The sequence below is a fragment of the Bubalus kerabau genome, chromosome X, assembly GCF_029407905.1.
Source record: "Bubalus kerabau isolate K-KA32 ecotype Philippines breed swamp buffalo chromosome X, PCC_UOA_SB_1v2, whole genome shotgun sequence".
Taxonomy (NCBI): Eukaryota; Metazoa; Chordata; class Mammalia; order Artiodactyla; family Bovidae; genus Bubalus; species Bubalus kerabau.
The window spans coordinates 58,324,920-58,613,277 of NC_073647.1; the positions used below are offsets into that span (position 1 = coordinate 58,324,920).

The 288,358-nt window shown below is 37.9% G+C and overlaps 1 protein-coding gene across 1 annotated transcript; it reads left to right on the forward strand.

Moving 5' to 3' along the window:
- Positions 1-2,989: 2,989 nt before the first annotated feature.
- On the forward strand, positions 2,990-3,286 carry LOC129640032 (60S ribosomal protein L35-like). The gene has a single exon (XM_055565291.1). The coding sequence runs from the start codon at positions 2,990-2,992 to the stop codon at positions 3,284-3,286; it is 297 nt and encodes a 98-aa protein (XP_055421266.1).
- The last annotated feature ends 285,072 nt before the right edge of the window (positions 3,287-288,358 follow it).

Sequence of the window (288,358 nt, forward strand, 5' to 3'; positions counted from 1 at the left end):
CAAGCTTCTGAGGTAGGTACTATAATGACTTATATCAATGGAACTCTTACCAGATGCTTTATGTGTGTTCTGTTATGCATATAATTTTCACAAAATTCCTGTGAGGTCCTGACAATCAATGGGGCCCATAACTCAACATTCAAAAAAATAAGATCATGGCATCCAGTCCCATCACTTCATGGCAAATAGAAGGGGAAAAAGTGGAAGCAGTGACAGATTTTATTTTCTTGGGCTCCAAAAATTACTGCAGATGGTGACTGCAGCCAGGAGTTTAAAAGATGCTTGCTCCTTGGAAGGAAAGCCCTGACAAACCTAGAGAGCATATTAAAAAGCAGAGACATCACTTTGCTGCGATGTATAAGCTGTGATGTGCTGTGATGTGCTGTGATGTATAAGACTCTTGAGAGTCCCTTGGACTGCAAGGAGATCCAACCAGACCATCCTAAAGGAGATCAGTCCTGAGTGTTCATTGGAAGGACTGATGCTGAAGCTGAAACTCCAATACTTTGGTTACCTGACACAAAGAGCTGACTCATTTGAAAAGACCCTGATGCTGGGAAAGATTGAAGGTGGGAGGAGAAGGGGATGACAGAGAATGAGACGGTTAGATGGCATCACTGACTCAGTTGACATGAGTTTGGGTAAACTCTGGGAGTTGTTGATGGACATGGAGGCCTGGCATGCTGCAGTCCATGGGGTTGCAAAGAAAAGCTATGGTTTTTTCAGTAGTTGTGTATGGATGTGAGAGCTGGACCATAAAGAAGGCTGAGCACTGAGGCAATGATGTTTTTGAACTGTGGCATTGGAGAAGACTCTTGAGAATCCCTCAGACTGCAAAGAGATCAAACCAATCAATCCTAAAGGAAATCAACCCTGAATATTCATTGGAAGGACCGATACTCCAGTACTTTGGCCACCTGATATGAAGAGTTGACTCATTGGAAAAGATTCTGATGCTGGGAAAAACTTAAGGCAAAAGGAGATGGGGGCCATAGAGGATGAAGATGGTTGGATAGCGTCATGAGTCAATGGATATGCATTTGAGTAAACTCCAAGAGATAGTGAAGGACAGGGAGCCTGGCCTGCTGCCGTCCATGGGTCTCAAAGAGTCAGACATGACTTAGTGACTGAACAACAATAACATTATATTGAAGGGGAAACTGAGTCACAGAGAAGTTATGCAATTTGCTCAGGGTTACCTGCCAGTTAGTGGTAGAGCAGAGGATTGGAAGCCAGGCAGTTTGACTCTAAAACCTGGACTTTTGCTGCCAAAATGAGGATACTGAGGCTTAGAAAGAAAAAAGTAACCTGACCAAGAGTATGTGGCTAATAAGTATTGAACTGTATTTAGTTTGACTCTAGGGCTCACACTCTTTTCCCTTATGCTAGTAATACACACTGTCTCATAAAACAATGGGCTAACTTTTAAAAAGAGCAGTGTAACAATGTCACATGGTAGGGTATGGTGATGACAAGTTTAACAAAATTTCCAGATGTTTTCTTCCCTTTCAGGGAGAAAATTTTGTTATTTGCACTGTTCCCAATGTCCTTGTTGGATTTGCTTTTATGCTTTAACATTTTTTTCAATAATAAGGGCAATTAGTTCAACACCCAGACCCTTCAGTGCTCTGGGTTACTTGTCTTGCTGCCTTATTGATATGGATGGGCTCGATTTTTTTGTGTTCCTTTTGCTGTTTTATCGACACAGCTATTGATGAAAGAAAACTCCATGCCCAGATGCATTCTTTGGCCTTAAATTGGCTTGATGGACAGACATTACCTTTGGACAATTAACCCTCTTTGTAGCAAAAGCCTTTCCAGACCATCTGTGTTCAGAGTGTATTGCTGTTAACATCTCCAATGCCTGAATTGATCTTTTCTCTAGCTTTTAGAGGTAGCAGCTTTTTTCGGTTTTATTTTTGCTTGTTTAGTTGCTCAGTCATATTTGACTCTTTGTGACCCCATGGATTGCAGCATGCCAGGCTTCCCTGTCCTTCACCATATCCCGAAGCTTGCTCAAACCCATGTCCATTGAGTCGGTGATGCCATCCTACCATCTCATCCTCTGTCATCCCCTTCTCCTCCTGCCTTCAATCTTTCCCAGCATCAGGATCTTTTCCAATGAGTCGGCTCTTCGCATCAGATGACCAAACTATTGGAGCTTCAGCTTCAGCATCAGTCCTTCCAATGAATATTCAGGATTGATTTCTTTTAGGATTGACTGGTTTTATCTCTTTGCAGCCCAAGGGCTCTCAAGAGTCTTCTCCAATACCACAGTTCGAAAGCATCAATTTTTCAGTGCTCAGGCTTCTTTACGATCTAGCTCTCACATCCATACATGACTACTGGAAAAACTATAGCTTTGACTAGATGGACCTTTGTTGGCAGAGCGATGTCTCTGCTTTTTAATATGCTGTCTAGGTTGGCCATAGCTTTTCTTCCAAGGAACAAGGTTCCACATTCAGTTGACATTGTCACTTTCTTCAGTTCATCAGTTTTGCCACCCTCTCTCCAACCAAATAAATAAATATACAAACCCATCTTGAACACTACATAGAAAGAAGGTAGGCTCTGAGAGATGAAGAGCACTTTGATCTGCAGAAATGTTGCATGTGGTGGTTGTGGTGGTGTGTGTGGATGTACATATGACAGTACATGCATGCTAAGTCACTTCTTTTGTGTCTGACTCTTTGTGACCCCCATGGACTGTAGCCTGCCAGGCTCCTCTGTCCATTGGATTCTCCAGGCAAGAATACTGGAGTGGATTGCCATGCTCTTCTCCAGGGGATCTTCCCAACCTAGGGATAGAACCTGCATCTCTTATGTCTCCTGCACTGGCAAGTGGCTTCTTTACCACTAGAGCCACCTGGGATCCCACTTGTGCCAGAGGGGAGTGCCAATAAGAAATGAAAAAAATCCCTCAGTGTAGGCAATGGCAGCAGCTTGTGCAGCCATGGCCAAGTTTAAGGCTTGAGATCTTCCTGGCAAGATGGAGCTGCTGAAACAACTGGGTGGCCTGAAAGTGGCACTGCCCAGGCTAGGCATCATCAAAATGACAAGTAGTGTGTCATCCAAGCCCTCCAAGGTCCTAGGTGTTTGTAAATTCATTTCCCGACTTCTCACTGTTGTTAATCAGACTCAAAAAGAGAACCTCAGGAAGTACAAGCCCCTGCAGCCCAAGAAAGCACATACTGCAGGTTCAACAAGCATGAGGAGAGTTGAAGAACAAGAAATAGCAGCAGGAGAAACAGTTGTTCCACTGCTGAAGTTCATGGTCAAGGCCTGAGCATCACAGAGTCAGTAAAACATAAACAAACTGGCAAAAAATAAAAAAGAGAGAGGGACTAAAAAAAAAAAAAAAAGTGAAATGGCATAGGAAATAAGGACAGAAAAGTTGTAGTTATTTTATTTGCTACAGTTCCTATGCTATCCAATCTAGAGATTTCCTTGAAGAGATTCCATGTTTTCCATCAGTGCTATGTAAAGGAAAGGGTTCAATAAACTGAATATCAAAGCAAGACAGTTCTTTTTTTCCAACCCCAAAGAGAAGGATTTAGGTCCTTGCTCTGCTCGGAAAGAAAGAATGTATTTCCCAATATGTAACAAGTTATGTAAATCTTAATGAAACTTAAAATATCAGTTGAATACTGGTGATAGTGTTCCTTTAAAAATATTCTTGTGGAATCACAAAGGACAGGATAATTAAAACTCCTTGCATATTTTAGTTCTTTGACCTCTCATTAGTTTTAGCATTATAAATTGCCATTTGTTAGCAACCTAATTTGATTATTAGCCCCTCTGAGCTTACAGCACACATTCTTTAGAGTGGACTCTGCGTGACTCAGAATGCATGTTGTTACTGCATACCTGAGATGGAAAATGGAAGAAAAAATTGCCTTGCTCCTGTGTTTTCACAAGTTACTCATACCAAAGTGGTTAAGTGATGGGAAAGCAGTTCCTTTCAATATCCATGGCTATAAGTTTGATAAAAGAAGATCAATGGGCAGTGGGACTAGTTCATTCTGGAATTAGCTTTATGAGGTGTCATGGAGGGTGGAGGAGAAAGAATTTTGGTCCCTACAGTTTTATCATTATAAAAAGATTGGTCTGTCATATCACCTTTTGCCACCCTGCATAGAAAAATAAAAACTGGCATATTTCCTCAAGGTATTTCCACAAATGATTGCAGAAACTTAGAGCTGGGGGCTACTAACACACTCATTCTTTGTCTCTCTGGATAGGTACTCTCATCTCAGGATTTTAATTAATTCCTCAATATTGCTACTAGGAATCTTAGCAAGTATAATCAAGCCAATGTCAATAAAACGACTTAACTTCTATTTCTTTTTAATTGAGCAAATCAGAGAGTTGTGAGAAAGCAGGAAATCATAAGAATAAGAATATGGAAATATACTCCTCATCCTTGCCAAACATAAGTAACTGAAAAACTTAGTCCCCTTGGCTCCATTACATACCAGAAGATCATTCAAAGCAAGCATGAAATCTTCAAATGTCCTGAGTTTAAGATCATGAGAGATTAATTGCAGTCAGGATTAAATCTTGAAAAATGAAGGCAAACACATACATAACAATGGTGACAACAACAAAATACAATAGATTCTCTTAGTGAACTTCCTCTTAATCACCTTACTGGATTAACTGACACTCAGGACCAGGACCAATAGGCTCCATACACTAACTGCTTATAGTTAGAAGTGTGGTTAGAAGTAGTGTGAGTAGAAGTGTTGAGTTTGCCCAGATACTTCTGCTTAAACAGTTTGAGTTGTATGCTTATTGAAAATTAGTTGAGTTTGCTACTTTGCCAACAAAGGTCCACCTAGTCAAGGCTATGGTTTTTCCAGTGGTCATGTATGGATGTGAGAGTTGGACTGTGAAGAAGGCTGAGCGCTGAAGAATGGATGCTTTTGAACTGTGGTATTGGAGAAGACTCTTGAGAGTCCCTTGGACTGCAAGGAGATCCAACCAGTCCATTCTAAAGGAGATAAGTCCTGGGTGTTCATTGGAAGGACTGATGCTGAATCTGAAACTCCAGTACGTTGACCACCTCATGTGAAGAGTTGACTCATTGGAAAAGACTCTGATGCTGGGAGGGATTGGGGTCAGGAGGAGAAGGGGACGACAGAGGATGAGATGGCTGGATGGCATCACCGAGTCGACAGACATGAGTTTGAGTGAACTCTGGGAGTTGGTAATGGACAGGGAGGCCTGGCGAGCTGCAATTCATGGGGTCGCAAAGAGCTGGACACGACTGAGCGACTGAACTGAACTGATTCTAAATCTATTTATGCCAGTTGTACATAATAATGTAATTATATGATTTAATTAAATATTATGTAAACTGATGAAATGTGAATGCAAAATGAGTTGTTGCTTCAATGATATCTAGGCTGAATGCCTTTGTAAGACTCAGTAAATGCAGGGCGCTAAAAAAAAATCTGTCAAATTAGGCGTGGGTGAGAAAAAAGTAGAAGATGGGGGAAATTATAATAATTAAGAAGATTCTACATTCATATTGCTTCACATGTTTTGTTTTTTACTTTATTTTATGGATAATTTCAAACATATCTAAAATTAGAGAGTATAGTATAATTAAACAGGATACTCTCATCATCCAGCTTCAATAATTATCCCTACATGTCTAATCTTGCTTGAGCTATACCCACCCATTCCTTCACCAGAATTATTTTGAGGCAAATCTCAAATATCGTATCACTTCCTAGCATAGGTCTTTTTTCATTCTCATTCCACTTTAAAGGAATCCAAACTAGAAATGATGGATGCAGCTTGTGCAAGCAAGATAGTGCAAAAGTATAAAAGTCAAACCATACTTGAGAAAAGGGCTGGAGAGTAGAAAAAAAATTGTGGAATCCAAGTACTGGGCCCTGGAAGAGAGAAGCTATTCACTTATTCTGCTATCCAAAAAAAAAAAAAAAAAGGAAGGCATGACCAAGGTGGTGGAGTAGGAAGACCTTGAGAACAACTCCTCCCAATGGCACACCAAAATTACAACTATTTACAGAACAACTGTTTATGAGAATGACCTGAAGACTAGCATAAATGATAAAACTAAAGCTAAAAAGAAAGAAACACAGAAAAATGGGTAGAAGTGGTGGAGATGGGGAATAGTCAAGACTCACACTCCTGGAAGAGGCAACCCACGAATGGGAGGATAATCACAATTGCAGAGGTTCTCCCCAAGAAGCGAGGGGTCTGAGCCACATCTCAAGCTTTCAAGCCTGGGGGTGCACACTGGGGAGATGAGCCTGCAGAACATGTAATTTTGAAGACCAGTGTGGCTTAGGTATGGGAGAGGTAGAGGGCTGTCAGAAACAGTCTCTACTCTTAAAGGGCATATGCAAAATCTCATACATTCCAAGACCAACACAGAGATAGTAGTTTGAAAAGAGTCTGGTCAGACTCCCTTGCTGATCTTAGAGAGCCTCTTGGGTTGGTAGGAGGCAATTAGGACTATCCTTAGGAACATAGATGCTGGTGGCAGCCATTTTGGGGATCCTATTCTACCATAAGGGCACTGGTACTGGCAAGCACTATTTTGGAGTATCTTTTTAGCCTATTAGTATCCAGGGTTTACTCATCCACTAGCAGATTGTCACCATCCCTGGGGCCTTCTGAGCTGGACAACCAGCCTGGGATTTCCTGGGACAAGCAGCCACTCTGGGGCCTGACCCAACTCATCAGCAAGCCAGCACAAGCCTCAGGACACCCAACCCCTGCGTTCTGCCATGCTGGGACCCAGCTCTACACCAGTGGGTTGGCAGCCACCATGTAAAGAAGGGCCTAGCAACCAAGTGGGCCAGGGGCCAGCTATGCCTACCAGTGCATCCATAGCAGTCAGCCCTGCTGCAACAGAAGGGCCCATGTAGCCCACAAAAGGGAACAACTGGAGCATATAATTCAGGTGACCAGATGGTAGTGTGTTGTTGAACCCCATAAAGTGTCTGCTACATAAGGCTATTTCTCCAAAGTCAGGAACTGTAACTGACCTACCTAATATTTAAAAATAGAAAGAACTAAGCAAAATGAGGAGACAGAGGAATATGATAAAACCACAGAAAAACAACTAAGCAAAATGAAGAATAATAATCTACTTGATAAAGAGTTCAAGGTAATAATCATAAAAGGCTACTCAATGAATTCCAAATGGAATGAACACAGTGAGAAGTTTAAAAGAGAGTTTGGAAATATAAGAGCTTCCCTGGTGGCTCAAATGGTAAAGAATCTGCCTGCAATGCAGAAGACCCAAGTTTGATCCCTGAATTGGGAAGTTCGCCTTGAGAAGGGAATGGCTACTCACTCCATTATTCTTGCCTGAAGAATTCCATGGACAGAGGAGCCTGGCAGGCTACAGTCCATGGGATCCCAAAGAGTCAGACATGACTGAACGACTAACATTTTCACTTTCACTTTGGAAATATAAAGATGAATGAAATAAAGTTGAACAATGCAATCATTGAAGAAGAAGTACACTATAAGGAATCAACAGTATATTAGATGATACAGAAGAACAAATCAGCAAACTAGAAGAAAGAGTAGTGGAAAACACTCAAGCTGAACAGAAAAAAAGAATTTTAAAACATGAAAACAGTGTAAGAGACCTCTGGGACAACATCAAGAGTACTAATATTTACATTACAGTGGTCTCAGAAGGCAAGAGAGAGAGGTAGGGGCAGAGAACTTATTTATTTGAAGAATTAACAGTTAAAAACTTCCCTAACCTGGGAAAAGAATGAGGCATCCTGGTCAGGGGAATACAGAGCTCCAAATAAGATGAATCTAAAGAGGTCCACATCAAGACACAGTATAATTAAAATGGCAAAAATTAAAGAGAGGGCCCTAAAAATAGAAAAAGAAAAGCAACTAGTTATGTACAAAGGAACTCCTGTAAGACTCTCACCTGTCTTTTCAGCAAAACTAAATATGCTGTAAAGATATATTTTACAACACAGGGAATATGGCCAATATTTATAATAACTATAAGTGGAGAGGCAGCGGCCAAGAGGAGTTACCCCACGTCCGAGGTCAGGGGCAGTGGCCGAGAGTGCCAGGCTGCGACTGCGCAGGAATGGCCGAGAGGAGCTACCCAGTGCAAGGTAGGGGCGGCGGCCGGCCAGGAGGAGCTACCCCACGTCTGAGGTCAGGGGCGGCAGCCGAGAGGAGCTATCAAACGCCCGAGGCCAGGGGCGGCAGCTGGAAGGAGCAACCCCACATCCAAGGAGCAGTGGCTGCATGGGCGCAGGAGGGCCTAGAGGAGCTATCCAACATTCAAGGTCAGGAGGGGCGGTGGTGAGGAGATACCCCTCGTCCAAGGTAAGGAACAGTGGCTGTGTTGCTGGAGCAGCTGTGAAGAGATATCCCACGTCCAAGGTAAGAGAAACCCAAGTAAGACAGTAGGTGTTGAAAGAGGGCATCAGAGGGCAGATGCACTGAAACCATACTCACAGAAAACTAGTCCATCTAATCACACTAGGACCACAGCTTTGTCTATCTCAATGAAACTAAGCCATGCCCGTGGGGCCACCCAAGATGGGCGGGTCATGGTGGAGAGGTTTAACAGAATGTGGTCCACTGGAGAAGGGAATGGCAAACCACTTCAGTATTCTTGCCTTGAGAACCACATGGACAGTATGAAAAGGCAAAATGATAGGATACTGAAAGAGGAACTCCCCAGGTCAGTAGGTTCCCAATATGCTACTGGAGATCAGTGGAGAAATAACTCCAGAAGAATGAAGGGATGGAGCCAAAGCATAGACAATACCCAGTTGTGGATGTGACTGGTGATAGAAGCAAGGTCCGATGCTGTAAAGAGCAATATTGCATAGGAACCTGGAATGTCAGGTCCATGAATCAAGGCAAATTGGAAGTGGTCAAACAAGAGATGGCAAGAGTGAACGTCGACATTCTAGGAATCAGCGAACTAAAATGGACTGGAATGGGTGAATTTAATTCAGATGACCATTATATCTACTACTGCGGGCAGGAATCCCTCAGAAGAAATGGAGTAGCCATCATGGTCAACAAAAGAGTCTGAAATGCAGTACTTGGATGCAATCTCAAAAACAACAGAATGATCTCTGTTCGTTTCCAAGGCAAACCATTCAATATCACAGTAATCCAAGTCTATACCCCAACCAGTAACGCTGAAGAAGCTAAAGTTGAACGGTTCTATGAAGACCTACAAGACCTTTTAGAACTAACACCCCAAAAAGATGTCCTTTTCATTATAGGGGACTGGAATGCAAAAGTAGGAAGTCAAGAAACACCTGGAGTAACAGGCAAATTTGGCCTTGGAATACAGAATGAAGCAGGGCAAAGACTAATAGAGTTTTGCCAAGAAAATGCACTGGTCATAGCAAACACCCTCTTCCAACAACACAAGAGAAGACTCTAGACATGGACATCACCAGATGGTCAACACCTAAATCAGATTGATTATATTCTTTGCAGCCAAAGATGGAGAAGCTCTATACAGTCAACAAAAACAAGACCAGGAGCTGACTGTGGCTCAGATCATGAACTCCTTATCACTAAATTCAGACTTAAATTGAAGAAAGTAGGGAAAACCACTAGACCATTCAGGTATGACTTAAATCAAAACCTTTATGATTATACAGTGCAAGTGAGAAATAGATTTAAGGAACTAGATCTGATAGAGTGCCTGATGAACTATGGACGGAGGTTCTTGACATTGTATAGGAGACAGGGATCAAGACCATCCCCATGGGAAAGACATGCAAAAGAGCAAAATGGCTGTCTGGGGAGGCCTTACAGATAGCTGTGAAAAGAAGAGAAGTGAAAAGCAAAGGAGAAAAAGGAAGATATAAGCATCTGAATGCAGAGTTCCAAAGAATAGCAAGAAGAGATAAGAAAGCCTTCCTCAGTGATCAATGCAAAGAAATAGAGGAAAACAACAGAATGGGAAAGACTAGAGATCTCTTCAAGATAATTACAGAGTGAAGTAAGCCAGAAAGAAAAACACCAATACAGTATACTAACGCATATATATGGAATTTAGAAAGATGGTAACAATAACCCTGTGTACGAGACAGCAAAAGAGACACTGATGTATAGAACAGTCTTATGGACTGTGAGAGAGAGGGAGAGGGTGGGATGATTTGGGAGAATGGCATTGAAACATGTAAAATATCATGTATGAAACGAGTTGCCAGTCCAGGTTCGATGAACGATACTGGATGCTTGGGGCTGGTGCACTGGGACGACCCAGAGGGATGGAATGGGGAGGGAGGAGGGAGGAGGGTTCAGGATGGGGAACACATGTATACCTGTGGTGGATTCATTTTGATATTTGGCAAAACTAATACAATTATGTAAAGTTTAAAAATAAAATAAAATTAAAAAAAAAAGATAATTAGAGATACCAAGGGAATATTTCATGCAAAGATGAGCTCGATAAAGGACAGAAATGCTATGGACCTAACTGAAGCAGAAGATATTAAGAAGAGGTGGCAGGAATACACAGAAGAACTGTACAAAAAAGATCTTCATGACCTAGATAATCATGATGGTGGGATCACTCACCTAGAGCCAGACATCCTGGAATGTGAAGTCAAGTGGGCCTTAGAAAGCATCACTATGAACAAAGCTAGTGGAGGTGATGGAATTCCAGTTGAGCTATTTCAAATCCTGAAAGATGATGCTGTGAAAGTGCGGCACTCAATATACCAACAAATTTGGAAAACTCAGCAGTGACCACAGGACTGGAAAAGGTCAGTTTTCATTCCAATCCCAAAGAAAGGCAATGCCACAGAATGCTCAAGCTACCTCACAATTGCACTCATCTCACACGCTAGTAAAGTAATGCTCAAAATTCTCCAAGCCAGACTTCAACAATACGTGAACCGTGAACTTCCAGATATTCAAGCTGGTTTTAGAAAAGGCAGAGGAACCAGAGATCAAATTGCCAACATCCACTGATCATGGAAAAAGCGAGAAAGTTCCAGAAAAAAACATCTATTTCTGCTTTATTGACCTGCCAAAGCCTTTGACTGTGTGGATCACAATAAACTGTGGAAAATTCTGAAAGAGATGGGAATATCAGACCACCTGATCTGCCTCTTGAGAAACCTGTATGCAAGTCAGGAAGCAACAGTTAGAACTGAACATGGAACAACAGACTGGTTCCAAATAGGAAAAGGAGTACATCAAGGCTGTATATTGTCTCCCTGCTTATTTAACTTATATGCAGAGTACACCATGAGAAATGCTGGGCTGGAAGAAGCACAAGCTCGAATCAAGATTGCTGGGAGAAATATCAATAACCTCAGATATGCAGATGACACCACCCTTATGGCAGAAAGTGAAGAGGAACTAAGAAGCCTCTTGATGAATGTGAAAGTGGAGAGTAAAAAAGTTGGCTTAAAGCTCAACATTCAGAAAACGAAGATCATGGCATCTGGTCCCATCACTTCATGGGAAATAGATGGGGAAACAGTGGAAACAGTGTCAGACTTTATTCTTTTGAGCTCCAAAATCACTGCAGATGTTGACTTCAGCCATGAAATTAAAAGACACTTACTCCTTGGAAGGAAAGTTATGACCAACCTCGATAGCATATTGAAAAGCAGAGACATTACTTTGCCAACAAAGGTCTGTCTAGTCAAGGCTATGGTTTTTCCAGTGGTCATGTATGGATGTGAGAGTTGGACTGTGAAGAAGGCTGAGTGCCGAAGAATTGATGCTTTTGAACTGTAGTGTTGGAGAAGACTCTTGAGAGTCCCTTGGACTGCAAGGAGATCCAGCCAGTCCATTCTGAAGGAGTTCAGCCCTGGGATTTCTTTGGAAGGACTGATGCTAAAGCTGAAAGTCCAGTACTTTGGCCACTTCATGCAAAGTGTTGACTCATTGGAAAAGACTCTGATGCTGGGAGGGATTGGCGACAGGAGAAGAAGGGGATGACAGAGGATGAGATGGCTGGATGGCATCACTGACTTGATGGACGTGAGTCTGAGTGAACTCCGGGAGTTGGTAATGGACAGGGAGCCCTGTCATGCTGCGATTCATGGGGTCGCAAAGAGTCGGACACGACTGAGTGACTGAACTGAACTGAATCAGTAGAGCATAGCCTCATGGCTGTGAATCACTACATTGTATAGTTGTAACTCACAATATTGTAAAGCAACTATATTTCAATAAAAAATGAAATAAATAAAAACAAAATAAATGAACGAACAGAACAATATAGAAACAGAGTCATAGATATGGAGAAGAAATAGGTCTTTGCCAGAAGGGAGAGTGATAGAAGGCTGAGCAAAATAGATGAAGGAGATTGAGATACAAATGTCCAATAATAAATAAATCATGTGCTCAGTTGTTCAGTTGTGTCCAACTCTTGGGAATGTAATATACAGCATAGGGAATATGGTCAATAATATGTCAATAAATTTGTATGGTGACAAATAGTAACTAGATTTATTGTGATGGTCATTTTGTAATGTATAAAAAATATAAAATCACTATGTTGTACACCTGAAACTAATAAAATATTGTAAGTCAATTATACTTCAAGATAACATTTTTCATATAAAATATTTGAGATACAATATATTTTAATGATTGTTTTAATCACTTAGAAAATGAGCAGATAAATGACCTGAATGGCTCCTCTATCCAAATTGTGCCATAGGAAAGCAGAGGAAGTTGAGGCAGAAAGAGTGGAGCCAGAAGGGCAGAGATGAGAGGTTTTTGGAGATAGGGTGAACAATGGTTTGTGATTTAAGAGGTAAATTTCTGGTTCCTCATTTTCTGACTGTTTTGGATTTCCATGAGGTTGTTGGTTGCAGTCTTTTATTAAACCCCCTTTTACTTAAGCTTGTCTGAATATATTCCTGTTCTTTGAGGCCAACAATTACTGACTGAGAAACAGGATAGCCTCTGATATAGAAGGTGTAAGGAGAGAATCAAAAGGCACATAAAAAAACACTTTACAGTTTAAACCAAATATAGCTTTTGGCTAAGTTCTCTTGGCAAGTCCCTGTATATGTGCACTTATGTGTATGTGTATGTATGTATTTATGCCTTTAATATCCACTAATATGCATGCTTTCTATACAGCACTGATGGCTATTCCAGCTTAATAGACTTAATTCACATATAATATTAAACAGGAAGGAATTATCTACAGGTAAACCCACGACTATGGAACAGGATAAATTTACATTATTTTCTTCATGGTTTTACTACTATGCTCCTCCATTGTTTAAAAGTTGCCTATGAACCTGAAAAAGAGCATTTTTTATTTTAATTCTATTTCATTCTAACCAGTTCTGGGTTGGTAATAGAAGATAAGTGAAAATGTTAGTCGCTCAGTCATGTCCGACTCTTTGTGACCCCATGGACTGTAGCCCACCAGGCTCCTCTGTTCATGGAGTTCTCTAGGCAAGAATACTGGAGTGGGTAGCCATTCCCTTCTCCAGGGGATCTTCCTGAGCCAGAGATTAATGCTCCCAAACTCTCATGTTCAACTATTATATAGAGTTCAACTTAACTCTTTCTGTGAACTATGTTTCATGCATGAAAAAAACTAAAACTCAGAGAAGTTATCTTGTCCAAAGTTGCCCATCTAGTGAGTGGCAGAATGAGGTACTCTTTCTATGGCAAGAAAGGTTGTTTCTTACTATAGAATGGCTGTTTTTCCTCCAACCTTTAGTGCAGTAGCATTTGAATATGAAAGCAGAATGGAATACATAGGTTAAAATAAGACTACCAGTGACATTCTTCCATGATGAAGAAATAAATAATAGTATTACAGACAGAATTTCTTTAATTTAGCATTCTGTTAATTAATCACACAGACTATTAAATGGTAATATATCTACTGAGGAAAATATGCTTTATTCAAGACAGAACAGGGATGATCACAGTCTTATGTTCAAATTGTAAGAAAACATCTTTGTCCATATGGCTTTAATTTGAGTTTAAGTCATAGGTAAATTTGAATCATCCCTGATCTGACCTTAGCCTCTTTTGTATTTATCACTATTATCTACAATATTGGTGGCACTAGGGGTAAAGAACCCACCTGCCAATGCAGGAGACATAAGAGACACGAGTTCGATCCCTGGGTTGGGAAGATCCTCTAGAGAAGAAAATGGCAATCCGCTGCAGTATTCTTGCCTAGAGAATCCCCTGGACAGAGGAGGCTGGCGGGCTACAGTCTGTGGAGTCACAAAGAGTCGGACATGACTAAAGCGATTTGGCACACACCTACAACATTCACTCTGCTTTTCTTATGAAATGCCTCCAATGGAAATGTCAGGGAGTATTTTGAATAAGAATTAGGAAGTCTCCAGTGGAGGAAAATCTGGAAGGGTATTCAGGAAATCTGGTTGTAACATTTTGTAAATGGCATATGTAGATTCAGCACTGGTCAGGTAGGTCTTGGCTTTTGTGCACAATTTCCTAGAGGAAACCACTTCCCTTGCCTGGATCTCAGTTTAGGGCTTCCAAATTGAGCAACCTTGTCTAAATTATCTCTATAAATCTTTCCTAACTTGATAGTTTTGCTTTCTATGAAATAAATTTTCCAAAGCAATAGCTCACCGAAAGAGAATTATATTACTCTTTTTCTTTTAAGAAAGTCACTTAATTGGATGGGAATGCATTTCCTAGAAGCTGGTGAATCTAATATTTGAAGGATACCAGCCTAGTTTGTACTGACATCTTATGTGACTTCCCCTAGACATGACACAGTCTGACAGGACTCTTCCATACAGCTCATCTGGCCCAGAGGTTAAACATGTTCATTTGCTTATTATCAGGGCCCTGCATACACATGTCTACCAACACTTCTAGCACTTGGGGAAAAAACAAATTGCAGAGAGGCTTGGCATTTTACCTTTCTGTTTGTTCTTGGCAAGATTGCTGTTTTCCCTTGCAATTTCATGAGCATTGTATGGTTCCTATTGAATGACTAAAATGTATTTGTTGTTGGTGTATGACAGAGAAATATCATTCTCCTTTAAAAAAAATGGGGGAATAGTCTGTTTAATTTCTAAGGCTACCATTCATTCAAAAATATTAAATGCATTTAAAACAGAGAACAATTATTTGTCACACAATGAAGGCAACTTCTAGAAAATTCCACGTGGCCAATTTCTAGTTTCCTTTAGGAAATATGGAGCCAAACCCCTCTTAACTCTACCCTCCAGGTGGCTCAGTGGTAAAGAATCTGCCTGCCAGTGTAGGAGATGCAAGAGACCTGGGCTCGACCCCTGGGTCGGGAAGATCCCCTGGAGAAGGGAATGGCAAACCACTCCAGCATTCTTGCCTGGAGAATCCCATGGACAGAGCAGCCCTGATGGACTAAGTCCATGGGGTCACAAAGAGTTGGACATGACTGAGCTACTGAGCATGGCGCAGCAGTCATCCAGTACAGAGCTTCCCTACAAATCAATTCACTGTAGCTTTGCTAAGTCTAATTTCTCTGCCCTCATAAATCTACATTCAGTATTAATGGCAAAACTGAAGATGAGATTGTGGCAAGTCTGTCAGACACGCATTTTTTTCTTTTTTTTTTAACTTTTACATACTAATGATTCATTTCTGAGTCCTGGGAAAAGCGAAAACAATATGTCTGATTATCAATGGTACCCCTGTCCCCAGGGTAACAACTTTGGTTTCTGTGACATTCAAATTATGTTCCTAAGCCTGAACCATTTTCCCTTTTTATTTTTACACGAGTTGTCTTGTCTCACACCAGTTTTTCTTGAATATACTCTCGATGTACCTTCCATGCTCTTTTACATCATGTCTAGCAGTATATATTCGATTGCTTGTTACATGAAATCAGAAGGCTTTATGGTATATGGTTAAATTCAGTGCTACTATATTCTGGAAACAGCGTTCATCTTTCTAACTGGCTACTGAAGCAGCACTACCAAGAGGGAAGTTCTGACTTCATTCAGGTGTCTTTTTTTTTTTTTTTGCTTCAAACAGTTTTCTTAGACATTTCTTTGCTGTCTTTTTTTTTTTTTATTACAATAGAAAACAGCTAATAAATAATATTTTGCTGCATTCTTCTCTGGATACAGCCTCCCCTCTTTTTTTAAGATGAGAATTTTGAACCAGGAGTATGCTGGTAAATATATTTACCATATATATATATATATATATATATATATATATATATAAAATCTATATCTGTGTGTATATATTTATATTTTTATATATATGTGTATATATATATATAGTTACTAAGAGATTGCAACCTCCCAATCCTGTATGGGACAGTGACATTTAGGATATATACTATAGGTTACATTTCTGATATTTTGATTAACATGTTTGTTTCAGTTTTTGAGAATTTTCATATGTTTTTGAAAGGGTCAGAGAGGCATCTGTGACTTCAAAAGTACTGCAGTCTTTTCTAGCTTATATCACATTCTAGACGAAAATAGAAATAATGGGAAAAATGGCAGAGTAAAGAAATACCCTATTTCTTTAGGATAGAAATACTCCTATTTCTATCATCTCAGAGTTTATGGGGAAAAAACATATTTTTGTGAAGATTTTTAAAGTGTAGACTACCAAGAACTATCAAGAATATACAGAGTATATTAGAAACACTATATATTAGGAAAAAATAGATAGAAATTTCTCTTGAGGAGACAGGTTGCCCTTCACGCTTCTATAACAACACAGCTTTTAGAAAGAATAAGTCTTTATCTACTTGCAATTGAGTAGTCACTGAGCAGTTGTTGGACTGAATTGACCAGTTATTTGCATCTCTACAGTTTGACATCTTATTTGTTCTTCTACTGAGTTAGAATGACCACCTCTGTATGTTATTTCTAACACTGGAGGAGTTACCATGCTGGGCCCTGCTCCAATTTTTTCAATTCTTGCTATAAGGAAAATACAATGTTCATTAATCAGGGCAGTGCAGGTAAACCCTTCAATGTGGCTGAATGGAATCAGTGTAAACAGGCACTTCTGGGACACAAAATTGCAGCAAACAAAATGTTTGGGATTTTTGAATTCTTCCCAAGTGAAATGACCTCAGCATTAAAGTACAAACTTGGGCATGAACCAAGTTTCCTCCATAGCACATCCCTCATTGTAACTCAGATATGAAGTCTCTTGACCCCTGAGTGCTGCGTTATGATGGCAAGCAATTCTCTGCCACTTCCTGGTGTGCATGAAACAATTTGCTCACCTCCAGTGCCAGAGCTGATTCAATGGCTTCTACAGCCCTTGGAGCACCTTGTCAGGAACAGTTCAGATGACACTTCAATAGGAAGTGTAAGAATTAAAAGACCAGCTTAGCCATGTGAGTGGTTCAGGGAGAGGAGTTCAGAGATATCTGCTTTTTCCTTTTCTTTGTGTACTTATTTGGTGATAGTCTCTGATCTGAATCCATCATTCCAATCCACCAGATTAGAAGCATGTGTGAACTCTAAGTATACCCCAGATCGTGTGTGGGGAAGGCACTATGTGCACATACTCCAGATTCTTCCCACAGACCATGACATTGTGATTGTGGACTTGGATGTTTCTTTTATAGAGCTTTTTTTCCATGTGTGGCTGCAGTATCCTTTCCAAAGTGTTCTGACTTCAACTTTCAGTTAAACTGATTAGCAATTGTCTGCCCAGTGATAGGAACAGAATTTTCCATGTCTCAGGAGTTCAGTTAATTAGTTCTGCCCAAAGTTACAACTGATGAGGTTCTATAAAGATTTTGCTTTCATGTGTATAGAGATAGCCTAGGTATAGTTTCTTTGTGTTACTTAATAGATCACAAGCTTCTTGTCTTTAAGAAATTTGTCTTTTATTTGAATTGTGAACTGGTACTGTTTGGCAATAATAGCTCTATCTGTTACTGGGTGTGTCTCACAACAAATATAATTTTATCAATAACAGTGGTCCCAGTTGAGCCTGACATTCATACATACCCGAGTGCATCTAATTAGCTGATAGGACCACAGGGTCCATTTAAATGGGTTTTGTCACCTGGAGGGAAGAGGCCTAGGAGAAGGAAAAGAGGAGGCATGGAAAGAGTGAGATGAGTCCATGAGGAAATGGCAGGGATAGTCTTGTAAGTGGGAAGTTGGTTGGCAAAGATGAGATAGAGAAGGGGTGGGAAGGGTGGCTCAATGTCTGTTCCTTGATCTATTCCCAAAGACTTTTTGAATAGAGGCATTGCAAGCACAAGAAGAAAGACTTGTATTTACAAGGGACTTGTGAGGCACATGATATGGAATGTCATGTGGTCAGGCTTTAGCCTTAATGAGTCAGTAAGTAATAGGACACAGAAGTATTTAAATGTGGTATAGTGAGAATTTAATGAAAAGTAATGGGTAGCCTCTTGAGTGCTGAGGTGGGCCCTCTCCCAGGCTAAAATCATAGAACAGGCAGCAACTTCATGGTATTTAACTCCTCTAACATTACAGATCTCTATTTCTGCCTAGATGCATTCACGGGGGGTTCCCAGGTGGCTCAGTGGTAAAGAATCTGCTGGCCAATGCAGGAGATGGAGCTTCAATCCCTGGGTCAGGAAGATTCCCTGGAGAAGGAAATGGCAACCCACTCCAGTGTTCTTGTTTGCAAAATTCCATGGATGGAGGAGCCTGGCAGGCTGCAGTCCATGGGTTGCAAAGAGTCAGACACGATTGAACACACACACATGCATTCACTACTGACTTTCTTGTGTTGCTGGCATATATTCTTGCCAATCCTGTTTGCTGGTTTGACAAAAACTCCAAGTGAAAGTAACCTTGAATGAAGTCTAAGTTTTCATTGTTTCCAGTCTTTAATGAACCAGCCATGGTGGTCAGGTGACCACATATGATACAAAATGTCCAGTATATGGGCACAGTGTGGTCTCAGCTCAATGAACATTGGAAGCATTTGAAGGAATTATAACATCTCTTTCACACCTCTAACATCTATAGCTCCAGGAGCAGCAAGAGAATGTGGGATGGACATGGAGGGCACCATGGCAAGAAGCAGCTAGATCATGATAAGATGCCACTCTCCAGTGGTTGTATGGTAACCCAAATTAATGAGATAAATGAAAATGTCCAGTAAAGAGATTATGAGAGGACTCTGTAAGTTCACAAGGGACACCCCTAAGTATACCCATAAATAGCTTGATAAGGCTTGATGTGCAGGACAAAGAGGACACCCATATCTCCTTCATTATCCATTATTTAAATTACTGCTACTGTTGCCCTTCCACCTTTCCTGAAATAATAATCCCTTGTATTTACTTAACCTTTGTAGCATATAAGTGCTTTCACACTCTTTCACTCATTTAATGCTGAGAGCAATTCTGTGACACAGCAAAGTATTATGATCATTACACAGATAAAGAAATCTATGATCTAGAGAGTTGATAACATTTCCTTAAAGTAACATCTCTAGATAGTTGATGAACCAGGTGTAGAACTTAAGCCTTCTGTAGAAGGCAGAATAATGCCCCCACTCCCTAAAGATGTCCATGTCCTAATCCCTGAAACCTGTGAATAAATTAACTTCCATGTCAAAAGGGCTTCCCATATGGCTCAGTGGTAAAGAATCTGCCTGCCAATGCAGGAGATGCAGGAGACTTGGGTTTGACCTCTGGGTCAGGAAGATCCCCTGGAGTAGCAAATGGCAACCCACTCTAGTATTCTTGCCTGGGAAATCCCATGGACAGAAGAACCTGGAGGGCTACAGTCCATGGGGCCGCAAAGAGTCAGACATGACCGAGCATGCATGCATGCATGTCAAAAGAGACTTTACAGTTGCGAAAACAAATAAGGATCTTGATATGTGGAGATTATTCTGGATTATCAAATCATATGAATTCTTAACCTTAGAGAACATTTCCCAGCTAAGGTCAGAAAGAGATGTGATAATGGAAGAAAAGTCAGAGAGATTTGACTTTGTTGACTTTGAAGATGGAGGATAGCACAGAAAGTTAAGATATGCAAGTGGCCTTTAGAATCCTATCAGCTTTAATAAATTATGACAAACTTAATGCTAAAAGCAACACAAATTTATTATCTCACCATCCTGAAAGCCAGAAGTACAAAATAGGCCTTGCAGGCTAAAATCAAGGTGTCAACAGTGATACATTCTTTCTGAAGGCTTTAGGAGAAGATCTACTTCTTTGCCTTTTCAAGCTAATAGAGACAGCAAAAGAGAGATCAAGATGGTGGAGTAAGAGGATGTGGAGGTCACCTCCCCCATGAACACATCAAAATACATGTGGAACAATTAATTCCTAGAGAAAACTTGACCGGAAACTGGCAGAAGGACTCCTGTACAACCAAGGCTGTAAGAAAGATACACACATGCTTGGGTAGGAAGGAAAGAAAAGTGATTGGGTCAGGACCTGTGCCCCTGGGAGAGGATTCAGAGGAAACTGGAAATTATACAGGTGAACACCTGCTCTGGAGAGTAAGCAGTATGAGCCACAGATTGGACTCCCAGTCCTGGGGTCCTATGAGGAAGACACAAACCCCCTTCACTGGTCTGAGGACCACTGGGACAGACAGAGAGACTGTGGGAAGCCTGGGCTCTGCCCATCAGGAGCATGCACACACTGGTTCGGCCTGTAGGCAGGGCAGAGAGAGGTCTGCTCTAGAAGCTGCTGGGTTTCCCACAAATGCCTAGCAGCTCACCCTAGCCCAAGCTGAGCAAATGTTCTTGGCTTTTCTTACTGTGTACCACAGCATAGCATAGCATCTGGGGTGGCCATGACCAAGGGAAAGATTCAACTGTGGGATGCAGAGGTGACCCAGTCCCAGGATGGAGCCTGGGTTGGGGTGGTGGTGGTGACTGTTGGCACTTTCTCAAACAGCACCTGAGAAGCCACCTAGATCTCTAATGGTGGACACTCCACCACAGCTCACCTGCTGGCACATGCCAAGAGTCCATGTAAGCCCACACCGGGCCTGTAGAGAAGTTTCTTGGCAGGACAGGAGTGACAGAGGCTGGGGGACAGTGATCAGGTGTGAGGGATAAAGGAGACTTGCATCAGAGGCTGTCTGAGCAGAGACATAAGTGCCTAGATTGGCAGCACATTGCCTCTCTGTATGTGTGACTCTCACTTGCTTCAGTACTCCCCTCTTCTGAGGCACAGGTCCAAGTATGAGGAGAGGGAAAAATCCACACTTAAAGGAAGTAGAGCCAGCTTGGGCTGACTCTCAGGGTTTCTGCTTCACCAACTTGGAGTCAGACTCTACTCTGATAAGGCAATGATGGCTACTGAGCAGAGGGAAAGCCCTGCTTAACACCTGGTGCCAGTTCTAGCATCTCCATCTCCAGCCCCACCTCCTACCAAAGTGATAGTTGCCAACACATCTTGAAGAAACACACGACTTGCATCCACATCAAATCTAGCACTCTCATAAAGGGCATTGGACACCCACAGTCTGCATAGAGATCCTCCCACATAAGAACACCCCTTTAAAATGACAGTAGGTAATTGTCTCACCTAAACTCATACAGGCAGAGAAAATTAAGCAAAATGAAAAGGCAGAAAAACTCTGAAGAATACATAATGAAACAAAAACAATCTGCCAGACAAAATTATTCAAAATATTCATGATAAAAATGTTAACATTATTATGGAAAGAATTGAAGCAAACAGTGAGCATTTCAAATAAGGAACTAGAAAATATAAAAAATCCAACCAAATGAATATTTTAATAGCTAAAATATAAAACACACTAGAAGGAATGAATACCAGATTAAGTCATACAGAAGAACATATAAGTGACCTGCAAGGTAGAATAATGGAAATCACCCAATCAGAACAGCAAAAACAAAAACAAATTTAAAAAAAGTGAAAGCAATTTAAGAGATCTTTGGGATAACATTAAGTTTACCAACACTTGCATTATAGGGGTCCTAGATGAAGACAGTTAGAAGGGTATTAAAAATGTATCTGAGGAAACTATGACTGAAAACTTCTCAAATCTGAAAAAAGAAACAGATGTCTAGGTACAGGAAGCATGTGCGGGCTTAGTTGCTCAGTCGTGTCCGACTCTTTGTGACCCCATGAACTGCAGCCCACCAGGCTCCCCTGTCTAGGCATTCTCCAGGCAAGAATACTAGAATGGGTTACCATGCTCTCCTTCAGGGGATCTTCCCAACCCAGGGATCGAACCCAGGTCTCCCACAATACAGGTGGATTCTTTACCATCTGACCCTCTAGGGAAGCCCAAGAATACTGGAGTGGGTAGCTTATCCCTTCTCCAGGGGTTTTTCCTGACCCAGGAATTGAACCGGAGTCTCCTGCTTTGCAGGTGGATTCTTTACCAACTGAGCTACCAGGAAAGCCCAACAGAAAGCACAGAGGGTTCCAAACAAGATGAACCCAAACAGACCCACATCCAGACATATCATAATTCAAGTGGCAAAATGTAAAGACAGAATTATAAAGGCAGCAAGAGAAAAATAAGGAGTCATATGTAATGAAATCCCCATAAAGCTATCAGCTGACTTCTCTGCAAAAATTTTGCAGGCCAGAGGGTGTGGCATGATAGTCCAAAGCCTGAAGGGAATACCATGTAACCTAAGATACCCTATGAAGCAATATTATCATTTAGAATTGAAGGAGAGATAAAGAATTTCTCAGAGAGCAAAAACATTGACGAAGGAAGTTCCAGATAACGCAAAGAAATGGAAAGACATCCTGTGTTCATGGACTGAAAGAATCAATACGTTGAAAGTGTCTATACTACCCAAAGAAATCTATACTACCCAAATAGGGATTTAATACAATCCCTATTAAGATACTTATGACATTTTTTTTTTTTTACAAACTAGAACAAATAATCCTAAAATTCATTTGGAATCACAGAAGGCCCAAATTGCCAAAGCAATCTTGAGAATAAAGTACAAAGCAGGAGGAATTATCCTCCCAGAGTTCAGACTATAATACAAAGCTACAGTAATCAAAACAGCATGTTACTGGCACAAAAGCACACATAGATCAATGGAACAAAATAGCCCAGAAAGAAAACCATGAACCTATGGTTAATTAATCTACAACAAAGGAGGCAAGAATATACAATGCAGAAAATACAATGTCTTCAATAAGTGGTACTGGGAAAATAGGACAGCTACATATAAAACAATGAGATTAGAACATTTCCTCACACCGTATAAAAATAAATTCAAAATGGATTAAAGACCTAAATGTGAGATGGAAACCATAAAACTCCTAGAAGAGAACATAGGGAGAACACCCTTTGACATAAATTGTAGCAATATTTTTTTGGATCTGTCTCCTAAGACAAAAACGATTAATAAATAAACAAATGGGACCCAATTAAAGTTAAAAACTTTTGCACAGTAAAGGAAACTATTGACAAAATGAAAAGACAATCTTCTAAATGAGATAAACCATATGCAAATTATATGACTGACAAGGGATTAATATTCAAAACATATAAACAGCTCAGACAACTCAACTTCAAAAAAAAAAAAAAAAAACAATTAAAAAATGGGCAAAAGACCTGAATAGAAAAGATTTTTCCCAAGAAGACATGCAGATGGCTAACATGTAAAGATGCCCAGCTCACTAACTATTAGAGAAATGCAAACCAAAACCACAATGAGGTATCACCTTATACCTGTCAGAATGGCCACCATCAAAAAGTCTATAAATAACAAATGTTGGAGCAAATATAGAGAACAAAGAACTCTTATACACTGTTGGTAGGAATGTAAACTGGTGTATCCACTATGGAAAATGGTATGTAGTTTCCTCAAAAAACTAAAAATAGAACTATCATATGATCTAGCAATTCCACGCATGGGTTTATATCCAGAAAAAACAACAACAAAAAAATAATTTGAAAAGCTATATGCACCATAATGTTCCTTGCAGCATTATTTACAATAGCCAAGACTTGGAAACAACCCAAGTGTCCATCAACAGTTGAATGGATAAAGCAGATGTGATAAACAAATTCAATGAAATATTACTCAGTCATACAAAAGAATGAAATTTGGCCATTGCTGTATTGTGAATGGGCCTAGAGAATATTATGCTTAATGAAATGTCAGAGAGAGAAAGACAAATACTGTATGATATCATATATATGTGGAATCTAAAATGTAATGCAAATGAATATTTACAGCAGAACAAAAACAGACTCAAACTTCAGAAAACAAACCAGTGGTTCCCGGTGTGGAGAGGGAAGATGGAGGGAAAAGACAGTGGTATGGGACTGATAGATATAAACTACTATGTATAAAATACATAAGCAACCAGGATATAGTGTATAACACAGGGAATTATAGCCATTATCTTGTAGTAACATTTAGTGGAATATAATCTGTAAAAATTCTGAATCGCTATACTGTACACATGAAATTTGCATATTGTAAGTCAATTATAATTCAATAAAATAAAAATAAAGTCTTCTAGAGGACAGCTATATTCCTTGGCTCCGAGATCCCTTCCTCCATCTTTAAAGTGCTTCACTCCATCCTCTGCTTCTGTCATATCTCTTTCTCTCTCTTTCTTTCTCTCTCTCTCTCTCTCAAGTTTGCTCCCATGGTAAGGATATTAGGACCATCCAGATAATCCACTATCATCTTCAGAAAGGATTTTGGTCTTGCTGATACCTTGATTTTAGCCCAGTGAGACCCACGTTAGACTTCTGACCTATACAATATGATAGTACATTTGTATTGCTTAAGGCACAAAGTTAGTGGTAATTTGTTATAGCAGTAGTAGAAAATCAATACATCTTCCAATTGTCATACTGGGGAGTTAAAGTATCATTTAAGAATTTTGGTGCATTTTGAGGTGTATCTCCTCGACATTTATTAATTAATTCAGGTTGAACCTTGAGCTTTGTGAATCCAGAAGTTTTCCTCCTAGTAAAAATCTTAAATGGCACATGTGCTACTGTTTTGAATTTGTATCACATTGCACATGCTCAGGAGAAGGCAATGGCACCCTACCCCAGTACTCTTGCCTGGAAAATCCCATGGACGGAAGAGCCTGGTAGGCTGCAGTCCATGGGGTCGTGACAAGTCGGGCACGAGTGAGCAACTTCACTTTCACTTTTCAGTTTCATGCATTGGAGAAAGAAATGGCAACCCACTCCAGTGTTCTTGCCTGGAGAATCCCAAGGACGGGGGAGCCTGGTGGGCTGCCGTCTATGGGGTCGCACAGAGTCGGACATGACTGAAGCAACTTAGCAGCAGCAGCAGCAGCAACACATGCTCATGACTTTTTACTTATATATCATGTGTATCTTTAGTCCCATTTTGCAGATGACTGGCCTGAAGCACTGATAAGAATTAGAAACACAGCACTTATTTCCCCAGCTTGCTACTTAATATTCTGAGTCATCTTCTCTGTTATAAAACTCTATAGGCACAACTAAAGAAAACTACTGGGGACAAAGATTTTGATGGAGAAAATTATCTGAGAGTGAAGATTTGGAAAAACAAAATAGAGACAGCGACAGTAAGTGCAAAGTGCTGTGTATGTCCTATGTTTACCAACTACATTTTACTTCTCTCTGGTAGTTAATCCTGCTTGTTTCATGAATGGCATAAAATGTGAAAAGAAGATGAAGAAGAATTAGAGAAAATTATAATTTTAATGTGAACAAGATGGATAAAATGGTACATTTTTATGTTTGGGTATCAGATGCATTCATACAAGCACTGGTTTACAAGTCAGTTGTGCCACAAATTTACAAGTCTCAAAATAGCTAGTCAGCAATCTGGAAACTCTTGCCCTATCTCACCATGTCCCAAGAATAAAGATTCAGCAGTCACAGTCTAACTGACAAAAGTGTTGCTGCTGAAGGCAGAATACAATTCAGCTCTTACTCTCTCATAGGAAGATTGGCTCAGCAGAGCTAACAGGAGGGGGAAAAATGTTCAATTGTCAGTAAGTGAAAGAAATAGGTCTCAAAAGCACACAAGAAAGATCTGTGGGGTAAAAGAAATTTGTTTCCTGTGTTGTCAGTCTCTGGACCAACACAATGATTTCAGACACAAGAAGCAAAATGGCCATAGTATGCACAAGCTAGTGAATTCATTGCAACTGGTTGTCTAGGATTTACTACTCCTGAAAGCAGCTTGTCAAATTCCTTTTAGGAATATATAGCTCCTGCAGACAAGCTCCACCCTAGAGGATGCTCAGATTAAACAGAAAGACACACAATCCAAGTCCAACACGTACTATCAGCTTCAGACCCAACCCCTCAAGACAAGGCCAGATGCAGGTATACTTGTAGAAAGTTCTGTGTGTTCCTGAACCCCATTGTCTAGATGGGAAAGCTGACATTAGACAGCTACACCTACATGCCTAGTAAGTGACAGAGCTGGGACTTGGGCCCAGGCCTTCTTGGCTCCTCATCCAATGCTCTGTTTGCTGTCTTACAGGGAAGTGTTAATAAAGTTTGGCCAGTGGTGACTCTGTGAGAAAAAAGTTTAATAGCATGATATGCAAATAGATTCTTGAGTGTGTGTGCAGGAGTAAAATGCTATGCATCACATCCTACTACTGAGTAGGAACTTTTTTCCTCTAGTTTTAAAAAAGTTGCTTCTAATTGGGTCGTTATGTGTTCAGTGCTTCACATATTTCATGTTGTCATCCTTTTCACTACAAAGAAAATAAGCACATTTGAGTATAAAGTATTTCCTGCTGCTGCTGCTGCTGGTGCTAAGTCGCTTCAGTCGTGTCCAACTCTGTGCGACCCCCCTGGGCAAGAAAGTTTTAAAAGAAATTCTATTTATCATTTGAAATTAGGATGAACATCAGCACCAGTCAATTTTAAAAATTATTTGTTTATTTTTTGGCTGTGCTGCGCAGCATGTCAGGGATCTTACTTCCCTGACTGTGGATTGAACCTGTGCCCCCTGCATTGGAAGCATGGAGTCTTAACCACTGGACTGCCAGGGAAGTACCTAGTAGTCAATTTTTAATTAAAATTTTTATTTTGAAGTAATATCAAGCTTACAGTAAAGTTGCAAGACCAATATAGAAAACTGATTGCCCTTTACTCAGGTTCAGCCATCACTAATATTTAATATTTTGCTACATTTATTTGCTTTATTAGTCTCTCTCTGTCCTCTTTATCTTTATCTCTGCATGTCTTTTGTCTTTCTATATATATATTTATATATTTATTTATACATTTATATAAGCATTTTAAGACAAACTATTTCAGAAAATGCTCATAAGCTTTTATTTATTCTTTGTGTCTTTCCTAAAAAGAAGAGATTTTCTTATATAAGCACAGTGCAGTTATCAAATTCAGGAAATTTAAAGAGTGCAATTGAGTTTTGTATAGCATGTACTTCAATTTAAGTTTCTCCACTGTTTCCTCATAATTAGGTTCAAGGGAGACTATAAAAACAATCTGGAGTCCATTTCAGGAAAGTGCCTACAGAGGCACACACTGTCTATCTGCCCTTCATTGATAAGGTTAATTTTGATCATTGGTCAACATTTTATCTGTTTCATTCATAGTATAGTTACTACTTCCCCTTTGCAACTAATAAAGGAATTGTAGGGAGACATTTTAAGACCATGCATATATCCTGTTTGTCATCCATTCCCCTACCTTGAATTTAGCATCAACTGATAATTTTGCCTAAACTGATCTTTATTATAATGGTTACAAAATAGTGCTTTTCTAAATCCACCACTCCCTCCATACTTGTTAGCTGACATTCTGTCTGTTTTCCTCTCTGTCCTTCTCTCTGTGTCTGTCTCTCTCTATTTATTACCACTATTGTCAAATGGCAAAACTAAAATAGTTTAGTCATGAATTTGCTATCCTTTATTCTAGGGAAAACGATCCATGGATTGGGGGAATACAGTGCCAAACAAGCAGTGCAGCACTCTTCCTGAGGGATTTTGGGAAAGTGAGTTTTATAGAGCATTAGAAGAGGCAATTTGAAAATGGCATGATTGGCTAAAGGTCAGGGTTTCCTTATATGGCTGGCAAGTCCTGTTCCATGGTAAGCTGGCTAAAGCTGAGCTGGAGGATTGTGATTGGCATTGTTTCCTTGACGGGTGATTCTTTTAAGTGCAGACTGACCTAGGTTTAGATTTGTGATGTGGGCCAGGCCACTGGGGCAACCTCCATTTTGTGGATCCTGATATACCAATTAACTTTATAGATATGGATTCATGAATATCTGTTTTATCCAATGGATTATTTTCCATTACCTTTAAAATTTTGATGCTCAAATTATACTGTATTTACTCGGTGGGAGGTGGTCCATTTCAAGATATTTATTTCAAAATATGCCATTTCCTATTATTTTTTTCTAGCACTTTCTTGCTTTCTACCAAGACAAGATACTTCAGGTTCATTTTGTACCTTCCATCGCAAGAAATGGTATCAGCAACTTCTCCAATGAGTCATAGTTCATTTTAATGGGTAATAATATGTAGAAACCAAGATCTAGATACTATATACACCCATTGCTATTATGGTATCACTACAAGGGTATCATATTGATACTTTCAATCCTAATCTCATCTTTCCTCATTCCTTACATGTATTTTCTTTCTTCCATAATGAGAACTGTGACTCCCTATAACATCCACACATTTACTCACTTGATTAATCCTTTAGTGCATATAAATAATTTCAGAATTTCTACTGTAGTAAATAAACATAACCAAAAGAGTTCCAGGCAGATTTTGACTCCACATTTTAGGTATGGGTATTCTCTGAAAATGGTTGGAAGAAAAGACTGGGGTGTAAATCATTACTTAGGTTATGACAATATCAGGCTTTTTATCTCTCCTTTATTACAGTGACAGGCTTACTAGGAAATTAATCACCAGTGTGTGGTTCTTTAATTAATAAAAGTTGCATTGTATAGTTAAAAATCTGTAAAAGGGTATCATATTAAGTGTTCTTATCACAATAAAATAAAAAAATTAAAGAAAATTTATATGACAAAGAAACTTTGGGAAATATTTGTACCTCTTATGCCTCATTTGAATGTTCATGTACTGAACATACTTGGATTTTATTGGAAAGAGCCAGAAAAGATTGAAAAATGAAAAAAGACAAAACCTATTACAAATTCAACTACTCAAAGGAAGCCAAGAGTACTCTAGAACAGCCAAAGTTGGGATGGTAATATCATCTCTGAAAGAAGCAACTTTATAAAAAACTCTGGGTTTTCCTTTTAAATCCAAAAATATTGCAATAAATGAATGCAAAATAAAACAAAAAAGCAAACAAACAAAAAATCCAATGGGCTCCATTACCAGAAGAATGCTCCAGTTTTACATGAAAATTTAGAGGGATTTTAGAATCCTTGAAGCTACCTATATAGTCCTATAGGATATTTCAGATCATATTCCTTTGGACTACTGGTTGCACAGAATGCAAAACTTAACAAATTTCATCATCTCCTTTCTGGGTGAGAACTCTTGTTATTAGCACTACTGAATCGTGTTTATATGATGAAAAGACCTTAGACTGCATTCATCTCACTCCTCTTCCCACAGGTGTATAAACTGAAGTCTACTGAGGGGAAAGGATTTTTTCAAGAACAGAAGCACTATGGCGGATAGAGCTTGGAGAGTTCTTGTAGAAAAGAATTCAAGAACAGAGTGAACAGCTGTGCTGGATTATTTTATGTTCTGTTTCTGTCCTGGAATTCTGTGTGTCTGCTTTCTGATTGCCAGTACAGTGATCTTTCTGCTCTTCCCTCAAAGGTCATTAGTTTGGGGGCATGGGAAAGGCTTTCCAGGTGGCACCAGTGGTAAAGAACCCACCTGCCAATACAGGAGACACAAGAGATTTGGGTTTGATCACTGGATCAGGAAGATTCCCTAGAGAGGGAAATGGCAACCCACTCCAGTATTCTTGCCAGGGAAATCCCATGGACAGAGGAGCCTGGCTGGCTTCACTCCATGGGGTTGCAAAGAGTCAGACATGACTGAAGAGACTTAGCACAAGCACATAGGAAGGGAATAAGGGTGAGTAACTCTACTTTTTGTTATTTTGTATATTCATCTTCTATATACAAATATTTGTATATTCATCTTCTTTCTTTGGAAGGAATGATGCTAAAGCTGTAACTCCAGTACTTTGGCCACCTCATGAGAAGAATTGACTCATTGGAAAAGACTCTGATGCTGGGAGGGATTGGGGGCAGGAGAGAAGGGGACAACAGAGGATGAGATGGCTGGATGGCATCACTGATTCGATGGACATGAGTCTGAGTGAACTGCGGGAGTTGGTGATGGACAGGGAGGCCTGGCGTGCTGTGATTCATGGGGTCGCAAAGAGTCAGACATGACTGAGCGACTGAACTGAACTGAACTGAACTGATATTCATCTTCAAGGAAAGACTTTTTTTATGGAAAAGGGGAGTTTTGGAACCTAAAATGATTCAGTTGTAATACTAGCTAAGACTCTATTACAGTCTGAAATGCTTGCAGTACATGCATGGTATCTTTTGAAGGAGGTTGCAAATATCTTCATTACCTCCATCATACCATATCCTTCTCTAAAATAGCAGGGAGGGAACACAGCTCCATCCATCAACAGAAAATTTGATTAAAGATTTACTGAGCATGGCGGCCGAGAGGAGCTACCCCACGTCCGAGGTCAGGAGTGGCGGCCAGAAGGAGCTACCCCACGTCCAAGGTCAGGGGTGGTGGCCAGAAGGAGCTACCCCACGTCTGAGGTCAGGGGCAGCAGCCGAGAGGAGCTACCCCATGTCCGAGGTTAGGGGCGGCAGCCGAGAGGAGCTACCCCACGTCCGAGGCCAGGGGCCCTGGCCTGGAGGAGTAACCCCACCTCCAAGGAGCGGTGGCTGCAGGGGTGCAGGAGGGCCTAGAGGAGCTATTCCACGTTCAAGGTCAGAAGGGGCGGTAGTGAGGAGATATCCCTCATCCAAGGTAAGGAGCAGCAGTTGCGCTTTCCTGGAGCAGCATGAAGAGATACCCCACGTCCAAGGTAAGAGAAACCCAAGTAAGACAGTAGGTGTTGTAAGAGGGCATCAGAGGGCAGACACACTGAAACCATACTCACAGAAAACTAGTCGATCTAATCATACTAAGACCACAGCCTTGTCTAACTCAATGAAACTAAGCCATACCTGGGGGGCCACCCAAGATGGGTGGGTCATGGTGGAGAGGTCTGACAGAATGTGGTCCACTGGAGAAGGGAATGGCAAACCACTTCAGTATTCCTGCCTTGAGAACCCCATGAACAGTATGAAAAGGCAAAATGATAGGATACTGAAAGAGGAACTCCCCAGGTCAGTAGGTTCCCAATATGCTACTGGAGATCAGTGGAGAAATAACTCCAGAAGAATGAAGGGATGGAGGCAAAGCAAATATAATACCCGGTTGTGGATGTGACTGGTGATAGAAGCAAGGTCCGATGCTGTAAAGAGCAATATTGCATAGGAACCTGGAATGTCAGGTCCATGAATCAAGGCAAATTGGAAGTGGCCAAACAAGAAATGGCAAGAGTGAACATCGACATTCTAGGAATCAGTGAACTAAAATGGACTGGAATGGGTGAATTTAACTCAGATGACCATTATATCTGCTACTGCGGGCAGGAATCCCTCAGAAGAAATAGAATAGCCATCATGGTCAACAAAAGAGTCTGAAATGCAGTACTTGGATGCAATCTCAAAAACGACAGAATGATCTCTGTCCATTTCCAAGGCAAACCATTCAATATCACAGTAATCCAAGTCTATGCCCCAACCAGTAATGCTGAAGAAGCTGAAGTTGAACGGTTCTATGAAGACCTACAAGACCTTTTAGAACTAACACCCAAAAAATATGTCCTTTTCATTATAGGGGACTGGAATGCAAAAGTAGGAAGTCAAGAAACACCTGGAGTAACAGGCAAATTTGGCCTTGGAATATGGAAAGAAGCAGGGCAGAGACTAATAGAGTTTTGCCAAGAAAATGCACTGGTCATAGCAAACACGATTTCCAACAACACAAGAGAAGACTCTAGACATGGACATCACCAGATGGTCAACACCGAAATCAGATTGATTATATTCTTTGTAGCCAAAGATGGAGAAGTTCTACACAGTCAGCAAAAACAAGACCGGGAGCTGACTGTGGCTCAGATCATGAACTCCTTATTGCCAAATTCAGACTTAAATTGAAGAAAGTAGGGAAAACCACTCAACCATTCAGGTATGACCTAAATCAAATCCCTTATGATTATACAGTGAGAAATAGATTTAAGGGCCTAGATCTGATAGATAGAGTGCCTGATGAATTATGGACAGAGGTTCGTGACATTGTACAGGAGATAGGGATCAAGACCATCCCCATGGAAAAGAAATGCAAAAGAGCAAAATGGCTGTCTGGGGAGGCCTTACAAATAGCTGTGAAAAGAAGAGAAGCAAAAAGCAAAGGAGAAAAGGAAAGATATAAGCATCTGAATGCAGAATTCCAAAGAATAGCAAGGAGGGATAAGAAAGCCTCCCTCAGCGATCAGTGCAAAGAAATAGAGGAAAACAATAGAATGGGAAAGACTAGAGATCTCTTCAAGAAAATTAAAATACCAAGGGAACATTTCATACAAAGATGGGCTCGATAAAGGACAGAAATGGTATGGACCTAACAAAAGCAGAAGATATTAATAAGAGGTGGCAGGAATACACAGAAGAACTGTACAAAAAAGATCTTCACGACCCAGATAATCATGATGGTGGGATCACTCACCTAGAGCCAGACATCCTGGAATGTGAAGTCAAGTGGGCCTTAGAAAGCATCACTACGAACAAAGCTAGTGGAGGTGATGGAATTCCAGTTGAGCTATTTGAAATCCTGAAAGATGATGCTGTGAAAGTGCTGCACTCAATATGCCAGCAAATTTGGAAAACTCAGCAGTGACCACAGGACTGGAAAAGGTCAGTTTTCATTCCAGTCCCAAAGAAAGGCAATGCCAAAGAATGCTCAAACTACCACACGATTGCACTCATCTCACACGCTAGTAAAGTAATGCTCAAAATTCTCCAAATCAGGCTTCAGCAATACATGAATCATAAACATCAAGGCAGAGGAACCAGAGACCAAATTGCCAACATCTGCTGGATCATTGAAAAAGCAAGAGAGTTCCAGAAAAACATCTATTTCTGCTTTACTGACTATGCCAAAGCCTTTGACTGTGTGGATCACAATAAACTGTGAAAATTCTTCAAGAGATGGGAATACCAGACGACCTGACCTGCCTCTTGAGAAATCTGTATGCAGGTCAGGAAGCAACAGTTAGAACTGGACATGGGACAACAGACTGGTTCCAAATAGGAAAAGGAGTTCTTCAAGGCTGTATATTGTCACCCTGCTTATTTAACTTACATACAGAGTACATCATGAGAAACGCTGGGCTGGAAGAAGCACAAGCTGGAATCAAGATTGCCGGGAGAAATATCAATAACCTCAGATATGCAGATGGCACCACCCTTATGGCAGAAAGTGAAGAGGAACTAAAAAGCCTCTTGATGAAAGTGAAAGTGGAGAGTGAAAAAGTTGGCTTAATGCTCAACATTCAGAAAACGAAGATCATGGCATCTGGTCCCATCACTTCATGGGAAATAGATGGGGAAACAGTGGAAACAGTGTCAGGCTTTATTCTTTTAGGCTCCAAAATCACTGCAGATGGTGACTGCAGCCATGAAATTAAAAGACACTTACTCCTTGGAAGGAAAGTTATGACCAACCTCGATAGCATATTGAAAAGCAGAGACATTACTTTGCCAACAAAGGTCCGTCTAGTCAAGGCTATGGTTTTTCCAGTGGTCATGTATGGATGTGAGAGTTGGACTGTGAAGAAGGCTGAGCGCCGAAGAATAGATGCTTTTGAACTGTGGTGTTGGAGAAGACTTTTGAGAGTCCCTTGGACTGCAAGGAGATCCAATTAGTCCATTCTGAAGGAGATCAGCCCTGGGATTTCTTTGGAAGGAGTGATGCTAAGGCTGAAACTCCAGTACTTTGGCCACCTCATGCGAAGAGTTGACTCATTGGAAAAGACTCTGATGCTGGGAGGGATTGGTAGCAGTAGTAGAAGGGGACGACAGAGGATGAGATGGCTGGATGGCATCACTGATTTGATGAACGTGAGTCTGAGTAAACTCTGGGAGTTGGTGACGGACAGGGAGTCCTGGCTTGCTGTGATTCATGGGGTCGCAAAGAGTCAGACACGACTGAGCGACTGAAGTGAACTGAACTGAGCATGGACCCAACCATCAGAACAAGATCCAGTTTCCCCTTTAGTCATCAGGAAGCTTCCATATGCCTCTTATCCTTCCCCATCAGAGGGCAGACAGACTGAAAATCACAATCACAGAAAACTAACCAATCTAATCACATGGACCACAGACTTGTCTAACTCAGTGAAACTATGAATCATCCCGTGCAGGGCCACCCAAGTCATGGTGGAGAGTTCTGACAAAATGTGGTCCACTGGAGAAGGGAATGGCAAACCACTTCAGTATTCTTGCCTTGAGAACCCCAAGAATAGTATGAAAAGCAAAAAGATAGGACACTGAAAGATGCACTTTCCAGGTTGGTAGGTGCCCAATATGCTACTGGAAATCAGTGGAGAAATAACTCCAGAAAGAATGAAGAGATGGAGTCAAAGCAAACACAACACCTAGTTGTGGATGTGACTGGTGATGGAAGCAAGGTCAGATGCTGTAACAAGTAATATTGCATAAGAGCCTGGAATGTTAGGTCCATGAATCAAGGCAAATTGGAAGTGATCAAACAGGAGATGGCAAGAGTGAATGTCGCATTTTAGGAATCAGTGAACTAAAATGGACTGGAATGGGTGAATTTAACTCAGATGACCATTATATCTACTATTGTGGGCAAGAAACGCTTAGAAGAAATGGAGAAGCCATCATAGTAAACAAAAGAGTCCAAAATGCAGTACTTGGATGCAGTCCCCAAAATGATAGAATGATCTCTGTTCGTTTCCAAGGCAAACCATTCAATATCACAGTAATCTGAATCTATGCCCAAACCAGTAATGCTAAAGCTGAATGGTTCTATGAAGACCTACAAGACCTTCTAGTACTAACACCCAAAACAGATATCCTTTTCCTTATAGGGTACAGGAATGCAAAAGTAGGCAGTCAAGAAACACTTGGGTAACAAGTAGATTTGGCTTTGGAATACAGAACAAAGCATGGAATAGGCTAATAGAGTTTTGCCAAGAGAACACACTGGTCATAGCAAACACCTTCTTCCAACAACACAAGCGAAGACTCTACACATGGACTTCACCAGATGGTCAACACTGAAATCAGATTGATTATATTCTTTATGGCTAAAGGTGGAAAATCTCTCTACAGTCAGCAAAAACAAGACCAGGAGCTGATTGTGGCTCAGATCATGAACTCATTATTGCAAAATTCAGAATTAAATTGAAGAAAGTAAGGAAAACCACTAATCATTCAGGTATGGCCTAAATCAAATCCCTAACGATTATACAGTGGAAGTGAAAAATAGATTTAAGGGACTAGATCATGAACTATGGATGGAGGTTCATGACATTGTACAGGAGACAGGGATCAAGACAATCCCCAAGAAAAAGAAATGAAAAAAAGCAAAATGGCTGCCTGAAGAGGCCTTAAAAATAGCTGTGCAAAGAAGAGAAGTGAAAAGCAAAGGAGAAAAGGAAAGACATACCCATTTGAATTCAGAGTTCCAAAGAATAGCAAGGAGAGAGATGAAAACTTTCCTCAGTGACCAGTGCAAAGAAATAGAGGAAAACAACAGAATGGGAAAGACTAGAGATCTCTTCAGGGAAATTATATATACCAAGGGAACATTTCATGCAACGATGGGCTCAATAATGAACAGAAATAGTATGGACCTAAGAGAAGCAGAAGATATTAAGAAGAGGTGGCAAGAATACACAGAAGAACTATGCAAAAAAGATCTTCATGATCCAGATAATCACGATGGTGTGATCACTCACCTAGAGCCAGACATCCTGGAAGGTGAAGTCAAGTGGGCCTTAGGAAGCATCACTATGAACAATGCTAGTGGAGGTGATGGAATTGCAGTTACACTATTTCAAATCCTAAAAGATGATGTTGTGAAAGTGCCTGGACTCAATATGGCAGCAAATTTGGAAAACTCAGCAGTGGCCACAGGACTGGAAAAGGTCAGTTTTCATTCTAATCCCAAAGAAAGGCAATGCCCAAGAATGTTCAAGCTACTGCACAAGTACACTCATCGCACATGCTAGTAAGTGAAAGTGAAATCACAGTCGTGTCCGACTCTTTGTGACCCCATGGACTGTAGCCTACCAGGCTTCTCCGTCCATGGGATTTTCCAAGCAAGGGTGCTAGAGTGGGTTACCAAGCAATGCTCAAAATTCTCCAAACCAGGCTTCAACAATATGTGAACTGTGGGTTTCCATATGTTTAAGCTGGTTTTAGAAAAGGCAGAGGAACTAGAGATCAAATTGCTAACATCCACTGGATCATCAAAAAAGCACGAGAGTTCCAGAAAACTATCTGTTTCTGCTTTATTGACTATGCCAAAGCCTTTTACTGTGTGAATCACCACAAACTGTAGAAAATTCTTAAAGAGATGGGAATACCAGATTACCTGACCTGCCTCTTGAGAAACCTGTATGCAGGTCAGGAAGCAACAGTTAGAACTGGACATGGAACAACAGACTGGTTCCAAATAGGAAAAGGAGTACATCAAGGCTGTATATTGTCACCCTGCTTATTTAACTTATATGCAGAGTACATCATGATAAATCCTGGGCTGGACGAAGCACAAGCTGGAATCAAGATTGCCGAGAGAAATATCAATAACCTCAGATATGCAGATGACACCCTTATGGCAGAAGAGAAGAAGAACTAAAGAGCCTCTTGATGAAAGTGAAAAGGAGAGTGAAAAAGTTGGCTTAAAGCTCAACATTCAGAAAACTAATATCATGGCATCCTGTCCCATTGCTTCATGGCAAATAGATGGGGAAATAGTGGAAACAGTGGCAGGCTTTATTTTTGGGGGCTCCAAAATAACTGCAGATGGGGACTGTAGCCATGAAATTAATAGATGCTTACTCCTTGGAAGAAAAGTTATGACCTAGACAGCATATTAAAAAGCGGAGACATTACTTTGCCAAAAAAGTTCCATCTAGTCAAGGCTATTGTTTTCCCGGTGGTCATATATGGATCGGTGAAGGTAATGGCACCCCACTCCAGTACTCTTGCCTGGAAAATCCCATGGATGGAGGAGCCTGGTAGGCTGCAGTCCATCGGGTCGCTAAGTGTTGCACACAACTGAGTGACTTCACTTTCACTTTTCACTTTCCTGCATTGGAGAAGGAAATGGCAACCCACTCCAGTGTTCTTGCCTGGAGAATCCCAGGGATGGGGGAGCCTGGTGGGCTGTCGTCTATGGGGTTGCACAGAGTTGGACACAACTGAAGTGACTTAGCAGCAGCAACATGTGAGAGTTGGACTATAAAGAAAGCTGAGCACCAAAGAATTGATGCTTTTGAACTGTGGTGTTGGAGAAGACTCTTAAGAGTCTCTTGGACTGCAAGGAGATCCAACCAGTCCATAGTAAAAGAAATCAGTCCTGAATATTCTTTGGAAGTACTGATGTTGAAGCTAAGCTCTAATACTTTGGCCACCTGATGCAAAGAACTGATTCATTTGAAAAGACCTTGATACTGGGAAAGATTTAGGGCAGGAGGAGAAGGGGACGACAGAGGATGAGATGGTTGGATGGCCTCACCAACGTGATGGGCATAAGTTTGAGTAAACTCTGGGAGTTGGTGGTGGACAGGGAGGCCTGGGGTGCTACAGTCCGTGGGGTCGCAAAGAGTCAGACATAACTGGGTGACAGAACAGAACTGAACTTGAACTGAAGCACTTGCAGGATGCCAGTATATCTTTCAAAACATTAAAGTAGCCATCTGTATGTCTTCTTTGGAGAATTGTCTATTTAGTTCTTTGGCCCATTTTTTGATTAGTTCGTTTATTTTTCTGGAATTGAGCTGCAGGAGTTGCTTGTATATTTTTGAGATGAGTTGTTTGTCAGTTGCTTCATTTGCTATTATTTTCTCCCATTCTGAAGGCTGTCTTTTCACCTTGCTTATACACAGTGGAATACTACTCAGCCATTAAAAAGAATACATTTGAATCAGTTCTAATGAGGTGGATGAAACTGGAGCCGATTATACAGAGTGAAGTAAGCCAGAAAGAAAAACACCAATACAGTATACTAATGCATATATATCGCCAGTCCAGGTTCAATGCAGGATACAGGAAGCTTGGGGCTGGTGCACTGGAATGACCCAGAGGGATGGTATGGGGAGGGAGGTGGGGGGGAGTTCAGGATTGGGAACACGTGTACACCCGTGGTGGATTCATGTTGATGTATGGCAAAACCAATACAATATTGTAATTAATTAGCCTCTAATTAAAATAAATAAATTTAAATTAAAAACCAAACAAACAAACATTAAAGTATCTTTGTAGCTAGGAAACTTGAGGACCAGAACTTGGCTGGGAATGCTTGTCAACTTTTGGCAGCCTTGTCACTTCTGGCCATGTGTGCCTCTCTCTATGGCCAACCAGTTCTGGTCAGGCATCCCACAAATGTGTCAAATCATTTCTGAAATTCTTCTGAGCCATACAGCCTATTACCCTTAGAATGGTGTGTAGAGCTGTGACATGAATTGTTTTTAGGCGAAATCCATGCAAATACCTCTTCAACAAGATGATGTGCAGGTAAGGCATGTACTTTAGGGTTTGATACCAACTCAGACTACATGATAGCTGTTTTTCAACAATTGAACTAATGTTGAATCTAGTTTTATTCAAAATAGTCTTTCCATTTTTACAAAGCAGAATGGTGGGTTTGATCATTGGTTGGGGAGCTAGGATCCCACATGCTTTGGGGCCAAAAAGCCAAAACATAAAGCAAAAGCAATGTTATAACAAGTTCAATAAAGACTTAAAAAAAGGGGGGGGGATTAATCTAGTTAGAGACATCTTGGAAGTGACATTTTAAATTGAGATCTGAAGGATGAAAAGTTAAACAGGTGAGGGAGGACTTGGAGAGAATATTTTCTGAAACAGGAAGAGCATAGGAAAATGCCCAGAGGGGAGAAAAACAGCGTCTAATGAGACTACAGTAGTACAGTTTACAGTGTAAGTTTGTAAGAGGTAAGAAATGTGGCTAGATTGTAATTTAGTCCCCCTGAAGGTCGAAACCTTGTCTATTTTGTTCAAAATAGCATAGCCATTATCTACTATTATTTTTGTCACACAGTAAAAATTAAAAAAATATTTTTGAATAATAATAACAACAAAAATAGCAGTCATTTATTTAATTATGAGACAGGAAACATTCTAAAGTACTTTATTTATGTGCAATTTTATTAAATCCTCACAACATTATGAAAAGTTTATTATTTTAATGTTATTATTATCATTATAATCATCATTATTTTCCTTCTACAGATAAGGATGCAGAAGCTCAGTGAGGTTAACCAAATAGCCCAAGTATACCCAGATAGTGACTGTCAGATCTAAGGTTTTAACTCAGACCATCTCAGACTCTCCTGATGCTAAGTGTCTAGAGTCTGTGTTAAAAAGTTTTGAATTTTCCCTAATACAGTAGGAAACCACCGATACCAAGATGAGTCTGGCAGCAATGTGAAGAACGGACCTAAGCGGAACAAGACTAGAGGTAAAGAAACAAGTTATGAAGGCATTGTGATAATCCATGCAACTGATGATGGTGGCTTGCATAGAGTGTTGGCAGTGAAGATGGAGAGAAATAGCCAGATTTCAGAGGGAGAAGGGAGGGGAGAAGAAGAGAGGGAAAAATAATGAGAAAGGGAGAGAGCGAGAGAGAGAGAGATGGAATTTATAGGTCTTGGTGGGCTTCCCAGGTGGTAAAGAACCCTCCTGCCAATGGTTTCTGATCATTACAGAACTGTGATTGGGTTTTGGAGGTGCAACTCCCTGAAACAGAGAGCAGGAGGAGGTAGCGGTAGATGAGAAGATGGCAAATGATTTTTGGCATGATGAGTGTGAGCTCTTTGGAAAGGAGTATTCAAGTGGGCATACCGAATTGCCATTTAAGTAGACTTGCCTCATGCTTCCCAAGTGGTGCTAGTGGCAAAGAACCTGCCTGCCAATGCAGGAGACATAAGAAACATGGATTTGATTCCTGAATCAGGAAGATCCCCTGGAGAATGGCATGACAACCCAGTCCAGTGTTCTTGTCTGGAGAATCCCATGAACAGAGGAGTCTGACAGGCTGAAGTCCATAGAGTTGCATAGAATTGGACATGACTAAAGCGATTTAGCATGTGTGCACTCCTCATGCTTAGAGAAGAGATCAAGGATGGAGACAGAGATGTGAGAGATACCACCATATAGCTGGTCTTTGCAACTAACAGGGGCAACTGTAACCAGGCTGGAAAGTTACTGACAGGGGCAGAAAATCTAAGGCAAAACCCAAATGAACATCAACATCCTAATGGCATATAAAAGGAAAAGAGCCTGTAAAGAAGATTGGGAAGGTACAGACAGAGGAGTAGGAAGAAACCAGAAGATGAGCATAATGAAAGCTGAGGGGAATTTAATTTATCCAGAAGAAGGAAATGGTCAACAATGTCAAATACTGCTGAAACATGGGGATAAAATATCTTCCATTATGTTTCACAGCATTGAGGATTTTGATATTTTTGGAAAGATCAGTTCCATTTTAAAGGGGTATGTGGAATTTAAGAGGAAGGTAAAAGTCATATTTTAGTATGTTACAGGGAAATTTACAGGTAAGGAAATGAAATAAAAGTCACAGAAGCAAATGCTAGTTATTACCATGGAAACAAAATCCAGGAACACTGGGAGATTTGGGGTGAAAAGGGAAATTTGAAGTCCTAGGGTGATTGTTAATTACTTTTATAGAATGGACTTGGGGTAGATGGAATAAAGATGTAGCAAAAGATACTATAAACTGGGGGGGAAGAAGGCCAAGAATTTTCAGGGAATCTCAATATACATGTGGTTCATTGATTAAATTGAATTCAGACCAAAAATCAGTTAGTGGATACTCAATGCTCTGAAATAATCTTGGTGTTCTAATTTAACTTGAGCTTGACTGCCTGGGTATCTCCAGAAGCAACTATCAGAGTGAAGGTGGTGTTGCTGTTGCTGTAGGGCCAGTGGTAGCTCTATCTAGTTCTTTTTCTCCTGAATTCTAAGGAGAAAAATCCATACCATGAACATTGATGTCCTGTTTGCAGAATTTTCTATCATTCCTCAGCTGTGGAGAGGTAAGTCATCCCCAAGGTCAGGAGCAGACCCTTGTGTTATTAGATTCTTTAGGCCTTACAGGACTCTTGGGATTTCTTTTCTTACGTGAAGTGTGGAAAATCCCTTTTGCAGACTTCCTGTGCAGTTTTCTCTGCCCAACGTGAAGAGTGTGGATCTCCTGGAACACAGATACTGGGAGGCAGCACCATGGCCAGTGGCTGTGAAGATGGGCTTTGCAGTTAGTCTTGAATATGAGTCTCAACTGCACCACTTGGAGAAGCACAAAAACCAGACTGATCCTTAATGGCTAAGACTGATACACTGAACTTCATTAAAAAGCACATTTTATATAATTATGGGTATAGTTGCATTTAGGTCTATCATATTTGTTATCTATATTTTCTATTGGGTCCTGTCAGTTATTGGTGCCTCCCTCCATTCCTTCTTTCCTGCTTTCTTTTAGATTATTTTTAATAATTTCAACCTCTGTTTTGATTTAGCTGTTGGATTTTAAGCTTGTCTCCTTTTATTATTTTTAGTGGTTATCTCAGAGATTACAAGATACATCCTTAAATTCTTAGTCTATTTACAGTTAATCTTGTGGCACTTCATGAAAAATGTAGAACCTTGAAACCACATAGGTCCATTAATATTCTCTCTACCATCTTTTGTGTTACAATTGTCATAAGTAATACATTTATATACTTTATAAATCCTAAAAACTAATGCTATAATTTTTGCTTTAAGTAGTCAAATATATTTTAGGCAAATTAAGAGAAAAATATGGTCTTTTATATTTACCCAGGTATATGTTCTGTGTGCTGTGCTTAGTAGTTCAGTTGTATCCGACTCTTTGCAACCCCATGGACTGTAGCCTATCAGGGTCCTCTGTCCATGGGATTCTCCTGGCAAGAATACTGGAGTGAGTTGCCACACCCTCCTCCAGGGGATCTTCCCAACCCAGGGATCGAACCCAGGTCTCCCTCATTGCAGGTAGATTCTTTACCATTTGAGCCACCAGGGAAGCCCACCCAGGTATATACTTAGGCACATATAAAAGCTGGTGGAGGAGATGGAGCTGACAAAGAAGACTGAAAAAAAGCAGGTTGACTTATAAGAGGAAAATCAGGAGTGCATGGTCTAAGGGAAGCCAGCAGAGGAGAATGTTTCAAGAAAAATGGAGAGTGGTCAACAGTGTCAAAATGTAGTTTAAATAAGAGGAATGAAAACAGTGTTAGATTTAGATGAAAGAAATTATTGATAGTACAAGTTTATTTGGTAGAATTAATTGAGTGTGAATCAAATTGGACTGAGTTGAGTGGGTGGTAGAGGAAAGAAAGGAAATAGAGGGAAGACGGATAATTCTTTTGAGAAACTGTAGCAAAGAAAAGGAGAAAAGAGATGAGTTAATAGTTATACGGGGACATGGGGTCGTGAAGGTTTTAGTTGTTCTAATCGGACAGGCTGAGAATATATGAAAGTCAGTAGAAAGGATTCAGTTGAAAGGATGAGGTTAAATATGTAGAATAGAAAAATGTGTCATCATTGATGCTATAAGATCTCTGTGAAGATGGAGAGAGCTAAGAAACAAAGCATAGGAGATATGTTAGCTCTGAAAGATGACCAGATGCACACAGAGGGAAGGAGGTATATTTGATGTTGGGAAGATGTGGGACTTGACATATGACACATTATAGCTCCCCCCCACCCCTGGAAAGTAGGAGGTAAGATCATCCTCTGTGAGTGAGCAGGGAGGAGAGTGTGTTGGAGGCAGAAGAAGAATGGAGAAGGTCTGGAATAATAGTGGTGAGTGGAGAATGAGTTGACCAGAGAGATGTAATAAAGTCTCAGACCCCATTAAAGATGTTTTACTATTGGCTCGGCTGGTAAAATAATCTGCCTGCAATGCGGGAGACCTGGGTTCAATCCCTGGGTTGGGAAGATCCCCTGGAGAAGGGAAAGGCTACCCACTCCAGTATTCTGGCCTGGAGAATTCCATGGAGTGTATAGTCCATGGGGTTGCAAAGAGTCAGATACAACTGAGCAACTTTTACTTCACTCACTCACTATCTATTAAATTACTAGGAGACATTATTTTTTGGCTTTAGTTTTATTTATTTATCTTTTAAAGCTTACATTTGCATTGGGATATAGCTGATTAGCAATGTTGTGATAGTTTCAGGTGAACAGTGAAGGGACTCAGCCATACACAGACATGTCTTCATTCTCCCCCAAACCCCCCTCCCATCCAGGCTACCTCATAACACTGAGCAGAGTTCCCTGTGCTATACAATAGGTCCTTGTGGCTTTAATTTCAGAAGCAGCTGGGTGATTGATTACTTTATAGAAAATCCAATATAACTATCAAGTGGCCTACATACTTGCAGTGACACTATGGGCTAATAGACTTTATGGGCCAGGAACGAGATTGCTTGAGTTTGAATCCCAGGGCTACCACTTATTACCTAGATGACTTTGGAAAAGTTACTTAAACTCTGCATATCTCGATTGCCTCACCTGTAGACTAAGGGAAATAATGCTGGTCCCTATCTGATAAAGTTGCTGTGAGAATTAAAGTCAGTTAATATATAAAGTATTTAATCTACATAGTAAGCTCTCAGTAGGTCAATAATTGTTATTTGATGACCAGCCTATTTTCATTCTGTTGTCCATCCACAAGGAACCTCAAATCACAGTCAAAAGATTGTTTCATGGCTTTAAACTAGGACATGGAGAAGTATCTGGCTGATTGGATTACCTGATGTCCCCATACTATGATAAACTGATGTGTCCATCTCTACCATACATGCTGCTCCTAACTGTTATTCATATTTGTGGGACAGAGCCTTTAGGACACACTTTGTAGAATACTGCATGTAAGTGAGTGCTTAATCATTGACTGATGTATTGAATTTGGATACAGACAAGTTGACATATATCTGAGAGCTAAATACTGGAAGGCAGAATGTCTACATAATTTCATCTGGTGATAGCCAAAGTCATAAAATTGAATCATCAAAATTAAATCAGAGAATTAGAGAATCTTGTATTTGGAAGGGCCCTTTAAGGCCATCTGGTGCAACCTTCTACTCACATTGCCATCCTCCCTACAGTATCCATGAGAGAGAAAGAATATCAAGCCAGTTGGGAAAGAGATTATGGCAGATGATGCAAAGCCAAGTGTAATTTCAAACAAAATGTGGATACCTAGGCTCTGGATGATATGGTTTTAAACCAGCTCTGCAGATGACACAGTGCTAGGAAGAGTCCAAGTCCAGCTGTAAAACCATTTCTTTTCAGATAAAGAATGCAAAGACAGAAGCCTCTCTTATCATTCTGTTGCTAACTTTTGGTTGCTAACTGATGATGGCACTCTACTTTGAATCACTTTACTCATCTGTGAAAAGAAAATATTAATATTGTATTTCAATCTTTCATGGATTTTTTTTTTAAAATAATCTTAATAAAAAAGCAGACATTCTAAGATGGAAGATGCTATGTAAATATAAGTAGACTGAAAGTGCTTTTATATCTACAGCCAATGTGGTTCTGGGCTAAGATGCCAGGCTGCCAACTTGTGTAACCTAAATGTAGCACTAGAGTCGAGTTTGCTTTAAGGTACAAAGTAATTGTGATATTTTGGTTTACTAAGTTAGAGCTCGTCCTACATAGAAGTAAGTGATACCAGGTGTATTGAAAAGATCCAGAATCATTATCTCCCTCCTTCAACATGATCTCTCTCTTTTAAAAAATGTATTTATTTATTCTATTATTTCTTTATTGGAGAAACATTGCTTTATGAAATTGTTACGGTTTCTGCCATACATCAACATGAATCAGCTACACATATACATAAATCCCCTCTCTCCTGAACCCACCTCCCATCTTCCACTCTATCTCACCCCTCTAGGTTGTCACAGAGCACTGTTCAAGCTCTCTGTGTCACAAAGCAGATTCCACACTTGCTATTTATTTTACATATAGTAATGTATATGTTTCCATGCTATTCTCTCAATTTGTCCCACCTCCTATTATACAGAGGGCTTCCCTGAGAGCTCAGTTGGTAAAAAATCTGCCTGAAATACAGGAGACCCCTGTTCGATTCCTGGGTCAGGAAGATCTGCTGGAGAAGGGATAGGCTACCCACCCCAGTATTCTTAGGCTTCCTTTATGGTTCAGCTGTTAAAGAATACACCTGCAATGCAGGAGACCTGGGTTCAATCCCTCGGTTGGGAAGATCCCCTAGAGGAGGGGATCCCACTCCAGTATTCTGGCTTACAGAATTCCATGGATGTATAGTCCATAGGGTCACAAAGAGCCGGACACGACTGAATGACTTTCACTTTCACTTTCCTATTATACAGAGTGAAGTAAGTCAGAAAGAAAAAGACAAATATTGTATATGTATGTATGTATATATATATATATGGAATCTAGAAAGATGGCACTGATGATCCTATTTGCAGGGCAGCAATGGAGACGCAGCCATAGAGGACAGACTTGTGGACAGGTGATCTCTTTCATCTGCTGTCACGTGCCTGAAATTTGCCATTAGAGTTTTAGCTTTTGCTTATGGTATTGATATCTGTTAAAATCTTAATGAAGGGTAACTCACTGAGTTTGTATCATTCATTTATCCCTTAGTGAGAATGAGGAATGATATAAAAGTTAGAATAGAAGAAAAGAGGAAGAGAACACTAAACACCTGGGGAGGAAGGAAGATTTAGGAAATTGAAAGAAAATTTTGCATAGCTCACAATTTATCTTATGACTTGCCCTACTGCAAGGATAAAACAGAGCAAAATGTTTCCACCTTAACTTCCATTCCCATATTATCATCTCATTCCCATCTCACTTCCACTACTTCCAATTAAGAGGTGAATTATCTCTGTTTTTAGATTTTTTTTTTACTTTGAAAAGTATTTTTAGTAATTTTACTTTTCCAAATATATACTTTTTCCTTAAAACAAAAGTGTTTAGTCCTGGACTAGACTTGTGCTAGTGCTTGGTCTAGGTGAACTATTCAGTTTCATTAATCTTCAGCCACCCTAATTTATTTTAAGGATGTGAAAAAGCCAAATGCATGAATTAGGATGCACTCAACAGTGTGTGCTGCATGCTTAGTCACTAGTTGTCTTGACTCTTTGCGACCCATAGATTGTAATCCACCAGGCTCCTCTGTCCATGGGATTTTCCAGGCAAGAATGCTGGAGTGGGTTGCCATGCCCTCCTCCGGGGGATCTTGCCTACCCAGGAATCAAACCTGTGCCACCTCTTGCATCTCCTGCATTAGCAGGCAGGTTCTTTACCACTGCACCAACTGGGAAGTCGGCAGTCTAGGAAGTTTGCACTTGACAGGTGGAAAGTCCTAAAAGTTCAAAGCAGTAACAGCAAGACTTCTCAAAAATGGAAGACATGATTAAGTTTATATTGTGATTTTACTTTGAAAGTTAGGTTTTGTATTTAAATAAAAAGATGATGTGGTCTAAAGTCAAATCAGCACTAAGTATGGAAAGGTCAACGACCGGGCCTGGCTTTTATAATTGGAACTGATGTGGCATCATCTTTCTGTGGGCCTTTCATAAATTCCATACTAAGGACATTGAACAAGAAACAAAGACAAAAATAGGTCATAGAATGATTTAATCCAACTACTCTGATAGTGAGAATTACTTCTTTCTGGCTTATTTCCTTACATTTTCAGAAAATCCTGCTAGTCCAGATCCCAAAGATCTTGGCACTGGGGTAGATTTATTTGAAATATTTTATTTTCACAGTTTTAAACTTTTTATTCTGACATAATTTCAGACTCACAGAGAAGTTGCAAAAATAGCACAGTTTTCATATTTCTTTCATTCAGATGCCCAGATTCTCTACATGTTTACCTCTTGCTATCTTTGTAGTCTTTGTCTCTTTATATAAGATTTTCACACAGGTTTGTGTATCAATATATCAATTAAATTTTTCTAAATGACTTAAGAATAAGTTACAGACATGATATTCCTCCTTTACCCCTAAATACTTCAGTCAGATCAGATTAGATCAGTCGCTCAGTCGTGTCCGACTCTTCGCGACCCCATGAATCGCAGAACGCCAGGCCTCCCTGTCCATCACCAACTCCTGGAGTTCACTCAGACTCACGTCCATCGAGTCAGTGATGCCATCGAGCCATCTCATCCTCTGTCGTCCCCTTCTCCTCTTGCCCCCAATCCCTCCCAGCATCAGAGTCTTTTCCAATGAGCCAACTCTTCGCATGAGATGGCCAAAGTACTGGAGTTTCAGCTTTAGCATCATTCCTTCCAAAGAAATCCCAGGGCTGATCTCCTTCAGAATGGACTGGTTGGATCTCCTTGCAGTCCAAGGGACTCTCAAGACTCTTCTCCAACACCACAGTTCAAAAGCATCAATTCTTTGGCCCTCAGCCTTCTTCACAGTCCAACTCTCACGTCCATACATGACCACAGAAAAAACCATAGCCTTGACTAGACAGACCTTTGTTGGCAAAGTAATGTCTGCTTTTCAATATGCTATCTAGGTTGGTCATAACTTTCCTTCCAAGGAGTAAGCGTCTTTTAATTTCATGGTTGCAGTCACCATCTGCAGTGATTTTGGAGCCCAGAAAAATAAAGTCTGACACTGTTTCCACTGTTTCCCCATCTATTTCCCATGAAGTGGTGGGACCGGATGCCATGATCTTCGTTTTCTGAATGTTGAGCTTTAAGCCAACTTTTTCACTCTCCACTTTCACTTTCATCAAGAGGCTTTTTAGTTCCTCTTCACTTTCTGCCATAAGGGTGGTGTCATCTGCATATCTGAGGTTATTGATATTTCTCCTGGCAATCTTGATTCCAGCTTGTGTTTCTTCCAGTCCAGCATTTCTCATGATGTACTCTGCATATAAGTTAAATAAACAGGGTGACAATATACAGCCTTGAAGAACTCCTTTTCCTATTTGGAACCAGTCTGTTTTTCCATGTTCAGTTCTAACTGTTGCTTCCTGACCTGCATACAGGTTTCTCAAGAGGCAGATCAGGTGGTCTGTTATTCCCATCTCTTGAAGAATTTTCCACAGTTTATTGTGATCCACACAGTCAAAGGCTTTGGCATAGTCAATAAAGCAGAAATAGATGTTTTTTTGGAACTCTCTTGCTTTTTCCATGATCCAGCAGATGTTGGCAATTTGGTCTCTGGCTCCTCTGCCTTTTCTAAAACCAGCTTGAACATCTGGAAGTTCATGGTTCACATATTGCTGAAGCCTGGCTTGGAGAATTTTGAGCATTACTTTCCTAGTGTGTGAGATGAGTGCCATTGTGAGGTAGTTTGAGCATTCTGTGGCATTGCCTTTCTTTGGGATTGGAATGAAAACTGACCTTTTCCAGTCCTGTGGCCACTGCTGAGTTTTTCAAATTTGCTGGCATATTGAGTGCAGCACTTTCACAGCATCATCTTTCAGGATTTGGAATAGCTCAACTGGAATTCTATCACCTCCACTAGCCTTGTTCGTAGTGATGCTTTCTAAGGCCCACTTGACTTCACATTCCAGGATGTCTGGCTCTAGGTGAGTGATCACACCATCGTGATTATCTGGGTCATAAAGATCTTTTTTGTACAGTTCTTCTGTGTATTCTTGCCATCTCTTCTTAATAGCTTCTGCTTCTGTTAGGGCCATACAATTTCTGTCCTTTATCGAGCCCGTTTTTGCTTGAAATGTTCCTTTGGTATCTCTGATTTTCTTGAAGAGGTCTCTAGTCTTTCCCATTCTGTTGTTTTCCTGTATTTCTTTGCATCGATCCCTGAAGAAGGCTTTCTTATCTCTCCTTGCTATTCTTTGGAATTCTGCATTCAGATGTTTATATCTTTCCTTTTCTCCTTTGCTTTTCGCTTCTCTTCTTTTCACAGCTATTTGTAAGGCCTCCCCAGACAGCCATTTTGCTTTTTTGCATGTCTTTTCCATGGGGATGGTCTTGATCCCTATCTCCTGTACAATGTCAGGAACCTCATTCCATAGTTCATCAGGCACTCTATCTATCAGATCTAGGCCCTTAAATCTATTTCTCACTCCCACTGTATAATCATAAGGGATTTGATTTAGGTCATACCTGAATGGTCTAGTGGTTTTCCTTTGTTAAATATCCTTATTTAATATCTCTATTAAAAATAAGGATAGTCTCTTACATATTCATAATATAACCATAACAATCAGGAAACTAACCCTGGTACAATGTTTTTACCTAATCAAAACCTTATTCAAATGTTGTCAATTGTCCCACTAATGTCTTTTGAGTGTTAGAATCTGATCTAGAATCGCCCAGTGGTTTACTTATTGTATCTTTTTAGTGTTCTTTGATCAGGAGCAGTTATCATCCTTTTATTGCCTTTCATGATTGTGACATTTTTGAAGAGAACAGGCTATTTATTTTCTAAAATATTCCTCAATTTACATTTATCTACTGTTTATTCTTGATTAGATTCAGACACTCAGGTTATGATTTCCCCCTTTCCCCCCAAAAAAATACCGGAGAAGGGAGGCTGTGCACTTTTCAGTGCAACACACTAGTCTTGTGCTCAATTCTGTCTGACTGTAGCCTCCCGGGTTCCTCTGACCATGGGATTCTCCAGGCAAGAATATTGGAGTGGGTAGCCATTCCCTTCTCCAAGGGATCTTCCTGACCCAGGGATCAAACCCACATCTCTGTGTCTCCTGCATTTCCTATCTGTCAGGTTCTTTACCACTAGCACCACCTGGGAAGTTCGGTGCAACACACTAATCTTACCACACTTATTAGTTTGAATTCTACTGCAGGAGACGGCTATATCTTATTTCCTATTCATTTATTTAAACATTTTTATGTTAGTATTGACATATATTCTCATTTTGGAGAAGGAAATGGCAACCCACTCCAGTATTTTTGCCTAGAGAATCCTGTGGACAGCAGAGCCTGGTGGGCTGCCGTCTATGGGGTCACACAGAGTTGGACACGACTGAAGTGACTTAGCAGCAGCAGTACTATTTTGATGTTCAAATTTCTCCATATTTGGCCAATGGAGCCCCTCAAGCTGAATCTTCTGTCCCCTTGCCATGACCATTTTTTGAGCACTTTTTTAGTTTCTGGCTCAGCAAATTGTTTCTGGGCTCATTTTCTTTTTTCTCTGTCCCAGTTCTGGAATCAATTCCAAGAGGCTCTGGGTCCTTTTGGTAGAAAATAATATGTAGAAATTAAGAGTGAATACTAGTTTTGCTAGTTATTGTGGAGCATTACTGTTTCTAAGGCATCTCAGCAAACAAATATATGTGTGTAGGTATGCGTGTATGTATGTATGTGTGTGTGTATTTTCCTATCTATCTGTCTATCTCTCTCTCTGCTTTCTCTCAATCATCTATCTAATCTATGCTGCTGCTGCTAATCACTTCAGTCTGTTAAAAACCATGAGGATATACTGATACCTATACTTATAATCAATATCACAGAGTTGATTTTGCTCCTCTCCCTTGCCATGTCTTTACCGCCCTTCCACAATGAGACTCTAGTTCTCACTTTCCACAATATATTTACTTATTCGCTCATTCCTAGAATAGGCATAAAGTGTTTCCAAAATTGGTAATTATAGCAATGTGAAGAAATAAGCATACTAAACTAGGGTTAATATTTGTTTCTTGTTCTTTTACTTTTTACCTGAATATGCATAGTTAAAATACTGTATTCAAAAGTTACTTGGGTTGTTTTCTTTCTTTTTCCATTTAGAGTCATGATATTATTCATTACAAATACAATTAGGTTCCTTTATTATTGTTTGTATTCCATTTTGAGTTCACCTTCATTCCTGTTGATTTCATTTTTATTTAGTTTTTGACTATGTGCAATACTATCATGGTTCCAACATTTGAACTCTCCAAAAAGTGTATACTCAAGAGTAGTGACCCTCTGACCCATTTTTTTCTACTCTGTTTCCATCTCCCCATCCTGCCCACCCCATGTCCACATATCTCCTGTAGGTAATGAATCACATTCTTTTATGTTTGGTCCTTCCCATGTTTGTTTGTTTGTTTTTGCACAAGTTAGCATATTCATGTATTTTCCCTTATGGGCATAGAACAGAGAGTGAAAACTCACTTATTCACCAATTTAAGATATGGATACTCTCTTAAGTAATCTCTCTCTCTGATTTTCAGTATTCCCTCTCTTTCTGGTTTCTTTTAGGGCTTGACCACATGGGCATATTCTAATCGGTTTCTTACAGAGAGCTCAGGCACCCATGTAGCTTTCCATGGTGGCCTCACTTAAGGCGAATGCTTTCAGTACAGAGGTACATAGCCCAGCAAAGACTTTTTTGAGGCAGAATTGTCCAAATTACAAAAACTAAGCAGAATAAGAAATAAAAATCCAACTTTAACTTCATTCATAAGGAGATAAAATTATATAAAGCAAATAAAATAAATCATAAGAAATAAAGCTGCTTTAGACACATGTCCGTTTTCTTCTATTGAAATATATCTTTTATTTTAGAAGTACAAGCACTTATTTCAATATTAGAAAAATAATGCTATTTGTTTTCAGCATAAAATAACTCTCAGGTGGAATAGATATATGGATTTTTTTTTAAATGGATTTCAAGTAAATCCAATGTTTTCATAATGAAAACTTAAAACATTCACCAGAATATGGTAGTTACATAAGCCAGTGGATTTTAAAGGAAAAGGAAAATTGAATTCCCTTCTTTTTCATTGGTTTTTGTTAAATGCAATTTGTCCATTCCGTTTGACTGGCCAATTTGATTGCAGCATTCTAAAAATCAGCTAGGTGCACTATAGATCCACAGGCTTGACTTAGGTAAATCACACCCATACAGCACAATAATTGGATTCACACATTAATTAGACCCAGAGATAAACCTCAGCTTATTGTCACTGGGCTTCTGGGCTGAAGTAATCTAGAAATAGGATGCTTTGATGTTCTGATTGATTATCTACGATATTTGGTACCAGAGAGCAAGCTTATGAGAAAACAGAACAGCTGTGCAACAGCTATAATCAAATGCAAATGTCTAGGAGTCTCCACAATGAAATAACAAAGACAGCAGAATTATGCCCATTTTAATCAATAATAGCCAGTCTCCCACCCCAGAAAATCTTCACACACAATAATCACTATTAAAGCTGTTTCCATTTTGCCAAATTGAAGCATTCAGCAAATACGTATGTTGCCTGATGGCATGCAGGCTTTGGTAGAGTATTAATCATGCAGCTAAATGACCCGAATCCCAGCAAAATCATGTAAAATAATATCATCTCCTTAAAGTTAATTCATAGGAGAACCTTTTTTTTGTTTTTAAAAAAAGAGAGATGTGGGGAACAAAGTTTATGCTTGTTGCTGTGAGACCCTTTTAGAACAGGTTCACACTACAGCACTATAACATATACATAATGCTTTTGGTGGTAGAAGTATTCCAGAGAGCTACTGGATATCTGAACATGCATTCAATTCCTCACCTAATAGTTCCAAAATCACTGCAGATGGTGACTGCAGCCATGAAATTAAAAGATGCTTGCTCCTTGGGAGAAAAGCTATGACCAACCTAGAAAGCATATTAAAAAGCAGAGACATTACTTTGCCAACAAAGGTTCGTCTAGTCAAAGCTATGGTTTTTCCAGTAGTCATGTATGGGTGTGAGAGTTGGACTATAAAGAAAACTGAAGGCCAAAGAATTGATGCTTTTGAACTGTGGTGTTGGAGAAGACTCTTGAGAGTCCCTTGGACTGCAAGGAGATCCAACCAGTTCATCCTAAAGAAAATCAGTCCTGAATATTCATTGGAAGGACTGATGCTGAAGCTGAAACTCCACTACTTTGACCACCTGATGCGAAGAGTTGACTCATTTGAAAAGACCCTGATGCTGGGAAAGATTGAAGGCGGGAGGAGAAGGGGATGACAGAGGATGAGATGGTTGGATGCCATCATCGACTCAATGGACATGAGTTTGAGCAAGCTCCAGGAGTTGGTGATGGACAGGGAAGCCTGGCATTCTGCAGTCCATGGGGTTGCAAAGAGTCAGACACGACTGAGCGACTGAACTGAACTGAACAGAATAGTTCCATCCATTCCTTATTTTCTGCCCCTGACTTATATCCATGTTTTCAGTAAATGTCTACTGAGTACCCACTATGAGTTGGCTGGCTGTGCTATGTGTACTCTTTTGACTAACATCTTGACTCCTCCAATGCATTCTATACATGGCTATTGGATCAATATTAGTTTCAAAATCAGCTTCAAAAACTTGCCTTGACACCCCATTGCCTACCGATATAATTCCAACACTTTCTCTTGGCACTGACATTTAGATCTCTCTACAATATGTTTCTCTCCAGCTTTAGCTTCTACATTTTCCTTACTAGACTGTAAGCTCCTTGGTTGCAGTTCAGTTTGTTCAAGTGAACATTAATTGAGTAGTTATCGTGACGAGTACTTGTGCTAGGCATGATAACATGGTGAATAAGACAGGAAGAATTCTTGTTACAGTGAAGGACCCTGATGCAAGAAACAAATACTTTCAATATAATGTGGGTAAGTCCAATAATGAGACTGAGCAGAGGGTACTCAGAAAGCACAGGATGTGACTGTAACTCAGTCTTGGGGTTGAGGGATGAACAATGCAGACCCCATCCCTCAGTCAACTTATATTTCTCATGGCTAGTATCATTCTTGGCACACAGTCACTTAAATGCATATACCATCCTTGTGCTGTAGTCAATTTGGAAGACTCATCTTCCTGAACAGATGTTTTTCTGTCTCTCTCCTCTTTGCCTCTAATACCCTCTTTTTTTTTGCCACCATCTTTGCCTTTCAGAGGCCCAGGTCAAATGCCACCTTATCTATGATGGCTTTTCTGATTACTGAAACCAGTAAATAAGCTTTAAATAAGATCATTCCTTCATAAGAGAAAATAATTAAGATGAGTTCAGAATGGACGATATTAGCTATTTATAGAAGTAATTGAAGTATAATTAGTGTGCCCATGTTTCTCAAAGACAGCTTGCTAGCCTAGCCCTCCACTATGAGCCCAAGATCTACATATTCAACTGCCAACTTGGTATTTCCATTTGGATGTCACACAAGCAACTGAAAGGCAACCTGTCCCAAACAGAATACATTATCTTTTCTACCCTATTGGTCTGTTCCTGTTCTGGTGTCTCTCGTACCAGTGAAGAGCTTCACCATCCACTCAGTTGTTCAAGCCAGATACATAGGATTTATCTTACACTCACTCCATACCCCTTATTCAACCACTTCCCAGCTTTTATCTATTCTGCCATCTAAATATTTCTTTCCATATCCTTTGTCACAAGCCACTGTCACTCCTTTTCTAGAATATTGCAAGAGCTTCCTATCTGGTCTCCCCACCTCTCGTCTTGTTTCCTTTCAAATCCTGCTCTAATCTACAGGAAGAGTGATCTTAAAGTGAAAAAAATGATGTGGTCAGATCCATCCTTAAAACACTTCAACAAATTGTAGTTGCTTTCATGATGAAGTTCAAAGTCTTACAATGACTTATGATGCTTCCCAGGTTCAGTCCCCTTCCCCAGCACTCCCCCATCACTCTCTTCCCCTTCAGGTGTTAGACTTCGTTCGGTTCACACTGAATGATATATCACATTACGGCCTTTACTCATTCTGTCTCCTATGTCTGGAATACTTTTTTCCTCCTACATTTTGTGGCTGATTCTTATTTATCCTCTAGTTCTCACTGCTTCAGGATGGCTCTCCTAAAGTTTAAAGATGGTAGCTATCTTAGTTTGTTCTGGCTGCTATAACAAAACACCAGAGACTGGGTGGCTTATAAACAGCAGAAATTGATTTCTCCTAGTTCTGGAGGCTGGATGCCCAAGATCAGAGAGTCCTCATGGTTAAGATTTAGTGAGTTTCCTCTCCTGGGTTGCAGACTTCTTCTATCCTCACATGGTCGAAGAGGCAAATTAGCTCTAAGGGGCCTCTTTTATAAGAGCACTACTCCTTTTCATGACAGATTTGTCTTTATGACCTAGTGTTAGTCGTTCAGTTGTGTCCATCTCTTTTGCAACCCCACTGACTATAGCCCACCAGGCTCGTCTGTCCATGGAATTCTCCAGGCAAGAATATTGGAGTGGGTTGCCATTCCCTTCTCCAGGGAATCTTCCTGACCCAGAGATCAAACCCAGGTCTCCTGCATTGCAGGCAGATTCTTTATTGTCTGAGCCACCAGGGAGGCCCTTTTCATAACCTAACCACCTCCCAACAGCCCCACCTCCTAATACCATCACTTTGGCCATTCAGTTTTCTATATATGAATTTTGGAGGGATACAAACATTCAGACCACAGTTAATAAGATGATCCAGTTAATTCTCCTGATTCTGGTTTCATACTCACTTGGCAAACTCTTGGTAATAATTAAAAGTTTACATTAATATATTTTTCTTAATCAGAGAAACCAAGAAATTTTTTACATCTTCTGGAATTTTTTTTAAAAATGTTTACTTATTCATTTATTTGGCTGCACCACTTTTAGTTGCAGCTTGTGGGATCTTTGTTCATTTTGGCTTAAGAGATCTGTAGTTGCAACCTGTGGGATCTAGTTCCCTGACCAAGGATGGAACCCAGGCCCCCTGCACTGGGAGCATAGAGTATTAGCCACTGGACCACTGGGCAAGTCCTTGGAATATTTTTTACAACAACAACAAAAATTTCACACCCTGGCATTCTTGTTTTATGCATTGTGGTTGTTCAGTCACTAAGTCGTGTCTGACTCTGTAACCCTATGAATTGCAGCAAGAATGCTGGAGAGGGGCGCTATTTCCTACTCCAGGGGATCTTCCTGACCCAGGGATTGAACCTGTATCTCTTCTGTCTCCTGCATTGCTAGGTGGATTCTTTAACACTGTGCCAACTGTACATCTTTGCACATTTTGCTAGATCTGTCAGGAATAACCTCCCCTTCTCTCTGGATATAATTTCTATATACTCTTTAAGATGTAGATCTAGAGACAGTTACTCTGGAAAGCCTTCCCTGACACTGTCATTCACCTAGGCTGTTCCACATTCTTACTTTCTTTACATTGACTGTTAACTTCTATCATAGCACATGCCATATCCATCTCTCTCTGTTCACATTACCCTTCCTCCTAATAAACAAAACCAAACTGGGAACTCTTCAAAGATAGGTACCATGTTCATCTTGCTTATAATTGTATATCCAGGGCATAGCAAAATGCCAAATATGTACCAAGTGCTCAAAACGTCTAATGAATGAATGTTCTAGGGTGTTGGTGCTCTGGGCAAGGGATGAGAAGTTTCTAGATAAGTAGAATAGAACATAACCAAATGCACAATATTGAGACAATGAATCAGCAATCCTGCTAAGCTCAATAGTTTTGATTGTAAGATATATCCTCTAGTAAGTCAGAGCCTTTCCTTACCTGTCCCAACACAGTGGGGGAGGCGGCTGGAAAAAGAGACATATTTTATGTGTCTAGTGACTAAGAAAATAAGAACGGGGATAATAACAGCAACCACAGCAGCAACAACAGTAATTTATTAACTGCCTACTTTGGGCCCAGGGACATACATACATAGTCTACGTAGATTATAAAATTTAGATTTCATGCTAATTCTATGATGTAGGTACCATGATTGTTTACAGTTCACAGATGGGAGAAATAAAGCTTGGGAGGTTAAGTGTTTCTGATAGTCTATAAAGCTAATAATTAAAAGAGCTTTGATTCAGTCCCATTTCCAGCTGATGAAAAACTCCAGGTTCTTAATTGCTACCCTGTATTTTCTAGAAAAGGGTTAAACTACAAGATATAAAACCAGACACACAGACACACATAGATTCATACACAGTACTACTGAGAATGCTGTAAGGAAAATCCACAGCTTTACTTCCTCAACCTCTCTCCTTCTTGCTGCCTCTTTAACTTTGAATGAAAGGACTCTCTAAGGAGAGACCTGAATGTTCATTGGAAGGACTGATGCTGAAGCTGAAACTCCAATACTTGGGCCACCTGATGCAAAGAACTGACTCATTGGAAAAGACCCTGATGCTGGGAAAGATTGAAGGCAGGAAGGGAAGGGGATGACAGAGGATGAGATAGTTGGATGGCATCACTGAATTGAAGGATGTGAGTTTGAGCAAGCTCCAGGAGTTGGTGATGGACAGGGGAGCCTGGCATGTTGCAGTCCATGGGGTTGCAAAGAGTCAGACAGAACTGACCGACTAAACTGAACTGAAAGAGAGACCACGATGGTCAATTGTGCACATTCATTTCTAACATTTGAGACACTGGGCTTTTTCCATTAAGATTGCTTTCATATATTTTTTTTTTTTTTTGGCTAACATTTTTTTTGTCACTATGAGCTCTTCTGGGCTTCTCTGGTAGCTCAGATGGTAAAGAATCTGCATGCAATGTGGGAGACCTGGGTTTCATCCCTGGGTCAGGAAGATCCCCTAGTGAGGGTAATGGCAACCCACTCCAGTAATCTTGCTTGGAGAATCTCATGGACAGAGAAGCCTGGTGGGCTACAGCCCAGGTGGGTCACAAAGAGTCAAACACAACTGAGCAACTAACACACACGCGCGCACACACACACACACACACATGAACTCTTGTGGCAAAGCATGAAGGAGGAGCACTGGCTACAGAGATGGAGGAGTTTGCCTAAGGCTCCCTGAGGGATTGAATCCCAGACACAGGTGAGAGGACCAAGGGTGGTGGGAAAGTTTAGAGAATTAAGTTGTTCCTTCATAGTGGATGTTCTCCAGGTTGTTCCTTAAATAAGTCTTGGCTGAGAAACCTGGCAGGAAACTTCAGTCAAATCTCTTTCTCCATCTCTCTCAGGGAGATTTCCAGCATGGACCATCTAGTCAGGGTAGATGGGCGCCAATGTATGTGAGGGTGGACACAAATTTCATTTCCTCTTACCCATTCAAATAATGCCTCCTCCTCTATATTCAACCCTCATCTACCTTGACTGTTTTAATTTTCCACAATCCTTTATGATTTCTCACTTTTGTACATCAGTAATATACCAGAGATTAGGTATTTATGGCATCTCTTGAACTACAGGATTTATTGCAGTGGAATGCATTTTAATGTAGGGAGGATTGTGAGATGACTGTAGTCACACAGGAGGGAGGTGACCAGAATTCAAAATAAAGATTTGATTCTGGGAAAGGAGAGGGAGAAAGGGCTGCAAAGGGCATTTTCTGGAAATCTTGGTTCCATATTTTATGCAGCTTATTTTTTTATACTATCACAGTTTACAAATAAGATTACCTTAATTGAAAAAGAGTTGCTATTCAGACTATTGATGGGGAAATCTGGATACACATGAAATCCTGCTGTAGCAGATGATGTTAGGTATCCTGCTGTTTTAGACACCAGCAGTGTGAGTTCAGCTTGATAGAGGCCTCCTTAACTGCAGTTTGGCCATCTTTGTATTTGTCTCTCTACAGAGATGGTGTTTTAATTGTATGTATTGTAATAAGAATGGCACTGAAGCAAGCAAAATATATCTGGGTGTTCCTGGGTTTGTGCTTTAGAGTCTAGGCCTTCATTATTCATTTATTAATGTGCTAAAGAAGGGAGACTTTCCCATTAATAGAAGATAATGGCCAAAGAAGGTTGTGACACTGGACAATTGGGCCTTTAATGGAGATGGGAAAACATCAAATAAACTTCTTTCATGTGTCAGATATGAATTAATTTTCAAATACAGGCTGTCTGCCTCTACTCACAGGTACTGAAATATAGCATTTCTTAGAGGCCATTTTAAGCCTTAATTGCATTTCAACACTGCGGATGAAATCACTTAACCTGAACTGTATTTGTAGACAATCTGCAAACACATTTCCTCCCAGGAAAAAAAAATGTAAGAAAAATATGTGTAAAGTTTTTTTTTTTTTAATGTATTAAGGACCAGTGACTGAAAGCAAGACTCATAATCCGGAAGATAAATCTCAAGAGCTGGAAAGAAAATAGAATTAAATCTTAAATAGCTCAGTTATTGAATTTAGAAGTTCCTATTTCAGAAAGATTCATTCAGCTACCAAATGTTAATAATTATATATCTGCCTGTTCATAGTTCTGTGCCTACCTGTGACCAGTCATCATTCATACAGAAACATAAGTCAGATTCTAGCTCTGCTCTTTTGGCTGTCTTAAGTGAATTACTGGCAAAGTGCAAATGCAGAGACTGCTAGTGACTGGAAGAAGTGGAAGAAGTGACTGGGGGATGATAACAAGTCAGGCGAGGCCAAGATAATCATAAAAAAGTAGAAGAGAAACATGGCAACATTTCTTCCTCTTTTAAAAATGTCTCTACTGGCCTGGGTTTTAGTCCTGAGCTCCATTGAAAAAATATGATAAATATGTATCAAACAAACTGAAGGTGTGCATGCCATTTAATCTAGAAATTCCATTGTAGGAATTTATTTCAAGTAAATTAATAAAAATGTGCATAAAAACAGAGTTGTAATGAAGTTCTTTGCAGAATGATTCATTACAGCAAAACATTGGAAACAGCTTAAAAGTATTAAAAAAGGAAGTTTTATTAAATAAATTAAGGCAGATCCGTGAGATGGAGTATTAGGGGAGTCATTAAAATTATGATGTAGCCTTTTTTATTGAAATAACACATGATTATAATTGTTAATTGAGGAAAAAATGATTATGAAACTGCTCAAAGTCTGATTCCTTAAAAATATACATAGAAAAATCCTTGAAAAACATAGCAAGGCATTGCCAGCAGTTGTCTCTAAATCATTTTTATAATAGTTTCTTTTTGTTCTTGTTTTTCTTTTTCCCCTTGTTTTGTTTCTATGTTAAGATACTTCTGTCATGAATATTCATTGTTTTAGTCATAATATAAAGTGAATACAAGCTTCATTTGAGAAGAATGATAAAGTTGCCAATGCAACAATAATTCCAGAGGCTTGGAGTGCCCCTTTGTGTGACTATGAGCAAGTTACATACCTCCTGTGAGACTCAGTTTACTCATTTATGATATGGAGCAACAACACCTATTTCACAAAATTGTTGTGAGAATTAATAAGGCAAAGTATGTAAATGTGCCTGACATTGCCTTTAGCACATTGATGGGAGGTCAGTAGATATTGAATCAGCATCTGAATGGTAGGTCAACAATCTGTATTTCACATAAGGGTTAACAAATTAGGATATATGCTAGAGTATACCACTTTGATAGCTAAAAATTCTTCTCTTTAAAGACAAACAAGGTAGACTTTAGCATGGGATATAGTGAAACTGCTCATACTCTGCTGTGTGGAAGGCAGGTAGAATGTGGAGACTTGGAAAGACACAACCAGCCAAGCTCACGTTAATCCAGACACCTACTTCACTAGCAGAAGCCAGAGCCCACGACCTCCCTTATATGAATGCAAAGACAGAGTAGTGCAACCATGCATGTTAGGCTCATTTCCGTTAACATGGAAAATGTCAACTAATAATATCAACATTCAGAAAACTAAGATCATGGCATCTGGTCCCATCACTTCATGGGAAATAGATGGGGAAACAGTGTCAGACTTTATTTTTTGGGGCTCCAAAATCACTGCAGATGGTGACTGCAGCCATGAAATTAAAAGATGCTTGCTCCTTGGAAGGAAAGTTCTGACCAACCTAGACAGCATATTAAAAAGCAGAGACATTACTTTGCCAACAAAGGTCCATCTAGTCAAGGCTATGGTTTTTCCAGTGGTCATGTATGGATGTGAGATTTGGATGGTGAAGAAAGCTGAGTGCCAAAGAATTGATGCTTTTGAACTGTGGTGTTAGAGAAGACTCTTGAGAGTCCCTTGGACTGCAAGGAAATCCAACCAGTCCATCCTAAAGGAGATCAGTCCTGGGTGTTCATTGGAAGGACTGATGCTGAAGCTGAAACTCCAACACTTTGGCCACCTGATGCGAAGAGCTGACTCATTGGAAAAGACTCTGATGCTGGGAGGGATTCGGGGCAGGAGGAGAAGGGGACGACAGAGGACGAGATGGCTGGATGGCATCACCAACTCGATGGACATGAGTTTGGGTAAACTCTGAGAGTTGGTGATGGACAGGGAGGCCTGGCATACTGCAATTCATGGGGTCGCAAAGAGTCGGACACGAGTGAGCAACTGAACTGAACTGAATGGAATAACAACTGTCTTTAAATACTACCATTAACAAAACCCAAGAGTTTTAAGCAAACAGATGTCTAAAAAGAAACTTACTTTCTAGTGCGTAAGTGGGACAATGCAACCTGCCAAACTGCTATATATTCAGTTTCCAAGACACTGATATTGGCAAGTTTTATATTGCTCTCTATTGGTAGAAACTCCAGACAATGAATGAAGAACAAATGGTACTTGTGAGCCTGGGCAGGAATGGTTTACTCAGCCATATAACAAATATTTATTGAAAAGGTACTATACTATGTGCATGCTCTGTGGTAGATGCTAAATGGGAATGAGTTAGGATCCCTGCCCTCATGGGATTTTTTGTGATATTGGTGGACTAAGGTAGGTTAGATACTAAGAAACCTCAGTTTCACTTTGTGTTCTGTTAAGAGTGACTTGTATATGCTACATAAGAATGCAATGCCTTGGTTTCTCTATTCCTAAAATATGGAAAATAAGAGCTATCTTTCTTGATGACAAAATACATGAATAATTGGAAATTGTCTCAAGCCTTTGTTAAAAAATGCTTTGTTTGAAAATGTGGGGATGCTTTTCAAGCAATATTTTGATACTTGCTTTTATCCTTATTTCTTTCACTGAAAAGTCTTGAAAAGTAGTAAATCAAAATGTTATTTTTATTTAAGTCCTTTTCAGTTGAAGCTTTGGATGGTGTTTTCTTTTCTTTTCCTTTTCCCCTCCCTCCCTCCTTCCTTCTTCTCTTTTCTTTCTTTCTATTCCTTTCTTTCACATTCTGTTCCTCTCCAGGACCTATGCTTAAACACATCATAGTGGAATTGCAAACATGTAATTTGTTTATTTCTCTTTGCTCCCAAGTTGTTCCCTAATCGACTTTATTTTTCAAAAACAATTTAAAGTTTCATCTTTCAACTGGTTAATCCAGGCAAGCTGTTTGTTGGTTCTGTTCTCTCAACTGTTGAGTCATAATTATTGGATTTAAAAGGGAGAGAGCTGGCTTGTGTTACACAGTGTGGGCCAAATTCTTGTCGTGCGCAGTTGTGCCAGTGCACCTGAAAGCCCACCAGCAATGCATTCCTTTCTCTGCACCCTGGCACCCTTTTGCTACTGTCTACCAATCCAGGTCCAATAGACTTCATTGATGACTTAGTGAAGAATGCACACTTATATTTGATGAAAACAAGGATGAAATATATTTTAAAATTTGAATTAAGAACAAAATTGTAGTTTACAAAAAAAGTTTAATCATTTAGTTCAGATTCACTAAATCCATTATCATTTGTGAATTCCTCATGGTGGACCATAGCCACAACACACTTGGACTCCTACCCCTTTTCCAGCTTCAACTCATATTATTTTCCTGCTTGATCATTACCCTTAAGCCACACTCTCTTAATTTTCTAGAACATACCAAACTCATTTCCTCTCCAGGGCTTTTGCTCATGCTACTTGTTCCCTTTTCCTGGAATAGTTTCCTCTTCACCAAATTACTTTTCACTCTTCTCCACACACCCATCCCACCAGGCTCTGCCTTAATTTAACGCCTACTTATCCTCGAGCTCCTCAGTTCAAACCTCATTTTCTCTGGGAGGACTTCCTTGACTTTCCAGATCAAGTCCTCATTTTGAATACACTTTTTATGAACTGGAATAAAGCAATGTAGCAGAAGCATATGGAGCAAGAGTGGCAGCGGTACAGTTTGGGGTTGGAGAGGTCAGCAGGTAACAGACGAAGCATGCCCTTGCAGGACTAGTTGATGATTTGGTTAGTAATAGTGTAAGAGCAACAGAAAATTAATAAAAAGTGTCAGTGATCAGATTTGGGTTTTGAAGAGATACTCTGGCTACTGTATGGAGGATCTGCTTAAATAAGGGAAAGGGGTGTGCAAGGAGACCAATCAGGAAGCTATGTGCAATAGTCTAAGAAGGAGGAAGTGGTGGCTTAGACCAGAGTGGTGACACTGGAGGTACAGACAACTTAGTGACAGATACATTAACAATGTGAAATACAATCAATAAACCTTCTTGAAGGATGAGGTTCGAAGAATGAAGAAGATGGTGTTCAGATTGTGTCTAATCCTGGCTTGTGCAATTAGATTAGAAGACCAGCTTTTACGAGTATTTGGATGTGTGGTGGGAGCAGGGTTGAAGGATTGGTAAAAACACTTAGGACTGTGGGCTGGATGTAGATTTTAGTTTTAGACTAAAGTTTTTAAATTACTTAGTAGAGTGTTTTATTGTACTATTACAGCTTCATAATAATTATAGCTTACACTTAGTGAATATGTACTTGTACCAGACGCTGTTCTATGTGCTTCACATATATTAAGTCACTTAAACATCAATAAATGATGATGTTTATGATTCCATAATTATCGTTATCATTATTGCAATATATAGTGCCTGTCTTTCCTGGACAGAGTTAGTTAACACAAGCAATTTCTTTCTATCCAATTCTCCTTTTTATAGACTCCATGCAGGAAAGTACCATATAGTATAGGAACATTCTTTAGAGAAATTACAGTGCAGTTGATTAGGTTATAGCCATCTCTAGTTATATTCTAATCCTGAGGGCACATCCTGGGTTAGTGACCTTGTTTAGCTTCTGATGTTCCCATGTATATAACTTATCTATAAATCTGTACTCAGAGTGGGTTGCTTTCACCAGTGTATGAATCCCGATTAACAGTTAACCTCATTCTCATAAAATGCTTATACCTGGCATTGTCCCTAAATTTTCATGGTTATTTACTAAAGCTACATATGTACTCACTACAGCATTCTTGCCCAATCTGGGACAAAGAGCTCATTAGGTTTAAAAATAAAATCTCAACTTTTTGCAAAGTCATCTCAGCAAGAAACCCAGCTGGCAGCCTTTTTTTATTTTATTTCTAAAATTCAATTGTATAAATTAAAGGCCAAAAGTCTCTTAGAGCTTTCTCTGGCCTAAATGCTGATAATTTGAGGACTTCAAAATGCTTGCATATAGCTCATTTGGGGACCTGTGGACTAACTGGACTAGTCTACATTTGAAATATCAAGGTATAAGAAGTTTGCACAGGTATTTTTGAAATGGATTAAAATTGGCAGGTTGCATGCTATTGTCACTTTTGATCATCAGCACCACCTTTATGTTATGTGGAAATAGATCTCTTTTTTGCCTGTTAAGATGAAGGGTAGTAAGAAAGAGAAAATGTTATTTATATTGTACAAGAAAACATTAGCAAGACAAAATTCAAAATCAACTATATTTTAATAAAAATAAATTTAAAAAAGGAAACATTAGCAGATATCTATTGCAGTAGACAGGCAGTGGTGTCAATTGAACATCTTCCTCTCTCAGCTAGATTTTAGGTGGAAAGTCAGTTGGGCCAAAAGAAAAGAAAACAAAAGAACAGTGGCATTAGAGATGGTATTCAGATTTTCTCAGCGACATGGGACATTGAAGTATAGATTACTGTATAGGCTGATGACCTCTCCATTTGGTTTCCAAATCTATTGCTGTGATCTCAGAAGTTAAACTTTTGTCAAGAATAGTAAAAAAGAAAAGCAAGCATGACTAAAATAATTGACAGACTAAAATCCTAAGCAAGATTTGGGATACAATACAATACAGTCAGTGGAGCTCAGCTCAGGCTCACCAGCTTCATTCACACCCATTTATAAAACAATCAGGAAAAACCTCCTCTAATGAGGGTTTGCCAAGTAGACACTTGTTAGGATCTATATGCAGGGAAAGCTCTTTGATTCACAGAGAAGATGATACAGGAAGCTGAGTAACTATAGCTGCCAAAAAGAGGGATAAATAGCAACTCAAAATTGGATGATTTGCAATATACAGCAACAGGAAAAGCTGTCTTACTCTCTTCATGATAGCAGTGGCACCTTGGAGCTACCCACACCACCAAGGAAGAAAGCTGATGGAGCCCAAGAGGCAGCCTGTGCCATTGCTCTGAAGTTGATTTGCCCAGCCAGGCAAACGCACGTGGGAGGTTTGACTTTGTCGTTCACACTGGTCCAGATGGTGCTTCTCAAAGCCAGAATCTCTGGGCCACCAGAGCAGCATGGAGAAGCTTTCAGCTCCTCCTGAATCAAATTCTGGCTCTTGCAGCAAGGAAGAATGCCAATCTTTTCCAGCCAAAAAGCTACTGAATTCGCTCGTTCCCCCCACCCCCTTTCATCCAACTCTTTGCTTGAAACATTAGAGTTGTAAAATGTGAGTTAAAAATTTTTCCTTCATTTTCAAGACTATTTCTGATGCTTTGAATCATGACATCACCCAAAATTATGTTTTAAAATAAAATAAGACATTCATTACATTTTTATTCCAATTGCACTTGATTCAGAAACAAACACTTGGGTTCAAAATGCAGAGTACAACTTGTAAGTCGTTTTCTTTAACTGCCAAGCCCATTGTAATTGTACATGGCTTGCCGACTGGTACTGGCTGAACCTTGTCACTGGAACAGGGTTCACCAGTGACCCTTCCACACCATGCATGCATGCTAAGTCGCTTCAGTCATGTCTGACTCTGTGAGATCCTATGGACTATATCCTGCCAGGCTCCTCTGTCCATGGGTTTCTCTAGGCAAGAATAGTGGAATGGATTGCCATGCCTTTCTCCAGGAGATCTTTCTGATCCAGGGATCCAACCCAGATCTCTTCCATTGCAGGCAGATTCTTTATCTTCTGAGCCACCAGGTTACTTCCATACCATATCATAGGGATTTTGGTTCACAACTTTTAGAACTGCCTTTGCCTTCCTTCTGATCCTATATGCTTTATCTTATGTAGGGATGTTCGTCTCTACCAGACCATAAGCCCCTTGAGAGCAGGGAATATGTCATGGTTCTATGACTCTACTCTTCGTCCTTCCAACCCAGCCTAGTGTTCTGAGGAGTAAGCATTAAACATTTGCTAAAATTTTAGTTTATTTTCCAGTCACTCATTTCACCCTTTAGGGTGACCCATATTTTTTTCTGATCCCATATATCAAGCTAAGAGAATTAAGTGTTTTTCTGTAGTGATGCCTTAAGAGCTTTCTCTGAAACAGGGTCATGCAAACCAGGTAAGAAAAGGGATAGAAAACATGCTATCAGGTGGTTCAGAACTGGTGCCTAATGTTCATTAAGTTCCTTGCCACATTCTCTTTTAGTTTTCTAATATCTTCTGGGTCTAAGCTTATGGAGAAAGACTCATTTTTCTTGGCTGGGAAGAGATATTATCATTATTATTTAATTTATCAAAATTAAATCATAAGATATTTATCATTATTGTTAACCTCACCAATATGCTGAGAAATTCTACAAGTCATACAGGCTCTTCTTTAGTTCAGATGCAAGTATCACTTCTTTTAAGAAGCCTTCAATAATTGTCCTGGCCTACATTTCTTTCCCCCTTCTCTAACCCAGTACAGTACAGTATAGCTTACTTTAGCATTTAATATACCACTGGAATTATAAACTCTTGAGGGAAGAGCTATGTTAACTTTCTTCATTTCCCTCAATGTCTCCTAACATGGGGACCAGACTTAATATTGGCTGATATTTTATGTATATGACTCAGAATTTATCTTCACTATTAACTAATCTGTCTGATAATTTCATTTGAATGGCCCCATATTGTCTCCAATTCAACATGCCTAATACTGAACTCATAAATTTCCTTAAAACTAGCTTTCTGTCTTGACTCAGTAATTTCTTTGAGCCACCTAGGCCTTAAACTTCACTGTAATCTTTGATTCTCTCCTCCTTTCTTTTCCTTCACAACCAATCATAGCTCTCAAATCTATGCCTTTTAAAATTTATCCTTCCTCTTTCTACCTGCTGCTAAATTCCTAATCCAGCTCTTATCATCTGACACACTATTTCAGGGATCTCCAATTAACCTATCTTGAGTCTCACTTCATCTATACTTTGAAAGTATGCCTTCATTACCAAATATATTTTGCTAAAACTCTGTGATAGTATGTCTTTCTTGCTCAAAATTTTGCTTGCCATTGACGTTCGAGAGGCTTGTCACTGCCGTCAAAGGTGAAGTCCAAATTCCTTGGCCTGGTTTCCAAGGCCTTCTACATCTTTCTAGCTTTAAGTAATGTTTCTAAGTATATCTCATGACTCCCCTATGTGAATCAAGTGAATCTAATTAATGTCCTTAAAATATGCTCCCTGTATCCCCTTGTTTCGGAGAAGGCAATGGCACCCCACTCCAGTACTCTTGCCTGGAAAATCCCATGGACGGAGGAGCCTGGTAGGCTGCAGTCCATGGGGTCGCGAAGAGTCAGACACGACTGAGAGACTTCACTTTTGCTTTTCGCTTTCATGCATTGGAGAAGGAAATGGCAACCCACTCCAGTGTTCTTGCCTGGAGAATCCCAGGGACAGGGGAGCCTGGTGGGCTTCCGTCTATGGGGTCGCACAGAGTCGGACATGACTGAAGCGACTTAGCAGCAGCAGCAGCAGCATCCCCTTGTTTATGCTTTTGTTTCTATTCCTGTTCCTCTCTGCTAATGTAATTATTAGTATTATTGGTCCTTTCAGGTACAGCTCAAAAACTGAACACAATAGTTGGCACAATAAAGATTTGCTGAATGAATGGATTTTTCCCTCTTTTAGGGTTTATGCTGCACCAATTATCTTTACAAATAATTTGTTACTTAGCAAATTTTTCTCACATTGTTTAATCTCAATATACCTTTCTAGAGTTTAAGCCAATTCTAAACTCCTTTTGGACAAGTACTAATTTATATGTTTTTATGTTTCGTATCACTCATGTACTAAAGCATAGAGTTCCCTATGTATGTAATCAGCTTACAATATACATGTGTAGATTACTCACAGGTGCTCAGTAACTCCTTGCTGCCAAATAGAATATGGAAGTAGAGATTGTGATACTGACTGAGAGGTTTTTAATTCCTGGTGAGCCCTGTGAATTGACTGACCCCTCTCCTTTAGAATCCTATGTTCTTAAATTCAAAGTTGGTATTATTTAGCATTTTTTGATAAAACCTGTATTTTTCCAAGATTTTAAGGTTATTGTATGTTGAGATGATGTTATGTGAATATCATCAAATTTTACATGATTAAAAGCAGCAAAAGTTAAATCTACTTGAAAAACCATGACAGCATATTTACCTTGTATTTTAGCTATCTTTGATGATGGAACAATGTATTGATTTGATCATTTCAATCCACTTTCCAAGATAAAAAAGCAAACAAATCAACACTACCAATTCTACATGCCATATTAATTTTAACAGAGAATATAATTTCCAATCTTTATAATTATGTAACTGAGTAAAAAGTGAAACATATAGTTCATTCCTAAAATGCTTTATTTATATGTTACCAATATCCAGATGGAAGGCAACATTGCTGATCACAGAACACATGGCTTCAAGGTACCTATTTCATCTGCACATTGGGACTAGATGTTATTAATTTCAATAAGTACATATACTCTGTGAAAAATTAGAAATATCAGCAAGATTAAATCAGGATGTATGATTTTGTTATTAAGTGAGAGGCTAGTGAGTAGAGAGGAAATAATGTGTTGCAATCTTTTTGGCACAGGTGATCCCCAACACTTATCTCTTGTCATTTTTTTTTTGTTTGTTTGTTCTTATTTTTTATTTTTTTTAATTTATTTATTTTATTTGGAGGCTAATTACTTTACAACAGTGTATTGGCTTTGCCATATATCAACATGAATCTGCCACGGGTGTACATGTGCTCCCCATTCTGAACCCTCCTCCAACATCCATTTATGATAAGAACTCTCTTGTCATTTTTATAGATCCCTACAAAACATTCTAGCTGATGCAATAAATAAAGATATAAAGTGGCAAAGGATAGGGACTCAAAGTCACCCAGCATACAGAGTTCTAGAATTCTTGGCTTATAATTAAATAGGTGTGTATGTGTGTCAATATGGAAGTATGTGATGTCTGTGTGTAGTTTTCATGTTTGCCAAAAATAATAATAAACAAACAAAAGTGTATTTGATTGCAGTGGGTGTCCCAGGTGGTGCAGTAGTAAAGAATCTGCCTGCTAAGCAGGAGACTCAGGTTTGATCCCTGAGTGGGGAAGATCCCCTGGAGAAGGAAATGGCAACCCACTCCAGGATTCTTACCTGGGAAATCCTATGGACAGAGGAGCCTGGTGGTCTACAGTCCATGGAGTTGCAAAGAGTCGAACATAATTTAATGACTAAACAACAACAAAACAGAAGTCCTTTAAAATTAGCATAAGTGAAAAAAGGGGTACTTTTTGTAAGAAACACAGTTTCTCAAGGAAACCTGAGGTAGAAAGGGTAGTTTATATTTCATAGGTATTTGGAAACTCACTGTCAAGAAACTGGGAAGCTTCTCTTTTTTAGCACCCTTTTTCCAGATCAACTTTCATAATATCAGCAAATACAAAAGCACGGCCTCCTTACAGCTTCTGAATTTCTAATGTAAGAACATTACCAAGAGGTTTATCCAAATAGTAGAGGCTGACCTATATCTCTGTATAACAAGTCCAGATTCAGTACAACTTGAGGTATATGTTCATCCTCATCTGGTCACCTATGGCTTAGGGGAGGGCCCAGAAGAAAATTCAGCCCAACTTATGTTGAAGGTTTCCACATGTTCAATCATTGTGGGCCTAGTAGGTGATGTGGTATTGGGTACATGGTAAGTATACAGCAGCTGGGATCCACCCTGTCTGGAGGATTTTAGGATATGGGGTGTGGGATTAGCAAATACCCTAAAAAGTGAATATTATAGCTATGTATAGGGGATAGGATAGAGGGAAGAGAGAAATAGCAGAAAAAGAAGCAGAAAAAGGGAGAAATGTATCCATCTAAGTGTATATAGTCATTTAGTTTTGATATATTTAATACACAAATCAGGGAAATAACTGTTTCTCATTGTTGTATTATTTATTGTTACTATTCTGCTTACATTATCTGTTAAGACTTTTTAAAACTTCATATCCTGAAGATATATGTGTAATTATAATTCAATGGCAGTTTATTACACACATAATCTAATTTTCTATCCTTAATAAAACATATAAATGAAAACCCAAATAGGCCTTTTATATACTCATTAACACAATATGTAAAAATCAAGACAGTGCCTAGAATTCTATATGCAGTGCCCTACTTTGGTGAGGCAGAGTCTATCAATTACCATCCAGTTTCTTTACATTTTTTAAAGTGTCCATACCCATTAGCTGGAATTAAAATGACATATTTATAAGATTAAATAGTTTTGCATATAGTCCTGTAACATCTATATTTTAGCATGCTGGTGTCTGAAAATGATTACTTCTCTTTCAAACTCATTACAAGTGTATTTTTAATTAACTAAATTGCTGCATCATGTTTCATTTCTTTTAGCAATATCCTTGGAGAGGTTACTATGAATTTTGACAGTAGGCATTGAATTTTATGAGCTCTTTCAGTCCTGTAGGGCAAACAATCTGGCCTGATATAGGTCAGGTGACAGTGACATGTGGGACACAGACTGTAAGGCTGGCAAAAGTTATATTAGTAGTTACAGAAAAAAAAAAATCAATGTTTTAGGGATAAAGGTTTTACATTATAAAATGCATTCAAATGCAAATATGAATTGAAAAGAGAACAGATAGGCAAAAGAAATTCTGGGGGACTGAGGGAGATGAGGATGAACGCACTGATGACATGATGAAATGAAGCACTCCACTTTATTCATTGGAATCAGGTTGAAAGTGAAGGGAATGATGGTCTGCTTGGTCATGTTCAAGTCTTTGCAATCCCATGGACTGTAGCCCGCCAGGTTTCTCTAGCCATGGTATTCTCCAGGCAAGAATACTGGAGTGGATAGCTATTCCCTTCTCCAGGGAATCTTACCAACCCAGGAATCGAACCCAGATCTCCTGCATTGCAAGTAGATTCTTTATTGTCTGAGTCACCAGGGAAACCCAGGTTGGTGATGTGGAAAAAGGTACTAGGCTGGAAGTTAAGAAACTTGGGTTCTAGTTCAGGGTGACTCATTTCTGTATAACTTTGGGCAAGTCAATTATCTTCCCTGAGTCTCAGTTTCCTTGTTGGCAAAATGAAAGAGTAGGAGCAAATTGTCTCTAAGGTAACTAACTGCCCAGCCATTTGATCCTATGACCTAAAATGATTCTTCAGTTCAGTTCAGTTCAGTTCAGTCACTCAGTCGTGTCTGACTCTGTGACCCCATGGATTGCAGCATGCCAGGCCTCTGTCCATCACCAACTCCTGGAGTTTACTCAAACTCTGGTCCATTGAATCAGTTATGCCATCCAACCATCTCATCCTCTGTTATCCCCTTCTCTTCCCACCTTCAATCTTTCCCAGCATCAGGGTCTTTGCATTAGGTGGCCAAAGTATTGGAGCTTCAACTTCATCAGTCCTTCCAATGAATATTCAGGACTGATTTCCTTTAGGATGGACTGGTTGGATCTCCTTGCAGTCCAAGGGACTCTCAAGAGTCTTCTCCAACACCACAGTTCAAAAGCATCAATTCTTTGGCGCTCAGCTTTCTTTATAGTCCAACTCTCACACCCATACATGACCACTGGAAAAACCATAACTTTGACTAGAAGGACCTTTGTTGGCAAAGCAATGTCTCTGCTTTTTAATATGCTATCTAGGTTGTTCATAAGTTTTCTTCTAAGGAGTAAGCGTCTTTTAATTTCATGGCTGCAGTCATCATCTGCAGTGAGTTTGGAGCCCCCCAAAATAAAGTCTTTCACTGTTTCCACTGTTTCCCCATCTATTTGTCATGAAGGGCTGGGACCAGATGCCATGATCTTAGTTTTCTGAATATTGAGTTTTAAGCCAACTTTTTCACTCTCCTCTTTCACTTTCATCAAGAGGCTCTTTAGTTCTTCTTCACTTTCTGCCATAAGGGTGGTGTCATCTGTATATCTGAGGTTATGCAGATGAGGAAATAACCCCATGCCCAAGGGCAAAGGAGAAGCCCCAGCAAGACGGTAGGATGGGAGAATTTACCTTTAGAATCAAACCTCATTCCCACCAGGATCATTCTAAAATGATTCTTAGATGATAATTTTCGATTCTTCTAATCCATGCAATTTTGTCCTGTCAGGGTATGGTATCAACAATTGATGTGATCCAATGATATCTATAAAAAGATGTTTGGTTTGCATATCTCCTATCTTTTCCCTGAGGTTGCATATCTTTTTCATGCTGCCCTGTCTTCTCCCTGGTGATAAGAAGGGAATTTCTTTTGCTGGAAGAAGCTGAGGGAGGCTGGGTGCCTTGATGAATGCGAAGCTATGGGGAGGGTAGCAGCCTGGAATACACTGAGTTCCGCCTTTTTCTTTTGGCACTCTTTCACTGGGTAGTAATAGGTGGTAATGTTGAATCGGGGACTAGCATAATACAAGTTTGATAATCTTACAGGACAGAAATGCAAAGCAAAAGCAATGGGGTTATCAGGTGGCACCCTCTTCACTTCATCTCAGGCAAGCTTCAGGTTCGGAGAAATGGTTAAAAGTGTGAGCCAATTTGTAATTTGGAGATAGAAGAATTCATTTTCTAATAGGAAAGCTAAATTTTATATATATATATGTATGTATATATATATAGAAACTTTTATTAAAACAGTTCCACCACAGTGACTCTGATTAAGAAGTAGGGCAATTTTCATCATGTAAATTATGTTTTCAAATTAGATTTAAATAGCATAGTAATACTTTTACTCTTGTTATCTACCATTTAAAAGAAATAATTTGGTTAAGTTCTTGAATTTTCACGAGATGAAATTCCATCACAATACTAGAGTAATTGAAACTATGGTGATTTTTAGAGCCATCCAATTACAGGAATTCAACTCAATTATTTTTCTAATGAAGTTAGTTTCACTTACATGTGTCGATCATTTCCTGTCAACGTGAAGAAGTCTTAAAAGTCTTTTTCTGATGAGTTCTGGATATTATTGTACCTGTAATGGGATAGTCATTGATACAGTCAGATAATGTAGAGCCCATAAAAGAAGGCATGATTATAAATTTTAGTATGTCTATTTATCTTTGTTTTTCTGCCAGTATCAATAAAAAATTGTGACTGTTTTTCTGTAATATACTGACCATAATACATTGAGTGGGAGTCTAAAATTTTACAAATAGTTTAATGGAAATGTTAATGCAGGTGCATTCTATTTAGATAGTGTGTTAGTCGCTCAGTCGTGTCTAACTCTTTGTGAACCCATGGACTGCAGCCCACTGGGCTCCTCGTCCATGGAATTCTCCAGGCAAGAATACTGGAGTGGGTTGCCATTCGCTTCTCCAGGGGATCTTTCCAACCCAGAGATGGAACCCGTGTCTGCTGCATTGCAGGCAGAGTCTTTACTGTCTGAGCCACCAATAGTAGTGGCATAGTGAACACAAGACTAACTGGACCAGTGCCTCAACATTCTGAGAATTATGTCTTTTTCTGTTTTGATAAAATTAAAGTCAAGGGAATTTAGGCCTATGTGATCATGAGCCTTTGCCCTCTGTTTATCCTTAACTGTAGTTTTCAGATTGGAGAAAACTGTAAGATCCTCAGAAGAATGTAAAGTTCAATTAATTATTTAACTGATCCCTGTTCAGACATTTATTCAGTGAGCCCACACATGTCCCAGGCATTGTGCTAAGCTTTGGGGATAACAAGGTTAATTGACCTGGTCCAACCTCTCGAGGAAGACAGTTTGAGAATTCGTTTCTATATAATACAGGAGAGACAAGTTGTACCAATATAAAATTCAGAGACTGGGCGTGTGCTGGTGGGTAGGCAGTGCAGTGAGTAGAAGGAGGGTTATGTGAACAACCTGTGACAACTCCTACCCCAGCAAAGTCAGTTGAATGACTCAGATCTGCAATCGAGAAAACTTGTTTTGGAAAAATATTCCTCTCTCTTAGAGGCTCCTGCTCCCTTTAAGGAGTTAATTTACATCACCTCTCAGAAGTGAGAGATGGACAAAAAGCAGAGTGGAACTCTGAAGCAAAATGAAAAAGATCAATTTATTTAAGCCTAAAACTATGCTTTAAAATTATGGACTCTTGTGTCGAGATATTATGTGCCTAAATATTATTGTACAATATATCTAAAGGTTGGGGTCACTTTTAGTTTAATGACAAAATCTACGTTTTAAAAGGTCAGCCAATGAATTAAACATGCGTGTGGTAGATTTTTGCATTGCTTTACCATTTCAAAGATACAATCCAGTGGAGAAGGCGATGTGCCTGATGTACAATGAAACCAGGTTGAAATCAGGTTTTGTTATCTAAAAGGCTTCCTTGAAAATGTATAAGGTTGAAAAGGAGAAAAAAGTCAATTCTGTTTTTTAGAAGTAAATGTTGGCTGTAGTTACATAATTACAAAACAGTCACCCTCAAAGTAAAAACAAGCATTTAACCATGGCAAAAATTACAGTTAACAATGTGTGGGTTTATTGAAACAAACAGAAATACATTGATCTGTAAATTAAATGCTGCTCTTTGAACTGAAGCCCATGGAACAGTTGGAGGGGGCTGTGTGAGGAAGACCTGTCTCTTTTGAGTATATAGGGAAGTGGTTAAGGAGAGAAGCCTTGATATCTGCAGGCTAAAGAAAGCAGAATTGTGGTAAAAACTAAGCTCTAAAGGTCTGACAAAGTAATGATTTATTAGTGATTCATTACTTAGTGATCAAGTCAAGAAAATGAAGAAAGTTCATTCCAGCAATATCAGTTGGCTTGAAAAATGGCATAATGTCAGCATAGTTTCAGATATTTATATTAGTTTTGTTTTATAGCCTTATTAATGATCAAGGGACATTGCAATGAGAACTGATTTGAACTTAACTTTCTTTTTCTTTTTTTAAAATTACAAACACTACAAAAAACAAAGACTTGCCAGCTTAGAAAAATGATAGACAAAAACCAAGGCCTAACCTGGACAGGTTTGCAATGAATATCATAGATGGGAATAGAATGTTTGTAGATAATGAGTGGTAAATATAGGTAATATCTTTCTTTATCTGGCCTCTGCTAGCTTCTCTTCTGAAAAACAGCAACAGCAAAAACAGCCACATCAATAAAAACTCTTTGCGACCCCATGGACTGGGCACCCCAGACTCCTCTGTCCATGGAATTTTCCAGGCAAGAATACTGGAGTGGGTTGCCATTTCCATCTCCAGGGGATCTTCCAACCCAGAGATCGAACCTGAGTTTCTTTTGCACCCTGCATTGGCGCTGAGCTGCCTGGGAAGCCCAAAAAGAATTTAGGGATGGTTTATTAAAATATGCAGAAGGGCAACATTGAAGTGCAAGAAAAATAAAGTCCAAACAGTAAATCCACAGCATAAGGATATTAGAGAAAAAGGCATCACACCTAAAAACAGTGCTGGGAGCAGAGGGTTAGTCTACAATACAAAGTTTGGGAACTCAAGAGAGGCCCTTCATTAGCATTTATAAGAACTCTTTGATAAAAGACTGAAGGGATTATCTGGATCTGGACTATTGCTTTTTTTCAAGGGGTCAGATAGTGAATTCAACTAGAAAATGAAGTTGCTCAGTCGTGTCCGACTCTTTGCGACCCTGTGGACTGTAGCCCACCAGGCTCCTCCATCCATGGGATTCTCCAGGCAAGAATACTGGAGTGGGTTGCCATTTCCTTCTCCAGGGGAATCTTTCCAACCCAAGGATCAAACCCAGGTCTCCTGCATGCCACTGAGTGGGCTATTCCCTCAAATAGGCTTTACTTAGAAAGGATTATCAGCAGCTTCCCTGATGGCTCAGATTGTAAATAATCCATCTACAATTCAGGAGATATGGGTTTGATCCCTGGGAAGATCCCCTGGAGGAGGGCATGGCAACCCACTCCAGCATTCTTGCCTGGAGAATTCAACGGACAGAGGAGCCTGACAGGCTACAGTTCATGGGGTTGTAAAGAGTCAGACAGGACTGAGTAACTAAGCGTTTAAACACAGAAAGGATTATCATCCATTTTCACCTAATTTGTGTGAGTCACAGCAGTGAAATTTCCCCTCATGAAATTGTCAAACCTTTTACAAGAATACTATTTAAATAGTCCCAATCTAAATTTCCAACTGAGAGCAGTTTCCTGTTCTCAGAGAGTTAACATTCCAACGTGGTCACTTTAAGGAGGACAACACTGGCTGTACTTTGAAGTACCTAAATTGTAGTAGTCAAAGAGCTTGCGATGCCCAATTCTTTGTGCAGGGGAGTGAGCAACTAAGGGATGGGGTTCCCAGAGCAAATTGGTACTTTTTCTTTGAGGCAAAGTGCTCATATGTTTAAGGTAAATTACCTCTTCCAGGAAGACCATTTTGCTCTCTAAAGAAGTAATTTAGTTCAAAAGGGTACCGATTCAGTATCATTAAGCCTTTCAGGAGCTACATTTTCTATTATGAACAAATCCTGGATAAGGTAATTTGCCTCAATTAGATGATCACTTTGAATCCAGGAGGGAGTATATTTTACTTACTTTACTCATAGTCATCAATTTCCTTCTGATTGCCCAGGTGTATATGGAAATATGTTATGTATTATATACAAGCTTAATAAAATAAGACCTCATCCTTTGTTCAAAGTAGCATATGTTCAGCGGTACCTTAGCACATGTCCCAGTTACTGTTAAAAGTTGGATTAAGTCCTCTGGACTTACACCCTTGTCTGTTGACAGTATTCAAAATGTGGTCCTTCATTAAAAGGAGTTTATGAAGTTTTTATTTTTGACAGGAAGGTGCATGGGGTTAACAGTGAAACAGACCTGGTCTAACTTTCATGGATATGGTAAGGATTGCCTTTTTAACAACTATGAAAGTGCTTTAAATATTAAGCCTTATGGAACCACTAATGACGTTTATTATTTAAAAGTCATAATGGAAAGAAATAAAGCTAAGGAAAATTTAGAGAAAATACTTAGGATTAGTGCCAAATAAATAGGTCTTCTGATGGCTAAAGAGTAGGTGAAAGTTACTGGTAGAAAATCTGTTATTAGTAGACTTAAAATGAGAATACAGGAAATGTGCTGCAGGAAAGTGAAAATTATTTGGGTGCCTCAGTGTAAACATTAGGCAATGACCAACTGGCCACCCACTTGCCTCCCTGGTTCACAACCTGTCAATAAATCTCACATTAATCAACACTTACTGTGTTTTGCCTCTGGAACAATCGAAGTAGTCCTACTGTTCTTCTCACAGCCCTTCCTAATTAGGGTGCATCACTGCACTTGAACTGCAAATGGACGGAACTCTACTTTGTTTGTTGGGTAACCCAAGTCACTTGTCCAACATATTGTATACTTCCATATATTGCAAATCTGGTACTGTAAGAAAGGAGTCGATAGAATAAATTGTTCCAAAGCAAAAGAGCACTACTTTTATTATGTAGTGACACAGTATACCTGAGACATTTTCTAGCTTAAGAAATAAAATTGGCTTCGAAAGAAATCCATCATTAACCAAACACCTCACCACCACAACAACATCACATCTAGCTATGTTTTCATTTGGGCTTTTTAAGCTTATGCAGTATCTTGAATGCATTTGGGGAACTAGAAAAAGAGAAAAATCTCTTTGATGCCTGAATTTTTAAAAAACTGTTTCAGTCTATGGTGTTATACACCTTGGCAAAAATTATTTTGCTAACCTAATCACACATGTTCACTGTTGCTGTGTTATAAAGTAACTAAGGACAGCTGAGAGGTTGCTGGAGATGCTTGACACTCCGTTTGAGGAACAACCATAGGTTCGATGGAATGGGCCAGGGATGGCTTGTTGTTGTTCAGATGCTCAGTTGTATCTGACTATTTGGGAGCCCATGGACTGCAGCATGCAAGGCTTCCCTGTCCTTCACTTTCTCCTGGAATTTGCTCAAACTCATGTCCATTGAGTTGATGATGCCATCCAATCATCTTATCCTCTGTCTTCACCTTCTCTTCTTGCCCTCAATCTTTCCCAGCATTAGGTCTTATCCAATGAGTCAGTCAGCTCTTTGCATCAGGTGGCCAAAGTATTGGAGCTTCAGCTTCAGCATCAGACTTCCCAATGAATATTCAGGATTCATTTCCTTTAGGATTGACTGGTTTTATCTCCTTGCTGTCCAAGGGATTCTCAAGGGACTTTTCCAGCACCACAGTTTGAGAGCATCAATTCTTCAGTGTTCAGCCTTCATTATGGGCCAATCCTCACATCCATACATGACTAATGGAAAAGCCATAGCTTTGACCAAATGAACTTTTGTTGGCAAAGTGAGGTCTCTGCTTTTTTATATGCTGTCTAGGTGTGTCACAGCTTTTATTCCAAGGAACAAGCATCTTTTAATTTCATGGCAGCAGTCATCATCTGCAGTGATTTTGCAGCCCAAGAAAATAAAGTCTGCCACTGTTTCCATTGCTTCCCCATACATTTGCCATGAAGCGATGGGACCAGATGCCATGATCTTACTTTTCTGAATGTTGAGTTTTAAGCCATGTTTTTCACTCTCCTCTTTCACCCATATCAAGAGGCTCTTCAATTCTTCTTTGCTTTCTGCCATTAGGGTGGTATCATCTATGTATCTGAGGTTGTTGATATTTCTCATCAATCTTGATTCCAGCTTGTGCTTCATTCAGCCCTGCATTTTGCATGGTATACTCTGCATGTAAGTTAAATAAGCAGGGTGACAATACAGCCTTGACATATTCTTTTCCCAACTGGGAGGGAACCAGTCCATTGTTCCCTATCCAATTCTAACTGTTGCTTCCTGACCTACATACAGGTTTCTCAGGAGGCAGGTATGGTGGTCTGGTATTCCAATCTCTTTTGGAATTTTCCACAGTGTATTGTGATCTATACAGTTAAAGGCTTTAGCATAGTCAATAAAGCAGAAGTAGATGTTTTTCTGGAATTCCTTTGCTTTTCCTATGATCCAATGGATGTTGGCAATTTGATCTCTGGTTCCTCTGCCTTTTCTAAATCTAGCTTGAACATCTGGAAGTTCTTGGTTCACATACTGTTGAAACTTGATGGATTTTGAACATTACCTGGCTAGTATGTGAAATGATTGCAATTGTGTGGCAATGTTTGAACATTCTTTGACATTACCCTTCTTTGGGGTAGGAATGAAAACTGACCTTTTCCAGTCCCGTGGCCACTGCTGAATTTCCCAAATTTGCTGCAATATTGAGTACAGCACTCTAACAGGATCATCTTTTAGGATTTGAAATAGCTCAGCTAGCATCCCTTCACCTCCACTAGCTTGGTTTGTAATAATGCTTCATAAGGCCCACTTGACTTCTCACTCCAGGATATCTGGCTAGTGCTAGGTGACTGATTACACCATCGTGGTTATTCAGGTTATTAAGATTTTTTTTGTACAGTTCTTCTGTGTATTCTTGCCACCTCTTCTTAGTATCTTCTGCTTCTGTTAGGTCCATAATGTTTCTGTCCTTTATTGTGCCTATTTTTGCATGAAATGTCCCCTTGGTATCTCTAGTTTTCTTGAAGAGATCCCTAGTCTTTCCCATTGTTTTGATTTCCTCTATTTCTTTGCATTGTTTACTTAGGAAGACTTTCTTATCTTTTCTTGCTATTCTCTGGAACTCTGCATTCAATGGGTATATCTTTCCTTTTTTTTTTTTTAAATTTTATTTTATTTTTAAACTTTACATAATTGTATTAGTTTTGCCAAATATCAAAATGAATCCGCCACAGGTATACATGTGTTCCCCATCCTGAACCCTCCTCCCTCCTCCCTCCCCATTCCATCCCTCTGGGTCGTCCCAGTGCACCAGCCCCAGGCATCCAGTATCGTGCATCGAACCTGGATTGGCAACTCGTTTCATACATGATATTTTACATGTTTCAATGCCATTTTCCCAAATCTCCCTACCCTCTCCCTCTCCCACAGAGTCCATAGGATGGTTCTATACATCAGTGTCTCTCTTGCTGTCTCGTACACAGGGTTATTGTTACCATCTTTCTAAATTCCATATATATGCGTTAGTATACTGTATTGGTGTTTTTCTTTCTGGCTTACTTCACTCTGTATAATAGGCTCCAGTTTCATCCACCTCATTAGAACTGATTCAAATGTATTCTTTTTAATGGCTGAGTAATACTCCATTGTGTATATGTACCACTGCTTTCTTATCCATTCATCTGCTGATGGACATCTAGGTTGCTTCCATGTCCTGGCTATTATAAACAGTGCTGTGATGAACTTTGGGGTACACGTGTCTCTTTCCCTTCTGGTTTCCTCAGTGTGTATGCCCAGCAGTGGGATTGCTGGATCATAAAGCAGTTCTATTTCCAGTTTTTTAAGGAATCTCCACACTGTTCTCCATAGTGGCTGTACTAGTTTGCATTCCCACCAACAGTGTAAGAGGGTTCCCTTTTCTCCACACCCTCTCCAGCATTTATTACTTGTAGACTTTTGGATCGCAGCCATTCTGACTGGTGTGAAATGGTACCTCATAGTGGTTTTGATTTGCATTTCTCTGATAATGAGTGATGTTGAGCATCTTTTCATGTGTTTGTTAGCCATCTGGATGTCTTCTTTGGAGAAATGTCTATTTAGTTCTTTGGCCCATTTTTTGATTGGGTCCTTTATTTTTCTGGAGTTGAGCTGTAGGAGTTGCTTGTATATTCTCGAGATTAGTTGTTTGTCAGTTGCTTCTTTTGCTATTATCCTCTCCCATTCTGAAGGCTGTCTTTTCACCTTGCTAATAGTTTATCTTTCCTTTTTTCATTTGTCTGTTGCTTCTCTTCTTTTCTCAGCTCTTTGAAAGACCTCCTCAGCCAACCATGTTGCCTTTTTGCTTATCTTTTTCTTGGGGATAGTTTTGGTTATTGCCTCCTATATAATGTTATAAATCTTGTCCACAATTCTTCAGGCACTCAGTCTGTCAGATCTAATCCCTTGAATTTATCTGTCACTTATACTGTATAATCAAAAGGGATTTGATTTAAGTCATACCTGAATGGCTTAGTGGTTTTCCGTACTTTCTTCAATTTGAATCTGAATTTTGCAATAAGGAGTTCATGGTATGAGCCACAGTCAGCCCCTGGTCTTGTTTTTGCTAACTGTATAGAGCTTCTCCATCTTTGTCTGCAAAGAATATAATCAATCTGATTTCAGTATTGACCATCTGGTGATGTCCATGTATAGAGTCATCTCTTTGGTTGTTGGGAGAGGTTGCTTGCTATGATCACTCTGTTCTCTTGGCAAAACTCTGTTAGCCTTTGCCCTGCTTCATTTTTCACTTCAAGGCTAAACTTGTCTGTTACTCCAGGTATCTCTTGACTTTCTACTTTTGCATTCCAGTCCCCTATGATGGCTTACACCTGGGATAGACTATGGGGCCACTGTGTACCAGAGGTGGAAGTCTAACTGGTAGACTTCCAGGTAGAACTGAAACACGCATTCTTAGCTGAGATACCAAGAGGTGGTTAAAGCAGTACTGAAACATCATGGCATCTGATTTGAAGGGGAAAAACTAGCTTGACAAGGCATCCATGTATTTAAATAAACAAAGATATTATCCATAAAAAAATAAGAATTTTCAAATGTTCTTTTTTTTAAGCTTTGTTAGAGATACATTTGTTGATTGCAGACATCTTTATTTCTGAAAATAGGGAATTATCTTAAAAATAAATTAACCTAATTTCAGTACTCCTCTTATGAAAAAGTTCAAGGGCCTATGATCCAGAGATCTTGGCATAGAAAGATACTTTATTAATTTATTTATGTATCTGACTTCTTGGCAATTCTAACTGAACCTGGGTTTAAAATACAATTGATTTTTGTTATTTGTGGTAGTTATGCTTTATAAAGTATCGAACCATTGCTCCTAGGGGATATGCAAGGTTGGGTTCCTGTGAGCTTTTGGTTGCAACATTTTCATCAGCTAATCAATATGTAACCTTGTTTTATGTGTGTGTCTCTAAATACACCTTATTTAATATATTGTGTTAATTCATTAACAATAGACTGATAGCCAATGGCACTAATAACTCATGCCTGAATAATGCTTACCTAACACATGTATTTTCTTTGTAAGTCATACTGTAGCCCTTTTTGAAATTAGAAATACTTGCCAGCACTTCAGCACTATGCTTGGGGGCCGTTTGGAACAGGAATATCACCAAACAAAAGCATAAAAAAGAGTAGCATCAAATAGACTGAAAAAAGGACACTTGTTTATAGTATGAACACTGAAATAAGAAAGCCAAGTGCTGCCTTGTTTGATTTCAGCCAGAGACCTGTACACTGACAACTCAAAAAATTTTTCTTCACTGCAGAAGTCACAAATGGCAGACAATGCTAGAGTGAGCTGAATTTGAGTTATGATTTATGTAAGTTGTAGTAGGGAAACAAATTTATAAACATGGAGTCTGCAAATAATGAGGAGCCTATTATAAGGTGACTAATTTTTATATTTCTTAGTTTTAAAGTGATTATTCTGTATTTGCCAAAAAGAGGTTGTTTAGAAATACATAGAATTTCACTTAAGTTTCAAATTTCACCCTTGGCCATTCATTTAGGAAAATCAATTTGAAAAAAAGTTTGATTTCCCTCCAATTTAGTTGAACATTGTAGTTATTTCTGCAGCCATATTCATAAACTTAATAGCTGAGGCTTTAAGTCACAAAGATGCATGGAAAGGAAATAACAGGAAGAGAAATCAAGGAAGAAAATATATACATAATGGAGCAGAACCCTATGGGAACTTCTTGGGACAGACCCCTCCCTTATATCTTCTCATTTAACTCCTCTCTCAAGTACCTGGAAAACAGTATCTGAAGCACATTTCCTGAGTTGTTTTACAAATGCTAGAACCTTCATCAAATGCAAGAAGTTAATTACTTGGTGCCCTGATCATGTAGTCTCCAGGTCTACTGGAGCCTGAAGACTGAAGATATTAACCCCTGTGACACTGCCCTGTTACCTCACCATCAACCTATCAGAAAATTGTGCATAAGCTGACCACATACCTTGTGTCTCCTCTTCCTCACCTAGGCTTTAAAAATTCTTTCTTGAATCCCTTTGGGGAGTTCAGGCTTCTTGAGGACTAGCTGCCCTAGGTTCCTTGTTTGGTGCCTGCAATAACTGCTGCACTTTCCTTCACCACAACCCAATGTTTGTAGATTGGCTTTTACTGTGCATGGGTGAGTAGACCCAACTTTGATTCCATAACACATGTTCTCAGGATTGCAGTCTGTAGTAGCTTTAAAGAGCTGAGATGTGCTTAATCAACACTTGTTGATGGGACTTGACAATTTCAATTTTACTTTACTGCTTATAATTGAAAATGATCTGAGGAACAGGATGAATGGAAACATTTATTTGAAGATAATAATACCATTAAGTTAACTCCAAGACACATTACAACGACATTATTTGGACCATGCTTTTATAACCTCCATTCTGAAGTACTTAGGATTGGCCAATATTTAAGACATGAACATTTGATTCCCTATAAAATAAAAATGGTCTAACAGACATTTTATAAAGTGTGCTCTGTTGAAATGCATCATTTCCTATTGCCAAGAGAGCATATACTTTGAATTGAAAGGGAGTGAAAAGAAAATAGAGAATGACTTATGCATGGTACTTTTAAGCTCATGACAGAAATAGCTCAGTCAATATGTATGTGGTCACTCAAGAAACTTCAAAGGGCCTGGTGTCTGAGTGTGGGAGGGAAGGAGAAGAAATATCAAGCTAAGATAACATGTCAATCAACATTTTTTTAAATAGAAAATATTGAATGTGTAACATTGTCTGTTAAAAAAACACTTGAGATGAGAAGCAAAGACTGTGAATGTTTAAAAACAAAAGAGTAGAATTGGACCAACACATGCAGGCAACTATAGTCTCATTAAAGAGGTCATTACTAGGAAGATAGATTGATGTGTGCATGATTACCATCTACACTGGCAAGTTCAAACATCAGCTGCAAAGAGATGGGAGTGATTTGATCTCTCTCCTAGCTTGGCTTCATCATATACAATCTATAACCTCCTTCCTGTCTTCTGTTTTTGCTGTTGGTCTGTGGTTTCATGCAACAGGTTTATATTCTGGGTCACATTTATGAAAAACGAGAGGAACTGAAGAAAAAAATCAAGCTTTTAAAAGGATGCCAATTTTGTCTAGAAACTAAGTCATTACAGAGATAACAGTATTTAAAAACTAGTCTGAATTTCTTTTTATGTATTTAAAAAGCATACTTTCTATAACTGAAATGATCCCCATGAAAAGGAAAAGTGACTTTCAGCACATTACTTTGGGCCATAACATATTTTTGGGGGGGTGGGAGGGGATTTATGATACCAATCATTAAGAAGTATAAGGACAAGTCCAGAAACACAGTTTTGTCTGATAAGGTATGTCAAAATGCTCAGGCCCAGCTGATAAAGGAGAATAGTCATCACTGAAGAGAAACTAGGGAGAAAAGGCAAATAAAATTTTAAAAACTTCTCATAAGACACAAGGGTTTTATAAAAATTGATGAGTGAATTATTTCCCAGGGGCATCCTTGGTTAGAGTACTTGCTTATCTTAAAAAGTTTCTTCATTTTTTTTTATATTTATTTATTTGGCTGCCCCAGGTTTTAGTTGTAGCATGCAAGCTCTCCATTGAAGTATGTGGGATCTAGTTCCCTGACCAGGGATCAAACTTAGGAATTAAAGAGTGTTACCTTTGATAGTGTGGAAAAACTCCTATTCTCTCATTGGTCTTTCTATATTGTCCAAATGCACAGAAAGTAACCACTAAGGTCCTCCTCATGTAGCAGGCAGAGTATGTGGTAAAATGTAGGCCAGAAAAATTACTCCCACAGGGTTTTCCACAAGGACTGATGTTCTGAAACCGAACATTCAACTCCCTCCTAAAATATGCTTATTGATAGCTAAACATTTATTGAGTACTTACTAAATGCCAGGCTTTATGTTAACCACTTTCTATATATTACTTTGTTTAATTTTCATAACAGCCCTTTAAGATAGGTGCTCTTGTCATTTCTATTTTACAGATGAGATAACTCAGGCAAAAAGAAAGTTAAACAACTTAGCCAAGGACACATGGCAAGGAAGTGGTGGAGGCATGATTCAACACTAGTTGGTATTGTCTATAACATGATCATATGAATTAATTGATCAATTATTTAGCTAGTCTTTTTTTAAAGGTGGTAAGAAAACTAGTTCTCAGGACAGATAAATTTTAGGATAAGGGAGGCTGACAGGGATTATGGGATACTCCAGAGAATGGAGGATGTCCGTGTGGAGTACCCTGGACAACCAAGAAGGATTATAAGGATACTGAGAGCTGAAAAACTTAAAGGGAAGAAAGTGACCACTCCAAAGGGGACTGCTAAAGGTGCAAATTTCATAGCTTTTCACAAATTCACAGAGACCCAGTTCTAATAATTGCTATAAATATTTTAAAAACTACACACCTTAACATTCAGAGTAGGTACAGAGCTGCGAAGCTGTGTATGAAGTGAAATCCTACCTTATGTCTGGATTCTTTTCCACCACAGAGGATGGTGGAGATCATAAAAGAACTTTAGTGGGACATGTGGGCAAGGCATAGAGTTACTTCTTGTTACTGTGACTCCTGGGTTAGGTGTGAACATTATGCCAACAGTGACTGGAGAAGGATTCATGGAAGCTGCACTTAATGAGGATCTTCCAGAGCACTGCTATACCTGAACCTGATGACAATGAGAAGCAGAGAACAATAACTGGGTTTATCTATTAGATTGGAACTATCTTAGTGTTCAGATGGGCCTGAGATAGAAAGCTGTGATATAATAATTGTGTTAATAAATGGTTGCTTTGCAATTCTGTTACTGTGAAAAGCTGTTCAGATCAGATCAGATCAGATCAGTCGCTCAGTCGTGTCCGACTCTTTGCAACTCCATGAATCGCAGCACGCCAAGCCTCCCTGTCCATCACCAACTCCCGGAGTTCACTCAGACTCATGTCCATCGAGTCAGCGATGCCATCCAGCCATCTCATCCTCTGTCGTCCCCTTCTCCTCCTGCCCCCAATCCCTCCCAGCATCAGAGTCTTTTCCAATGAGTCAACTCTTCACATGAGGTGGCCAAAGTACTGGAGTTTCAGCTTTAGCATCATTCCTTCCAAAGAAATCCCAGGGCTGATCTCCTTCAGAAGCAATTAATTTTATTTTATTCCTTCATAGTGCTGAGATTCTTTATCTGATTGCTTCACTTCAGGGGATACAGTGGTATACTTCTCATAGGTATATATGTACATGTGCACACATATGCACACACGGGAGCACATACACATCACTTACTTCTATTAATAAAACTCTCAGTGACTATAAGGTAGGTATAATTTATTTTCAAGCTTGTACTAAATGACATAAAAAGAATCTTCATTTACTAACTTTTGATTTCAGAAACCCAACAATATAAGATTTAACAGGTCATAATATTTCTTTTTACTTTTACAGTTTCCTCACTATAGGATGACTGAAACTTCAAACTAATTTTCATTTAAATAAGTATAATTAGCCTTGAGTATAATTAGCCTTTTTTAGAATCATAGATACTCAGAGTTGGAAGAAACCTTCAGGGTAAGTTAGAATAACCACTCTTGATGATTTAATTCTCTCTGAATTTTGTTGTTGTTTAGTCACTAAGTCATGTCCAACTCTCGTGACCCCCACAAAAAACTCTCAGTCTTCCTTCCTTTCCTTCCTTCTTCCTTCTTTCTCTCTCTTTTATTCTTTCCTAAATTCATTTCTTTAACTAACTGAGTACCTATTACATGCTTATTACAAAACTTTGTGTACACCAGGATCCAGGATAAAGGGCAGTGACCCCACAAGAGACTGAGCCAAGCTTGCCTGTGTATGTTTGAGAGTCTCTGGCAGAGGTATGGGTTGACGGTGGCCTGCTATGAAGTTGGGGGCACTGACTACAACAGTTCTGGAAGGTCTGGCATCTTGGCCTAAGTCCTTTTGAAGGAGGTCACTGCCATCAGCAGAAAACTGGATTAAAGACTAATTGAACATGGCCTTGCCAGAACAAGGCCCAGTTTTCCCCACAGCCAGTCCCTTCCATCAGGAAGCTTACACAAACCTCTTATCCTCATCCATCAGAGGGCAGACAGAATGAAAACCACAATCACAGAAAACTAATCAAAATGATCACATGAAGCACAACCTTGCCTAACTCAATGAAACTATGAGCCATGCCATGTAGGGCCACCCTAGACAGATGGGTCATAGTGGAGAGTCTGATAAAACATGGATCACTGGAGAAGGGAATGGCAAACCACTTCAGCATTCTTGCCTTGAGAACCCCATGAACAGTACAAACAGGCAAAAGATATGACACTGAAAGATGAACCCCCCATGTAGGTAGGAGTCCAATATGCTACTGGAGAAGAGCAAGAAATAGCTCCAGAAGGAATGAAAGGAGCTGAGCCAAAGCGGAAACAATGTCCAGTTGTGTATGTGTCTGGTGGCGAAAGTCTGATGCTGTAAAGAACAATATTGCATAAGAAACTGAAACATTAGTTTCATGAATCAAGGTAAATTGGAAATGATCAAACAGGAGATGGCAAGAGTGAACATTGACATTTTAGGAATCAGTAAATTAAAATGGACAGGAATGGGCAAATTTAATTCAGATGACCATTAAATCAACTTCTGTGGGCAAGAATCCCTTAGAAGAAATGGAGTAGCCCTCATAATCAATGGAAGAGTTGAAATGCAGTACTTGGGTGCAATCTCAAAAATGACAGAATGATCTAAGTTTGTTTCCAAAGCAAACCATTCAATATCACAGAAACCCAGGTTTATGCCCCAAGCACTAATGCCAAAGAAGCTGAAACTGAACATTCAATGAAGACATACAAGACCTTCTAGAACTAACACCAAAAGACAAAATGAACAAACAAACAAAAAAACCCCCCAAAAATATGTCCTTATCATGATAGGGGACTGGAATGCAAAAGTGAGAGGTCAAGAGATACTTGGAATAACAGGCAAGTTTGGCCTTGGAGTACAAAGTTAAGCAGGGCAAAGACTAACACAGTTTTGCCAACAGAACACACTGGTCATAGCAAACATCCTCTCCCAACAACCCAAGAGACAACTCTACTCATGGACATCGCCAGACAGTCAATACCAAAATCAGATTGATTATATTCTTTTGCAGCCAAAGATGGAGAAGCACTATGAGATCAGATCAGATCAGTCGCTCAGTCGTGTCTGACTCTTTGCGACCCCATGAATCGCAGCACGCCAGGCCTCCCTGTCCATCACCAACTCCCAGAGTTCACCGAGACTCACGTCCATTGAGTCAGTGATGCCATCCAGCCATCTCATCCTCTGTCGTCCCCTTCTCCGCCTGCCCCCAATACCTCCCAGCATCAGAGTCTTTTCCAATGAGTCAACTCTTTGCATGAGGTGGCCAAAGTACTGGAGTTTCAGCTTTAGCATCATTCCTGCCAAAGAAATCCCAGGGCTGATCTCCTTTAGAATGGACTGGTTGGATCTCCTTGCAGTCCAAGGGACTCTCAAGAGTCTTCTCCAACACTACAGTTCAAAAGCATCAGTTCTTCGGTGCTCAGCCTTCTTCACAGTCCAACTCTCACATCCATACATGGCCACAGGAAAAACCATAGCCTTGACTAGACGAACCTTTGATGGCAAAGTAATGTCTCTGCTTTTGAATATGCTGTCTAGGTTGGTCATAACTTTCCTTCCAAGGAGGAAGTGTCTTTTAATTTCATGGCTGCAGTCACCATTTGCAGTGATTTTGGAGCCCAAAAAAATAAAGTCTGACAGTTTCCACTGTTTCTCCATCTATTTCCCATGAAGTGGTGGGACTGGATGCCATGATCTTCGTTTTCTGAATGTTGAGCTTCAAGCCAACTTTTTCACTGTCCACTTTCACTTTCATCAAGAGGCTTTTGAGTTCCTCTTCACTTTCTGCCATAAGGGTGGTGTCATCTGCATCTGAGGTTATTGATATTTCTCCCGGCAATATACAGTCAGCAAAAATAAGACCTGGAGCTGACTGTGGCACAGATCATGAGTCCTTATTGCAAAATTCAGACTTAAATAAAGCAGGGAAAAGCACTAGACCATTCAGGTATGACCTAAACCAAATCCCTTGTGATTATACAGTGGAAATGATAAATAAATTCAAGGGACTAGATCTGAAAGAGTACCTGAAGAACTGTCAACAGAGGTTCTTAAAATTGTACAGGAGGTGATGACCAAACCCATCCCCAAGAAAAAAAAATGCAAAAAGGCAAAATGGTTGGCTAAGAAGGCCTTACAAATAGCTGGCAAATAAGAGAAGCAAAAGAAAAATGAGAAAAGGAAAGATATACCCATTAGAATGCAGAGTTCCAGAGAATAGCAAGGAGAGATAAGAAAACCTTTTTAAGTGAACAATGGAAAGAAATAGAGGAAAACAATAGAATGGGAAAGACTAGAGATCTCTTGAACAAAACTAGAGATACCAAGGAAGCATTTCGTGTAAAAACAGGCACAATAAAGGACAGAAACATTATGGACCTAACAGAAGCAGAAGATATTAAGAAGAGGTGGCAAGAATGAACAGAAGAACCATACAAAAAAGATCTTCCTGACCCAGATAACCACGATGGTGTTATCACTCACCTAGAGCCAGATCTAGAGTGTGAGGTCAACTGGGCCTTAGGAAGCATTACTATAAACAAAGCTAGTGGAGGTGGAGGGAATTCTAGCTGAGCTATTTTGAATCCTAAAAGATTATGCTGATAGAGTGCTGTACTCAATATGCCAGCAAATTTGGGAAACTCAGCAGTGGCCACAGGACTGTAAAAGGTCAGTTTTTATTCCAATCCCAAAGATGGGCAATGCCAAAGAATGTTCAAACTATGACACAATTGCACTCATTTCACACACTAGCAAAGTAATGCTCAAAATCCTTCAAGCTAGGCTTCAACAATATGTGATCCAAGAACTTCAAGATATTCAAGCTGGATTAGGAAAGGCTAAGGAACCAGAGATCAAATTGGCAACATTCGTTGGATCATAGAAAAACCTAGAGAATTCCAGAAAAACATCTAGTTCTACTTTATTGACTACACCAAAGCCTTTGACTGTGTAGACCAGAACAAACTGCGGAAAATTCTTAAAGAGATGGGAATACCAGACCTCCTTACTGACCTCCAAGAAACCTGCATGCAGGTCAAGAAGCAACAGTTAAAACCAGACATGGAATAACGTATGGTTCAAAATTGGGAAAGAAGTACATCAAGGATGTATATTGTCACCCTGCTTATTTAAGTTATATTCAGATTACATCATGGGAAATGCAGGACTGGATGAAGTACAAGTTGGAATCAAGATTGCAGGGAGAAATATCAATAACCTCAGATATGCAGATGACACCACCCTAATGGCAGAAAGCAAAGAGGAATTAAACAGCATTTTGATGAAGGTGAAGGAGGAGAGTAAAAAAGCTGGCTTAAAACTCAACTTTGAAAAAACAAAAAAATGAAGATCATGGCATCTGGTCCCATCACTTCATGGCAAATAGGTGGGGAAGCAGTTGAAACAGTAACAGACTTTATTTTCTTGGGCTCCAGAGTCACTGGATGGTGACTGCAGCCATGGAATTAAAAGACATTTGGTCCTTGGAAGAAAATCAATGACAAACCTAGACAGCATATTAAAAAGCAGAGACATTACTTTGCTGGCAAAGGTCCCTATATTCAAAGCTATGTTTTTTGAGTAGTCATGTACAGATGTGAGAGCTGGACAATCAAAAAGGCTGAGGGTCAAGGAATTGCTGCCTTGTAGTTTTAGTGCTGGAGAAGATTCTTGAGAGTCTTCAGACTGATCAAACCAGTCAATCCTAAAGGAAATCAACCCAGAATATTCATTGGAAGGACTGATGCTGAAGCTGAAGCTGCAACACTTTGGTTCATTGTAAAAGACCTTGATGCTGGGAAAGATTGAGGGCAGGAAGAGAAGTTGAGGACAGAGTATGAGGTGGTTTGATGGCATCATGGACTCAGTGAACATGAGTTTGAGAAAACTTCAAGAAATGGTGAAGGACAGGTAAGCCTGGTGTGCTGCAGTCCATGGGGTCACAAAGAGTTAGACATGACTGAGTGACTGAACAACAATTACATGCCAGAGACCTTCCTGAGTGATGTAGTCAAAACAATTAACAAGATACTGTCTCTGATTTTAAGAAACTCATAGTTTAGTAGAGTTGAGAGACATGTAGGCAGATCATTGTGTAATGTGGGCAATAATTGAAAAAATAAGGATATGAAAGAAACAGATAGTACAGAGGAGAGAATAGGTAACTCTTGTGTGTGGATGCTGTGGAGGTGAGGCAAGGTTCAGACAAGTTTTTCCAGAGGGAAAACATGTTCATTTTGGGTTGTAAAGAGTGAGGTTTTCTAGGGGAGAAAATGGTGGAAAGGGCAGAAAGAATTGTATAGTAAAAAGGCAGAGAAATAAAACAACCCTGGCATACAGAAGAACTGTAAATGAGTTTATCATGGCTTGTCATTGGTGTGGTGAAGTGGGGAGCAGGAGAAGCCAAGGCAGGAGAGGGAGATCCTAAAGGACTTTGTCTGTGTGGACAGAAGAGTAGGTGATGGGAGTCATTAGGGGTTTTTAAGTAACTTGTCACTATATTTCAAAGATACATTTTAGAAACTACTTTGAACAATGCTGAATTTATAAAGTTTTACTTATGGTGAACTGAAATCTTTCTTACTGCATCTTCTGCCTCTTAGTCTTCATTCTCCAATGTCAGATCTTACAGAAGAAAATTAACCTCATTCTTCTTTTATACATGTGCTAAGTCACTTCAGTCATTGTCACTTCACTCTTTGTGACCCATAGACCGTAGCCCACCAGGTTCCTCCGTCCATGGAATTCTCCAGGGAAGAATACTGGAGTGGGTTGTCATTTCCTTCTCCAGGGTATCTTCCTAACCCAGGGATTGAACCCGCATCAGTCTCCTGCATTGGTTCTTCATCACTAGCGTCACTTGGGAAGCCCTTCTTTAATAAATGCTTCTCAAATATTTACCTACATATATGCATGCATGCCTACATACATGTCTTTCAAATATTTAACAATCCTTTGGGTTAAACATTTTCAGTTCTTTCAAAAAATTTATCCTCACAGAATTGTATGCCTGTGAGACAGGAGAGAAGCAGGCAGGGAACAACCATTTAAAGAATGATACAGCCATTGAGAAAAACAGGATACTACAAAAACTGGTTAGAACCGAGTAGGTTCAAGATGGGCAAAAGATTCAACTTCCAGTGGACCTTGAGTCTTATTATATACTCATTGTAATACATTAGCATATGCTAAATGACATACCCACTGGCACCAAGACAGTTTTCTGGCTGAACATAAAAAGGCCAAAATGTGGGCTGTGGCCCAATTCCTGGAAATCCTTGCCTTTTCTTCAAAGTAATTGGAATAAGCCTCCCACTCATTAGAATATGAAATCACCCAGCTCATAAAAACGACAACCCCGAACCTCAGGACCCCTTTCACCTGCTGAAATGAATAGCATTCTGCCTATGGAATATGTATCTCTCTAAAGAAACTTGCTTTCACTTTACTGTGGTGCTCCTGAATTCTGCCTTAAGCCAAGGACCTTTGCTTGGTGGCCTGTCTCAGGAACTCATTCGAGAACTGGGACATAACCATTCTTTGCAACACCCTTCTTTGCAACACCTAGAAAAAGAGAGTGGAGTATTTACCCATTGCTGCTTGTCTCCCATTACTTGAAGGTAGTATGTGGCCTGAGAGGGCTATTGAGGCATTGGTGAAAGCCCTGATGTGATGATTAGAAAGCTGCGCCCTATGTCTCTGAGGGGGTATGGTCAGCACGGGATGGGATGGATCTGAGCTCACATGACACTGTCCACTGCAGTTTATGTCAAAGGTGGGACAAGGGCATGTGATACGGGGCTCCTGAGTCAAATGTTCCAGTGAAGGTAAATTTAACCTGTTGGAACAAAGGACCTCTAAAACACAGTGGTCTAAATAATAAATTTAATTTCTTAAGCAAAATCTGGCTATTTCACAGTGGTGGGGTTTCCCTGCTTGACAAGGTTGTTCAGGGACAGAGGTTCCTTTCATCTTGATGCTCTGTCATCTCCTAGGTCATTTCCTAGATCACATGGTCAAAACTGAATTTCTGGTATGTCTAGTTTCCATCTCATGGAAAGGAGAGAAAAGGAATCCAGTGAAAACAATTTCCTTTTAAGCAAGCGAGGCAGAAAGTGTACACGTCCTTTATATTCCTATTTCATTGTCAATAACTTAATAATATGTCCACATTTGTCTGCTTTGAAAGCTTTGAAATGTCTCTAGTTGAGAAGCTATGTCTATAGTAAGAAGTAGGGAAAGGAATTCGGGGGGACAGTCATATATCCTCATTCGTATTGAATTTCTGTCCACTAAAACTGGTCAGTTTCATGTATTTAAAAATTCAAACTAGTCCTGAAGATGCAAAACAAAAAATAAAAAAACCCAACGGTTCAAACACAGCCAAAGCCATATAATAACCATTATTCACTGCAAACAGCTATAAGGATCTCTTGGTGGCAGTGTTTTAGTCGCTAAGTCATGTCCGACTCTTGCTACCCCATGGACTATGGAGCCTGCTAGGCTCCTCTGTTCATGAGATTCTCCAGGCAATAATACTGGAGTGGGTTGCCATTTTCTTCTCCAGGGGATCCTTCCCAACCCAGGAATCCGAACCCGGGTCTCCTGCATTGCAGGCAGATTCTTTACCGACTAAGCTACTAATTGACCTCAATTGAGAACAGTGTAGGGTGACTCTCCTATTACTATCAGTCCTATTAAGGCCTATTGAACTATGCAAAATGGGATAGGGAGTGAGATGCTCTCCTCAGTAGAGGACCTACCATTTACCATTTGGCAGTTATTCTGCATGTCGATGTTTACATTTCATTATAATTTAAAGAATAATAGGAAATTCGAAGTTTTCTTTTTTTTAATTTTATTTTATTTTTAAACTTTACACTATTGTATTGGTTTTGCCAAATATTGAAATGAATCCGCCACAGGTAAGTAGAATATTTTTTGTCACGTGCAAAATTTGAGAAATGCTACTTTCTGACAGGCCAAGTTGCAAAGGGGAAAAAAAATAATGTGCCACTACTGTCCTTGTGCATCATTATTAATGAGGGCAGTTTCTGCCATGCCAGTGGTATGTGTGCTCTACTTGGGTAGAATTTGTGTCCCAGCCATATCGCATTCCACAGTTATTTGTCTCTATAATACGATTTTGTACACTGCATACATTGAGTTACGTGAGAAATAAGGAGAGACAGACCTTTTGTTCCTCTGTAAGAAGAAGTATGTCTCTAAAGCCATTAATTGGGTAGTATGAGATGTTGACATTTTACTGCAACTTGACAGACAAATCAGTGTTATTGAAGGCAGCCTGTAGGCATTCGTGACAGCCTAAGGATTAATACTTTTAGCCAATTTCAAAATGTCTGCCTCATATTGGCAGGCAAGGTGTGCTGGTTTCCTGGATTGAAATCAAAGCATTTTTGAGGCATGTCCTAAGCTATTCAAATACTGTATATCATAGAATTAAACTGGATCTAATATCTTGTCTAGCTGCAATTGGTTCACTTCAAAATAAACTTCACTTATCACTTTCTGGCTTTTTATTTTGATGAATGAGGTCACAGATGTTTTTCTCATGCCTGTTGTTGTTCAGTCGCTAAGTTGTGTCCAACTCTTTGCCACCCCATGGACTGCAGCATGCCAGGCTTCCCTGTTTGTGCCTGTTGGACCTAGGCAAAACAGAGTTCAATTTCAATGGCAGAGGTTTGCATCCCAGATATAAGAGTAGAATGACAAAATGACTACAAATAGAATATATGCGAAAATGACTGGCAGAAAGAATTCTTGACAAACATCCATGAGTTTCCTAAAATTTCCACTTTCCTTTACATTTAGGTTGGACCTATGTGCCTATTTTTGGCAAATGCACAGGGAGCATGAGTTTTCTGGACTGTCAGTCAGGACTTTGTATACTTTCTCTATTACTCTTTACTATCATTGTAAAGAATTTGGAGGTTATGTGTTTTGTATGGCCTAGCTACAGGATGGTGTAAAGTTTCCAGAACCATTTTATGCTTTATACAAATGGCAAATAAACCAGTGAATAACCACAGCAAAATGGTTTAAAATTATCCAGAGACCAAGCCAATTCTCTATCTTAACACTCTCAGTGATTGAAAAGGGAACTAAAAATATCTACTCTTGCAAATGCTGGGTGAAGCTCTCAAAAGGAAAGGTTTACTTCTTAAAGGATGCCAAGAAACTATAAAGGCCAAGATGTCAACTTTGAGGGAAGATCATAGTATGGAGAAAAACATGAAATCTGATCTGTAGTTTTCTATTTTTGTTCTCACTATATTTCTTGTCAGTGTCACATGTTTCTAACCAGTTCTGAAATTGGAAGTCAAGCTCATCCAGTAGTTAATGATAGCATCTCCAATTTTTTATAAATTTAGACACCTGCTATCAATAGTAAGTGAGTCTGAAGGACAAATAAAAACTGTACTCCTTTTTATGTAGAATTAGCGGTGTATATTGGGCACCCAAAATGATGTAGGAGGAAGGGATTGCACCTAGCTAGAACTTATAGTTAAATTTCATTTTTTTCCCTAGAGGTGAGCTGGAGGGAAGTCACATTTTAGCACAGGCAATGTTCATTATATTTTAGCCATTTGTTTTTGCTCTTCTTGCTGTAAAAACATCCTGAACACAGAAAATGGTTAATCAAATTTGTAGCAACAACTTCTTTGAGGTTGATTTACTTTAAATTAGAAACTTGTAGTAAAAAGTTCAACTGTAGCATATTAAAGAAAGTCATTATAGTAAACATAACCTTGCCTCCTAAGAAGTAATAAAATACTTGGCAGTCCTAAGTTTAGTTTATTCATGTATCCAAGTCTTTTCAAATTCTCATGTGTTTTTGGTAACTCTATGATATGTCTTTATATTCAATAATTAACTTATTCCAGACAGTCTTTTGTCAGAAAATCCCATATAAGATCAAAAATCTGAGCTCATGACAATAATATGGTTACAAGGTGAAAATACTACTTTATGATCACCATCTCCACCAACTTTTTTTTTTTTTTTTTTTGCTTTACCTCACTGCTTGCTGGAACCTAGTTCCCTGACCAGGAATGGAACCCGAGCCCTCACCAGTGAAAATGAAATCCAACCACTGGATGGCCAGGGAATTCCCCTACTTCCACCAACCTTTATCTACACAAAAGTGGGAAGCAATATAATATCCACAACAGGAAAAATGATGTCATTTTATCTTCTGAAGACACACAACCTGACTGACTGAATAGCCTGCACTGCGGACATGCTGATAAAGTAGGGTTGGACGGTATAAATTCAAATTGGTTATAACCTGGCCCCTGACAGAAAGACAAGTAGTATGTAAGACTGATATCTATTGGAGACTTTCTCATTTAATAGGTAATTCATTGTAATTATAGGGGAAATTAACTTTCACTACTGGTCCCTAAGAGTTTATCCAGGCAACAGGGTACCTAGCTCTAGATCAAGGAAATTTTATATCTAGGTAGTTCCTATTCAAATATAGCATCTTCTGTTTCCAAGGAGAAGATATAGCTTTTATTTCTTGCCTTTATCGTCTTTTTCTTTTATTTATATTTAAGTCTTTTTTTTTTTTTTTTTAAAGCAGATGGAGACTGTTTGGGTTACAGATGTCACTGAATTATCTATGGGCTCAATGAGGAGATAATAAAATTTTATTTTTCATCTGCGTAGAAGACTGAAGGATTATAAAAATTATGTAATAGGGGCATTTTTGCAATCCTAATTACAATTTTTAGTTTGGGTTGTTAAAACTTCCCAGTTTTGCTTACTCTAGATTCAGACTGTCACAGAAATGCATGTGGTTTTAGGTGTTCTATGCAAATACTGGCAAGATCCTTAGAATGTCCATCATGTTTCCAAATTTAACTCTTTACCTGTTATGCTTACAGAAGGTTTGGGAAATGATGATAATAAAATGTTCTTCCTTTCTCAACCCTGCCTGATAACAAGCTCTTCATTGGGGTGAAATGCAAGGTCAGTTAGGCAATGATACAAAATTAATACAAAACTAGAAGAGTGAGTAGAAATTCACAAGGAGAAGTGTTTTGTTAAATAAAAGTTAGCATTTAATTTAGCTGGGCTGTACATTCTTAATATTTGCTGGATTTTGAATGATTATGTAATTCATTGCTTTTGCCAGGGATTCTCAGTTTCAGTACTATTGAGATTTGGGCAGGATAGTCCTTTGTTGTATGAGGATGTCCTGTGGATTGTAGGATGCTGTGTAACATCTCTGTCCTCTACTTACTAGATGCCTATAGCACCTTCTTCCCTGGTGTGTCAGCCAAAAATATCTCTAGACATTGAAACATGTCCCCTAGGGGCAAAAACAAAATTGCCCCTGGTTGAGAAAATTGCCCCTGCTTCAATGCAAAAGACTTTACAGTATAAAATTTTGTTTTCTGCCAAAAAGAGGCAAACTTGGTATATTTGATATCTGGAAAAGAGAATTTTTAACATCCCCTTCCTCTATTAGGACAAAGTCATGTTTAGTAATGATAATGGAGTGAAATTAATGGCCAAGAGAGTAAGGATTTCTTTTACTGATTATTATTATTGTTATTTAGATATGTTTTATGTGTAATCATGCTAGTAAAATATTTTACAATGAAATAAATAGTATGGAAAAGAAAAAAGTAATATATTAACACCTTTCCTTCAGTTTTATTGAAATGAAGTTGATAATACAACACTGTATAAGCTTAAAGTGTATAGCATAATGATTTGACTTACATGTGTGGTGAAATGATTACCACAATAAGTTTAGTTAACATCCATCATTTAATTTAGATAAGTAAAAAGGCAAAAAAACAATGTCTTTTTCCTTGTGATGAGAACTCTTAGGATCTAATTGCTTAATAAATTTCAAATATACCACACAGCAGTGTTAATTATAGTCATCATCATGTTTTTCATTACATCCCTAGTGCTTATTTATTAGTGGAAGTTTATGAGATATAAGTTTATAAATAAAAAATAATAGAGTAATATTTTTACTTATACTAATGTATTTTTAAGGGAAAAACTTATACCTACATATTGGTGTGTTGTAATAATAAGCAATAAAATAACAATGTTGTAGATTAATGACAGTTAAAAACAATTCAATAAGAAGCTAAAATAGAAGGACACATTTTAATGTTAAATTTATGTTCAAATTCAGCAAACTAACATATCCTCTTACCACACCAGAATACCAAATCCAGATACAAAATTCGAGTAGTCACATAGAATGACAATATTGAAGCAGCTCAGGTCCAGTTTATCAGCTGTTAAAATTATTGCCCTGCCATTGTTTATTTTGAAGCTACTATTTAAATGCAGGAATATTCAAAAGCACATAGGTTGGCAATGGGAACTCTACCAACAGCAAGCTTATATGATTCTAAGCTGTTCTGAACTTTTTCTGGAAATGAATGCACATAGAGGGATTGATTATATTCTTTGCAGCCAAAGATGGAGAAGCTGTATACAGTCAGCAAAAACAAGACCAGGAGCTGACTGTGGCTCAGACCATGAATTCCTTATTGCTAAATTCAGACTTAAATTGAAGAAAGTAGGGAATACCACTAGACCATTCAGGTATGACCTAAATCAAATCCCTTATGATTATACAGTGGAAGTGAGTAGATTTAAGGGCCTAGATCTGATAGAGTGCCTGATGAACTATGGAATGAGGTTCGTGACATTGTACAGGCGACAGTGATCAAGACCATTCCCATGGAAAAGAAATGCAAAAAAGCAAAATGGCTGTCTGGGGAGGCCTTACAAATAGCTGTGAAAAGAAGAGAAGTGAAAAGCTAAGGAGAAAAGGAAAGATATAAACATCTGAACGCAGAGTTCCAAAGAATAGCAAGAAGAGATAAGAAAGCCTTCCTCAGCGATCAATGCAAAGAAATAGAGGAAAACAACAGAATGGGAAAGACTAGGGATCTCTTCAAGAAAATCATAAATACCAAAGGAACATTTCATGCAAAGATGGGCTCGATAAAGGACAGAAATGGTATGGACCTAACAGTAGCAGAAGCTATTAAGAAGAGATGGCAAGAGTACACAGAAGAACTATACAAAAAAGATCTTCATGACCCAGATAATCACGATGGTGTGATCACTGACCTAGAACCAGACATCCTGGAATGTGAAGTCAAGTGGGCCTTAGAAAGCATCACTACGAACAAAGCTAGTGGAGGTGAAGGAATTCCAGTTGAGCTATTTCAAATCCTGAAAGATGATGCTGTGAAAGTGCTGCACTCAATATGCCAGCAAATATGGAAAACTCAGCAGTGGCCACAGGACTGGAAAAGGTCAGTTTTCATTCTAATCACAAAGAAAGGCAATGCCAAAGAATGCTCAAACTACCGCACAATTGCACTCATCTCACACGCTAGTAAAGTAATGCTCAAAATTCTCCAAGACAGGCTTCAGCAATATGTGAACCATTAACTTCCAGATGTTAAAGCTGGTTTTAGAAAAGGCAGAGGAGCCAGAGACCAAATTGCCAACATCTGCTGGATCATGGAAAAAGCAAGAGAGTTCCAGAAAAGCATCTATTTCTGCTTTATTGACTATGCCAAAGCCTTTGACTGTGTGGATCACAATAAACTGTTGGAAATTCTGAAAGAGATGGGAATACCAGACCACCTGACCTGCCTCTTGAGAAATCTGTATGCAGGTCAGGAAGCAACAGTTAGAACTGGACATGGAACAACAGACTGGTTCCAAATAGGAAAAAGAGTATGTCGAGGCTGTATATTGTCACCCTGCTTATTTAACTTAAATGCAGAGTACATCATGAGAAACGCTGGACTGGAAGAAACACAAACTGGAATCAAGATTGCCAGGAGAAATATCAATAACCTCAGTTATGCAGATGATACCACCCTTATGGGAGAAAGTGAAGAGGAACTAAAAAGCCTCTTGATGAAAGTGAAAGTGGAGAGTGAAAAAGTTGGCTTAAAGCTCAACATTCAGAAAAGAAAGATCATGGCATCCGGTCCCACTGCTTCATGGGAAATAGATGGGGATACAGTGGAAACAGTGTCAGACTTTATTTTTCTGGGCTCCAAAATCACTACAGATGGTGACTGCAGCCATGAAATTAAAAGACACTTCCTCCTTGGAAGGAAAGTTATGACCAACCTAGATAGCATATTCAAAAGCAGAGACATTCCTTTCCCTACAAAGGTTCTTCTAGTCAAGGCTATGGTTTTTCCTGTGGTCATGTATGGATGTGAGAGTTGGACTGTGAAGAAGGCTGAGCACTGAAGAATTGATGCTTTTGAACTGTGGTGTTGGGGAAGACTCTTGAGAGTCCCTTGGACTGCAAGGAGATCCAACCAGTCCATTCTGAAGGAGATCAGCCCTGGGATTTCTTTGGAAGGACCGATGCTAAAGCTGAAACTCCAGTACTTTGGCCACCTCATGCGAAGAGTTGACTCATTGGAAAAGACTCTGATGCTGGAAGAGATTGGGGGCAGGAGGAGAAGGGGACGACAGAGGATGAGATGGCTGGATGGCATCACTGACTCAATGGACATGAGTCTCAGTGAACTTCGGGAGTTGGTGTTGGACAGGGAGGCCTGGCGTGCTGCGATTCATGGGGTCGCAAAGAGTAGGACACGACTGAGCGACTGATCTGATCTGATCTGAGAGGGATCTGTGGGCTTCCCTAGTGGCTCAGACAGTAAAGAATCTGCCTGCAAGGCAGGAGACCTGGGTTCGATCTTTGTGTCAGGAAGATCCCCTGGAGAAAGAAATGGCAACCCCCTCCAGTATTTTTGCCTGGAAAATCCCATGGACAGAGGTGCCTGGTGGGCTAGAGTCCATTGGGTTGCAGAGTCAGACACGACTGAGTGACAACACAACAACAACAACAACAGAGGGATCTATGTGTGTCAGAAGCTATATGGATAACTGGAATTCCTTTGAGTTCACTTCCATGACAGATATGTTTATAATGACAAGTGATAGAAAAAAGTATTATTATTGAACGTAACAAAATATAAATCATTAAATCTCAATAGTAATCACTGTAATTGGTTTGAACTTAGACAAGTGGTTCCCAACCAGGAGTGATTTCTGCCTCCCAGGGGACATTTGGCAATATCATAAGACATTTTCTTATGTCATCCCTGAGGAAGAGCTACTGGCATCTAGTGTGTAGTGGCTGTATCCTCCATTGCATAGGGGAGCCCCCACCACCCAGCAAGAATTATCCAGCTCAAAATGTCAATAATGCTCAGGTTGGGAAATCCTGACTCAGACTTATCAAAGATTCCCGCCCCCCCCCCCCACAACAGAGGAGTATTTTGTCCCCGATATTGTTTAAAATCCAGGTGCATGGTGATAATAAAAAAGCAGAGTGACTTTTAGTTTGTTTTATTATTGTCTGTAAATTTTCTACAGACAATGCACCTCCCTTATTTTCTGTGTCTAGAGCAGACTTCTCTCACCACTCTGGCATGGGTAAGATGTCTGACAGCAAAAATCTAGACATAGAGATAATTATGTGGTTTTCATAGGCCTCACTAAAATATTCAATGCCATTAACTGAACTGGACTAATGAAGCTTCTGAGAAAAATTAGCAATTCTGAAAAATTTCCCAATATGCCAAGGTTATTCTGTAATGACGTGCTTCATGCTTTAGTGCTATGGAGTTTGGCTGGCCCCAAGTATTAAGAAAGGGCTTCCCTTGTGGCTGAGCTGGTTAAGAATCTGCCTGCAATGTGGGAGACCTGGGTTTGATCCCTGGGTTGGGGAGATCCCCTGGAGAAGGGAAAGGTTGCCCACTCCAGTATTCTGGCCTGGAGAATTCCATGGACTGTATAGTCCATGGGGTTGCAAAGAGTCAAACATGACTGGGTGACTTTCACACACAACAGATATTAGGAAAGGGCTTCCCAGGTGACGCTAGTGGTAAATAACCTGTCTGCCAATGCAGGAGATGCAGGAGATGTGGGTTCAATCCGTGGGTTGGTAGATCTCCTGAAGAAGGGCATGGCAACCTACTCCAGTATTCTTGCCTGGAGAATCCCAATGGACAGAAGAGCCTAGTGGCCTGCAGTCCATGGGGTCACAAAGAGTCAAACATGACTGAAGTGACTTAGCACATAAATGTTAAGAAAAACTTACATTTTAAACTAAAACTTTTTTGAGACCTAGGAAGGCAGGAGGTGCAGGGCAGTATTGGTAAGAAACATTTACACTAATTGGAATTTCAGGGAACACATATAAATCAAGAAATAGAAACAAAAAATCAAAGATAAAAGCAGACAGACAGGTGGGACAGATCAGATATGAATTTCACCAATGTTTTCTTGTTTGGTTATTGTTCTTTTTCTTTTTTCTTTTCTTTTTTTTTTTTTTTTTTTGGTGTGTGTGTGTGTGTGTGTGTTAACTGGATCAGCCAAGACTGCAAAAGGTTTTGTCCTGGGTATGTTAATGATGGTAAATCAGAGCCAAATGGATAATTTCTTGTCTGATAAATTCCCCTGTAATGGAAGTGAATCCATTCTCTGGAGGTGACACACTCATTCATATCTCTGTGTCTGTTTCTCTTTCTTTGGATAGCCCGTTCACCTTTCAACCAGAAAAATAGACAAATTTAGCATTTTCCTCATGACCTGATTTGAATTAAACTTTAGTTGTTTATGTAGCTTCCATTCTCTTGTTTTTGTTTGTTTTTACTTTTATACATTTTCATGATTTTCTTTGTGGGATTACAAAGACCCAGCTCTCTCTCCTCCTTTCCTGCAATGAGGTTGTAACTCAGGGTTGATGAGTCAGAGCATTTGCCTTCTCTTAGCTACAGTGATTGGTTCACAGATAATAATGTGACAAAAACAGAATGACCCAAACTCACTGGAGTTTCTGAAATAGTGGGATGTTAGCATAGAGTTCGGAGAAGGCAATGGCACTCCACTCCAGTACTCTTGCCTGGAAAATCCCATGGATGGAGGAGCCTGGAAGGCTGCAGTCCATGGGGTCGCTGACGGTAAGACATGACTGAGCGACTTCACTTTCACTTTTCACTTTCATGCATTGGAGAAGGAAATGGCAACCCACTCCAGTGTTCTTGCCTGGAGAATCCCAGGGACGGCAGAGCCTGGTGGGCTGCTGTCTATGGGATCACACAGAGTCAGACACAACTGAAGTGACTTAGCAGCAGCAGCAGCAGCATAGAATTGCTGGCAGCCATCTTGCTACCACAGAGGGATAGCCTTCCTGAGAACAGAGTCAATATGGAGGAAAGCAGAGTTGACAGATGGAGAGGAAGAGAGGAGAGAGAGAGTTGATTATTTGATTCTCTAGATGAATTTGTATTTAATGTATACACCTAAACTTCCCATCTACATAAATCAATAAACCTCCTTTTTTGTGGAAGCCAGTTTATGTTGGTTTTCCATGACATTCTGTCGTATGGGTGTGTGACTTGATGTTTGTACTGTGATTTTGGTAATACCACGCTTAATTAAACATACCGAGTTCATTCTTAACTAAAAAACCCCAAAAAACAAAAAAACTGACACTTATCATACAGTCATTCATGACTACTTTCAGCATTTCCTTCCCAAAGTCTTCCTTGACCATTTTGCTTCATGTAATTCTTTCCAGTTGTGAATTTGCATAGGATTTATAAGTTTATATTATATACTCTGGCACTTGATTTTATACTCTTGTATATGCTCATTAAATTTATGTGTATCCAGTCTTCATTTAAATAATAGAAATATATTCATGGTTTATAAATTATTTTTATATTTCCTATTTAGTGTATAAACTTATAGAGGAAAGATATTTTGTCTCATATTCCTTTTGTATGTTCCATAGTACTCAGCATAAGGTGGTCCCATACTGGGTATTTAATATGTAGCAGATTTATTCAAAGTTCCATTCATAGCTGTCCTGGTTTGTGAACATCTGAGGCACTTTCAATTCAACAAACTGCTGCCAGCACATACATTCCTAGAGATAGTAATCTTGAGGTTAACAAAAATAAATAAGTGCAATTCATCAAGAACCAATTTGCAGAAATAGAGGAGGGTCTATTCACTGGAGTGAGAGTTGGGAAGTCAGGAACCTTGTGATAGTTTATTTTTGTCCACACCATCATCCAGCACAGTACCAGGCAAATAGTAGATGCTTGATAGAGATTTATTAACTAAATGAAAATTGCTTTATAGCATGCTTTCTGAAAGAATTGCAGTGTTCTGTAATTTTCACTGTCCTATATGATAACCACATGTGGCTACTGAACACTTAAATTGTTGCTAGAATGACTGAATGTGTACTTGTATTTGATTTTAATTAATGTAAATTAAAATAGCTACATGTGGCTAGTGGCTACTGTGCTCTACCTTGTGGATTTATAAGGTCAAGGAAGCAATGTATGTAACACAACACAAGGATGTTGATAGAAAAACACATTTAAGAGCTACTACAGGTTTTTTTTATTAAGCAAACCTAAATTATAGTGATAGTCAAAGAAGTAAGCCATTTCTCTTTTAAAGCCCAGCTCAAATATCACCTCCTTTGTGAAATGTACCTTGACTCTAACTTCTGCCCCATCTTCACCCTCATCCATGTCAGAATTAATATATTAATAATTCTTTCCAATTGTACTTTGTTCAGACAATTATAAACAAGTTTGCTATGCTATGTTATGGGCTTCCCTTGTGGCTCGGCTGGTAAAGAATTTGCCTACAATGCGGGAGACCTGGGTTCAATCCCTGGGTTGGGAAGATGCCCTGGAGAAGGGAAAAGCTACCCACTTCAGTATTGTGGCCTAGAGAATTCCATGGATTGTATAGTCCATGGGGTCACAAAGAGTCGGACACAACTGAGTGACTTTCACTCACATGCTATATTATAACTTGTTTTACTTTTGCCTAATTAATGAGATAGAGTTATTGCTTTTTGAGGGCAGAGATCATATTTTATTCTATTTACTCATTTAAAATCTATTAATCAGTTCTTAATGTCAGAGCCTACAGTCCAGGAGGCAAAGACTATCTTAAATATATCTTAACTGTAACAGGTAATGAATGCTACATGCAACGGACTGAATTGCGTCCTTCCAAAATTTATATGTTGAAGTCTTAACCTCTAACATGACATTATTTGGAGGTAAGATCTATTATGAGGTAATAAGGGTTAAATGAGGTCATAGTGCACGTGTATGTGCTAAGTCACTTCAGTTGTGTCTGACTCTTTGCGACTCTATGGACTGTAGCCTGCCAGGCTCCTCTGTCCATGGGATTCTCTAGGTAAGAATACTGGAGTGGGTTGCTGTGCCTTCCTCCAGGGGATCTTCCGCTGCAAGAGACATAAAATGAGGTCGTAGGGTTAAGCCTTAATTTGATAGAATTTGTATTCATATGAGAAGAGGAAGAAACCCCAGGACATTCTCTCTCTTTGGGTGTGCCCATGTTACAGAAGAGGTCAAGTGAGCACCCAGTGAAGCCGTGGCCACTTACAAGGCAAGAAAAGAGGCCTCTGAATGAAACCTACTTTACTGGCACCTTGATCTTGGACTTTCCAGCCTCCAGAACTGTGAGAAAAGTTTCTGTTGTTTAAGCTACCCCCTCTGCGGTGTTTTGTTATGATGATTCAAGCAAACTAATATATTATAATTGGAATTTTCTTAGTTCTTAGTATCTATTTATGGTCTATTTATGGAGGCATAAAGTAAGGGAACCTAACAGGACATTGCACAACTCATACTGTGAACCTGGAGTGATGCTTCCTTAAGGTAACCTTAAGCTGAGACCCCAGGAAGATGAAGAGTTAGCCTAATGATGAAGAACTGAACACTCAAAGGAACTGGCATATCTGAGGTAAATGGCATCATGTGGAGCTTCTAAGGAAGTGAAAGAAATTTGGTACGCCTGGAACTGCAGGGTGAAATGGTACAGGTTGAGGATGGAGACTGTGCAGGACCACAGAAGCCAAGGAAGGTATTGAGGCTTTATCTTGGAGCCTCCAAAATGAAGCCACTTGGAGAACTTTAGGTAGCAGAGAGGCACAATTAAATTTTTGTTTTGGAAAGCTCACTTTGGTTGCAGACTGGAGACAAGATTGGAAGAAAGCCATTGTGAAGACAGAGAAACCATTCAGAAAGCTGCCTCAGTTGTCCAGATGAAAGATGGTAATGACTTGGACTAGAATTCTTTCATCTCTAAGGCCTAGTATAGTACCGAGCACATAACAGGTGCTCAATGAATATTTGAGATGAAGCAAATTGAACCAAAAAATAAAGATCAATGCATTCTTTCTTTGGATGACAAAAATCAAATCACAGCTACCAAAAGAAACAGCACTAAAAGATTTACATGAGGTCAACAGATATCAAGATCACATTTTGGTTGGGTAAAACACAGAGGATTTTAGGGCTCACACCACTAATTTTGGTGACACTAAACCAAAAGAAAAGTACTTATACCTAATAGCATTGTCTTAGAAAACAAAGAATAAGATTAGTAGTGCAGTGATGAACAAGACAGAAAGGTGACAAAGAGAAAATCTGACAAAAATCTGAAAAAAACAAGACAAAAATCTGACCTCTGGATTTTGCATCTAAATAGGGTTTTCACATTAATTGAAACAAAATAAAATTCTGATTTATAGTGTGTATTTTAGGAGCTAGAGGTGTGTTTTATTAAGACTAAGAATGCAGAGGATTATCCTATATTATTACTCCAAAGTAAGCTCAGATAATAATGGTAGAAGAATTTAGGTGGGTAAAAATCATATTACAAAGTAAAGTGAAGTCGCTCAGTCGTGTCCAACTCTTTGTGACCCCATGGATGGTAGCCTACCAGGCTCCAGGTCCATGGGATTTTCCAGGCAAGAATAGTGGAGTAGGCTGCCATTTCCTTCTCCAGGGGATCTTCCCAACTCAGGGATTGAACCAGGGTCTCCTGCATTGCAGACAGATGCTTTACCATCTGAGCCACTAGGGAAGCCAAAAAATCATATTAGGAAAGATTAAAATCTGGGAGACAATTGAAAATACCAGCTTAAATGAAGAAATACTAGGGTGTTTGGTAATTTTTTTTAATTTAAATTTATTTATTTTAATTGGAGGCTAATTACTTTACAATATTGTATTGGTTTTGCCATACATCAACATGAATCTGCCACGGGTGTACACGTGTTCCCCATCCTGAACCCCCCTCCCACCTTCCTCCCCATATCATCCCTCTGGGTCATCCCAGTGCACCAGCCCCAAGCATCCTGTATCCTGCATCGAACCTGGACTGGTGATTCATTTCTTATATGATATTATACATGTTTCAATGCCATTCTCCCAAATCATCCCACCCTCACTTTCACCACTACTATTCAACATAGTTTTGGAAGTTTTGGCCACAGGAATCAGAGCAGAAAAAGAAATAAAAGGAATCCAAATTGGAAAAGAAGAAATAAAACTCTCACTGTTTGGTAATTTTTAAGGGATAGTTTAGGTTTCATCTTGACCAGAAGCAAAAACATTGGCCAGTTGGCTTCTTTAGATAACTTTCATATTCTTTTAATTTGTCTTCTTACCCTCTTGAGTATTCCATACATTTCTAACCGGCCACCTTTATTAAGTGTACATTTTTGCCGGTCATTTGTCTCTAGCCTCTAAAGTCTCTATTTTAACTTTGAAGCCTTTTTCTATCAGGTGTCTGGAATATCATTCTAACTCCAATTCAATAAGCTATTTCTCTTTGCTGTGCTTAGTCGCTCAGTTAGGTTTGACTCTGTGACCCCATGGACTGTAGTCTGCCAGGCTCCTCTGTCCATGGGGATTCTCCAGGAAAGAATAATGAATTGGGTTGACATGCCCTCCTCCAGGGGATCTTCCCAACCCAGGGATTTGACCCAGGTCTCCAGCATTGCAGTTGGATTCTTTGTCATCCGAGCTACCAGGGAAGCCCAAGAATACTGGAGTGGGTAGCCTATCCCTTCTCCAGGGGATCTTCCTGACCCAAGAATTGAACTGGGGTCTCCAGCATTGCAGGCAGATTCTTTACAAGCTGAGCTTCCAGGGAAGCCCAAGCTGTTTCTCTACAAAACATTCTGCAAATTCCATCTCTTCCAGAATCCACCACAACTTAGTTTTCATATATTTTATTTCTGGACTTGTTTAATTCTTCTTTCAGTTTCTCTATGTTCTTATTACCTATTTGCATCATTCTGTTTCAGATTATATATTTCCATGGGGCAAAGTTATGCAAGTTTGTTTCACCTTGGATTGAACTTGATAAACATCCCTATAAAGGAAACATCTGAGTGTTGTGTACAAAGTGTGTGTATGTGTGTGTGTGATTCCTATAAACTTGAAAATATTTATATTTCCTTTCAAGTATGCATCCAGACTTAAACTTCTGTAGTGAGTAGATATATAACAAAGATCATTAAAACATATGTTTGATTCTAGGATGACTTCAGGGAGTATCGGGATTGGCTCAGACTATTATTTTGATCATTAACAAATAGCATGATTTAATGTAACCAACATTCTGAGACCAAAATGGAAAAAAAACCCAAAGCCCTCTCCCATTACATATCTTCTTTCAGTTCAAATTAGTATACACTCCATTTTCATCATGACAGAGAGAAGTGGAAAGAATGGCTTTACTCAGCCACAAATCAATATATAAACCCTGATCAATGGATGTGAAGCTTCTCTGGATATTTGAAATATTTTTATGCATTTTGGCACACTGTATAGTAGGAAGCAATCCATTAGGTTTTAAAAGGGTGAAAGCCAATAAAGATAGGTTAGATGTCAAATTCTCATATCCCTTAGGCTTCTGGTTATGAGAACTAGCTTTTCTGTCTGCTTCTTTCAATTATCAAAATGTGGATAATCTGAAAATCATACACGCACACACATACTCATTTTACATCTCTCTGCGTTTTCCATAGGGGCATTAAAAGCATCTTTACCTTAGTTTTACATTTCCTGAAAAAAGAAAATACTAATATTGACTCAGGAGTGTTATGATGCTTAATCATTTAAAATCTGAAACTAGAAATCCTTAGACACTGTAGAGGTCTCCATGTAACCTATGTCATTTCTCGAAAAAGCAGAAGCTGGATATGCAACTAAACTTTGCTGGATGGGTAAAGCAGCTCCTTTTCAGATGAGGGACTCTCGAAAATCTTGCTTTCCACATAGGAGGCTTCACTGTGAGGCCATGATTAGTCACAGGTTGCAGCTGTCACTTTATCATATTAGAGCTAAATGAGATATCATAGCATAACATGAATTACTGACACATTTTTTAGTCTATTCTTAACCTATGGCCAAGATTTATGGCTAGCATGACTACAAATCACAAGGTGACTTCTTCACTCAGAAACTTGTACTGAAATATTGTTAGACCATAGCTGAACTGTGAAACAAAAACCTTGCAATTACCTACTCGCCAGGGATGAGGACCAATCTGTGCCAAGTGAGACAAACAGCAAACTCATGGAATAGTATTTGCCTTACTTGTTGAGGCTATACGGTCATATTTAGTGTCTGAAACAAAAGATTCAGATCTTTGATCGCTAGCCAGGCTCTAGAAATGCTGTGCCGAGGTGTAACTTCTCTGCAGGTCATGTGGATCTCTAGGGGCTTGGAAATACTCTATTCCCTTCTGAAGATTTTCCTCTTTGAACTCATTGTGGCACTAAATTCATCTACTAAGATATCATCCTTGAAGGAATTTGAACTTGTGACTCAGGGAAGGGGAAGTTTGTAAAAAATTGTTACTTAGATTGCGAAATTATGCCTCTGGCTAAGACTGGTTCTTAAAACACTGCTGTAAAATACAGATGGAAGAATAAGACCTGGTGGGTTAAAATGTGATTGACTATTTCAGTTGAGGGGAAACACGTGCTACCCTATATAGTCCTGCCAGGAGAATTGCTCAGAAAGTTAAGAAGTTATGAAAGATTTGTGCCTGCAGAAATTGAGTCAATTGTTCCACTGGGAATGTGGAGGGAAGGAACAGATAATATTAAATCTCAACATTCAGAAAAATTATTTTAGTTCTATATTATCCTGTAATTATTACAGCTCTGCAGGTCTCTACTTGTTCTGCAGTATCCTACATTTTTGCTGAATGGTTTAATACATCTGCAGTAAGAAAATGTGTAAAAAGGAAAAACTCAATGAATTTAGTAATGTGTGCTTGGTTTGATTGCCTTAGGAGAGGATTCTAAAAATATATAAATTATTTCAGGGTCACTCAAACTGCTAGCAAAGTCTCTAGCTATTGGTTAAAGTAATGAAGATTGAAGTCAGTCCCAAAATTACACCCCACTCCCCACCTAGAAAAAAATGCAAACGAAAGTTTGCAGCTCTGGCAGCATACATTTATTTATAAAAAGCTTAGAGAGCAGAATATCCAGAAACTGCGGGCATTTACACTCTGGAGATTGAAACTCAGGAAAAAATTATTTTCTTGGGCCATAAGATATCCCATTTGTGCAATTTTAATCTGAATGTGGATACCTGTATCCCAAACTTCCCATATCTGTTTGAACAGGTGTTGAGCCACACAGCTTCTCAAAACCAGAATCCATTGTGTTAGAGAGTGGGTAGGATATTCCAAATAGTGATGGGAAATTCAGCCTTGAAGGTTCATATGGAAGGACCCTAGGCATTGTTTAGAATGACAGCAGGAAAAAAAGGTTCATAGAATTCCTAAGTAGTAGCTCTGTGGGTTGGGTTTTTTGACTCCAAATCTCAGTGTAGTGTGAAAATTACCATGGGTACAAACCCTTCAGGTCCTTCCTGTTTGAAATCCAGAATCATCAGTTCGAAATGAAGATTAAAATTTAATCTGTTTATGCATGTCAGCTTATATGGGAATGAAAGGTCTGCTCAATTTGTCCTGCTCAGGTTGGTATGGCAGGGAGTCAAGTGATCCGTGACTCACTCTTCCCAGGACTGCCTATATATATATATATATATATATATATATATATACTTGGACAAAGAGTGAATAAGTATCCTTAATGCTTTAGACATTTCTTAGAAACACAACTGAGTGTTCATTCTATAAGGTTGAGGTAAGGATAAGGCTTCTTTCTGCTGCCATCCTAAAAAAAAAAAAAAACCAAAAAAAAACCACTCTTTGGCTTCCCTGGAAATCAATTTTATTTGAATCTGAGGCCATTTTGAAGTGACTATTGTGAAGGCACTAAGCTTACTATATTGGAATAACTGCTCTACACTTCCTCTTCAAGAAAAAAAAAAAAATTCAGATTAACTGCAATGTAGCCTGCAGACAGCTCTACTGCGACAGACAGAGGGAACAAAGAGCTCCCATTGCCTGATCAGCTTTCTCCTGTAGAGGTTCAACTTGTATTGAATTGAGATCATTTTAAATTAACAGAGATTTGACATAACCAAGATTTGACCAGTTTTTCATCCTCTCACAAACCCTGTGGAAGTATTTTTTGGTAAGAGAGGGTGACACTAGGTTTAACTTGAAAAAGTTTTTAAATATTTCTATTATATACATTGTTTCAGCAGTTTAAATTCAAGAACAAAATTTCAGTGCTCTCCATTCCTTTTTCCTTACCTGGTAGACATCTTTAATTTCTCTAACTATAGTCCCATTTTTACTTGGGTTTCCTAGCTTTTTAATGTAATGGTCATCTTCATATCTTAATAAAACAAAACTTGAATTATATGCACTACTGGGCAAGCATGACATGACTTTTGCTAGCATATGTAAGGCGTGAAAACCTGGGGGAAAGTACTATTCAATTTAAGTTCCACTTGAGCACACTGCAGCGCACTGGAAATGAGTTCAGTCTTAATGGCACTGAAAAAGGTAGAAGCAGGGAAAGGTGGAGATCACCGATTTGAACCTAATTAAAAAGACCTGATAAAAATGTTAGAAAGCCAGATGGTAAAGTCAATTTCTTAGTACTGTGCCAGCCCAGGGATGGAATATGTTTAGCAGTTGACATTCTGCAAGGGTAGACTGGTAATATCAGCAGTGAAACCAAAAGGATTTGTTAACACGGTTAGACTTTGAAGATGTTTTCATGCTTCTTTGTCTAAGTGGAAACAGCCAAAAGAAAAAAATGTGAAATCTGTATTTTAATCAAATTTCCAAACTCTACAAGAGCTTCAAGTACTTGATTACTACTGAATATTTGCTATACTAATTTGAAAACTAAATACTAACATCGTTATAATGGCAAATAGTGGAGTGGAAATTCAGCACACTAGGATAGTTATCATACAATTTTATGAGAAAATAGTTCTTTAATTTTAAGAGTTAAACAATTGATGATTTGAAAACAGCACTTGAATTAAAAGCACTTAAAAATGATATCCAAATTAGGAAACTTCTGATTATCCCAAATCCAACCATTTAGAAATTAAAAATTTCATCTGAACATACAATATTAGATGGGTCTTTCTTGGATATTTTCATTGCCATGGCTTTAGACAATATCGCTATGTAAAACAAATCAAAATAATTAAGTCAGAAATTTCCTTTGCTTCCTACAGATCACTTTCTGTCATCAATGTAGTGTTGCAAAGAAAAATGGGCAGAAACTTTCAGCTGACGAGTATTTATGTATTGAGTGCTATTAAAAATTAAATATAATTAGGAACCAAGTGAGCCATATTTTGAAATGTTTTATTTGGAAAAAAGGAGGAATGTTTAAAAGGTGTTAGGTACCTATCTAGGGACAAAGAGAAGAAGAATGGGGGGAAAAGAGTGAAGAAAATGCAAGACTGTCTTGGGTGTCTAATTTTGCCACCAGAAATGAACATTTGGAGCATTGATTCACAGCTTTGATCTTCTTCAGTCTCTTTGTTCCTCTGTGATGTAACCGAATAATTTATAGGTAACTAAGGCTTCCAAAAGTGCCAGAAAAGAGTAAATAGATCTGTCTTTTTCTGGTGAATAGCAAACTACTAGTAATGCCTTGGATTTACAGTCTCCCTTTTACAAAGAGCTCAGGGGGAAGACATTGTGTCACCCAATTCATTTGAAATAGTGAAGAGCCTTTAACAGAAAGTTTAAGGTGGTGTCAGAGACATGGCTAATGAGGTTTGTTGAATCCCAGGTTTCATAAAGTAAGATGTTAGTGCTCACCTTCCAAACAGAACTCATTTGGTACCGCAGTCTCTGAAATCTTTCATAAATTCTCCCAGGGCAATTTGTTTCATCGACTATTGACAGGCACATTATTTGCTACCTTAGCAGTCCCACGACTATATGAACCACCAACAAATAACCTATCTAAGCTCTTCTACACCTGAGGCATACTAATTGCTAAGGAAAATCCTTGTCAGAATGCTCTTCATTGCTGCTGGACAAATAGGGGCTTGGCCAAAACTTTGTTTTCTCACCCAGTTTGGTTCTCCAGTAGTAGATCTCTGTCTTCCAATTCTTTCTGTTGCATCTTTGAATTGCATTCATAGAATGTTTAGACTTTTAATTGAATTTGCATATTTGATATTATTTATTTTCACTAAAAGTATTCCCACAAATATCCAATTATAGAATTTTGACTGAACAGATTGTTATACATACAAATGCTAAAATATGAACATTATTCTGTTTTTTAAAAAAATCCACTATATTGAGACATCACTTACACACAGTTAACTGCATAATAAAACTGTACAGTTTATTGCATTTTGACAGTTATGTACATCGTCAAAGTATTAGCACAATCAAGATACATACAATTTCCATCACCAACAAAAGATTCCTCAGGCCACTTTGCAATTCATCCTTTATTTGCTATCACCCAGGCAACTGATGATCTGCTTTCTGTTCCTCTAATTTAGTTTTTATTTTCTAGAGTTTCATATAAATAGAATAATACAGTATGTACTCTTTTTGTCTTAACTCCTTTCATTTAGTGTTATCATTTTCCAATTTGTTCATTTTCTTGGGCATATTAATAGTTCATTTCTTTTTCTTCCCTATATGAATACTGCACAATTTATCTTTTAACTTCTTGAAGGGCATTTGGGTTGTTTCAAGTTTTGGGCTATTACAAATAAAGCATCTATTAACGTTTATATACAGGTTTTTGTATATATGTACTTTCATTTCACTTGGGTAAATACTTAGGAATGAAGTGGTTGAGTTTTATAATAGATATATTTTATATATATTTAAGAAACTACCACATTGTCTAGCAAAATATTCTATTTTTCATCCCCACCAGCAAGATATTAAATTATCAGTTGCTCCATATTTTCACAAAAACTTGGAGTTTTTGTCCTTCAAGTTCTAGTCATTTTAATGTGTTAATTTGCATTTCCCCTGATGATTGATACATTGGGAGTCTCTTCACATGCTTATTGGCCATCTGTGTATATTCTTTTGTGAAGTATCTGTTAAAATATTTTATCCATTTTTAACTTTTTACGAGGGTTTTTTTTTTTTATTATCAAGTTGTAAGAGCTCTTTATATAAGCTGTATACAAGTTCTTTGTCAGTTGTAAGTATTGGCTCTTTTGATAATCAAGGATTTTAAGCTTGAGGAAGTTTAATTTACTAATTTTTCTTTTATGGTTGTTGATTTCTGTGACCTGTTGGAAAAAAAAATTGCCTACCCCAAAGTTATGAAGATTTTCTCTGTTTACTTCCAACATTTTATATTCTAGTTTTTTGTATTAAGATCTATAATTTATTTTGAGTGAATTTTTGAACTTGAGTTAAGGTTCAGCATTTTTTTTTCCCATATAGATATGCAGTTACAGCACTATTTGTTTTATTTATTTATTTATTTATTTTAAATTTTATTTTATTTTTAAACTTTACAATATTGTATTGGTTTTGCCAAATATCGAAATGAATCCGCCACAGGTATACATGTGTTCCCCATCCTGAACCCTCCTTCCTCCTCCCTCCCCATTCCATCCCTCTGGGTCGTCCCAGTGCACCAGCCCCAAGCATCCAGTATCGTGCATCGAACCTGGACTGGCGACTCGTTTCATACATGATATTATACATGTTTCAATGCCATTCTCCCAAATCATCCCACCCTCTCCTTCTCCCACAGAGTCCAAAAGGCTGTTCTATACATCAGTGTCTCTTTTGCTGTCTCGTATACAGGGTTATTGTTACCATCTTTCTAAATTCCATATATATGCGTTAGTATACTGTATTGGTGTTTTTCTTTCTGGCTTACTTCACTCTGTATAATAGGCTCCAGTTTCATCCACCTCATTAGAACTGATTCAAATGTATTCTTTTTAATGACTAATACTCCATTGTGTATATGTACCATAGCTTTCTTATCCATTCATCTGCTGATGGACATCTATGGTGAAAAATTGAAAGCATTTCCTCTAAAGTCAGGAACAAGACAAGGGTGCCCACTTTCACCGTTACTATTCAACATAGTTCTGGAAGTTTTGGCCACGGCAATCAGAGCAGAAAAAGAAATAAAAGGAATCCAAATTGGAAAAGAAGAAGTAAAACTCTCACTATTTGCAGATGACATGATCTCTGCACTATTTATTTTAAAGACTCTTTTGCTGTATTTAATTCCCTTGATACTTTAGTTTTTTTTTCTTTTTTAAAATTTTATTTTATTTGCTATTCTAGGATTTTTATTTTGTATTTAAATTAATTTTTACTAAAATATAGTTGATTTACAATTCTGTGTTATTTTCTGCTGTATAGCAAAGTGAATCAGCTATACATATACATATACATATAACCACTCTTTTTTATTTTCCCATATAAGTCATTACAGAGTATTGAGTAGAGTTCCCTGTGTTATAAAATAGGTTCTTATTAGTTACCTATTTTATATATAGTAGTGTGTATATGTGGAGAAGGCAATGACAACCCACTCCAGTACTCTTGCCTGGAAAGTCCCAAGAATGGAGGAGCGTGGTAGGCTACAGTCCATGGGGTTGCTAGGAGTCGGAGGCCACTGAGCGACTTCACTTTCACTTTTCACTTTCATGCATGGAGAAGGAAATGGCAACCCACTCCAGTGTTCTTGCCTGGAGAATCCCAGGGATGGGGAAGCCTGGTGGGCTGCCGTCTATGGGGTCACACAGAGTCGGACACGACTGAAGCAACTTAGCAGTAGCAGCAGTGTGTATATGTCAATCCCAATCTCCCAATTTATCCCTCCTCTCTTCTTTCCCCCTTGGTAACCATAAGTTTGGTTTTTACATCTGTGATTCTATTTCTGTTTTCTAAGTAGGTTCATTTGTACCTTTTTTTTTTTTTAAGATTCCACATGTAAGTGATATTCTATGATATTTGTCTTTCCCTGTCTGACTTGATTCAGTGTGATTATCTCTAGGTCAATCTCTGTCAGTGCAAATGGCAGTATTTTGTACTTTCTTATGGTTGAGTAATATTTTATTGTATATATGTACAGCATCTTCTTTATCCATTCCTCCATTGGTAGACATTTAGGTTGCTTCCTTGTGCTTTGCTACTTTTGCTGAAAAATATTTTAACCATATATATGGGGCTATTTATGGACTACTTTTTGTCCTTTGATCAGGTTACTTATCTTTTCTTTTGCATCACACTCAATTACTATTGCTTTATAGTAAAGCTTGAAATCAGGTAGCATAAGTTCTCTAATTTTGTTTACCCCTTTAAAAATTGGTTTGACAATTCTAGGTCACGTGAATTTTCATATACACTTAGAATCAACTAGCAATTTCTACAAAAAATTCCCTACTGGAATTTGAATTTAGATTGTGCCAAATCTACAGTTTAATTTGGGAAAAATTTATATCTTAACAACATTATATTTTCCAGTCCATGTCAGTGGTTCTCCCCATTTAATTTCTCTCAGTAGTTTTCAGTGAGGAGATGTCTCACCTGCTTTGTTAGATTTATTCCCCAGTTTTTTATGTATGGGAAGAGGGGCTACTGTCAAATGATTTTTCAAAATTTTATTTTCCTCTCATTTTCTAGTATACAAAAATAGAATAAATTTCTGGATATTTCCTTTGTATCCTGTGATCTTGCTAGATTCATTTGTGAGTTCTATTAGTTGTTTCGTATATTCTGTAGGGTTTTCTGTATAAACAATTGTGTTATCTGGTAACAGAGACAGTTTTACTTCTTTAATTCCAATGTTTATGTCTTCTATTTCTTTTCTTTGTCTTATTTCAATAGCTGAGGCTATCAGTATAACACTTAGGGGAAAGTGATGGCATCACCTACGCTATGGACAAGAGTTTGAGTAGGCTCCAGAAGTTGGTGATGGACAGGGAAGCCTGGCGTGCTGCAGTTCATGGGGTCGCAAAGAGTCGGACACGACTGAGCAACTGAACTGAACTAAACTGATAAAATATGTTGTTTAGTTTTAGTTTTTTTATAATGAATGAAATTAATCAAATTGACAAATTAAAGAGTTTTTTCCCCTATTCCTAGTTTCCTGGGAGTTTGTTTCTTCCTGTTTTTAATCATGAATTATTATCAGTTCAGTTCAGTTCAGTTGCTCAGACGTGTCCGACTCTTTGCCACCCCATGGACTGCAGCACACCAGGCCTCCCTGTCCATCACCAACTCCTGGAGTTTACTCAAACTCATGTCCATTGAGTCAGTGATGCCTTCCAACCATCTCATCCTCTGTTGTCTTCTTCGCCTCCCATCTTCAATCTTTCCCAGCATCAGGGTCTTTTCAAATGAGTCAGCTCTTCGCATCAGGTGGTCAAAGTAGTGGAGTTTCAGCTTCAGCATCAGTCCTTCCAATGAACACCCAGGACTGATCTCCTTTAGGATGTACTGGTTGGATCTCCTAGCAGTCCAAGGGACTCTCAAGAGTCTTCTCCAACACTGCAGTTCAAAAGCATCAATTCTTTGGTGCTCAGCTTTCTTATAGTTCAATTCTCACACCCATACATGACTACTGAAAAAACCATAGCTTTGACTAGACGGACCTTTGTTGGCAAAGTAACGTCTCTGCTTTTTAATATACTGTCTAGGTTGGTCAGAACTTTTCTTCCAAGGAGCAAGCGTCTTTCAATTTCATGGCTGCAGTCACCATCTGCAGTGATTTTGGAGGCCCCCCAAATGAAATCTGTCACTATTTCCTTTGTTTCCACATCTATTTGCCATGAAGTGATGGGACTGGATGCCATAATCTTAGTTTTCTGAATGTTGAGCTTTAAGCCAACTTTTTTACTCTCCTCTTTCACTTTCATCAAAGAGGCTCTTTAGTTCTTCACTTTCTGCCATAAGGGTGGTGTCATCTGCATATCTGAAGTTATTGATATTTCTCCTGGCAATCTTGATTCCAGTTTGTGCTTCATCCAGCCCAGCGTTGCTCATGATGTACTCTGCATATCAGTTAAATAAGCAGGGTGATGATATACAGCCTTGACGTAATCCTTTTCCTATTTGGAACCATGTCCAGTTCTAACTGTTGCTTCCTGACCTGCGGTTTCTCAGGAGGCAGGTCAGGTGGTCTAGTATACCCACCTGTTTAAGAATTTTTTGCAGTTTATTGTAACCCACACAGTCAAAGGCTCTGGCAGAGTCAATAAAGCAGAAGTAGATGTTTTTCTGGAACTCTCTTGATTTTCGATGATCTAGCGGATGTTGGCAATTTGATCTCTGGTTCTTCTGCCTTTTCTAAATCCAGCTTGAATATCTGGAAGTTCATGGTTCAGGTACTGTTGAATCCTGGCTTGGAGAATTTTGAGCATTACTTTACTAGCGTGTGAGATGAATGCAATTGTGTGGGAGTTTGAGCATTCTTTGGCATTGCCTTTCTTTGGCAATTGTTAGCAAATGTTCTCAAATCCTTTTTCTATATCTACTGGAATAATATGTTTTTTTTTCCCTTTAATCTGTTAATGTGGTGTAATATACTGATTTATCACTGAGTGTTAAAGTAACCTTGCATCCTGAGATAAAACAAGCTTAGTCATTGTGTTATCTTTTCAATACATCATTGGATTTGGTTTGCTAATATTTCTAAGGATTTTTGCACTTACATTTATGAGAGATACTAGTCTACAATTTTTTTCTTCTATTTTGGTAATATTTTATTTGGTTTGTGGTATCAAGGTTATGCTAGCTTCAAAAATCCACTTAGCGGAATCTCTCTACTCCTCTATGCTCTAAAAAATGTCTGTTTTACCTTGTCAAATTTAGTAAGTTGTATAGCTTAAAAATTTGTCCATTTAAAGTAAAATATTGAAATTTTAAAATTAAATTCTAAAAATCACTCACAAAATTTTAACTTATCTTCTCATGTCTCTTGGACATAGTTTGGTAGCTTATTTTTCATTCTTGATAGTGACTTGCATTTTCTTTCTTTTTTTTAATCAACATAGCTAGAATTTTATTAATTTTGTTGATCTTTACATATAACCAATGTTTGGCTTTGTTAATTTTCTGTATTCTCTGTTGTGTTTATTTTTAGTGTCATCTTTATCTCCTTTCTTCTACTTACTTTTGATTTACTTTCTTTTTAATTTTTTAGCATCTTAGGTAAATTTATGATTTTTCTTATTTTCTAATGTAAGCCTTTAAAATGATAAATTTCCTTTTAAGCACTGTGTCTTGATATATCTTATTTTTATCATTCAGTTAGGAAACATTTTTATTTTTCTCATTTTTATGATTTCTTATTTAGCTCATGCATTACATAGGATCATCTTGTTTGAGTTCCAAATATTTGAGAATTTCATAGATTCTTGTTGTTATTGGTTTCTAATGTAATTCTGTTGTACCCAGAGACTATGATTTCAATTCTTTATATATATATATGCTTTGTAGAGATATACTTTATGGTCATACAGAAATGTATGTGTGTGTAGTGAATGTACCATGTGCATATGAAAAGAATGTATATTCTGTCATTACTGGGTATTGTATTCTATAAATATCAATTAGGTTTACTTGGTTGATATTATTCTTTAGATCCTAGATGTTTAAACTGACTTTGTCTAGATAGTCTATCAATACTGAAAGAACAGTGTAAAAATCTTCTACTTGAATTGTCTTTTTTGCTCTTCAATTTTGTTGATTCTTGCTTCATGGATTTGAAGTTTTGCCATTAGGAACATTTGTAATTACAATATTTTTCTGACAAACTGATTATATATCATTGTAAAGTTTGCTTCTTTACCTTTAACAATACTATTTCTCTTAAAATTTCTTTTAGCTGGTATCAGTATAGCTACTGTGGCCTTCTTATGCTTACTGTTTGTATGATATATCTTTTTAATCTATTCTTTCTACACTTCTGTACCAGATTTAAAGTATGTATGTTATAGACATTAAAAGTGTGTATGTTTAAGATGGGGTCTTGGATTTTTAGCATTTTTTCATAATCTCTGTCTTTTATTTGGAGTGTGTCAACTATTATCTTTTAATGTAATTATTAATATGGTCATCTTTAGATCTTCCATTTTACTATTTGGTTTTTGTATGATCATTCTTGTTTTTGCATTTCTGTTTTTACTGCCCTGTCTTCTTTTAGATTATTTTAATATATTTTAGAATTTTATTTGAATTTATCTATTAACTTTTAAACTACATCTTTTAAAATTTTTTAGTGATTCTAGAAATTACAATATACATTCTGAAGTTGTCACAGCCTTCAAAGGATTAATATTTTACTATTATGTTGGTGCCAAAGTAACTGCAGTTCTTGCATTGTTGAAATTTGCCATTTGATATTGGAATACATTGCAAATAAATGTGGTTATGTTATACATCACTTTAAGGCACATTTCTTGCTTTATATTTTTTTGCTAATGACATTGTGCTTATGTGTGCAAAGTCACTTCAGCTGTGTCTGACTCTTTGCGACCCACTGTACTGCAGCCCCCCCAGGCTCCTCTGTCCATGGGATTCCCAGGCAAGAATACTGGAGTGGATTGCTGTGCCCTTCTCCTGGGGATCTTTCCAACCCAGGGTTTGAACCCACATCTCTTATGTCTCCTGCATTTGGCAGGCGGGTTCTTTGCCACTAGTGTCACCTGTGAATTTAAGCGTATTTTTTTATCTGAGTTCAAAATGGGTCATAAAGCAGTAGAGAAAACTCACCACATGAACAGCACATTGGAACTGCTAACGAATGTATGGTGGAGATGAGAGCTTTGAAGATGAGGAGTGTAATGACTGGCCATATGAAGTTGACAATGACCAATTGAGAGGTATCATCAAAGCTGATTCTCTTACAACTATCTGAGAAGTTGCCAAAGAACTCAACATTGACCATTCTACGGTACTTTGGTATTTGAAGAAGATTGGAAAGGTGTAAAAGCTTGATAAGTGGGTCCCTCATGAGCTGAATGAAAAAAAAAATCATTGTTTTGAAGTGTCATCTTCTCTTGTTTTGTGTACACGCAAAAACAACAAACCATTTCTCGACTGGATTGTGATGTGCAACGAAAAGTGGATTTTATATGGCAACTGGTGATGATCAACCCAGTGGTTGGACTGAGAAGAAGCTCCAAAGCACTTTCCAAAGCCAAACCTGAACTAAGAAAAGGTCATGGTCACTGTTTGGTGGTTTGCTGCCCGTCTGATCCACTACAGCTGTCTAATCCCAGCAAAACCATTACATCTGAGAAGTATGCTCAGCAAATCAATGAGATACACTGAAAACTGCAAGGCCTGCAGTTGATACTGGTCAACAGAATGGGCCCAGTTCGCCACAACAATGCCCTACCTTGTGTCCTACAACCAACGCTTCAAAAGTTAAATGAGTTGGGCTATGATGTTTTTGTCTCCACCATTTTCACCTGACCTCTCACCAACCAACTACAACTTCTTCAAGCATCTCAACAACTTTTTGCAGGGAAAATGCTTCCACAACCATTAGGATGCAGAAAATGCTTTCCAAGAGTTCCTCAAATCTCAAGGCACAAATTTTTATGCTAAAGGAATAAACAAACTTATTTCTTGTTGACAAATATATGTTGATTGTAATAGTTCCTATTTTGATTCATAATGATGTGACTGAGCTAGTTATAAAGATTTAAAATTCAGGGTCTGAAACCACAATTAGGTTTGCATCAACCTAATAATTGCATAAAATGCAGCCGTACAACCAAGTAGGTCCATTTATCACCTCTCCTCACCTTCTGTTATGCAATGTTTGCCATATATATTAAAACTACCCGCATTTTAATCCCACAAGAGAATGATATTATGTTTGCTTTAAGTGGCTGTATATATTTTAAAGAAATGAAGCAAGAAGTGGTCTTTTCACTCAAATATTTACATTTTTTGGATTCTCTTTTATTCTTAAAGATCTAAGATTCTCTCTGGTGCCATTTGTTTTCCTCCTAGAGAATTGCCTTTTTTATTTTTTAATTTTGGATATGCTGGTGATTCTGTCTGAAAACTTGAAATTTATTCTATGCCAGTTGCTTCCTCCAAATATTGACTCTTCTCTTAAATCTGCATGCTTTTAATTTATCAGAGGGTCATTTTAAGTGTTTACTCACTCATACTAGTAGAATTCCCATTAACCCATTTTGGAAAACTATTTAAAATATGGGAAAATATTTATCCAATAATGATAAATGAAAATAAGATGATAAACAGAATGTATTTCAGTTTTAGAAACAAAAAATGTAGCTATACATTTATAATGTATAAAAATGGAAAAGAAATATATCTAAGTCCTATTAGGGCTTCCCTGATAGCTCAGTTGGTAAAGAATCCGCCTGCAATGCAAGAGATCCCAGTTCGATTCCTGGGTCGAGAAGATCCGCTGGAGAAGGGATAGGCTACCCACTCTGGTATTCCTGAGCTTCCCTTGTGGCTCAGCTGGTAAAGAATCTGCCTGCACTGCAGGATATCTGGTTTCGATCCCTGGGTTGGGGAGATCCTCTGAAAAAGGGAAAGGCTACTCACTTCAGTATTCTGGCCTGGAGAATTCCGTGGACTGTATAGTTCTTGGGGTCGCAAAGAGTTGGACACAACTGATATTATTCCTAATAATAACTAGGAATTATTTCCTGGTAGTTGGATTATGGTTGATTTTTATTTTATTCTTTAGAACTTTCTAAAAGCTATATTTTTAAGAATAGCACATTTAATTTTATGATTAGACAAATAAAAAATTGATTTAAAAAGATATCAGAAGGCAATGGATTAATAAATGATAAATGAATCATGTAGTTCATAAATCCTTTACTATTTTGAAGGAGGAAAAGATTATCTAGGCCAAAAGATCACAGAAGCTTTTCATAGGAGAAGTAAGATATGAAATGTTTCTAGAAGGGGACAGTTTAAATAAGTGTTGGGTGATGTAGGTGAAGTGGAAGGAACATTCTAAAATTTTTCTTGGTATGGAATTTAAGGCCTTGAATTCAAGAAGGTATTTGCCAAGCCTCTCTATTTTTTTAAGATGCATATGAATTTGTTTCATTGTGTTTCATTCATAGGCTGATTCTGTTAGCAAGGATGACAGAGTGATAGGCTACTCACTCAGGTTTCTACTTTGTTTCTGGCTCAGTGGCTTTGTTTCTGGCTCAGTGGCTGGAACTGGGGAACTAGGCAAGAGAAGAATGCAGTAACTGATTATTTTTTACTTCTTTGCTTTCTTTCAGTCTCTTCCAAAATGTCATTTTCCATTTAGGGAAATATTCTCAAACCTCTTTTATCAAACTTCATGGGAGAATTATTCCTTATTTCTCTTGACATCATTTTCTTTGCTTTCATCTTCTAATATGGAAAAAACTCTACATTTTTTAAATTTAAAAATTGAAAATTTAACTTGGAGTTAGAAACAAAATGCTTAAAACTTATCATATAGTATTTTGAAAAGAAGTTCAAAGAGCTACTTTTGGTAAACAACATGACAATTATGCTTTCTAATTTTAACAAAATTTCAAATGAACAGGAAGCCTCATATTGTGCAAACATTTATTTTTATTCTTTGAAACACAACTTTTAGATGCAAGAGGCAAGTTATAATAAAGATAAACTCCATATAAGATATTTAATCACAAATCTAACCTCCAGGATATGTCCCAGTGGGAACATACACTAAAGCCACTCTTCTACCATTCCTGTACAGGAATCACTGACGTTCAGTTTGATGAGCCTGAAGCCCTATGAGATTGTGAGTCTTCAGAGGAAGAACCAACTATGTTGAGAATGCTAAACAGGGAAATGGGCCCGTATATTTTTGAAAGATAATCAGTAAGTATGTAGAAATTGAAAAGTTATTATTTAGGCATCAGATAAAAATTATTTTAATCAAGGTTTTTATTTCTTGAACATTTTATATAATTGACATTTAATGCTTATAAATTTTGAAGTAATATAACCATGCAATATTCTTATGAAATATATAGATTATAATAGACAAAATGCTATCTTGTGTTCATTTACTTGCCAGTATTCTTTGTATTTATCATTGTAGTTAGTCAAGTTTTCTAATATATGAGCATCCAAGTCATTCATCAACAACCAGCAGTAATAAATATTAGAACAAAATTGAATCCTTAAAGAATTGTACACCTTTTAATGAGGCACCAAAGAACATTTAGTCACTTATCATCTAAAATTCACTTAAGCATCTAGAGTAGAAGTGCCTAGTAGAACTTTCTGTAAAATTGGAAATGTTTGTTATGATAGCCACCAGTCACATGTGGCTATCGAGCACTTATAGTGATACTAGTGTGCCATAAGAAATGAATTTTTATTTTTTAAAATTAATTTTAAAAGCAGCATGTAGCTCAATATAGGTGAAGTGTAAATTTGGAGTCCTCATGTGTTTTTGAAGTGATGTGGTAAAGTGATAATAAAACTGAATATTTTTTCCTTCCTTTGTCTTAATTCATTCTGAAAACGAGAACTTAGTTAAAAATAGAAAATTTAGAAAAGCTTCTGAATCCACTCTGGTCATTCTTCAAATAAAGAAGTTGGCACAATTGAGTGTGCACTACAAATGTTTATTCATTTGTGACAGGGTTTACATATTATCCTGAGTTGTAATTTTTTGAAATGGTTTGTATTTGATGCTCTATTAAACTGGTTGAAGATGTTAAAAAAATCATATGCTTAAACTTAAAAACAGATACTGAAGTTTAATTGTTAAAATATATATATATTCAATTTTTATTTAAGAAAAGAAGCCTGGATATGTAATCTTGTTGTTTAAATTAGAGAAATCATTTCTACTGTCTGTGAATTTTAGTGGCTGATATCCATCTGAGCTTCCCTGGTGGCTTAGAGGGTAAAGTGTATGCCTGCAATGTGAGAGACTCGGGTTTGATCCCTGGATCAGGAAGATCCCCTGGAAAAGGAAATGGCAACCCACTCCAGTACTCTTGCTTGGAAAATTCCATGGACAGAGGAGCCTGGTAGGCTACAGTCTATGGGGTCACAAAGAGTTGGACACGACTGAGCAACTTTATAACATGAAAAAAATTTCTCAGATGAAAGGAGAATGTAATGATTATACAAATTTGTTTCTCTTCAAACTTTATCATCAAACCCCTGACAGTTTGCTGTGAATACCTTCCAGCAGCTGGGGTAAGAAATATTTGCTGCAGAGAGCTCTTCCCCTTTTCCTGTGGTCAGATATTTATGGGACAGTAGTGGTGGTAGGATGACGTGACAAGATGGGAATTATACAAGTCAAAATATTGTAGAACTCTGTGTAGTTTGTGTTCTCATCTAGATATTCTTCCTCTTTTTGGCTCTCTCTATTTCTGTCTCTGTCTCAGTACTTGAGCATGCGTGTTTTCTAAGTCACTTCAGTCGTGTTCCACTCTTTGCGGCCCTGTGGACTGTAGGCTGCCGGGTTCCTCTGTCCATGAGATTCTCCATGCAAGAATACTGGAGTGGGTTGCCATGCCCTCCTGCAGGGGATCTTCCCAACCCAGGGCTTGAACCTGCATTCCTTTGGCTCTTGCATTGCAGGCAGATTCTTTACCACTGAACCACTGGGGACTGACCCTCAACTTACTGTACTAGTGTCCATGGATTTAACATACATCATTTCAGTCACTATTAGGGGAACAATACATTTCCTCAAATCCAAAGTAGGGCTTTTTGAAATATCTTTCAATACTCTACCTTTAAATTTCTATTGGTTAACTTTGCCTTCATCCTGGCCTTTCTGTCTGCTCCCTGATTGAGATTAAGCTAAGGAGCAGTGGTGAAAAGCTTGGGAAAAACTGGAAGAGGAAGAGCTGTCATTGGCAGGCTCCATTTTAACTGCAGGGTTGCTATAATGTAAGAGTCATTAATATGCTAGATCTTATGTACTTGGTCTTTAAAAGTACCTTACAGCATACTGCAGTTAACTGTTTATTGCTTCCATTTCCTCCCACCCCTCTCCGCCCCCGTACTGTGGATGTCTTGCCGTTGCTGGGAAATCAGCGGAGTACATTCTGCTGCTCCCCACTGAAGACAGAAATAAGTGCTCAGTCTTTTTTTGACACTTTCCACCTTCAACACCCATTGTGCTATGGCTCGGTAGAGTACTTTATAAGTGGTTAAATTAAAATTTCTTTTTCTATCAATAAATGTAAAATTTGCCCTAATGGCCTCAATCTATATTTTATTCTATACAGATAATGAGATAATTTTCTTAATGAAAGTAGCTAATATATGCTCTACATATGGAGTTTTAAATTGTGATGATAATGTCTTTTTGGTGACTGTAGTCTCCACTTTTGTGATGTAATGTTTTCTAAAGATGGCTAGTGATTTTACTGATTATTCTCAAATGGCTTAATAAACACATTCTTAATGGTGCTATGAATAAATTTTAAAAATTATTTTGTTCAATAAAGTGACTATGTGGTAAGAGTTTTAAGCCCTGAAAAATTTACTCAAATCCATTGCAGGCAATAACTGGTTTTATTTATTTTAGAAAAAGCTTAATAGCTCTTTTAAAATCTGAAAGTGATTTAACAATTAGAACTTTCATTAACTGTACCTGGTCCTTATGTACACACTTAAAAAAAAAAAAAAAGACTTTTTGAAGGAAAACTGCATTTCTCAAGCCCTGTTAATGCTTTGCCTCTATCTGGTTCCAGAAGCTTGCAGCTGCACGAGAACCACAGGAATTAAGGGAGAATGGGGAGAATTCACTTACAAGAATTTGAAAGAAATACTCAAAACAATGGGTTCAATTACACTGTGTTCATGATTCTTTTCTTGTGAAAGGAGAAACATCAAATGTATTTTAATATGTCTGGACTCTTAGAATTAGATTAAAAACAAGACAGTGAAGGATCATTTCTGATGTGAGTAGAAGATTCTATGCTCTTTGAGAGATTGCAAAATTCAGTTCAGTTCAGTTCAATCTCTCAGTCGTGTCCAACTCTTTGCGACCCCATGAACCGCAGCACACCTGTCCATCACTAACTCCCGGAGTTTACCCAAACACATGTCCTTAGAGCCGGTGATGCCATCCAACCATCTCATCCTCTGCCGTCTCCTTCTCCTCCTACCCTTGATCTTTCCCAGCATCAGGATCTTTTCAAATGAGTCAGCTCTTCGCATCAGGTGGCTAAAGCATTGGCATTGCAGCTTCAGCATCAGTTCTTCCAGTGAGCATTCAGAACTGATTTCTGTTAGGATGGACGGGTTGGAGCTCCTTGCAGTCCAAGGGACTCTGAAGAGTTTTCTCCAACACCACAGTTAAAAAGCGTTAATTCTTTGGTGCTCAGCTTTCTTTATAGTCCAACTCTCACATCCATACATGACTATTGGAAAAACCACAGCTTTGACAAGGTGGACCTTTGTTGGCAAAATAATGCCTCTGCTTTTTAATATGCTGTCTAGGTTGGTCATAACTTTCCTTCCAAGGAGTAAGCATCTTTTAATTTCATGGCTACAATCACCATCTGCAGTGATTTTGGAGCCCCCCCAAAAATAAAATCTGATACTGTTTCCACTGTTTCCCCATCTATTTGCCATGAAGTGATGGGACCGGATGCCATGATCTTAGTTTTCTGAATGTTGAGCTTTAAGCCAACTTTTTCACTCTCCTCTTTCTCATCAAGAGACTCTTTAGTTCTTCTTCACTTTTTGCCATAAGGGTGGTGTCATCTTCATATCTGAGGTTATTGATATTTCTCCTGGAAATCTTGATTCCAGCTTGTGCTTCATCCAGCCCAGCATTTCTCATGATGTACTCTGCATAGAAGTTAAATAAGCAGGGTGACAGTATACAGCCTTGATGTACTCCTTTTCCTATTTGGAACCAGTCGGTTGCTCCATGTCCAGTTCTAACTGTTGCTTCCTGACCTGCACACAGATTTCTCAAGAGGCAGGTCAGGTGGTCTGGTATTCCCATCTCTTTCAGAATTTTCCAGATTGCAGAGGATACTTATTAAAAAAATCCTACCTTTCTTGTCTATGGCTCTGTAAGTGTCAGGCTGTTTCAGTTGTCATCCTGGTATTCAGTCAAGAATATGAAGCACCTGCAAGCAAGAAGTAGCTTTCTATTAAAAGAAACTAGTTGTCCCTAAGACCCGTATATGTATGCTGACTCTGTGAAAAGTAATTGTTTCAAGCAGTTAAATCTTGAGATGGTATTCTGCTTATCCTAGCTCCTTAGATAACTAATGCAATTAAAAGTTTTAAAATTATAGAAGCAATCTATATTCTCCATAAAACAACACAGAATGATACATAGGAATTTATGCTACATAGGAATTATTAGGTCAATTAAAAAATTGACATGTGGTTGGTTGCTTAGATAAAAATATTGTATCAATATTAAATTTCCTGAAGTTGACAATTCTACTGTGGAAATGTAAGAGAATATTATTATTTAGAAGAAATGCTCACTGAACTATTGGGGGGTAAAGGGCTTTATGCAAGTTACTTACTCTTGAATAGTTCAGACAAATGTTATTTATGTGAATACATATTTTTATGTGTCTGTGTGAATACGTGTAGATGTATGTGGAAGAGAAACAGCAAACAATGAAGCAAATAGAGTAAAAGGCTAATGTGTGAATCTATGTAAAGGATATGTGGGTGTTCATGGTACTGTTGCTATTCTTACAACTTTAAGATTGAAATTACTTCCCAAATAGTTTAAAAAAATGTGAAAGCTTTCTCTTTCCCAGTTTTTTTTCTATGCATACCTCTCACATAGAGATGTTTTAAAATGTATAGAGGATATACTAAATATTTAATTTTGTGGTTTGATTTTCTTCTTTTTCATTTATCAATATATTTTGAATTGTGTAGTGTTTTGGTCACCTGATTTCCAAGTACATGTCTATCTTATTTTAGCCAAATTCCCTTAGAGGACCTAGTTGCTCTGTCCTTCTCCATGACCTACTGAATTTTATACATGTGTTTTAAAGAATTTCATCAACCTTTATATGAATGAAAAATGGAGATTTTGAGAAAATCAAAATATTTCTGGGGTCCTTCTATAAGGGAAAACCATGCTATGAAGTCCAACTCACAGTGTTCTGTTATTTACTTATGAAAAAGGTAAGTCATTCATATGTTTCAGATTTCAAACTGTGCCAAAGGACATATAGTGAAAAACATTCTTTCAACCCTCTTCCCTTGCTACCCTCTTTTTAGAAGCAGTCAGTGCTATTTCTTTCTTCTGTATTCTTGCATAGATAGTGTATGCTTTTACAGTATGTGTGTATGTGTATATGTGCATGTACAGTTATTAATATATCATCACTTATGAATATTATGATATATTCACATATATGCATATTATATTCAAATTCATCATATATTTATTGAGCCGCTTCTATGCACTAGACACTATCTTAGGTGCTTGTGATACATCAATAAACAAAACAATATCCTTACTCTCATGTAGCTATCATCCTAATGGAAGTAGACATACAATAAACTTGAGCAAAATAAATACATTATGTAATATGTCGGAAGGTGAAAAATGTTATTAAACAAAGAAGATAGAATAAGGGAGGTTGAGAGTGCCAGGTCATGGAGAAGGGATGGATTGAGCTGGAATTTTAAATGTGATGGTCAAGATAGGCCTCCTTGAGAAAGTAACATTTAAGCAGAGACCTGAAAAAGATTTGGCTTCCCTGGTGGCTCAGGGGTAAAAATTCTGCCTGCAGTGCAGGAGATGTTGATTTGATCCTTGGGTTGGGAAGATTCCCTGGAGAAGGAAATGGCTACTCACTCTAGTGTTCTTGCCTAGGGAATCCCATGGACAGAGGAGCCTGGTGGGCTGCATTCCATGGTGTCACTAAAGAGTCAGACACTACTGAGCACACATGCAAGGCTAGCAGAAAGAGATTAGGAAGATTGTGTTGCAGATATCTGGATACCAAGAAGAGGGATAGTCAATAAAAAAGCCTTAAAGTGGGAATACCATGCCCAGTATCTTCAAGAAATAGCAAAGGATTCAGGGTGATGGGATCAGAGTAAACAGAAGAGAAAATAGTTCCATAGGAGTTCTGAGAAGAAATGTAGAGCCAGTTCAAGTGAATGGAGAGACACTGGAAATTTTTGAGCAGATAAATGGTATCATCTAGCTTACATTTTAACAAGATAGTTCTCTGACTGTTGTGTTGAGAATACACAGCAAGGGGGCTTGGGTGAAAGCAAGAAGACAGGTTAAGTGGTTTTTGCAAGAATTCAGGCAAATAATGGTGGTTTGGACTAAGGTGGTAGTAGTAGTCAGGTTATGCATATATTCTGAAGGCAGAACCAACAGTGTTTCCGGACTGTATGTGGGATGTAAGAGAGAGAGAGAGAAGGAGTCAAGAATAACTCCTATAGTTTGATGTGAGCAACGTATATATAGATTTGCCACTGGGGCAGAGACAAATTTTGAGAAGCTTGAATTTTCTTTACAATTTTGGGGGCCTGCTTCAGGAAAATGAATATAAAACTACCCATGTAATATTAGATATTAGGTAAAATGGGAATATTTATTAATAATGAAGGAATAAATGACACATTTTACAAATATTAAAAAACTTTCAACTACATTAACATCACAAAGTCCAGAAAAATAATAGTTTTAAAATTAATTACTCTTTATCTACTATTGTTTGTTTAGTTTCCAAAAATTTTTCTTTGTTCTGCAAATATTCCTTTTTAAAGCAACTTGTTCTTGCTTCGTGCTTAAGGTGTGCCTTATCTTTCTGAGTAATAGCTTTGATTGTTTTAAGTTTTCTTCTCCTTCTGAAGTCTTCATTTTCTGTGTTTCTTGTTTTTTTTCTCCTTTTTAAAAAAATTAGTTCTGTTTGTTTTTAGTTTTATTTTTTATCCTTGTCTCTAACTTGTGTGTTGGATTCTTTCCCCATGATTTGATAATCTTTGGTTGTCTGCTTTTGGTTGAGAGTGCTGATTGTAACTGAGTCTGGGGTATAGCTGATTTACTCTGAGTGCAGATGAACTGTTTAAATGCAGAACCGCTAGTCATCTGCATATTTAGGTTTTTATTTTTGAGCTCATCAGGTTCTCCAGAGAAGATTTTTCCAATCTCTTGCCTGGAGGATGGAATTCTGCAGCCTTAGTGAGGGAAGCATTCGATTGATTATGCACATGGTTTCTCAATCCCCTTGTTTTAAGCAGTGTCCAGGGCCAGTGTGCTGGTGTTTTCCAGTTCAGTGACTCTTTATTTTTTATCCAGAGCTGGAGAATAAACATGCAGACTTCTGTGGAGGAAAGTGAAAGACAGTTATCTACCTCTGTAGAATGAGAAAAAGGATCTTTCTAAATTAAGTTGCTTTTCAGATATTTTCACCCAAACCTCCTGATTTTAACTCTCTCTTAACACTGTTCCAAAAGTACTTAGTGCTGCCAATTTTTGAAACTTATGATGATACTGGATTATAAATTGGGTTATTTCTCAGCATTCTCCACTGCTGGCTGGGTTCCCTACTGTCTCAGGCTAAGTCACCTCACGCTAATCCACCTGGGTTCCACTTCAAAAATTATATTGCTCTTTATTTCTTCTAATGTTCTTCCCAGATTTTGGGTTTATGTCTTAAAAAAAACAACAACTTTCCTTGCATTTTTAGTGAGGTTTGGAGGGATTAAAATTCGATTCCTGAGTACAGTTTAGCCATCTAACACAGACTTTCTTGGGGTCCAACAATTAAAAAAAATATTCATTTATTTTTATTTTTAATTATTTTTGGCTGCTGTGGGTCTTCATTGCTGTGTTTGGGCTTATCTTTAGTTGAGGTTAGCAAGGGCTACTCTCTAGTTGCAGTGTGCAGGCTTCTCACTGCAGTGGCTTCTCTTGTTGCAGAGCGTGGGCTCAGTAGTTGTGGCACATGGGCTTAATTGCTCTGCTGCATGTGGGATCTTCCTGGTCCAGGGATTGAACCGGTGTTCCCTGCATTGCAAGCTGGATTCTTAAGCACTGGACCACTGGGGTAGCCCCTGGGATCCAACTATTAAATACTTGGTTTTCTTACTGTTATATTTGGACCAGGATTTCTGATTCCATTCATTTTTTCAAGGTAATGAGCACTGCCACCACTACAACAAACTCTCTTACCATTTTTCATTATATGAGAACTGGCTATAGATAAGAGGGCATGTTAATCCATGTCAATGATTCAGCAGTTATGAATTGAGCATCTATTGTGTACCAGTCACTGTGGCGGTCATTTGATATATGGAAATAAGTGGATTTATCCTCATTGGAATCACAATCTAATGGATGGAAGCAATGTAGACCAAAAAAAAAGGTATCTGTAATATCAGAAGTATGATCCAAATTCCAATATAGCCCAGATGAAGACATCAATAACTCTGTCTGGATCAGGCTCAGGGAAGTCTTCCTGGAGGGGTTGATGCTGAGACAGGGAATGGGTATTAGCAGCTTGCCACTTAGAAATAGTATGATTAAGCTGCAGTAGACAATATAAATCTTCCACCCTCCTAATTTTGGTCTGAGAGTGCTTTTAGGTGTTAGAATCCCAGATACAAAGCAGATGAAATAAGTAAATATTTCAGGCCATTTTAATTCAAGATAATGGAACATCACAATATCAATGTTCACATCATAATTCACAGCTGAGAAGAAACACAATGAAATCAGTCTGCTTTTTCTGTCTTTATTGGGATGTTATGGCAATTAATATGATTGTTTATATGAAGTGCTTTATGAGTATAACATAAACAATTCAAATATCAATTCAAAAAGAAAAGCTGAAATTGTAGTGACATAACCTCATTCAACTAGTACTTAACTAAGCACCTGTTATGTGATAGAAATTCTTTAGGTGTTGTAGATACAGTGATGAACAAATGGATGGCAGAGGAGACGAGTGTAAGGAAGGGAGAAATATAGATCGCAGTATGAGCAAATAGCAGGTGGAACTGTCCCAGTTTTAAATTTTGGGGACAGAGTAAGAGCCATTCAGGACTCTGCAATAAAGTCAGCCTGTCCGATTTCATGAGGCAGAGAACAGCATAAGATAATGCTGTAGTGATATAGGAAGCTGCCAGTTAATAAATTTGTAAGGATCCATGTTAAGGAATTTGAATTTTATCCCAACAATGATGGACACTGAACGGGAGTAACATGTTTATATGTATATTTTAGCAAGATCATCCTGCTGATATAATTAGAATATTACCTTTTAAGTCCTTAATAAAATAATAAATCTAAGAAAAGATCATCAGTGGCTTCTAATATAATAAAAGAGGCACTAGGCATTTAGTACACAGCTCCACCTATGACATATTTATACAAAAACTGAACCTAAAGCAGACGAAGTTTCTAGGTTAAAATACAAGTTTATAGGAAATGCAGGAAGACAGCAGACCATGTTCAGTGAAATCGCAGGGATACAAACAAAGGACTACAGGCTATCGGGAACTCTATAGGACAAAAGACTCAATTTATTCAGGAAATAAAGTCAAGGAAATAAAAATCTGGAGGAGAAACCTACAGAGTAAGAGGATATTTAAGGGCCACTTCAACCAAATGGGGGCTTCCCTAACAGCTCAGTTGGTAAAGAATCCACCTGCAATGCAGGAGACCCTGGTCCGATTCTTGGACTAGGAAGATCCGCTGGAGAAGGGACAGGCTACCCACGCCAGTATTATTGGGCTTCCCTTGTGGCCCAGCGGGTAAAGAATCTGCCTGCAATGTGGAAGACCTGGGTTCTATTCCTGGGTTGGGAAGATCTCCTGGAGAAGAGAAAGTAGTAGTCTGGCTTGGAGAATTCCATGAACCGTATAGTTAACGGGGTCACAAAGAGTTGGACACGACTGAGCTACTTTCACTTTCAACTAAATGTAGGGAGAGGATTTTGTTTGTAGAATGATTCAAATAAACAAAAATACCTGATAAACCACTGTGATACTCTTAGGGAAATTTAAACCGTGACTAGATATTTGAAGGTTCCCAGGTAAGGAATTTCTATGAGTTTTTCTAGCTGTGAAAATGATATAAGGGTCATGTTTTAAAAACAATTTTTATTTTCCAGATGGGTGCCAGCATAAAAACAAGCAGATTAATAAATAAGACAACTAGTTGCTGTGTTTGTTACGACTAGTTTTCTCCTATAATTAGTTGTAGGAGAGGAAGATTGGAAGTAGAATGACCATGTAAGTAGGAGGTTTTTGTACCAATCCAGGAGAAAGAGAATGGAGAACTAGACTAGGGTGATGGCAGAGAAGGTGGAGAAAAGTAGATGGTTTCAAGACATACTCTGGAGGTAGAGCTGACAGAATTTGTTGATGAATTGGATTTGTGGGAATGTTGATGTAAGGAAATAGACAAGAACATTTGCCAGGTTTCAGGCTTGATCAATTTGGTGGATTGAGAGTGTCATGTGTTCCAAAGGGGAAAACTAGAGAATAAGTAGTGTTTGGAGAGACAGGGTAAGATTTAATATAGATGTGAGTCCTTGGTTTTAGATTTCAGTGAGATATGCTAATACACATAGATTAATCTGTATTTGAATGTTCACGTTTGGAGTGCAGGAAATATCTCTGGCTTAGAAGCATCAACTTAAGATTAATTGGCATGTAGATAGCCAACTGAAGCTATGGAACTAAATCTGATCACCCTGGGGGAATGTGATTGAAAAGGAAGAGAGGAAAAGGGGGAAGGGGAGGTCGGGGGGTGGGAAAGGTCTAGAACACAACTCTAAGAATTGGCAACACAAATTTATGTAGGGAAGAATCAACCTGCAAAATAACAAGATGAGGTGGAGAGAATATGAAAAAATCTTCTCCTGATATTCCAGGAAGCAAAAGAAGATAGTGTTTCCAAAAGAAGTGTGTGGTTAATTTAACATTGTCAACTTCTATAGAAAAATTAAATTAGATGAGGACAGAAAGAACATTGTGTTTGGTGACATATAAGTTATTAGTGTCCTTATGAAGATTTTTTTTGTGTGTGTGGAATGATCTAGCAAAACTAACTTGAAGTAGGTTGAGGAGTGAGTAGAATGTGGGCAAATTGTGACAGAAAATATAGGAAACTTTTAAAGGCAAGGTTATCAGGAAGGAAATATGGGGTTAAGGTGTTTTTAAGTCTTAACCATGTATTAATGAAGATGGAAAAGATCCAGTAGAACATAAGAAAAATTTAAAAAAAAAAAAAAAGGAGGGGGGTAATCAGAAGTGGAAAAACATCTAAAAATCATAGAAGAGTTAGGAACCAGAGAAGACGTGAAGGGTTTGATTTTAAATAGAAGAGACACTACTTCTTTTGTCACAGAAAAGATAATGGAAGGATACAGGTAGCTTCCCTGGTGGCTTAGACAGTAAAGAATCTGCCTGCAATGTGGGAGACTGGGGTTTGATTCCTGGGTTGGGAGGATCCTCTGGAGAAGGAAATGGCTACCCACTCTAGTACTCTTGCCTGAAAAATCCCATGGACAGAGGAGCCTGGCAGGCTACAGTCTATGGGGTTGCAAAGAGTCAGTGAGTGACTGAGTGACTAAGCACATTAGGCACAGTTAGTTTTCTAGGTTTTGTAGCTCCGTGTGTTTGTATGTGTGTGTGTGTGAAAGAAAAAAGGGAAGATTATCTGCTGAGACTGCAGGAAGATTTGGAGGTGCGTCAAAGAGGTTTGAGAACAATAGGGAAAATTTGAAGTAGCTATGGATATATATCCTCTGAGTTGACTGTGAAATTAGAAAGTGGTTTAGGGATCAATATTGACCACAAGTGACCACAAACATAGTGGCAGCAATATATGTAGTTGTATGATTTTCACCAACAGTGCTCAGCAATCTGAATATAGTAAAAGCAGAAACATTTTAAAACAAAAAATGTGAATGGTCCAAAGCAAGCTTTATTTACTTAAGTTGTAATTTCCTGTTAGCTCCCAGGGACTTTGTTAGTAAAAGCGAGATAATAGATTCAATATACTTTGAGATCTTTGGAATTAAAGTCTTTTTTAAATACAAAGTGAAACCACCATGATTATCACATAAAATTAAGCTATTTGAGATGTTTTCTATTCTTTTTGATTCCTGCATTACATGCCATTGATTTCCCTTTGATCCATCCTTTCACGATTAACTTAGGCATGATTTTCCTAATGCTTGATATTATCCTGTCAGTTTAAGAAACATCAGAGTAAATCAAAACTGAAGATGCCTCTGATCACAAAATAACAAACATGTCAAAATAGAAATGTCAGTTTTTCTTAATTTAATAGCAGCTTATACCTCCTACCAAATGCACACAAGAAATTTCCAAATACCAACTATTGTATATTTGTGAAGTGACTTCCAGTCAAAATTTAGACATGTATTTGAATGAACATTTATTCTATTGTAACGCTATTCAGTTTGTACCTAGCATTGTTGTTAGACCCTAGGGATTTATATATGGATAAGACAAATTTCTTTTATGTATTTAAGGAGCTCATGAAATTGAGGCAGAGTAAAGACAGGGTGGAGGATCAGCCAGTGAAAAGCCTTATATTTCTTGCTAATGGAATTTGAATTTTAAGATGTGGGCAGATTAAAACCTCCAAAGGATTTTCATTAAGGAAGTGACATGATCAGATTTGTGTTAAGGTCACTTTCATAGCAGAGTGTAGAAAAGGGACTAGAGGATAATAAGCTATAAGGAAAGAGAGAATTAACATTCCTGGAATGCCTGCTATATGCAAGAGACAGTATTAATATACATAATATCACTTAATCACCACAAGAACAGTTAAGAACAAGCATTATCATCTCCATTTTATAGCTGAGTAAAATAAGGTTTAGAGAAGTTAATGTCCCAAAAGTCACAATCATAGTAAAATATATTGTTGGCTTCTGAACACAGCCTGACTCCAAGATCCATGCTGTTCTTCTGGACCATATGCTCAATGAGGGGCACTAGATGAATCTAAAAGTGAATAATGATGAAATCGTGAGTCAGGACCATGGCTATAGGAATGGAAAGAAAAGTAAAATGTGAGAAATATTCAGGGAATAGAATTGGCAACAAGACCAGTATTTTGTAGATTTGGATTGGATGGGGAGGGAAACCAAGGGGCAGTGAGAAGTCAAGAACCTCTCCTGGGTTTTAATTTGCCTAAATGAGTGGACAGATGATGATACTTTGAACTGAAATTGGTCCATGAAAAGAATAAATGGAAAAATGTTGAAGATACAGGACAAAATGGGAATAATTGATAGAATGAAGAGCTGGAGGAAATGGGAAAGAGTACTGGTGGAGGGATTATCTTAGTTGCTTTCTTTTTAATGGGAGGAGGAGACTGTTTATATGCTCAAATATAGATAAATATAGCAGGAAGGGAATAATATTGAGATAATTTAGACTCAATAGCCTCTATATTATCTCTGAAAAAAAAAGTGAAGGCAGAAGGCAAGGAAGGGAAAGTGAGCTTGAAAAGAATAGTATTAAAGGATTGATTAACCACTGAAGGGAATAGAAAAAGGAAATGATAACCATATTTTAGCTAACTCACAGACAATTATTTCAGTCAGGTACCCAGATTGAAACTTGGTTTCAGGTTTATAACTTTAAGTTTTTCTATTCCTCAAAATAAAGTTATCATAAATAATAATTTAGATAACTGATATTATTAGTCATGCATGAGGATCAACATTGCTTTTTATTTATTTATTTATTTTTGCATAGTGATAGAAGCAAAGTACAGGGGCTTCCCAAGTGGTGAAGTGATAAAGAATCCACCTACCAAGGCAGGAGACACAGGAGATGCAGGTTTGATCCCTGAGTCTTGAAGATACCCTAGAGGAGGAAATGGCAACCCATTCCAGTATTCTTGCCTGGAGAATCCCATAGACAGAGGGGCCTGGCAGGCTACAGTCCATAGGGTAAAAGAGAGTTGGATATGACTGAATGACTGAGCACACACATACAGGAACAAAGTATACTTTCGCCAAAAGCATAAGTGTCTCTCTAAACTACTCTTGTTGGGTTCTGATATAAATACTGTTAGCCTTATAAAATAAATTAGAAGTGTTTTTCTTTTATTATTTTATGAAAAAGTTTGAGTAAGACTAAAAAGATTGGTTTCTCGAATTTCTGTGGAAACCTTTTAGAGCTTGGTTTCTTCATTGGAAGTTTTTTTTTTTTTTTTTTACTCTCTATTGAATTTATTTAATGGATTCAGGGTTATTCAGGTTTTCTATTTCTTCTTGAGTCAGTTTCAGTAAATTTTATTTTCTAGAAATTTACTCATTAAAGCTTTCAAATTTATTATAAAAATTGTTTGTACTATCCTCTTATTATGTGTTTAATAACAACATGTATAGTTATATTTTACTTTTCAAGTCTGAATATTTTTATTTGTACCCTTTCTCTCTCATTTTTAATATTATTTACTTGTATTCTTTCTCACTCTATTTTTCCTTGCTTAATTCCATTGGAAGATTGTCATTAAACAAAATCTCATCAAGGAAAAAACTTACACTTTTGTCAATACTCTATTTTATGTTTGCTTTCTATTTCATTAAATATTACTCTTCATTTTTTTTTCTTTTCTTCTACTTTCCTTTTACTTATTTTGCTATTATTTTTCTAAGGTCTTGAGATCTATGTTGTAATAATTATTTTCAATGTTTCTTCTTTCATCAGTTCAGTTCAGTTCAGTCGCTTAGTCGTGTCCGACTCTTTGTGACCCCATGAATCGCAGCACGCCAGGCCTCCCTGTCCATCACCAACTCCCAGAGTTCACTCAGACTCACGTCCTTCGAGTCCGTGATGCCATCCAGCCACCTCATCCTCTGTCGTCCCCTTCTCCTCTTGCCCCCAATCCCTCCCAGCATCAGAGTCTTTTCCAATGAGTCAACTCTTCGCATGAGGTGGCCAAAGTACTGGAATTTCAGCTTTAGCATCATTCCTTCCAAAGAAATCCCAGGGCTGATCTCCTTCAGAATGGACTGGTTGGATCTCCTTGCAGTCCAAGAGACTCTCAAGAGTCTTATCCAACACCACAGTTCAAAAGCATCAATTCTTCGGTGCTCAGTCTTCTTCACATCCATACATGACCACAGGAAAAACCATAGCCTTGACTAGAGGAACCTTTGTTGGCAAAGTAATGTCTCTGCTTTTGAATATGCTATCTAGGTTGGTCATAACTTTCCTTCCAAGGAGTAAGCGTCTTTTAACGCCATGGCTGGAGTCACTATCTGCAGTGATTTTGGAGCCCCCCAAAATAAAGTTTGACACTGTTTCCACTGTATCCCCATCTATTTCCCATGAAGTGATGGGACCGGATGCCATGATCTTCGTTTTCTGAATGTTGAGATTTAAGCCAAATTTTTCACTCTCCACTTTCACTTTCAACAAGAGGCTTTTTAGATCCTCTTCACTTTCTGCCATAAGGGTGGTGTCATCTGCATATCTGAGGTTGCTGATATTTCTCCCGGCAATCTTGATTCCAGCTTGTGTTTCTTCCAGTCCAGCGTTTCTCATGATGTACTCTGCATATAAGTTAAATAAGCAGGGTGACAATATACAGCCTTGATGTTCTCCTTTTTCTATTTGGAACCAGTCTGTTGTTCCATGTCCAGTTCTAACTGTTGCTTCCTGACCTGCATACAGATTTCTCAAGAGGCAGATCAGGTAGTCTGGTATTCCCATCTCTTTCAGAATTTCCAATAGTTTATTGTGATCCACACAGTCAAAAGCTTTGGCATAGTCAATAAAGCAGAAATAGATATTTTTCTGGAACTCTCTTGCTTTTTCCATGATCTAGCGGATGTTGGCAATTTGATCTTTGGTTCCTTTGCTTTTTTTAAAACAGCTTGAACATCAGGAAGTTCACGGTTCACATATTGCTGAAGCCTGGCTTGGAGAATTTTGAGCATTACTTTCCTAGCATGTGAGATGAGTGCAATTGTGTGGTAGTTTGAGCATTGTTTGGCATTGCCTTTCTTTGGGATTGGAATTAAAACTGACCTTTTCCAGTCCTGGGGCCACTACTGAGTTTTCCAAATTTTTTGGTATATTGAGTGCAGCACTTTCACAGCATCATCTTTCAGGATTTGGAATAGCTCAACTGGAATTCCATCCCCTCCACTAGCTTTGTTCGTAGTGATGCTTTCTAAGGCCTGCTTGACTTCACATTCCAGGATGTCTGGCTCTAGGTTAGTGATCACACCATCGTGATTATCTTGGTCGTGAAGATCTTTTTTGTACAGTTCTTCTGTGTATTCTTGCCATCTCTTCTTAATAGCTTCTGCTTCTGTTGGGTCCATACCATTTCTGTCCTTTATCGAGCCCATCTTTGCATGAAATGTTCCCTTGGTGTCTCTAATTTTCTTGAAGAGATCTCTAGTCTTTCTCATTCTGTTGTTTTGCTCTGTTTCTTTGCATTGATGGCTGAGGAAGGCTTTCTTATCTCTTCTTGCTGTTCTTTGGAACTCTGATTTCAGATGCTTATATCTTACCTTTTCTCCTTTGCTTTTCGCTTCTCTTCTTTTCACAGCTATTTGTAAGGCCTCCCCAGACAGCCATTTTGCTTTTTTGCATTTCTTTTCCATGGTACTTCTTTCATAGTAAACCAATTTAAGTCCATAAAATGTCTTCAAAATACCACTTCAGTGCATCCATGTTTGGACGCATAATGTTTTCATGATCATTCAGTCCTAAGTATTTTCACACTTTATTTTTATGAAGTTTTCTTTGAGTTATGAAATACTTGGAATCTTGTTTTAAAATTTCAAAAGTAAGCTTAGTGTAATGTATTAAAACATGTGTGATTTTACTTCTTTTGGATATGTGTCCATTAGTGGGATTGTTGGATCACTTGTTAGCTGTACTTTTAATTTTTTGAGGAAACTCCATACTGTTTTCCATAATGGTTATGGCAATTAACTTTGACTCTAATGCTATATTAGAGTTTCAGTTTCTCCCCACACTTGCCAAAACCTGTTATCTCTTGTATTTGGATAGTAATCATCCTAACAGGTGTGAAGAATGCTAAAAAGTTGAATTCACAGGATCAGAGAATAGAACAGTGTTTACCAGAGATTAGGAGGTGGGGAAAATGGGGAGATGTTGATCAAAGGGCACAAACTTTCTATTATATGATAAATTAGTTCTGAGGAATCTAATGAATACCTTAATGACTATAGTTAATAATATACCATATTGTCTACTTGAAATTTTGTAGGAAAGTAGATCTTAAGTGCTCTTATCACACCAAAAGCAAAAAAAAAAATAAATAAATAAATAAAAAAGCCCCTTACAACTATATTGGGTATTTACACACATGGTTTGGATGGTACACAATCTGCTTGCAAAGCAAGAGACCCGGGTTTGATCCCTAGGTTGGGAAGATCCCCTGGAGAAGGAATGGCAACCCACTTTAGTCTTCCTGCCTAGAGAATTCTATGGACAGAGAAGCCTGGCGAGCTCTAGTCCATAGGGTCACAAAGAGTCAGACATGACTGAGCAACTAACACAACTAACTATATGAAGTGATAAAAGTTAAATGTTAACTTGATTGTGATAATCATTTTCCAATATAAACATATATCAAATCAACTCATTGTTCACCTTAAATATATACAGTTTGTATTTGTCAATCATATCTCAATAAAGCTGGGAAAATTAATGCTAAACAACATAAACCCTTAAAAATACTTGATTTTTGACTTAATTATATTATAGTCAAAGAATGTGCTTGTGTGATACCAATCTTTTCAAATTTCTAATTTTTACAGCTTAAATAATCTGTATCCCTGTGTTTTTAAAATCAATGTTCAATTACAGAGACAATTACATTGAAATATCTCACGATGATGACATATTTATCAACTTTTTTCTATAATTCTGCCTTTTTTCTGTTTTGGGAGCTGTGTTACTAGGTTAATAGACATTTAAAATTGCCTTGTCATTTTGGTGAATTAGATCTTTGTTATTATATAGTGACCCTCTTTACCTCTAGCACAGAATTTTAAAATGTTTTTTAATTATTAAAGTATATTTTGTATGGTACTAATTTACCTGCAATGGCACCCCACTCCAGTACTTTTGCCTGGAAAATACCATGGATGGAGGAGCCTGGAAGGCTGCAGTCCATGGGGTCACTGAGGGTCCGACACGACTGAGCGACTTCACTTTCACTTTTCACTTTCATGCATTGGAGAAGAAAATGGCAACCCTCTCCAGTGTTCTTGCCTGGAGAATCCCAGGGATGGGGGAGCCTGGTGGGCTGCTGTCCATTGGGTCGCACAGAGTCGGACACAACTGAAGCGACTTAGCAGCAGCAATGTACCTGCAGTCACTTTCTTTGGGATACTATTTCATAGTATAATATTTTCATCCTTTAATTTTTACCTTTTGGTATACTCTTTTATGAAGTATATAACTGGATTTTTAAAAAAGTTTAGCATAAAAATCTTTATCTTTTACCTGAAGAGTTTAGTCCATTTATATTATAATGATTACTGAAATATTTACATTTATTTAATTTATTTTCTATTTGTCTTATTTTTCTATTTATTTACTTTGTTTCTACTTTCTTGTAATCTTTTGGGCTGAATTTTATTTAACATTTCTAATGATTATTAAACATATTTATTTTAACCTAACAAATTCTACAATCAGTCAACATTGTTACCTTCTAGCTGAACTACACAAAGAATTTATAATGTTTTACTTCTCATGATCCCCCCTCCAATGCTACATAACTGCAGAAATAGTAAAAATCTTTGTATTTGCCGTCTGACTTTATTGAAAATATGTCGAGTGGTTCACTGTTAACACTTACGTTATACAATTTATCAAACTATGATAGTGTCTTTCTATTCAAATCATATAATTTTATCATATACTTTTTGTTTCGCTGCAGTTGTAACGGCTACTTGGACCATTGAGATAGTCTCTGAGACTGACTTCAGGCTTAGTAAGGAAAAGTAAAATATCCAATTAATGTGGTCCCCTGTGGGCATGTAGCAGAGAAGGCAATGGCAGCCCACTCCAGTACTCTTGCCTGGAAAATCCCATGGATGGAAGAGCCTGGTAGGCTGCAGTCCATGGGGTCGCTAAGAGTTGGACACGACTGAGCGACTTCACTTTCACTTTTCACTTTCATGCATTGGAGAAGGAAATGGCAACCCACTCCAGTGTTCTTGCCTGGAGAATCCCAGGGACGGAGAAGCCTGGTGGGCTGCCGTCTATTGGGTCGCACAGAGTCGGACACGACTGAAGCAACTTAGCAGCAGCACTGGGCGTGTAGGGAACAGAATGGCAACATGTGTGCTATGTCATCTTGAAAACCATGAATTAGTGATGAAATGAAATGGAACATGGAGCTGGATGCTTTGATTTGGGATGGATATGAGAGTAAGAAAACAAACATACAGAGCATAAGACTCTTTGGAGAGAATAGGTGAAATAGCTTTGTGGGGGTCTTGGACAGCTAGAATACAAGCAGTGATGTTAGTTCATGGGAAAAGCAGTTAATAGACAAGGTGAGCAGTTTTCAAAGACAAATTATTTGGATCTGAATTTTTAAAATAATTACCCTTAAAAGAAAAAAAAAATTAAGTTGTACTACTCTCCTGCAGCAACTCCTACATCCCTGCTCTCTACTCCCCAGGCTAATGAAGAGATCAGCAAGTCATCTGCTGCTTTGTATTATCTGTTCCTTTGTTCCTCTTCATTAGTGTGGATAACAGAGAGTGAAATGCCATGCATCTTAGAAGCAACACAGCATAATATTACATACATTTTCGTCAGCAGCCAAAGTCACAATATCTTCTTCTAGGGAATCTGCAATTAATCAGTCCTTCAGGTACTTCTGTAATTTTCACCAAATGTTGCCCTTTTGAAAGCTTCATTAATCCAGCCCCATTAAAATGGGTAGGGTGAATGAATTTATGGCTGTAGAAGGTGAAGTAACAGAATTTTCAGCTCTTAAAGAACATCGCTGGCATTCACTTATGATAATGTAGTATAAATGATATTAAAATTCTCTACAAAATATTATTTGGAGTACAAGAGCATCAAATACATGGTGAATTTAATAATATAATACTTAAAACCCAAGAAATGCTTATTTACTGAAATTAATGACTGTAATAACAAGCCCCTTATTTGTCTTAGAACCACATATGCATAGCTCTAGCATTGCAGACAAGGGATATTCTGGAAGGAAAAGAAGCTATATATATTCAAAGGAGAAATATGATTGAAAAAATCATTAGTACTGCAGGGATTTTCATTCATACTTGACATTTTCCTGAAATGAGAATGCTCTATTTTATGGTGAGAAATATTCCATTTGGCAAAAAGCAAACACTGGTGTTTGGGGAGGTCAAGACGAGGTTTGATAATCCAGAGTCATAACCCCTGGGCTTGGATTTTTGTTTATGATCAAAAAGATGTTCCTTGCAAATATCTTATTATGTTTGTCCCTCATTTTCCTTTCATTTTGTCCTTCGTTTGATTCACCATTTGTCTTTTGTCTTGTCTGCCCTGCTGCTAGAAATGACTGTTGGGGAAATAAAGCATGAAATAGGTAACTTCATGTGGCCCAGGCAGCTTTATTTTTCTTGATTTGTCCATTTTTTATGTGTCAAGCTGCAGAGGTGCACACTGTGACCAAAGGCTAAAAGAGTAGCACATATTATCTAGAGCAATAGATTTTATGAAGGGAGCTTTTTGCGTCCAAACTAATACAACCAACAGATTTAATCAAGTTTTTGCTGTGATGAGGCTTTGAAAGCTGTAACCAGTTCTGAGAGTAAAGAAGTACTATTCAGAAACAAATTACAACTCTTGTCTTTATGACATGTATCAATTTACACACAAGCTGCATAAATCACTTTTTATATTTTTCTGTAATGGAAAAATACTGCAGGGCATTTTAATAACCAATAAATTATATGTTTAATGAACCAGAGCAAAATATAAGTGGTATGAATCAAATACCTCTAAGAATGAGGACTGAGTATTGAGTTGATAGAAATTCTGATCACATAGGCTAAACGCTATTAGATCCACCACAATTCAGGAGAGTAAACGCTTATATTTCATCTGTGATCATCCACATGAAAATTCTTTGGCTTTATCTCTTATTTGCAGACCTCACTTACTTACTGCTTATATTACTTTTTCAAACAAATCAGGAATGAAATCCAAGCATTTTACCTTTAACCTATTACAAGTATTACTTCAAGAAGTTATATAGTAAATCTATTGGCCCTGATAAATTGGTAGAGAGAAGTTTTCTGAGCTGCTTATGCAAAGCAAGTATTACATCTGACGTCACATTGGAAGCATGTGAGGTTCCGCTGGTAAAAGAGGGTAGTCACAGAGTCAAGCAAGTACCTTCTTAGCTTTCAGATGTATGAACAGCATTCATCCTGGGGGCCCTTAACAAGGTGAGAGGAATTGGTTGAGAAGTGAAGAAACATAAATTGTGATAGGAGTTAATATGGGCTGCTTCATTGCCACTCTATACTCTTGTATTCAGGACCACATATGTCCATGTATTGTAACAATGGAGAAGAATATTTTTACCTAAGATTTACTGATGCTATTTTTGCTTCTTATTAAAGAACAGTGAAGTGATATAGTTTAAAGAAAACAAGGTTGGAGGGCAAAACACACGGGTCTTGCAAATCACGATAAGGGTGTCACTGGGATTTCCCTGGTGGTCCAGTGGCTTAAACTGTGGGCTTACAACAGAGGAAGAGGAAGTCAGACAAGATGGTGAATAAGTAGCTTTTTTCCCCCTCTTATCTTTTCGGTCTTTATTGGAAGTCTCAAAGTTTGCATATGAAATGTGGTAAAGTTGTATCCTGTTTTATAAAACAGTCATATTATGAAAATGTTGTGTACATTCACTTCTTTCCCTCAATGTGTGTGGGATCCAATCATTCTGAGCACAATAGGAGAGACTGGTATTTAAAGGAAGCCTGTGATGATTCTTTGTGAAGTAAATAAACCTTTGTAATGCAAATGTTTCTATTATAATGTTACTATTTTGCAAGTTTTTATTTTATTATATCACATTTTCTTGCTCCAAAGTACAACTACATTTACATAATAATGAAAACTCACACTGAATATATATTTATTATTTTGGGGCCTTCCCTGATAGCTCAGTTGGTAAAGAATCCATCTGCAATGCAGGAAACCCCAGTTCGATTCCTGGGTTGGGAAGATCCGCTGGAGAAGGGATAAGCTACCCACTTCAATATTCTTGGGCTTCCCTTGTGGTTCAGCTGGTAAAGAATCCGCCTGCAATGCAGGAGACATGGGTTCAATCACTTTTAGTCTAGGGGGAAATTTCTCTTCCTTCTCTGTACTCCCAAATATTTACTGACCACGCCACTTAGACATTTGCCATAAGAACAACTGTCATTTATTGGTGAAAAGCTCAGTCTCTGAAGTCAGACAGCCTGGGTTTTTAATCTGGTTCTGTTGCTTAGTAGCTGGGCAATTTTGACCAAAATACTCATTATGGTTGACCCTCAGTTTTCTCATCTATAAATATGAGATAACAATAGCATCAGTGCTATTCATGTAAGGATTAAATATGATATTACATACTTTGCTTAGAATCTGATACATAATAGGTGCTTATTGAATTCAAGCTATTAGCATTTCCAAACACTTCTTGTATTATGAGTTTTCTCTATAATCAATAATTTACATAGAACATTTTACCAGGATTGTAAACACCATGAAGCCAGCGAACATACATAATGCTTCTTTGTTTCCTATCCTTCAAACAGCCTCCTAAAATGTCTTGAATTAAATAGGTATCTAGATATATTTATTTTTTACTAGTTACTCCAATTCACATTGGAAAAGTTTTTATCCCATTTTAAAATAAGAACAAGAATGTAAGTGATGGTATTAAGATCTTTAAAATTACAAATGGAAAGATACAAATTAATTTATTCACAAAACAGAAATAGATCCATGGACATAGAAAATGAATTTATGGTTTCCAAAAATGAAAGGGATAGGGGAGGGATAATTTAGGAGGTTGAGATTAACAGATACACAGGAAGGGAAATATATCCAATATTTTGTAATAACCTATAAGAGAAAAGGGAGAAGGCAATGGCAACCCACTCCAGTACTCTTGCCTGGAAAATCCCATGGACGGAGGAGCCTGGTAGGCTGCAGTCCATGGGATCGCTACCAGTTGAACACAACTGAGCGACTTCACTTTCACTTTTCACTTTCGTGCATTGGAGAAGGAAATGGCAACCCACTCCAGTGTTCTTGCCTGGAGAATCCCAGGGACACAGGAGCTTGGTGGGCTGCCATCTATGGGGTCGCACAGAGTTGGACACTACTGAGGTGACTTAGCAGCAGCAGCATAAGGGAAAAGAATCTGAAAAATATTCTTTTATGTAATATATACACATATGTACATATACGACTTCCCTGGTGGCTCAGACGGTAAAGCATCTGCCTACAATGCAGGAGACCCGGGTTCGATCCCTGGGTCTGGAAGATCCCCTGGAGAAGAAAATGGCAACCTACTCCAGTACTCTTGCCTGGAAAATCCCATGGACGTAGAAGCGTGGTAGGCTACAGTCCATAGGGTTGCAAAGAGTCAGACACGACCGAGCTACTTCATTTTCCTTATGTGCATATACATGTATATGTGTGTATGGCATGGCATGTCATGCATGCTTGCTCAGTCGTGTCCAACTCTCTGCAACCCCATGGACTGCAGCCCACCAGGCTCCTCTACCCATGGAGTTTTTCAGGCAAGAATACTGGAGTGGGTTGCCATTTCCTACTCCAGGGGATCTTCCTGACCCAGGGATCAAACCTACATCTCCTGTATCTTCTGTGTTGGTAAGCAGATTCTTTACCACTGAGTCATCTGCATAGCCCATATATATGTGTGTGTGTTTGTATGTGTGTGTGTATATATCACTTTACTGTATACCCAAAACTAACATGAAATTTTAAATCAACTATTTACTTCTATAAAATATATATATATATGTAATCAAAAAAAGAAATTAAAAACAGATCTTTAAAGTTGCAAGAAAGAGACATGCCAGATTATATTAGGAATGGAGGTTTTTTGAAAGGCTTCATAAAAAAACAAGGTAGTGAGGTCTCTCATGAGAGGCATAGTCACTCTGATTACTAATATTTCTGAAGCTTGGATAACTGCCTGGGTTTGAATCTTAGCTCTGCCACTTTCATGCTGTGTGACATTCAGCAAATTTTTAAAGCTCTTAGTGTCCTAGTTTCTTTATCTCTAAATTATGGATAAAAATAGAATCTACCTCATAGGGATAAATGAAGATTAAACAAGATAATTCATGTCTAATGCTTATTCCAGTGCCTGACCCTCAGTAGATTCTCAATAAATGGCAGCAACTTCATAGCAGCAGCATCAGTTAACAATGGTGGCAGTGATTGTAATAGCTGTTGTTATTGTAGCTCTTATTGCATTTAAAGAACAAACTATAACTTAGTGTCATTCAGGATTATATCAAGAGCTCAAAAGATTTGCTTTCTCTTTGTCACCTAGCATGTGTACTTCCAAAAATAGAGGATTTGATGGAGTTGGTTTGCCAACATTCAACATGGACAGCGAAAATCAGCTCAGGAGTAGGGGTACTCCCTCCTGCCCAACTTATCTTGTGATTGTGTTTAGGTAATCCACTAATTCCCAGTTCAGTATGCTGAGGCTTCACAGGTGGTGTAGTGGTAAAGAATCTGTCTACCATGCAGGAAACACAAGAGATGTGGGTTTGATCCCTGGGTTGGGAAGATCCCCTGGAGGAGGGCATGGCAACTGACTCCATTATTCTTGGCTGGAGAATCCCCATGGACAGAGGAGCCTAGTGGGCTACAGGCCATGGGATAGCAAAGAGTTGGACACAACGGAGCACACACACACACATACACATGCAGACTACAAGGGCTGTTTTTGACTCTTTAATACATACACTGGATGTGGACTGGCAAGGGAAAACAAACAGATTAAGCAAAATTGGACCATTTTCCTTATTAGGGGTCTGTTTCCAGGACACTTCAGACATTTTGGACACTTTGTTTTCATGGGTTCTTTGAACATATTCCAGTCTAGTGACCTTATTAAATAATTAAATCTGAAAGAAACACATCTTCTTACAAGCACATGTTCTTTTTTTTTATTCCAGGCCTTCCATATCAAGAGTCCTTGAGCTATTTATTCTCTTGTTTCTCCCAGTGTGAGTTTCCTTGAAGCTCCTGAGACTGTCAGTCATAGTGAGGAATCAAATGAACATTATATAATCAAATCACATAGAACATAAAAACCTGTGTGCTAGGATATTAGTAGTCTGGGTTTCCAGAAGTCATGCTGCTTCATTCTATACCAACAGATTTTTTTTTTTAGCTCACTCTGTAAGGTCAGGATAGAATGAGTTAGTTATTCAGAATGAATAAAAAATCTCTGAGGATTCCCATCATGAAGTCCTTTACTTTTTATCAAAGGAGACAGTCCTGTGGATGGCTAGAAAATAAAATGAGGCCTCTGAGGTCCAAAGTTACCTTAAAGTTCTGCTGTTATTAGTCCTTGCCTTGAATGCCTGCTTGTATTTTAAATATTTACTCTTTCATCATTGAACTGGTTCAATTCATGCCTGCATCTTCCATTTTTCAAAATTAACAAGCTTCATCTTGATGGATTTCTGACAGGTCTTCTTCTAGAAGAATTTTTGATAGTTTAGGTCATAGCTGAAGCAAAATTTTGTTTAAAACTCATGTTTAAGACATGAATGACTAGCAGAGAGAGGGCATAGGCATGCTGGAGACAAAAATGTCATGGGATCAGATAGTATCCAACAGATTTTGTAGCTGAAAGAGCTATTGAGGAGAAATGGCTGCCCATCCTGCTTCTCAGAGTTCTGGGCTTGATATCAGCCTCTTGGCTACCATTCAAGTCCATTGGCTTCTTGTGATCAACAATGTCAAAATAGCTTAACAATCTTAAATAGGCAGCATCCTCTACAAAAGACTCTGAGCCAGAGTGAATAATATTTTGAAGGTAACAAAGATAATTTCTATTTCTTTTTTTTTTTTTTGACTGGCCAATAGCACTTTTATTTTATTTTATTTTAAATTTTTTTATTATTATTATTTTTTACTTTACAATATTGTATTGGTTTTGCCATACATCAACATGCATCCGCCACAGGTGTACACGTGTTCATACCTGAAACAAGGCTGCAAAGAACGTGAAGAGAAAGTGAAATTACACAGAATAGTCTTACTCTCAATGTTCCAGGAAACTATTCAGCATCTTCTGGTAGGTGATTCAAACTCACCACTGTCCATAACTTTCTGGTGTTTCTTAAAATGATAGAAAGCCATGGCTCAGTCTGTGCTATTTTCAAAACAAATCAAAAGCATCAAAGGGATCCAACTGCTGCTTAGTGACTGTTCTTAACCAAGAGCTGGACAATGTGGTTCATACAACTTTGCTATCAATAGTATCAATTATTACCCTTCCTTGACAAGGTACTTTCCCTACTCTTTCTCTCTATCATAGTGGAACAATCAGTCTATGTACACAGTTATACTGATTCCTTTTCTATTTCTCAGGATATCCCTAGTATTCTAGATTTTATCCCCTAAAGCTTTACTGTGAACAGAAAGTCCCCAAGGTTAAGATAAAACAATTTTAAAACACTGAGAATTGTACCATTTATTTCCAAATCAATTATATTATATTTTTCTAAATATTTGTTTTGAAGAGACTCTTTACATTCTGCCTTTTGTCCAATGCAGGTGTTACTTGTACCCAGAAAAGAGGAACACAGGTGCTTATCATTTTTAAAATTGTATTTTGAGATGTATCCACTTTTTCCCTATAGAAGGCTGAATTATTAGCACTTTTTAGAAACATGATCTTAGAGTTCACCTCTGATTGTTTTCTGTTATATTCAATTTCCTTAAACAACAGTCAGTTGTCTGGAGGTGAATGGGTAGATCTTGACATTTATATATAACATCGTAACAAAGGCTAAAAGACAGAATTAAGAAGTGTATTATCTACAATTCTCTTAGGTTTTTAAATTTCTTTATTTCTCTGGGTGGATTATAATCTGCCAGCTGCTTTAAGATACTCACAATAGTCAATGGAACATTATGCCGGCAACCATAAATCCAGTAGTCCTTGTTTTTCTACAGGCAGACAAATGAAAAAAAGAAAACTCACAAAGCCCGGAGGGAGCAGAGTCCAGTACGACTGGCAGGTCACTGAGATAGCTATGGAGAGAAATCACAAAGGACTGTGGTTCTACTTATGAACCTAACTATATTCAAATAAGGTTGAAAGCTCAAGGGACTTAATGACCTGTAGAGAGTTTGCTGCATTTGCCTTTCTTGCCAGAGGCAGTCATCATCTATATGAGTGTTAAAATGTATTTTATCTACCACCATAAAGGAGAAAGCAAGCCAAAAGCATGCCTTTTGATATTTCAGATTGCCAAAAAGCATAAATAGACTTAAGATAGAACAAAGAATACATTTTTGAAGGACATCAGTAATTACAGTGCTGTGAGAGGGAGAGGAGAAACAGAACTAGTAGTGAGAGAATGGTGAGAAGACAAAAAGAAAAGAAATTGCTCTCCTGGAGCTCCACAGGGGCTACATACTTCCTCTCACAGAAGGTGAAGTCAAAGTGGTAAAGAAGATACAGATACTCAAAACCTAGGTCATGAAATGGAAACTGAAAAATCTTCATAGAAAAGAGATCCCGAAAAGAAGAGATTTTACACCACTGGGGCTTTTCAGTAGGCAGTAGGATTGTTCCATAGAAGTTGAATCAAAGTCTTCTAAACAAGAGTAGAATAATTAGGACAATCCAAAACCATTTGGGAATGTAGAGAAAAGGGCTGCTGGCCAAAAGAGAAAGAGGTAAGGTAAGTTCTTTGGTAACACTTTTGAGAGATGTGGGTGTAGCTGTATACAGGTCTATCATGCATGACCTTTCAGGAGACACATTACATTAATGAAGGATTTTTTTTTGGTAAGGCCCAAAGAAGAAACAACATTGTTTTTTTCGGAGGTTGGGGGGGATCACATTGTAAATCCAAGATGTCATGAATTTCTTAGGGAGTAAATGTAATACAGTAGAGAGGCCATAGAGTTTGACTTCAGCTTTTGACAGAGTGACGATCAAACCATGCGTCAGCAGCTCAGTTAAACGCATGAATTTGGGGCAAGCTACTTACTTTCTCTCAGCTTTAGTTTCTTTATTTAGCAAATGTGAAAAATTATAGTTGTGCCACAGTTTTGTTGTGAGAAATAAATGATGCATCATGTAAAGAGTCTAATCATTAACTCATAATTGGAATGTAATAAATGGTATTTATTTTTGGTTATTATACATTTCCAGGTAAAGGCAAGATGTGTTTTATGAAGGGAAATGACTGGACACTCAACACATTTCAGAGGCAAGTGAATTTGGTAGCCATTTACAAAGGAAATATAATAAATAAGACAAATACAACACAGAAGCCTAGGTGGTTTTGGAAAGTACTATGTATTACCTACTGCGACCACAGAAAGGTCTTTCTGTGGAATGAATTGGACAATTGTATCAATTCTTTCTAAGATGAAGTTAACACTTTAGGGTGCTGTTTATCATGCAGAGTATGAAAATTATCATGGAAAAGGATTCATATCCATACCTTTTGTTTTCGTCTGGTAAACTTTATCAAGAAAATGAATTTATAGTGCCACTTTTTTCTCATTAAATCTTTGTCGTAAGCAAACAATATCAGAATTATAATGCCTCATCTATGCTTCAAATTCATACTCTTCTTCCTCTTTAATATTTTCTGTTTACATTGCATGATATGTTATAGTACTTCTCAAATGGCTCAAGTGACACAATCATGAAAATTAGACGTGAGGTCACAAAAATGGCTGTGACCATGTTTTGAAATTGTTTTGATAATTTGTTATTGTTTTGATAATTCCATTGTTTTAATAATTTCAAAGCCGTCCCAACAGAACTCCCTCCCACTTCATCACTACACTGTTGCAAGTTTGAGTTTTTTTCAGATATAATAAGTATTTATACATTCCAGTGATTGTCATAAAGGACAACTTAGCACATGTAATTACAGTGCTAAAAAGGAACTCATGTTTACTTATTCTATGTTTCAGGGACATCTACATCTGTTTACAGCTATAAATGTCCATTATAAGATAACATTTTGTTTCTTCATATTGTAGAGAACTTCCATTAAAAAAAAGAACTGTAAAACTCACATTTGTCCATTTTGCTTTACAAAATTGTAGCAAGGAACCTTGAGGGACACTTTTATTTCATATTCTTATACTCCCAGTATCTGCAAAATTTCCAAGGGTAGGATTTGGAGGATGTAATTGAAAACAAAACCAGTAGACTGGGATTCTACTTAGTAACTGTGTGACTTTAGGGCCGTCACTTAATACCCTTGGGTTTCAGTTGACTTTTCTGTTAAAAGAGGGATTTATTTCAGGGTGGCTGATCCTCAAAGTCTCTTCTAACTTCAGGTCTGCACAAGATACTTTTTTTCTAATCCAATTTTCTTGTTATGTGAAAATTCCTCTTTCTTTGGTTAAAGAAGGCAGGCAAGAGGGGAAAGTCTCCATTTAATTGTAGCAGTGTACTCATATGATCCTGCAATATCCAAAGCATATTTTCACCTGTTCTGGAGGGGTGTGCAGTCACTTTTGTGGTTTGGGGTTTCTTAATAATACTGAGATATGAAGTATAGAAACAATCTTAAAACCCCATCTGCAATTCTGTGGTTGTAAAACTACCTACAATATTCCATGCTTGTTAATTGAAACACAGTTTAATTAAAAGTTTATCACCTATTGTAGCATTAGTGAACAAAGAATTAATGAATTTTTCTTAGTAACAGTAAGTTCACTAAAAATAAATTTTGATTTAAAAAATTACAATAGTAATTAATAAATATATGTTATAATAAGAAACCATTTCATGGAGAACAGGCTTGTTGTGGCTAAGGGCTTGCGTAACTCAATGAACCTATAAGTCAAGCCATAGAGGGACAGCCAAGACCTATGGGTTGTGGTGAATAGTTCTGACAAAATGTGATCCACTTCAGGAGGTAATGGCAAACCATGCTAGTATTCTTGCCTGGAGAATCAATCCCATGGGCAGTATGAAAAGTTAAAAAATATGACACTGGAAAATGAGCCCTCCAAGTCAGAAGGTATGCAATATGCTACTGGGGAAGAGCAGAGGGCAATTACTAATAGCTCCAGAAACAAATTAAGGGGCTGGGCCAAAGCAGAAAAGACATGTAGCTGTGGATGTGTCTGGTGGTGAAATTAAAGTCTAATACTTTAAAGAATAATAATGCATGGGAACCTGGAATGTTAGGTCCACAAATCAAGGTAAATTGGATGTACTCAAGCAGGAGATGGCAAGATGGAACAAGGACATCTTATGAATCAGTGAACTAAATTGAATAGGAATGGGCGAATTTAATTCAGATGACCATTGCATCTAATAATGTGGGCAGGAATCCCTTAGAAGAAATGGAATAACTTTCATAGTCAATAAGAGTCTGAAATGCAGTACTTGGGTGCAACCTCAGAAACAACAGAATGATCTCAGTTTGTTTCCAAACAAACCATTGAACATCATGGTAATCCAAGTCTATACCACAATCACTAATGCTGAAGAAGCTGAAATTGACTTGTTCTATGAAGACCTACAACATCTTCTAGAACTGACATCAAAAAAGATGTCCTTTTCATCACAGGGGATTGGAATGCCAAAGCAGAAAGTCAAGAGATACCTGGAATAACAGGCAAGTTTGACCTTGGAGTACAAAATGAAACAGGGAAAAAGCTAACAGAGTTTTGTCAAGAGAACATGCTGGTCATAGCAAACATGCTTTTCCGACAATCCAAGAGGCAACTTTACACATGACCATCACCATATGGGTAATATGGAAATCAGATTGACTATGTTCTTTGCAGCCAAAGATGGAGAAACTATACAGTCAGCAAAAACAAGACTGTGGCTCAAATCATGAGTTCCTTATTGCAAAATTCAGGCTCAAATGGAGGAAATAGGGAAAACCACTATGCCATTCAGTTCAGTTCAGTTCAGTCGCTCAGTCATGTCTGACTCTTTGTGACCCCATGAATTGCAGCACGCCAGGCCTCCCTGTCCATCACCAACTCCCGGAGTTCACCCAGACTCATGCCCATCGAGTCAGTGATGCCATCCAGCCATCTCATCCTCTGTCGTCCCCTTCTCCTCCTGCCCCCAATCCCTCCCAGCATCAGAGTCTTTTCCAATGAGTCAACTCTTCTCATGAAGTGGCCAAAGTACTGGAGTTTCAGCTTTAGCATCATTCCTTCCAAAGAAATCCCAGGGCTGATCTCCTTCAGAATGGACTGGTTGGATCTCCTTGCAGTCCAAGGGACTCTCAAGAGTCTTCTCCAACACCACAGTTCAAAAGCATCAATTCTTCGGCACTCAGCCTTCTTCACCATCCAACTCTCACATCCATACATGACCACAGGAAAAACCACCTACATCAAATTCCTTATGATTATACAGTGGAGGCGACAAATAGATCCAGGGGATTAGATCTAATAGAATGCATGAAGAACTATGGGTGGAAATTCATAACATTGTACAGGAGGCAGTGACCAAAACCATCCCAAAGAAAAAGAAATGCAAGAAGGCAAAGTGGTTGTTTAAGGAGGTTTTACAAATAGCTGAGGGATGAAGAGAAGTGGATAGCAAGGGCAAATTCTGCAACTGAATGCAGAATTCCAGAGAATAGCAAGGAGAGATAAGAAGGCCTTCTTAAATTAACAGTGCCAAGAATAAGAGGAAAATAATAGAATGGGAAAGACTAGAATTCACTTCAAGAAAACTGAAAGTATCAAGGGAACATTTCATGTAAGGATGGGCATGAAAAAGGAAAGAAATTGTAAGGACCTAACAGAAGCAGCAGGAGATCAGTCCTGGGTGTTCTTTGGAAGGACTGATGCTAAAGCTGAAACTCCAATACTTTGGCCACCTCATGTGAAGAGTTGACTCATTGGAAAAGACTCTGATGCTGGGAGGGATTGGAGGCAGGAGGAGAAGAGGACGACAGAGGATGAGATGGCTGGATGGCATCACCGACTTGATGGACATGAATTTGGGTGAACTCCGGGAGTTGCTGATGGACAGAGAGGCCTGCTAAGTCACTTCAGTCGTGTCGACTCTGTGCGACCCCATAGACGGCAGCCCACCAGGCTCCCCTGTCCCTGGGATTCTCCAGGCAAGAATAGTGGAGTGGGTTGCCATTTCCTTCTCCAATGCATGAAGGTGAAAAGTGAAGGTGAAGTCGCTCAGTCCTGTCCGACTCTGAGCGACCCCACGGACTGCAGCCTACCAGGCTCCTCCATCCATGGGATTTTCCAGGCAAGAGTACTGGAGTAGGGTGCCATTGCCTTCTCTGACAGAGAGGCCTAGCGTGCTGTAATTCATGGAGTCGCAAAGAGTCGGACATGACTGAGTGACTGAACTGAACTGAACTGAACTGAACAGAAGCAGCGACCAGACCACCTGACCTGCCTCTTGAGAAATCTGTATGCAGGTCAGGAAGCAACAGTTAGAACTGGACATAGAACAACAGAATGGTTCCAAATAGGAAAAGGAGTACATCAAGGGTGTATACTGTCACCCTGCTTATTTAACTTCTATGCAGAGTACATCATGAGAAACGCTGGGCTGGATGAAGCACAAGCTGGAATCAAGATTGCTGGGAGAAATATCAAATCTCAGGTATGCAGATGACCATAAGATGACCACCGTTATGGCAGAAAGCAAAGAAGAACTAAAAAGCCTCTTGATGAAAGTGAAAGAGGAGAGTGAAAAGTTGGCTTAAAGCTCAACATTCAGAAAACTAAGATCATGGCATCTGATCCCATCACTTCATGGCAAATAGATGGGGAAACAGTGGAAACAGTGGCTGACTTTATTTGGGGGGCTCCAAAATCACTGCAGATGGTGATTGCAGCCATGAAATTAAAAGACGCTTACCCCTTGGAAGGAAAGTTATGACCAACCTAGACAGCATATTGAAAAGCAGAGACATTACTTTATCAACAAAGGTCCATCTAGTCAAGGCTATGGTTTTTCCAGTGGTCATGTATGGATGTGAGAGTTGGATTATAAAGAAAGCTGAGCACTGAAGAATTGATGCTTTTGAACTGTGGTGTTGGAGAAGACTCTTGAGAGTCCCTTGGACTGCAAGGAGATACAAGCAATCCATCCTAATGGAGATTAGTCCTGGGTGTTCATTGGAAGGACTGATGTTGAAGCTGAAACTCCATTTCTTTGGCCACCTGATGTGAAGAACTGACTCATTTGAAAAGACCCTGATCCTGGGAAAGATTGAGGGCAGGAGTAGAAGGGGACGACAGAGGATAAGATGGTTAGATGGTATCACTGACTCAATGGGCATGGGTTTGGGTGGACTCCAGGAGTTGGTGATGGACAGGGAGGCCTGGTGTGCTGCAGTTCATGGGGTCGCAAAGAGTCAAACACGACTGGGCGACTGAACTGAACTGAACAGAAACCGAAGAGATTTGGAAGAGGTAGCAGGAATACACAGAAGAGCCACATGAGAAAAGCTTAAATGACTTGGATAACTACATTGGTGTGGTCACTCACCCAGAGCTCGACATCTGGGAGTTTGAGGTCAAGTGGGCCTTGGGAAGCATTACCATGAACAAAGCTAGTGGAAGATAGAAACCCAGCTGAGCTATTTCAAATCCTAAAAGATGATGCTGTTAGAGTGCTGCACTCAAAATATCAGGAAATTTGGAAAATTTAGCAGTGGCCACAGGACTGGAAAAAATCAGTTTTCAATCCAATCCCAAAGAAGGGCAATGCCAAATAATGTTCAAACTACCATACAGTTGCACTCATTTCACATGCTAATGCTCAAAATGCTTCAAGTTAGGCTTCAGTAGTGTGTGAACCAAGAACTTCCAGATGTGCAAGCTGGATTTAGAAAAGGCGGAGGAACAAGAGATCAAATTGTCAACATTCGTTGGATCATGGAGAAAGCAAGACAGTTCCAGAAAAAACATCTACCTCTGCTTCACTGACTACACTAAAGCTTTTGACAGTGTGGATCACAACAAACTGTGGAGGTGATGGATGTTAACTAAACTTAACGTGGTAATCATTTTGCATTGTATACACATATCTGATTCATGTGGTCGCAAAGAGTTGGACACGAATGAGCGACTGAACTGAACTGAACTGAATTATAGGTTGTACAACTTAAACTAACACAATGTTATGTCAATTAAAATCTAAATAAAACTGGGGAAAAAAGAAATGAACTATCAAGCTATGAAAGGACATGGAAGAAACTTAAATGCATGAGTGTGTGCTAAATCACTTCAGTTGTGTCTGATTCTTTGTGACCCTATGGATGGTAGCCTACCATGGTTCTCTATCTATGGTATTCTCCAGGCAAGAATACAGGAGTGGGTTTCCATACCTTCCTCCAGGGGATCTTCCCAACCCAGGGATTAAACCTCCATCTCTTACATTGGCAAGCAAGTTCTTTATTACTAGAACCACCAAATGTATTTTACTAGGTAAAAAAAAAAAAAATTGTGCTGAGTAGACTACACCTGCATGAGTACAACTATATGACATTCTGGAAAAGGCAAAACTATAGAGATAATAAAATATCAAAAAAGAAAAATATTGAGATTCTGAGAGAAATAAAAAATAATATTAATAGTTGCCAGGGCAAGAAGGATGAATAGGTGGAGCACAAGATTTTCCAGGCAATGAAAATACTCTATGATAATATAATGATGTATACATGTCATTATACATTTATCTAAATCCATAGAATGGAGGACACCAAGAGTGAACCCTAAGGTAAACTGTAGACTTTGGATGAAGATGTGTCAATGTAGGTTCATCCTCAGCAAAAAATGTACCACTCTGGTGAGTGTGATGGTGATAATGGAGGATGTTATGTATGTGTTGGGGCAGAGGTATATGGGAAATCTCTACCTTCCTTTCTATTTTATTGTAAACCTAAAAGTGCTCTAAAATGATAAAGGCTTAAAAATATTCAAACATCTGTCTCCATTCCCACTACCTCTCTCCACCAACGTAACCAATGTTAACCATCAAAGGATGTTTTCTTTACCACCTTTTTTTTGGTTGTTGTTGCTAAATGAACCAATGCATTTATTTATTTATTTTTACAATAAGTTTTATTTTTTAATTAATTAATTTATTTTAATTGGAGGCTAATTACTTTACATTATTGTAGTGGTTTTTGCCATAGATTGACATGAATCAGTCATGGGTGTATATTCTTTATCACCTTTTATTGTGCTCATGCAAGCACATGCAAGTAAGATATTTTCCTAATTTATACAGTACATCATAAAACTCAATGTGACTAAAGATACTTGGCTGTCTTCAGTGACCAGCAATACTTCTCTGATTGGCCAAGTCCTTACATATAGCCTATCTTCCCCCAAGCTCAGTCCCAGAACTCAGTCTCCTTTGAAATTGGTAGGATTCCCATTCCTTAAAAATAAAAAGAAGCCATTCATTTCTGAAGAAAGCATTCTCTTGGGGCCTATGAGTAAGCAGAGCTATAAACTTTACTGTAGATATAAAATTTACTTTCCATGCTATAATGTTTGAATGATTTTCATACCTAAACATTTAGCCCTATTGTGTGTGGGATGTTCAGAGCAGATTCAAAAGTTCCTTTTGTAGCTGTTTAACAAAGAGAGAACAAAACACACACTCAGGTGAAAAAAGTAGCTAGCTGATCACGATCTCACTTCCAAAGTGTTAGCCTTATTCACACCATGCATCAACTTTGATCTCATTTTTAACTACAAAGTGTTAGTGATAGAAACAAAATGGAAATTCTGAGAGTTAGAAATACCATATTACAAAGTGGGTTGGAAGGTATCCCTTATATTATTCAACCATAGAGATGGTCTAGTTGCCATGGTATATATAGCCCTGATCCAACTGATCAGTAAAAATTAATATACATATCAGGGTTTCTCAAGGAAATAATTGGTTTTGACTAGAGGAGCGGTTTCACACTATGTGCACAATGTTGATCCCGAAATGTCACTCCCTAGATATAGTTTATAACTGGTTGAAAAGCTAGCTCAGCAAGAAGTTAGTACATCTGTATAATATAATGATGAGACATTTTTTAACCTAATGGGACTCAGCATGACAAAAAATTTTTAAGATGATAATAGTACTGGATAAATTATGATCTGCTAGTTCAACCCCCAGAAGCAAAGAATCCTTCTACATAATGTTGCCATAAGAGTTACCAGAAGATTTATGGCTTTTTTAGGAAGAGTTTAATATTTATCTGAATTAAAGATGGAGAATCTGGAATAAAGCAAGAGATTACCTCAGTGACAGCAATCCTCAGACTTCTGGATGTCCAAAGGAGAGAAGTGTCGTAGACCCCAGGATAAGCAGAATTTTAATTGGCATAATTAAAAGAGAAATTAAAAATGTGTATTGAGGCTCACCTTAGAAGAACCTCAGTAAAGACTTGCTTCAGAAATAAGGCACAATGACTCATAAGAATTGGGAATAATTGTGCCAACAGTTTGCCAGTGGCACTTTTGTTCAGATTTATATCGAAACAAAAGAGAAGCATTTGATAGTCCTATCCAAAATATACACACAGGAAGAGTTTGTGTAGCTTGGATGTAGTTGCAGATTAGACAGGTAGATCTCTGAATCAACAGAAAAGTAGTACCTCACTTGAGAAAGTCCCCAGAGACATCTTACGTGCTAAGCCTGTTAAGAAGGAAGATTATCATTAGTGTCAATAGATACAGGCAACTTGGGCAACAGATGTAGGTAATCCACAAGAACTTTGGCTTCTAACAACTGTCTTAGTTATGCCCAGCTGTGCATCTGCCAATGCTAATCCATCATAACACAACCTGCTATTTACTTTTCCTGCAATGATGGGGATTTAAGAGGAAGAAGAAAGGTGAAACAAGATCTATGAGGTAATTCAGAACTTTTTTGAATTTAAACTTTTTTTCTTTTTCTTCCTATTATCTAGAATTATTGACAAGATAATATGATACCAAATTGCAGCTAGAGTAATCATTGCTGCCAAATTAATATGGGGGGATAAAATTGTTTACTGAGTTTCTTGTTTATAGTATTTGCTAATGCCAGGCAGAATCATTTGATAGAAACTAAAAAGAATATAATTTGTTAGGCAGTTATCCATTTTTAATGGTCTGGCTCTTTCACATAAGGATGATCTATCAGGTGGTCTTAAAAAGGATAAACAACTAAATATAAGTAAAGCACCATAAGTAGTCCTCCAAAGAAAGTAAGATTTATGATAATCCTGCTTAACTGAAAAGAGAAAAAAGAGCAAAACACCCCTTGCCTTTCTACGAACCCATATCATTATGTGTGTGTGTGTATTTAAAATCAGTGAGAATAAGCTCAACAGCTCTTCTTTCAGATGCAAGGCATGTCACTCTCAGAAAAAGTTTTTTTTCCCCCCATTCAGTACTACTTATAGTTGGTAGTATGTGCTTCCTTGCTAAATCAAATAGAAGTACAGAGCTCTATGCAAATGAAGTGAGGGTCCTAGGTTCTATCCTAAGCCTGTAGAGTCATTTATATCTTCAAGTCTATGTGACATTTTGACATTCATTCTTTGATGTAAATATTACCAAAACATGTGAAAAACAGACATCCTTCTGTGTTCCTTGAACTTTGTCCTATTTTTGAGCTTTATCCTAAACTAGATCCTCACTGTGAGAGCTGTTGGTAAGGAACAAGCTAAAACTCTGAGATGCCCTCTGGGCTTCTGCCATACTCATGTTGGACCAATAATTTCCTTTATGCTTGTAAAGGACCCTACAGTTTTCTATCCCTTTTATAAGAAATTCAGCATTAAAAAAATAAAGCACCTATAATTGTTTTAAGAGATTAACTTGGAGCCAGGTAGATTCCCTCATGGGTGAAAGGGTACATAATGTGTCTTTAGGAGGAGGGAACAGAAGAACTTTGGTAGTATAGAGGAGCTGCATTAATGTCTGTAGATCCCAACTTCTTAAACTAAAAGCTTTTGCAGACTGACACAGTAGTTATTCTTTTAAGGTTCGCACCAGCAGAAGGCATTGACGTATTTATTTTGGTTAAATGTTACAGAGTTGCCATTTTTGGGTAGGTGAAGAATGACTTAATGTCGGCAGTTTCAGACGGTTCAACCTCAGAGTTAAGCCCCTCTACCGTATGCCACTTTAGCATACTGGACAAAACATGGGAACTTTAAGCAGACAAAAGTGGAAGGAAATTTCACCTCTACCAAGTATGTGATTTTGGTAAAGTATCAATGTCTATCTCAACTGTAGTTTCTTTATTTGTAAATTAAGGAGATGGAAACCTCTTTCATAGGATGGATGTGTGAACAGAGGACAGCATGCAAAAATTACTTTACACAGTGCTTTCAGTAAATAGTAGTTACTGCTAACCCAGAGATCATTCTTAAAGCTAACCTTATAAAATTCATAGGAGACTGTTGACACAGGAAGTAGACTAGTGGTTGCCTAGTGCTTGGAAATCAGGGGGAAAATGTGAAGTGATTACTAATAGACATTTTAGGATCATAAAATTTTCTACAATTAGACTACAGTTATAGTTACACAACTCTGAATATACTAAAAAATCATGGAATTGTACACTTGAAATGGGTTAATTGTATGGTACGTGAATTATATCTCAATAATGTTGCTTTTGGAGAAGGCAATGGCACCCCACACCAGTACTCTTGCCTGGAAAATCCCATGGATGGAGGAGCCTGGTAGGCTGCGGTCCATGGGGTCGCTAAGGGTCGGACACAACTGAGCGACTTCCCTTTCACTTTTCACTTTTATGCATTGGAGAAGGAAATGGCAACCCACTCCAGTGTTCTTGCCTGGAGAATCCCAGGGACAGGGGAGCCTGGTGGGCTTCTGTCTATGGGGTCGCACAGAGTCAGACACGACTGAAGTGACTTAGCAGTAGCAGCAGCAATGTTGCTTTTAAAGTTATAAAGAGGGACACAAAAAATCAGAGTGAGAGTTTCAAGCTATTTGGAAAAATATGTTTAGATTTGGCCTTTCTCAAGTCTCATTTATAGGCTTTATACAAACAAACCTCTGAGTTCTTCCTGAGTTAATCCAGTTTAGTATGAGAGTCATCACAAAGCATTATTTCTAATTGGCTATTTCTGGTACTAGCCACAGGGGAAGGGGTTGTTGTTTATTGCTATTCTACATCTGGCAAACATCTAGTTTCAATATAACAAAAGTCATGAAGGAAAGATTTATTTCAAGATTTACTTCAGAGTTGGAAAAAAAGCTCCAATTGACAGACCGTTTGGCTGTCTGTCTCACATCTCAGGCCTCCCGGTGCTTGGTGCATAGTCATATGAAAAAGAAAGCTGTGTTCCCCAACACTTGCTCATTCTGATTGCACAAACGCAATGTGAGTCTGGTTTTGAACAGCAGCACAGCTTGGACAATGTTCAATCACCACACAGAGTCTGGGCAATGTAAAGAGCAGACCAGGGAAGCCTAAAAAGAGAGCATAATAGTAATTTGCCCAGATGATCAAATTACATTTTCCTCTTCTAACTGTTAGACATTTACAGGGACACAATTTGGGGATGCCCTTAGGTCCTATTTAATCCCTATGTTAAAAACTAAGTATTTGCTAATCAATCTCAAGTATTGCAATTTTTGTTTGTTTTCATTGATACCTGTTTTCTTCAATATAAACAAGTATCATCTTAGTATAGTGAATTTTCTATGTATACTCTTGTACATGGCTAAATACTGTACTTTCAGCCCTTTCCTAAGGGCTGAATATTAATGAAAATAGTGATAAGCCTTTGTATCAACATGGATGTAATCTACCAATTTTCTGATGATTCTTATTTGATAGCCATCAAATTGATCCTTCCTGATTAGCCATCATTTACATTCAGCATCTATATAGGATCTTAAATGTTCTACATCCATACAGTAGCCTTCTGACATCTCTGGGATGTTAAATGTTTTTGCTTTTTACTGTATAGTTTTAATAGTACTACTTTCTATCCTCATTCATTCAAATTTTTAGTTTTATTTTTTAATGTAATTTGTTTTTTTTAATTGGAGGATAATTGCTTTACAATATTGTACTGGTGTTTTTTATTTTTAAGGAAATAAAACCAGAAAAGGAAAAAGTCAAAGACTCAGTATAGTTTCAGAAATCACAGTCTCTGACTCAGTTCTGTTCTTTTTAAATCTCCCTCAGTGACTTGGGTTTATTCAAAGCCTGATCTTACATTAGAAACAAGAGTATTTTTATTTGGAACGTGTTTCTGTGTCCTGACAAAGTCACTCTCTTCTGTGAGAGTCCTTCTTTCCAGCCTTGTTTATCCCATCAGACATTCCTGCCAGAAACAGCCCTGTTTACAAAACTGGCCTCGTTCGATGGAGTATTTTACTGTGCTCAGCCCTGCACTCACACTGCAGCCTGTTTAACATGGAACAGACACAGGCCTGAAGCACACTAGAGAATGCTCAAAAAGCTTGATGTGTCGCGAAGAAAAGTGGATGCATTTGGATGAAAATGAAGCAGTGCGAGAGGGAGCAAGAGCAGGGGCTTGTGGTCAGCAGAGACCAAAGCAAACAAAAGGAAAGAGGGGAGGTTTTGGTGGGAGGGGCTGAAGGGGAAAACGCGCTGGTTCAGGAGTGTGGGACAGAGGTGTCTGTTTGCTGTTTGAAAGCATGTCCTTCAAGAAACAGGCTTCCCAGGTGGCGCTAGTGGTAAAGAACCCACCTGCCAATGTAGGTAGATGCAAGAGATCCGAGTTCGATCCCTGGGTTGGGAAGATCCCCTGGAGAAGGAAATGGCAACCCACTCCAGTATTCTTGCCTGGAGAATCCTATGGACAGAGGAGCCTGGTGGGCTTCAGTCCATAGGGTAAAAAGAGTCTGAAAGGACTGAGTGTGCACATCACATGACATGAATAGAGGACCAGATTCTAATACAGGGAATTTTATACATAGAACATTACTGTATACAAATCTGGATAGAAAGGAATTCCAGTTTTGAATACTGCATCATGATACATTTGTATATAGTCCATCCTGTTAAGGATTTTTTTTTTAATCCAAAAGTATTATGCAGTGAATTAATTTCCCCACCCCCCCAACATCTATGTAATTTATTCATAAAATAAAAACAGTGATCAAGTATTGCAAGTCATAATTTCCTCTTTATTAACATATCATCCTCTGATGATGCAGTATCTTGCTGTTTCAATGTGTGTATGTGTGTGTTTAGATCAACAGCACCTATAAGTAATATCCAGAATTAAATAACAACAATAAATTGCTAGAAAGTAGTCAGACTATCAGTACTGAACTGACTATGAGGCCAACACAAGCAGGATATCTGAGGTAGATAACAGCAAGTAGGGTCAGCTCAATGAAAGTTGTGAAATAGACAATGCCTTTCTTTAGTACTTTTCCAGCCCATTTTCTCCCAGGAACCCAGTGCCTTATGATGTCTTCTGTGTACTCAGAGCTGATACTGTTAAATATCATGAGAACCAATTCTTCTGCCAGGCAACCCAATGCTCTGGATTTTTTTTCTGGTCACCTCCATCAATATTTACCCATTCTGTATATCCCACTCTTTGGTTGTATTCTATTTTATGGCTAGTCTGATACAATAATTCAAGCTGAGAAGTTAATACTTTGAAAGAGTTCTATGTTTTTCCTTTTCCAAGAAGCATCTGTATTTTAACAGGAAACTGTAACGTCCTAAATTACAGATATCTAGTTGGGGAAACTGTGTATAAATTATGGTCATCTTTTCTATTTGGATAAAAGAACAAGATTGATACATATTTATTTATAAATTAGATGACATATTAAGAGGAAATTGCAATCAATAAGGATTTAAGATCTGCTACAAGAAGCTAGAAAAAGTCATCTTAAATAATGAAGCTTGCCTTAGGACTATAGGTAAATATAGGAGCAAGAAGATCAACCAACACTGAAAAAACCAAAGATGGGGTAGCATTTTTGAGTACTCTAAAAAGCATAAATGAGCCTATACATTTAGATAGGCTCTTCAAACATCAACTATAGCCACAAACTATTGACTTCTGTCATAGAAGTGGGAAGAAGAACTTCAAGTCATCGGTCTTTTGAGTAATAACCATTTTGAATATAGAAAAATAATAATTGTGGGACTTGTAATTTATACATATACACAAACAAATGTATTAAAGAGCAGATATCTCTACATCACTGAGCTTCAGATATATCAGTTGTATAACATTTAAGACTTCAAACAATTTGCCCTCTTATCATTTTGCAACTATGAGTTATTTACAGATAAAAGCCTTTACAATCAAATGGGGAAGAAAGAGAAGAGCAAGTATGTGACAGGAGCTAAGTCACATGGTGTTCTTCCTTATTATTTTTATTTCAAAGGCATACATTTATCTTGCTTGAATGTCTTCTCAAAAGAAACATTAAATATGCTAATTTTGTGGAATTACTGGGGAAAAAAAAAAAAACAAGTTGTTATGACATTAGATTTTAAAGATCTGCCTTTTGGTATTCTGTCTCAACACTCCTATCTGATTTTTCCAGCAACTTAGTTCTCTTTGACCTAGTGGTAATCAATCCACGTTAAGTGTGTCATTAAGCTTTCAAGAAAGTCATATGCTGGATACTCTCACTACTACTACGTACTACATTTTTGGGAAAGAGTTTCTATGGTTGTATCAGAGTATATATGCACTTCAAAGTTCTTTTAATTTGAAAATGTTAGAGCAGTGACAGATATAAAGAGTGACAGGAGTGTAACATGGGGGTAAATTCTATGACAACAGTCAAAAAAAGCCGGAGGCAATTGTTCCAGCTTTGAAGGCAAAGAGAATAGTATTAAAATAAATATGGTCAGAGAAGTAAGAAGTCATCCTCCCATTAATAAGAACTAGATAGTATTTTTTCTTCTTGGCTAAACAATAAAATTCCATAAGCGTAAGTGACACTGCCTCTCTGTTCCCTTGACTAATTGGCAGAGTATTCTGCTGCATTGTAACTCATTATGTTCACATTTTATTAGTATTTTTGGCTTACTTAGCAGGTATCTCATCAATCAGACCCTATATGTAAGTAGGTATGATACCAGTGAGACTAACAGGCTCAGGAACAGAAAATTCAGAAAAGATCAAGCAGAAACAATTAGGAAGATGAACTTTTGATTATAGGACTTGGAACATAAAGTTGAATTTAAAGTTACAGTAGGAACTTGAGTTACTGAGAAGCAGATGACACTGCACTCCATTTCTTCCAAGTCTCTGAGTGGTTGGACAAAGAAAGAATGGCAAAGACAAAGTTCCCACCACTGTCCCTTTAAATACTAGCTTGTTGGCTTTCCAGTTTTAGTAGTAGTGAAGAAAATTGTAGTAGAAGAAGGCTGAGGGCCAAAGAATTGATGCTTTTGAACTGTGGTGTTGGAGAAGACTCTTGGGAGTCCCTTGGACTGCAAGGAGATCCAACCAGTCCATTCAGAAGGAGATCAGCCCTGGAATTTCCTTGGAGGGAATGATGCTGAAGCTGAAACTCCAGTACTTTGGCCACCTCATGAGAAGAGTTGACTCATTGGAAAAAAACTCTGATGCTGGGAGGGATTGGGGGCAGGAGGAGAAGGGGACGACAGAGGATGAGATGGCTGGATGGCATCACCAACTCGATGGACGTGAGTTTGAGTGAACTCCGGGAGTTGGTGATGGACAGGGAGGCCTGGCGTGCTGCGATTCATGGGGTCACAAAGAGTCGGACATGACTGAGCGACTGAACTGAACTGAACTCTCACTCAGACAATAATTATGAAATCTATGTTTATGCAGCTTTTACCCCAAAATAGTGCCAAGAACATGAACCGTGAGGCAGCTAGAAATCAAGTAGAAAGCCTGGCTTGAGGAGTCAAATAATGGAATTCAAGGATATCAGTTCAGTGGGAAATCAAAGGAAGGGATTCTAACAAAGAGGAAGTTAGAGAGGTCCCAAATCTGCATATAAACTCCCTTCAAATTCCAGTATAATTCATGAACTGTGTATTTATGCGGTATACTTCAAAGAACCCAGGAAAAAGAAGAGCCAGAAGACTGAAAACACTGCATAGATTTTTCAGCAGTTACACATTGCAGATAAGACAGTTTGGAGTTTAGAGGGGCTTCATAAACACTTGGACCTTACCACTGAAACCCAAGAAAGACCATGGCTAAGAGGTAATAGTTATGATATTAAGGTATTCATCTTAGCACAAAAGGAAAAAAGAGCTGAAGGAGATTCACTCAAATCAAGCATAAAAGCAAGTCTCCACAAGTTCAATTTGATCTAATAATTTACAACATATATACTTCAGAGGAACACAACAGAATCTAAGGACTCTACAATGAATTATCAAAAAGTCCAGTGTAAAAATAATAAAAATTATGAAACCTGCAGAGAAATAGGAATGTTTGATCTATAATTAAAAGAAAAAGCAGTTAGTGGAAAAGTTCTAGATGACCCAGCTTATTGAATTAGCAGAAAAAGATTTTAAAGCAGGCATTAAATATGCTCAAGTTCTTAAAAGAAAACATCATCAAATTGAGTGAACTACTGGGAAATCTCAGTGAATAAATAAGATCTACTTTAAAAATTAAATGGGCATTTGATAATTTAAAAGTGAAACCAGAAATGAAAAATTCTTTTAAGAGTAGACTGAGAATAATAGGAGTCAGTGAAATTGAAGATACTTCAATTTAGTTCAGTTCAGTTGCTCAGTTGTGTCCAACTCTTTGCAACCCTATGGACTGCAGCACGCCAGGCCTCCCTGTCCATCACCAACTCCCGGAGTTTACCCAAAGTCATGTTAATTGAGTCAGTGATGTCATCCAACCATCTCATCCTCTGTCATCCCCTTCTCCCGCCTTCAATCTTTCCCAGCATTAGGGTCTTTTCAAATGAGTCAGTTCTTCACATCAGGTGGCCAAAGTAATGGAGCTTCAGTTTCAACAACAGTCCGTCCAATGAATATTAAGGACTGATTTCCTTTAGGATTGACTGGTTGGATCTCATTGCAGTCCTAGGGACTCTCAAGAGTCTTATCCAACACCACAGTTCAAAAGCATCAATTCTTCGGTGCTCAACTTTCTTTATAGTCCAACTCTCACATCCATATATGACTACTGGAAAAAACAAAGCTTTGACTAGACCGACCTTTGCTGGCAAAGTAATGTCTCTGCTTTTTAACATGCTGTCTAGGTTGGTCAGATCTTTTCTTCCAAGGGGCAAGGGTCTTTTAAATTCATGGCTGTAGTCAACATCTGCAGTGATTTTGGAGACCCCCAAAATGAAGTCTCTCACTCTTTCCTTTGTTTCCCCATCTATTTGCCATGAAGTAATGGGACCATATGCCATGATCTTAGTTTTCTGAATGTTAAATTTTAAACCAACTTTTTCACTCTCTTCTTTCACTTTCATCAAGAGGCTCTTTAGTTCTTCTTTGCTTTCTGCCATAAGGGTCATGTCATCTGCATATCTGAGGTTATTGATATTTCTCCCAGCAATCTTGATTCCAGCTTGTGCTTCCTCCAGCCCAGCATTTCTCATGATGTACTCTGTATTTAAGTTAAATAAGCAGGGTGACAATATACAGCCTTGACGAACTCCTTTTCCTATTTGGGACCAGTCTGTTGTTCCATGTCCAGTTCTAACTGTTGCTTCCTGACCTGCATACAGATTTCTCAAGAAGCAGGTCAGGTGGTCTGGTATTCCCATGTCTTGAAGAATTTTCCACAGTTTATTGTGATCCACACAGTCAAAGGCTTTGGCATAGTCAATAAAGCAAAAATAGATGTTTTTCTGGACCTCTCTTGCTTTTTCCATGATCCAGAAGATGTTGGCAATTTGATCTCTGGTTCTTCTGCATTTTCTAAAACCAGCTTGAACATCTGGAAGTTCACGGTTCACGTAATGTTGAAGCCTGGCTTGGAGAATTTTGTGCATTACTTTACTAGCGTGTGAGATGAGTGCAATTGTGAGGTAGCTTGAGCGTTCTTTGGCATTGCCTTTCTTTAGGATTGGAATGAAAACTGACCTTTTCCAGTCCTGTGGCCACTGCTGAGTTTCCAAATTTGCTGGCCTGTTGAGTGCAGCACTTTCACAGCATCATCTTTGAGGATTTGAAATAGTATAACTGCAATTCCATCACTTCCACTAGCTTTGTTCATAGTAATGCTTCCTAAGATCCAGTTGATCCAAATGAAGAAGAGGAAACAAAGATTAATACAAAAATGAAGAGAATATCAGTAATTTCCAAGACAATATTAAGCATATAAAATGCATGAAATTAGACACCCAGGAGGAGAGAATGGAGTATAAAATATTGTTAATATAATAATTGAATATTTCTAAAATTAGTTAAAAATATGAAAAACAAATAACTTACAGATTCAGGAAGTTTAGCCAACACAAAGTAGGATGAATTTAAAGAAAACCGCATCTCAGCATTTCGTAGTTAAATTACAATAAACCGAAAATAAAGATATTATATTGAAGGCAACAAAGAAATAAGGCACATTACACAGAGCAAAAAACAATGATATGTTACAGTCAACTCCTCACCAAAAGCAATCGAAACCAAAAGAAAAAGCAACCACATCTTTATAGAGCTGAAAAAAACTGTAAGATACTCTTCCAAATGTGGGTGATATAAAGATATTTTAAGATAAACTGTTACCAGAATATCTAAGCTACAAGAAATGTTAAAGAAAATTCTTAAGAGTGAGGAACTATACCAGGTGGAAACTCAGATCTACAGGGAAAAATGAAAATCAGGAATGGTAAATATAAGGGTAAAATTTAAAAATATTATCTTTCTCCCACATCTTAATATTTTTAAAAGATTACTGACTGTTTAAAGGGAAAATACTGCATTGTTGAGTTTATAACTTATGTAAACATAAACCATATTATAATAATAACACAAAGAGTGATGGGTACATGAAATTCTGACTTTTAGGGTATTTATTTTTTAAATGAATGGATGCAATATTTACTCTAAATATGCTGTGATATTAAGATGCATAGTCTAATCCTTAGAACAGCTACTAAAATGACATCAGAATGTTAATTAAAAATCTAATAAAAGAATTTAAAATTTAAAAAAAACTGAATTAACCCAAAGGAAAGCTTTTAATGAGAAGGTATTTCTTAGTCTATTTGCATTTCATGCAATATTGATACTCATGCATGCATGTGGGCTGTCATATCTGATTCTTTGTGACCATTTGGACTATATAGCCTGCCAGGTTCCTCTATCCATGGGATTTTCTAGGCAAGAATACTGGACTGGATTGCCATTTCATCCTTCAGGGGATCTTCTTGACTCAGGGATTGAATCTGTGTATCCTGAATATTGATGTAGTCAGGGTTAAATCTGCCATCTTGCTAGTTCTTACATATATTTTTTGTTTCTGTGATCTTCCTTATTGTCACCATTTGAATTACTTCAATAATTCATACTAGATGAAAAAGCAAGACAGAACTTTATGTGGCCTTCAAGAACCACACTTAAATATAAAGATGTATGGTGGTGGTATAGTTGCTAAGTTGTGTCTGACTGTGGCCTGCCAGGCTTCTCTGTCCATGTATATATATCAAAAGTAAAAGAATGTAAAATATATACAATGCAAATGGTAAGCATAAGAAAGCTGAAGTGATTATAATAATATCAAACAAAATAGAATTCTAGAAAAGAGGAATTATTGGTAAAAAATGAGACATTTATCTTGGTAGAATGTAGTAACATCCTCTGTCAGTTAAAGTGAGAGAGAAACTAAATAAAACATTAGTTTTCTGAAATCATTATCAACTAACTTGACTCTATTAACATTTTATAACACTTCACTCAAAAACTGAAGAAAACTCATTGTTTTCTGGTGCACATGGAACCTTAAGCAAGATAGACCATATGCTGGACCTTAAAATAAGTTTCAATAAATATAAAAATATTTACATATTACAGAGAATTTTCTTCAAGCATAATAGTACTAAAATATAAATTAGTTTTAAAAAAGTATCTAGAAATATCCTTAAATGGTTTAAAATTAAGCAGCCTACTTGTAAATAATCCTAGAGCCAAAGAAGAAATTACCAGGGGATTTGTAAAATAAACCCACTGGGCAATGGACACCCAGAACACCAACATATTGTCGGTGATACTAGTGAAGGAGAAGAAACTCCTGGATGTCAAAATAGGGGAGTTGGATATTGGTACAGGCTTTCTCCCCTAAAGTCATTGTTGGAGCATTTCAAAGAAGTCATTACAAGTATGTCATTGAAAGAAAAGAAGCATCACTATAGTTTCTATGGTGCTGGAAACTTATATGCTTTTCAAATGTGCCTTTCTTAGAAGAAACTCAAACTTGAGTAGTCATGTGAGTATTAATACAACTGAAGAGAGCCCAGTGTAGAGTGCAACTCTGCATTCCTGACCATGACATTTTTTGCTTGGCACCCTTCCTTGAGGAACACAATGGTATAAATCTTTTCACACACTAATTGAGAACTAATGTCCATTAAAAGACGACTAATACATGTAAAAGGAAAAAAAGAAAATAAATCTACCAGAAAGACAATGAAAACATGACAGAGTAACATATGTGGGAAGCGGCTAATGTAGAGCGTACATGGAAATGTATAAATTTGAATATATAAGAAAAGGAAGTCTTTATACAAAGAAGCAGAAATCAAAATTATTGATCTTAACTTTTACCTTATGAAGTTAAAAAAGAAGAGAGGGAGGCCTGGCGTGCTGCGATTCAAGGGGTTGCAAAGAGTCAGACACAACTGAGCGACTGAACTGAACTGAACTGATAAAAAAGAAAATAATAAAGGGCAAAAATCAATAAAATAGCACAAACAGCAGAAAAACAAAAAAAAATCTGATTCTTTGAAAAGTTTGACAAAATAGATAACTCTGTTGTAGATCAATGAACAAATAAAAGGTCAAATACAACTTACAAGTATCAGGAATGAAAGTAGGGATATTATTATTAACCCTACACACATTAAAATGATACTCAAAGAATGTTATGAATAACTTTATGCTAATGAAACTGACAAGTTGGATAATATGAATTGAAAAAAAATTGCCAAAGCTGACATGAAAAGATATCTATAATGTCTACATTTATAAAAGAAATTGAATGTATAATAAAAATACTTTTTTGCAAAGAAAATTCCCAGATCACAAGTTCTTGTTGATGAATTCTGTGAAATATTTAAGAAGGAAATAGCCTTAATCTCACAAAACTCTTCCAAAAAATGAAGGGAGAATCCTTCCTAATTTATTTTATGAGGCCAGAACAATCCAGTTTCCAAAATCTGACAAAGGCACTATAAGAACAGAAAACAACAAACTAATGTTCTTCATGAATATAGACCAAAATAATTTGTTTACCATGATATTACTAAACACAGCAATACAGATAGATAGATAGATAGATAGATAAAGATAATACAGGAATACTTCATTTTATTGTGCTTCACAGATGTGGGTCTTTTTTCTTTTTACAAATTGAAGGTTTTAGGCAATTCTGCATTTTTTCCAACAGTATTAGCTCATTTCATGTCTCTGTGTCACACTTTGGTAATTTTCAAAGTATTTCAAACTTTTCATTATTATATTTGTTATCATGATCTGTGGTAAATGACCTTTGATGTTACTACAACTGTAAAATTCAAATGATAAAACAAAATTAGTACTCCCTTCATGAGAGCTTCCCTGATAAATCCGCCTTCAATGCAAGAGACCCCAGTTCGATTCCTGGGTCAGGAAGATCAGCTGGAGAAGGGATAGGCTACCAGTCCAGTATTCTTGGGCTTCCCTTTTGGCTCAGCTCGTAAAATATCCACCTGCAATGCGAGAGACCTGGGTTCAATCCCTGGGTTGGGAAGATCCTCTGAAGAAGGGAAAGGCTACCTACTTCAGTGTTCTGGCTTGGAGAACTCTATGGACTGTATAGTCCATAGGGTCACAAAGAGTCAGACACAACTGAATGACTTTCACTCACTCAAGAGATTAAATTAAATAACGCTTATGAAATACCTGGAATAGAGCCTGGCATATAATAAATGCTCAAAAAACATATTTTATCACCCTTTTGTCTGCTCTGAAATGGCTCTCCTTGGTTCATGCCCTAATAACCAAGTTTTGGTGTTCACATGTACATTTGCTCAAAATGCAGTTTTTATAGATTGGCTCTAATGAAAGACAAATAACAGAAATTCTCTCTCTAGCCTGAGAGTTTTAAGTTTCTTTCCCAGGCAGTAACCAACCTGATATCTACATTCATAAATTAATTTTGTCTGTTCCAAACTTTCATACAAACGTAAATATACAGAATACAGTCATTTTTGCCTGGCTACTTTCTGTTGGCATAATGTTTTTAAGATTCATTCAGGTTATATGCACTTTTTGTTTGCTCATTTTTGTTGCTGAATAGTATTCCATTTAATACAAATTATTATAATTTTTTACTTTCTCCTTTAAATGGATATTTTAGTTGTTTCCAGGTGAGGCTACAGTGAATAAAGCTGCAACAAACATTACTATGAAAATGCAGTTTTGTTTCTCTTGGGTGAATATATAGAAGTGGAATTGCAGGTCATTGGGTAATTGTGTATTTGACTTTACAAAAAAATAGCCGAATAGTCATCTAAAGTGGTTGTAAAATCTTATGCTCCAACCTGCATTATATGAGAGATCCAATCATTCTATGCCTTCACCAACATTTGGTATTTTCTTTTTACTTTTTTTCTTTAACTTAAAGCACCATTCTATTGTGGTTCTATTGTGAGCACAATGGTATATCAGAACGTTTGAACCTTTAGGTGGTTTAAATTTGTGTTTTCCTGTTGACTAATGATGTTATGTACCTTTCCATGTGAAGGCTGGCCCTTTTTTAAAAATTACTTTATTTTTATTGAAGGATAATTGCTTTATGGAATTTTGTTGTTTTCTGTCAAGCCTCAACATAAGTCAGCCATAGGTATACATATATCCCTTCCCTTTTGAAACTCCCTCTCATTTCCCTCCCCATCCCACCCCTCTAGGTTGATACAGAGCCCCTGTTTGAGTTTTCTGAGCCATACAGCAAATTCCTATTTGCTATTTTACATATGGTAATGAAAGTTTCCATGTTACTCTTTCCATACATCTCACCCTCTCCTCCCCTCTCCCCATGTCCATAATTCTCTATGTCTGTCTCCACTGTTGCCCTGTAAATAAATTCTTCAGTACCATTTCTCTAGATTCTGTATATATGTGTTAGAATATGGTATTTATTTTTCTCTTTCTGACTCACTTTACTCTGTATAATAGGTTCTAGGTTCATTCACCTCATTGCTGCTAAGTCACTTCAGTCGTGTTTGACTCTGTGCGACCCCATAGACGGCAGCCCACCAGGCTCCCCCATCCCTGGGATTCTCCAGGCAAGAACATTGGAGTGGGTTGCCATTTCCTTCTCCAGTGCATGAAAATGAAAAGTGAAAGTGAAGTCGCTCAGTCGTGTCCAGCTCTTAGCGACCCCATGGACTGCAGCCCACCAGGCTCCTCCATCCATGGGATTTTCCAGGCAAGAGTATTGGAGTGGGGTGCCATTGTCTTCTCCGTCCACCTCATTAAAACTGACTCAAGTCCATTCCTTTTATGGCTGAGTAATGTTCCATTGTATATATATAGCACAACTTCTTTATCCATTCATCTATCGATGGACATCTAGGTTGCTTCCATATTCTGCTGCTGCTGCTAAGTCACTTCAGTTGTGTCCGACTCTGTGCGACCCCATAGATGGCAGCCCACCAGGCTCCCCCGTCCCTGGGATTCTCCAGGTAAGAACGCTGGAGTGGGTTGCCATTTCCTTCTCCAAAGCATGAAAGTGAAAAGTGAAAGTGAAGTCGCTCAGTCCTGTACGACTCTTTGCGACCCCATGGACTGAAACCTACCAGGCTCCTCCGTCCATGGGATTTTCCAGGCAAGAGTACTGGAGTGGGTTGCCATTGCCTTCTCTGAAATTATCACTAAAAATGCTAATCATCATCTAAAGAGAAGAGAATATCTAAAAACTACACTAACTAATAAATTTCACAAGTTCTTTAAGGAGAAGATACTAGATACCAGATACCAGAGGAGCTGAATTAGGTTTGTAGTTGCATCAATGTTTTTGATACTAGTTTTCAATAACTGCTATAACAAATTGCCACAAGTATACCAGCTTAAAATAACAATCATTTATTATTTCACAATTTGTGTAGGTCTGAAGTCCAGGTGGGCTAAACTGGATTCTCTGCTTAGATTTTCACAAGGTTGAAATCAAGGTGTCAGAAAGCTTGAGATCTTATCAGGAGATTCTGGGGGTGAATCTGATTCAAGGCTCATTCAGGTTGTTGGCAGAATTCACTTCCATAAGGGTGTAGAACTGAGGTCCCCATTTCCCAGCTGCCTGTTGTCTGGGATTGTTCTCAGTTTCTAGAGTTCATTTCTACATTCCTTCATTCATGGCTTCCACCATCTTTGAAACCAGCAAGCAGTCTTGTGTTGATTCCTTCTTGTGTGTTGAATCTCTCTGACACCCTCCTCTGACGTCCTCTTCTGTTATCACTCAGGAAGGCTCTCCACTTTAGAAACTATTATCTTATTGGGTCATGTCCAACAGATAATCTCCCAATCTTAAGGTCAAATAACTTGGAACTGTAATTACATCAGCAAAATCCTTCACAGCAGTACTGTATCTAGGTTAGTGTTTAATTACTAGGGGACAGAACCCTTGGAACAGAGTCATTAGAATTCTGCCTGCCATACTTTTGGTTCTGGTCACTTAAATATTTCTGCACAGGGTAAAGTAGAGGAGATGGAAATCATTATAGAAATAAGGATAGTGCTGACTACATTTAACACTCAATTTTGGTTTTCATTTGTTAAAACATGCTCTTGCCAAATATAGAGAGCAATCACGAGGAAAGGGATATTTTAATTAAACATCCTTTGAGATGGGCACTTTTTCCTTCTCTTTTTCATGACTCTCTTTTTTAACATGTGTGCTAAGTTGCTTCAGTTGTGTCAGACTCTGTGGGACCCTATGTACTGTACTCCACCAAGGCTCCTCTGTCCATGGGGATTCTCCAAGCAAGAACTCTGGAGTGGGTTGCCATGCCCTCCTCCAGGGTATCTTCCCAACCCAGAGACTGAACCCATGTCTCTTATGTCTCCTGCATTGGCAGGTGGGTTCTTTACCACTGGAGCCACCTGGGAAGCTATAATTGGCATATAACATTGTGCCCTGAGGGATGGTATGGGGAGGGAAGAGGGAGGAGGGTTCAGGATGGGGAACACAAGTATATCTGTGGCGGATTCATTTTGATATATGGCAAAACCAATACAATATTGTAAAGTTAAAAAATAAAATAAAATAAAAAATTTTTTTAAAAAAAAGAAAAGAAAAAAAAAATAAAGTGTATACCATATTGATCTGGTGCCTTTATATTACAATATGATTGCCACGGTAGCTTAGCTAAAGCCTCTATTACTTCATATAATTATCATTTCTTCTAACTGTGGGAAAAACTAATATCTAGTCTCTTAGTGAGTTTAATGTTTATAATACAGTTTTGTTTTCTGTGATCTCTGTACTGTGTATTAGACCTCCAGGGCTAGTTGTAAATATATATCTTTAAACCGTGTCTTTCTCAGTCCCCTATCCCCTAACCTTTGGTAAACACTATTCTGTTCTGTTTTTTCATTTTGTATTTTAGCTTCCACATATAGGTTATATCATGTAGTATTTATCTTTCTGTGCCTTATTTCACTTAGCATAATGTCCTTGAGGTCCATCCATGTTGTCACAATGACAGTATTTACTTTTTTTCCCCCTTAGCTGAATAATATTCTATTGTACGCATACATAACACATTTTCTTTATCGACCCATCCACTGATGGACACTTAGGTTGACTCTTTTAATACTAATTACACAGATTTTCAATATAGCCAACTTGAATCACTAATTCAATCAGTATTCAAATTTTATTACAAACTAAATTGAGAAGCTCTATACAGTCAACAAAAACAAGACCAGGAGCTGACTATGGTTCAGATCATGAACTCCTTATTGCCAAATTCGGACTTAAACTGAAGAAAGTAGGGAAAACCACTAGACCATTCAGGTATAACCTAAATCAAATCCCTTATGATTATACAGTGGAAATGAGAAATAGATTTAAGGAGCTAGATTTGATAGAGTGCCTGATGAACTATGGACGGAGGTTTGTGACATTGTACAGGAGACAGAGATCAAGACCATCCCCATGGAAAATAAATGCAAAAAAGCAAAATGGCTGTCTGAGGAGGCCTTACAAATAGCTGTGAAAAGAAGAGAAGTGAAAAGCAAAGGAGAAGAGGAAAGATATAAGCATCTGAATGAAGAGTTCCAAAGAATAGCAAGGAGAGATAAGAAAGTCTTCCTCAGCGACCAATGCAAAGAAATAGAGCAAACAACAAAATTGGAAAGACTAGAGATTTCTTTAAGAAAATTAGAGATACCAAGGGAATATTTCATGCAAAGATGGGCTCGATAAAGGACAAAAATTGTATGGACCTAACAGAAGCAGAAGATATTAAGAAGAGATGGCAGGAATACACAGAAGAACTGTACAAAAAAGACCTTCACGACCAAGATAATCATGATGGTGTGGTCACTCACCTAGAGCCAGACATCCTGGAATGTGAAGTCAAGTGGGTGTTAGAAAGCATCACTACGAATAAAGCTAGTGGAGGTGATGGAATTCCAGTTGAGCTATTTCAAATTCTGAAAGATGATGCTGTGAAAGTGCTGCACTCAATATGCCAGCAAATTTGGAAAACTCAGTAGTGGCCACAGGATTGGAAAAGGTCAGTTTTCATTCCAATCCCAAAGAAAGGCAATGCCAAAGAATGCTCAAACTACTGCACAATTGCACTCATCTCACACGCTAGTAAATTAGTGCTCAAAATTCTCCAAGCCAGGCTTCACCAATACATGAACCGTGAACTTCCAGATGTTCAAGCTGGTTTTAGAAAAGGCAGAGGAACCAGAGATCAAATTGCCAGCATCTACTGGATCATCGAAAAGGCAAGAGAGTTCCAGAAAAAACATCTATTTTTGCTTTATTGACTATGCCAAAGCCTTTGACTGTGTGGATCACAATAAACTGTGGAAAAATCTTCAAGAGATGGGAACACCAGACCACCTGACCTGACCCTTGAGAAACCTATATGCAGGTCAGGAAACAATAGTTAGAACTGGACATGGAACAAGAGAATGGTTCCAAATAGGAAAAGGAGTACGTCAAGGCTATTTATTGTCACCCTGCTTATTTAACTTATATACACAGTACATCATGAGAAATGCTGGGCTGGAATCAAGAAAAGCACAAGCTGGAATCAAGATTCCAGGAGAATATATGCTGGGAGAAATATTAATAACCTCAGATATGCAGATGACACCACCCTTTTAGCAGAAAGTGAAGAGGAACTAAAAAGCCTCTTGATGAAAGTGAAAGAGGAGAGTGAAAAAGTTGGCTTAAAGCTCAACATTCAGAAAACAAAGATCATGGCATCCGGTCCCATCACTTCATGGGAAATAGATGGGGAAACAGTGGAAACAGTGTCAGACTTTATTTTTCTGGGCTCCAAAATCACTGCAGATGGTGACTGCAGCCATGAAATTAAAAGACGCTTACTCCTTGGAAGGAAAGTTATGACGAACTTGGATAGCATATTGAAAAGTAGAGACATTACTTTGCCAACAAAGGTCCTTCTAGTCAAGGCTATGGTTTTTCCCAGTGGTCATGTATGGATGTGAGAGTTGGACTGTGAAGAAAGCTGAGCGCCAAAGAATTGATGCTTTTGAAATGTGGCATTGGAGAAGACTCTTGAGAGTCCCTTGGACTGCAAAGAGATCCAACCAGTCCATTCTGAAGGAGATCAGCCCTGGGATTTCTTTGGAAGGAATGATGCTAAGGCTGAAACTCCAGTTCTTTGGCCACCTCATGCGAAGAGTTGACTCATTGGGAAAGACTCTGATGCTGGGAGGGATTGGGGGCAGGAGGAGAAGGGGACGACAGAGGATGAGATGGCTGGATGGCATCACTGACTCGATGGACGTGAGTCTGAGTGAACTCCAGGAGTTGGTGATGGACAAGGAGTCCTGGCGTGCTGCGATTCATGGGGTCACAAAGAGTCGGACACAACTGAGCAACTGAACTGAACTGAATCTCTCTGTATATACACTGTGATGGCTGAAGTACACAGGGCCTAGTAAACTGTGATAAATGCCTCATTGTTTTCTGCTCTGAGTCTCAGAGGCCCAAGTTTATTGTGCTTTCTGGCCTCATTTCACATCTGAATGTTCTGAGGAAGTGTTTGTTTCCAAGCTCATTAATATTTGCTGAATGCACTTCCTTGTGGCTGTAGGACTGATGTCCCTATTTCTTTTGGGGATGTAGCCAGTAACCTCTCTCAGATGTCATCATTTTGCTCCATCCATCTTCAAACCAATGATGGTGCATTGAATCCTTCTCAGGCTTCAAATTATTCTGACTTTCTGTTGCATTTCTTGACTCTAGCTAGACAAAGTGCTTTGTATTGAAAGGTTTATGGGATTGGGCCCACCCAGATAATCCATGATAATCCTATTTTAAGTCTATAATATTAATAATTTAAATCTCTTTTTCTATGTACCATAACACAGTTGCAGGTGTTAGGGCATGAACATTTGGGGAAGTGATGAAAAATGAAGCTGGCAAGAGAACTTCAGGTGTGAAGCATAAATGTCTTGCTAAGAAGTCTACAAGCTATTCTCTAGACTAAGCAGTACTATGTCATTGAAGGATTTTGATCTCTAAGAAAAATTACTTGGAGTACCACGTAGAGGTTAGATTGGGGGAAAACTAGAGGCAGGGATCCAGTTTGCAAATTATTGCATAATTCAGTTAGAAAAGCTGAAGATTTGGACCATTTCTTGTGAGGGGCAGGGGCCTTGTTTACTTTCTACTTGGTACATTTCTCAGTCAAGCTTCAGATCTCACAGTCAATATAATTTCCTTAAAGAAAATTCTTTAAGGACTCCCAGGTGTCCTCTCCATTAATCCTTTACATTAGTACTCTCCACTCTTTATGTAAATTACTTATTTAATTATTTAGCTGTCAATCTTTCTTGCTAGGTATCCTTTTTCTGTCTTGCTTGCTTCTCTTTTAGGTCTGAGAAAGCAGGTGTTGGTTCTGACCCATTCTCTTCTGATTGGCACTCAGTTTTACATATATATGTATATGAAGTTATTAACTAACTTGATTTTCAGCTTGAGCATCTGGGTATAGCCTAGAACATGAACAGTGGCAGAAAATATACTCATGTTATGCTTCATCCTTTCTCCTAATGGATAACATTGGATTTGCCTTAATTTCATTGCCTAAACACCTCTGAACTTTAAACAAACTTTCAAACCATCTGGAAACTACATGTCCCAAGTGATTATATTAACCTCTATGATGTACTTTTTTTCCATCTAGCATATATCTTTTTAATTCAGTTGCCTTTTGACATGGTGTGTGTATATGTGTGTGTGTATAAGACCATCATAATTTTTTATGTGAAATGCGAGTTGGTGCACATTAGTGAAGAGTTTAACAGTAGGACTCAACATTTGTATATATTTCTAATGATAACATCTGACTTGGAAAGTTTATCTCATGATGGGAAGCCTTTTATGGCCCTATAAATGTTTAATTTAATGTAGTTGTTCAGGTGGCATTTTTGAGTTGACATTATTCAGGGAAGGACCTCTCACTTTGTCACTATCAGATATGGGCCTGACCAACTGGCAAAAAGAATAACAATCAAAGAATGTATTGATTTCCTTTAGAAAGTTTTTCTTTTTTTTTTTTTTTAACTTTTTTAAGTGGTCAGCTTTTTATGTTTTTATTTTATTTTTTAATAGTCGGATATATTTTATTTTTTTAATTTTTTTACTTTACAATATTGTATTGGTTTTGCCATACATCAACATGAATCAAGTTTTGACTGAGCGACTTCCCTTTCAATTTTCACTCCCCACTTTCATGCATTGGAGAAGGAAATGGCAACCCACTCCAGTGTTCTTGCCTGGAGAATCCCAGGGACGGGGGAGTTGGTGGGCTGCCGTCTATGGGGTCGCACAGAGTCGGACATGACTGAAGTGACTTAGCAGCAGCAGCAGCAAGTTTAAGACATTGCCATCATTAGTTCTAAGGCTTCAAAATATTTCAGAAGGTTTGGCCTCCTTGAATAAGTTCCCTATAACTCCCTTTAGTTTGTCACCTTACTAACAAAGTTCTGCTTTTATTTTTGAACTGTAAGATTATCTATATAATCTAATATAAATGTTTTATGAAATAGTATTGTCAGTCACTGATGTTTTCTAGAAATGTGCACTGGGTGGTATAATTAAAGTTTGAAATGTGCTCAACAGAGCTCTGTTTTAATAAGCATTTCAGAAGTTGAATAGACTGAAGTTCAAAGGACAAATGCTTTTTTTTTTAAAAAGTTATTCATTTCATTTCCCATGCTTGAAATGATTTGTTTGAAGATTTTATTCAAGCTAAAAAGAATTTCCTTTGTCTTAATTGTTAATACAATTAATTGCAGTGTAATATCTACTGGTTTGAACAATAATACTACACATTAATGAGGTTTATGCTAATTTTTATCCTCAAACATCAATTTTCTAGATAAAAGCAACATAAAAATTTTGCATTTTCCCTTACTTTAAATTCACGTTAATATTTGCTTATTTTGCTTATCATCGATATTAACTAACATATGAATACATTAAAATCAGGTTTTACTGCCTTCATTGGACTTAGTTTATTTCATGATCAACATGGGGACACTGAGCAGTGCAGTAGTTTTTGAGCAAGGTCAATGGTATTCCTTCTAGTTTATGGCAGGTACTTAGAATATATGCTATGATGAACTATGTGTTTCTTTGGAAATATGTATCTCTTAGGTAAAGTTTGAGATAGTCTCGGAAAAACAAGGTGGAGGAAGCCAGCAAAATAGTCCTAGAGTTTGGATAGAAAGGAAATGAGTGAGACGCATTGATGCTAAGTTTTCCCTGCATTGATTTTTGTATTGAAAAATAGAAAATCTCTCTTTAAAACATGCTAAAAATCCCTCTTGCAAATAAGCTTAAAATTTTAACACAAATAAGTTAAATGCAATCAAGCTGAGACTTGATGAGATGGTACTCAATGGAAAACTGCAATTAAAGGTAATAATCTCTTCAAAAATATATATAATTGGAGAAATAGAATCAGATATTGCAAAAATACAGAGTGGGGGAAAATTATGACTTTAGAGGCAGAAACATGGTAAGGATAAATACCAAAATAATGGTGGGAATCTTATATGAACTGTTTAATCAAATGAAGGGCATGGGTGATATTTTCTAATAGTTGTCACACAACTGGCATTGGCAAGAAAAATCTTAAAATGAAACTTTCAAATCCAGGAAATATTACTAAAGTTTTAGTGTTCTTAAAGTAGAGCGTATGATGAGTTCTTGACTTGTCAAACAATTTTACCCCATAGCAATTGAAAAAGCAATGAAGGAAAAGGGTTCTTTGAAATTAGGATCGACAGGAACATGCATTGCATGTAAGGTATTTTGATTTCAGCAAAATGTACAGCAAAAATATTCTGCGATTATTTTTTGAATTAAATACTAAAATATAGATATAATCATCCTGTAAACATGAGTTTACATTCATAACCTGTTGAATAACTGAACCCAGTTATGCAATCAAGCTTTTTTACTGAAATATAGTTGATTTGCAATGTTGCATTAAATTCTGTTGTACAGCAAAGTGATTCAGTTATACATACATATGTATATGTATATACATTCTTTTTAATATCATTTTCCATTATGCTTTATCACAGGATATTGAATATAGTTCTCTGCGCTATACAGTAGGACCTTACTGTTTGTCCATTCTATATATGAGAGTTTGTATCTGCTCACTCCAAAATCTATCCTTCTCCCACTCTCCCTGAACTCAAAGTCTTGACTGGTGAGTCTTTGTTAACCTGAAGAAAGGTTTTAAGTGCCTTGCCACAGACTCTGCATTTGTTTCTGTCCCTTTCAAAATATTGAGCTGTTAATGATGTTATAATAGTCTTACTTGTAGAGTTTGCTGATGACTCAGTTCTGAGATGGATAATAGGTAAGAGGGAGCAAAAACTCAAAATTCAAACTTATTTATAAGCTGCTAGAATGCCCCTGAAGCAATGAGAAGAAATTTAATGAGGGTAATTTTGAAGTTCTGTATATTAATTTAAAAATAAAAACATTTGTAAAATTTCTACTCTACAATTCATAACAGGGAATGGCTTAGTATCATAGCATTATTATTAAAAAGAGTGTAGGCTTTGTATTATACTGCCAACTCTACAAGTTTCAATGATACGGCTGCTAGAAAAGCAAATGATAATCTCAGGTTGCATTAAAAGAAGCACGAAGTATAGGAAAAGGGAGTCAGATCATTCCTAAAGCACTCTGGTAAGTTTTGTGTGTCTTTTATTTTTGTTGATGAACTACTCCTGTCCAGAGGGCAAGGCCTTAATGTCACGTGAGAAATGATGGAAGAAAATAGGGCTGTATACTCTAGAAGAGAAGAAACTTATATAGGATACAATATCTGCCATTATTTATTTTATAAACTATCTCATGGAAAAAGGATTCAACTTCCTCTGTAACTTTAGTACCTAGCACAGCCTAGTATATAATAGATACTAAAAAAATTTTTGTTAAAATAATTTCATTGAACAGTTATTTGATGAACATATCTTGTGTGCCAGGTATTATTTTAATTGCTGAGAATACAACATTGAACAAAGTAAACATAGTGCCTACCTTGTGGAACTTGCATTTCAGTGGGACGAGCGATAATGAACTAAAAAGCTAGATAATGCCAGCTACAGAGGCAGTGGAGGGTTTAGTGGTTAAAAAGCAGACTCTAGAACTAGACTGACTGGCTTCAAATCCTTACCCACTTACTGGCTCTATGACATATAAGTTAGTTATTCTTTTTGTGCTTCAGTTTTCTCATATGTAAAATGGGCATATTTTTATTTTAAAATTTATTTTATTGAAGAATAGTTGATTTACAATGTTATGTTAATTTCTGCTGTACAAAAAAGTGATTCAGTTATACATACATTCTTTTTCACATTCTTTCCCATTATGGTTCTTTTTTACAGGATATTGAATATGGTTCCTTGTGCTATACAGTAGGACCTTGCAGTTTATCCATTCTATTATACTAGTTTGCATCTGTTAACCCTAAGCTCCTACTCCATCCTTCTGCTTCCTCTCTCCTCCTTGGCAACAAGTCTGTTTCCTATATCTGAGAGTTTGTTTCTAATTCTTGGTTCAGTTTATTTGTGCCATATTTTAGATTACAAATATAAGTGATATGGTATATGTCTTTCTCTGTCTGACTTACTTCACTTAGTATGATAATCTCTAGGTCCATCCCTGTTGCTGCAAATGGCACTATTTCATTATTTTTGTGGCTGAGTAATATTCCATTGTACATATATACCACATCATGTTAATCCATTTCTCTGCTAATGGGCATTTAGGTTGCTTTCATGTCTTGGCTATTGAAGATAGTGCTGTTATGAACATATGGGTGCTTGTATATTTTTGAATTACTTTTGTCCAGACATATGCCTAGAAGGTAAAATGGGCATATTAATAGTTCCTACATCAAAGAGTTTTGTAAGGCTGAATAAGTCATTCCATGTAAAATTCTGTAGATAATGCCTGTCATATAATAAATATCCAATGAGTAATAGCCATTATTGTTATAGTAGTAAGTGTTCCAAGGGAATATAAAGCAGGTAGGGTGACAGATGAACAAAGGTAAAAATGAACATCAGTCCAGAGAGTGATATGTAGAAAGTACAAGAAGGCAGATATTAATTGTGATATGTTCTAGCTGGACACTTTTCCACATGCTCATCTGACCCCTCTGTCTTCTTCTCTTTTGTATTCCTGGATGATCTCTGTTTAACTTTTGAAACTTATCTTAGTACCTCACCCACCTGAAAGGCTGAACAGATCCTCTTTGCTACTACAGTTGGCTGTCCTCTTCTCTGCATTATTTCTATTTTTTAAATTTATTGCAATGTACTATATTCACATGTATGAGAAGGTCTAAGGCATGATGATTAAGATCTCAGGTTTTGAAGTCAGGTAGACTGACTTTGATTTACCAGTCTGTCACTTACTTGCTATTTTACCTTGAATAATCACAGATTCTCTCCAGTCTTTAGTTTCTTCATTTGTAAATTGGAGATAAATAATACATACTCTGTAAGGGATTTCTGGATTTCCCTGGTGGTTCAGTGGTAAAGAATTCACCTGCTAATGCAGGGGAAGCAGGTTTGATCCCTGGGTCAGAAAGATTCCCTGGAGAAGGGAATGGCAACCCACTCCAGTATTCTTTCCTGGAAAATCCCATGGAGAGAGGAATCTGGCAGGCTACAGTCCATGGGATCGGGGTTGCAAATGAGCACACAACTTAGCAACCGAACAGTAACAACAAGGGATTTTAAAAAATTAAACAAGAAAATGTATGCCAGAAGCAGTATAAGATTTCAATCCCAGTTCTATCACATAGTTATGCAAATTTGGGCAAACTATTTGGCATCTCAGAGCTTCATTTTCCCAATCTGCAAAGGAGAACAACAGGACCTTTTTTGATGGCTCTAACTGTGAGAATTAGAAATAATGTATATAAACTGCCTGGAACATAGTAGGCTTTCTATATATGGTTGCCAAACTGAATTTGGTTAGCAATTAAAGTTTTTAAAAAGTGAAGTGTTTTACCTTTTGATGCCGTAAGTTCCTTTCTATTGGGTGTGTTTATGGTAGATGACAATATACCAGAGGCATTAGAGAAGGGATTCTTGCAATAGCATAGAGGACGGATGACAAAGTCAAGGCTTCCCAAACTTTTATCCATGAACCCCTGCACCATGCCCATCAAGTCTAATTTAATAGGTCTGGGAGGATAACCCCCAATCTAGGTGACCACTATATTGCCTCCAACTCAAAGTTTAATGATTCTGTAAATCAGAGTTCATTTCATAAGCCATACACTTGGTTAATTCCACCAAAGGGCTCCCATCTGCATCCTCTCTACCCAGGCTTCCATTGTTTGCACCCACACATATTATTAAATGGTTTCTTAAGTATAAAAAAATCTAAGAAAAGTGATTTTAATTCATCTCCATTTATTTATTTGTCCATTAAGTTTAAGTAGAGTCAAGCTATTAAGATACATCCAAGAATCATAATTTCTTACTATGTCAGAGAATTAGTTGGCCTCTCATTCTATATTTTTTTCTGAATGATATTTGTCATCTGGATTCATTTACAGTTTTAAAGATTTATATATATGTTTCATTTTTACAGGGCTTAAATAACAAGGAAGTTTAATGCATAGTAGCGATTTACTTGTGCTTGGGACTTGATGTGAGATGAGTGCAATTGTGTGGCATTATTTGCCATTGCCTTTCTTTGGGATTGAAATGAAAACTGACCTTTTCCAGGCCTATGGCCACTGCTGAGTTTTCCAAATTTCCAGATGTTCAAGCTGGTTTTAGAAAAAGCAGAGGAACCACAGATCAAATTGCCAACATCCTCTGGATCATGGAAAAAGCAAGAGAGTTCCAGAAAAACATCTATTTTTGTTGTATTGACTATGCCAAAGCCTTTGACTGTGTGGATCACCACAAACTGTGGAAAATTCTTGAAGAGATGGGAATACCAGACCACCTGACCTGCCTCTTGAGAAATCTGTATGCAGGTCAGGAGGCAACAGTTAGAACTGGACATGGAACAACAGACTGGTGGTTCCAAATTGGGAAAGGAGTATGTCAAGGCTGAATATTGTCAGCCTGCTTGTTTAACTTATATGCAGAGTACATTGTGAGCAACGCTGGGCTGGAAGAAGCATAAGCTGGAATCAAGATTGCCGGGAGAAATATCAATAACCTCAGATATGCAGATGACACCACCCTTATGGCAGAAAGTGAAGAAGAACTAAAGAATCTCTTGATGAAAGTGAAAGAGGAGAGTGAAAAAGTTGGCTTAAAGCTCAACATTCAAAAAACTAAGATCATGGCATCTGGTCCCATCACTTCATGGCAAATAGATGGGGAAACAGTGGAAACAGTGAGAGATTTTATTTTTGGGGGGCTCCAAAATCACTGCAGATGGTGACTGCAGCCATGAAATTAAAAGATGCATACTCCTTGGAATAAAACTTATGACCAACCTAGACAGCATATTAAAAAGCAGAGACATTACTTTGTCAACGAAGATCTGTCTAGTCAAGGCGATGGTTTTTCCAGTAGTCATGTATGGATGTGAGAGTTGGACTATAAAGAAAGCTGAGCACTGAAGAATTGATGCTTTTGAACTGTGGTGTTGGAGAAGACTCTTGAGAGTCCCTTGGACTGCAAGGAGATCCAACCAGTCCATCCTATGGTAGATCAGTCCTGCGTGTTCATTGGAAGGACTAATGTTGAAGCTGAAACTCCAATACTTTGGCCACTTGATGTGAAGAACTGACTCATTTGAAAAGACCCTGATGCTGGGAAAGATTGAAGGCAGGAGGAGAAGGGGACAACAGAGGATGAGATGGTTGGATGACATCACTGACTCAATGGACAGGGAGGCCTGGCGTGCTGCAGTCCATGGGGTTACAAAGGGTCGGACATGACTGAGTGACTGAACTGAACTGGGACTTGATGTATAAAAGACATGAAAGAAATATGATGTATATAGAACAGTCTTTTGGACTCTGTGGGAGAGGGAGAGGGAGAGCATGGGATGATTTGGGAGAATGGCATTGAAACATGTATAATATCATATATGAAACCAGTTGCCAGTCCAGGTTCGATGCACGATACTGGATGCTTGGGGCTGGTGCACTGGGACGACCCAGAGGGATGGTATGGGGATGGAGGAAGGAGGAGGGTTCAGGATGGGGAACACATGTATACCTGTGGCGGATTCATTTTGATATATGCCAAAACCAATACAATATTGTAAAGTTAAAAAATAAAATAAAATTAAAATAAAAAAAAAAAAAAAGAAATACACTTTGGGAATCTGGAAAAAGGAGAGGGAAGTGGACCATGATAGAATTATTCTGGGAAATGAAATTCTCTATCCATCAGCATGGAAATTCTCATTTAGAATATTGAGGTGGTTAGCTAAGGTTTTGAACTCTTCTCCTTGAGAAAGTGCTTTAGAAAAACACCAATACAGTATACTAACGCATATATATGGAATTTAGAAAGATGGTAACAATAACCCTGTGTACAAGACAGCAAAAGAGACACTGATGTATAGATCAGTCTTATGGATTATGTGGGAGAGGGAGAGGGTGGGGAGATCTGGTAGAATGGCATTGAAACATGCATAATATCATGTATGAAACGAGTCGCCAGTCCAGGTTTGATGCATGATATTGGATGCTTGGGGCTGGTGCACTGGGAGGACCCAGAGGGATGGTATGCGGAGGGAGGAGGGAGGAGGGTTCAGGATGGGGAACACAGGTATACCTGTGGCGGATTCATTTCGATATTTGGCAAAACTAATACAATATTGTAAAGTTTAAAAATAAAATAAAATTTAAAAAAAAAAGAAATACATCCTGATTCTTAGGTATTTGGGGTAACATGGCTTCTTACAGCTTTTTATCTTTTCCTTTCAACATGGGCATGCATGCACCAATTATGATAATGCAGATCTTATCAGGTCTTAGTCTATTTTGAAGGATTTCAAAGCATGCTTATGAAAAACATTTATTTATATTCCCTTTGAGAATCTTAGTAAAAAAAGTCTTAAGAAATACTTGGGTTTTAAAAAGAGTTATAAGCATACTGCTTTTTATTATAACACACATATCCTAGCACCTTTTTAGAACTCTCCCAACTCTTATTTCTTTCCACTTTAAGTTTTAGTATTTCTTTGTCCTATAGGAAAGACACTCTTGGTCAAACTCTGACAAGTCTCTCTGTCTTCTCATTTTTTCTGCACTATTTAGTTGCAGAGGGCAGATAAAATTCAACAAGGTTAAGAGGGATAATCGTTTGCTAAAAGTAACTAATTCTGCAGCATTTCCCATTAAGCTAAGAATTGAATGAAACAGTAAATCAGAATTTTTCTACACTGTGGAAGAGGCACTTAATTTTAACTGAATGTCAAATCGTTAAAGGTAACAAAGATGGAGTATATGCAGAAGCACTTGCAAAAGAGTTATGATTCTATTCTAATTATACCAATTTATTTTTTTAATGAAAGTATTCTCCTGTAATTATTTTGATAAATTCTCTTCAAAATCTCCTCCTTTTCTGCTCTGCAGTTAGTATCCCACTGGTAGCTAGTGTAGACAGTTGCCAGAATTATCTTTATATTCAGTTAATAAAAAGATTTTGCAAGTGACTACATAAAGGATGATGAGCGCATCCCCAGATCTCTTGAGGAGTTAGGCTAGTTGCTTGCCTTTAAAGTTATTTGACCAATAGGACGTTGCAAAGGGAGCACCCACAGAATTCTCTGCATATCTGACAGCCTTCTAACTTGTTCTTTGCTGCTGGATTTCAATTGCCTACACTTATACCCCTGCCCTTTGAGTTAGTTTGTTGAAGCCTAGTTTTAAAGAGTGGCCTGCTGCTGCTGCTGCTAAGTTGCTTCAGTCGTGTCCGACTTTGTGCAACCCCATAGACGGTAGCCCACCAGGCTCCCCCGTCCCTGGGATTCTCTAGGCAAGAACACTGGAGTGGGTTGCCATTTCCTTCTCCAATGCATGAAAGTGAAAAGTGAAAGTGAAGTCTCTCAGTCATGTCCAACTCGTAGCGACCCCATGGTCTGCAGCCTACCAGGTTCCTCCTTCCATGAGAGTTTCCAGGCAAGAGTACTGGAGTGGGTTGCCATTTCCTTCTCTACTTAGCTGAAATAGTCATCATGGTACTTAAAGTTGTGTTTTCTAAGGATAAAAAGTTATTTGTTTATGGATTTAAGTGTTTCTGAAACTCATATGACTTGTGGCAATTTAAGGGACTAAAAGGTAACTGTTCTGTCCCCCCCAAAAAAAGTGTCACTTTGAATCAGTACAACACTTTTGCTTAGTGTCTTGCTCAGAGCTCTCCAAAACCACTTAGATAGCAGAATCCAGATTCATATTTTGCTATCATATCCATAAAATAATAAGGGGGCATTTTCATCTGAATTTTTGCTGAAATCAAAATACATGTGAGCAATGCATGTTCTTGACAATCCTAGTTTTCCAGAAGCCTTTTCCTTCATAGTTTCTTTGAGTGCCTCTGAGGTTAGTTCTTAGGGCTTCCCAGATGGCTCAGGGGTAAAGAATCTGCCTGCCGATGCTGAAGATACGGGTTCGATTCCTGGGTGGGGAAGATCCGCTGGAGGAGGGCATGGCAACCCACTCCAGTATTCTTGCCTAGAGAATCCCATGGACAGAGGAGCCTGGTGGGTTATAGTCCATGGGGTCACAGAGAGTCAGAGGCAACTGAGTGCATGTGCAAGGTTAGTTGTTAAAGCAAGTCAAGAGTTTACCATATACTTCGCTTTTGAGGTGGATGAAACTGGAGCCTATTATACAGAGTGAAGTAAGCCAGAAAGAAAAACACCAATACAGTATACTAATGCATATCTATGGAATTTAGAAAGATGGTAACAACAACCCTGTATGCGACACAGCAAAAGAGACACAGATGTATAGAAAAATCTTTTGAACTCTGTGGGAGAGGGAGGGGGGATGATTTGGGAGAATGGCATTAAAACATGTATAATATCATATAAGAAATGAATCGCCAGTCCAGGTTTGATGCAGGATACAGGAAGCTTGGGGCTGGTGCACTGGGATGACCCAGAGGAATGGTATGGGGAGGGAGGTGGGAGGGGGGTTTTAGGATGGGGAACACATGTACACCCATGGCGGATGCATGTTAATGTATGGCAAAACCAATACAATATTGTAAAGTAAAAAATAATAATAAAAAAATAAAAAAATAAAACACGGGGACTTGCATATTTCTTCAATTATAGTCTTCTTGGAGGTTTTGTTTTTTGGGCCAACATGTCAGCCATATGATAATAATTAGGAAGTGTTGTACACATATCCTCCATGTTTTACATATCCTCTATGTTGTACATATCCCATGTCATGGGACTCTCACAATCGTATTTTGTTATTTCTCAACATGCTTTTCCTCTAGATTCATGATTATTTTTCCCACTCCGTTTCTTTGCAACATCTAATGCTCTTTCTCCTGTAAAGTCTGTTTATGAACAGACTATTACATTTCATCGCAATTTTTACTGTGCAGGGCTTCTCTGGTGGCTCAGATGGTAAAGGATCTGCCTACAATGCAGGGGACCTGGCTTTGATCCCTGGATCTGATCCCTGGATCAGGAAGATCCCCTGGAGAAGGAAATGGTAACCCACTCCAGTATTCTTGCCTGGAGAATTCCATGGACAGACGAGCCTGGCAGACTACAGTCCATGGGGTTGCAAAGAGTTGGACATGATTGAGCAACTCACACTTTCACTTTTACCATCCTATCCAGCCTTGGGAACACTTACTCAATTCTATTTAACCTCTTTCTGTGAGATTTTGAAGCTGCTTTCACTTATGACCCATAATCTCACCACTGGTATAAGACACTATGGCTCCCAAATATCTTCCATATTATTTGTTCATAAGAATGACTGAGATCTTTTTCCAAGTACTTTCCTTACTTTGTCCTAGGCACTATCATACACTGGATTTTCTCACTCTTTGTATAGTTTCATTTTAAAGCCTTCTTAGTAAGATAGGAAAACCTCCTTACAAATGTTTCCACCCAGGTTTTCCTGAGATGAATGCTATTGCTTATATCCTCAAGAAAATACCATTCTTGTCATTGATGCTTCTCTTTTTTTCCCTCTATGCTTTCTATAAGCTTTCATCCTCCTTAATTATCTGTGGCACAGGGAGGTATTTCTTAAGCCCTTTCTCCATCTCCTTCAGGAGATCACATTACATATATACATTGGTAATTGGTGGACTCCACAGTCAGAAATACAGACTTAAAACATGCTCCACAGGTCAATGAAACACCAATACACTCAGCATTCTTATCTTCTGGGCTTCAAGTTGAACTATTCTTCTTTATGGTTTCCTTCAGGGGTACTCACCCTTGTGTAAATTGCTCATAAAAACTGCTGTAACAATTGTGCAAATTATCATGCCTATTTGGTAGCTAGGTCCTTGACAATGAATGCTACTTTTGGGGTAAATATTATATAATTTTCCAGCTTCATTCACATTTTCTACCTCAATCCTTTATGACAACCTGAAAGTTTCAATATTCCATCTTAGGTCATGGAATCACAGAGTTGGAAGGTATTTGTGTAGCTCATTCAGTTATCACTTTTGCTCCAAAAAAAGGGGGATGGCAACAATTACCAAATACGGCATTTTATTGTATCTACCTACTGATTTGATTGAAAGGGATTTTTGCCTAGGAGTATTTAAGATGATGCCAGAGTGGGAGATGTTTGTATTAGAGATGATTTGCATCATGTTTTTATTCTTTCCATATTCAGCAAGTATTTATTGAGTACCCAGTACAATAGAAGCATTGTGAAGGGTGCAGGAATACCGTGATGAACAAGGCAGACATGATCTCTGCTGTCACAGAGATCCAGACTGTTAGTTACACATACTCATTGAACACTCATAGTTATTTTAGATTAATATAAGTGTTAGCAGACTCATACTAGGAAGCAGTTGAGGATGGAAAGGGAAAATTCTTCTACGCTTTTCATCTTCAATACTCCAAGTACTGGACTGACTAGATTTCCGGACTTTGGGAAACTGCATGGCAACAATAGTATCCAGGTACTTGAAGGTCATTAAAGCTTTACATAATAACAATCTTTTATTGGAGAATAAGAGGAATGACTCTTTTCTTAAAGAATGTCACCTATGCATTTTAGTAAAAGCAGTAGATTCAATGTAACTGAATATTTGTAAATGCCTCATCTCTTCTCAAGGTCTTAAGGTCCTTACAAGCAGTGCCATGACTGTTTTGGCTCCCAGTTTGCAATACAGTTCCTTGTGCCATGTAGACACACAATGCATCACTGGTGGATTAAAATAAAAGAATATTCAATGACAGAAGAAGGGAAAAAAGTTCTCATGGCTATTTTGAACACAAGAAAGGAGATCTGAGAATCATTATGGACATTTTAAGCTAATGAAAAGAAGCTTTTTCTTGGGCTGGTGACCATATAAACAGCATACTATTTTTATTGGAAGAGGTGTGTGTGTGTGTGTGTGTTTGTGTTCATGCACATGGTTAGTAGAATCTCTTTATTTTTCTGTAAAGCTGCCACCTTTAAATTTTGCCAATCTTGGTAATGGTTCTCACACAGCTGTATCTGCTTTTTATTTGCAAGGTGTACAGGAAAAACAACAGCAATAGGAAATTTTGTTTTGAAACCTAAATGGAAGAGGTGCTTATTACTAAGGTGTCTTTTTTTGATGAATAAGAAGTTAAGCATGCTCATTCTACCAAAAGACAAACAATTTTAGTCACACTGTGGCCACATTATGTATGTACATAAACATTTGTATTGGGAACAACAGCAACAGCTCTTGTAATTTTTTTTTTTTTTTAACTTTTTCCACACTCGTGATGTCCAAATCAAAGTTTGAAGAATGGAGAGGGAAACTGGTCACTAAACAGGGGCTATTGGCTCCAAAGTTTGATGCAACTCTTTAGGCATTTGAGATGTTTCAGGCTCTCTACTGACATCTCACAACGCTTGGAATTTAACAACACATGCCCATGCACACATACACACACACACATGGACACATTCAGAAAATGGTCTAGGGGAGAATTTCCATGGAGGCAGGTTTTTTTTTTTTTTTTTGAGGTTTTCTCCACAGTGTTATTGACACATAATTGACATACATCACTGTATAGGTTTAAGGTAGCACCATGATGGTTTGATTTACATATATTGTGAAATGATTACCACCATAAGTTTAGTTAAGATCCCTCATCTCATATAGTTGCAAACAAAAAGAAAATAAAAGTCTCCTTGTGATGAAAACCCTTAGGATCTACTCTTTCAACAACTTTCATATATATCATACAGCAGTGATAACTGTAGTTATGTTGTATGTTTCATCCTTAGTACTTATTTACTTATAACTGGAAGTTTGTACCATTTGACTCAGTTCAGTTCAGTCACTCAGTCATGTCTGACTCCTTGCAACCCGATGGGCTGCATTTTCGCTACTTGACTACCTTTATCCAATTTCCCTGCCTCCCCCCTCAACTTTAGTAACTACAAATCTGATTTTTTCCCTATAAATTTGGTGTTTGTGTGTGTGTTTTAATTCCATATACAAGGGAGATTATACAATATTGTGTTTCTATGTCTGACTTATTTTATTAGCATAATGTCCTCAAGGATCATTTATGTTGTCACAGATGGTAGCATTTCCTCATTTTTATGGCTAAATAATATTCCATTATATATCTATATATACATATGTCTATATATATCACATTTTCTTTATCTATTCATCCATCAGTGAACATTTAAGTTTTCAGCTATTGTAAATAATGCTGCTATGAGCACGAGGGCAGAAATACATTTTTGGGTTAGTATTTCTGTTTCCTTTGGATGTATTTCCAGAAGTGGAATTTCTGAATCACAGGGTAGTTCTATTATAAATTTAGTGAGGCAATTTCATTGTTTTCCATACCGGCTATACCAATTTGCAATGTCAGCAACTGCACAAGAGTTCTTTTTTCTCCACATCCACGCCAGCATTTGTTATCTCTTATTTTTTAGTATCAGTAGATGTCTCGTCCATTCAGTCATGATGTCTCATTTTCTGCACCAACGAAAAGAACCAAGTTGAGGTTGATGATCCTTCTGGATATGAGTCCTACTTTATCTTCCTCTGATATAAAGAAAGATTGCTTATATAGAGAACAAACTAGAAGGCTGGGGGAGAGGGGAGGACTTTGCAGGGTACCAGTCTGGAATTCTGGTAAAATCCCCTCTACTCTGACTCAGGAAAAACCAATTCTCCAAAATATGTTATAAATAGTTGCTCACTTGTCAATGCATTTGCTAAACTAGAGGATTCCAGCTCTGCAACTTTATTTTCAAAGTACTCAAGAGGCTCCCCCAGAACCATGGCTCCTGTATATGGCACAGTGTAGGGCAGCATATGGATCCTCCTGCTTTTTTCTCAGTGGAAGGAGTTTCCAGGAAAAGTCAGAGGGAAAAAAAATTTCTTATGCCAAATGGCCTTCCCTTTATTCTCCTTGGTAGCAACAAGAAATTAGATGTAGATTTGTAGGGGGAAAGGCCATCCAAGTCTGCACCTGCAACAGAAATGTGATTTCTTGGCTTTCCAATAGATTTTACTCCTTTTGAGCTGATACTATTTGTGACCCTGCTGGATTTGGAACTCTTACACAAAAGCAACAACAACAGTAAGCCCAAAAGCTCTCCCTCGATTCACTGTAAAACCAGGCATAGGAATAAGCTTTACCAGTGAGAAATGCGGTTACGAGTCTATGCTAAGGTGTTCCCACACAGCTTTGAAGCCTTTCACCATAAATCACATTCACAAGTTTCATGTCTGTCTGCAGCATGCATATGGAGTTGCTCCACTACCGTTGGACTTGGAATAAAAATCTGTTCTTGTGGAGATGATCATAGTACACAAAGGTTTTTCTGCCACCAACAGGAAAGTAACCATGCTAAAAGCACATGAGCTGTCAAACTGGTGAACTTGCCATGACCTGGAACATCAGAAATATACTGACTACAGTGAGAAAAAGAGCATTTTGAATTGTGCTTCTTTTCTATTATAGGCAACATTGCATAGTGTTCGAAGAGTGGGACTACAAGAAACACTTTTGAAATGAGACCAGATAATCTCTAATGTCTCTTTCAGCTTCAAAATTATCTAAGCCAAGAAGAGTGACAAGCTCAAAGGCTGTCTGGTGCCAGGGGCATGATACAGCCAGTTGGAGGGCAATAGAAAGAGGTACTACTTGAGGAATATTGGAGAGTGTTCCCCACCAAAAATGATTCATATGAAAACATAATAAAACATATATGTTGTGAGCTAGTATGAACTGCATTAGTTATCCTAACTGGTGGTGGTTTAGTCACTAAGGCATGTCTGACTCTTATGACCCCATGGACTGTCCATGGCTCCTCTGTCCATGGTATTCTCCAGGCAAGAATACTGGAGTGGGTTGCCATTTCCTACTCCAGGGGAATCTTCCCAACCCAGGGGTCAAACCCAGATCTCCTGCATTGGAGGCAGATTCTTTACCAAAAGAGCTATGAGGGAAACCCAGTTATCCTAATTGGTTCCGTAATATTCTGAAATGAAATTCCACTTTATAAAAAAAAAATCCCATAATGAAACAAAATGAAACTCTCTGCTACCCACTCCAAAAACATAAAAAATCTCCAAGCAAAATTCAACCCTTGGACTACTACTAATTTTTGATTCCTCTTCAAAATCTCACTCTATTTTTTTTTGGTCAAAATTCAGGTGAGACTTCAAAATGAAAAGCTCACTGTTTTATCAGTGAGAACTATTTGATTTTCTCATTTTCTTCCTTAGAAATATATATATATATATATATACACATACACACATATATAATACGTATACTACATGTTACATTATAAAATATATATTATGTTACATTATATATTATATGTATGCTAGGATTATATTTTATATTGAAAAGTGAAAAAGTGAAAGTGTTAGTCACTCAGTTGTATCCAACTTTTTGCAACCCCATGGACTATAGCCAGCCAGGTTCCTCTGTCCATGGGATTCTCCAGGCAAGAATACTGGAGTACGTTGCCATTTCCTTCTCCAGAGAATCTTCCCAACCCAGGGGTTGAACCCACATCTCTTGCTTGGCAGGCAGATTCTTTACCATCTGAGCCACTAGGGAAGCTTATAGTTATATAAATATTAAAATTGACAAAACTCTTTCAAAGGAACATTTGTGAATTTCTCATATTTATTTCTATGTAGTTATAGATTTTTCAGTTTTGTCAGGGTACTTGTTTTCAGTGACTGGTTGGATTTTCCTTTATGTATCCTCATCCTGGATCAGATGGTTATGATGAAGGTTCACCAAGAAACACAGAACGATTAGGGAGTGAGAGCTGAGGGAGGCAGCAGAATGACAGGTGGATTACATGATGGAAAGCAGAGAGCTAGGCATCAATGGAAGGCAGTGGAGAGGGTGGTCTGCGGCAGTCACTGAGAAATTACACTCTCTAGGAGGGAAAAGGATACAGATTAAGGAATTCAGTTGACTTCACCTGCCCTTTGGCCTTCTCTTTCCTTCTGCATGAGCTACTTACTTCTTACCTGCAGCAAGAAGAGGAAGTCGCTGCAAGGAGTTCTCCAGAGTCTCACTACAGATTTTCCATTTCTTGTAATGCTTTTAAATTAAGGCAAGAATTTATTCTGCATGATGCCTGAACTCTTTACTCAAAGAGATGGTCTGTTAAGAACAGTTTGGGTACAGTGGGAGGAAGTTGGACTGTGGCTCCCTAGGTTCACCATTAATGGATAAATTGAATGATTCCATTTGGGGTGAGTAAGATGGAGTATGTGGCATCTTTTGTTAGAAATACATTTAAATGAAAGATATTCAAATGACTGGATTTCTCTTCTTTGTGTGCACACTGAGTGGCAAGTGTTCCATAGAGTTTCAGGTCCCTCCAGAGTAACGTGCAATTGTGTGTGACTCACGTACTTCTCTATCATCTCTTTCTGATGTATGCAGCCAAAGGGGACTCTAAGGGGGGGACTGAAAAAGATGGTGAACAGCAAGGAGGACGATTTCCACTGTCCAGACACCCGAGAAAGAGTGAAGGCAAAGGTGATTGACAGAACACTCGCATTGAATTAGAAGTCACTTGTTAGGCCATCAAGGAACCTCTGCCACCAAGTTTCTATAAAGGACTGAAGAGAAGCTTTGTGAATTTACACAGTATTTTTATGCATGGTTTATCTTGCTGTCAGACAGCATTTTTTTCAACATAAAAATTCATTCCTAAGAGGCTTCAAAGCTCCAACCTCCCAGCTAAAGTCCAGGTTTTATTATTTTCTTAAGAAGCAGTTTTCTATATCATCAGTGTTAATGAAAACATTATGTTCAATTCTTCAGTCGAATTGCAGATTTGAAATATGAAGTTCTCAGAACCATATGCTCATGTTCAAAACGGATGTCTTGGTAACTGTGACTATTCAGGGCACGGAGACGTATAGGAGTAAACGTGCATTTGAATGTGCAGGTTGTACTTGATTATTAAGTGTGATTATTTAAAGAAGGCAGAGCACTGTCAACATGGTTTTAAATAAAACAAACAAGTCAATGCAAGAAGGTACAGTTTGCCCCAGGAATACTAGCCATAATCAAGATCCTTTATCCTTCATAGAAAGAGCCAGCCGAGGCTGCCCCTGTAAGCAAAGCACTTTGGAGCAGCTGGACAAAATGCTAGAGGAGAGAAGCAGCTGAGCCCTTCCTCTCTGGAGAGGAAGACAGATCCCTTGGAGGTAGACTCAGCTGGTTATGAAACCTCCTATGACGAGCAGGCTCAGTTCTCCCTGTTAGCCACACAGTATTTTTCTGAAATTATATTTTTAATAGCCTTGAATAATATTAGCTTTCTAAAGTGCTGGAGAATAAAAGAATCTGCTCTGAGAGAAGAGCAGTAAATGACTTTTATGTCTATATTAAACATATAGCTCAGATTTTTTTTTTCTTTTTGAGTAATGGTGATTTGTGCAGCAGATAGTAGGGCAGTGTTCTGGTTACAAAGAATCTAGGCACTGCCACTTTTTGCATGCTAAGTCACTTCGGTCGTGTCCAACTCTTTGCGACCTTATGGACTGCAGCCTGCCAGGCTCCTCCATCCATCCTTCTCCAGGCAAGAATATTGGAGTGGATTGTTATAGCTCTCCTCCAGGGGATCTTCTCCATCCAGGGGTCGAACCCTTGTCTCAAGCATCTCCTGCATTGGCAGGTGGGTTCTTTACCTCTAGCACCACCTGGTTAGGCATGTGAATTTGAGGAGGGCATGCCACTTCTTAGCCATGAGAATTTGTCTGTTGTTTTAATTTCATTGAGCCCCAGTTTCTTTGTCTGTAAAACAGTGATAATAAAGGCATTTTCACTGATTTTTAGTGAAACAGTCTTTTACAAAGGGCCAGGATTTCCGCCATGTTTAGAGAAAATTCTCTCCATATAATTGTGGCCAGTGATGCTATCCTCTTATTTATTGTAGAGCTTGTACGGTGTTCTCAAACTGTTCAGTCTTCTAGGGAAGACACTTTTGGAGGGTGCAGGTTTAACTGTCATATGTTTAGACACTGTGAACCACTGCGTTTCACTCTTCACTTTCCCTTTGAGTTTTGCACCTAGCAATCTGTAATTATCAAAATGTTTTTGTTGACCCAGTTCTCTAATTTGTTAACCAAGACTTCACTGGTTATATGTTATTCTAAGATCTAAGCAAAACTAATACAGTTATGTAAAGTTTAAAAATAAAATAAAATTAAAAAAAAAAAAAAAAAGAAGATCCTGTTCATTTTATTGCCAAAGACACTTTTGGCCTGGTTAAGGATTCTTTGACTTTATTTTAAACCCATAATGCTGGCTATAATTACATATAAATTATTTTCATACTTGACAGGGAATTCTAGCTGCCTAACTAATATAAATTTTCTCTTGCTTAGTTAATAATAGAAATCAATTATATTGGATTTACCATTCTCAGCTTTGAACTGCATACCTTGAAATGTCTTTCATGTCAGAAAAAAAAAATTTTAGTCTTGTATAAGCTCCTGTTTTTTAGGTTTCTGATGCTGTTTCTAGATGACACAGCCCACTTTACTGACCATATGTTCTGTGAGCACAATCAACCTGCTGCTTCTGCTGCTAAGTCACTTCAGTCGTGTCCGACTCTGTGCGACCCCATAGACGGCAGCCCACCAGGCTCCCATATCCCTGGGATTCTCCAGGCAAGAACACTGGAGTGGGTTGCCATTTCCTTCTCCACAATCAACCTAGTAGTGGTTACATTGGTCCCATGTAAAAAAGGTATTCTAAGTATCATTGGATCCTTGTGGATGATGGAGTTTATTTTTTTTTCAGTGTAAATACCACACTCCTTTCCCCAGAAGCATTGAAATTCAAATGAAAAAAATGCTCTGAATTTAGGCTTCAGATTTTTTATTGAGACAATTTCTCTAGACAAGTGTTAATTGATCAGGGTCAGAAATGGAAAGACTTTGTGTTATTATTCTACATTCTGATGACCTCCCCCAATGACACCAAGACAAAACTTTAAAAAGCAGAAACTCAGGGATTGAAATGAATGCATAATCTTGAACTGAAAACTTGTTCAAATAGAGTGAGATATAAATCTCAAAATTGAGATTAACAAAAGATCTCTTACTCTGCTAAGTGATTGTCTATCTTCTCCCACCCCAACCCCACCAGTGTTTTTCAAACTTTTAAACTTACCTTTCCTTTTAAAAAACTTTTTATTTTTAAATAAATATAGATTCACTGGAAGCTGCAAAGATAGTATAGAAAAGTCCCATGTACTCTTCACCCAGTTTCCCACAATGATTACATCCTAAGTAACTGGAGTTCAAAATCAGAAAATTGACTTTGTTAAATACATGTGTGTACTAGTCGGAGTTTTTCAGAAAAATAGAACCAAAATAAATCATATTTATTATGAGGCATGGGCTTATGTGCTTATAGAGTGGGTTAAGTCCCATGGTACGCTGTTGGCAAGCTGAAGACCTGGGAAAACCAGTAACGTAAGTTCATGAATTAAAACGCCTAAGAACCAGAGGAACTGATGGTGTAAATTCCAGTCTGAGAGCCAGAAAATATCAATCAGTGAGGTAGGAAAAAGGGGAAAAATCTATCTTCCTTTGCCTTTTGTTCTCTTCAGGCCCTGTTCAGTAGATTGGAAGAGGCCCATCTACATTGGAGAGGACAATCTATATACAATTGAAATGCTGATCTTATCCAAAGCACCCTGACAGCCACACCCTAAAATAATGCTTAATCTGGGCACTCTGTGGCCAGCCAAACTGACACATGAACCATCACAATTTGTAGAGTTCTCTGTCAGTTTATGACAAGTAAATTTTTATGACAAGTAAAGTGTAACCAGCAGCACACTCAAGATACAAGACTGTCCCCTTACCACAAAGATCTCTTTCATTCTGCTCCTTTATAGTGATACTTATCCCTCCTCCATATTATTTCTAACTCCTCAAAAGCAGTAATCTGTTTTTAATCTCTATAATTTTTTCATTTTGAGAATATTGCATATATGACCTTTCAAGATTGGCTTTGTATTTTATATAGCATAATACCCTTTAGATTCATCCAGGATATTGTGTATATCAATAGTTTGTTCCTTTTCATGACTGAGTAGTATTCCATGGTATGGATGTGCCACAGTTCATTTAACCATTCACATGTTGAAGCATATTTGTATTGCTGCTAGTTTTAGGTTAGCTGTTACAAGTAAAGATACTATAAACAATGGCATAAAGGTTTTTATCCAGACATAACTTTTCATTTCTCTGGGACAAATGTCCAGAAGTGCAATTGCTGGAATGGTAGTCGCATATCTACTTTTTAAAGCAATTTCTGAATTCTTTCCCAGAATGGATATACCACTTTGTATTACCATCAGTGGTCTCTTAAACAATTGTTATTTTTTTTCTTGAGTCTTAAGTTTTCATTTTCTCTGCCTTTCAGAGTCTTCTTAAGTCTATTTTATATATAATTGTCAAGATTTGCTAGCTATATTTAGGAAGAATAGGGGAAAATACGTATACTCTGTCTTCCCAGAAGCAGAAGTCGTCTTTATTTTTTTCTATTGAACACAAAAATCTCATATTCTCTTTCAATGTTATGACATTTCAAAATATAATAATTCATAATTTAAAAAGTAAACAACCATAACAACATTGAAGGAAATTTTTATTTTGTTTTAAAACTAATAAACCAAACTTCTCCCTTCACTACTCTTTCATCTGCTATTTATATATGTTCTCCCACTTCACTGAGACTCCTTACTCCCATACATTTTCAGAGTTCTGACAGTTTTAATTTCTAATCTCCCTACATGTATTTCCAGCCATAACTTTACTTCCTAGTTAGGCTGTTCTTTTGATACTTGTGACCTGTTGTAAACCAAAACATCAAAATTCGTGTCAGATTTTTGGCGTGTTTTTTGGAACAAAGATGTTCAATTTCAGATAAGTTTGGATAATCATCAGATAAGCATCCACACTCTTAATCAATGCTTAGTTGAACCAGCTTTCAACAAACTTTGAGGCCTGCCCATCAAAAGAGATTTGCTTTTATCAGTATTTGACTTGATTCAAGCTAACCTACTCATCTTTTTGCTTTGTGAAAAAAATGAATCAGTTTGGAATCATCAGGCTTGGAGTGAGTGCATGGGCTCCTCAAATATAGTTTGGGAGTATTTAACACACAATATCATAAGCCAAATGTAATTATAAAGGGCTGTTAGATGAGGTTCAATTTTAGCATAGATCTACATGAAGGAGACAAGATTACTTTCCTTCCCCCTCTTCTTTAGGAGATGGATAAATTTGCATTTTCCTTAAAATTTATTTGTTTTTCCTATGGAAAGTTTGAGATCATGATATTAATATTTAACTTCAGTGGGGACATGAAACCTTTTATAAGTGTTGTTTTCATCATAATAGGTGTAATTATATACACACATCATTCATGCATATTATTTTTATTGTTTTTATGATTAGTTGGTTTTAAAGTATAGCAAATATAGCAGTGGTAAAGAATCTGCTTGCCAATGCAGGAGACGCAGGAGATGCGAGTTCAATCCCTGGGTCGGGAAGATCTCCTGAAGGAGGAAATGGCAACCAACTCCAGTATTCTTGCTTGGAAAATCACACTGGACAGAGGATTGGGCTACAGTCCATAGGGTTGCAAAGAATTTCTGAGTTACTCTGAGTTACTGAGCATATACATGACTGAGTTACTGAGCATATACATATGCAAGAAAATACTATATTGGAGACATTCAGATAAAAAAGAATAGAAAGTAAACCAATTTTCCAATAGTTAATTTATTAGATTTTGTTTGGTTATTAAATTTATCCTCATTTTATAGAAAAAAATAGTTACTTAAAGTTTGCTGTATTTTTATATATCTATTTTTATTGTAAATTTTTTGGTGAACTTCTTGGCATTGTTTTTTATAGAGGGAGTGGGTATCAAGACAGTCATATGAAGTACAACAGGGAGCTTTCCCTTTGTGCTGCTACTTTGAACCATTTACATTTTGGTTTGTTTAGGTTGTAGGTTTTTAAATTTAATTTTGTTTTTGTCTTGGAACTTTAGATTTTTGTTCTGACCATTTGTTAGTGTTTTCCTTTAAAAAATGGTAATAATTAAAAACAACCAAAAAGCTAAAAGAGTATCTTTTTTTCTTTCCTTTTCTTTTTCCTTTACATATCCTGTGGTCCATTAGTAGACAGAACTTCAGTTAGTTTTATGAAATGCGATATTTAGTACCCCTTCCCCTGTCCCAGTTTTATTTAAGGGAAAAAGATAAACTTCAATGACCTGAAGTTGAGAATGTGGATACAGCTTCTTGCAGTCACACTGAGATTGTATAGTATTCTTCATTTCCTTTTACCCTGAATGTATAACAGTGCTGGGTGACAAAGGTACACAAATCCAACTCCATCATCATCGTCATCGGTAGCGTCGGTGCAAGCTACTTTTTATGACAAAGTACAATAGCTGATCCCAAGCCCTGCTTTCTGGGAAAATCAGTCATTCCACTCAGCACCACCTGAAATACCAAAAAGCAAATTGTAGCATTCCTTAGGAAGAAATAACCTCCATTTCTTCTCCTTCTCTTTGCCCTTCCCCTTTCCCTTTTTATTTCCCCCTTCTTCTTCCTCTCCTCCTCCTGCTCCAATTAAGTAAACCCACTATGTCTTTTTTTTTTTTCCAAAAGGGCTCCTAGAGTAGCCATTAGAATGGTTTTCTCTGATGTCAATGTTTACATAGCCAATCAACAGTCCAACTGCTAACAGCTGCTCCTTCTGTGGTAGGATTTTCAATGCGGTGTATTTTCAGCATCTGTGAAACACTCCTTGCTTTTAGGTTTTTCAAAAGATTGCACATTTCCAGTGATGGTGTTGGGTTTCATCCCAATGGCTACAAATTGACCTTGGTTCTTTAATTTCCTCAGTTATTTTGTTGTCCATTGAATATGGTTTTGCTTTGCTAGTTTTGAATCTCTGTTCCTTAGTTAACACTTCAAGAATCATCAGCTAACTGCTATTAATTTCAGTACATTCTTCCCAATGCTGTAAATAATTTCCTTATTAGCTCAGCAGCACTGGTACCTAATATTCTTTGGATGATTCTCAAGTCTAGCAGTATAGGTGAAGAAAAATAAATTAACTCTATCTTTGGTTGCATCAGCAGTATATCTGGGTGTGTACCATCCTTAATCCTTGTTCCTTTGATCCTTGATAGTGACAGAATAGGCTTCCAAGTGGTCTTCCTTTAGCTCATTCAGATAATCCACCATGTCATGCTCTGATTTATTCAAGTTGGATTCGCAAGTTTGCTGAAATGTGTTCAATACTACCTCTAGGTATTTGTTCAACTCTCCACCAATAACAAAGGCAGTATCACCAAACATAGAATCTGTGGCTTCACAGACCTGTGGACATTATCATTTCCCAAGTTTTCTGTCAACAAAAACTAGGATATTGGATTTCAAGGTGTGACATAAATCTTCCACTTATCTTACAGTCTCCAATAAAACCTTGCACTCAGTATAATTTTTCAATGAAATACCCATACTCAGGACAACTTAGAGGCCTCTATATACTTTAGGAATTCACCAGTCAACATTCCCTCTGATGTATTAACTGCCATTGAGTCACCCTTTTGCATCCCCCAGATCCAACTGTTCTTTGAAAAATCCTTAACATTGTCTCACCTTGATGCTGCACTTTTCAGAGAATATTTTGAAGAGCTGTGTGGAGTAAAGACTGAAGGCCACTGAACTGGATCTTATCAGAAGTGCTTTTGTACATGATTGTATCTCTATCAGTACATGTTTTGCAGTTAGAGTTGCCAGTGTCAATTTTTGAACTGAAGGGTAATAGTATTTGTTACTCTTTATTGCAATTTTCATCAAAGCTTCACATGAAGCACTTCTCAGGTTATTCTAGTGGCCATCAGGCTGGTCTGCGATCTCTAGGAGCTTCTGTAATATGAAGATCAGCAGTAAGTAGCTGTTTCTTTCTGATCATCACTCACTGAGGTTTCATAAACAGCTTCAGCTAGATAGGAAAAAACTCAGAGCACATTTGATGCCACGATGATCAGCACTCAGGCCTTCTCTCAGACACCGTAGCAAGGGAACCCAGTAGACATCACTTAAGGCAGCTTCATGGAGCAACTTGCAAAATCTGGCCCTGGTCTGTATACTTATATATCAAACTTCCACAGGAGTCTTTGATGAATTATATTGAGATAAGCGTTACCTGTATAACTAAGAGTTTGAGCTTATTGGATTTATTTTCCTCCAAGATACAGGCAACAGTCTTCACAATCATATCCCGGTATCAGTAATCAGAGTTCTTGATCTGTTCTGTACAAGAGGGAAGGACAGGTGAGACAATGTCATCTTCACATCAGTTGGTCAGGAGAATCATTTGCATCATTTTTTTCTAGTGATGTGTGAGAATTGAAACCTCAGTTACGGTGTTTCCTTGTCACAGATCTTGCTGTGTGCTCTGGGACCTTCTTTGTTCTGCTGCCTCTTTAGCTTCAATGGCCGAATCTATTTTGTCATCACAGACATTAGACTAGAACATTATTCCTTACAGGGCCACTTCATCAAAGTCACTGTTTTACTTCAATTGTGATCACAAAATGAGCAGCACTTGTATGCGCCTCCACTATTGACAATACAAGGGCATTTTCTTCACCAGATTCTGTAATGTAGTCATTAACACCTTATAATCTTGATAACTGGCTGTTTCATAGACTATCTGGAAAAGAAATTGTCTTTTAGATTACTTGTCAAAGTTCACTTTGATGAACTCCAATACTTCAGGAGTGTCTTCGTAGTCATTGACTTTACTTTACTATTAGGATCTTCTTTCAACTTCCCCAGGATTATGACAGTCAGAATTTCACTGGATGGACCTTGCAGCTGCTCTGTGTGAATATCTTGACAGATGTAGTATATTGCATTCAATGTTGACTGTTTCATGTGCTCTATGCTGTTGGAGTTTGTAACACTGTCTATCAGCTGAAGAAGGAATCCTGACCACTGATTTACTGGGTTCTCTGTACAAACAGTTTCAGCCATCATTGTGAGGCAGAGTTAAGCAGGTAGGTTTCTGTGCCCAAAGAATGCAGAATAGTTCTTGGCTTCTCAATCAAACATTAACATTAACGGAAAGCCATTCTGCTGTTGTTGCGTCTTGATGTTTGGATCTTCAGATGGCAAAGAGCTCTTGATCTATAGACCAGCTGCAACCCTGCCAATCTGGCTGTTTACTGAATTTTCTGGCACTCTGGACAGTTCTAGAAAGACCTGTGACAAGTTTCACCACCCTTCGCTCCAGGAATGTCTACATAGCTTCTAGTTCAAGCAGAGGTGGAAACACAGTTGTCTCAAGGCTGCAATCAGCTCCAAAGTGAAGGTGATGGCAGTCGCTTCCCTTCAGATGATGCTTGCTTCTCAGGCAGCACTGACTGCAGACAGGGCTTGGGAGTTGAGTGGCACTTAAGGGTTTGAAGGGGGTCAGACTCACCACAAGTTTGTTCATCTGTTCCTTCTTTATAATACTCTGTCATCCTTTCCTTCTCACTTCCTCCCTCCCACTTTCCTTCTTTGCTGTTAGCAGTGGCAGCTGCTCCTCTGGTGGAGGTGGTGGAGAAAGCCTAGAGGCATCTCAGAACATGACTGGAGCTTAGTTGGTGAGGAAAGAGAGGCGAAAGGGAGGTAGCGAGTGAACAGAAATCAGTAGGGAGAGAAAACTTTGCTACACTTTAAATTGCATGCGTGCCTGCTAAGTCGCTTCAGTTGTGTCCAACTATTTGTGACCCAGTGGACTATAGCCCGCCAGGGTCCTCTGTCCATGGGATTCTCCAGGCATGAATATTGGAGTGGGTTGCCATGCCTTCCTACAGGGGATCTTCCCGACCCAAGGATCAAATACACATCTCTTATGTCTCCTGCATTGGCATGCATGTTCTTTATTATCAACACCACTTGGGAAGGCCACAGTTTAAATTACAGAAACTAAAAGCTAAATCATAAGCATCAAAGGTCATTAAAATTACTTACACTATTTGTGAGGTGGCTTAGTGGTAAAGGATCTGCCTGCCAAGCAGAAGACACAGGTTCAATTCCTGGGTTGGGAAGATCCCCTGGAGGAGGAAATGGCAACCCACTCCATATTCTTGCCTGAGAAATCCCATGGACAGAGGAGCCTGGCAGGCTACAGTCCATGAGATCGCAAGAGTCAGATATGACTTAGTGACTAAACAATAGCAATATGTGTATGAATATCAGTAATCAGTTAATTGTCCTGGCCGAGTGCTCAAATAGGCAGTGATTTTTTTTTTATTTTATTTTTGATTGGCAGATAATTAATTTACAATATTGTGATGATTTCTGCCATACATCAACATTAATCAGCCACAGGTATACAAATATCCCTTCCCTCTTGAACCCCCTCCCCATCCCACCCCTCTAGGTTGTCACAGAGCATCGGCTTTGGATTCCTTGTGTCATAAAGCAAATTCCCACTGACCATCTATTTTACATGTGGTAATGCATATATTTCAATGCTATTCTTTCAAATCCTTCCATAATGATATCTTATATCTCTATTGATTTCCTTAAAGGAAGTTAGTTACATTATAAAAGAACTTTCAGCCTGCCATTTAAAGTTTTTTCATCCCAGCCTATGTGAAAAAAAAAAAATAAGATCTTCATTATTGATTAAGCACTTTGGGATTCAGACTGGTGACAGGAACTTTAAGAAACTGCTGTTTATATAGTACTAACGGACCATGTATTAGACTTTTCAGCCACAATTGCACAAGTGTACAACCCTACTATCAGTAGTGTCATCTGTAATGTATAGAAATAAAAGTGCTTACTGGTTCTTTGCCAAATCTTAGACTCATCCAGTATAGCTCTGCAAGACAAGGGTAGTAACTAAGTGCATCAGAATGTCACGTTAACATGCACCTCAAATAGAGTTCAAGATTGCAAGGGCAGAAGAACTTTAGGAGCAAGAAGAAAACAATTTTAGTTTGCTTTCAAACTGTCAAAATTAAGTGGCTATTTGTTCCTATATATCAGTTTGGTACAGTCATATGGGAATGGAAATAATCTGGTAGGTAAAGATGGATGAAATTATAGTTTAAGGGTTTTATCCTAGAAGGGGCAGGTGTCTGAAATAGACAAGAGATGAAAGTCAGGAAGCATGTTTCAAAGATACCTCCTGGAGGAAACCTGTGAAAATTGGGAAGGACTAGACAGGAAAGAGATTTGGGGCAATCGAGCTAGGAACTTGTTCTACACTAAGCACAGGCAAGCACATACACACCTAGGTTTATATTTTGTTGAGTTTAGACAGAAGTGTCTTAGAAGGTTTGTGCTGAAAGGAGAGGAACAACGACTTTATGCAAAAATTGTCCAATTTGTAGTTTCATCTAATGGTGGTAAAGAAGTTACATTTATTTATCATCAAAGACATGCAAATTATTCTCCCTAGCCTTGGCAAGAAAGTTTGTGAAGCTGGTGAGTGCTTTCCACAAGGTAGACTTTCATTAAATATTAGTGGATTTGTGCCATCTGCCCCATATTTTCACAGAGTACCCAGATGTCTATCTCTGGAAAATCACAAAATAAAAAAGAAGTATGCAGTCTGAAAGTAACAATTACTCCATTGCTGTGATTCTTAACCCAATACCTCCTTTATTTCTTAAAATCTACTTTGAAATTCTTAAATGAAATTTATACATACTATAAGCTACTGGCACACAGTACCAAAATAATAATAATATTATTATGTCTTAGCTACAATATGAAGGGCAAATGAAAGTAATTTATAATAAAATAATATATATTTTAAATGCAAATACACAGGCAAAACCAGTCCCACAGACATACTATAATAGATGCTTGCAACTGTAGGTAAAATCATTATGATATGTCAGCTACCAGTGTTGACTTTGTATCTACCCAATGCTCAAATACTCAAATATGTGTCAGTGTTTTTTTGACAAGATGTCCCCAAATGATGATATATGCTTATGGAGATTCAAATAAAATTAGGAATAACATTTCCTCAAATTATAGCATATAAAAAAATTCTTCAACTACATATGTATTGGGACATTTGAAAGTCACCCCCCAAAATGATTAAACACCATGTGAGAGACAGTTTTAGGTACTTGGAATACAATGGTGAACACACCCTGAAAACATCTCTGGTCTCACGGAGCTTACAGATTAGTTGGGGGTGGAGTTGAGGGGGATGGAGATAGACAATAAACATGGTAAACAAATTAAATAGCATGTTATAAGGTAGTACGTTCCTTGGGGGGAAAATGGAGTGAGGTAATTGCATTGAGATTGCCAGGGAGTGGTAAGTGTTTGGAATTTGAAATAGGTGTGGTTGTGGTAGGCTTCACTGAGAAAGTGATATCTGCACAAAATCTGGGAGGCGCTTAGGGAGTTAACCATGCATATGTCTGGTGAAAAGCATTCCAGGAAGAGGGAACAGCCAGTACAAAGGCTCTAATGATGGTGCATTCCTGGTATTTTCAAGGTACAGCAAAGAGGCCGATATAGATAAAGTCAAAAAGGTAAGGAGAAAAGGGCATGAGCTTCAGGGAGTTAATGGGAAGAGAGCACTTAGTAAGACACTCTAAGAACTTCAGACTTTGAATAAAGTGGGAAGACTGCAAGATTTTGAGTAAAAGAATGACATGATATCTGACTTAGTTGCTATGTTGGGTATTCTCTGGCAAGAGGCATGGGAGGGAAGAGAGAAAAGAGTGGAATCAGAGTCCAGTTGGATATTGTAGTAATCCAGGCAAGAAATGCTTGTGGTAGACCAGGGTTTTAGCTCTAGAGATGGTGAGGAGTGGTTGGATTTTGGATAAATTTTAAAGAGTCAACTTTACTTCTTAATGATCTGGATATGGTATATGAGATAAAAAGAGGGATGCAAAGTAATTTCCAACTTTTTAGCCTGAGCTCCTGGATGTTAAAATTTGCCATTTACCAAGAAGGAAAGACTTCAGCATTTGAAGGGTGGAAGAAGGATATCGAGTTCAGTTTTGAAGATGTTAAGTTTGAAACATCTGTTAGACATCTATGTGGAGATGTTGATAGGCAATTGGAAATAAAGATATGGTATTCAGAAGAGAGGTATGAGCTAAAGTTAGTAACTTGAGAGTCTTAGCCATATACCTGGTACTTAGAGCCATGTTATTGGATGACCTCACCATCACTAGGGGTAAAAAGGGGACTTGCATATTGGGCACAACACCTGGCTTCTGCAGAAGGCATTTTCAACTCCATGAATATGAGTCAACGGGAGTCAACACAAATCTTCAAAAATAATTATATTCCTTCTCCCAAAGGAATTAATAGTGGACCTCATGCACTGGAACTAAGGTCAAAGATTTTCAGGATTTCTATCCCATCCTCAGAGTTCAATATGGGGCTTGAGTATAAGGAATAACTTACAGCTTCTCCAGGTATTCTCAACACCATTAATGGTTGGAGAGAGAAACCTCATACTGGTACTATGACACTACTTCCTCTAGACATTCTGCCCTCCATAATCAGGAATCAAGCTGGGTTCTGGAAGTAACACCTGGCTTCCTCAGTAATACTCAATTCCATAGACACTGTCATCTACTAGTTCTTGTCACTACTAATAACCTCATCTCTTCCATAATTTCTGTATCATTATAATCACTCATTTGCATATTCCTGCAACTTTCATGTCATGAAACAATTTTTTTTAGTCCAGGATTATGTCATACATTGCAAGATGTCTAACATTCCTGATTTATGTTCAGTAAATGTCACTAGGATCGCCTCCCCCTCCCCAACATTATGACAACAAAAATGTCCCTATATATTTCTAGATGTCCCATGAGGAGGCCATAATTTCTTTGTTGAGAATTACTGTTCTATTTTAGACAAAGTATCATAGTTGCTAAAGTGCTGAGTGAAACAGCATTTTTTTTTACCCAGAGTACCATTAAAATTTCCAGAATCTTCCCTCCTGGGTAGCAATGTCTATAAAGCTATCTCCATTTTTACATTTTAATTGTGACAGTTCTCTCAAATAACCTATAAAATCACTGCTAGTTATTTTCAGACTTAGCTCTTCCAAAGTGGGAATTCCATTTCCTAGAGTACCTCTTAGATAATGATGCTGGAACAATGAAAATGCTACACAATACACTTGAACTCATTAAAATATAAAAATTACCTAACTCCTATTAGTTATTATTTTGAGACAAAACTGGAAAATACACTGAGTGTAAATAAGAAGGAAGATGTGGAGATGGTGACTTTATTAAGTTTATAAAAAACCCCAAACATTAGTTTTCCTATCTAAAGAATAGCTCTACTGCAGAAATACTTTTCAGTCTCATTTGGAAGCAAAATATGGTCATTGTCCACATTGGTAAGAGACTACAGAGGCTCCAAGGGCATTTGCCAAAAGTTACTGAGTTTTGACCAGATTCAGGGGAGCATTTTGCAAACTGCACAGCTCTTCAACTAAAACAGGGTTTTACATCATCTTAAGCCCAAAGTGCCATAATCATTAGCATCTTACTATTTCTGGAGTGCCCATTGGGGGCCTAGTACCATGCTAAATTTTAAAGAAGTATTTTCACAGTCTTTATGGATATAATCTCACAGCTGAGACATTCACCTATAAATGTAAAAAATCATCCCTCTAAAAAAGAATCATTGTTCTGTGCTATTATGAAAGGTAGGAGAATTGTGGCTTTATAGTAAGAAATGTTAAATAGATGTAATGAAAGGACCCCTGGGCACAGATCTTCTGCCAACTAAGAACTCTCCCTACAGGATATCTGCTTGAATGAACCCCTGGTCCTTGGAGTCAGAGAAAGATTGTTATGGTTATTAAATTGAATTGACAGACACTGCCTTGAGACAATGGCAGGGGTTTCTGCCAAGCACCTGCAGATCACAATGCAGTGAGAAGTGTATCCTTCTGATACAAGGATATCATTTCCAAAACTTGACACTGTATTTGCATAATAGACATGTATAGTTAATTTTAAAAAAAAATAGGAAGATGTAATCCAGTTGTGAAATAATTCCCCCATCAAACTCCAGGACATTATCTGTGCTGTCTCTATGACTATGCAATGCAGGAAAAGGTTATTTCTGAGCAGCTTCAGAGTCATATGGTTATATAAGCTGCACCCCAACATTTTGGCTTCAATTGCAGTGCATTTTGAAAGGCCAAATGCAAAGTCTGACTGCTGGCAAGTCTTAATACTTCTGCCAGTAAATGCTGCTGAATCTCTCAAGCAGCAATGTGTTATTTTAATCTCTTTCCACTGCCCCTCAATTCTTCTCTGTCCTCTTGCACTAAAAGATAATCACTCCTGGGAGCAATTAATCCACCTAAAGACTTTCTTTAAATTTACTGTATTTGTTATGACAAGATGTACAACTAAAAATAATAAGAATAAATGAAAACAGCCTTGATTTACATGTCAGATGAGCTGGAGTATAGATTGAATAGATGTTAAAGAACACTATCGTTTCATTTCTGACCTGAAGTGGATACCCTTTTTCTCAATTGTTAATCTTCATTATGCGTCTCTACCTGAAGTGGATACCCTTTTTCTCAATTATTAATCTTCATTATGAGTCTCTCTGGATTCTGAGTAGCACAGCTACCTGAGCTATATTTTATGAATACACAGTTACTTCCTTTTAAAAGCACACCATATTACTCTTGAACTGTTTTTAGCCATTCCTTTTTCTTTTTTTGAAAGAGCTTCATTGTGATGGCTTTTTGCCTTCTTTGCCATAACCTGCAAAAACAGGAGCATCTGGTGGAATCTTCTTCCATAGCAGTCAAGCATTCTGCTAGTGACTGAATGTTTGCATCCACCCCAAATTCAAATGTTGAAACCTAAATCCCAGTGTGGTGCTATCATGAGGTAGGGAGTCTGAGAAGTGACTAGTTCCTTAGGGCAGAGTCCTCCTCATGCTTGGGATTAGTGCCCTTACAAAAGAGACCTCCAGAGAGCTCCTTTGTGCCTTCCACTATGTGAGGGCACAGCAAAAAGATAGCCATCTATGAAACATGAAGTGAGTTTTCACAAGACCTTAATCTGCTGGTGTCTTGATCTTGAAATTCCAGCCTCCAGAGCTGTGAGAAATAAATTTCTGTTGTTTATAAGCCACTCAGTCTACAGTATTTTGTTATAGCAGCCTGACTGGACTATATGGACATATATGGATTCCAAGTTCTGTCTTTTGTGATGCAAACAATTAAGTTTCTGTGTTACTAATGTGTGTTTTCATGTGGAAAACTTTCCCTCTTTCAAATGCAAAATCTATCTGATCTATCTGAAGAATTTGTTTAGTTTACCTCATTCCAGAGCCCACAGTTACTTTATCCATGATGCAGAAATTTACACAGGGAGTAAGCACTTGGGTGAATGTTGGGAGAATGCTTGGTAGATGATCCACACACTAGCAGTCTGAAGTATTGTTTAAGAGTAGCATCTGCTTGAGTCACCTTAGTAGACATATTTGGAAACCCATGATCATTCTCTAGCTGAAGTAAAAATTTTTTTAAAAGGCTGACTCTTCTTCTTACTTCTGAGGAGGAATTTGTTTCCAAAAACAGGACATTATTAGAATGTGGGATACAGAGTAAAAGTGGATTAAAGATGAGGGAGCTAGTAAGAATGAAAACAGTATGACATTCTTAAATGAAATTTGTGATAAAGCCAGATATTCCAGTTAAGCCAACAGAGTGTCAGATAAATCAAGCAAAATGAAGCCTGGCAACATTACAAATATCTTTTCAACATTTCAGTGTGGAAAGAGACATCTCTAGGTACATTTATAGTATTCCGTCATAGTTATGCACATGGTGGATTTGCTGATGTTCTCTTTATTTATTTATTTTTCACTTAAGTTTTTAGAAATCAAACCAGTTAATCCTAAAGGAGATCAGCCCTGGGATTTCTTTGGAAGGAATGATGCTAAAGCTGAAACTCCAGTACTTTGGCCACCTCATTCGAAGAGCTGACTCATTGGAAAAGACTCTGATGCTGAGAAGAATTGGGGGCAGGAGGAGAAGGGGACGACAGTGGATGAGATGGCTGGATCGCAAAGAGTCAGACACGACTGAGTGACTGAACTGAACTGATTCCTCCTCCCACTCCCTTCATGGCCAGTCCCTGGCAACCATTTTACCTACTCTCTACTTCTATGAATTTGACTCTTTGAGATACCTCATATAAGTGGAATCATGTAGTATTTGTCCTTTTGTGACTGGCTTATTTTACTAGGCATTGATGTCCTCCTGGTTCATCCATGATGTTGCATGCAATGACATTTTCTTCTTTTTTAAGATCAAATAACTTTTCATTGTTTATATATACCACATTTTCTTTATCCATTCATCCATTGGTGGACATTATATTATCTTCAAAAAATACTAATAGTTTTCCAGGATAGCAATTGGGAATAGGGCCTTATGTTAGAAGGAGACATCTTAATATTTGGTGACCTCCCACATTAACTGTTACATAGGTTTTTCTACTTCTTATGGTTCCTAAAACCTTCAGCATGGAACAAAATGATATCTAGCCAAGTTAGAAATATAAGGTTTGATCCATCCAGCTAGTCAACCAGTCATTGAATAAAGGTGCATTAACTGCTACATGTTAAACACCATCAAAAGTACAAAGATGAAACAATCATTGATCTCATACTAAATAAAATGAGAAATAGAGACAATAAGATATGGAGATTAATAGAAAATAATGAGACCGTTAGTTAAGTTTTACTAATTTGGAACCCACGTCTATTGTTTATTCCTACCTTTATTGGAACTGAGAGGGATTATAGCAAAACAAGTACAACAGGATTGTAAACTAGAAAAACAAACCACAAAGCAAGAGAAAATTAGGATGAGTGTATGCTATTTATGAAGATAAATAAAATCACTATAATTGCACTGCCATAGTGGCTGTGAGTTTCTTGGAAGCCAGAATAAAACAAATTACAAAGTTATGAAAACTAGGACAAATATCAAATCCATATCAGTTCCTCAAGAGAGGTAAAGTCCCCATGGCCCTAGATTCTATCACGCAGTTCATTGACTGGTGCAATGAAAAATGAATACTTTTAAAGTAAATGTAGAACCTCTCTCTCACTCTCTCTCTTTTTTTTTTTTTTAACAAAAGCTGAAAAGGTAATGTACAGGGGTAACATGAATTCTAAGAGAGACTAAGTTACAGTAGTTGAAAAACAGTTTTCTGTAGTCTCAATAATAGAAGTATCAAACTTAAGGCAATGATTCCAAGATACTGATCTCTGGACTGGTGATTATTCATGGCTCTGTTTTTACTGCTGCTGCTACTGCTGCTAAGCCGCTTCAGTTGTGTCCGACTCCATGTGACCCCATAGACGGCAGCCCACCAGGCTCCCCCGTCCCTGGGATGCTTACAAGAACACTGGAGTGGGTTGCCATTTCCTTCTCCAATGCATAAAAGTGAAAAGTGAAAGTGAAGTTGCTCAGTCATGTCCAACACTTCGCAACCCCACGGACTGCTGCCTACCAGGCTCCTCTGTCTAGTACATGGCAAATGAGAAAAATAAGGAAAATATATTTATTTTTAACAAAGCCTAATTTGTTTAATTTAATAGCCTTAGAACAAATCAGGTCCCTGTTGGTCCTTCTTAGGGACAGACCCTCTGTCCCCTGACACTTGTTTGTAGAAAAGCTTTAGACTCCTAGGCTTCCTTGAGTTCCAAAGAGCAAATTTAATCAGACAAGTGAGAAAATGTATAAACAAAGTAAAGCAATCAAGCAAGACAAAATAATAATTGATTAGCCACAAAGCAAAGTCAAGAACGTTTAGTTTCTTCTCAAGAGCTGTAGATAATACCTTGAGCCATATCTTTGAGTTGTTCTGCAGATACTAACCCCCCCCTCCCCAGGTGGAAGAAGTTAATTGCATGCTCACTATCAGCATGTAGATTCTAGAAGAGTGGCAACCAGAAAACTGATCACTGAGATCTGTGAATTAACACTCAGTTACCTCACCATCAACCAGAGAATTATGCCTGATCTTATCACATACTCCATGACCCTCTCCTTCACACTGTGTTTAAAAAACCTTCCTTGAAAGCCACCAGGGAATTTGGGTCTTTTGAGCATTAGCTGCCCAGTCTCCTTGCGTGGTGCCCTACAACAAACTTTGTATTTCCTTCACTGCAAACGGATGTCAATAGATTGGCTTTGCTGTGTGTCAGGCAAATGGACTAAAGTATGGTTCAATAACACTCTTATTCTAAGATAATTTCATCCTCTATCATGCATTGCTGAATAATCTACTTTTTAAAAGTAAAATCAGATCAGATCAGTCTCTCAGTCATGCCCTACTCTTTGCAACCCCATGAATCGCAGCATGCCAGGCCTCCCTGTCCATCACCAACTCCCGGAGTTCACCCAAACTCATGTCCATCGAGTCAGTGATGCCATCCAACCATCTCATCCTCTGTCATCCCCTTCTCCTCCTGCCCCCAATCCCTCCCAGCATCAGAGTCTTTTCCAGTGAGTCAACTCTTCGCATGAGGTGGCCAAAGTACTGGAGTTTCAGCTTTAGCATCATTCCTTCCAAAGAAATCCCAGGGCTGATCTCCTTTAGAATGGACTGGTTGGATCTGCTTGCAGTCCAAGGGACTCTCAAGAGTCTTCTCCAACACCACAGTTCAAAAGCATCAATTCTTCGGCGCTCAGCCTTCTTCACAGTCCAACTCTCACATCCATACATGACCACAGGAAAAACCATAGCCTTGACTAGTCGAACCTTTGTTGGCAAAGCAATGTCTCTGCTTTTGAATATGCTATCTAGGTTGGTCATAACTTTCCTTCCAAGGAGGAAGTGTCTTTTAATTTCATGGCTGCAGTCACCATCTGTAGTGATTTTGGAGCCCAGAAAAATAAAGTCTGACACTGTTTCCACTGTTTCCCCATCTGTTTCCCATGAAGTGATGGGACCGGATGCCATGATCTTCGTTTTCTGAATGTTGAGCTTTAAGCCAACTTTTTCACTCTCCACTTTCACCTTCATCAAGAGGCTTTTTAGTTCCTCTTCACTTTCTGCCATAAGGGTGGTGTCATCTGCATATCTGAGGTTATTGATATTTCTCCCAGCAATCTTGATTCCAGCTTGTGCTTCTTCCAGCCCAGCATTTCTCATGATGTACTCTGCATATAAGTTAAATAAGCAGGGTGACAATATACAGCCTTGACGTACTCCTTTTCCTATTTGGAACCAGTCTGTTGTTCCATATCCAGTTCTAACTGTTGCTTCCTGACCTGCATACAAATTTCTCAAGAGGCAGGTCAGGTGGTCTGGCATGCCCATCTCTTTCAGAATTTTTCACAGTTGATTGTGATCCACACAGTCAAAGGCTTTGGCATAGTCAATAAAGCAAAAATAGATGTTTTTCTGGAACTCTCTTGCTTTTTCGATGGTCCAGCAGATGTTGGCAATTTGATCTCTGGTTCCTCTGCCTTTTCTAAAGCCAGCTTGAACATCTGGAAGTTCACAGTTCACGTATTGCTGAAGCCTGGCTTGGAGAATTTTGAGCTTTACTTTACTAGCGTGTAAGATGAGTGCAATTGTGTGGTAGTTTCAGCATTCCTTGGCATTGCCTTTCTTTGGGATTGGAATGAAAACTGACCTTTTCCAGTCCTGTGACCACTGCTGAGTTTTCCAAATTTTCTGGCATATTGAGTGCAGCACTTTCACAGCATTATCTTTCAGGATTTGGAATAGCTCAACTGGAATTCCATCACCTCCACTAGCTTTGTTCGTAGTGATGCTTCCTAAGGCCCACTTGACTTCACATTCCAGGATGTCTGGCTCTAGGTCGGTGATCACACCATCATGATTATCTGGGTCATGAAGTTCTTTTTTGTACAGTTCTTCTGTGTATTCTTGCCATCTCTTCTTAATATCTTCTGCTTCTGTTAGGTCTATACCATTTCTGTCCTTTATCGATCCCATTTTTGCATGAAATGTTCCTTTGGTATCTCTGATTTTCTTCAAGAAAAGTAAAATAGAAGACGTAAAATGAAAAAGATTGGTTGAGATTATACTTAAAATAGAAGACAATGATTAGAACAGAAATATGGATTTAAAAAATATAACTTATGTATCCTAGGCTTCATTGGTTTGGAACTAAGAGAAAAATCTTTTCTATACCCAAATTATAATGTCATGAACCCCTTAATTGCCAAATTTCTTGTCCCAAAATATCTCCTAGATTCAGTATATTTCCTCATGTGTGCTTCATAATGCATTCTTCCAAAATTTATTTTTGTGTTCCATGTCTGAACACTGTAGGGCTAACTGTTTGTCCAGTTTCCCTTTTATAGTTGCTGTTTTCTTAAATTGTTGTACTGCAAGTACCTGTCACACATATTTCTTTCATCAGTCTCTGAGTAGGCATACACCTCTCTCCTTGGATAAGGAATTACCAAAGGGAGTTGATGAGAAAAATGCATGTAAAGCACTTAGAAGGGGATGGGTACATAGTAAGCACTCAATAAATGGTAGTGACAGTTATATTTATCCCTGGCCTTTGCAAGCATGGCCCTTATGGTAGATAATATTGTTCCCAATTACAGTTGACCCTTGACAAACATGGATTTGAACTACTACAGTACTATACAACCCACAGTTGGTTGAAACTCTGGATGCAGGACTGTGTACATAAAGCTAAAATGTTAAGCTATACATAGATTTTAGAACATTTCAATGCATGAGCATTGGTGTCCCAAATCCATACCTTGTTTAAGGGTCAGTTGTACTCATTCTTCTTATAAGACAATTATATATTCTTATCTGTGGCCATGTGACTTGCAGTGTTTCCATATGGAGCATAAGCCCTGCCTCACTGATTTTCATTTTGGCCTTGTGACTTAGTCAGTGAACTATGAATGAAATTATATGTCCCCATCTGAACTGAAGCTTTAAGGGACTGAAATAGGGGTTGTTCTTAATGAAAAAACATAAGTTCCAGAGCCAGAGCTGATCCAGTCACTGACTGGAAATATGAAGGAGAAAAGACTATTGGTTGCTGTTAAAAAAAAAAAAATCTTGGTATTATTGCAAACATCAACTGATATATCTTCAAATATATCTTTAATTACTGTAAATATACTATATTTTCAGCTACTATGAATGTTTCTATTCCTGTCTCATATCATCAATTATTGTAAGTTCACCATCCCTGATTGTTCATTCAATATTTTTACTCTTGCTTTGTGCTTCTTTCTCACATTTAATTCATTTTAGACTACGGCATCTGAACTATTACTTGTTTAATTTAAATTTTCCTAAGTGTGGAATGCATACTTCTGGTGGGACACAGACACATAATAGGTGATTCAAATTGAAAAAGTTAATTTCTTTTCAATGGTCATTCAGTTCTTCTGATTACATTAATGCAAAATTCTTAGTTGGGGCTAAGTTTATCATTAGCAACTCTCAAACAGTTGCTAATGTCCCTTTAAAAGAAATACAAATGTGATCTTCAAGCAAAGAGACTAGTACTAACAAGATTATTCAGTTAGAAGTTAAAAATATTGTTTAAACCACATTCTTATTACATCTATTAACAAATGATAATGATCCACCAGTAACAAAAGAGCTCCTTTTTAAAATAAATATATTTATTTGATTTAAAAATATGTTTTAAATAAAATGCAAAATGATGAAATGTGAGAGAATGTTCCATCTAAATGTCTGGCTTTCCTCTTCAGTAGTAGGAACATATTTGTCCAGATCTCAGCATCTCCTAGGTTTGTTCTCTTTCATGTTTATTTCAGGTCTGCCTCTTATTTATTTATTTTTTTGCCATCATTTTTACTTATTTATTTAGTTGTGTCAGATCTCATTTGTGGCACGTGGACTTCTTTCTAGTTGTGGCATGCAGGCTCCAGAGGGGTGAGTGCAGTAGTTTCAGCACACAGGCTTTGGTGCCTCGTGGCAAGTGGGATTCTAGTTCCCCAACTAGGGATCAAACCCTGCATTGGAAGGTGGATTCTAAACCACTCCAGGAAGTCCCAAGTCTGGCTCTTAGATTTACACCCTTTGCCTCCTGCCCCAGTACAAGTTTATGGGGTTGATACTTTAAAATGTAAGTCCTGCTTCTATTTTTAAATTTCATTGGAAAGACAAATCTATTGTGTCTTATATCTACCTTCCTGTGGACTTCAATAGTTTCAAAGAATATATACTGCTCTAATTTTGTTGCTGATTCTAGTACATACACAGCAGCTAAACACCACTCGGACCATTTTTACTGTGACCCTTTCTTAGCTTCACATACAGACCACTACTCAAAGCTGAGTCTTGGATCCCTAGTGTAGAAGGGATCTACTGCTTCTAGTAATAGCTTTTCCTTTCCTCTTATTAATTCCCTCAATAATCTTAAAGGCTTTGGGGAATAGACTGCTACACACAGCTAACTTGATTGAGCTATTTACAATAACTCATGGGCGTTTTTCTTAGAGAACGCTTCAACTAGAGTTCAATTAATGCTTCTCAGAAAGCTGAGCTGTTTTTCCTATTATATATAAATGTATATTTCTTTTATCTATTTAAAAAAAATAATTTATTTTAATTGGAGGATAATTGCTTTACAAAATTGTGGTGGTTTTTGCCATACATCAACATGAATCAGCCATAGGTATACATGTGCCTGCCCCATCCTGGATCCGCTCTCACCTCCCTCCCTACCCCATCCCTCTGGGTTGTCCCAGAGCACCAACTTTGGGTGTCCTGCTTCATACATCAGACTTGCACTGGCCACCTATTTTACATATGGTAATGTATATGATTCAATGCTATTCTTTCAAATCATCCCACCCACCCTCTCCTTCTCCCACTGAGTCCGAAAGTCTGTTTTTTACATCTGTGTCTCCTTTGCTGCCCTGCATGTAGGATCACTGATACCGTCTTTCTAAATTCCATATATATGTGTTAATATACAGTATTTGCCTTTCTCTTTTTGACTTACTTTAATCTGTATAATAGGCTCCAGGTTCATCCACCTCATTAGAACTGACTCAAATGTGTTCCTTTTTATACCTGAGTAATATTCCATTGTGTATATGTACCACAATTTCTTCACCCATTCATCTGCCAATGGGCATCTAGGTTGCCTCCATGTTCTAGCTATTGTAAATAGTGCTGCAATGAATACTGGGGTATGTGTGTCTCTTTTCAGTTCTAGTTTCCTCAGGGTGTATGCCCAGCAATGGGATTACTGGGTCATATGGCAGTTCTTATTAATATAAATGACTGTTGCAGCATGTCGGTAAGTTTCCCAAGCAGTTAACTTTGTTTGAAATTAATAAATTTTGTGCCCCTCCTTACATAATAATAAGGTTTGCTTGCTTTGTATTTGTTAATGTGCTGAGCTATTGTCAGGAACTGGCACAGTCTCAAAAGTGGGCATGACGAGAGGGGTTGAACCAAGGGCTACTGACAAGCTTGATATTGGGCAACCACTATTTAGATCAAACAAGTTGAAAAATGAGTTCGCACTGAAGTCTTCCATTTTCTGTTGCTACTAATTATATCATTACAGTTGTCTCCATGTAATGAGATTTCACCACAGATACCCTAATAGAGAACCAAAGAATAGTTTCAATGTTACCTCATCCTCCAGCTTCCAGCAGCAACTACAGTCTGATACCCTATTGCCCCCACGCCTATGTGAGATGGACACCAGAGGTGCATATATGACACCTCCTGTCCTGAAGGAGGTGGATACTATAGATTTTTTCCATCCAGATTTACCTCTAATCAAATAATTAAACACCTTTCACTTGTGATTTCCTAGTTTAGAATTATATATTTTTTTAATTTCTCAAAGTATTTTAATTGCTCATCTGTAATAACAATAGTGTAACAATTTATTGAGTACCTACTCTGCTTCAAGTTATTTTACAGTTTTTCTCGGTCAACAATTATTGAGATGTTACTATGTTTTCTATGCACTTTTCTGGGGACTGAGGCACATCAGTGAATGAAATAAATATTCAGTCTCCTAGAAATAATAATAGACCAAGGGAAATGGAAAGTAAACAGTTTATACATATATCAGTAAATTTGATATATTCTATATTCTATGAATAATATAAAGTTGTACATGAGGAAATGCAGAGTGTGAAGGCAGAGATTGCTAATTTCTAGAGGGTTTGTCAGGGAATGCCACTCTGATAAATTGACACTTGAACAAAGCCTTTAAGTAAGGAGTACTCCACTAATGCTGAGATTTCATTTCCTACCACTTCCCCCTCATCACATCCCAGACACATTGTTTCAGACACATTGACCTCCTGGCTGTTCATTGAGAATATCCTTGCCATCTCCACTTTTGGGAATGTTCTATTCTTTACATACATAGCTCTTTCTCTTGCTTCATTCAGAGAGGTAAATCAATGTGAATAGGCAAATGGTTGCATGTGGGAATCCAAAAAAATGGCAAGAATAAAAGACATCCACATTTGGGCCTTGGGCAACTGGCTATAAGGTGATATAAAGAACTCAGAATGGGAAAGGTCAGGTTTGATGAGGAAGGTGATGAACTCTGTTGTGAACAGTCAGATACATATGTCTGACAATTAGGGAAGAGATATGATCTCATAATATGTACTGTTTCATTTTTGAGTAAATCAATAAATAATAGAGTTTGGAGTCAACAGCGCATACATAGTAATGGTCAACCATAAGACTTAGTGAGATCACACAGGGAGAGTGTGCATACTGCAAGAGAAGAGGGCTTAATACAATGTAATGAAAAATAGTTGGGGGGCAAGATGCACTCCTGAAGGATACTAGGAAAGAGTAGCCATAGAGGAATGGAAATCCGGAGAACACAGAGACATGAAGCCAAGGGATAGAGATCTTAGAGTACTGCTGTTGTAAAATAAAAAAGCATGAGAACCAAGTATCTATCAGACTTATCAATGAAGTAGGTGACTAATAAAAAGCACATTTAAGTTAGTAGTAGGTATGAAAGATAGATTGCTGTGGGTTGACAGGTGAGTGTATGGATAACAATGAGTGAAATGTGAATTTATGCAACTCCTTCAAGGCATTTGGATGTGAAGAGGTGATGAGGGATAGAGGGACAGCTGGATTAAAACTTGATCTCATTTGATTCACATAACAGGCTGATGAATCAAGAAGGTATTGGTATTTTTCTCTGTTGTAGAGTTGAGTCTCAGAGTGGTTGCAATCTTTCCTGGCACTGAATATTTACTAAATGGTAGTAGCAAAATTTTAAGCAAAGTCTTCTGTCTCTAAAGTTCTGTCTTCTCTAGTCCCCACCCCTACTTGTAAATTACAAACCTTTCCTGGGCTTCCCTAGTGGTTCATATGGTAAAAGAATCTGCCTGCAATGAGGGAGACCTGGGTTCAGTCCCTGGGTCAGGAAGATCCCCTGGAGAAGGGAATGGCTACCCACTCCAGCATTGTTGCCTGGAGAATTCCATGGCAGCCTGGCAGCAGTCCATGGGGTTAAAAAAGTGGAACATGACTGAACGACTTTCGCTTTCTAGGAGGAAAGCACAAAGTTGATTATAACAAAGTTAATAATATTTACTTTGGTTCTTCCTTTAGCATAATAAATGCACTACAGCAATATAATGGGAAGTGCTACCTACTTTCTGGAGTTGCTGTAAATATTCTTCTGATGTCAAAATAAAAGTAGATCAAAAATTTTGATCTACTAATTAATTTTGATTGCTTAATTAATTTTGGTGATGGAATGTATATAAAAAGACATGTATTAACTGGGGTTTTTGGTCAGCCCAGGATGCATTGTTCCTTGAGGTAAATACTGGTCTTGGATCAATACTTACCTAACAGCTTGATACGTGTGTGACTGACTTTAACACAAGTCAATATCTGCTTAATGTCTGCAATCTGCTTTTGAAATATCCCTACAGCCCCAAGGAAGTTTGGAGATTTGTAGTGTTCTGGATGCCTATACATTCTTTACTGTCAAGCAGCTTCTCTGGTAGCTCAGACAGTAAAGAATCTGCCTGCAATGCAGGAAACCCAGGTTTGATCCCTGGGTCAGGGAGATCCCCTGGAGAAGAGCATGGCAACCCACTCCAGTATGCTTGCCTGGAGAATTCTGTGGACAGAGGAGTCTGGTGGGCTTCAGTCCATGGGATCACAAAGAGTTGGACATGACTGAGTGACTTCACTTTTTAAGCGACTAACACTATGCTATGCTATAAACAATAGAGCTCTATGATATGACTGTAATTGCTACACAGAGAGTTTCTGAAGCTCTTAGAAGCCCTAATGAGAAAAGATGGTTGAATACATATTATGAATGACCAAGGTATTCACAGGGACAGCAGTTTAAAGAGGATTTTTTTTCAGGGAAATTTAGTGTGCAGAGATTTAGAATTCAAATCCATGTCCCCAGCTATTTTATAAAACTTAAGCAGTTTACATATCCACATTTTTTATAGTTTTCTGTGCTTGATTAGTCCTAATTCATAAGTGAGACACTAGATTCTTTTAAACTGATTCCTAAGTCTACTATGCTTCTGGGCTTTAATTTTTCTAGCTTACAATGATCTTTTGCATATCTTCACAAGAAGTTTAGCTGACTTTCTAGGATATGGAATAAATCTGGGGTATGTCTAGTATGAAAGACACATGTGTGCATGCTCAGCCATATCTGACTCTTTGTCATCCCTATGGACTGTAGCCTGCCAGGCTCTTCTGTCCATAAGATTCTCCAGGCAAGAATACTGGAATGGGTTGCTATGCCCTCCTTCAGGGGATCTTCCCTACACAAGGATTGAGCCCACGTCTCCTATGGTTCCTGCATTGACAGGCAGATTCTTTACTACTGAGCCACCTGGGAAGCCCACGGAAAAAGTCTAGATGTGCCCACTGCTGGACTCTATTTTGTTTACTTCTTTTTGTACAGTGCACAATATGAATTAATAAAGTCAAATTGCTATGCACAAAACCCATGACTTTGACTGAGGTCATGATAATGTTGTTTGTATTATATTATATTTACCTCTTTTTTACCCTTTGAAATAGACCTTGCTGCTGCTAAGTCACTTCAGTCGAGTCCGACTCTGTGCGACCCCATAGACAGCAGCCCACCAGGCTCCTCCATCCCTGGGATTCTCCAGGCAAGAACACTGGAGTGGGTTGCCATTTCCTTCTCCAATGCAAGAAAGTGAAAAGGGAAAGTGAAGTCACTCAGTCGTGTCTGACTCTTCGCGGCCCCATGGACTGCAGCCTACCAGGCTCCTCCATCCATGGGATTTTCCAGGCAAAGTACTGGAGTGGGGTGCCATTGCCTTCTCCGTAGACCTTGCTAGAATAAAGCAGAACAGGAAAGTTGCTATTCTTACCCACTAGCTAAATAATGGAAACTAGTAGGGGACTAGCACCAAGGTTAGAATAACCAACATTAGTCAAAATATTTTTTGAATACTATGGAGTGTATTTTCATACTATAAGAAGAATATAGAGATATTTGAAGTTACAGAACCATATAATAAAGAATTTCAAAGGGATGGAAAACAGACTAAAGAAAAGGTTAAAGGGAATGGAATTACTTAATTTAGTAAAAAGAAGGCTAAAACATAAAAGATGTGATCTTAAAGTATGTATGGGGATTATGTGATGAGACCACTAAGCAGTTTTTCTGTTTGTCAGTATAAAACTGAACATGAGAAAATTGTGTTAAATTGAAATAGTGTTATTTGAAGAGTAGTTAGGCCAGACATAGATTTCACATAGATTTGGGTCATCAACATAATAGTTAAATTTTTGACACTGTTGCTGCTGCTGCTGCTAAGTCGCTTCAGTCACGTCCGATTCTGCGTGACCCCATAGACGGAAGCCCACCAGGCTCCCCCATCCCTGGGATTCTCCAGGCAAGAACACTGGACTGGGTTGCCATTTCTTTCTTCAATGCATGAAAGTGAAAAATGAAAGGGAAGTCGCTCAGTCGTGTCCGACTCTTAGCGACCCCATGGACTGTAGCCTACCAGGCTCCTCCATCCATGGGATTTTTCAGGCAAGAGTACTGGAGTGGGGTGCCATTGCCTTCTCCGTTTGACACTAGGTAAGTTTAACTAACTCCTAAGAAGATAATACTTCCTCAGATCTCAGTGATCCTTTATTGCAACCGTGCTGCTAAGTACAGTTATCATCTTGATTTTACACACTTTCATCAGCCTTTTTGGAGAAGGAAATGACAACCCACTCCAGTATTCTTGCCTGGAGAATCCCACAGACAAAGGAGCCTGGTAGGCTACAGTCCATGGGGTCACAAAGAGTCGGACACGACTGAGCGACTAACACACACACACACACACACACACACACAAGTTTAACTAAAAAGTTTGGAGAGAAGTATAAGAGTACACTGTGAGTACATAGAAATCAGTCTTATGGTTACCAAAAGGGAAAGGAGGGGTGGGGATAAATTAGGAATTAAAAAAATATATACACACACACACACATATATATATACATACTATATGTAAACTAGATAAACAAGGACCTATTGTATAGCACAGAAAACTGTACTCAATCTTTTGTAATAACCTATAAAGGAAATAATCTGAAAAAAGAAAATCTTAAAAAGGGAATAAACTGAGTAAACGTATGAATAGGGAGGAGGAATTAAAGTCACTATGCTAAAAAGTATAGAAAGAGGACCAGGCAATACAATATCTTCCAAGGAGAGAGATTATATTGAGTACTTACAATGTACCCAGCATTTACCATAGATGACCTCATTTAATCCTCATAACTATATGATTTGGATACTATAGTGCTGTAATCACCCTCATTTTACAGATAAGGAAGCAGAGGCATGAAGAGGCTCATTAATTTACTCAAGACCACAGAACTCTAAGTTGGAAGAGTCAGGATTCAAATCCAGGCAGACTGGCTGCAGTACTCACAATAGCTCTACAATTCCTCTAAATATAGAATTTCCATTGGTAGAAGAATAGGCAATTAGCATATACTAGAAAGAGGGCAAAAAGGATGAGGACTGATAAAAATATTCCTGATTGGGAGATGAAAGATGACATTGGAAAGGGCAGTGAAGAAGAAAGAAAGCCAGGCATTAATGTAGTATCAGGGAACAGTGGTACCAAGTATAGAGGAGCATTCAAGGGAAAAAGAAAGATACAATAGTAACTTGAGGGAAGGGCAGGAAAAAGTACGCTGCTATTTATTTATATATTTAAGGATAGAGGAGGCTCCGTGGTAAAGAATCCTCCTGCTAGTGCACGAGGCATGGGTTTGATCCTTGGGTTGGGAAGAATCCCCTGGAGAAGGGAATGGCAACCCACTCCAGTATTCTTGCATGGAGAATTCCATGGGCAGGGGAGTGTGATGGACTATAGTCTATGGGGTCTCAAACAGTTGGACATGACAGAGACTAGACAACAACAACAGAGGAGACGTTTATCTTTTTATTTACCTCTGAAGAAATGATAGTATCATTAATATAATTTTGAAAAAACTGAAGCCACACTATATGGGTTCCCTCAACTTGTTTCTCTCTCTCTCCAAATATGTCTGCATATGTGTACAATTGTGGTGACTCAGCTTTCACAATTTACTCCCTCACCATCCCTCAGTTCAAAGTCAGAAAGAAAGATTGTGTGGTTTCTTCAGAATTAGGATGAAAAGAGAGGTTTAGGAAGAAAAAGTCATCTTACCACAGACCTCTCTGACAGAGATATTACATGTATGAGCAATTGAAAACTAAAGAATGATTTAAATGTCACCCCATTGATTCAGTGGAGTGGTGGTTTTTGTAAAAAATTAATCAATACTCCATATGATTATGGATACACACACACATATTTATTGTTTACCTGCCAATACCATTTGTGTATCGATTAATTGGCAGACCTCATTTCACTTGCAGATTTTTAAACTATGTGCATAGAAAATTATGTGTTGGAATGACAAAGATGACCATGAATTTTGCATTAGCTCTGCAACCTATTACCTCCTCTATGACTTGGGAAGTCATTTAAACTCTTTTTTCTTTATAATTTCCTACTTGTAATAAGAGGATAATATGTGGGGATGTTTCAAGGAACAAATAAAATAGTGTATATTTCAGACTTCATTAATAGCCTCAGTTCTTTACCACATCCTGTATCCATGCCCTTTGCCCGGTGACTTTGCAGTATCTCCCACTGAAGATGTAGAGTGTATTTCCCCAAACCTTGACTTTGAGCTTGACCATTTGGCTGGTTTTAATCAATGGCAGGTTGTAGGACACAGTTCAGTTCAGTTCAGTTGCTCAGTTGTGTCTGACTTTTTGTGACCCCATGAACCGCAGCACACCAGGCCTCCCTGTCCATCACCAACTCCCAGAGTTTACCCAAACCCATGTCCATTGAGTCAGTGATGCCATCCAACCATCTCATCCTCTGTCGTCCCCTTCTCCTGCCCTCAACCTTTCCCAGCATCAGGATCTTTTCCAATGAGTCAGCTCTTCACATCAGGTGGCCAAAATATTGGAGTTTCAGCTTCAACATCAGTCCTTACAATGAACACTCAGGACTGATCTCCTTTAGGATGGACTGGTTGGATCTCTTTGCAGTCCAAGGGACTCTCAAGTCATCTCCAACACCACAGTTCAAAAGCATAAATTCTTTGGGGCTCAGCTTTCTTTATATTCCAACTTTCACATCCATACATGACCAATGGAAAAACCATAGCCTTGACTGGATGGACCTTTGTTAACAAGGTAATGTCTCTGCTTTTTAATATGCTGTCTAGGTTGGTCAGAACTTTCTTTCTTTTTTTTTTGAATTTTATTTTATTTTTACACTTTACAAAATTGTATTAGTTTTGCCAAATATCAAAATGAATCCGCCACAGGTATACATGTGTTCCCCATCCTGATCCCTCTTCCCTCCTCCCTCCCCATACCATCCCTCTGGGTCGTCCCAGTGCACCAGCCCCAAGTATCCAGTATCGTGCATCGAACCTGGACTGGCAACTCATATCATACATGATATTATATATGTTTCAATGCCATTCTCCCAAATCTTTCCACCCTCTCCCTCTCCCACAGAGTCCGTAAGACTGTTCTATACATCAGCGTCTCTTTTGCTGTCTCGTACACAGGGTTATTGTTACCATCTTTCTAAATTCCATATATATGCGTTAGAATACTGTATTGGTGTTTTTCTTTCTGGCTTACTTCACTCTGTATAATAGGCTCCAGTTTCATCCACCTCATTAGAACTGATTCAAATGTATTCTTTTTAATGGCTGAGTATTACTCCATTGTGTATATGTACCACTGCTTTCTTATCCATTCATCTGCTGATGGACATCTAGGTTGCTTCCATGTCCTGGCTATTATAAACAGTGCTGCGATGAACACTGGGGTACACGTGTCTCTTTCCCTTCTGGTTTCCTCAGTGTGTATGCCCAGCAGTGGGATTGCTGGATCATAAGGCAGTTCTATTTCCAGTGTTTTAAGGAATCTCCACACTGTTCTCCATAGTGGCTGTACTAGTTTGCATTCCCACCAACAGTGAAGAGGGTTCCCTTTTCTCCACACTCTCTCCAGCATTTATTACTTGTAGACTTTTGGATTGCAGCCATTCTGACTGGTGTGAAATGGTACCACATAGTGGTTTTGATTTGCATTTATCTGATAATGAGTGATGTTGAGCATCTTTTCATGTGTTTGTTAGCCATCTGGAGAAATGTCTATTTAGTTCTTTGGCCCATTTTTTGATTGGGTCATTTATTTTTCTGGAATTGAGCTGTAGGAGTTGCTTGTATATTTTTGAGATTAGTTGTTTGTCAGTTGCTTCATTTGCTATCATTCTCTCCCATTCTGAAGGCTGTCTTTTCACATTGCTAATAGTTTCCTTTGATGTGCAGAAGCTTTTAAGGCTAATTAGGTCCCATTTGTTTATTTTTGCTTTTATTTCCAATATTCTGGGAGGTGGGTCATAGAGGATCCTGCTGTGATGTATGCCAGAGAGTGTTTTGCCTATGTTCTCCTCTAGGAGTTTTATAGTTTCTGGTCTTACGTTTAGATCTTTAATCCATTTTGAGTTTATTTTTGTGTATGGTGTTAGAAAGTGTTCTAGTTTCATTCTTTTACCACTGGTTGACCAGATTTCCCAGTACCACTTGTTAAAGAGATTGTCTTTAATCCATTGTATATTCTTGCCTCCTTTGTCAAAGATAAGGTGTCCATATGTGCATGGATTTATCTCTGGACTTTCTATTTTGTTCCATTGATCTATATTTCTGTCTTTGTGCCAGTACCATACTGTCTTGATAACTGTGGCTTTGTAGTCGAGACTGAAGTCAGGTAGGTTGATTCCTCCAGTTCCATTCTTTCTCAAGATCACTTTGGCTATTCGAAGTTTTTTGTATTTCCATACAAATTGTGAAATTATTTGTTCTAGCTCTGTGAAGAATACTGTTGGTAGCTTGATAGGGATTGCATTGAATCTATAAATTGCTTTGGGTAGTATACTCATTTTCACTATATTGATTCTTCCAATCCATGAACATGGTATATTTCTCCATCTATTAGTGTCCTCTTTAATTTCTTTCACCAGTGTTTTATAGTTTTCTATATATAGGTCTTTAGTTTCTTTAAGTAGATATATTCCTAAGTATTTTATTTTTTCCATTGCAATGGTGAATGGAATTGTTTCCTTAATTTCTCTTTCTGTTTTCTCATAACTTTCTTTCCAAGGAGTAAACATCTTTTAATTTCATGACTGGAATCACCATCTACAGTGATTTTGGAGCCCCCCAAATAAAGTCAGCCACTGTTTCCCCATCTATTTCCCATGAAGTGATGGGACCAGATGCCATGATCTTAGTTTTCTGAATATTGAGCTTTAAGCCAACTTTTTCACTCTCTTCTTTCACTTTCATCAAGAGGCTCTTTAGTTCTTCTTCACTTTCTGCCTTAAGGGTGGTATCATCTTCATATCTGAGGTTATTGATATTTCTTCCAGCAATCTTGACTCAAGCTTGTACTTCCTCCAGCCCAGCATTTCTCATGATGTACTCTGCATATAAGTTAAATAAGCAGGATGACAATATACAGCCTTGACGTACTCCTTTTCCTATTTGGAACCAGTCTGTTGTTCTATGTCCAGTTCTAACTGTTGTTTCCTGACCTACATACAGGTTTCTCAAGAGGCAGGTCAGGTGGTCTGGTATTCCCATCTCTTTCAGAATTTTCCACAGTTTATTGTGATCCACACAGTCAAAGGCTTTGGCATAGTCAATAAAGCAGAAATAGATGGTTTTTTTTTTTGGAACTCTCTTGCTTTTTCGATGATCCAGCGGATGTTGGCAATTTGATCTCTGGTTCTTCTGCATTTTCTAAAACCAGCTTGAACATCTGGAAGTTCACGGTTCACGTATTGCTGAAGCCTGGTTTGATGAATTTTAAGCATTACTTTCCTAGTGTGTGAGATGAGTGCTATTGTGCGGTAGTTTGAACGTTGTTTGGCATTGCCTTTCATGACCAAAGTATGTTAAGCTCTTACACTGTTCAGCTTACCCTCTTGTTCTTTGCCACTGGCTACCTTGCTTCTCCCTAGAGAAGGTTAGATATACTGGAGCAGAGAAAAACTGCCTTACAGAGGCCCAGCATAGATCAGCCAACTATTGTGTGCATGCTAAGTAGCTCCAGTCATGTCTGACTCTTTGAGACCAAGTGGACTGTAGCCCTCTTGGCTCCTCTGTCAGTGGGATTCTCCAGGCAGAAATACTGGAGTGGGTTGCTATACCCTCCTCCAGGGGAATCTCTCTAACCCAGGGATTGAACCCACATCTCTTATGTCTCCTGCATTGCCAGGTGAATTTTTTACCACTAGCACCACCTGGAAAGCCCCTAGACAACTGCTAGCCCACACCCAAATCCATGAACAAGACTAGCTTACTATTTGAAAACCTCTCCAGCTGAGCCCAGTCTCTAGCAACTAATGTTTGAACCACACACTCATGAGATTAAACAATTATTTTAAGAGACTGAGTTTTGGGATGATTTCACAGCACTTTTGTGACAAGATCTACACTTGTCAGGGACTTAAGCACAGTGCTTGGTGCCTGGTTGGTATTTATTAATAGTTGCTTTTTATTTAAGTATAAGATGCAAAAATATTTTATACTTTTCACCTACAATGTAAAACATACAGCTATTAAGAAACATTTGGATGATTGAATGTTTTCATTTGGTGTCAGGCAGACAACACTTTTGCAACACATAGTGAAACAGCAAATTCTTCACAGAGTTCTAGTAGACTTTTACATGTTGATTGCTGTATTCATCCCATGCAAGTGTAATTTCAGTCAACTAGTGCTATATGAATTATGGGTGTGCATTGAAAGGAAAATATATTCCTTGAATATTAGACTAATGAATTAATTCAGGAGCTCACAGTTTCACCTTTTTATTAACTTCCCACTGATCACCTTATGTATTTTGCTTGTTGTGGCAAATGCAAAGGGAAACATTTAAAATATTCACTTGCTTGTCCATAGAGATCAAATCTGAATTTTCTAAGCTACCTTAATATTCATGTGTATTGAGGAATTATCTTAAAAATTATCTTGACCACTTTTTTTGTTTTGATTATTTAAACCTGTCAATTTCAATTTATTGCCTTCAAAGTTTCCTTTAATTAATGTAATCACAAGCTTCCATTTGCCAGATGTCTCAACATCCTCACTGATACCGTAAACTACTTGTCACATTCCACTAAAATCTATGTTTTTCTTTGTTGATGTTCAGTGTATTGAATGCAAATAATTGACACTGCTTTCTTTGAAAAATCTCCATGCCCCCTTAATTAACAGCTTACAATAAAAATCTTCAGAATTTACATGCTTTACCATTAACTTGATTCTATTTGGAATTCTGTATTTGATGAAGATGAAAGTATATATGTAGCAAGATGCCTGCTATTTATACGTTCTTACCTTCACAGACCATCATATATCATTTAAATCTGTAGCTCGAGTTTACATGCATAAAGGCCTGTCATCATAGAATAAATCCTTTCTAGAGGCTTACAGGGTATCTATAGCACTGTACTTTATATATGAAGGAAATGGAGTTTGAATTAGGGAGGGATTTTTTCCACCCACTTGAGGGCAACTTAGAAGTAATTCAAAGATGTTAAGTAAATACTAGAATGTGAGAGACTAGGTAGGAGAGAACATCAAACTAGCAGGTATTAACTTATATTCAACTTCCATCTAATACCTACAAAACATAAGTATTTATGTTTTTATTTATCCCATTACATGCATGCATGCATACTAAATTCAGTTGTGTCCAACTCTTTGCTACACTATGGGCTGTAGCCCAGCAGGCTCCTCTGTCCATGGAGATTCTCCAGGCAAGACTACTAGAGTGGGTTGCCATGCCCTCCTCCAGGGATCTTCCCACCCCAGGGATTGAACCCAGGTCTCCCACATTGCAGGCAGATTCTTTACTACCTGATCCACCTAGGAAGCCCCGAAAAATTCACTGATTTGTACTCTTCATATTAGTATATGCCATGCATCTCACAGTATGCATTTAATAGGTCAATTGTGAAAGTAAAAACGAAAGAAAGAGCAGGGAAATTTTATGCACTTCCAATTGTGGAAAACAAAACTAGTATTTTGCCAAGTAAAAACATCAAAATTGGTATCAATTAGCAGCATGTATATTTACCATTACTTTATAAAATAAACATCTTAAAAGAAAAACAAGGATGATGCAGTATCAAAACAGAAAATAATGCTTTACGTAGAGTAAATTTAGCTTTGTGGAAACTTACAACATTTTCCTTTTCTTGTACCATTTTGCTCGATGCTAGTGAAAACCTTGTTTTAAATTTGCAGGAGTTGAGGAGTGATATTTAGGTATTAGGTTTCCCCAGTGGCTCAGCTGGAAGGAATCCGCCTGTCAAGCGGGGGAACATAGGTTCAATCCCTAGGTCAGGAAGATCCCCTGGTGAAGGAAATGGCAACCCACTCCAGTATTCTTGCCTGGGAAATCCGAAGGTCAGAGAAGCCTGGCTGGCTACAATCCATGGGGTTGCAAAAGAGCTGGACATGACTTAGTGACTAAATGACAACAAATGGTCCAACAATCTTAGTTCAGTTCAGTTACTCAGTTGTGTCCAACTCTTTGTGACCCCCATGGACTGCAGCAAGCCAGGCATCTCTGTCCATCACCAACTCCCAGAGTTTACTCAAACTCACGTCCATTGTGTTGGTGATGTCATCCAACCATCTCATCCCCTGTCGTCCCCTTCTCCTCCTGCCTTCAATCTTTCCCAGCTTTAGGGTCTTTTCAAATGAGTCAGTTCTTCACATCTGGTAGCCAAAGTACTGGAGTTTCAGCTTCAGCATCAGTCCTTCTAATGAATATTCAGGACTGATTCCAACAATCTCACTCCTGGGCATATATCCAGAAAAGATGAAAACACTAATTAAAAAGATAGGGAAGATACATGCACCACAATGTTCATAGAAGCAATTTACAATAGACAACACATGGAAACAACCTAAATATCCAGCAGACAGATGAATGGATAAAGAAGATGTGAGATTTTATATATATATGATAGATTTATATTAATATAATGGAATACTACTCAGTAGCAACATGCATGAACCTAGAGCCTCGAGATTATCATACAAAGTGAAGTGAGACAGAAAGATATTAATAAATACTGTATGATATCACTTATATGTGGACAAATGAACTTATCTATGAATCAGAAGCAGACTCACAGACATAGAGAACAGACTTGTGGTTGCCAAGCAGGAGGCGGGGTGGGGAAAGGATGGGTTGGGAGTTTGAGATTAGCAGATGCAAACTATTATATATAGAGTGGATAAACAACAAGGTCCTACTGTAAAGCACAGGGAACTATATTAAATATCTTATAATAATCTATAATGGAAAATAATCTGAAAAATATATATGCATATTGCTGTACAGCAGAAACAAACACAACATTGTAAATAAGCTATACTTTGATAACATAAACTTAAAAAAATAAAAGTTCCAAGTTTTGTCAAAAAGAAGAGTAAATTCTACTCTTTCTGGCATCTTTCATGTTTACTGTTTCTCAAAGTAATCAGCTCAAAATAATTTTTATGCCAGAGATGGAAGTTTTGCAGTGGCATATTCTGTTACTTTTCAGACATTCCTCTTTTTATAAGACTCAGTCTATTTCCCCTGCCCCAAGCAGAGTTAGGTCCTTCATAGCCACTTTTAACACTATTATTATCTATCATAGTTACACCAGAACAAGAGCTTCAAACAACAGATCCTCTATTTATGTTTTTATCTCTAATAGAGTGGACAGCACAAAATGCAAAAAAAAAAAAAAACTGGAATAAATGAATAAACTAATCTATTTTGAGACTTTGCAGAAACAAATCTCCTGATTGCCCTTACCTAATATAACAGAATATGCCATTTTCTCAAAATAAATAATTCCTATATTACAATAACGTGTGAGAAAATACAAATGTAGAAATCAACATGGGTTAATAAGTTCATTTGAGCTAGAGAAAGTGCAAAGAAACATGCACAGAAAAATTTTTCCAAAATATTATGCACAATTGTGTGAAAACTACAAGCAACAGACATGGTATTCGTGGTTAAAAGTGAGGAAAGCAAAACAGCTACTGCACACATCAAAAGTATTATGTTGACACCAAAGAGAGCTTCTTAGACAAAGCAGACTGCTGTGCGAGAAAAACTTGCAGGAAGATAATTCTGACAGTTTGACATCCCTTGAGCACAAATTCTGGGTGTCACTTTTGAGCAAAAATAATTGTGTGAAAAATTGAGGGACGAAAATCAGACAGTGTTCTTTTGTACAATTTCACCTTTTTCCCTACTGCAGCAAAAGTAGATGAGGTAAGGGGCCAGTTTCTCTAGGATGAAAAACAAGTGTGCTACTTGCCTCTGAGTCCAACTCAGGATTTGTGGAATGATTATGAGCAACAGTGTAATCAAATGTAGCAGAAAGTTGTCCTTATAGAGTTTGTGGAAAGAGAAGATCTTAACAAACATTTACTATACACTGTTTTGTCATTTGGTAGGAAAAGGGCAGAATCATTTCACTCATCATCTGGTACTGACTTATCAAGGTCAAGAGATACATTTAATTTTATCACCCGCTTTTTGCAGAATATGCCTTCACTCCATGAATTCTCCAAATCCACAGAAATACTCTAGTACTATGGATTCTTTAAAAATTCTTTATCTGTATAGGGCTCAATCTCTTTACCCAAACTGTATAAGGAAATGCTCTCTGCTTTGTTGTCACTGCCACAGCGTTAAGAAAATTTGAGAAAGGATTTAGTATCCTGATTTGAAGGTTTAACACAAACTTGGGGGACTGTGGGGAATAGCTGCTGTTGCTGATGGCAAAACTAGAAATGTACCATGTTTTTCTGCTTGCCCTCACACTGACTCTGACAACATCTCTCTGGAACATTTTTGATTCTGTCCCTTCTGTTTCATTTTTTTCCCTCTCATTGTTCCTGGATAGCAGTGCTGCCTAGGCTTCTTGAGACCTACTCTACTTTACTTTGGGACATACAAAGAACAAAGGGAATTTCTTAATAATCTTCAGAATTTTCACAATCACAGCTCCAGCTTCTCAGTTTTATAGCCACAGTGCTATTTTGAAAGACGGCCTTTTGAGTGCGCTGAGTTGACCCAGGATATTACTGCCACAGCTCCCTGACAGGGATTCATATTACACAGTCCCTCCTTGTCATGTCCAAAGCAACTTTGGCCATAGGGAGTGGGGACTGCAAAATTAGGATTTTTTTTCCCCCCTGGGAACTTGACCGTATGCTTTTCAGTCTATGGCCTCTCTTAGACAGCATGGATAAGTACCTTAACACCCTCATTCTTTTCTTTAGCATTTATTTCAAAGTCTTCCAGTGGCAACTCTTAGTCATTCTTTGTTATTTAGTTTTCTACAGTTTTAAATCCTGTTTCTGGAGAAAGACACTGCTCAAATACTATTTCGTGTCTTAAAAGTTTCACTTTTAGTTGTTAAATGTTTGAATAGCCTTTCCTTAAATGCCAAAAGGGAAATGATAGAAAATTGTGTAGCATTCCAATCACCATATCAACTGATGAAATCAGTCCTTTGGTTTGTTATCTTGAGGAAATGCTTTATATGAGGTATTATGTTTTTGAGCCAAAGCATTAATTTTATTCTTGAATCTTGATGATATGATGTTGTAAACTAAACCTGGGATTTTGGGAAGTGCTGAGTATAAAGTTGTAAAATTGCAGAATATAAAAAAATAAATGTATATGTTTTATCTTTTCATAGTTTGCAAACTGGCACCTGCTAATTGTATTTGTTGCCCATAAATGGGTTATTTTCTTATTAGTTTTGTCTCTCTTAAATCTTAGTATGATAGTATGCAGTATGTATCAATATATTCATCCCAGAGGAAACAATAATCCATACACAATGATTCCTTCCAATATTGCTGACAGACTATTTAACTTTTCCTTAGTTTAGGATTCTGATATGACTAATCAATCCCTATACAGCTTCAGGGAGAACAGTACTTTCTTAAATGGGGTCAAGATACAAGTAAGAGTTTTTCAGAATCTCCGATTGCATAAGTGTGAAGGATTTAATGTCACTTTGCACCTAGATAGCCTATCCAAAAGCAGAGATATTACTTTGCCAACAAAGGTTCGTCTAGTCAAGGCTATGGTTTTTCCTGTGGTCATATATGGATGTGAGAGTTGGACTGTGAAGAAGGCTGAGCGCTGAAGAATTGATGCTTTTGAACTGTGGTGTTGGAGAAGACTCTTGAGAGTCCCTTGGACTGCAAGCAGATCCAACCAGTCCATTCTGAAGGAGTTCAGCCCTGGGATTTCTTTGGAAGGAATGATGCTAAAGCTGAAACTCCAAAACTTTGGCCACCTCATGCGAAGAGTTGACTCATTGGAAAAGACTCTGATGCTGGGAGGGATTGGGGGCAGGAGGAGAAGGGGACAACAGAGGATGAGATGGCTGGATGGCATCACTGACTCAATGGACATGAGTCTGAATGAACTCCAGGAGTTGGTGATGGACAGGGAGGCCTGGTGTGCTGTGATTCATGGGGTCACAAAGAGTTGGACAACACTGAGCGATGAACTGAACTGAACTGAACTTGCACCATTTTTAAGACTGGAATGCAAAAAAAGTAAAAAAAAAAAAAAGTTACCTACAGAAATTTTCAGTTGACCTCATTAATGCACTTGTGTGAAAATTGCTCAGTCGTGTCTGACTTTTTGCAACCCCATGGACTATACAGTCCAAGGAATTCTCCAGGCCAGGATACTGGAGTGGGTAGCCTTTCCCTTCTCCAGGGATCTTCCCAAGCCAGGGATCAAACCCAGGTCTCCCGCATTTCAGGCAGATTCTTTACCAACTGAGATATAAGGAAAGCCCAAGAATACTAGAGTGGGTAGCTGATCCCTTCTCCAGGGGATCTTCCCAACCCAGTTATCGAACTGGGATCTCCTGCATCGCAGGCAGATTCTTTACCAACTGAGCTATCAGAGAAGCCTTATTCTCTATTAAAGTGTTCTGAGGTGTTGCTCACATGAAGCATGACTTGACTTACTATGATATTTGCTTATACTTGACAGAATGTTTAAATAGTATAATCTACCCTTGAGATCAACTTGAGCAATTCTGCTAAAGCATTGCAAGTTATATACTGAGTCGAATATCACTGTAGGAATATTCTCTTGCTATCAGTAAACAGGAAAAAAAAAGACTCAAAATTTCACGTCAGGATTCAGACCCATGTGATTACTTGCATTTGATCTTGGCAAATGTAAATGACAAAGTTCAGACTTATTTATTTTACATTTGTATGATAAACCTAGTGTCCTTTGAAGGAGATTATGATCCTCTAACTTGAGGATGGCCATATCAAATGTTTTTCTTATTTATGAAGAATAGCTGCGTGGTGAAAGAGCCTCCATTTAACATTTCCCAGAACTACAGAAAGCTCATCTTTAGTAATAATAATCTGCTTGTAGAAATGCAATGTCTTACTTTCCTGATGTCTAGCATACAATGTAAAGTATGCCAAGTGGAAATACCATTCTGGAATAAGTTCATATGTTCACAAATGATATGACTTTTCTAATAATCATTTTGATACAGCAGTGTGGTATTTTTTAGTGTACTCGGTGTAGTCCAGAATCAAAAATACTACAAACAAAACACAGAGAGAGAGAGACAGAGATCATTTTAACTAAATTAAATTCAAGTGCCCCACTCTAATAGAAGTAAACTTAAGCTAGTTCAGTACTCATTTCTTTCAGCTGTAACTTGATTTATACAGCATTTTCATTTAAATTCAAAATAGACGTGCAGAAACTTTCTTGTTAAGTATGAAACTGCCAAACCAGGCTCTGTGAGTTCACACTTTGTAGAGGATGTTAATTGAAAGTGAAAAGTCAAAACAATGTGGTTCAATTAAGCTCTTGCAGAAAACATGGGAATCACAAATCAGGTAGGCCCTGTGAAGAAAGCAGAGGCTTTATCACTTCAGGCTATCTCTTTTCCTTCTCCTTCAACTATTTGAGGCAGATTCTATAAAAATACTTCATTTTTTCTGAAGTGTTGGATGAAAGTTCCAGGTTTTTAACTGAGCATCTCACATTTTCAAATACATTTGTAGATGCTAGTGATTGATAGCTGTTCCATGTCCTTAAAAATGCTGTGTAAAAGACAATTATTGTTAGGGAGTTACCCTACAATATATTTTTGTCTCTGATGGCACAGTATAGTATGTATCATTCAATTTCAGCCTCTTCAAAGTGTTAAGATGTAAGTTTGCTATTTTTGCATAAAATCAAAAGGGACTTTGAAACATAAACAAATCCAGTAAGGAGACTGGTCTGACTCAGTGAATAAGAATCATAAACTGTTTTGGAGACACTGCGTGCAATGACTGATAGAAATTATCTAGAATATTATTATGGCTCAAAGTGCCTTGACATTTTCAACATATTCTTGGAAACATTTTGTGAAGTTCCAATTTCAGGTTTCATTCATTCTTATGTTGTAGCCACGCATTCTGGGAAACAACCTTACTCAAAAGGACAATGCAGATAGTGGATTGCAGTTTATTACACCGGTGGGCCCAAGGCAGAAGTCTCCTCTTAGCCAAGGACCCCGACCAGTTTTTGTGAAAACCTTATATACCCTAAGTGTACTTGCTCAAACCCACCTCACCAAATTCCTTGAAACTATTCTGGACAAGGTAAAAGAGAGATATGATCAAAGTTAACCCATGATTCATGTGTCACAAGACTAGATAAACAGTGGATATTTATCAATAGGCCTGTGGTCATATCCCGATAAACATAATGGAATTTACCACTTTGTTCTGTTACAGAGATAATTAGCATATTCTTTTAGGCAACAGAGAGTCCAAGTACAAGTCCTGAGGCTCTTTTATCCGGGGATCTGGTTTTCCATTGGTATGCCATTTCTATAGACACCAGGCACAAAGTTCAGAGTCCATTGGGAGGGTGATCATGCGTGTAGCCTAATGTTCACAGCTTGGCCTAAGATGGAGTCCACCTCTGTCTGTTTCCTCCTTCACTTAGTTGAGGAGTTGTTGTTGCTATTGTTCAGTTGCTAAGTTGCGTTCTGACTCTTTATGACCATGCACTGTAGCTCACCAGGCTCCTCTGTCCATGGAATTTTCCAGGCAAGAATACTGGAGTGGGTTCCCATTTCCTACTCCAGGATCTTCCCAACCCAGAGACTGAACCTGAGTCTCTTGCATCTCCTGCATTGGCAGGTGGATTCTTTACCAACTGTGCCACCTGGGAAATCCCATGGACAGAGGGGCAAGGAGGATTACAGTCTATGGGGTTGCAACAGAGTTGGACATGACTTAACTAAACAACAACAACATATATATGTGTGTGTGTGTGTGTGTATACACACACATATATATACACATATATGTGTGTATAAATATACACACACATATATATGTATACACACGCATATAGTTGGGCTTTACTTGAGGGCATATTAAAATTTGTTCTGGCAGGTAATTAGTTAACTTGTGTACCAGCTTGATTTTTTTTTTTTTTTGAGGCATGTTTTAAGCTTTATTCTGGCAGATGTAGAGTAGTGCTTATTCTAGAGTTGAAGTGTTGCTGAACTAAAGTTCGGCTGCTCACTGCTCAAAAGCCAATAATTCAGGAGGCAAATATCAGTAGAAAGGACAGGCACTTAAATCATAAAAGCTGGCATTCTGGGGGAGAAGGTGGACTCATGCCCTGAGATCAACTCCAAGGATTCTTCTCAGCCATGACAGTGTTTAAAGGGGAAAAGGCAGGGAAGAATCTCAGTGAGTCATCGAGGCAGGAGACTGGGTTTGGCATCATTCTGCAATGAAGACTGGTTGACTCTCTCTTCAGGAAGTTATCTTGACTGTGTGGTCTGCCTGCAGGATTGCTATGGGGACTAAGTTAGTCATTCTTACTTTTAATTTAGGAAAAAAAATCTACAGGTTAGGAAAGTCATGGTGTGCATTCTAGAGAACATAAGTCAGGAGTTAGTTTAAATTGCCTAGTGATCGCATTCCTATAATTGTGTTCTTTCAAGCTTAGAGGGGAACAGAATTTGACAAACAGGAAAGGGACAATGACATTGCTTTCAGAAGTAGCCTCATACCTTAGGTATGCAACTAGATCTTACATGAATCTCTATGATCTTCAGTAATGTCTTTTCTATCTGGTCAATCAGAATTTGAATGACTACTAGCACTTTGAAAATTCTGTAATCTCCATTCAATTAATGAATTGAATTGTCCAGTTAATGGGTTGTTTTCTGCCTTGCACAAATGTGGGTTAGTATTCTGCTAAAGACACACTGGGGCCCTTTGAAGTGTGGATTTCTAGAGCTTCTCTGCATATCTCCTCCTTGTCTGTTATCTTGCCTCACAAATTCCAGCCACCTACACAGCACCTAACTCTGAACTCTGTCTCCTTAGGTCAGCAAGATTGCGTGCTCTGTGTTCCACCTCTCTCAGTGTACTCTGGTAAGTACCTCTTGGTAGAAAATCAGGGAAATAATTGGGCTTGCTTCCTGTGTTTCTCTTTTGTCAGCAAATCGTACCTATACCACCTATAATGTAATATCTGAAAACTATTGTTTCATAATTTTTGTCAAATTGTATAGCTATTTACAGTTGGAGTGTTAGTCTAGTACTACATGCTCCATCATGGCATCATGAGTATGCTGTGCTGTGCTTAGTTGCTCAGTCATGTCCGACTCTTTGCAACCCCATGGACTGTAGCCCGTCAGACTCCTCTGTCCATGGGGATTCTCCAGGCAAGAATACCGGAGTGGGTTGTCATACCCTCTTCCAGGGGATCTTCCCAACCCAGGGACAGAACCCATTTTCCAGCATTGCAGGAGGATTCTTTACCATCTGAGCCACCAGGGACGCCCTGAGAAAACACAGATTATTTCAAGTCGTCCTATTTTAAAGAAGTGAAGATAATAATCTGGGTCCTTTGGTATGTCCTAGCTATTTACAAAAAATTTTAAGCAAGTCACTTAACTTTCTCTTGGTATAAGTTTCTTATCTGTTAAATGGGGCACATGGTACCTGTTGTACTTATTATAAGTTATTGTAGGCATCAGATAAGATGAGATATATTAAAGGGGGTTTAGAAGCTGTCAAGTTTACCAAATGTGTTATCATATCACTGCTACTATAAAACTTGCTTGTACACTGCAGGAACATTTTAGTGACAAAAATTATGGCTTGTAAAATAAAATAAACTTGTTATATTTTAAAGACACTGGCATCTTATCAGGAGTCTCATTCTTGTGGGTTTTATCATGTGTCTTGTTATCTATGGTAGGTAGAAATATCTGAGTGTTGAGCTAAAATAGACCAACCACAAAGCAGGGGGTCAGGATTGTTAAAATATACACAATATACTTGGATCTCAAAACAATGTGGCATAGCCTTAACAGTGACCAATGGGAGATAAAGTAGATGATTTCGAAATGTGGCCAATGGGTCTCAACTGAGAATTTGATAACTACAACCTTGTAAACACCAACCATGGCTTGTAACTGAAGAATAGTGTTCTTTCTTATCTAGTCACCCTAAAAAAGCTTCTACTCACACATCCATTCTATAGGCATGGGTTCTGAATGTTGTATTTCTGGATATGGGATGGTAATGGTGTCAACATTACAAACCATATGTGTTTGTGTTTAAAGTTCCCAAAGTCAAGCATAAACAGTCTTTCTGGTGACCTTTTACTGAGCTGAATAGGTGCAGTAGGCTGACCTATAGTTTTTTTTTTTTAATTCATAAACATCTGAAACTTGAGATTTTCTTGGAGTCATTAGACTAGTGATTTTATCAAAATGATTTGATAGATATTAATCTGCAAGCATAAAGTCACATACTTAGCTTTCAAAATGTCCTCTTGCTCCTAGGCCAAGTAGGTACTTGAAAAGAAATGGAAAAGAGAAATGCTAGCTTTTCTGAAAGGAAAGCAATTATTTAATCTTCCAAGATTGTATTCAGAATGCATCCATAGCAAAAATAATTTAAGTCCATATCATAAATATTCCACAAGAAATGTTCACCAGTTCTCAGAACTTGAAGTCACCTCTCTGGACAACAGACTGTTCTGTGATATGCTTTAACCTTCTTCTGGGAGATAATTATCACAGCATATTTGTTTTAGTTCTCTTTATTTTAATAGAAACTATCTGTATGGAATATCAGAGCACTCTCTCTATTACATAGATATAAAGATGTTTAGCTTCATTGTGATTGTTTTTATTGTTTTGCTATCTAAACACTTTCTAGTCTAACACTTGGAGCTCAGGAAGTGTGAAGAGCTTGCTTATTTGATGCAGTATTTCTGCATTGGCTTTGGAAAGAAAATAAGGCACTAAATCCAATATCCTGAATAAAGCTCCTAGAGAAACCTAAAGAGTGTTTTGGTTGCTGTTATTCTGGGTCACCATATAGTAGGTTTTTTCTCTGTACAGAACATATATTAATGAAGCATCCTTTGTAAACCATGGAAAGCACCTCTTTTTTTTTTTTTTTAACATACACAGATTCTACCCGGCATAAAAAGTCTAAATTTTCCATGAAACTTTAAATAGTCAGGGCCTAGCAGTGGGGCGATATAGGTAATGATAACTAAATATAACCAGAGCACTAGACACAAGTCAATTAACATTGGTACGTGGGATCTAAGAAATCTGTTCTAATTACTCTCTGGGTCATGATCATCAGTGCAAGCTTCTAATATATGGGAGACTGGAAGGCTAAACTGAAGTGTTGTATTTAAAGAGGTAAACATAACGAGGTAAAGAAAGATCCAATCCTTAGTATAATTCCTTGAACATTATAGACTCTCAGAAGAATTTGTTGAATTCTGGAAATTTCTGTTTCATTCAATTTCAACTCCCTCTTTTTGGCTCACTTGTAAAATTATGTAAAACAGACTTTTAGTGGAAAAATGTGAGACTATTTTTATGACCTCAATGTAGGAAATTTTTTTTTAACCAGATACAAAAATACTAACCATAAATGATAAGATCGATATATTAGACTACACTAAAATTGAGAACGTCTGTTAATCATGAAGAGCAACAGGGTGAGCTTGAAATTGAATATATTTACAATACATACAATTGCAAAATGATTAGTGTATAGAATATACAAATATATAAAATATAAATTTATAAAATATATAAAATATATACTAATATATAATATATAAAATTTTACAAATCCATAAGTAAATACCACAACCCAATAGCTGACATGTGCTAGAGTTACTATAGGAATTTTTCAAAAGATGAAACAAATATGGAGAATAAAACCATGAAAAGATGTTCATCCCATTACTAATCAGAGAAATACAAACTGAGAATATTATGAAATAACATTTTACACATCTGAAAAAATTACATTTATCAGTACAAAATGTTGGCAAGGACAAAGATCAATGCAACACTTAGAATCTACTGAAGGAAGAGTAAATTTGACATACACTTTGGAAAACAATGGGGCGTTAACTTGCAAAATTAAACATGTCTATACCTTGTGGGCCAGAAACTCCAAATAGTAATAGATTTTAAAGGAACTCTTGCACATATTCACTAGGAGGATTGTACAGAAAATGCTGATATTAATACTTTAATGAATCCTTTATTTCTCTCCCCATTTCCTTTAATATTAATCAGACCCAGAACTGGAGGTGCCCAGAGATTCTCTCTGTTGGCTCTGAGTTTCGCCTCTCCCTATCTCTCAGCATTAGACCCATCCTAGGGACATTTGCTCTCTACTTGTGTCAATAGATTTCAACATGTTATCCTGCCTACTGAACCAGTTTGTTACAGACAGTTTTCTTGGATGGCATTTCCTCTCATGCCTAGAATTCTGAGAGATGTTGTCTGCAAAGTCTCTGATTTTTGTCTTCTGGCTAGTTATTGGGATCCTGCTTTTCTCTTTTGGTTGTCAAATATTTCCTCAACTGGGATTGAGTTTTTATGCTTTTTGGATAGTCCCTTAGTCAGCTGGATGCACTTTCAAAATCCACCTCTATTGCTGGGAGTGTCCCTCCAGCACTTGTGCCCTGTGATTGGTTGGGTTCTACACTTATCCTTTGTTGCACTTGCCTATATTATGAAGTGAAATCATGAGGCCTCTCATCCAAGTCATGAGTTACTATGAAGAGAATGAAGATGATAAAGACAATTTTTTTTTTTTTACTGAAGTGTACTTGATTTACAATGTTATACAACTTTATGCTATAAAACAAAATGATTCAGTTATACAGGTGTGTGTGTGTGTGACTCTGTGAATCCATGGACTGTAGCACACCAGGCTCCTCAGTCCATGGAATTCTCCAGGCAAGAATACTAGAGTGGGTTGCCATTTCCTGGTTCAGGGGATCTTCCTGAACAAGGAATCGAACCCATGTGTCCTGCATTCCAGGCAGTTTCTTTGCCATCTGAGCTATCGGGGAAGCTCTTATCCACATATTTTTACATTCTTTTCCATTATGGCTTATCACAGGATATTGAATATAGTTCACTCTGCTATGCAGTAGGACCTTGTTGTTTATCCATTCTGTATATGATGTTACATCTGTTAATCCCAAATTTCCAGTCCTTCCAGTCCTTCCCTCCCCACCACCACCCCAACCCCTTGGCAACTATCAGTATGTTCTCTATGTCTGTGAGTCTGTTTCTGTTTTGTAGATAGATTCATCTGTGCCAAATTTTAGATTCCATGTATAAGTGATGTCATATGGTATTTGTCTTTCTCTTTCTGACTTACCTCATTTAGTATGATAATCTCTAGTTGCATCCATCTTCCTACAAATGACATTATTTCACTTTATTTTATGGTTGAGAAGTATTCCATACATTTAGGTTGTTTCCATGTCTTGGCTGTTGTGAATAGTGCTGCTATAAACATAGGGGTGCATGTATCTTTTCAAATAAAATTTTCTGGCTTATATGCCCAGGAATGGGATTGCTGGATCATATGGTAATTCTATCTTTAGTTTTCTGAGGAATTTCCACACTATTTTCCATAGTGGCTGCACCAACTTGAATTCCCACCAACAGTGTAGAGGGTTCCCTTTTCTCCACACACTCTCTAGCATTTGTTATTTGTAGACTTTTTAACGATGGCCATTCTGACCCGTATGAAGTGGTACCTCATTGTAGTTTTGATTTACATTTCTCTACTAATTAGTGATGTTGAACATCTTTTCATAAGCCTACTGGCCAACTGTAAGTCTTCTTTGGTGAAATGTTTATTAAGGTGTTCTGCCTATTTTTTGGTTGGGTTGTTTTTTTTTAATTCCTTTTTTTTTTTTTTTCCAAACCTCTATCTTTATTTTTTTATTTATTTTTTAATTGGAAGAAAATTATTTTACAAAGTTATGTTGGTTTCTGCTGTACAACAAAGCAGATCAGTCATAATTATACATAGGTATATATCTTCCCTCCCACTCCCCTCCCTCCCCTCCTCCCATCCCACCCCTCTAGGTCATCACAGAGCACCAGGCTGGGCTCCATGTGTTATTTAGCAGCTTCCCACTAGCTAGCTATTTTACACATGATAGTGTGTATATGTCAATGCTACTTTCTCAATGTTTCTCATCTTTTCCTTCCCCCACTGTGTCCACAAGTCCATTCTCTACATCTGCATCTTTACTCTTTCCCTGCAAATAGATTCATCAGTACCATTTTTTCTATATTCCATATATATATGCATTAATACATCTTTGCTTTCCTCTTTCTGACTTACTTCACTCTGTATAACAGGCTCTAAGTTCATCCATATCACTACAAATGACTCAAATCTGTCCCTTTTACTGGTTGAGTAATATTCCATTGTATTTATGTACCACATCTTCTTTACCCATTTCATTCATCTGCTGATGAACATCTAGGTTGTAATAGTGTAATAATGTAATACATGTATTATTACACTGTTATACATCTAGATTATAATAGTGTAGTAGAACATTGTAAATAGTGCTGCAATGAATATTGGGGTACATGTGTTTTTTTGAATTGTGGTTTTCTCAGGGTATCTGCCCAGTAGTGGGATTGCTGGACCACTGTTGTTGTTCAGTTGCTCAGTCATGTCCAACTTTTTGCAATTCCATGGACTGCAGCATTCCAGGCTTCCCTGTCCTTCACTATCTTCCAGGGTCTGCTCAAATTCATGTCCATTGAGTCAATTATACCATCCAACCACCTCACTCTCTGTTGCCCCCTTCTCATAACCTTCAATCTTTCCTAGCATCAGGGTCTTTTCCAATAAGTTGGCTCTTCACATCAGGTGGCCAAAGTATTGGAGCTTCAGCTTCAGTCCTTCCAATGAATATTCAGGATTGATTTCCTTTAGAATTTCCTGGTTTGATCTCCTTGCTAGATCCAAGGGATTCTCTGGGTCATATGGTAGATTTATTCCTAGTTTTTAAAGGAATCTCCATACTGTTCTCCATAATGGCTGTATCAGTTTACATTCCCACCAATAGTGCAGGAGTATTCTCTTTTCTCCATGTCCTCTCTAACCTTTGTTGTTTGAAGATTTTTTTAATGATGGCCATTTTGACTGCTGTGAGGTGATACCTCATTGTAGTTCTGATTTGCATTTCTCTAATAATGAGCAATGTTGAACATCTTTTCATCTTTTGGCCAGTCTTCTGCCCATTTTTGTTTGGGCTGTTTGTTTTTCCAATATTGAGCTGCTTATATATTTTATATATTTTGGAGATTAATCTGTTGTCAGTGGCTTCATTTGAAATTATTTTCTCCCATTCTGAGTGTTGTCTTTTCATCTTGTTTATAGTTTTCTTTGCTGTGCAGAAGCCTGTAAATTTGATTAGGTTCCATTTGTTTAGTTTTGTTTTTATTTCTCTTGCTTTGAGAGACTGCCCTAAGAAAACATTGGTATGATTTGTGTCAGAGGATGCTTTGCCTATGCTCACTTCTAGGAGTTCTATGATGTCATGTCCTATGTTTAAGTCTTTGAGCCATTTTGAGTTTACTTTTGTGTGTTGTATGAGGGTGTGTTCTAACCTCATTAATTTACATGCAACAGTCCAACTTTCCCACCCACCACTTGTTGAAGAGACTGTCTTGATATTAATAAATAGAGCAAATATAATAATTGCCATTCTTTTATTTCTGGAATTCCAAGATATAGTCACATAAATACAACTTGACTTTTGTTTATATATACTGTGGTTCTTAGGAGAATGTTACATAAAGAATATAACATAGTAAGTTTCCCTTTCAGTAGTACTTTCAGGGAATAAGGTCTACTTATTTCTGGATAGAAATTGGCACATATAATTGAATATGCATCACAATGTGCTAAAATGTGAAAACACTGATGACCCTTGAAATTTTTATCAGACTGTAGAAAAAATTAATTCTGTCTTCATAATTTATCTCTTTTTCAAACAGAATATTAAAATGCCAATTTACTGTCTTTTGAGCTACTTTTAACCAAATTCTTGGAGGATAAAAGTTGTGATGGTTTGAAGTCTTTTCTATTAAGATGCATTGTTCGCATTTGCAAAGATTATTCTGATTAGGCATTTATTTCATCAATCTCCCAAAAGGATTTTCTAAGCACTTAAGTATTTACTAAGACATACTGAGATCCCATTTTTTCTTTTAATTGCTTAATCAATATCTTGTTTTATTCAATATTCTGATTTTCACCTTCAAAATATCTCTTAATGGTGATGTACTCTGCTCTCCTCAGAAGTATGTGTGCCCTTAACAGTTTCGAGCAATATTTTCTCCCAAGAGAAGCTTCTTGAAACCAAAGTAAAATATTTAAATATGTGTGGCATTTGGTCCTCGAAGCTTGACCTTCTATGTGTTAGAATTTCTTTTTAATCTCTAAGGACCAATTTGAGTTTTAGGGAGAGATGTGAGAGTCATTTTTTTTTGCTTAAATTTCTCCAGTCCCAGTTTTAACAAGAGAAACCTAGATGATATTAGAATTATAGGTATATCTAGAATTGGGGTTGGAAGAGACTTAAAAAGTCATCTATTCCAATACTGAATCTAAATTTTTATTATTCAGACAAGTTAGTAATTCAATGACAAGGGTATTGAAGAGAGACCTAATTCTATCCCTTCTGTATGAGTAATGAATTTAGTAAGATGCATTCTCAGATCCCTAGAAACCATCTGCATAGCAGCCAGGAGAATAAGAATAGTTTCCTTCTGAAAATTGGAGGGAAAAATTTGTATACCTATTGGCAGTCAGAGAATGCTTTATTTTTCTTTTCTGAACAATATAACGTGCAGTCATTTGAGAAAGTACTACAGACAGTGTGTGTGTGTGTATGCTCCGTTGCTCAGTCATATCTGACTCTTTGCAACCCCATGGAATGTACCCCACCAGGCTCCTCTGTCCATGGGATTTCTCAGGCAAGAATACTCAAGTGGGTAGCCATTCCCTTCTCCAGTGTATCTTCCTGACCCACCCAGGGATAAAACCTGTGTGTCTTGTATCTCCTGCATTGGCAGGCAGTTTCTTTACCACTGCACTACCTAAGAAGCCCTACTACAAACAGTAAGTATGTATAAATTTCCATTTCAAATTTGGTGTTTTTATAGTCTACTAATCAAAATTCTGCTATTACTTCTCATTATGTAACTCTTCCTCTGAGATAAATTCTGACTCTCATTTTTCTTTAGACCACACTATTTTCAGTATCTTAGCATTTTTAATCATGATCATGTTTTGTTAAAACATATCGTTTAAAGAGTAGAATTACTTTAGGACTGCTTATAATCTAAGGCTTTTTACCCCTGACACCAGGATACCAGATATGGTGAATATAATTAATCTGTCAAAACACACAACTGTGAATGTTATGTGGATTATAATTCATCTTAGGAGAAAAATGGAAAAGGATTAGCATCTCATACGTGCTGTAAAGCACATTAATAGCATTTTCCAACATTTAATAGAGAAAAGTTGAATAACTATTATCCATGTGTATGCATTAAGTTGGGTGTTTAACAAATAAACGTTAAAACAGAGAGCACCTTGATATATAGTCTCTTTTCATTAAAATGTAGCTTAAAGCAGAACATGTAGAAAGTATATGCTAAGTGAACATTTCAAACCTGCCTGGACCAGTTTAGTCTATGGTTATGTCTATATAAAATAAGCAAAAGAGAGCTGATGGAGTATCTGCCAAATTGACTAGCCACTGGGTAGGCAGAAGAGAAAGAAGAGTCATCTTAATTAGGATATTTAATTCTAGCCTCTGGACAATGTGGTGCTAGATCACCCAATCAAGTGCTTTGCACTGCCATTTAATTTGGCTTCACTAAAAGAAATGTTGATTTAACTACTTCGTTTGAAATTGTGCTTCTTTAAATAGGTTGGGGATATCCAACAAGTAGATTTTAGAGCACCACCATATCTAACTGCCTCAACACCCATGTAGACTATGGCTTATGAGCACTAGTATGAAAATTTCCTTTTTGATATTTGCAATTATTTGTTTTAGGGTGTGTTTATGCCCCTGTGAGCTCAGAAGAGGCAAAGAATTGATTCACTAGGAGTAGAACTCTGATCTCATATTATTCTAACCAATCATTCCTCTGTATTCTCTCAGTAAACGCTAAAAAAAAAGACAGAAAGAAAAGAAAAAAGACACAAATATCTCATCCAGTTGTCATTTGGGCATATAGAAGACCCTTAGGGCTGATTAGTGATTTATTTGCTCATCATTCATTCATTCTTTACAATCATTTATTCAGCATCTTCTATGTGACACACAGTGTAACAGGCAGGTGGACACTAAGATGAAGAATGGTGATGTCTCTTCCTCAGAGATGCTCTGCCTCAGTTGTGGCTTTAATAAATATCCAATAAAGCTAGACACAGAGTATGGGGAAGCAGGGTCTTCCCCCATTAAACTAAGGCCCTCCATGTCTTTGTCATTGTACCTCAGCTTGATTCTACTGGCTCTTTGGTCCATTTTGTGGCAATAAGGAAGCAGTGTGCCTGTGGTAGGGGAAAGCCTCAAACTGTTATTGAGCTTCTGATTAACCCTGTGATGTTAAACCAAAAGATATGCTTCAAATGAATCTTTTAAATATAACACATCACAGGGTGAAATACATTTTGTTTAAATTGTACTGTAGTATTCTGATAATTCTTCTTTGCAGCTATTTTTAAAAGCAGATATGTGCTAGGAATATGGGCTTAAAAATGCAACTAACAGAAATGATGTTCGATTACATTGAGTCTAACCTGTCTTCTTGCTCTAATTTGAACCAATCAACCTTATTTTAAAACATATTTCACATTATCTGCAGGTAGAAATTGCTGGTAGGCACAGGAAGGAAAAACCTCTCTACTACTGTATTCTGTTTCTTAAGGAAAGGGTTAGGAAAAGGGCAAATGATAGGGTAACAGTCAAGTGAGAAAGAACCAAAATGACAAATGCAAATTTCTCTCTAAATTTGACAAGGAGAATATTGGTAAAAAGGGTAATTTGGTAGTAGTTAAGTTGCTAAGTCAAAAGTGCAAAACCTTTTATGGACAGAAATCATCTAGACTAATCTATTTTGTCAGCAGGGAGGAAGAACAGCAATTCAAAAGTTATTTTACAGAAAGACTATAAATGTTTATCCTTATAAAAAAAAGGAAAACACATACATCTGTTTGTTTAAGACTTGACTTACATATATTTTCTGTGTTTTCTATGATATTTGTTTTCTGGTTTTATGCTTACAAATTTCAAGGTTCCTTTAATTTTTCCAAAGAAACACATTGACATCATGTTGCATACAATAGGTAGATTTACTCCAGAAAACAGAGAAGAAACTCTGAGTACATTTGTTTCGGTATGGACTAAAATACATTTACATCTAAAATACATCTAAAATAATATAAAGCTCATATACTGACATTCATTAATAAGAACATATTGTTCAACTTTTGAGGATAATTATGTTTTACGAATGCAGATACACTCAATGCAGATGTCAAACTACCTGCTCAGTAATTAGTGTTACCTGAGCTTGAGGAAAACTCAAAATTAACGTGCTAACTGCATTCATTGATTACAGTACATAGGGAATAAATACAGTGCATCACAAGGAATGTGCTGTACTGTGCTGTACTTAGTCACTCAATCATGTCCAACTCTTTTTGACCCCTTGGACTGCAGCCTGTCAGGTTCTTCTGTCCATGGGGATTCTCCAGGCAAGAATACTAGAATGGGTTATTCCCATGCCCTCCTCCAGGGCATCTTCCCAACCCAGGAATCGAACCCAGGTCTCCCTCATTGCAGGTGGATTCTTTACCAGCTGAGTCACCAGGGAAGCCCAAGAATACTGTAGTGGGTAGCCCATTCCTTCTTCAGGGGTCTTCCCAACTCAGTAATTGAACCGGGATCTCCTTCATTGAAGGCAGATTCTTTACCAGCTGAGCTACCAGGGAAGCCCCACAAGGAATATACATATATACCCTTAAACTAAGGAATGTATATTTCATGCTCACTGATTTATCAGTTAAAAATGGGCATTTAAAATTTGGTGCATGTTTTGGAGATGATAATTTGGTGCATGTTTTGGACAGTGACATGCTATTTCAATGCTTCTTAATAATATAGATTTTTTAAACTGGCCATGTCTTGCCCTGTGAAATGATAATATTTTTGTTTGTCATTCTGCCCAAGTCAGACTATGATAGAGTGAATCAGGTCTTTAGTTATAAATACTGTAGTTTAATCAACCCTGTTTTCCTCTGTATTTAAAGAAGCAGTCTGTTGAATAGACAGGTAAGGCTAAGATGTTCATAATTCAGAATGTATCATTTATGTGGTCAAGGTCCTCCAATTCAGTGTCTATCCATATAGCAACCACTAGAAGGAAGCTTGGGGGTAGAAACTGACCATGCAATTTGTGATTTCACATTTGTTTTTTCTTGCAGCCAAAAGCACAATATTGCTCAGAGCTAGTCTGTTGTAACCTTAACCAGCATATTTTCAAGAGTTTTTATTTTGAGGACTAACAATGCAAAGATGTTAGTTTCATGTGAACTTAAAACTAAGGATATGTGTCTTATCAGATACGAGCAGTCTGATGAAAGGAGGAAAATGTTTCAAGTATATCAAAATAATCAGTGTTTGATTTCATTATGTAAAATAAAAATAAATATGTCACCTGTTTCATCATACCTTACTTCATTCAAACCATACAAAACAAAACCACACGAGGAAAACAAAATATTTTTCTTCTATTTTACACATGAAAGAACCGATGGTCAACTTGATCTGGAATACAAGTCCATCTACATCTGATAGTGACTTGGTGCTATGCTGCCCTATTCATGTGTAAGTTAAATATTTTCTATTTCTTGTATTGGGCTTTCCAGGGGTCTCTGTGGTAAAGAATCCAACTGCCAATGCAGGAGACACAGGTTTGATATCTGGGTTGGGAAGATTGCCTGGAGATGGAAATGGCAACCCACTCCAGTATTCTTGCCTGGAAAATCCCATGGATAGAGGAACCTGGTGGGCTACAGTCCATGGGGTTGCAAAGAGCTGGACACAACTGAGCACACATGCACCATTTTTTGTATCACCTGGTGAATAATAGTAATAAACCAATTGATTTTTATTTTGTATCTACTATGTATCCAACTCTATGCTAGATACCTTATATATATATTATTTGATGCACACACCAACTCTTTGTATTAATCCCTGTTTTGTGAAACTGAAACAGTCAAGTGAAGCAAATTACCTGAAGTTGTAATGAACTGATGGAGTCGGGAATTTGAACCCATGTAGTTGGCTTCCATGGTGGCTCAGATGGTAAAGAATCTGCCTGCAATGTGGGAGACCTGGGTTGGATCCCTGGGTTGGGAAGATCCCCTGGAGGAGGGCATGGCAGACCACTCCAGTATTCTTGCCTGGAGAATCCCCATGGATAGAAGAGCTTGGCATGCTACAGTCCATGGGGTCGTAAAGAGTCAGACATGATTGAGTGACTAAGCACAGCAAAGCACAGTGTGATTTTGGTCCCCAAGTTCTTAACGCTAGTCAAAGGTGTGTAGACAAAATTCAAGTCCAGTGGAAAGCTACGTTTCTGCTATTGACTTTCATAGAATGTCAGAATTGTAAAAGGAATTTCTATGATACAGGTTAATCACTGGCATAGTGTTTAAATCTTCTCTACAGCATCTTCATCAAGTGATCATGCAACATCTCCAATGGCAACATACACATGTTAGCTCATGTGAGTTTCTTTTTACTTACCAAAGATGCTTTCGGCATCTATAAAATTAGGAATAAAATCTTAGCCATTTCCCAATATCATAGAAATAATAAATGAGATAGAAATTCTTGAAAAAGCACTCATTATATAACTAGAAAGGATTGCTTATTACTGGTTCCAAAACATTAGATACTATATCAAAACAGTGATAATACAATCCCTGATAGACAATAGTTCTTTCAAAATGTGAATATGGTCTTATTATAAACACACTTTAGTAATTCTGTTTCTTCAGCAATGAAATGCATTGCTGTCTTTAGATATTTAAAATAATATCTTGCATTGTTTGAGGCTGAGGACACATAATTCTTCTCACTGGGTTTGAGATTTCTTGGTTTAAAAACAATATTAAATAAATAATTCTTTCTAGTTACCATCAGAAGAACTAATTAATCTTGTGGATTAAATATATGAACCAGATTGTTCAGGCACATTGCCCACTTTTGCTTCCTTTTGTGTGATGTATCTAAAACACACTTATCTTGTTTACAATATTATTCTACGTAATATGTGAGTTTATTGAGTTAAACATCTTAATTTCTGTTCTTAGAGAAAATAATTTTGACAATCATGCCATTTAAAATTATTCTGAAAAAATTAGCTTCTGTTATTCTAATAAATCTTCTTCAGTAATTGTTTTTATATGTCCCAATGGTTTCCTGACAATCAACCTGAATCAGAACCCCTCATCTCTCATTCTCTGTCAGTTCTGTTGACTCTAAGACAAAAGTACTTCACAAATTGTTTTATTTATTTGCATAACCACCTCCACTACTATAGCTCAGGATATATCATAGCTGATATCCTTTAAGGTAATATTTGAACCAATCATCAACCAGTCATCAAGAGCATCACTATATGCTCTTAGTGTTTTTATTGGATTGGAATAAAAGTTCTGAGGATAAGAAAACATTTGTAAGAGTGTAGCAGAAGTCGGTGAAGGTCAATTCTAGCAAAAATATTATAAAATAAAACATTGCCTGATCCTTCCTCTGTAGGTCCATCATCTCTCATTTTTCTCAGTTTTTCTAAAAAAATTCATAATACATAACTCACTTTGAATACATGTTTTCTTTCACTGAATTACAGATGCAATCAACTGGAAGATACACCATTATTTTATGGATCATTAAAAACAAAGAATGCTGCCAGTTAAGGTATATACTCCAGCAGGTATAACATACATCTAGATTTTAGAGGAGTGAAATAAAAACTATGTCAAAGAATCAAAGCATTATGGGATATATTTACATACCTGTCTTCTCCACTAATGTTTAAGATTCAGGAGGCCAGGAACCATGTTCATTTTTACATCATTACATACTCAGAGAAACTACTATAATATTTGTATTAAACCAGTGCTAAGTAAAAATTTATTGAAGCAACGAATTACATAGGTCGACTCTTAAAATATTCCTATGGCTCAATGCTATATTGAATGCTGTGTGAGTTTATTTTGTGTGTGGCAGTGTGCAGATGGTGAGCATTTATTTAAAATCCCCATATGACCTGCAGAAAGAAATCTAAGAATTATCAAGAATCGCAGCACTGGAAAGCCAATTGTGTGTACAGTCTAACTCGACATTAAAGAAGGATCCAAATAAGCTCATACACAAGAGTATTCCACTCAATATTGTGTCTGAACATGCTTCCCTGGAAAGGTGCCACTTGACCTTTGGTATATGGTTATTCTAAGAGGAGATATATGGAGCTGTTAAAGGCTGGATGGCCATCAAAGGAATGTTGGTCTGGATTTCTAAAAGACAAACAGCATTAAATTAAGAACGCATTTTTTTAGGCTAAAAAATGCAGAGTAACTCTTCATGTGCAAAGCTTGATCAACTCTTATTTCACCATGTGGATCAGTTTTTCATGCACAAAAATTATGAAAAATTCTTACACTTTGTTGAGCAATTGTAAAATGCAGATTCTTTGGTCCTACTCCTAGATATTTTTTACATTTAAATTTCTTATTCAAATATAGCTTATGGAAATTCCTCAAAGAAAGCTGGTAAACAACTGAAGAATTCTTTTTTAATATCTGTGGAAGATTCTATTTTGAAGCTGTAGCATGATTTGTCCAGTAGTGTACTGACTGAAAGACAGTCAACTTATTTTTCATTTTTTGTCATTATGAACAATGCTGTTATACACACACACACACACACACACACACACACTTTTGTGTATAACACTTAGGCTTACCTGGTGGTTCAGTGGTAAAGAATCTGCCTGCCAATGCAAGAGACACAGCAGACGTAGGTTCGATCCCTGGATCAGGAGGCTCTCCTGGAGGAAGATATGGCAATCCACTCCAGTATTCTTGTCTGGAGAATCCCATGGACAGAGGAACCTGGTGGGCTACAGTCCATAGTGTCGCAAAGAGTTGGACATGACTGCATGCATGCATGATATAATACTATAACATCCCTCCTTTAATTTATTACTTAAATGGATTATGAAGATAGATTTTCACTTTGCGTTTGTGGAACATACATTAATTGGCTGTGTGTACCCGTGCTATGTCGCTTCAGTCATGTCCAACTACAGTGCATTATATAATTCACTACAGTGTATTATAATTTGACAGTTTGATGGACTGCATTTTCTAATATGCTATTTAGAGTGGTTTCATCTATATTCATATTAGCTTATAATCCTTTTCACAGTCTTATAAGTAAACTTATGCTCCCTTCATAAAACAAATTGAAATTTCATTTTTTTTTCCTTCTGGAAGTAATTTCAATAACATTGAAATGATCTGTTCATTACAGATTTGACAAGTTCAACTTTGAATCAATCTGCTTTATCAATGATAGTTCTTGGACCACATTTTCAATCTCTTTATCATAATTAGTCTAGCTAAGGTTTTCAGTTCTTTTTGAATAATTTTTAGAAATTATATTTTGTTAGAAAATCATCAATTATTCCTCTAGGCTTTAACATTTGTTGACTTGGAATTGTCGAATTTTCTTCACAGGAGAATTGTAACATGTTAATCTCTTCTGTATCTGTGGTTGTGTTTCATGTATAATTCTAATATTGTTTATTTGCTCTCATTTTTTCCTAAACATTTGTATGAAATAGTTAACTATTTTATTGATCTTTTTTAGAAAAGATTTTATATTTATTTATATATTTTTGTTTTCCAACTTACTGAATTTAGCTTTGTCTATTAATTCTTACTTCCTACAAGCTTGATGTTGTAGTTCTTTCAAATGTTTTTAATGAGAAATAAAGTCACATATTTTCATATTTCTCTTTTAATATAAAGGCATTTACAGCTGTTTATTTTCTTTTAAGTACAGACATCTCTGTATCCCATAGGTTTTAACAGAAATATTTTCCTTTTTAGTTTATTCCAGAAGGGTTTAATTTCAATTTTGATGGCCTCTGTGAACCCAACATCACCTAGAGATGTTTTTTCTAGTTTTTAAGTATTTAAGATTTTTTGTTTTTCCTTTTTGCCATCGTTTTATAACTTGCTTTAAAATTTGAACCAGTTTGTTGAATTATGACAGAAAATGTGGCTTGCATGTAGTATCTTGTGCAGGTCTTACATTATGTATTGTGGGACAAATACATGAATTTAAAAAATATTCAAAGAACATGTGAAAAAAAGCTATTTGAGGAAGATGAAGTTTTTCTTATATTAATATGTTGTATATAGTGAAAGACATTATAATATTATGATATAGCATTAACTTATGTTTGACCTACTAATATGTGTACCTCTGAAAAATATATATTGTTCTCTTGCTATAGTCATATTTCAAAAAAAAATTCTTATTGAATTTATAGCAAGTTTTGCTTAGTAAATTTATCTCTTTCAGTACAAAGAGTTGCATGACTGATACATCTTTTTTGTAAATTTCACCTTTATATTAATCAGATTTTTACTGTACTTGATGCTTTTAAATTTAAATTCTACTTTTTACTGTTTTTAATAATGCTACTCTTCCTAATTTTAGCATTTTTCCGATATCCTTTTGCCCATTCCTTTATTTTTACCCTTTCATTATTATTTTATGAATGTTTCCTATAAAAGAGATCTTAGAGAGATGTCTTTAAAAAAAATTCATTCCAATTCACCAATTTGAACCTTTTAAGGGAAGGCTATTCACTGATATATAATGACTGATATACTTGATTCCATTGCAGTCATCTATAAGAATGTATTTTATATTATTGTTTTATATTTTTCATTTTCCTCATTTTTGCCGTCTTGTGAAAGCTGAAAAAATTGGAGATCTTCAATGTCTAGGCTCTATTAAAACCATGAGACAAGATGAGACCACCCAGGCAGTGAGGGTGAGTCAAAAAGATAAGCGATCTGAGACTAAGCCCTCTTGGCACTCAGTATTTAAAAATCATAGAAATTAGAAAAAAGAAGTCAAGAAAGCTGATAAGGAACAAACAGTAATGCAAGTGAATTTTCAAAGGGAAGACTGTTGCTCAGGAGATCAAGTAAAGTGTTTCAAGAAGGGGAAAGTGGCTAGTTATGTCAAATGCTGCCTATGGTCAAGAAAACTTAGGATTGAAAATTGGATTTAGCCATGTGGTTACTGGGGCTTTCCTGATAGCTCAGTTGGTAAAGAATCCTCCTGCAATGCAGTAAAATGCATCTTTTAAAATGTCCAAAAGGTTGATGAAAATTTTGAGAAAAAATAGTTCAATGTATAAATCTCAATAGAGAGGTAGAAACTATGAGAAAGAATTGTCTATATTTTAGAACTCAATATGAAGCAACCACAATGAAAAAAGAAATCTGAAAAATATTGGAAAAACATGAAAGAAGTCAGAGACCTCAGGGACAACATATCTCATATCGTGTATAATAGGAGTCATAGAAAAAGAGATAAGAGAAAAAAGACTAGAAAAAATATTTAATAAAATAATAGCCCAAAATTTCCCGCATGATTACCAAAAAGAAAATAATGCAGTGTAACTTATAGATCTAATGAACCTCAAGTAATATAAACACAAAAAGAACCACACCTACAAATCACAGTCAACATGCTGAAAGACAGAAAACCTTGAAAGCAGTAAGAGCAAAATGACTTAGCCTGTATAGGGAAACAACAAATTGAATAATAGCAGACTCCTCATCAGAAACAATGAAAGCCAGAGGAAGTAAATGACATATTCAAAGACCTGAAGGAAATATTAAAACTGTCAAACAAGTGTTCTACACTCAGAAATTATTCTGCAAAATTGAAAATGAAATAAAGACTTTCTAGATTAAAATATAAATTGAGAGAATTATTACTAAAATATCTACCTTATAAGAAATACTGAGGGGAGTCCTGTAGAATTAAAAAAAAAAAATGACACCTGATTGTAACCTGCATCTACAGAAATGAAGAAAAAGATTAAGAGCTATATGGGAGCAAAGGGGTTTTATTTTACCAAAATTATGTCAATATTAACCTAAAGGTTAAATCTACCTAAAATAGATTGTGATAAATTAAAGTTGTATGTTGTAATCCTTACAGCAGCACTATTTTTTTTTTAATTCCTTTAAATATATATTTTTAAAAATACATACTACAGAGGACCTAAGTATGACAAAGATAATGTCTTCCTATGGGGCAAAGGAGACCTCTGCTTGTAGCCCATTATAAAAAAATTCTTATTCTCCAAATTTGAGTTTTCTCTCCTCATACAACCCACTAATTGTGTGGTCATCACCTGGTTCTTGCTGCATTACCCTGTTGGAATTGGAGCTCAAGAAACTGGTGTAAGAAAATTATGATACTTTGGCTACTGCCACTGCTGTGGAAATAAAATCTCCTTTATCTCTGACCAGAAATTTCATATCTTCTGCCATAATAAATTACCACAGACTAAATGATGAGTATGAAAGTAGTCTGAAATCTAGTACTGTTGACAGTTTTTACAGTTTTAATCACAAAATAATAAGGAAACAATTAACTTATAAGATAAAAGCAAAATCCATAATGTATGGCAAGTATAAGTTATGAGTAAGTAGATAGCTTATGAAATATTAGATAGAATTTCTAAGATGTGTTAGATATAGGTAATAAGTTAATTAAGTATGTTAAAGATAAATAAATATCCTTCACCATTTCCTTCTCCAGGAGATCTTCCTGACCCAAGGATTGAACCCAGGTCTCCCACATTGTAGGCAGACACTTAACCGTCTGAGCCACCAGGGAAGTTCAAAGATAAATAAATATAGATACAGTAAATTGAATATATAATGGATCAAACAAGTGTGTTACTTTTTGGTAGAAAGGAACGGAAAGATTACATCATAAGATGCCATCATGCCCCATCTGGACTAACAGGTATGTCATCCCTAAGGTAACTATTCACTGAATTTAATATATTAATTCATTGATATTAATATAATAGCATTCAGTATAGTTCCTCTCTGACCCTATATGTGACCCAAGAAGCAAAGGTAAAACCATAGTTGTCCAGCAAGGAAATTGGTGAGCTACAGGTATTGGCCTATTCTGCATCTTTCTCATAAAGCAAGCCATAAATATTTTTGTTTGTGCCTCCTTCTCCCTCTTTCTCTTATCTCATCTCTGGTCCTCATAACCATGACATCAGGTAGAAAGTTGATGCAACAGAGGGACAGGACATATGAACATTATGTAATAGAGGATTCAGCCAGTGTAGTTCATCCAATCATTTGCATCTTATCCTAAGGGTGCTGACATACCAAATTTATTTTCCTGTGCTTCTTGTTTTGTTTTAAATTGATTTAATAGATCATATGATTAAAATATCAATTTTTTTCATTTGAGTTTTTCTGTCCTGTCATATCTTGGAGAATTTTCCTAGTAGTGTGCTCAGTAGACGCCACTGCATCAAGGTAATTTCTCACAGTACAATATCAGGAACCTGTGAAAATTATCTTCTGATTTCTTCAACTTTCCTAATAAATGAGGAAGAAGGTGATCAACTGAGAGTGAAGAAGGATGGAAGGGGGTTGGAAGTTTGCAAAAATTGGATGCATGAAATAATTATCTGGGAGAGATATAAACTAAATTGGAAAAAAATGTGCTAGGATTATTGGGAAGTATTAGGGACCTACTCAAGGTCATGAATTTCAAGTGAAATTTGTCAACATGGTCTTATTTTTTTCTCCAGCTACATTCAGCTCTATGGATAACTGTAAGAAATTGATAGAACTGTGTATGTCCAGTCAGAGGGCTATTCCCTGAGGGCGTGACAGAGAAAGAGGAAGACAGTGGATTTGACTACATCAGTGCTATGAAGGAAGAACTGTTCCCCAATGTGTGGAACAGTGACTGACACAGTGAGTGTTTAATAAATATTTCTTGAATGAATGGAAACTTGTTAGAGTTTTGTCTCTATCTTCAAAGTTCAGTAATTTTATATGTGTGTCTTCTATTATCCGTTCTGACTAGAATTTGATAAGCCCTCTTTGTCTTTGAGCTTAGATATTTCTCCAGCTTAGGGAAATTTTCCTGTATGTATTATTTGCTTGATTGTTGCCATACCTCCATCTATTCCTGATATCCTTCTGGAACGCTTATTATTTGTATATTAAGTCGCCTTGTCTCTACCTCCGGAGGCTCTTACTTTTTTTCCCCATAATTTCTTTCTCTTTACATATTGGCTTTGAGCTTTAGGTATTTGTTCTTTTGATTTTCCAGTTTCCTAATTAGGGTCTCAATAGATATTATCCTCTCCTTCAATGTATCTGCTCAATTGTTTAGTTGGCAAATTACCCAGTGGTTTTTCTTTTGATGGGCATGTGTTCTACTTGATCTGAGTGATATTCATCTCTCTGGTGCTAGGTTCTTGAATTTGCTGTTTTCCATTGTTAACTCATTAGAGCCGAGGCACATTTGTTGATGTTCTCTACATGAAAGCTTTCCTGGTAGCTCAGATGGTAGCAAATCTGCTTGCGATGGAGGAGACACAGGTTCAATCCCTGGGTCAGGAATATCCCCTGGAGAAGGGAAAGGCAACCGACTCCAATATTCCTGCCTGGAGAATCCCACGGATAGAGGAGCCTGGTGGGCTAGAGTCCATGGGGTCACAAAGAGTCAAATACGACAGCAACTTTCCAAGATGGTAATCCCATAAGTCTAGAATGGTGAAGTTGTTTTCTATTCTTTGAGGCTAGTACTTTAAAAGCAGGGGGCTGTAAGAAGAACAAGCTGGAATCAAGATTGTAGGGAGAAATATCAATAACCTCAGATATGCAGATAACACCACCCTTATGGCAGAAAGTGAAGAGGAACTAAAAAGTCTCTTGATGAAAGTGAAAGAGGAGAGTAAAAAAGTTGGCCTAAAGCTCAACATTCAGAAAACGAAGATCATGGCATCTGGTCCCATCACTTCATGGCAAATAGATGGGGAAACAGTGGAAACAGTGTCAGACTTTATTTTTTTGGGCTCCAAAATCACTGCAGATGGTGATTGCAGCCATGAAATTAAAAGATGCTTACTCCTTGGAAGGAAAGTTATGACTAACCTAGAAAGCATATTGAAAAGCAGAGACATTACTTTGCCAACAAAGGTCCATCTAGTCAAGGCTATGGTTTTCCCAGTGGTCATGTATGGATGTGAGAGTTGGACTGTGAAGAAAGCTGAGCACCGAAGAATTGATGCTTTTGAACTGTGGTGTTGGAGAAGACTCTTGAGAGTCCCTTGGACTACAAGGAGATCCAACCAGTCCATTCTAAATGAGATCAGTCCTGGGTGTTCTTTGGAAGGACTGATTTTGAAGCTGAAACTCCAATACTTTGGCCACCTCATGCGATGAATTGACTCATTGGAAAAGACTCTGATGCTGGGAGGGATTTGGGGGCAGGAGGAGAAGGGGACAACAGAGGATGAGATGGCTGGATGGCATCATCAACTCAATGGACATGAGTTTGGGTGAACTCCGGGAGTTGGTGATGGACAGGGAGGCCTGGTGTGCTGCAATTCATGGGGTTGCAAAGAGTCGGACACAACTGAGCAACTGAACTGAACTGAACTGACGGTATAAGTATTGCACATTCCTAGTTTCACAGGTGGGGAAGACTCACCTTGTGTTTCAGCTTCTTCCTGGCTTCTTGTAGAACAGGAGGATCAGTCACACTCACAACTAGGGGTCAGTTTTTCCCACTCTCCGCTTTTCCCAACTACAAGGCCTACTGATATCCGTACACCAGAGTCTGTCTAGGGTCACTGTTGTCTGATTCTCTAATTTCTAATGTTTATTCTACAGCATGTCTTTTAGCCATTCTACCCTCACAACCTTGCTTGTAACCCAAATGAAGAATTCTATATTTTAAAAATCTTCTTGGAGTAATCCTCCTACTGACAAGTGTCTCTATCTCCCTTCAGCACTTAAGTGTTCAATTTTTAATGTATACTTGTAACTCATTTAAAGCAAGACCAGTTTGTGAAAATATGGCTTAAATTTCACAAGAAAAATCAACAGTAACTCTGCTTTATTAAACTTTTCAATATAGTATTGCTTTAATTAAGTCTCTGGTTTTCTTCTAAAAGTTATTTAATTATAGAAAATTTAATTTATGTATACATTTTCAAGAATACATCATCTGCTGAAAGTCAGGCATTTCATTATAATTTTATGCCCATTGATGCATTTATTAATTATTCCCAAACCACAGAATAAAAATATGTTGTATGTCTAGACAATAAACTATTAATATAGAAACTGTCTCTTCAATCATTTTTATTCTCTCCACAGTGCCTGATATTGTGTTCTATACACTGAATATTTTCAGTAAATATTTAATTAACTGGATTGTAGGTTAAGTCCAAATGTAGTTATTTAGATAACAGTTATTTTAGAATACTAAAACATATTCTACAGTGAATCACAACACTGTAGCACAATGGTCACCAAGTTGCTCCCTTCTTTCAGAATCCCTGGACTGATTCATATGCTGGTATTGGAAGTAAGGAAAAAGCATGAATAGAAAATTGATGACATCTGGAAATGTTAGGCAATGCGTACAATTCATACCATTCTTATTTATTTATTCTAAGTTTCCTGTCTCTCTTTTTCCAATATATTCTTTAATCTACCCAATATTTTTTTCCTGGGAACTTTGTAATTGTTTTCTAAAATTAAAAATTGTCACATATATTTTCATTATCAGATGAAAGAGCGATTTTATAAAATTTGTCTATTCTCTTAATTGACAGATTATTGCATTCATTAAATCCCTACAAGAAAGTATACACTCTGTTGGTCTCTCTGTTGTTTAAAAGCTTACAAAAGTGTCAGTTTATCTTAACCTCTCTAGTGAGGGGTGACTGCTATTTTAACTTTGAACAAAAAATTATAAAATTTAATACTTTGAAGAAAAACATGCTTAGTTCTTTGAGGTGTTGAATGGTAAGTTCTCAGACTAGAAATAAATTTATAGGCAGAATCTCAATACTTCAGAGGTATTATGTTTCAGGAGAGTAAAAAAAAATAGTATTAAAAGAAAGAAATTCTGTCATATGCAGCAAAATGGATAAACCTTGAGGACATTATGTTAAGTGAAATAAGCTAGTCACAGGACAAATACAGTATGATTCCACTTATGCTGCTGCTAAGTCACTTCAGTCGTGTCCGACTCTGTGTGACCCCAGAGACGGCAGCCCACCAAGCTCCCCCGTCCCTGGGATTCTCCAGGCAAGAACACTGGAGTGGGTTGCCATTTCCTTCTCCAATGCATGAAAGTGAAAAAATAAAGTGAAGTCGCTCAGTCGTGTCCGACTCCTAGCGACCCCATGGACTGCAGCCCACCAGGCCCTTCCATCCATGGGATTTTCCAGGCAAGAGTACTGGAGTGGGGTGCCATTGCCTTCTCCTTATAAGAGGTATCTATAGTAATCAGACTCATAGAAATAGAAAGTAAATGGTGGTTTCTGAGGGGGAGGGAGTTAAATGAGCATATAACTTTAGTTAATCAAGATGAAAAAGTTCTGGATATCTGCTGTACCTGTCTGTGCTTACAGCTAACAATGCTGTGCATGCTTGTGCATGCTAAGTTGCTTCAGCTGTGTCTGACTCTTCATGATCCTATGGACTGTAGCCCGCTAGGCTCCTCTGTCCATGGAATTTCCAAGCAAGAATAATGGAGTGGGTTGTCATGCCTTCCTGCAGGAGATCTGCCAATGTTGTACTATACACTTAAACATTTGTTGAGGGTAAATCCCATGTGTTTTTTAACCGCAATTTAAAAAAATACATATTCATTTCAGCCCTCCTTTTTTATGGCCTCTGATACAAAAACACCTTTGTTTTAGAAATAGAAGTATGGCAATTAGTAACTCAAAAATCCGTACTAGGGCCTTTTGATATTCAAAAAATTGTACTTTTCTGTTCAGTTTATAGAGGAATTAAAATTTGAGTTTCCCCACAATATTTTGGGATAAAAAGTTCATTGATATTGATGTTTGTGATTCCAGGGCTTTTTACTCTTTCCAAGAGGTGATTTCAAGTCCCAAGATGTCAATTTGTTTCTAATGATATTTGCCTCAGTGTAGTAGGGTTTGACGAAGCGTTATTTTCCAAATTCTTCCCAAATAAATTCCGTTGAGATTGGAATGGTTTAAAAATAGGCAATAGCTCTTAGGTATCTCACTGATCTTCATGTTCAAAGATGATACTGCTGACATAGTTTCTCCCTGTTGCTTGTAAGAACATTGCAAAATCTGTGTTGCCTTCCCTACTCATAATCTCTCCTTGTGTCATTTGCCTAAAACCTACAGTTGCTTTAAAGACTTGTCACTGATAGTCACTAGTTGGCTTAATTTGAGACATCCCATCTCTAATTGTGTACCCCTGTGTTTTTCATTTTGAGTTGGCTGCTTTGTTAGAAGCTGATAACCCCCAATATAGTATTCATCTGAAGTGTGCCTTCTTTATTGTTGGAGGCTGTATCTGGGTGTGGGGCAAGGATGCAATACTCTGAATCTTGAATGACTTGGCCCTTTACCATACTGAGCTTGTTGTCTCCTGAGCTTTTGTTGTTGTCACTGGTTGCTTTATTTTGTTTTCTTCTTTACCATCTACAGCATTAGGTCAGATGATTGCTCTTCCCCATAGGTCACTCTCTAGTCAGAATGTCTTCACTGTGCTCATTAGCTAACTCTGCACTCACACTCACCAGGCAGACAATCTGTGGAGATACATGTATGTCAGGCTGCCCAGATGAAAGAGAAAGTCATTGGTCCCGAAAGTCTGCTGACTTCTTTTTTTTCCCTAAAGTCAGATAGCATGAGAAGTGTGTTCTTCTCTACCACACTCCTTGCTAGTATCACTATTTAGAGTGTAATTCAACAGCCAAAATATGTGGGTTCATGGAGGTCTTTGAAACTTGACCTATAAGTTCCCTGAAATAAAAATATACATCTTATTGAATTCCCTTGCATAGCAAATATTATTCAAGATATTTGACCTTACCTCCATGCATTCTTAAAAAAACAAAACAAAACAAAACAAAATATTTTTTACCCTGGAAAATGGTACAATGAAAGGCACACATTACTATGTCTTAGGCACATATTACTATGCCTTTGGAATAAAGCCGTATCTTGGCCAAAATCCTTTAAAATGAAATCATGAATGAAAAGAAAATAAAATCTTGAACAACCAGGCAAATACAAGTCAACAAAGTGTAAAACACAAACAGATGCTTAAATCCAACATTGAGTCCTTGGCCTCAGTAGTGAGTACCCACAATATTTGGTACCCTCGATTTCAATTTAAACATATAGATGTACTGAAGAAGCTGGATGCACCTGCAGAGCTTCTTAATCACTTGAAACTGTGATTTACTTTTCTCAGCCAAAACCAAAGAGATTAACTCTGCTGTTGCCAGCCTACATTTACTGAGCACTCACTTTCAGGAGAAGGCAATGGCACCCCACTCCAGTACTCTTGCCTGGAGAATCCCAGGGATGGGGGAGCTGGTGGGCTGCCGTCTATGGGGTTGCACAGAGTCGGACACGACTGAAGTGACTTAGCAGTAGCAGTAACATGTTTCACCTGAATATACCATTTCATGTTCACAATGGCTTTCTGAGGTAGATGGTATTGTTTTCACCATTTTATACATGAAAAAGGTAATATTGAATGGAGTTTGGTATTTAGTTTAAGCCCTGAGTATGAGTACATGTTGAACATTGTGTGTGAAATTTCGAAACTAGCACAGCTACTAGCATTTTCTGTCCCACTTAAAGACATTTACTTTTATCTAGATATAAATTCTTACAGTACCTTGTCTAGCATTCTGGAGCCATGTAAAACTTCTTTTCTAGTGATGTGTCTATTCTCACTCATTCACATTGGCCTCATCATTTCCTGTCTAATATCATAAAAATAGTAAAGAGAGAAGCTAGAATTTGAAAGCAGATTGACTCAAGAAGCCCCCTGTTTAGCTGTTGCCTGGTGCTGCTTCTCTGCCTCTTCTATCATCATTACTCTCTTTTTTAAAGTAAGACAAGCAATACTCAGATCTGTAGCCACCTCTCTGTTCTTTGGGGCTTCCCATGTGGTTCAGTGCCAGTGCAGGAGAGGCAGATTTGATCTCTGGACCAGGAAGATCCCCTGGAGTAGGAAATGGCAACCTACTCCAGTTTTCTTGCCTGGAGTATTCCATAGACAGAGGAGCCTGGAAGGCTGCAGTCCATGGGGTCGCAAAGAGCTAGACACGATTGAGCATGCATGCACGCTCTGCTCTATGATGGGGTTATTATTACTTCATACAGAACACAAAAGACAAGATTTTGTTGGATATCTGAGGCAAAATGGAGGAATTGATTGGGGGATAGGCACTGCCATCAGGCTCATGGTCTATTTGGAACAGGGAGTCTGAAACAGGTCCAGGCAGAGGATTCATTCAAAATCTGGGATGAAAACTAGGCAATCAGGTAGTCAAACAAGATTGGAAAAAAATCACACAAATATTAAGGAACATAGTGAATAAGTTTAAAACCTAGGCAAAGAACTTGGACATCACAGAATCAGAAACCCAGATCAACAGCTTCTGGTACAAAGGATGAGTATTATGACCAAGAACTTGAGCAGTGTCTATGAGGTTACAGCAATAAGATGGATTTTGATATGGAACCAACATTTTGCCTCATGCTTGGAGCTTTCAGAGGCTCGTTAAAGCAGTCAGTCACTAAATTTGACTAGTTTAGGAATGCAAGTGAAGACATTAATCATTTTGGGAAATAAGTAGACTGAGATAAAAGCGTTCTTGAAACTTTCCATCTCCTTTAAATGTCCGCTTTCAGGGAAAGATCTGATATCAGTTATTTTTACATTAATGTGAATAAGGTAAGTTTATGTGTTGCCTCCCTTGGGAGATTTTACTTGTTCAGCCTTGGCTCTTAATGTAGAATGAAAATGTTTATTCTGGCTTATAGGCATTCCTAGACCAGGCAACGACATGGAGGTAGATTTAGGGAGAGAAACAGAAAGTCTTCCCAGAATTCTTATCAAGCCACATTGCTCATGTTTTACACCTGCCTTGCCAATCTTGATATTTCATCCAGTGAGGCTACCTGAAGGACTTATGTTTTTGAGTGATTCATTTCATTTCCAGTTAGAAGTCTTTTGTGCTTCTTTCTGTGATAATCAGTATAGATATTTAAAAAAAATCAAAAGATAGCAAAATAAAGTTGACCTTTTTAGTTGATACAGTTTCATTGTTAAGTTTCCTGTTCTGGCTGGTGATTCAGATTTGTCAGATAACTGCAATTTTCCTATCTGTTGTAATTCTTGGAATTTAGTGAAAGACAAACAAGGAGAAACTGAGGTTTATGTCTCTGTGGTTAAATTACAAGAGCACTGTTCTCAGGTACTAATTCAGTCATTGAACCTGCAAGAGGCTATACTCAGGGATAAAACAAACATCCTCTTTCATGTTTATCTATCCTTAGAAATGGTAAGGCCAATGTGAAGGAGGAAGGTGATAGACACAGGGCTAAAAAAGAAGTTCTACATGGTTCTAGACTACTGGGAAAAGTACTGTAAGAGTCTACATCTAGATAGAGCTAAATGACACTAGGGGACAAGGTACGAACAGCTATGTTAATTTCTTTCTACATTGGACTAATATAGCTACAAAAATATGCTCATGCTCAGAGCTTAAAGGAAATATCCAAATATTTTCCTGTGAGTTATAGACTTTTTATGGCTCTTCTGCTTTCTCATTTTGTAAGTTTGGGCCAGTTACTTAAACTCTTCAGTTTCAGTTTCATTTTTATAAAGTGATGATGATAATGCCATATTCTTCATTTGGATATTGTGAAAAGTAAGTGGTATAATATATAAAATCAATCAACACAGCACCCAGCACACCACAGACATTAAATAATAGAATCTATTATTATTCCTTTATTTTTTTAAACAACCCTGTGCAGTAGGCAGGAAAGATATTAATCCTTATAACAAATAGAGAAACTGAATCCGAGGGGTTAATTTTTATTCAAAATTGGTAAGTAAAAAAGCTGGCTTCACAATTCATTAATATGTATTACTGTTACTTTTAGAATCAAATTTCTTGATGTGTGTATTTTCTTTGCACAAAACTGGGCGAGGGGGAACATAGTGTAGGATGCCAAAGTGAGACCATAAATGGTATAAAAGAACATGGGAATCAGATGGTAGCTCCAGGGAACGGCAGGGTCCAGAGAAGAGATATTTTGTATTTTTAAGATATGGAGAATCTGAGAACATAAATAGAAGCAAAAGAGCCAGTGAAAAGGCCGGAAGATCTAAGGCGGGGGTCAGAAGCTCAAATGTCTTCAGGAATGGGCATGTGGTTAAATAACTGAAGCCAAAGAATGTAATGCAAAAAGAGAGAGTGGAGACAAAGTCAAGAGTGTGTGCCCTGGATAAACAACAAGGCCTACTATATAGCATAGGGAACTATATTCAATATCCTGGGATAAACCATAATAGAAAAGAATATAAAGAAGATGTATCTATGTGCATAATTGAATCACTGTTGTGCAGCAGAAATGAACACAACATGGTAAATCAACTATACCTCAATAAAATTTATTTTTTAAAAAAGACTGCATGTCCTGTCTAAAAGCATGAAAAAGCTAAACCAAAACAAAACTCTACACAGCAAAAATCAAGTCTGTGGGCTAATATCAAACTTTGAATTAATGACACCTGGTGTAAAAGATGGAGCAAGGTTTTGGGGGAAATGGGTCAAAATGGAATCAAGAGCAAAGTTAGGGTCATGAATGAAAGGAGAAGAAGGTGTCTTTCTTGTGGTTATACAATAGTAGTGAAAATGTGGTGAAAGATATTTTGATGTGGAGAGGAGAAAATTCACAGAAGTTGATGCCCCTCAATTTTCTCAGGAAAGTATAAAATGAGGTTCCTCATAGGGATGTTTTGAACACCATACTTGAACTGTGCACTTGGGAATGTGGAGAAGGCCTGTGTGACATTGTGATTTACAATAAAAAGTATATATATGATCTTTGTCCCTGTTTCTAGCAGGGACCTCCTAAAACTCGGAATTTTCTCTAATGAGAGGGATAAAGGTATCTCTTGCTCTGTTTTGGAAAACACCTAAGGATGGAGGCTGGTTGCCAGGAGAGCCAACCAAGTAATTAGAGGGCTGGAACTTACAGTCCCAGCTCACCCCCTTGACCTCCTGGGACAGGGATGGGCTGGAGGGTGAATGATTTAACTAGTCATGTCTATCCAATGAAGCCTCCATAAAACTTCAAGAGGATGAGGTTCAGAGAGTCTCTGGGCTAGTAAACATGTGGAAATTTGGGGAGAGTGGCACAGCACAGAGAGGGCATAGAGACTCTGTGCCTTTTCCTCTTGCCGAACCCTATCCGTTTCTTCCATTGGGCAGTTATATCATTTTATAATAAACTGGCAATAATCTAGTAAGTAAACTGTTTCTCTGAGTTCTTTGAGCTGCTCTAGAAAATTAAACAAATGCAAGGAAAGGGTCCTGGGAACCTCTGATGTATAGTCAGTTCGTCAAAAGCACAAGTGACAACCTGAACTTGCCATTGGCATCTGAAGGGCAGGGGGTAGGACAGTCTTATAGGACTGAATCCTTAACCTCCAGGATGTGATAATATCTTCAAGTAGATAGTGTCAGAATTGAATTAAGTTGTAGGAGACCCAGTTGGTGTTGAGAGTGGTTTGGTGTGGGAAAGCGTACCTTCTGCATGTGCATGGTCAGTTGTGTCTGCTTCTTTTTGACCTCATGGACTATAGCCCTCCAGGTTCCTCTGTTCATGGGATTCTCCAGGCACGAATACTGGAGTGGGTTGCCTTTTCCTCCTGCAGGGGATTTTCCCCACCCATGGATCAAACTGGTGTCTCCTGTGTGTTCTGCATTGCAGGCAGATTCTTTATCACTGAGCCACAAGGGAAGCCCTGGTGTGGGAAAAAAAAAAAATGTTGGAAATGACACCAGAACCCTTTAACTTGCCTGGATAAACCACTGTAAGAAGTACAACAGGAAGCTGGTTAAAAAATAATGAAAGTTTCTCACTAGCAGAGGAAGAACAACTGGATTTGTACTGGACCCACTTAGAATGGCTTTGTGATTTCTTTCCTAAGTGTACACCAAAAATGTTCCTAGTCTGTCTTTTGCCACTCTCATTTGTAGTGTGCTCAAGGAATACAAACTCTTGCACTATTGAACTACACCAAATGTGATTCAAGGAAAATGTGCAACCAAAAAATATCAGATTACCTTAATTTTTCTAAGAAAAAATTTTGGTTTCTTTTGTCCCTGATCTTTCTTTTAATATGGAAGATCTTGAATTGACCTAATAGTAGTTTTTTTTCCTTCATAGAAATAATATGTGTGTGTATGTGCACGTGAATTCTGCATTCATTTCATTTTATTCATGAATGAACTCTTAGCCCAGGGATATCAGAAGGAGGAATATACGTCTCAGACAGAGGCACAGGTTATTGTGGATTGACACAACTGTCAGTTTGATACGCAGAGTGATATGCCTGTAGTCTTTTAACATCCCTTTCACTGTTGATCTCATGGATCATATTTTAGATACCTTAGAATGTGAGTCTGATTTAACATTTCTCATAGATCAGAAAGTACATTGCAAGTTCATCTTTTTGCTATGGCATGGCAAAAAGGAGGAGTAAAGAGTAGTTCCTGAAAAAGAAACTAGTAAAAACTTGTACATATTCAACCAGCAAATAGTTTTTAAACACCTAAAATGACCTTAGGGGTGTGCTAGGTACTACTGGGGTTTCAAATGCAATGAGATGTTTCATGACAATTTTCTACAAGACAGTAGTAAGGGTAAGGAAAGAACCATACTTGCCAAGAGGAGGGAATAAAACTGTTGGATTGCTAGCCCTTCTAGAAGGGCCTGTGGATGAGACGAGACAACTGCTCAGAGGGCTAGACAGTGTGCCACAGGACAGGGAAGGAGGAAGTGGACAGAGGGAGCTTTACGGCAATGGAAGAACTTAGTAGATGAGAGAGAGCAGGGAAGACTTTTAGCAGTTGTTACGCTGAAGAACTGAGAATAGAGGAACATGTATGTGTATATATATATATACAGGTTCCCCCTGCTGTCCAAAAGTGCAGTGGTGCAGTGTTCCTATGAAATCTTTCACAAGCCAAAGTGGCATAAAGCAAAGAAGCAATTATCTAAGGATACATCTTGTTAATGGATGTCAAAATAATTTAGATAAAGCACAGATGATCACCGACATAGTTCAAAGCTATGCAGGCTTGATGCTGAATGTAATTCTTGGGAAAGGAGCTGGAAATCAGAAGATACCTGCATCAACTTTCTGTTAAGCTTTCTGTGCAGAGGGCTGTGCAATTTTTCTGGGCCAGGCTGAGCATTCCAAAATTTATTATTCTTTTAAATGCAAATCCTTTCACAGATTAGGCCATGTAGGGCTCTGTGATTTATTTGGGTTACACAGAGGCATAAAAGTCACATCATTAGGTCTGTTTTCTATGGATGTGACTTTTATGCTTCTATGTAATCCAAATAAACTTCAACTAAAAAAATAAAATGGCAAAAAAAAAAAGTCATGTCCTTCATTCTGAAGAAACAACTGTATTTGAAGAATGATAAAGTACAAAATTGTACCTGAGTGGGCAACTTGGGCAGAGAAGGCAATGGCACCCCACTCCAGTACTCTTGCCTGGAAAATCCCATGGATGGAGGAGCCTGGTAGGCTGCAGTCCCATGGGGTCGCTAGAGTCGGACAGGACTGAGCGACTTCACTTTCACTTTTCACTTTCATGCATTGGAGAAGGAAATGGCAACCCACTCCAGTGTTCTTGCCTGGAGAATCCCAGGGATGGGGAAGCCTGGGGGGCTGCTGTCTATGGGGTCGCACAGAGTTAGACACAACTGAAGCGACTTAGCAGTAGCAGCAGGGCAACTTGGGAAAAGCAGAAATTGGTGGGAACTTTTTTTTCTTGGTCCACAGCCTCATCCAAACTTTCTACCCTCTGGCCCTTCAGATAAAGAACAAAAGCAGAATAACTCAAGCTTTAATCAGATACTAATACCAATAATGAAGAGGCAACTCATATAGAGGGATGTTACTTGGCCATCCTCTCGCAGCTGATGTTCAAATATGCTAATATGATACTGGCTGGAATGTTTTAGTTGCCCTTCATTTTTTTTTTTTTTGTAGCCACCTAATCACACGCCATTTAAAACAATGTTTTCGCCATGGCACAGACATTAAGTCTTCTTAAATATAGCCAACAAATTTTTAATCTATATTTAATTTTAATTGTAAGATAATTGCAATATTGTGACGGTTTCTGCCATACATCAACATGAATTGGCCATAGGTATACATGTGTCCCCTCCCTTTTGGACCCCTCTCCCTTCTTCCTCCCCATCCCACCCCCTAGATTGTCACAGAGCACAGGCTTTGGGTACCCTGCATGGTACAGCAAACTCCCACTTTGATAAAATCAGTGAAGTAAAATTGTTTATTTTCCTTTAGCCATCCCTTTTTCTTCTTTGAAAATTACACTTTCAAATGGAAGTATCAGCTTTTGAACTCTGTCAAAATCTAAAGACCATAGCATTTTTTAATAGTCTTGCAACTCCAGATCTCTGAAACCTACTTGAAGTTTCTGTGATTCAGGTAGAATTCAGACTTTGCAGAAAAGCTAACCTTTCTGTTAAAAGCTTGCTTGTGAGTGTGTATTTTCTTCCTGATTTGAGCCAAGTGCAAAAAACATAAAATCTTGCAACAAACAGAAGAAAATGTTTCTTTTCTCACTCCCTGAAATGATGGATTTCCTGTTTTTCTCTAAGCAAAATTCCTCCACCTATCTGCTGGTACTAGAAGGTTAAGGCAGACAGTGAAGGGGGACCTGCTAAGGAATTTTATAGCTGTATTAAAATGAGGAATGATAATGTGGCTAAGCAATTTCTGGTCATGTGGTCTTAAAGATTTATACATGTGGTTTTGAAATACCATTCACCAATCACATCATCCTGCTAATCTTATGTAATAAACATATATATATATATATAATATTTTCATTCACTCATTGGCTGATGAAATAATGTATGTAGTTTGAAACTAGCACAGAGTATACAAAATGACTCATGTGATATGATCTGATTGGGATTTGGACCACCACTGAGATAATTACATAAGCTTTCAAAAACAGAGATACAGAGATTTGTACACACCAAGCTTTAGCCTAATAGCTTCCCACATATTATAACAGTAACATACTACCAGCAATTTGATTTTGTGAAACTTGCACTCCATTCTAAATCGTATAAACATATAGTTTAAAACAAAATAGATTAAGAATTTATTTGTTTTGAAAAAAATTATGATGTGTTGGTAATAACTATTGAGATAATGAGAAATTCAAAATTCATGTTGCAGTGTTACAGGCAGTGGATAAAAACTGCTGTTCTTTATGATGGACAATGTAATATATAAACTGACCAAGAGTATTTTTCTTTTTCCACCCCCTAAATTATAGCATTCCAATTTTAACTGGTTGCTGAAGCAAATTGGATTATTTCTAGGAAGCCAACAAATAAGAATTAGATTATAGAAAGTCAATAATTACCATTAGATCTATTTGTAACGTCAGTATTTTCACATTTTCATTAGCAGTCTGAATGCTAATTACCAAATTTCTTTATTTCTCTAAATTTAGCAATTGTAGAGTATACAGCAAAAAAGTATTAATTATTAGTAAAAAGGCTAATTAAAAGTTGAAAGCAAAGCTCTAATAAGTATAAATACCATTTTTTATCAAGTGTAGAAAACACACATTAATTATTGTCTTGTAAAACCTTATCCTTAGACTCACAGATATGGAGACAATAGCATTCTGGTGTGGTGGATGGGGTTAGGAATCTAAATTTTAGGAAGATCAGTCCATCTAGAATCAGCATATTAAAATTTTGAAGGAAAAAAAGCTATTTTCTACATAATAGAATGACAAAAGAAAAATAATCAGTGCAAAAACATTCACTTTCCATCTTATTTGGTGACTCTAGCATTGTAGGAAAGGAAAGGAAAAAGCAGACAGCAAAAAGACAGCTTGTAAAATGCATGGAATTTGTCATCAAATTGTCAGTAGTTGTGAAGGATGGAATAGTTGTGACCGGGAGGGAAGACCTAAAGGAATGAAGATGAGAGAAAATAGGATGCTTTAAATCTAAATGATGTTTCAGCATAAATCACACCTCTAAACCCAAATAACAAAATAATTATTCTAACTGATATCTTTTTTCCTTGGTTTATAATATGAGTTTAGCAAACTTGGTCAAGTGGCGCTATTTAGCAGTGACAGGTCATTGTGAAATCTTTCACGGTGTGGGAAAGAAAGTGCTGAAGTGTTTGTATTGCTCAAAGTGCAACCAATACCTGGATTTCCAGTCAATGTAATGATGTAAAATAGACATAATACAGACAAATTCTAGGAAGCAGAGGCCAATTACCTCAATCAAAAAGTAAATATGAGTAAATAGGGACCATTAAGTATGGTCAAACTGAAGAGAATATGTGAACTCCTGGCCATTGTCTGGAAGCTGATCAAATGTTAAAGTCCATAGTTCAGAGGGGGCATAAGAGAATAACAATGATGTCTTTATGTGACCCATAGTACAACAATGAAAGAGAGGAATTTATGTGCCAATATTTGCATATTTCTTATAATACAAGGGCTACCATATTATAAGCTGCTGTGTCCTCTAAGCACTCCCTTATTATTATCAGGCTTCTTGAAAATTAAAAAATAAAAAAGTTGTATTCAGTAACTGCCTACACTATTAGTCCTAACTCTCACTTCTTTTCACACTGCTACACTAAAATGGCTACCTATAGTCTCCTGACTGCCACATCTATCAGATATTTTTCTTAATCCATCTTTGACATTTGACTTTGTTAATAACTCCTTCCTTCTTTAAGTTATGTCTTCCAGGGTTTCTGTTCAACATTTTTTTTTTCCAACTCTACTTCACTGATGCTAAATCAGTGTTCTCTCCCCTCACTCCGCCTGCCATTTAAATTTAGTGTCCTGTAGGATCTAGTCAGTCCTCTTCTTTTCATTCCACATAGTTTCCTCAAGCAATGTCATTTTCTTCTACAATTTTTTATTACTGTCTAAACATCGTTGACTTCAAATTTATATGTTTATATCTCTCTCAAGCTGCAAATCTACTTACTAACCTACTAAATCTTCAACTGGATTTTCTAGTGTCAGTTTAAACTTAACATATCTGAATGTCAACCCAGTATGTCCCTAGGCAACTTTTCTTCTTCTTTTATTCATCTGTTTGTATTATGTAAGGACCTTAATGGCAACTCAAGTTAGCATCTGGAAATCTTCATAGACTTCTCCCTCTCATCATCCACACCCAAGGAGTCATCAAAATCTATTATTCTTTCTAAGATAACTTTTCAGTCGAGTCCCTAACCTATTCTTCATTCCTACTGATACTGCCTTAGATCAGGTCCCTATAACTTTTTGCTATAGTAGAGCACTTCTCCTCTAGACATGCCTTTATACAGCCTTACTTCTTCAAAATACTACCACAGTGACCTTTCTGACATGAATCCAAGCATTCCCCTCCAATCTTAAAACTCTTTAGTTATCTTTCATCCAAATGCAATCAAAATTCCATATATACAATGCTATGATAGTTTCAGGTGTACAGCAAAGTGATTCAGCTATACACTGTTAAGTAAACTATACTTCATAAAATAAAATTCCATATATAAAACTCTTGTGGTCTGGTTCCTACAGGTTTCTCTTACCTCATTTTCTACTTCCCTCCTTGTCTCTGCATCTATGCCTTCACTATGCTCCAGTATTACTGAAGTACTTTCAAATATCCAAATGTTAGAGTAAGGAATTCAGGGTCTGAGTCCCTATTCTGCTACATTTTTAGATGTGTAAATTGGGGAAAATCATTTACCTTCTCTAGCACTTAATTTCTTCTTTTTTAAAAAGAGGAAAACTCAGATTAAATGTGAGTATTAAATAAACTAATATGTGTAAATTACCTATCATAGCACCTAGTGTTTTTGAACTTTTTTACAACTTCATTTTTTTTATGTTCATAGTATTGTCAATTTTGTAGTATTAGATATTTCTAAATAAAGTTGACTCTTGAACAAGGGTTTAAACTGTGTGAGTTCATTTACATGAGTATTTTTTCAATAAATATATTGGAAAAATTTTTGGAGATTTTCAATAATTGGAAAAACTTCTCAAACTACATAGCTAAAAATATTGAAAAAAATTAAGCATGTGATAAAATAAAATATTGAGTATATGTAGATAAACATACAAAATATGTGTTAATTGACTGATATCAGTAAGGCTTCCAGTCAACAGTAGGCTATTAGTTGTTAAATTTTAATGGAGTCAAAAGTTATATGTTAATTTTCAACTACATAGGAAGTTGGTGCCTCAGACCTCCGTGTAGTTCAAGATTCAAATCTAAGTTCCCTCTGCCTTATATAAAAGTATGATATAATATTTAATATGAATGCATTACAAAATGACTTTCTTTAAACTCAGTTTTTTTTCCTTAGTCTAGTACTTCTGTTACTCTTCTCTATAGCCTCTCCAATTTCTCAACATGTGAAATTCAATACTAAATGCAATACTTTTATAGGAACCTTACAAAATGAGTAAAACATGCATATCTTTTGTCTATCCCTTTCCTATTTCTTATTGTAGGATTGTAAGTTCCCATCTGCCAATCTTTAATGTATTTACTTAAATTCAAATTATGAACCACTAGGATGACTAGGTTTAGCTCTGCTGCTTGGAACCTAGTCAATCACCCTTCTTTTCTTATCATGCCAGTTTTGTCTGGATTCTCAGGGTAAATATAAATGATAACAAAACTACCAGTTGGTTATTTCAATACAGTGGAAATCTAGCAAACTGATTTCATCAATTGGTCAGGCTCTTCAGAATGATCACGGCAGTAGTCACCTATAGGGATATGGTTTCTATTGGTTTTTTTTTTGTTTGTTTGTTTTTTTAATAAAAAACTCAGTTGAACTTTATTCTATTTCTGGTATTAAATAACCATTTTTTCATTTGAGCTTTGTTCTTGTTTGGAAAGATACTGTCAAACCTATGCAACTTGTTACTTTCCACAACCTACTGAGTATGTTTTCAATTCAATCAGTGAAGTGAATATCGTGCATCATGGGTTTCCCTGGTGGCTCAGAGGGTAAAGTATCTGTCTGTGATGTGGGAGAACCAGGTTCAATCCCTGGGTCAGGAAGATCCCTTGGAGAAGGAAATGGCAACCCACCCAGTATTTTTGCCTAGAGAATCCCATGGACACAGGAGCCTGGTGGGCTATAGTCCACAGGGTCGCAAAGAGTTGGACATGACTGAGCGACTACACTACACTGGAGTTGAATAAAATTGAGTTGAAACTTCAGCTTCCTCATTTGTTAAATGGTGATAATGATGCTACAAGGATTATTTTAAGGACTGAATTGGACAATTGGATAATAGCTATCTGTTAGCATCATGTCTACTATGTGGAAGACATAATCTAAAGGACATGATGTAAAGGTTAATGCTCTTATATTCTTTTACTTATTCCTTTCACATAGAGGAAAATCCTGTAGACTTCTTTTATGTAATATAGAACCTCAGGTTGTGTTGGGAATGAAATTCCACTACCTAGAATAGGAAAGGAAGAAGGCCATGCCAGTTTATAGAGGTTTATATATGGAAAGTACTCCCGTTGGGGAAAAGAAATAAGAAAGAGCAGTTGGATAATGCTTGGGTTAGATTTTAATGCAGTTGAGAATGACTAATATGCCATTATAAAAAATAAAGGGACCTAGCTAGATTCACAATAGAGGGGAGAGGTGAGCAATTCAGTGGCTGGCTATTGAAAACAGAGGAAGGGACCAGATGTTATGTTGTTTCATTACCCAACTTGTCATTGGTCAGGGTATAGGGAAAAAGAAAGACAAAGCAGTATCACATGGAATAATCATTAACAGAAAATATACACTGTATTTTGTTCATCCTTCAAATATTTGTTTCCAGTAATTTAGAAGTCATTTCTTTACCAATTGACCAAACTTACTTACACATGTATACTTTTGATGAAATTCTCTAAATTTCCCACATGTGTACAAGTTTGAGAGCTAGTGTATTAATCAAAACAATAAATTGGACTCAGATATCTTTGATCCCTTTGTTCTTTAAAGTTGGTTTAAATAAAAGTGAATTACTATTTGTATCTCCTTTCCCTTCTTAACCATTTAATTTAGACACCATAAATCAAAACAGAAATGACATACTAAAGCCCATGTGGACTACCAATTCCCTGTATGCCCACTTTATAAACATCTTTGAATCATATCTTAATTTTTGATGGATTCAGATTTTTGACGCTTTCAAGAATCCAAGACCAAGGTCACTAAGGAAGAGCCAAAGTATTTTCTGTTGTGGCTCACACATCATCAATCAAACTGTTAACTAAGTCTGGTTGCAGAATCTTTATTAGTGGCAGTGATAAAAGAAGCAGAAAGGACACAGCTTGCTCAGATCTCTGGATAAAATTTCAGATTGGCCATTGAAAATATTATTTTACCTTATAAATGAAGCAAATGCAGATGTGTCTTTGATTAATTGAAAATTAATTAATTGAAAGGAAACCCTGCAATATCATAGTTTATTTTATTTTTCAGCCTAAAATCCAACTGTGACTACTGATACTAGCTACCTGTTTTCTTAAGAAAAAGAACAAGACTGTCAAACTAGATAACATGATTTGAGATTTAAAAAAAATGTCAGACTCTTTCCCAGTATCAGTAAAACCTTGATGATCATCAATCATAGACGAAGATTGGATAATGAGTGTAGGACTCAAAGGACCATTACCAACTGAGGTTGTTTATTGGTAATTAAGATGAAGGAGCATGGGCTAATCGGAATATTTCATGAACTTCTTAGGGCAGCAGTTTTGGTGTGGACTAACACAATCCATATTAGAGCAGTTGCCATCTTCTTTATATAAGGTAATGAAAGAGAGCTCATAAATTGGACTATGAAACTGTCTTTGCTTTATATATATATATATACACATATATATTTGCATAAGTCTTGACTATGTTTTAAAGTAATCAAAGTGATTTTTCACTCTGTGAAAAATGCATCATAGGAAATATCTTCTTACTAAAATATCCATTTTCAATCAGTTTGAACATACACATTCTTCAAAAAGTAAAATACATGTATAGACTGGCTTGGAGTTTCTTACCTTTCTTTCCCTTCTCATCACCAACGTACACAGGAATTGAAAGTCGGCAGGTAGACCTCTGTGAATGCTATAGTTCCCTTACTATTTTATTATTGTTAAATGTTTTGTATGATCTGAAAGAAGTTTTGAGAAATGGAACAAAATGGAGATATCTTTTCTATCCCTGAGATTTTTAATGCCAGAAGTTAAGAATGTTGCAGAGAAGAGTTAAAACATTAGATAGAATGATTTTAATACATGCAATTGAGTTATAATGTACCCAGTGTAAGATAAGACTGTGGTTATTATGATGTGAGGCATATTTCAATCCTGCTCCCATGCTCTCCCCATACTCTGGACTAGAGAAAAAGAAAAACAGGCCATATACATTGAAAAGACCATGGCATAAATATTTAGACCATTATTCCTTCTTTGACTTTTGTTTTCTTATCCCTTGAAACTTTTCTCTTTTAGTGTGGAAATTTCTATCTTTCTCTGTGTTTTGGGGGCAGCAGGCAGTACACTAATATGAAAGATGTAAAAGGAGGTCACTAGGGTTAAAATTGGAGAAGGCAATGGCACCCCACTCCAGTACTCTTGCCTGGAGAATCCCATGGACGGAGGAGCCTGGTGGGCTGCAGTCCATGGGGTCGCTAAGAGTTGGACATGACTGAGCAACTTCACTTTCACTTTTCACTTTCCTGCATTGGAGAAGGAAATGGCAACCCAGAATCCCAGGGATGGGGGAGCCTGGTGGGCTGCCGTCTATGGGGTCGCACAGAGTCGGAAGTGACTTAGCAGCAGCAGCAGGGTTAAAATAAAAAGAGCCAATCTGAGCATAGATCACCCACTAGAGTCAAAGAGAATAGTGGGATATAATTGAATGGCTTCCTAGGGAGATGAAGGAAGAAGTGCAATCTGCCCCAAGACATTTCCTCATATTTGATGAAAATAGCACCTCTCTGCTTATAAAAACAGATGTTACCAGTGCATGGAAACATCTATCTGTGTGTAAACACTTTATCCACCCCCAGGATGGTCATTGATTTCATCCACAGTTGTTTTGTCAGCATTTCATTTTAAATATGTTACTTTTAATCTCAAGAGATCACATGTGTTTTGTTGCTGTTCAGTCACTCAGTCCTGTCTGACTCTTTGTGAGCCCAAGGACTGCAGCATGCCAGGCTTCTCTGTCTTCACTATCTCCTGGAACTTGCTCAAAGTCATGTCCATTGAGTCAGTGATGCCATTCAACCATCTCATCCTCTGTCTTCCATCCCCATCTCCTCCTGCCTTCAATCTTGCCCAGTGTATGCGTCTTTTCTAGTGAGTCGGCTCTTCATATCAGGTGGCCAAAGTACCGGAGCTTCAGCTTTAGCATCAGTCCTTCCAATGAATATTCAGGACAAATTTCCTTTAAGATTGACTAGTTTAATCTCTTTGTAATCCAAGGGACTCTCAAGAGTCTTCTCCAACACCACACTTCAAAAGTATTAATTCTTCGGCACTCAGCCTTCTTTATGGTCCAACTCTCACATCCATACATGACTACTGGAAAAACCATAGCTTTGATTATATGGACAAAGTAATGTCTCTGCTTTTTAATACCTGTCTAGGTTTGTCATAGCTTTTCTTCCAAGGAGTGAGTCGTCTTTTAATTTCATGGCTTCAGTCATCATCTGCACTGATTTTGGAGCCCAAGAAAATAAAATTTGTCACTGTTTCCATTGTTTCCCCATCTATGTGTTTACCTGTGGGCAAACCCCATCCCCCAAAACCACAAACAAAGAAATAAATAACTCACCAAAAAATAGAGAATACTTTTCAAGGCCTGTAGACTGATTCCTTGCCTTTTATTTATTTGTTCAAAAACAAAAGCTCTCTATTAGTTGGTTATTTAAATACAATCAGAAAAATCAGAGGAGGGAATCACATGCAGAAGGAATTCAATCAGTGGCATGCTAGAACTAGCTTATAATGGCTAGCAAAAGCTAATTGTTACATTTTCAGGAATTTTGCAAGCTTGTTGATATCAAGTTAGTAGCTTGAAAGCCATGATAGGATGGAAATTGGCAAATGCTACAAATCAAGACTTTTTTCCCCTGAGACAGCAAGTTTTTAAACATTTACCTGTGCACCACCAGATTCAATCAAATTAATGCAATTTTTCTTGTGGATTTCTTCAGCTAGTTTCTCACTGAGAAACCATTGCATGGCATATAATGGTGCTATTCAAATGTCTCTCTTTTTTTAACATGAGAAAAATTTTCCTGACAAAATCTTATATAAAAGCATCTATGAAGGAAAGAAAGAGCAGAGATGCTTTAATTGACTGGAAAGGATATGCCATCCCCTGGCCTTCCTCTTTCCCTGCCAACCTGACCACTCTACCCAGCTCCACCACATTCTGGGCCATGCAAGATATATTTGGAAAACAATTGATCAAAAGGAAAGTACAGGGATGGAAAAAGAGACACAAGGAATTATAACTCTAGTTTTGACTTCTGACCAATCATTCCAGACCTTGCTTGCTTAATTATAAAATGAGGGGTTTGAACAAATGATCTTGAGGATTCTCCAAGCTGTAAAACTTCATGCTTCTGTGATTATAGATGCATGAATGTTTCATGAAAAATAATTTTTAAAAATCTGACTTTAAATTAAAGATAAATTGTACTACTGGTTAGCACTGTCATTTACTTTCACTTAACTTTTAGGAAGCTTCTTTTTGCATTCAAATTAAGTTCCTATTACTTCATCCCTATAGCCAGAGTCACAAAAGCAACCAACTTGTGTTCTCATTAAGTTGGTAACATACATAGCTAAATGGGGCAAATTATCATTCTTTGCATCCCTATTTGGTCTGTGTACTGATGAAAATACCAATCTGGATTGTTTACTGTCTTCTCTTTATGTATTCCATCACCTTCAACTCTCCTAGTTTCATTCTCTGTCCTTGATGGTGTACTTTTCCTTCAGAGCCAATATGAGTCGATAGTTAAAAGAACAGCTAAACAGTTCTGAAGACGGTCCCTCTGGCTTGAGTGCTTGGAGGTGATGAGAACAGAATCCACAAAGTAAATGATGAATTTGCCTCAGCAGAAGCATTTGTGAAGGCAAAACCAGATGTATTATATGTGAGTATGTAAATATGAATTGATGTACTCATAGGCCCATCATTGCTCAAAGAAATTAGTTTCAAAAGAAGAATAGTAAATATCTGCAGCAATTTCCATTATCTAGGGATAGATTAACAAGCATGTAGATTAACTAAAATAATATATAATATAATAGCTTATGTATGAAAGTCATTAAATGTAGAACACCTACATAAAAAAGGATCTATTGTTTAAAACTACAAAGTAACTATTAGGGTTTGGGTAGGGAATGATGGTACATTTTTAAAAAGTGAAGAGATTTAAAATGAAAAGGTTATTTAAAGGGTGTAGCCAAGGTTAAGGGAAACAAACCCAAAAAGGTGAAGCACAGTAGGACTAGTGACAGTGAGGAGCTCTTTCTGTTCTTTGACCTGACAAGAGGAGTAAAATATTACCAGATCGTGGAGAGATTAGCCTACTGTAAGAGAAGGCCCTCCTGGAAGCTGTGATCTTTGAAAGAAGGATGTAGCTAACTGCCAGTGAACTCTCTGAGAGTCTATTAGAATAAAAACACTGACTTCTATTTTTCTTTTGTCACTTACTCTTTTTGGTAACTTAAGAAGTTAGGTCTATGACCCACTTAGAGTTAATATTTGTGTATAGAGTAGTAAGGAAGGGGTCCAACTTCATTTTGCATGTAAATATCTAGTTGCTCAAGCACCATGTAGTTGAAAAAACTATTCTTTTTTCATTAAAGTT

Coding starts and splice junctions, on each gene's coding strand:
- LOC129640032 (XM_055565291.1), top strand. CDS start 2,990: ATGGAGCTGCTGAAACAACTGGGTGGCCTGAAAGTGGCACTGCCCAGG.